This window comes from Brassica napus, chromosome C1 (assembly GCF_020379485.1).
Source record: "Brassica napus cultivar Da-Ae chromosome C1, Da-Ae, whole genome shotgun sequence".
Taxonomy (NCBI): domain Eukaryota; kingdom Viridiplantae; phylum Streptophyta; class Magnoliopsida; order Brassicales; family Brassicaceae; genus Brassica; species Brassica napus.
The window spans coordinates 3,965,275-4,233,492 of NC_063444.1; the positions used below are offsets into that span (position 1 = coordinate 3,965,275).

A 268,218-nucleotide genomic window follows, 5' to 3' on the forward strand; every position below is an offset into this window, starting at 1 on the left:
ATTAGAAATGCATTTCTCTTGGCAGACGGATCTTGTTCTGTTGACAGAGCTTTCTCGATCATTTCAGGCGCATCAACGAAGAGTTGGTCGCCATTTGGAAGCTTATATATCGACATGATGGCCAGAATTGCATTCCTACGAACAAACGGGTGGCGGTGCTCCAGATTTTGCAACACTGATGGAGTCAAAGGCTTAACAATTTCAGTCTCCTTCAACCGGCAAAGAAACCTCAGTGTCACTCCACGAATGTACTCATTCGGATGCTGCAGATTATTACGAAGAATCTGGCATATCAAAATCATTTCAGGCAGGACCTTCCCCCTAGAATCCGTCTTTTCAATCAGCTCCAGGTACAGCAGCAGAAGCTTTTGGATTGTGTGGTCCTCAGAAGGCAGCACGTATCTTATAATAGTTATGAAAAGCTGCGGGATGGTTTCTCCATTCAGCAGAAGCATAACCGCCTTCTTCATGGCATCAACTTTTGCTTCCACATCATTTCCTTTGAGAGCTTCTTTAATCTCTTTGGCAACTGCTGGAGTCCCTTTGCCATAGTATACAAGCAATGTACTGGATTTTTCCATCTTTTTCACTCCTGCAACAAAAAGCGAAAGAGAAACCAAAATGAAGAAAACTTGTGAGCTCAAATAAAAGGAAACCCATGCAAGTGAATGGAGTGAACACAACGAACCCAAAACTAGATTTTCACATCCTTAAAACTAATAAAGGACATAACGCTGTACAGATCACATAGAAACAAACATGATAAGCAAAATGTTAACATTTCTTGCGGTTTCAAGTTTGAGTTACAGAGGAGAAGAACCTTATTCGTTTCTCATAACTGCTCAAGTAAATTTTATACAAGAAGTTTAATAGTATCCACATTACTACTCAGCAATGATATACACCACTCTACTCAGCATCTCTGTATTTCAAAAAATTATTTAAAAAAAAAAACTAGCAGGGATCAACATCTCTGTTCTCCAATCGGTGAATTATGAGCAAACATCACGATTACACAAGACAAATCGAAAGATGCAAAACATATACAAAATATAAATCCTCAGATCCATCAATAAAACATCACTTTACCAGCTACGATCAAAACGTTATGATCAATCATATTTTTAATCGATAACAAAGCTTCGGATCAACTAAAATAAAAAAAAAACAAAATGCCATCTCTCTACGCTTTAGCTCCCCAGATTTCGAAATCTAGTCTCACTCAGCAGCATAAACATGAAAAATCGGGAATCTAACGGACTCGGATCGAGATCAAACAAAGGACGCCCAAGCAATGTAGATTTACACAAAAGAAAAGGTAAAACGAGGATCGATCTCTACAAAATCTGGATCATGTATCGAACGTTTAGGCAGAGAGACGAACCTCAAAGGTACGAGAGATCCAGAGAGAGAGAGGAGGTGATCGACGGAGGTGCAGAGCTAGAGAGATTTCGGATCTCAGAACACTGGCAAACACAAAGTGAGATAAAATGTATGTATTTATTGGTGAGATTCATCAAAACGGAAAGAGCGAGTCAACCTCAACGGCCCATTAATAAAAAGCCCAGTCCGATAGTAGCGCCATAGCGGTCCCTATATTTCTAATTATTTTCAAAATAAGCCCAAACTTATGAAATGAGCGTAATTAGGCTAATATCAAACCGGATTTTACTGGACCCGGTTTACTAAAATCGTTAACTAAACCAGGTTATACCAAGCATACATAGATTTGGGGAAGACGAAGAATAGGGTTTTGCGATCTGCGATCTTCGGGAGGAGAGACGAAAATGGCGTTCAGAGGGAAAGAGATGATGAAGAAGCTGGTGAAGAAGGTCGGAGCGGAGACTCTGACCCCTGAGCTGAAAGAGAAGCTCAAGGCCTGCGTTCCCGATTCCAAAGTCGTGATGGGCAGAGCCAAACGCGGTCTCTACGCCGGCCGCCATATCCAGTACGGTAACCGCGTCAGTGAAGACGGTGGCAACAAGTCAGTCTCTTTCTTGATCTCTTTATTTGTATGTGTATTCGTGTTGAAGGTTGCATTTGCTTTACATCTTGATATGTTGTTGAACTTTGCTTTAGAGCTTGTGATGCTTTTGCTCTACATGATGCATCTGTGGAAGCTAATTGTTGATTTTTTTAGGAATGCTTTCTTGATTTAACCATTTAAGCAATGCAGCAGTGCATTTTCATTGTTTAGCTCTTGATGCGATTGTTTCTTTGTTGAACAATGCATACATGGTTTGGTGAAATTTATTTCCTTTGTTGATAGAAATGTAGGATCCAAGTATCTTTGTGTGATGAAAGTTACAATCTTTATCTGTGTTCGTTGTAAGTAGAATGTGAAGGTGAGTTTATATTCCTCTCTGTGCTTCTGAATGGTTTGGTAACTTTTTTTTGTTAATCTCAAAGTTGTTAACTATATGGTTTGATTTGAACAATGCATACATGGTGTGATAAAATGTATCTTCTTATGTAGATAGAAATGTAGTGTGTGATGAAAGTTTCAGTCTTTATCTGTTTCCTTTGTAAGTAGAAATAGAATATGGATGTGAGTTCGTATAATTCCTCTCGATGATTCTGAATGGTTTGTTAATTGTTTTGTTAATCTCAAAGTGGTTAACTTTGTGGTTTGATTTGAGAACAGGTCGAGAAGGTGTTGGAAACCTAATGTTCAGGAGAAGAGATTGTTCAGTTACATATTCGACCGTCACATTAAAGTCAAAGTCACCACTCACGCTCTCCGCTGCATCGACAAAGCGGGAGGAATAGACGAGTACTTGCTGAAAACGCCCTACCAGAAGATGGACACAGAGATGGGTCTTTTCTGGAAAACCAAAATGGAGCAAAGATACGCTGAGCTAGGTCAGATGGAAGTAGCTTTCTTTACTCCTGAGGATGAAGCCAAGTTCGAGCAAGGGTTCAAGGATTTGAATATAGCTAAGAAAGAGGCTCGTAGGGAAGCTCGTAAGGAAGCTAGAAGAAAGATGTATGGCGGAGAGGAGAAGGGTGAGGAAGAAGCTTCTATTGAAGCTGGAGGGTCAGAGTCGCACCAAGATGATCATGGGTGGTTAGAAGCTAATGCTTAAGAGTGCTAGCTAGCTCTCCTTTTCTTTTTGCTGAGTCTCGTCAACGTTTTGGATTTTGGAAGAGGGAGGTAAGTGATGTTGTAGGTCGTAGGTTCGATTTCTCCACTGCGAATTATAACTCAGGGTTTGAGTTTGACCAGTGTCGAAAAAGACTTGTAATAAACGGTTTACACCTCCTTGGTAGTGGATTTCTATTTCCATAATCATATGGTACATCAACTTTTCTTTCTATTTTCTTATGACATTTGTTACGTTATTAAAATTGAAGTACCATTTTGACTTCACCTTTACTTCTTCTTAGTATTTATCAACTTGTACCACTGATATTAACAAACTTTTTTAAAATAAATGGAAAATTAATTATAATTAATGAAATATCTTTTTAGAAAATGTTAGTGACCTTAAAATTTTAAAAACAATCTCGGTAGATATGCACAGTCAATGGCAACAACTAATTATAGAAAATTATATTAGCTAACGTTAAATCACAATGTATTTTTATTATGTGCATAAATAAATCAATGGTTATATTGTTTAATGATTTGATTCCAACGAATCTACAGTTTTTATTATAAACGCTGATTTTTTTTTTGAAAAATAACTGTAAACCGTGATTTCATAACAACTAGATATTGACCCGCGCTTGCAAAGCGCGGAATGTTTTATGACGAAAGTTTCACTAATAACTTAACAACTATTTTGTTAATTTATAAGAATTTTGTGTATTTAAAATAGTTTTGCATTTAAATCAGTGCTATTAAAATCAATCCGGATCCGCGGTCAAACCGGTTAATGGTGATCCAATAATATGGTCGAGGTTTATAAAACTATATTTAAAACCTTTAAAAATCACTGAAATCAGATATTAACCGATTGAACTGATGGATGACCGATATGTAATCCAATTTCATTTAGATTGTTATGATTTTATAGTTTGTTAACTTTTAATCCATATTTTAAAGTTCACTGTTTTGCAGTTATATGAATTAATAACGTTTTTACAAAAAAATGAAAGATATAAAATAACTAAGAAGTATAAATATGTCTTGATCATATTACTTTTTTTTATATAGCTTAATCAGTTTTATTATATTTGTTTTGTGTAATTTATTTTGTTAATAATTTGGTTCAAATTATAATCGGTTTAAATTTGTTTTTTTACAATTAGTGTTAAAATATTTTTTTCTAGATAATATATATTTTGAACATTTCTCATAATTATTTTTGTTATTATTTTTATTGTACAATTGTAGTTATTTTCAATCTATAGTGTTTGTATATATATATTTTATGTAATGTCCATTATTAAATAATTATTTTACTTAAGTAAATGATATAACCATTGTTTAGGAAACATAAATAAAATAATATATAAATTATATGATTTGTTATTGATTGAAATTTTTTTGTAGTATCTAAACTTGTAAAAATAAGTTCTTTTTATTTTCATTGTTTTTATACATTATTTGAATTTCTAAATTATTCAATATATTTAAACAATTTGAAAGAAAATTGTTAAAGATATATTAAAAATATGAAATCTAGTGTTTTATATTGTTTGGACATAAGATTATTGCGTTGTTTTGAAACATATATAATAGTATAAGAAAATGAATATTAGTGATTTAAAGTATGTTTACTTATAAAGTATAAATGTATATTTAATTTAAAAACTTACACAAGATAAAAATCTTGATTATTAATGCTAACACAATATAGATAATAATATAAATTTTACACAAACTTACACAAATTTACACGGTACTTCTTGCGCCATACCGAAGATCTCTAGTAGTTTTTTTTTTAATATTCTGCATAATTTGTCTTCTCCGGAAATTGAAACTTATATCTCCTGGTGTAGAAGTTTTAATGAACCATTGATAAAATCACTGGACCAAAAGAGCTTCCACGAGGGGCTTCCACAGTTTTCGATTTTCTTGTATGATATTTTTATTATTAGATTTGATTGTTCCGGAATAAAATGGTTAAAGATTTTTTTTTTTTTTAAATAATCAAAGATCTTAAAGATCTTATCTAATGGCATATCTATTTGTCCAAAAAAAAAAAAAAAAAAAAGTCTAATGGCATATCTTTTGTTTTACCATATCAGGAGGATCTTATTTAATTGTTATGAATATTTTATACAAATAGTGAGAAAATCAAATATATGAATCGTTTTATGGTTTATGATTCCATAAAACATCATTGTCAAAAACATACCTGATTATAAAACAAATTGTTCAGATTCATGAAACTATACGTCATCGTCAAAAGTTATACAGTTCCTTCATTTGAGAAACCAAAGTTTTCTTCTCCTCAGAAAATCTGAATGCTTGCTCATTCACATCCATGCGCAAGTCACAACACTTCCGTCTCAAGGAAACAAATCCCTTAACATATTACAACGTCTTTGACCGCAGTTTTGAGACAAATTGAACATGCAACAAAGTCAAAACCATCTCATTCGTCCCAACAATCCCCATCGCCGCCGAGATCATTATCACCAAATATGAATTTGGTAACAATGTTGCCTAAACCTATAGACAAAATCCAAACAAATCTCAAAACACTTTTCGTCCAGCTCGAATCACCACCGAGTCTCACTCCCCAATCCTCACGATTCGATTGAATCTCGTCACAGCCAAAACCCAGAAGAAGAAAGGAAAGTAAAAAAAACCATCTTTAAAGTTTTTCTGTTTGATGTTTTGTATAAAAAGGATTTTGTTACACGCATAGAAAAAAAAAAGTATATATCCATGATTTGAAGGTTAATGTTATAAGGTATGAATTAAAACAAAGTATAATTGTAAGTTGGTTTAATTTAAGTATATTGGTTACCATAAAATTATATATCAAGTGTGTTTTTATATTTAGTACAACATGTTCAATAGGTCCAAAAAAACATATGCCACGGTAAATTTTAAACAGGACTCTGTTTTAATAGATTAGAAGATATATAGATACTCACTATTTTAATTGTCGTTATTAATGAACAAATATATGGGACACTAACATCTAAAATATTTATATCCTCGTATTTATTTATCTATTTATACTATTAAACCAGAATCCATATAAAAATTCTGCCCTTTGTTTTTCAGATTTAATTACATTTCAATATCATTGCCATATCTTTATTATATTTAATATAAAAATTACCAGCATTATTTTTAACCAATCATAAGCAGCGACGGAGGTAGAGAAGGGGAAAGGGGCAACTGTCCCCTATGAAATATTTAAAATTTTGTATTTTCATTGATTATTCAAAACATGTATGGCTTCAGTGATAAAATTTATGCTAATGACCCCTATGAATTTGAATTTAAATCTTACTTTGCCCCCTATAAAATTTTTGTTTGGCTCCACCATTGATCATATGAAGCAACCCTAGCATTGAATTTGAATCTTTACAAACATATATATATATATAACTTTTATAAGGACGGTATTATGATACGATCAAAAAAATTACAAATATATTTCTTATATAAGATTAAAATTTTATTATTTAATTAATTTATGTTAGTTTTACTAAATAATATAAATTTATAAAATTTTACAATTTCTAAAAAAAATATTTTTATAAAATGACTATTTAAAAAAAATGTACACACGGCATTTTTGTCAGCAAAATTAGCTGATGTAGCATCAATATGAGCAAAATTAGATGATATGAATGCTGATGTAGTGACGTGTATGATTTTGCCGAAAAGATAAACATCATGTATGTTATTTGAAAATTTTGAAAGTTCAGATATGTTTTTGCACGTGACATAAGTAAGGTATGGATTGAATATGTTAGGCATGGAATAGCTGTTTTCCCTATATCAGCTTATAGAAACATATATTATACGATCCTCCAATATATGATTACCGAATTTAACTCATTAAATTGCATCCATAATATTACGCACTAGATTTTTTAGATTTTAGATTTTAAAAACTACGATTCTTGCCATTCATTTTTAAATTCATAAAAATTACATATAGGTGGTGTTATTCAGTCATGTATTTTAATAAAGTTTAAATCTAAACAGTAAACACAATCCACTGTTATTCAAATGTTAATTCTAAATTCTATCTTAAAATCTAGTGTTATTCACTGAATGATTTAAATCCAGTTTTTAAAATCTAGTGTTATTCAACTTTCAAGGATTTTAATTTTTTTTGTATTTTAAATTGATTTCAAATCATCTCTTATGGATTCTCATGAACAAATGAATAAATTCAAAATCTGAGGTCTACTGCAAAGATTTTAGAATTCATCAACTTAAAATTTTAAAATTTGATAGATTATAAGACATTAATAATTGATTTGAAATCAGTGATTGAATAACACATCCATAGAGTTATTAATTATTAAACATTTGGAGAAATATAGTAGTAGATTATCTTATTAATGTTGGTAATAAAATTAGTTTAATTATATCAAAAATGAAACCAACAAAATTATAAAACAAATCAACTTTAATAGCATTGTCTTAAGTTTAACAAAATATTAATATCGATCGTTTTCAAGATCACTTCTTAATTATATAAATATTATAAATTAGCATCATAACATATATTATTATCTTTTTATCTTAAAAATGATCATCCTAAATATATATAACAACTACTACACATATACAAAAAGACCTTATATAATTTTCTGAAATATATATGTTACAAAAGATAATATGTTATAAAATTAGATATTTTAAAAAGAGAAAATTTTAAATGTCCAAAATAAGAATCCGGAAAAATAAATTGAAACTGATTCCGGTTAATGACAATATAATAATACTTTTTTGACTAAAATCTTTATGGGCAATTCTCCTAAATAGACTATTTTCAAGTTTTGATCACAAAAATATATCACAAGGAGGAAAATGACCAAAATGTTTTATTTAATAGGTAAAAATACCATAATACCCTAGATATATATATACAAAAATAATTAAAAATAATAATTGTTTTTAATAGTTTTAGATTATATGCAAATTTAAACTTTTTTATAATTTTTTTTTCAAATTTTCTTTTTGTAATTTGAAAATACTTTTTGAAACTATTTTTAAAGTTTTTATTTTCAAATTTTTAATATTTATTTTTTATTTTATAAAATTTTAAATCTCAATCTCAAATTCCCACTTGTTAACTCTAAACCCTAAAGTTTGAATTAGTTACTTCTAGAGGTATAAGTGTATATTTACCTATTTAATGAAATATTTTGGTCATTTTGATTCTTAGAATTTATATTTGTGACAAAAACGTTTTTAGTGTTATGGTAGGGTATTTTCTAATCTTTATTGATTTATACTAGATATGAGCCTGTGCGTTGCAACGGGTTTTGTTGGATGTTTTAATTTAATAGAGAAATAAATAATTTTATTATACTTTTAGGATTATTTTTGCATATGATGTGTGAGACTTATTTTATAATTAATAACTCATTTTTACAAATAAACTACAGTTAATATTTGTATTTTATAATCATAGTGCATATGTGAATTTTTATCAATTTTCTAATAAATGCTAGGGAAAACACTCATACCTATAACTTTAAACCCAACCCAACTCGAATTAAGAATTAGAATATAAAAAAACTGAAAGTTAAATAAGGTCAATCGAGTCAATGACAACATCATACACTTTCTTATTTAATAATTTAATATTTATTAAACTTATGTGATGCTTAATAATTTTCTTAATTCATTATTTCTTAATGATATATTTCCATAACAACATTTTAATTAAAAATGAAATAGAAAAATATTACATAGTAAAAAAAATGTAATAAGATGGCAATTAAACTTGATTTTTTTAACAAAATGCATATAAAAATCACTTCAATCACTTAACAAACCGCGCGTTAGTGGTCCAGTGGTGGTTGAACTATCTCGCTCTCTGCCCCTTCTTCGGGAGGTCAAGGGTTCGAGGGCCACCGCTGGCAGATGTTGCTCTTGAGGGTCTTCGGGCCCAATACGGACACTTCACACGCGCGCGGCCACTGGTCCAATTACATGTGGCTGGCCAGCACCTCTGGATGACCCTCGGCGGGCTCCGGCGGCTCCTACGGGGGTTCACCGGACGGTCTTTGGGCGCTAGTCGGAGTCCTACGGGTCATCCGGACACCAGAGTCATCAAAAAAAAAAAATCACTTCACTCACAATAATAATAATAATCTATTTCTTATGACCAAACATGAAAATATATATCAGACATGTGTATAATTTTCGTATGACCAAACATATATAAATAGAAATCATGAAGACATCCTATTTTTTTATTTTTGTTAATTAAATAGTTTTAACATCATACTTGTCATCGAAATCTTTTTTTTAATTATTATTACATAATTTAACAATTTTTTTGCTTAGATTTTTTTAAAGGGATCCTTTTCATTTACAATCAAATATATTTATATTTATCAAATACTCTTTTACATTTTTTTTTTAGGATTTTATGGAAGGAAAATTACTATCATATAATCTTTTACAATTGTCTTCTGTTTAACATTTTAGAAAAATTAAATTGTTATCAAATAATTATTTCTAGTTACCATTAAATAAGTTTTAAAAATACTATTTATACAATTCGTATCTAGGCTAATTTTAAACAGATTGAGTAATTTTTTAGTATCATGTTCATCATAAAATTCTCTCTTAGAAACATTACGAAATTAATTTTTACAATTTTATTTTGGTTAGAACTGAAAAATTTGATACAAAACTCTTCTGCTTATGATTTTTTTTAAAAATATATCAAATATTTTCTTACAGTTTTTTAGGGATATAGAAAAGAAAATTAATATTAAATATAAAATTTAATTTTTGGGATTTATAAAAATGAAATTACAATCAAATAATTATTTCCAGTTAATTAACTATTTTTAGCAGTTGCTACTTTCAAAATTCGTTTTTTCAATATCACTAATATTGTAAAAAAATTTCCTTGTTAATTAAATAATTTTTAGTATCATGTTTATCATTAAATTTTAAATTTTAAAAGTGAAAATTTTATTAAATAGACTTTTATAATGATATTTTGTAAGGATTCTTTTTTAAAAAAGAAAAAAAATCTTATTTGGTCAAAATTAAAAAAGGAATAATTATTTCACAAATCTATTTTATTTAGGATTTTAGAAAAAAGAAAGTTATTTTCAGATAATGACAGATTTTTATTGACGCATTAACATATAATTTTTTTATTGGCACATGTAACAATCATATCGGGTGAACTATTTGAATTTATTTTGGTGTATAATTTTTTTAACAAAAAATTACCTAAGAAATATGAAATTTAGTTATTTAGAAGAAAAAATATTATTCTTATACAATTTGATTTGATTTAGAATTTTTAAAAAGGAAACTTGCATATTTTATAATTATTTTTGTTTAATATTTTTCATTAAAAAATTTCTTGTATTGGTGGGATATTATAATTCGTTTTTGTTTAAAATTTTTGTACAACTAATTTATTTTAATAAAATATTGTTTTTAAAATTTTTAAAATTTTTGTACAACTAATTTTTAAAATTTTTGTACAACTATTAGTTTACCATAAATAACAAACTTTCCTTTTTTTTACAGGTAATTGTATGTTAAAAAATTATAAACCAAAAAATAGCTACAAATATTTCACAACTATATTTAGCTTTAAGTTTCCACATATTATTTTCACAAAACAAAATATTATTTACGAGAAACGTATTGCATGAATATTTTATTTTAATTTCCAATTATGATGTGTTGTCATAGATGAGTATGTGTGAATATGAAAAATATTAAAAATACGTGTTTGTACGTATAAGACAAAATATAAAATCAGTTAAAAACAATATTTTATTAAAATAAATTAGTTGTACAAAAATTTTAAACAAAAACGAATTATAATATCCCACCAATACAAGAAATTTTTTAATGAAAAATATTAAACAAAAATAATTATAAAATATGCAAGTTTCCTTTTTAAAAATTCTAAATCAAATCAAATTGTATAAGAATAATATTTTTTAACATACAAATTACCTGTAAAAAAAAGGAAAGTTTGTTATTTATGGTAAACTAATAGTAATACTTTTACAATTTTCTTTTGTTTAGGCTTTAAAAAAAAATATTACTTATTTTATAGTTAGTTTTACTTTATGATATTTATTAAATAATTTCTTGTACTTGTAGGATTTTGATAATTCGTTTTTAAAAAAAAATTAGTTAATATTTTTCTTTCGAAATTTTCTTTCTTTAGTATCTTTAAAAATGAAAATTATATTTTTTTTAAACAAAAAATTAATTTACTTTCAAATAATCTTTTATAATTATTTCCTTGTTTAGGATTTAAAAAAAAATTACTATCCCATAATTGTAACAATATATAATTGTAAAAGACTATGTAATAGTAATTGTTCGTTTCCAAAATCTTAAAAATAATTGTAAAAAGATATTTTTGTAATAATATATTATATTTTTAAATCTTAAAAAAAAAGATGTTATATTTTTGACACATGTCACTATCTTAAAAAATTTATTGACACATGTCGCGATCATGTTAATTAGCAACTTTGAAGAACCAAACTTTATATAATAAGATGGTGTTTTAGGCCATATTCAAATGTTTGATGTTCGTGTATATAAGAAAAATAAACGAGGAGACTATGGAGAATTGTCTGTTTTATCGCTTTGGAGACTATTTTTTGTTGGGCTTGGCCTTAACTTAAATTTTTTTTTTTTTTTTGTAAAATAGGCTTTCAAATTAAAATACTAAAAACATACAATATATGGTTGAAACAATCATAAAGATTGAAAAAGTATGATGAGACATGTCTCATATTCAACCAAGCATTAGCTTACATAGGAGAAGACTTATGATTCATAAGCTTAATGAAACAAGAGAGAGATGAAACTACTAAGAGGATGGAGGGTAGTTTCTGCGGCCTCGACGACCCCTTTTACCCTTTCCTCTTACCGTTTTCCACTCCATATCTTGAAACTTTTGGACCGGTTTTATTGGCCTTCGACCTCGTGACATGTTGAGGTTTGCCGTAGCATCACTCATATATCCTCTCTAATCATCTTGCTCATTACAAGCAATTTGAGTAACAGAAGGACTGCCATGTGCAGGAGAGTATAGAGGGACCAAAGAATTGTCCGGTGAAACCAAGTTGGCCTCGAGGACAATAACAGGGGATGGAATTTCTTCCATAATATCAGCTTCAGTTGGAGCAGATTGTGTGTCTGCTAATGGTGATGAAGTCAAAAAATAGTTGGAGCCAGTGGCTAAATGTACCTTTGGCAGGTTAAACTGCATGGATTAATGAACCAGAAAGTAAATAACTATTATCGCGGGTTCAATTTAGTTTGAAATATGCTTTGATACCAATTTGGTTACATTATTACCAAGCAACTCCCCATGACGTATCATAGTCTGTACGTCACGTTACCGTCCATTGGCACATCAATTTGGTTTTTGATTTGCTTTAATTAATTATATTACCTTGGGTTTATAAAAGTATAATATTTCTAAGTATTATAGTTACCTATTCACTTCATGACTTGAACCAACATAAAATCCATACTGTGTCTTACGTTCTGTATAAAAACTATATTTCATTATAAGATTGACTAAAGTTATTTGAAAATCTACAAAAAGAAAGTGTGATTCTCTGTATCCAGTGCATGCTTTTTGTTTTGCGCTACCAAACGCTGCGTAAAATTTATAAGGCTGCAATGACAGAGAAACACATATTTTTGGTCAACAATTTTCTATTTTGGAGTGATTTTGTCCAGTCATATATTTATACATCAATATCAGTTTTCATGAAAAAGGAAAGTATTAAAATAATCAAAAGAAAGTATTAGTGTGCGACACTAAAACTATTATAGTTTCTATTTATTATCTGTGTTTCTGTTTTCCTTTATATTATTCTGATAATTACAAATAAATACGTATACACTAATTATTTAGCTAATCGAGTGTGTTGTGTGTAGTATGTTAGCGTACAAGTCTAAACTTATTTGGTATGAAATTTGAATAATACATTAGCATCCTTCCTTTTAATCTGGTTTTGTTGATAATGTGAGGATACTATATATATTAAATCTGAAAACTATACCAGTGGGAAACATTCTGTTTTTAGAAACAATTAGTAGTCAGAAGTGATAGATCAGATTATGAATATATTTTATTATATTTTTAATATAATCCATAACCTTTTCAAACTTTCTGTAGTCCTTCTAAGTAATATTTTTAACATAAAAGGAAAAAAAGGGAGTTTATTTTTTTTATTTTTAAAATAATATTTTTTTTTTTATTAGGTTTATTTTTAAATATTTAAATAAATTTATTTTTTGTGTTTTTATTTTTTATTTTATTAATTTATGTTTGTTCTAATTTTTGTTTTATTTTTGTTTAAAAAAGAAATTTTATTTATATTAGATTTTTTTCGTATTTTTTTTTTAGTATAATTTATCAATATTTAAAATATTTTTTAATTTTATAATTGTATTTTTTATATTTAGTTTAATTTTATAATTTATTTTTTGTTTAAAAATTAAATAATTGTTTGGTGTAATAAAATAATTTATAGTGTTTTTAATATTTTTATTTGTTTTGTTTTTGTATAGTAATTAAGTATTTTTTTATTAATATTTTATTTTTGGTTAATTTATAAAAAGTTTAATTTTTTTTAAATTATTTGTTAGTTATTTTGTGTTATTTTTTATATGAATATTTTAATTAGAATGAATTTATAAGGTTTTTTTGTTTTAATGTTGTTTTATTGTTGTTTTTTGATTTATTTTAGAGTATTTTTTATTAGATAGGATAAGTGTGATTTAAATGGTTTTATGTTAGATATAGTTTTTTATTTCTGTTTTAAATTTTTTTTTTGTTTTGTTAGGCTTTCAAAAATAAAAAATATTCTAAAGAGAAAAGAGAAAGAGGAGAGATTATTCAACCAAGGGGCTTAATAGAGAGGACTAAAGAGGATGGAGGGACCGAGGACCCCTTTTAAAAGAGATTTGTCTTTTTGAAGGGTGGAGGAAAAGAAGGACAGGGGAGAGAGAGGGAGGAGAAGGGAGAAAGGGGATGGAAAATAGAGCAGGAGGTGGAGGGAGAAGAGGAAAAGAAAAGTTCAACGTAGAGAGAATAGGGGATAGCATAGTGTGTTTTGTAATTTTTTTTTGTTTTGTTGATTTTGTTTTTTTATTTTGTTTTTTTTTTTGTATAATTTTTTTAGAATTATAGATTATATATTCATATGTGTATTTTAATTAATTTTGTGGTTAATATATTATTAAGAGGTCAAGTATTTGTGTTTTTTTTTTTTTTTGATTTTGTCTTTGTTTTTGTGTTTGTTTTTTGATGTTGCATTTTTTAAGCTTTTGATAATTAAGGTGTGATGGATTATGCATTTATAGTGGACAAATTTTCTATTTTTGGTGGGTTTGTCCAGTGGTTTTGTTAGTCATAATTATACATAATAAAAGGAAAGTATAAAAGATAATAAGAAGAATACATAAAATAGAAAGGTAGGAGAGTGGGGGGTAGTAAGTTGCGTAAAGTCTAACTTATTTTTTTAAATTTATTATTTTTAATTTTTAGATTGTTTTTTTTTTTATCTTTTTTTATATATGAAAATATTATATAACACTTTTTTTTTACATTTTTTTTTTTTCTGTCTTTTTTCAAAGTATTTTATATTATTTTTTTATTCCATAAACCTTTTCAAACTTTTCTAGTAGTCCTTCTATTTTGTTATAGTTCTTTTTGCTTCTTCATTTCCTAGGGTATTACAAGAAAAAGGTAAGGGGAGGCAGGAGGGGAGGAGGTCTGTTCAAGAATCTTCGGCGACCACTCGCACAAGAGAGTTTTTGGTCAAATCTTCCACAGCAAGTAAGTGTCAACAAGATTGTGAGGTTTAGTCTCAACATTCGTTTACACTATTTTTTGTTCTAAAGTTTGCGTCTTTTTTATTTTGTGTTGCCTCTCCGTCTCAGATTCTAGGTCCCAGTTCTCTTCTTTGTCAACTTTTGCGCTTTAGTGTACAAAGCTACACTATTGTATTCGCAAATTAATTTCTTTTGTCAAGATTCACAATCACAAATGGGAAGCAGAACCGTCACTACTACTGAATCTAATTTTTTTTTATAAAACATCTGGCAAAATCCATAAGATATTTAGCAAACAAAAACAAAACCCATCCCCATAATATTGATGTAGCTTAAACGGTCAGGTTGGAAGATTTATTTCGCATAACCTCTCTTAGAAACCAACTTGATTCTTTTTTCTATTTCATGTTATTTCTCGTTTGGTTAAAAAGATTTCATTTTTCTGTTTCAGCTGTGAAAACAAAATTTTCAATTAACTTAACATTTTTCCTTGATGCAAAAAAAAAAAAAATCCACTGTCTTCCGCTAGAACAAAGCTTTGAATTTAAATCATTTCAAGAAAACATTTTTATTTTATAAGGGCAACATATTTGCTTTAAGCCACACAAATACATGGAACGGCACTGATGGGAAACAAGGGGGTTTTCTATGGTTTTACGTTTAAAGATACATTGACAATGAAGACATAGTAATAGTTTAATTCCTCTATAAACCCGCTGTTAATAGTTTGCTTTAGTGACCCCCACCCATGTCAATAGAAACCAAAGTGAACCAAGCACAAACCAAACATACCAAATTGGATATGTATTTCAAATAGAACCCGAAAACAATAATAGAATGTAGGTATGTCCTCTAATGAATTCAGTTATCCAATCAAACTAACTGTTCTTTTGGTTACTACCAAAGACTGTTTCTTTGCTCAAGTTGCTTACACATTCTTTAAGGAACGTGTAATATAGATAATTGTAAACATAAGTTACCTCTAGTAGGATACTTTTGTCATGTCTATAATGAATCAAGCTATATATATCTCTGCACCAGCGTCAACCCCAAGATCTTTCTTCATCACACTTTGTTGTTATAATCAAAATTTCTACTTGTGTGATGAAGTTGGTTTTGGTTTCAGCATGATAAATAAAGTATGATTTAGACTTTTGATAATCACTTTGAATGAAATTTTATGCAGCTAGCTAGCTAAGGAGAAGAAGAAGAGGCAATGTCAGAAACTGGAGAAAGTTCAGACCAAGCAGAATGTGCACGTGTAAGTAAAGGAAACTGAATAGTGGCCCTGATGCATCATGCATGCATTGATGATTGTCATTATTTATATCTTTCTAATTCCAAATGATGAAAGAAAGACAACACAAGACAGAGTCATATATAGTTGTGGATCATTTGTTGTTTGTTTAACAAAAAAAAAATGTTGTTTTTGTAGGTACTTCCGGAAGAAGTTGTACGTGTACTTGACGAAATCATCAAACTGGTTCACCCGCAATTTCAGGCAGTAGTGGCTGATGTCTTGCAACTGGTGCCGCAAGATATTTTGGCACTCATAAATGAAGCAAAACGTGACTCCACGGTCAGAATCATCGAGTACATTGACAAAACGAGTGCAGATATCAAACATGTAAGATATGCAACATGGGTTAGACGTCGGGTAAGTAAATATCTTTGACTCACTTGATTTCAAATGGTTTTCCAGTTTATAACTTTCATTTATTTTTGGTTTGATTGGCAGCTGATACCAGACTGTTTGAAAGGTAAGGAATGGCAAGAAATCATGGGAGAGTTGAGACACCAGCGGGATCACGGTGAGTTTAAACACATATATTTATATATTATTATACAATTTTGTCTTAAAGAAAATATTTAATTATTTGTTAATGCATGATGATTGTTTATTCTTTTTTTTTTTTGTGCTGCAGATGTATGTTGGGCTATTGTAGTTAGCGAACTTATAAGGGCAATGAGAATAATCGATGGACGTCAGACAGACAAAACGATCAGATACTCTCCGCAAGATTTGATTGATTTTTCGGATAAAGAGAAACGAAGAACAGAGCAGAAATCAGGTCCTGAATCTGATAAAAGGAATGGAATACGTAGTTGAAAATGGAATCCAAAGGGAAGAAGATAGGCCTTTCAAAGGATGTCCTGAAAATGTTGCTGAGCGTAAACCATCCGAGTTTGCTTATATAGAAAAGATTTGTGAGACTCCGTTCCTTGGAAGATGCGCTTCTCCAACTGGCACACCATCCCATTGGTGCAGCCTTGGCAATGTTTCAACCTGAATACAGAGAAATTGGGGAAAAAGTAAGTGATCTTTCTTTTTTTGTTTTCTTCGTTTGTCGTCCATATATATATATGTATACTGTTGAAGAAGTTTCAGTACTGACTTTAGAATACTTTGGTTTCTTATCAAAACGTTTCGTTGGTTTGCATGCTATTTCTCTAATGGCCGTGTATGAAGATGAGAATGGAGAAAAATATATTCTTGGAAGAGCTAGCCATGGGGATGACTTTGGAGATCATGGCTGAAAGATACTTGATAATATTCTTCTGAATATTCTCTAGTTTGTTATACGATTGTTACGTAACTGATGGGAAGATCCCTAACTTGTAGCTATCCCTTTGTACTTTAAATATTGACGTTAATACAACTCAAAGAAGGAAGGGAAACTCATACTCTTTCAATGGCTACATCAGAATCTCATTGTAAGCTATGCTTCTTTACATACCCACTCCCGGTGAAGCAATTGACGACAAGTTTTCAAAATACTTCTCCAAGCCGGCGCCACTTCTTAGCAGGTTTTCCTACCCAAAACTACTATCTCTGAAGGATGAGGAAGCTAAACGTGTGAAGCATGCAAAACAGATTAGTAAGAAGAAGTTTCATGACTCTTTTTTTTTGTTTTGTTTTAATTTACTTATTTTCACGCTCCAACAAACGCTTAATTGTTTTACAACTGACTGATACAGGGCATGGATGATGATTAAAAAACGACTGATGGAAAGAAACAAACAAGGCGTTGACAACCAGTTTATTTTTTTCTTCTGTTTTGCATATGCAGCAAACCCTCTTTGTCTGAGCGGTTGATACATGGTTTTTATTTTATTTTTGCTTTATCCAGCTTAGCTTGTCTTCTAAGCAGATTCTCCGGAGTATTTTTTAAAAGTTTGCAAACAACATTGTTCCTTCCAACTCGATTTGTTATATATCTATCTGATTAATTCTCCTGAGAATTGGTTATTTAAAGTTTGAAAACGAACTAAATCATCTCTTAAACATTTAACATCCAAAGGGAAAACAAATCATGCTAAGTTAGCTGACTTTGGTCATACACACAATAATAGTTAACTTAAACATGAAAAGATCAAATACATTAAAAAAAAAAAAACACAGGAGAGGAGGAGGACAACATTTCTTTCTAGATCTCAGCATGACACTACTTTCCCAATATGCATGTAACTTCAAGGCACATGTGTCCTTGTATACCATCCCTTGTTTGCCTTATTATAGCTTTGCACTCATGACCCCTGTGGGTTTTGAAAGTCATGTAGAAGATTGCATTACTCGACTTCAGCTTCATACTCGGCTCCACATCTTCCTTTGTACGCACCACTACTTTCTTCACCTTCAACGGCAAATAAGTTTCCTGCAAGACAGACAGACACGGTCAAACAAATTTTTTTTGTTGAAACAAGGCAAGAGTTTAGGAATGAACAGTCACATCTCCTACTCTATGTACCATGTCGGGCCGCTCTGAGGACAAAGCAATTTCAGCGTAAAGATTAAGCCATTCGTTATCCTGCAGTTCTGAGTCCTTCACCTGCAATTTTTGAATGAGACCCATAAACCACTCACTACAGCAGCTCTCACATATAATGAAAACTCGGGCATGGAACTGAAGCTTATTAGGTCCGGTAAGTGCATCATCATCCTGTAGCCAACTGGGCATCACACCTGTGTAGAATTTATCTACAGCATTAGGGTCCCATCGCCATAGGGAACCTCGTGCTTGTCTATTTCCTGTAACGTTTTTTCTAAAAATGATTACTCATATCCAACAGAAGACAGCTATGATCCTAGAGAATATGAAACAAACAAGTAATCCGCAAGTAGGAAGAAAAGAAAAATTTTACTTGTTACAAAAGAAAAAAAAGTTACTTGAGGAGGCTTAATCCTGCATTGTTTAGTGATCAATCTCAAGCGCTCTTTATTCTCGGTGGCAGAATCCCAAACACAGGTTTGGAAAGCAACAAGAGAATGGTTGTTGTCTGGATCCACGGCCTCCAAAGTAATATAGTAATTGACAAATGAAACGGCTTCTGCGTTAACTTTCTCTACAGCCCTGAATTGTAAATTTGTCCCCTACAATCATATTTCGTAGCCAGAATCTTCTTCTTTTACTGGCGGTGCAGAAGACGATTCCACCTTCAGCTCATCCAGACACAGCTTGGCCTCATCCAGCATTACATCGTACATCTTTCCGATCTCCATCTAATTGCAACCAAACTTGTTCAGAGCGGACACACTAGGGCTGTCTCCTTTTCTTTTCTTTTCTTTCCGATCTCCATCTAATTGGAACTGCATTTCCTTCATTTCTCCAAACCATGTTTTGGTTCAGCTCTTCCAATACATATTTGCTATTATATTTGGATGTACCATCAACGTATAATATCTGAATACAACATTTAGATGTGTATTCAAACTTGTTCGTTTTTATAGTTTGTATATGTATCAATGTCCAAATGTTATGTTTTGTTTTTCAAATTTTATAAGCATTTGAATGCTACTATTTAAAAAACTAAATCGACAGAATTTATATTACTAATAATAAATAAATTATTACATACACTGGCAACAAAAAAAAAATAGGAATATGTTATATCTCAGGAGATCCAACTACAAAATTTGATAAATATCAGCGATCAAAATTTACAATTATTAAAATACACAATGAAAGAGAATAAGTCAAAAGGTAGAGGCATTCAATAAGAGAAAGGTTTATGGAGAAGGCAGCTCTAGCTCCTCCTCAGCTAGTGGTAAGAAGATAACAGAACTACCTGATGAAGAGAGACGTCTTGTCTTTAACCCGAGAGGAGGTTCTGTTTCAGATAGTAGACGGGCAAGACATTGCATTTTGAGTGTTGACAGTCAGAGATCAGTAAATAGAGGTAGTAACCGCATGAGATTCTCTAACTGAGGGAGTGGTGGAAATGGTTTATCCTCTATTACAACAACAGATATGTCCCAGACTGAAACATCAAACAACAACCTCAACTCTCCTCTCTCTTTGGAGCTGTTCTCTGGTTTTCCAGAACTTGGTCTCTCTGGTTCCTTATCGGGTCAAGACAGTTTTCACAGTTAAAATTTAGATGGGATCTCTGACGTGAGTATTACTTGTTACTCCACACCTTAATCAAATTTAGATGGGATCTCTGATGGTAACATGTCCTATGAGGTTTGTGTTCCCATCTTCAAACCCGCCTTACGTTCTGATAGGTAGTTATCTTAACTCTTTCTCTTTTGAATGAATGCAGGAACTATTAGCTTTAGAAGAGAGAATTGGTACAGTAAGTACTGCTCTCACTGAAGAAGCAATATCAAAGTGTTTGAAAACAAGCATCTATCAGAAGAAACCTTCAAGTTATGGGTCTATAATTTTTTTTTGGTTCACAGGAAGAGTATACAATAGGTGATGAAGTTGGGAGGCTATACTATTTGAAGTATGTGCCAGAATGGTTGCGGATGAAGAGTTGGTGCCCAATCTGCAAAACCACTGCAGAGACCTCCTCCTCTAAATAACCGTCTTTCTCCTCGTTCCTTGTAGTATTTCTTTCAATCAGAGCCTGTGAACAACAATGGAACCCGCCTAAAAAGGGCTTCACCATTTGCTTTGTGTACATATACAAATTTCACACCGGCTTGGCTTTGACTCTCTCTGGCCTGTATCCTCTTTAACTCTCTTTTATCTAACGACACAACTTCCTGTGTGTGTTACTTCCGCTTCTCGCCTATTGCCTGTTTATTTCCGTAATGTAAAGCAGGTAAGACGCTAAAGATGTCATTTGAAGAACAAAGATCTCATCTTATATCATTTAATCTCGGTCAGTATCTTGAAAAGCAACAACGAACCTGGTTATTTGGATCTCTTGATGAAAATAAGTTTTGTGCAGGGACAACAATGTTCTCACTAACATGATAGCAAATTAACACCAGACATTGAGGACTATTAAAATAACCTTTTTCATTGAAACGGGAAAACAAAAATGTAAAGTAAATGCAGGTAAAAGTGACGTCAATGTCTTTTCAAAGCTATAAAGTTTAAACAATTCTAAAACTATGTTACATACACAGCAATACTCCAGATATTACACGACTATTTTGTACCTTGCTCCCACCTCAAACCCAAAGTTATCTCTTCCAAAACTCTCTCCCTTGATTCCCTTATCAGCCTCACAGATCTTGAAACTCGCTGGGATGGCCACTGATCTTAACAACAACACGTATTTTGCATTCAAATACGGTTCTTTGAGCTCTAGCTGCATTTGGAAATATCTACTAACCTGCCCCGAGTCTGCCGCTGCAGAACATAGACGTGTCTCTCAGCCATCAGCTCCACTACACCAAAACCAGTTTCTTTGGGAACAAGAGCAGCTTTACTCAGACAATTTGCAACATCCAACATCCCCAAACATTTTCATTCACACCCCTTCTCGCTCCTCAAATGAACGCATGGAGATTTTCTCCAGAAGCAGTGGCCAGTCTTCGCCAAGTTGATGTGGATTTAGCTCCATCGCAGCTCTAAAATCAAGCAAAGACACCGGCTGCTGCTGTTCTTGCGTTATCTCAGACGGTTGGTTACTCGGCCACATCCCATTCGCAATCTTCTCTCGGCTCTGCGGTTTGTCTAAACTTTGGTTTCCAGGCTTGGACCGAGCTCCAGACAAATCAACGCATGACTTGACCAGTTTCTTCAAGTACAAGTCCAACATGTTATTTAACATAGTGGAACACTCCGCTGAAACCCCTCCTAGACCCTGTGCTGCTGCAATACTCTCCATCCTTTTTCTCAGCATCTCTGTCTCTGATAATCCACCACTGTCATAGCAAGTTATGAAGTCACCCTTGGTTGACGCTGGAACTGTTCTCCGGGTCCCACTGAATGGAATAATCCCTAGAGGTGCCATTACAGGATTCTTGGAAAGAACCAATCTACCTCGCTCCTCTTGAGCTACATCATCATCTCTGATAACTTGTGCTGTGACCTTACCTTTACTATGATAAGGTAATGGACCGCCTCGTTCACCAGAATCTGGACCTGAACTATGATAAGCAACAGGTCCAACGTCACCGTTCTCTTTATTTCTATTACTGCTTTTGTCTTCTCTCCAAAGTGGCTGATGCAACTGAGTATCAACCTTTCCGTTAGGCCCAAGTGGACTAGGCCTATCACACGTTCCAGACCGAACCTTGTGTAACGCCCCATTTGACAAAACCGGATTATGGTTAGGGATGAGAGATCCGCTTTGTTGAGGTCTATCTTCTTTCCCAAGCACCAAAGATTTGGTTTTTTGAAATGATGGGGATTTAGCAAGAGATGCATTCTTCAAGATGGAGTGAATCAGCTTGTTGTGTAGAGGAAGATTCTCCCTTCCCAAAAGACGGTGACATGACTTATCAAACTCAACCTTGGTAAGCTTCTGACTCAGAAACCTACCCAAGTAATAAAAGTATCTTCTGGATCTTTCAGCCCCAATCTTCTTCACAATATGCAGTTTCAGCTCAGCCAGATCAATCCTGTGATGATCTTCAGCACCTTGCATACTTCTCTCTCTTTGTGCTTCTTTCTTCTTCTTCAAAACTAGAAACCCGATGGAAACAATCAGAGGCTAGTTACCCTTCACACCAATACATCCAACTCATTAACTTATTATAACTTCTCATCCAGAAGCATTTCAAGAACTTAGCTGAAGGCTTTTGCTACAAATCCAACCCTAGAACTGGTAAATCTAGGAGCTGTACAATGCAAATCCAAATCTCATATCCTCCTCCCAAAACCAAAACCCTAGAGAACAGAGATCATCATCATCATCATCATCTACTACCCAGCTCACACTAACAACCTTAAAGTTTCCACCTTTGGCTGATTCAGTATCAGGATAATACTACAAACCCTAGCGCTCAAAAGTTACCAACTTCCAAGACGAAACTGAATCAGAGCAGAGCAATCCAGCATTTCTCTTTCACGCCCAATTCGTAAAGCTAACAACTTTGAGAATTACAGCTGGAGCAAATCGAGATCAGTGGAGTTTGAGGAAGAAGAAGGAAAAAAAGATTCGAGCTTGAGAACAGAGCAACGAATTCGAAATGAAGCGAGGGAATGAGGGAAGCGGGACCCCAAGCTTTGGAAGCAGAGATACAACAACAAGTGTTGTTGGAAGATTGAATTGAGAGAACAAAAAGGAATAACCTTGTTTTTTTTTTTTGCCCAAGATTGACCCAGAAATTCAGACAAGCGACAAAAAAAAGAAGGACCGAACACAAAAAGAAGAAGTAAACTTGTTGTTCCGACCAAACACAAATGATTTCTCGGCGTCGTCGTGGGCTTTGTTCGTATTTGCCCTTTAGAAGCCGAATGCTTTTTTCACTCTTCTTTGTTTTATTAAAAGCATCGATCGCTGCTTATTGGGTTTTTGTTCGTTTTCTTCTTCTTCTTCTTCTTCCTCTTTTTTTTATTCTGTCTGTTTTTTTTTCTTCTCTCACTTTCTCTGCTTATTGTACTTTCTACCTATGTTACATGGAAACGGAAGCGGGTACGTGGAAGCGGAAGCGTAAGGAAGCGCAGAAGCGAGATTTTTTAAAATATTAGGAAGCGGGTACGTGTTGGAAGCGTATATCCATATTTAAATATATATATATGCAAAAAATTTAAAAAATTAGGACTAAAAATTATATGATTTAAATTTGAAATAAAACATTTATTCATTTATAATAATTTTGAAATGATTTTATATTAAAACTGTAAAAATACACATAAATTATGTTTACAAAAAATATTATATTAATTATTTTTAATACTTCATAAATAATTGACACAATATGTTTCAATATGTGCTATATCTTTAATAAAAAATCTCAATGCATAAAGATAATTTATAGTATTATTTTTGATATTTGTATATTTATAACTCAATATTCATTACTATTATTTTTTTTTTATTTTATATATATTAAAACTATGGTTTTATATTTTATTGATATACATTGTATTTTTTTTTAAAAACGGAAGCGTGATTCCAAAATGGAATCATAAGCTTCCAACAGGTTTTTAAAGAGAATATTTTAGAAACGTTTTGGAAGCGAGATTCCGCAAGCTTCCACGAGGTTCCGATTCCGATTCCGGTTCCGAAGCGGGAAGCAGACGTCCAATGAAGCTTCCGTGCAACGTAGCTTTCTACCTTGGCTTAAACTAAGTTGACATAAGAAATAGATAGAACCCATTTATGCATCTTGCAGTCTTCTGATCCGAGAGTAATCTCATCTACTATTGATACTAGGTACTACTACATCGGTGGATCATGTCTGAATTTCTGTTGAAAAGTAGTTACACAAATTACAATTTATAAGACTGAAGATGATTGTGTTACTTACTTGTTAGTGCTTTGAGATTTGTTCCCAACAACAAGTGCTAGCCTTTTTGGTCAACAATTTTTTTTTTTTATATTTGAAACTGAATAAAGAGTAGAGTATTGAATCTTCAAACAGTAAAGCTTTGTCAGCTACAACATAAACATTAAATAAACAGAGACACAGTTCGACATCACTTCCACAAGATCCTCCTAACTCGAATACTACAAAAGAGTACAATAAACAGCCTAAAGAGATAACGAAATGACATTTGATAGACAAACAGAGTAGGACTGGTACCTAAACATACATGTCACATAATCCTAACTCTCCTACTGCACTGTGTTTCTTGTGTACAGCTCTCTTCTTACAGTTCTTTTTATTTTCCCCGTCCTTTGCCTCGAACTCCTCTACATCTTCCCCTACCTCGCCCTCGTCCTCCTCTTCTCGTGGGTTGCGCCAAGACCTTGCTAGTACCAGGGCTGCTACTTGCTGAGTTTGAGTTCGGTAGAGACTGGTCTCCCGGGAGCCACTCTTTCTCATGCGTGCTTGAACTGTTATGCGAGGCGCTAGAATCGCTATCATTGTTTTCCTTGCTATCAATCGCACCATCTAAGCCATTCCCTACGGTGATATCATCACCAGGAGTTTCAACTATAGGCTCGGAAGCCTCAGCTTCCATTGCCACTGGTGAGCTGAAAAAAGAAGGCACTTGTTATCTTATGTCAAACCAATCATACAAAGAAGCCAGTTTTTTTAAAAGAGTAATTTTTTTTTTTTGCACCTAGGTGATGAAGATGGGAGACCGTTGGCTATAGGATGTGTTGCACCTATATCATCATCAGCTTCCTTTGATGTTTCAAACACATCCTTTGGGATACAAAAGCTCCCGGTTGGATCCAAAGTTGCTCCAGGAGCCAAGACAGCTTTATTAATATTAACAAGTTAATAAAGAGAACCAACCACAAACATCATCCAAAACCAAATCCAAGATATTACCATTTGTGGTCTCTCCAATAGTTGAGCTAGGCTGGATAAAGTCATTACTCACATCATTGGAGACATCAACACCGGTTCCTTGTGTGGAGACAACTCCACCTTAGCAGAAAAGGTTAAATACATGAGATGGACTATATGAATCGAAGATGAGAAAGTGTATATAAGAAGGAAAAAAAACGGACGAAGGGATATAACTAACGAGATCTAGTGTTGTGTATAACTCTTGTTTCTTCAACGGCTTGATTAGCTTCCGTAGTCTTCTTCAATCAAGTAAAATACAAGGGAAGAAAGAAAAGATTAAACCTCCAAGTTCGTTCTTGCTATAGAGACACATAGTGTAAAGGGTGCGTGATACCTGATTTGGTAGGACCACGCTTTGCTCAATCTGTATAGCTGAAAAAAAAACAGAAACAAAAAGAGTTACTACATGTAAACCAGAGCAGAAACTACTTTCAGCTTTATCTCATGTTGCCATATACTGAAAAACACTTATTTACACATGAGAATAAAAAGGAAAAAAAAACACCTTGAGCACCTCCATCAACATTCAATGATGCTACACTACGAGGGGATACAGTTTTAAGCATTTCCTCTGTTGCTTTAGCTCTGACTTTGCGAATTTCATCTTGAATATTCCATGTAGGATTCGAACGGGATCTCCTTCTCAGCTGCATTTTGGTATCCAAAATCAGAATGCATATGCATAACTTTGAGAGGAGTCATAAGACATACATAACGGTATGCAACTTCTTCTTTTTTTGAAAACTGGACAAAGAAAAAACTCAAGACTTTCAAACAATGTTTTGACCAGAAGATGAGTATGCACTGCACCTTGGAAGAGGAGAAGTTTCCAGCACTGTAAGGAAACGGCGTCCCTTCCTTAATAAGTTGCATCCCTGCTGGTGATGGTGAGCGAAACTCTGAAGTGTTCGCAGCTGGAGATCCCCATGGCAGACGAGATCTCATATATGACTTGGCCACATCCACAGGCGATCCACCACCATCTTCAGTTGCCTGGAAGTTGAAAATAAAAACTGAGGTGGTTATCATTGTCTAAAGCACATTGGAGAAGAAACTATAAATGGTGGAATTGGTCAAGAAAAACTATCAGAAGATGATTTTTTTTTTTTTGCGAGCACATGATAATACTTAAAACTACTCTAGCTAGAGAGATCTGAACTTACTATAGACTTTGAATTTGATGCTGATTTCTTCTCCTCCAACCATCTTTTTGCTTCCATGACAGCTTTATTAGACATTTCACCCACATCCACCTCTGAGAAAGAAAAAAAGCGAGAAAATGTTATCACATAGACTAATCTCGTCTGCTTGCACAAGATTAGTTACATACCATTATCACTATGCCTCCCCTCATTAGGAGTGGGGACACTGGGATGATCTACAACCCTCGCCTTGATGATATCTATTAATCTATCGCCTTCTTCCCTGGAACAACATACAAATCAACAGCTTAACAAGCTCCTCATGAAAAAATATTACAGATTTATTTTCAACTATATGTCTAGACACTTGTAAATACCTTGCAAATGTTTCTTGCATGAGAAGCTGCTCAATTACACGCTTAGAACCGAGTCTTTGGATGGTTGATTCCTGAAGGTCATATTAACACAAGAACACATCATAATCGCTTCACATAAACTGAAATAAGACTTCCATCAAAAATTACAAAGTTGAAAAAGTCAACTTTGTGTACTTCTACAAAACAATCAAACTGGTGAAAAGGTAGACTCAGCACAAAACCATATCGAAAATTTTCAAACTAGAGAACCTTTGGTAACACCATACACTAGGCCAATATAGCTTGAATCAGTTCTGTGAAGAATGAACTTGGAGATTACAGGCCAAGGGTCTCTAAGTAAATTTAAAACAAGGCATAGCATAATCACACAAAACGAGTAAGGTGGTTAGTACCTCAACCATTGTTTCATCTTCGAGAACATCCTCATCATCACCTTCAATATCAGAAAACAAATGAAACCTACTTCAAAAGAGTATAAGGAAGAAACAAGCAGGATGATGGGTGGAACATAGTTAAACCCGTATATGAAAAAAAAAACATTAGAGCTTGAGAACTAATACAATGATTCACTGCAATTAAGTGACATTAATGAAGGAAATAGAAAAAAAAGGTGGAAGCTTTAAATCAAATTCACATTTCAAAGAAAAAGGGTTGGTTTCAGATTCCGAGTTTCCGACCAAACAAAAAAACCGAAATTTCCAAACTAATCTTGTCTGAATCTAACGAAAGTATTCATTTTTTTTTGCTTAACCGAATGAATTAAGGCAACACATATATATACCTGAAGATGAATCCTCGTCCTCGGAAGAAGATGAGGAAGATTCAGAGAAGACGACGGAAGAAATGAATTTCCCGGCGCCGGAGGCAATCACGGTGACAGGTTTGTAAACGAGCCTGGAGATCCAACTAGGGTTTTGCTGAGGAGGATCTCTGGATCTTGGAGCGGGGCGGTCGTACGGCGTCTTGACGGCGAATCTCCGGCGAGGTCGAACAATCTTGCCTCCGGATTGAGGCTGACGTGGTCCGGCGTCGGAATCCATGGGAGAAGGCAGAAGGGAGAAAGTGAGAGAGTTCGTTGATGTTTTTTCTAGTTATTTGTCGTCTTCTTGTTCTCCTCCCTCTATATTTTTTTTTTATCTGTTTTTTCTCACCCCAGTTTTGTTTCCTAATTAACAGGGCTGCGGTTAGAATTACTAATCTATACTATACTAAAAGGGGGATATAAGCTCCTTTTAGAGTGTCCACGTATGCATAAAAAATCGTCCAATCAGAGAGCCCGAAGTTGCCACGTCATCTCATTTATTTTTTCGTAAAAAATAAAAAAACAATGCAAAGGAAAGGATCGAACCCGGGTTAGTATGATATAAATATAAGGCATATACCACTAAGCCATTGAAACTTTTTGAACACATATACAAGAATCACTAAATATGTAATCACAAACTCTTATGTACATTTACAATAATATGAATTCAACTTTCAAGACTCCGATACTTAGTTTTGTAAAAAAAAAAAATAAGTGACTAAGCTAATATATTCTTTGAAAGTGTTAGAACATTGACAAATATGAAAAATCATAGTTTTTTGTTTTCGTGACAAAGCTAAGAATTTTGTAAAAGTAAGTTTAACATATAAATTTTCGTGACAAATATGAAAAAGCATAGATTTTTGTACAATTTTGACAAAACAACTCAAAACATAGTTATCTAATGTCTTAATAAAATATTCTTTTAGGGTGCAATAATTAAATTGATACTAAAAGGGGGATATAAGCTCCTTTTAGAGTGTCCACGTATGCATAAAAAATCGTCCAATCAGAGAGCCCGAAGTTGCCACGTCATCTCATTTATTTTTTCGTAAAAAATAAAAAAACAATGCAAAGGAAAGGATCGAACCCGGGTTAGTATGATATAAATATAAGGCATATACCACTAAGCCATTGAAACTTTTTGAACACATATACAAGAATCACTAAATATGTAATCACAAACTCTTATGTACATTTACAATAATATGAATTCAACTTTCAAGACTCCGATACTTAGTTTTGTAAAAAAAAAAATAAGTGACTAAGCTAATATATTCTTTGAAAGTGTTAGAACATTGACAAATATGAAAAATCATAGTTTTTTGTTTTCGTGACAAAGCTAAGAATTTTGTAAAAGTAAGTTTAACATATAAATTTTCGTGACAAATATGAAAAAGCATAGATTTTTGTACAATTTTGACAAAACAACTCAAAACATAGTTATCTAATGTCTTAATAAAATATTCTTTTAGGGTGCAATAATTAAATATATCAATTCAATAAATTTAATAATTTATAGACAAAAGAATAACACAACAAATTTTGAAACATTTGTTTAACCTATCGATTTCTTTTCATGAGAATCCAACTAAACAAGTTAAAAAACCATTAGATTTATTTAATTACCATTTTATTCAATTTTGAATAATTTCAAACTGTAATAATGTATCTTTTGAAGTTACAAAAAAATAATGTTCTTCCTTTATTACACTAGCATTATATATAGATTACATATACACAAATAAATATAATATAACAACATAAGCTTACTTTCCCTAATTCATATGAAAACTTTTTAAGTTATCCACCAAAGCAAATTAATTAAATCAATCAAATTGTTAGAATACAACAAATTAATATATAATTTTATTTTAAATTAAATTATTTAAAAAGTGTATTTTCATTAAAAACAAAATAATAAATAAGTAAATTTGATTTGATGGTAATTTTTATGACATATATATATTATGCGAAAGAAATATAAGCTTAATATGGAAAAAATCTTAAATACAAAAAACTCTAAAATTAACAAAAAAAACTAATAAAATAAAACTATGATATCAATTGAAAGCTTCTTAGACAATATTAATAAAATATTTAAGCGATAAGTTATTTCAAGATGTTTAAGAAATGATGGACTTAAATGATACATGAACTATAAATAGTAGTACTTTGTAAAGCTGACTTAGATAACACATCTGCACATCATTTTCAGTTCTTTTTGATGCATAAATTCAATTTCTTCAGATCAGTTATTCCACAAAGAGATCGTATGAGATATTGTTTTGATATTCAGATTTGTTTCTTTACTTTTAAGAAGATTGATAACTGTAGAAATGTCTCATTCGAATATTATATGTCTATAACCGAATCCCCAACATAAGACAACTTTCTTTAAAAATAAATAATTTCATTTTTCTTATATTATATAATAAATATATATTATTTACTGATAATAAAAATATAGTTTTTCATCTATCACAAATATCTATGCAAATATGTGAATCAAGTACAACAATCAAACAACATAATGATTTCCACAAAGAAAATTTAAAAAATATTTTTATGTTAGGTAGTCTTATTTTATATTTTTTAAATAATGTAATATAATATTATACATTATTTTTTTATAATTAAGAAATACATATATATCAGTTAGACAAATTAAGCGATAATTAGACAAATTTGATTTTTTTTCCAGCCAAAAGTTTATTATTAATTAGCATCATTTATTTCAAGATGTTTAAGAAAGGATGGACATAAATGATATATGAACTATGAATAGTATTTTGTAAAGCTGACTTAGATAACACATCTCCACATTCATTTCCAGCCTTTTTTGATGCCTAAATTCAATTTCTTCAGAGCAGTTATTTCACAAAGAGATTGTATGAGATAATGTTTTGATATTCAGATTTGTTTCTTGACTGTTAAGAAAATTGATAACTGTAAAAGTGTCTTATTCGAATATGATATGTCTATAATCGAGTCCCCACCATGAGACAAGTTTGTTTTAAAAGTAAATAATTTTATTATTCTTATATTATATAATATATATATATATATATTATTTACTGATAATAAAAATATAGTTATTCATCCATCACAAATAACTATGTAAACATTTGAATCAAGTACAACAATCAAACAACATAATGATTTCCACAAAGAAAATTTTAAAAATATATTTATGTTATGTAGTCTTATTTTATATTCTTTAAATAATGTAATACAATATTATGCATTATTTTTTTAGAATTGAGAAATACATATAATATCTTATCCGCGCGTAGCGCGGTTAAAAAATCTAGTCATTTTTTAAAATGAATTCATGTTTGTTTTCCACATTAAGGCCAATTATATCTTGATCCGCCCCCGCACGGCTGTTAGATTTAATTTGCGTTCAATGTAAATTTATAAACCATTAATTTTATAAAATGTCCATTTATATTTTTATGTTTTGTAAAATGTATTTAGTGTAGAATATATTATATTATAATATAGACTCGAGCTTGACCCGCACATCCGTGCGGGTTTTATTTTTATCTTTTTATAAATTTTTTAGTGATATTCTTAAAACATATAAGTTATTTAGATATTTTTAGGTTCCTACAAACTTACCCGGATCCAGAAGAATCCAAACTGAACCATTTTCGAAAATTTATAATACCCGAACATAGTTTAACTTTAAATCTAAAAACTCGATATCCATAAATATTGATATGTATCTGAACGAATACATGAATGACCATGTCTAAATGATCTAGTAAACAAATAAAAATAAATTTGTTAACCGGTTTGACTTCTTGTCACTAATGGAGTAATTTCATTTTGACACGTGAAATTACTATGGTTAATACGTAAAATAAATGACATTGAATTATAATGGTAAATAAAATTAATGAAGTAATTTTGAAAAGTAAAAAAAAAAAGAATGTAAAAACGTGATAAGATCTTGTGCTTATTCCATAAATGTTTATCTAAGTTTTTATGCTTGTTCTTTTATTATAGACGTAAATCAAAGATTTTCTGCTTGTTTTAATATTCTGGATTCTAAATTAATGTAGTTCCTTTATTATAGTCGTGGAAATCACATTTAGGAAAACAATATAGTTCGTTTGAGTTATTAATAATTTGTTTCCTTGTTTGTAGTTCGTTTGAGTTATTTTAGAAAAACAATGAATATGTAGAAAAGACAATCATTTTTAATGTGAGATTAATTTAATTCTTAATGGCATTTGGCTGTAAATATTGTGTAACTTTTAGGGTTATTCTATAAGTGTACTTTTGTTTTAATAGATTAGATGTTTGATATTTTTTTATCTGTACGTAATATTATATTTAACTTGATGCAATTTGATGTAATTGTAATATTCATATATTAACCTATTGATTTTTTTTGTTTATTTATTTAAAAATGATTTAATTTTTTGAGAGTAGGTTTTATGAATTATTATTAATTTTTAAAATGAATTCATGTTTGTTTTCCACATTAAGGCCAATTATATCTTGATCCGCCCCCGCACGGCTGTTAGATTTAATTTGCGTTCAATGTAAATTTATAAACCATTAATTTTATAAAATGTCCATTTATATTTTTATGTTTTGTAAAATGTATTTAGTGTAGAATATATTATATTATAATATAGACTCGAGCTTGACCCGCACATCCGTGCGGGTTTTATTTTTATCTTTTTATAAATTTTTTAGTGATATTCTTAAAACATATAAGTTATTTAGATATTTTTAGGTTCCTACAAACTTACCCGGATCCAGAAGAATCCAAACTGAACCATTTTCGAAAATTTATAATACCCGAACATAGTTTAACTTTAAATCTAAAAACTCGATATCCATAAATATTGATATGTATCTGAACGAATACATGAATGACCATGTCTAAATGATCTAGTAAACAAATAAAAATAAATTTGTTAACCGGTTTGACTTCTTGTCACTAATGGAGTAATTTCATTTTGACACGTGAAATTACTATGGTTAATACGTAAAATAAATGACATTGAATTATAATGGTAAATAAAATTAATGAAGTAATTTTGAAAAGTAAAAAAAAAAAGAATGTAAAAACGTGATAAGATCTTGTGCTTATTCCATAAATGTTTATCTAAGTTTTTATGCTTGTTCTTTTATTATAGACGTAAATCAAAGATTTTCTGCTTGTTTTAATATTCTGGATTCTAAATTAATGTAGTTCCTTTATTATAGTCGTGGAAATCACATTTAGGAAAACAATATAGTTCGTTTGAGTTATTAATAATTTGTTTCCTTGTTTGTAGTTCGTTTGAGTTATTTTAGAAAAACAATGAATATGTAGAAAAGACAATCATTTTTAATGTGAGATTAATTTAATTCTTAATGGCATTTGGCTGTAAATATTGTGTAACTTTTAGGGTTATTCTATAAGTGTACTTTTGTTTTAATAGATTAGATGTTTGATATTTTTTTATCTGTACGTAATATTATATTTAACTTGATGCAATTTGATGTAATTGTAATATTCATATATTAACCTATTGATTTTTTTTGTTTATTTATTTAAAAATGATTTAATTTTTTGAGAGTAGGTTTTATGAATTATTATTAATTTTATGATATTTGGGTTTCTTGAAAATTGTATTGTAGCAGATTAATATATACTATATATTACAATTTGTGTTTTTTATTTTCAGAAAAAAGAAATAACAATTCATTGTAATTAATTAATTTAAATTTTTGATTTTAAGTGAATTGACAGATTTGTAATTAAAAAAGAAATACAATTGCTAAATGTGTAAATAAAAAAAAATATTTAATCTACTATATGTGTTTCCAGAATCTGTAAATGAGAAAGAAATACAGTAACTAAATATGTAAATAAAAAAAATATTTAATCTGCTATCAATGTTTCCAAACAACTTACTTTTAATTTACTATCTACGTTTCCAAATAGTATCAAAAGATACTTCAGTTTTAATAATATAGATTGATGACAATATTTTAGGAAAAAAAAAATATTATGGTCAATTATTTGTTTTTCAAATTTTATACTACCAATTAGATTAAATTTTTGGTCAAGATAGATCTTACTCTATTCTTTTAAATTTTTCATGAACGAACGAAATTTTTGAAAAAAAATCTACTCTTCTATTTTTTTTATGAAGAATAAAATGAACAACTTTTTTTCGTTTATTTAATTTCTTAAATGAATTTCTGTTTATTATTTTTTTTGGTATTGGATATTGGATAAACCTGCTGTTCATTTATTCAACGGGCTTTAACAGTTTAAGCCCAATAACAACAAAACCTTAGGCCCACTAGAAACTTAGCAGCTTTTCCCCATAACATCATCAAAACGAAACGAGCAAAACCATTTGGAATCGATTGATCTGTTCATTTCTGTTCTTTCGCTCATCGGAATCGATCGAGCTGGTGAGAGATGCCGGGCTTAACATGTAACGCGTGTAACATGGAGTTCGAGAACGAAGCTGAACGAAAGCTCCATTACAGCTCCGATTGGCACCGTTACAATCTCAAGCGCAAGGTCATATATTTTTGTCGGTTTATTATTTGTTCGTCGGAAAATTCTATTCCGATGGTTTTGCTTAAGATAAAAATGAAAGCTTCTGAGCAAAAAAAATCAAAACTTTATCATTTCTTTTATCGAAATGGTTTCACTTTATCATTGTTCTTGATGTTGAGGTTTTGGATACGTTTAGGTAGCTGGAGTTCCCGGGGTTACGGAAGAGTTGTTTGAGGCGAGACAATCTGCTCTTGCTCTGGAGAAAGGCAAATCAGATGAAGCGCCTATGCTTTACACCTGCGGGGTCTGTGGTAAAGGCTACAGGAGCTCCAAGGCTCATGAGCAGCATCTCAAGTCTCGGAGCCACGTTTTGCGTGTTTCGCAAGGGGAAACAAGCAACGGAGATGAGGATGTAGCGATAGTCACGCCGCTTACTCGCCGTTTCAAGAATAAAGAGAATGAGGAGAGTGATGATGAGTGGGTGGAGGCTGATTCAGATGAGGAAATGGCTGCTGATGCTGAGGAAGAGGCCTCGGAGGCTTTGTCTAAGTTGAATGTGAATGAGTCAGGAGCTGGTGAGGATGATATGGATGAAGATGATGCTTATGAGCTGGATCCAACCTGTTGTTTGATGTGTGACAAGAAACATAAGACTTTAGAGATCTGTATGGTTCACATGCATAAGCACCATGGCTTCTTCGTTCCGGATGTTGAGTATCTAAAAGATCCTGAAGGGCTTCTCACTTACCTCGGTCTTAAGGTTCGGACTCTCATCCGTTTAGCATTCTTGTAAAGCTTTTGGACTTTTTGAAACTCCTATTTACTCTTTATACCATGGATCATCATTCAGGTCAAGAGAGACTACATGTGTCTCTACTGCAGCGAGCTGTGCCATGCATTCAGCAGCTTAGAGGCTGTAAGAAAGCATATGGAAGCAAAGAGTCATTGCAAATTGCATTATGGTGATGGTGATGATGAGGAAGATGCTGAACTAGAAGAGTTCTACGACTACAGCAGCAGGTTTCTACTAGTATCTTTATTATTCTTGTATCCCTCTTTTTGTGCCAAATCTTAATGCATTATCTATCATATTTGAGCAGTTATGTTGATGAAACTGGAGACCAGATAGTTGTAGCTGGTGAAACAGACAACGCTGTAGAACTCGTTGGTGGTTCTGAGCTCGTGATCACCGAGAGATCTGAGAACACAACAACGTCTAGGACTCTGGGGTCACGTGAATTCATGCGTTACTATAGACAGAAGCCGCGCCCAAGTTCTCAAAACAGTAACCAGATTGTTGCCTCTCTGTCTTCAAGGTTTGTCTCTCAAACCGATCGATCATTCAACCTATTAAACTAGAGAATCATCAAGTTAATCTTAACTAAGGTTATTTTCCATAATTGGTTAATGCTCAGGTACAAGAGCCTTGGTCTGAAGACAGTGCCATCGAAAGAGGATAGAGTGAAGATGAAAGCGCTCAAGGAGATGAACAAGAGAGGCGAGACAATGCGTACCAAGATGGCAATGAAGAGTAACGTCATAAGAAACTTGCCCAACAATGTTCCTTATTAGCTCTCTGAGCTTTGTCCTTTTGAATTGTGCGACTGTTCCATGTACTTTGACAAAGTTGTGTTTGTGATAATAAGACTGAGCTTTAAAAACATAACTAATAAAGTTACATCCCCTATATATTATTTGAGAAGCATTATAACTTCTTTTTGTATCCACATGTCATCACTAGAATGATTCTTAGAATCATTAGAGAAATATGTTGGTCCATATAATTATATAATTATATAATAAGATTTTTATTAAACTAACAATAAATTCATCATTAATGTATTTTATTATTTCTTTAAATAAAATTTACGGAATTGCCTAATGTGGCTAAAGTATATATGGCAATTAATGATTTTGAATAATAAAGATTTGATAAAAAATATTGTATCTTCTATCATATTTGTTTAATTTTAAACTATTAAATAAATTAAACAACCACAATAACCATATAAAAAAAATTAAATTTTTATTTATAGGTTATATTTTGAATTTTTACAAACAGCTAATTTTTATTTATAGGTTATATTTTGAATTTTTACAAACAGCTATAAATTACTAAAACTGTTAAAAGTTTCACATTCAAATTTTATGATCCATGGTTTAAAATTTTTGTTATGAAAAAATACAAATGATTACAAAAATTATATAAGTAAAAATTCTAATTTAATTAATTATTGGATTAATATATATAGCGTTTTAAATTAAACTATAAACCATATAAAATACAATATTTTAGATTCAAAATTTACTTTGAACAATTTTTTTGATAAAAGTTTTGAACGATCATTGACAACTTATTTTTTTTTAAATAATAAATTACTAAAACTATTAATCCCACAATGAAAATTTTGTTATCAGTAATTTAAATTTTTTTCTATAAAAAATACAAATGATCAAAAAACTATATGAGTAGAAATCATCATTTAATAGACATTAATATTAAAAATATACTAAAATATATTATCTATTTTAGTATCATTTAAATTTAATAACATATCCTATCAAATATAAAAAAAATATTTTTTGGATTAATAAAATTGATTTATATGTTTGCACCAATTTAATTATATATGTAATAGTTACTGACTTTTAATTATTTAATATATATTTGTTATTTCATAATATGTAAAAATATTTAACACATAAAATAATTTATATATATAATGTTGATTCTGCGCAAGGCGCGGATCTTAACATAGTGTTTAGTAAAATAGTAAATGTTAAACATTGCTGCAGCAACCAAACAATGTACAATATCCAAAAAAGCTTTTTTGGTTTTTTCTTGTTTACGTTTTTGTACAAGGCTGCAACTGCGAGTACATGTCACAAGACAAACAAACCTAAATAAAATTTGTACTGAAATTAAAGAAAACAGAGGTCCAAAACCAAGAACACTGGCTACGAATAGGCTGGTCTGCTTCATTTGCTTCCAACTTCAATTTCCAGCTGACTGATAAAAGAAAAAGAAAACAAGAAGTCAATAGAAAACGTAAGAAACCAGCAAGAAGATAGAATCAAGAGCATAGAGACAGCATTGAATAATACCTAATTTGCATAGAAGCGAGAACGACGCCTTCTTGAATTGTAAACCAGAGAGAACCTATAGCATTAAACAACGTCTATCATGTAGACACAACAACAAAATCCAAATCAAGTGGTGCCTCTAAATGATTCTAACCTTGGATGCATAGCGTTACTTCTGTTAAGTCCATTTGTTGTTACAAACTCATCATCGATCTCATCTACTCTATACACTGGGAACTCAAACGACGCCACCGAGCTGTCATCAGAGTTCGAATTATCATAGCTAGAGCGGCGACTCCCTCTCCTACTCCTACTCTCACCCAGCATCCTCGCCCTCCTCCTGTTCCTCCTCGCATTCCTTATATTATCAAACATTTTATACAGTATACAAGACGTCCACCAGCTACTACTCCCTTCATTGCCAGGACCCTCCTCGAACTCATCTCCAGTGCCACCATCACCATCATCATCTCCATACTCGATCACATAGTCTCCCAACACCACACCTCTCGGAACCTCGGAGTGGATCGTGCTCAGCACGTCGATGATCTCAGACGACTGCTGGAAATTATCCCAGTCTAGCTTCCTCGCGGGATCGATCTTGGAAGGGCGAGAGTCAGGATGCTCTGACTTAGCGTGCTGGCGAAGCTCGGTGTAAGTTCCAATAAATCTACACCCCTCTTCCTCGCAAGAACGGTGCTTCTCGTCGAGGAGAACACGAGCTTCCTCCACAACAACCCACCCGGTGACCTCTCCTCTGCAGAGCGGGCACACTGGTTTGCAGCTCTCTTCCAAAACCTTAGACAGTGTCTCATCGTCGTCATCTTCAGGAGCAGGAGAGGGAGGTGAGTCTGTGGAACAGGCGGTGATGAAACGGTCTAAGCAGTTGGAGTGGAGGTGATCCGTGTTGCAGACGAAGGCACGGCATCCGTTTTGGTAAGAAGAGCATTGGAGGAGGACGCCGTTGTGAGGGGAGTCTAGGCAAATGGGGCAAACTAAATCATCCCAATTGATGATCAGGTGAAAGTCTTGAAGCTGCTTTTCGCAAACGAGTTCCATAAAGTTCCAAACTTGAGATTCAAAACCCTTTCTTCTTCTACGTCATTTCCTTGCTCTGTATAATGTAAACGAGGCTGGTGAAACGACTCTAATGGATAAAGAATGCGAGGACAACTCGGATGGAGATTTCAATAAACAGATCACATAGCAAAGAAAAAATCGAATCCAAACCTTAAAGCGAAAACTAGAAGCGGATCCGAGTAAGCGAATTGGTAAAACAATTAGTTAACGAAACAAATCGAATTTAAGTATTAAGTATATGCACAATAGCAGAGAGAGAAGAAGAAGAAGAAGAAGAAGAAGAAGAAGAAGAAGAAGAAGAAGAAGAAGAAGCGAGATTTGAGGAGTATGATCGAATCGAAAAGTCGAAGAAGAGGAAGGCTGACCTTTTTTGAGATTGGCAGTTTTCAAGGGGAAGAGGACGAGATGGGGTTTCTTGTGGGGATAGTGCTTCTCGCAGTTGGTAGAGGGAACGGAACAAGCCTAGCCGAGCCGAGCCGAGTCTTTTTTTTTTTTTCTTTTTTTTTTACAAATAGTACATTTAAGTACTTTAATCATTATTAAAAGAGGGGTTTGATTGGTCTGAATTGTTTTGTGACTACCTTTTACTTTTTTCACTTTCTTGAAATGGTATTTATTATATTGATTTGTATAGTTTATATTTATTTATTGATGATAATAGTTTAGTCAATGTTCAAACTACATAGGAATGTGAAATGCGGATAATATTTGATTCTTGTTTTATAAAGAGAAAATGTCAATATATATTCTTTTAAAAGTCTTTATATCTTTCTGTGCGGCCTTCTTCTTTTCATGTCAATAATCCTTGACTATATAAAAAAAATGTTTTTAACAATTCCTATCAAAAATATCTAAATGTTATGCTTTAACTGGGCCTCTATACTTGATGCAGGTAGTTTAAAATAAATTGAAAATATAAGATATCAAACATGTATGTTCGAATGACAATGGATAGTTGCATAATTCATGGGCCCTTTAGTATGTGAGGGTAGTCGCAACTCGCCAGATAATGGATCCAGTTTAGATCCGTGCCATAAAGTGCAAAAGATACACTAATAACAATTCTTTCGAGTCCGTCCAGAGATTGTTATGGGAATCAGTCTTGTGCAAACACTACACAGCTTTGATTTGAATGACGTCGATTAATGTTAGTGTATGTTTACATTAGACAACGTCAAAGACTATAAAACAAGGAGCGACAAGTGAAGTTTTGTGTGTGCTTCTTCTTCTATATAATTACATGTATGCTGTATTTAGATTACTATCGTAACATGTATAATGCACCGAAGATTAAACTGTATTAATCTACGTTTTCCTCCCTGATAAACTACCTCTTTCCTCTTCTTAAGATCCCCTACAAAGGTGAGAAGCCGATTCATCATCTGTCGGATAACACCGAGTTGCTCCATGACAGCACGAAATCACGAAAAACATTCGGTAAATCTGCATTCAAAGCCAAAGGATATATTTATTTTTTTCTTCAAAATCATACAAAACTATTAAGTGATAAATCAATGTCCCAAGGTTCCCATGTTTACAGGGGCAATAAGAATGGCAGATGGGGAATATACTACCTTGCACGACTTGCATGGCCAGTGTGGGAATGTCTACTTCTTCTTCAACCAATTTGTATACGTCCACAAGCTGAAAGATCAAAAAAGTAAAGTTAGTGATTTAGCTTTAGAGGCCCGGTAACTCTGGTGATGTTTTAATGTATAAACCTCTTCTACATGAAGTTTTGAGTCCTCTGTGAGTGCAAGAATAAGTTTCCTGCGGATGCCTTCATCAAGGAGGAAAAGACGAGCTCCATCCTTTATGGTATCTGTCAAATCAAGCTTGCTCTCCCTGAAAATATCATCCATAAAAACATGCATTAGTATTTAAGCTTTTCACGGGATTGACCCATTGAGATTTGGGAAGAATGTTTATCCAACACTCGGTTACTTACACACGCTTAACTCGTAGAGCAGGGTTACTACTCATTTGGCCGACGTTTTCCTTTGCAAGTGATATGAGGTTTTCCAGCCTTTTCCATTGGAAATTACCATCTTTGAATAGAACCTGAAACGGTGGTGGCAACAAGATCTCTGATTTCAGGTGACGCGGATAACAATTTGACGTTTCATTTAAGAGAGATGACATCACTTATCATTATACCTGTATCAACCGTTCCCGGAGTGCGGGATTTGGATCCGTTAGGAGGCGCTTTGCTACATATGGATAAGCAACCTAGACAGAAAAAAATAGCAATCTTTTAGAGTGGAAGGGAGATGTCAGTGAACATGTAGCTAGTATCTGCTCACTTCGGGATTTATGTGAGCTAACCCTATACTTGAAGAAAGGAATCAAAATGTAGCTTCACCTCAAGAAATTTAAAATCAGGCTTCAGTGTGAAACATATACCCTCCTGCGTAAGCAGAGAACGAATAACAAGAGAGAACCGCTCCGGGATACGGATGGGAAAGTCGTACACAAGCTTGTTGAATTGGCCTGCAACAACAAAAACGTGACACCTTTGTTTAGGACGTGGAAGGAAAAACAATTTATTCTGTCTGGGAATGCATGAAACAGTACATACCTGTAACACTTCGGAAATTGAAATCTGCAAGTCCTTTCCCGGCAGAATTCTGCCAGATGGCTTCTAAAGCTGGAACAATAGGAGAAACATCGGTACCCTTGGCCAAGAATCCGAGCCTAGTGAAATCATTTGCCATCTCCCCATAGTCCTCATTAACCGCATGGACAACAGCATCAATCAAAATTTGCTTGTTTTGCTGAGAAAGAAAGGATTTAGTTAGACTATGAGTGACAGAGTCTATATACAGATGTGAAAATCACTATGAAAAGGAGGCATATGTTGTTTGTTAAGGTTACTAGATACATTAGAACCATTGAACTCAAATTACCTGACTCAGAACGGCAACGTTACCAAAGTCCACATAAGCAATACGCCCATCCTGCATTGCAAAGATATTTCCAGGATGTGGATCTCCGTGAAATAATCCGAATTCCAACAGCTGTCTTAGAGCAGCACTCACGCCAACGGTCAAGAATCCATTTAAATCAAGTCCCGCATCCTTGATGGCCTGAGTACAGTTAGTAAGAGTCAATACTCAAGAGTGTACTTTATTTATGACTTTTTAAGAGGGTATAAAAGAATTTGTACTGGGATGGCCCCTATTTGAAAGTCATACCTGTGGGTCAGTACACCGAATACCATCAATCCATTCCATTACCAGAACCCGCGGACCACAAAGATTCTTGTATACTCCAGGAATTTTGACAGTGGGGTCATCTTTAAAGTTCTCCAGAAAGTCTTCAATGTTCCTGGCTTCCTGTAGACAAGAACTTAAGGTTAACTAGGATTATAGAAAGACTCGTTATCTCAGATCATTAAGTCAAACAAAGCATAGAGTGTCAAATAAAAAAATTATATGAGATACCAAGGTGTAGTCAAGCTCCTCCAAAAGTTTTTCTCCAAATTCATCAACTATTAGCTCTGCGTTGCAGCCCAGTTTCTGTAGACTAAATCCGTTTAAGAACGAGGCAAGGGTTCGGAAGAGAAAGAGATCCCGGTAGATTATGGGCTCTATCTGTGGTCTCTGCACCTGTATATACATAAAAAACAAATGTTAAAACCAAACTTTAGGACAGTTTCAGTTTATTACAGCCATATTAAATCACACAAGTTTCGAAGAAGAAACTAGAGTAAAATAATTTAATTTCGAACCTTGATAGCAACATCCTCTCCAGTGGCACGAAGAGTAGCTCTATAAACTTGTCCCAAGCTCGCAGCCGCTATTGTCTGTGAAGAAATCTTGCTAAACAGGGACTCAAGAGGTTGGCCTAACTCTTCCTCAATAATCTTGAAAGCAACCTGGAAAGCATTCCACAACTTAGCCTCAATCCCCATCACACAAAGTCACATGATAACATCTTGCTCAACAAATTCCTCCAAAAGTTCTAAAAACTTTACCTCGTTGGGGAATGGAGGAACATCATCTTGAAGAATACAGAGCTCGTTCATGTAATCTTCACGGATGATATCAGGTCTGTTTGCAAGAACCTGTCCAGCTTTGATAAAAGAAGGCCCCAAGTTACACAAAAGGTTCCTAAGCTGCCTAGCACGGAACGGGACGACTTCCTCATCCCTCCCAACCAAAAAATCATACACTAAGGTAGACCAATACAGCCCCAGGTTCCAAACAATCTCCACACCTCGTGAAGCAAGAGAGACGACTGATCCTCTTGATTCCAGCACTTTACTCCTCACCTGAATCACCAAAGCATCATATCAGTAAAAACTCCACAAAAGTCAGTGAAAATTTCACCTAAAAATACAAAACATAACGATTCAATTAGTGAATTCAAACAATGAAATTAACAGTAATAAAACGCGTGAATCGAAACGAATACGTTAGAGGCGATTAATCAATCATTACAGTCTCTGGAGAATACTTTCGGAAAGGGATGCAAACGCCTCGCTCGATGTCCAGCTGCTCCAGCGCCGCGCTCGATTTGCCTACTCTCTCCATCCCCGTCGTCATTATCGCGGCGTCTTTCGGATTCCGGTTCCCAATCGAGGCGTTTCTAGTGGAAGTGGAAACATCCGTCGACGCCGCCGCGGAGGTGACTGAGAGGTTAGAAGTCCGTACAGCTGAGAACGTCCTCCTTTGCCGCGAAGGATCATCTCTCCGGTCGAGAACGGAGAGGTGTTTTCTACGAAGGCTCTGATTGAGGGAGAAATTAGGTTTTGCGAAACTATTACAGTGGATCGACTCCATTGATCAGCAGCGAAGCGATGTGCGGGAGAAGAAGATGAAGAAGAAGGAACAGTGGATACGTAATCGTTGGAGGAAAATGAAAATTAAAATAAATAAATATTACCGAAAATGGTATAATCGACTGCCAACCACAGAATATCATTGTTTGTTTTATTTATATCTTCCCATAAGCTACAAAACTTAATGGAAACAAAACAAGTTGACGGAAAAAAAAAAAAAAAAAAAAAAAAAAAAGCTACAGAACTTTTATCACCTCACGTTTCACCAAAAACTTCATAGAAAATGTATTATCTAGCAAAACGACCCCAAAACTTTTAAACTTTCAATCTCTGTCCATTCCACCGTTTTCTATTTGTGGTGTTTGCTTTGTAAATAAAATGCCTATGTGGACCCTTGTGGACTATGTTGGACCTTACTAGAATACTATATACATGTTTTATGTAACTGTAAAATTATGAATATTTAATCACGCAATAATATTTGATAGGTTTTGGACTTTTTTCACTAAACCCCAGTTTACATAAATATTGTAAGATTCAAAAAATAGGATTTGACATCTCATGCACTGCTGGATAGGCCTGGGATTTTTATCCGAGATCCGGATTCGATCCGAGATTCGATCCGATCCGAGATTCGATCCGAAAATCCGGATATCCGGAGGGACCGAATCCGGATCCGGATAGTAAAATGTTGGATTCGTCAAAGCCGGATCTGGATACCTTAATTTTTTAGTACGGATATCCGGATCCGTAAGTTTTATTAATAACTATTTCAAAAATAGTAATATCCATATATAAAAATTAATTTATTTAATATATTTTTATTTTTATAATAGTATATATAAATTTTATGTAAATTTTGTAATATTATACATAGAAATAATTAAAAACATTATATATTTTTTATTTTAAATTTTTTTTTAAAATTTTTTATATATTAATATTATTTTTTTATTTATTTTAAGGATCCAAATCCGGATCCGGATATTTGCCGGATATTATAATTTTTAGAAGGATATCCGACACCCGGATATCCGAGAACCCCGGATCCGGATAAAGATAGTAAAATTATGGATCCGCCGGATAAGGATCCGGATCCGGATAAGGATCCGGATCCGGATATCTTAAAATTGCCCGGATATCCGATCCGGCAGTAGTTATCGCTTACTTCTTATAAGAAATTAGTAGACATAGTGCTATTGCAACATGATCATAAAATTTAGTTTCATGCAATTAATCATGATCTACATCTGGTTTATATGTCTTTATTTTGTAGTTTGTTAATTGTTTTGCTTCAGTCTTGGATTGTACGTAATATCTATTTTAATAAAGTACAAATAAGAATTCACCCTAGAAATTACCATTTATTTACAAGTTCATGCCACTGAAGTAATTAATAAACTTAACTTCAAGTATTTAATGTATTTTCCTAATTAAATTATTAATTTCCTAAATCTAATGTACAACTAATTCAGTTAAATCCAATATCACTTCTCTTTTTACTCTTAAAAATAACTAGAGTTTGATCCGTACGTCCGCGTGGATATCGGTTATTACGTTTTTATATATTGCTATTTGTTTTTATGATTACTGTTATTATATATAGCCATAGGAACAATTGTATTCAAAATATCCAAACCGAATCAAGTAATACTTTTTTGGTAAAATATTCTCAACCTGTCTTAGATACATTGGTTATTTGAATATTTTGTAGGTTCTATACATCATAACCGAATTGATCCAGACCCGGGTGGATTCGACTCGAAATCCATCCAAAAAATTATAATATCCGAGTGGGCCTACTTTCAAAACCCAAAAAAACTGATACCCGAAAAATAATCCGTACCTGAATGAGTACCCGAATATCCATGCATAACTAATTCTATAGACAAATAAAAAATCTATGTGTTAACTGTTTTGAATTCTTGGTACGAGCAACTTTATTTAAACCTGTTAAATTATTATAGTTTTTTTTAAAACAATAAAAACTAAACTATGATGTATATACCAGCTCAAATAGCCAAGTAAAATATTATGGTTAATATGCAAAATAAATGTTATCGAATTATTATTATAAAGATAACTAATAAAAATTTAAGAATAGTGGAAAAAAGAATGTAATCTATATATATATAAAATTGTTGGTGTCTCTCCTGTGTGTCCACGTGGAAACTCCTTTCCTATAGAGACGACACGTGTCCGTCTTCTATGAAACGCATCACTTCATTTATGTTGTATTTATTTGGGCTTATAACGGTTAGGCTTATTTCTATTGTTATTTTGGGCTGATGAATTTATATGTTTAATGCTGTCCGATGGCCCATGAAAGAAAACCCTAACTCATATGAAGTAGAAAAAAATTTGGGGTCGGACACTCCTCTTCTTTGAGAGGCGAGTTGGCGACGAGAGGCGAGTTGGCGACGCCTGAGCATCTTCCTAATCTCTGAAACAGTTTGAGATGTGACTTTTTCTTCAAGCCACCTCTCCCACTACGTAACATTTAATTTTCTCTACCACTACCTTCTATGAATTTCAGTGATCAATCCTATAAATAGTGACAATAAATTCCCCAAATTTCATTGCCTCACACAATTCCTTCATATTGCTAAAAAAAAGCGTCTTCACCACAAATAATCATCACACAATTGCTTCCTGGACAAGAATAAGCTTAAACAGCTGGAATGGTTACTTCCCACCCCCTACTATCCGATGTGAAAAGGTTGGCCTTCTCATCTTCCCTATTATTTTCCATTTAAAAATTGTGGTCACTGATTATCTTCACCCTAAATATTTGGTTAGCTATATGCAACAACGTACATATTTAGATTCAAGAATTCTCCAGAAGAAATTCGTGTTTGCCGTAGTGTAACCCTATAGGAAAAGTTAGAGATGCAGTACTGTACTGAACACATAATTTTCCGTTCTTTGTAGGATTGATACGTCTAGAAATCTAAATGAGTTTTTCAGAGAACACCATTTACGAAAATGGAACCCATGGACTGAATGTGGGACTTATAGACTGAGTCAATCATATAACGTAACAAAATGTTTTATAGTTATTGGACCTTTTGTTTGAGAGTGAAAATCGATGATGAAAGATGAGATAATGTTGATGTCAAAGAAGTTTAATCTAAGTTGCAGCATCCACATCTCTGTTTTTATTTATTCCTTTTGTTCTGTTATCTCTTATCTGTCTCAAATCTAAATCATATTTAAAAAGATTCTAACTTTACGAGACTGTCTTCTGCTTTTAACTAATGTGTACTCTTTTAGCTCCTCTCTGTATACATTTTGTGAATAAACACGTTTACCATTGCTTTCAGGAAGTGGAAGATGATTCCTTACGCTGCTGGTGTCATTGTCCCTCTAGCTTTAACCCTTTTGGTCCGCAAACGCTAAGAAAGACGAGAAACGAGGACGTCGGTGGAGAGCCAGGTCATACCGTTAGGAACCACCGGTTCAAAGATCCCGTCAGCTCTCACTGGGAAGACATCTCCACTCTCCCAGAGCTCTTCGAGATCTCGTGCAAGAACCACAGCTACAGGTTTTCCCTCGGGACCAGGAGGCTGATCGCTAGAGAGGTCGAGACTAGCAAAGACGGGAAAGTGTTTGAGAAACTTCATTTGGTGATTATGAGTGCAAGACATTCGGGCAGACGCTTGAAGCTGTGTGTAGTTTTGCTTCTGGTTTGGTTCAGATTGGACACAAATCGGAGGAACGTGTCGCCATTTTTGCGGATATGAGAGAAGAGTGGTTCATTCCGTTACAGGGTTGCTTCAGGCGCAACGTCACTGTGGTTACTATCTATTCATCTTTGGGAGAGGAAGCTCTTTGTCACTCGCTCAATGAGGTTAGCTTCTTTGCTTCTCTTCTCTGTTTGGCCATTTAAGTTAATTTAAATGGAATACATTATATTTGACCAAGCTGTGTTATCTTTTTTACATTTCTTTTGCAGATATGTTGATTGTGTTCACGGCAACCCACAAACAAGAAATAGAGAGTTACATCGTTTCTACAGAAGGAGCACTCTCCATTTTTTTATCTCTCTTACAGTACGAAGCGGCTAAGAAAAAACACACCGTTAATAAATAAATCAGGATATTGTGATCATCCTTATATAATCAGTCTCCTCTGTTGTTGTATATTTTCGCAAGAGTTATTATGTTGAAATTTATTACAAGAAGTTTGTGTTCTCTCTCCATGTTATGAGCTTCCTACTGGTTTTAAGGTATATTGTTATCACATTTTAGGTGAAGCCCAAAGTTGAAGCTGAATCATCGGTTAACAGAATCTGTTGTAATGGTAAAGTGGTTAAATTGTACTCCTAAACAAAAGTATAGATCGGAAACAGAACTAGATGGAGAGATATCTTTGAACAAGACATTAAGCTTAATGCTTGGCTCCGAACCAGCGTTCAAGAGAGCTCGAGACAATTAAAAAATAATTGCGGTGTTCAACAACATGCAAGAAAAAAACAGTTTCTATATGTCTTCATCATCTTTATTGTTTAGTTGAATATTTTTTAGTTCCATAAAATAAAAAAATTATTTAAAATATAAAATTAACTACATTGAATTTTTTTAACAATATCATAATTCATTTATAAAAACAAAAAATAAATAAATTAAAAAACTGTTAAAAATAAATAAACAAATAGAAAAAAACAAAGCTATTTACTTAATAAAAAATAAACAAAACCGCGTTTTAAAAGTCATAGATTACATCAAAGGTATTTTCTTTACAGCTATGCAACAACCTTTAAAAAATTGGAATATTTGAACTATAAATTACTTAATATACATGTAAGTGTTAATTTATAATAAAAAGAAAACAAAATAGATTTAGACTTTCAAAATTTGAATCAACTATTCTATATCAAACATGAACTGTAACAAAATGCAATCATATAATGCCCAAACCAAACTTGCACATTATAATCATCAGAATCAAATTCCCACTCTTGAGAGCTCAAATAAGAGCAACTCACAACTAACCAACCAATCATATATAGATTCTTAATTATAAAAAAACATACAACAAAAACGATCATCTACACCTCTGTAATATGTTATACGCTGCAATCTATTAATATTCTTACACACACCCTAACATTATGTAAAACCATAAACGCTATTACATACTGTTTTTACAAAAGCTTACATAAAACACACGCAAACAAAAAATACAATTATATAGTTACATACATCACACATCATGTTTACCAATTTCATTTTACTTACTTTTTACTTACTTCTCTTGCAATTTGATCAAACAATCTTTTTAACCTTTCCCACTCAACAATTTAGCTAAAAGAATTGATTTCTTCGGTCAGCCTGATAAAATAACTTCGGTACTCTATCAAACGAAAATTATATAGCCGTAAAGGTTTCTCTTATGATCCATGGGTTCAACAAGGTTTCTCTATTGTGTTTGACTTTGATCGATTTAATTAATAATGCTCAAGATTTAAATTTAGAGAAGTGTTAAAAGTATTATAACACTATAAAAATTTCAACTCTGAATCAAATCAGCGATTATACTGAATATGCTCACATATCGTTTTTAGTTATATAACTAAAATTTGATGTAGACAACACTGATTGTTTAACATAATCACACTCATAACTAAATGAAAATAAAAGAAAATTTACACATAAATTATATCACTGATAAAAACTAATACATCACATCATACGGGTAGCGCAGACCACCATAGGTAAACAAAATTTTCAACACCCAATTTCTTTCTCTATAACTATAACTTTCAAAATTTCCCATCAAAATCACTTAAATGGTGCAAGTGTTTAAGGCATAAAGTTGTAAGCTAGAAAAAACCGGTGAATATACACACTTTCTTGAAGATTGATTTAAGAAGATAGGCTAAAAAAGATCATATAAACTCCACTCAACAAGTTTTTATATTTAGTTATATCTTTATTAGCCAGTCCGTTTACGTTTCCAAATAGTACTTAAACTATTCGTCTACACAAGAAATATCACACATTGCATTGTTCAATAAATAATATTTCCTCACATACATTATAGAATTCTTAATGGTAACTAAATATCTGACTCTCAAAAGTGTTGCAACAGTTCTAATAATAACTTTCTCATTTTAAATAAATTGCAACATCATCAAGCGACTAATACAAAATCACCACACCATTGTAAACTACTACAAATGGAATTATCTTTTATCATAAGTAATATTTTTGGATCAAAACTCTAAGTGCTAACTTAAAATTAGTTTTTAAACAAGAAGATAAACATTGTTCGGCATAATAAAATAGTTTTTATTATAACTTCCCGCCCGTAGGGCGGGCCGACCCTAGTAAAATATAATAAAATGCAATAAGACACTTTAAAATAGGTAATTTCTATTATGTACTTCTGTACTAAATATTGTCGAAATGTTTAGAAAATACAATAAATGAAGTGGTTAGAATGTGTTAGAAAAGAAAAATAAAAATTGTAAGAAAACATTTAAATTTAAGAAATTATTGTTTTGTACTTTTGATTTATTAAAATAGATATTGTATATTATTTTGTAACCAATGAATTAGGAAATGTTATTGTGTTTATTATTTAATGGTTATGATTTGATTTTCATATATCATCTTGTTTGTTCCCCAATTCAAGGGAAAATCGGTTTATAAACAAATTAGTAATTTTGGAGTTACTGGGAATATATTTACTTGATTTCCGAAGTCTTAGAAGAATATTTTATAAACAAAATAGTTGATTTATTCTTAATATATAATCAAATATATTTTTTGATAAAGCCAATATATAATCAAATGTAAGTAATGATTCATAATGAATTGTATATACCAAAGCCGTAAAATCACCATAAGTTGATTATATTAATAGTTGATTTTTGAGTGAATTCTTTTTTTTTTTTTGACGTCAAGCGGCCATTCTATTACTCAAGCTTGAGGTAGACTGGGTAACCAGACTGGAATAGAACAACCAATAAAATGTAACTTCATATGGAAGGATCTAGCAGTCTTAGCTAAAAAATCAGAAAACTGATTGCGCGCTCGTGGAACATGAATGATGTTGAAATCCGGAAAGCAAATCAGCAGCGTCTCTATCCTTTCCAATTCTGTCGCAAAGCTAGGCCAGACATGAAGATCCTTTATCATTGCTATCAGTTCCTTGCAGTCTGTCCCAAAGCTCTAGCATGTTCTCCATTGCCCATCGCAGAGCTTCTACTTCCGAATGCAAAGCTGATTCACGTCGATTAAAATTTTTTGTCCCCAACAATTGAATGTTTCCTCCACTGTCCCGCCAGACTCATCCACATCCACTATACTGAGCCGAGGCTGTCCAAGATCCATCTAGCAATCAAATTTTTGGGTGAATTCATGGTTGTTAGATTATCTTAGTATATGAATTGAATTATTCATTAAGTTAATATATAACCTTGAATTTTCTTGGTGCAGGTAAAATCAGCTAAAGGGTGAGGATTTATCGGTTCAAAAAAAAGGGTGAAGATTTATCGTATACTAAGTTCGTCTCTTTCTTATTTTTTTGGGCAAAGTTCGTCTTTTTCTATAGATGAATTTGAAGAGAAACGTAGAGGGAGGAAAAGTTATAGTATACATACATTATTCTTGAGATAATCTTTGTTGGTTCTATTTATTTTAGGAAAATATTTAAAACTTGGAAAATACAAACATTATTTAAATATAAGTTTATTTAATTATATATTCAGTAGCGTTGAATTGTAAATATTGTGTAAGTTTAAGGGTAAAATCTAAACTGTACTTCAGTTTTAATATATTAAATTAACCTTAATAAATAAACATAGAATATACATTATAAATATTAATTACCATAAAATTGTGTTAGCAAACAAGACTCCATCAATGAACAATCATTAAATTTGTATTCATGGAAAAATGTTTAATAATTATAAGAAAATATATGTAAAAATGATATGTATGTTTTTGGACTCGCCAAACTATATCACTTAATGAAATTACTAAGATTATGTTAAGATATTTTTCCATTAATAAACAAAATCTTAACAAATAAAACCATGATTTATACGATTACTAATATTATGCAAAGATATTTTTTTTACAAAACTAAACATCGACATCAAAATAACAGTTGATACAAAGATCAAGCTTTACCATTACAGAACTAATAAATAACATCATCAATACAATACACCCATCAATATGTTAGTTAAAGAATTTAACTGAATTTATTATGCGTTGATTTTTTATATTATACGTACCCATTGTCGGTGATACAATAAAAAAGGTTAAATTAAACATAAAATATAGTTATTTAATATTTTGTTTAAATTTTTTATGTTTTAAACTCTTATACTGACAACTATATAATACATTTAAATTTATAAATAGGTATTATGCATTTAGTATAAAAAAAAATATAAGTAAAAATAAATACCCGCACGATGCGGATCAAGCTATAGTTGTATAATTATGGTTTTTCACATCTGCATTTTATTAGGTTTCACCAGTGTCATGATTCACATTTTCCAAACCTATATAATCTTTATCTTGCTTTTAAAACATGTTTCGTTATCTGTATTAAAGAATATGATTTTCATTTATTAGAGCCACTGGAAGTTGTTGCACAAGTATTAGTGAGTTGTATAAGTTGTTGTACAAACATGCTTTTGTCTGGACGAGTGCTTTTTTTTTCTTAGTTGAACTTTAACTCTTGCAAGGTTCGACCAACACGATCTCTATCGTCGGTTGAGACTCGAAAGACCACTCTAAATATGAGCATGCATATGGTCATTGATTATTATACCCCAAGTCCAGTCACATCTTTATTAAATACTTTTTGTCTTTATTTACTACTATAGAAATGTGTTGGCAAATTAACGTATGATGTTTAGTTAGAAAATATGTTTTCAGTATCAGTTTAGGTTAGAACCTGAGATCCCTATATATATAATAGTAATATTCAAGCATTTGAAAGGAAAAAACTTGTATGCTCAGTTCAATTGTTTGGTGTAGCTGTGTAAAGAGATTTGGGGATCAACCCTCAAATACACAAATAGGGATATAGAACAATCCAAATGCTGAAAAAATCTTTTAGCAGAATTGCAGAAAACTACTTATCCAATGACAAAAAAATCAAGCGGTCCAGCATCTTAGGCCATTGATTTTTTTTTTTTTTTTTTTTTTTTTTTTTTTTTTTTTATAAATATGTGAATTATCATTAAAATGAAGCTAATTTGTACGATACAAAGAGTTTAATCGTTCAAGCTAAATGATGCCAAAAAAAGAAAAAAACATCAAAGAGCTTCAAAGTTGAGAACGTGAGAACATCAACATAATTCTTAGGAAAACTTCAGCCAAGCTTGCATGAGTCCCCTAAATTTCTTCATCTCCTTCCTTGCTAGGATGGAGTTCCTTATGGTTCTGTCCAAATCTTTGAATATCCGATGGGGGGTAGAAGACAGACCATTGTGTAGGCGGCTGTTACGCTCTGCCCATAGCTGATAAACAGTCGCTTGCGTAACAAGGCGACGCAGTGTATTGGAGCAGGTTGTATCTGAAGTTCGCAACCACTCACACAGTGCAGTCCAAGTGTGGAAAAGAGTAGGGCGATATCCAAGACGAACGGTAATAAGGCGCCACACCCGTTCACTAAAACTGCATCTAAGAAAAAGATGATCTCTTGTCTCTTCACATGCATTTGCACAGAGGAGACAAGAATTGTCAATACCAGGGTCCCAAGTAGCCAACCTAGCTTGAGTCGGTAACCTGTCTTGCATAGCAACCCACATATGAAACGCATGTCTCGGGATATGACCCGAAAACCAAACAATCTTTTCCCAAAGAACTTGCTGTCCGCAATGCCTAACTGCTTCCCACGTATGACTGGTGGAGAAGTTGGTTGAGCTTTGTTCACTAACACACCATTTGTAGGAGTCAGCAGAAGTTGATTGAGATGGTAACGGTACCGAACAGAGCATGATTTGAAGTTCCTCTGCTTTGGGGGATCTCGCAGGGCGAAGCCGCCACCCCTCGAGTGAGCAACTGTCTCTGATTGTGGCATGGAGAGGAACACCGATGTGTTGAGGTCCATTGTCTCCAAAGAATTTGATCAGTGGTCCAATAGGCAGCCAATAATCAAACCAAAAACTGGCCTTGGTCCCATCTCCTATGTCACATTTTAAGAAACGTTCTGCCAAAGGACGAAGTCGGAGAATAGACTTCCAGATCCATGAAGTTTGTTTCTCCACTTCGAAGCTCCAAATGCTCGCTCCCTTAAGACGATTTCGCTTGGTCCAAGAAGCCCACAAAGACTCTGATTCACAATGGAGGAGCCAAATAAGCTTGAGGGACAGAGTTGTATTCCACGAGGAGAGATCCCTTAGGCCAAGTCCACCCTTAGAACATGGCATACAAACTGATTTCCAAGAGATTTTCGCAGCAGCTTTACTAGTGATGTTTCCATTCCATAAAAATCTTGAGCACATGGACTCAATTGATTTAATACAGCCTTTAGGCAGGATGAAGCTGGAGAACCAAAAATTGAGGGTTCCTGATATGATGGAAGCTAAAAGCTGCCTTCTACCCGCATAAGTGAGGGCGCGCGATGACCAAGAAGAGAACCGTCTTTTTAGTTGGTCTAACAGTGGCCTGTAATCACAGATTTGAAGCTTTCGGTGCATTAACGGTAGGCCCAGGTAACGGACAGGGAGCGAGCCAATAGAGAAGCCAAGACTTGATAGGTCTGAGGATTCTAACTCACTCATACCCGCCACGAAGAGCTCTGTTTTCTGGCGGTTCATCGTCAGGCCTGACCACGCGGAAAAGCCATCTAGAGTTGCTGCAATCCGCTCTAGAGAGCTTTGTTGGCCATCAAAGAACACCATGATGTCGTCTGCGAAAGCCAAGTGTGTCACTGGCGGGTTAGAGGCTGACGGGTGATAACCAATTTGTCCATTGAAATAGTCGTTGTTCAGCAGTTGAGCGAGCACTTCCATGGCCAAAACGAACAGATAAGGCGACAGGGGGTCTCCTTGTCGAAGCCCACGAGCACCCCTGAAATAACCTCCAAGCTCCCCATTCACAGCCACAGAGAAGCGAGTAGTCGTGATGCACTGAGATATCAGGTGAACATAGGAGTCCGGGAAGCGCAGAGCTCGAAGAATAAGCAGGATGAAACTCCAGTTAAGAGAGTCAAAGGCCTTCTTGAGGTCTATTTTGAGGGTTGACCTCTTGGTGATGTTCTTCCAATTGTACCCCTGGATAAGCTCTGTAGCCATAAGGACGTTTTCGACCAATAGTCTTCCCGGTATAAAGGCAGACTGAGTGTTTGAGATCACCAGGGGCAAAACTTGCTTCAGCCTATTAGCAAGAATTTTTGAGATAACTTTGTATGTAGTATTGCAGCAAGATATAGGCCTGAAGTCAGAAACAAGAACAACATTTTGCTTCTTCGGTATAAGCGTCAGAATCGTTGTGTTCCACTGCTGGAGCAGTCTACCCGTCGAGAAGAATTCTTGGACCGCCATAATCATGTCTGAACCCACTGTTTTCCAGTGGGCAGTGAAGAACTCGGCCGGATAACCGTCAGGACCCGGGGACTTGTTGTTTGGCAAAGAGAAGAAGACTTCTTGAATATCCGTATTGAGGATGGGAGCCTGAAGCAAGTCAACCACTGAAAGAGAGCATCTAAATTGCAGCAACTGAGATAACTCATCAAAGGTGGATGTAGAAAGTAGGGAAGGCCCACCCAAAAAATTCTCATAATAATCCAGAACCATGTTCATTATCCCTTCCTTAGTATCGATCACATTGCCATGTACATCCTGAAGAAACAATATTTGGTTCTGAGCGGCCCTTGCCTTAACGTAGCGGTGATAAAATGAGGTGCTAGAGTCTCCTTTTCCAAGCCAATTTACATGAGATCTCTGCTGGAAAAAAGATTCTTCTGCCTTTGCGAGAAGAGATCATTTTTCATATGCTTTTCTTTCATTCAAACCAGCTTGAGGTGAAGGCCTTGAGAGCAGAGCATGCTGGCAGTGAGAGAGCTCCTCAAACGCCTCGGTCACACGTTTTTCTATACCAAAATAGTTATCCTTACTGAAAGTTCTGATGATACTCTTCAATTCTTTTAGTTTCTTGGAGACTCTCAGCATACTAGTACCTTGAAAGGGCAAAGACTTCCAGCACTCAGAGAAAATAACCTTAAACTCGGGATTTGCATTCAACATCGAGAAGAATTTAAAAGGATGTTTCAGCTTGGGTCTGGAAGTATCAAGGAAAACGCAGCATGGACTGTGGTCGGAGATGCCTGGATCACCAAAGACACCAAGGGCATTGGGAAAGGAGGAGAGCCACATATCATTAACCAGGATTCTGTCTAATTTCTTGGCAACAACCGAGGCACCTTGTTTATTTGACCAGGTGAACGTGTTCCCACAAAACGGCAAGTCAGACAGTGCCGATGAGATTGAGCAGTTTAGAAAATCTCTCATACCACGAGATGAAGAGGCTGCAGATGCCGAAGAGTGCTCAGAAGGATCTAAGATTTGGTTGAAATCGCCTAACACTGTCCAAGGAGCTTGAGCAATGGAAGGAGAAGTAGATAGGTAGCATAATTCAGACCATAACTCTCTAAGCACTTTTCTGCAGTTAGATCCATAAACTAGGGTGACAACAAACTCCGCTAAGACAAAAGGGAGTTTCACTTTGCACGTAATGCTTTGGAGGGATTTGTGGATCACCGAAACCGAGACTGATGGGTGCCACAACAACCAGATTTTTCCTAAATCCGAAAATTCGTAATTACAATCGTAATGCCAGCTGGGGAAGACTCTGTTGATGATTGACACAGCCTTGATACTACTGACATGCGTCTCCAACAGGCCACCAAAAATTGGCTTATTCAAACGAAACCATTTCCTAAATCCGCAACGTTTTATTTTGTCGTTGAACCCTCTAACGTTCCAACAAAAAATATCCATAGAGGGAGAAAATTCAGAGGTTTAAAGGGCCTCTGCGCCTAACAATCTTTTTGGTATTCCTCTTTGATCTTCTGGAGATCACACGTATATATTGATCTTCCCCATCGTCTGGGTTGTCATCATCATTTGACACTCCTTCGGATTCTGGATCTGGATCATCCTCTTCAGAGGTTCCATCTGAGGAGGCAACATGAGAGTCAAGGTTTTCAGCATGAAGATCTACAAACAGATGGCTTGCCGATGGTTGATTTCCAGTCCTGACATTCTGCGTGGAGGTCTCTCCTGCGGAAGCCGCTCCTCGAACCATATATATGTAATAAACCGAACATAGGCAGTGTTAGACGAGAAGGATTCGTGCTAGATTATTTGGGAGAAGAAAGGAAGTTTGTTCGACATGGATAAGGAAGTGACAATGTGGGGGAAATGGGCAGTGGGAAAGCTAGGTATCACGTGCGCCCATCATTCTAATATGTGATGAAATATGGAAACGAGCAATCAGTAACTGACAGCTATGTAAATTCGGTAGAAAAGTATGAGAGAACACGTGCGCCCATCATTTTATCCATTGTCTATCCCAAACCTTTGGGGGACCTTCTCTAATTGCACATCTTTTTTACTTTCCCTCTTTAGATTTCGTCTTGCTTGAAATTATCATTGTATTTTTTTTTTTTTTGGACTGAGATTATCATTGTATTTCGTTATGGCTGTATCTATATTATATCATAATATCTATGCATTTAAATTTAATCATGTATCTATTGGTCTTTCACTTTTTTTTAGAAACATATTGTTTTTTTTTTTTGAAAAAAGGGCTTTTAGAAACATATTGTTAATTATGTTTTTATAACAATCACTTTATTTTTATGACAATATGTTATCATGGAATATGATTTAATCCTGTAATTACGTATAAAAATTTTTGATTACAGAACAGTGATTAATGTATACAATTATCGTATATCAAATCTCTTGAGAGATTAAATTTCTCATAAGTATATTTAATTTAATTACTTATATTCCACACATCATATTATTTGAATGCTAATCTTGGACCAAAACAAATTTGTCTCGCATTATATAACAGTCAACTTTGAAATCAACCACTCAAATACATAAAAATCATAAAATGATACAAGTCATTAGAAGGGCTCTAGCTTGAGACCACTATAAATTGACCTAACACAAAACACATACAAAATAAAACAAACCACGAACAAATTTATACATGATATATAGATATATCAGCGAGAATGATTGGAGAGTATCAAGACTCAAACTGACCCAGTTCAGTTTTGATGATCGGCTACTACATGTCTCGGACATGGAAGACGTTAGGGTTCTTGACGACGATATCATACATATGAATAGAGTTAAACTTTGAGAAGTCTCGTGGGAGAGAGATGAGATCGATGGATGTTTTCTTGTGGAACTGGAGGAGATGATCGGCGTTGTCTCCATAGTAGTACCTCTCCCATCCAAGACCCTTCAAAATCCTCTCAAGAGATCCGTACGAAGAGACAACCTCGCTGGTCGGAAGATGGAGAAGGATCTTCCTTCTCATCCTTTGCTGCTGGCTACCACCGGAGGAGGTAGAGTCCGACGAATCTCCGGAGGATTGGTTGTAAGGATTCTCAACCAGCCTCATCACTCCGTTCTTGTTGAACATCCATACACCAGACATTGTGATGATGATTGTTTATAAACTAGGTTTTTAGTTTTTTGTGTGTGTAAATTTGTTTGTATGCCTGCTCTTCACAATGAGCTTGTTGATTTTGATGAGGACAAGGAAACTGTGCAGAGGGTTATATATATGTTAGTAAAGGGGCCCTGTCTAGATGCTGATATATCTTATATTAATATATTTATATGTTAAATTTAAAATTCCAGAATTCTCGAAAGGGACAGAATCTTATATATCAATCTTCCACCATTTTATATATCACATTCGGGCGCAAAAGAATAACCATAGTTCCATAAAATTAAAGCTATTTTTTCTTTTCAAACCAGATGTAGGTAACTTATATTTCCATAAGGGGATGGGAAAAATATCCAAAATCCACCGTCTGATCATAAATTCAATCTGATCCAACTCAAAAAAAATACTCGAGGTCTACTATATATATCCAATATAGATAACTAAATTTAAAGACGATTTGGATCCAATCAGCTTTTGTATAACTTTCAGTGCCGGTCCTGACATGGCAATGACCACGAGCAATTTTTCAAAAACGTGGCCTATTCTATATAGGGGTTTTTGCCAAAACTAATCCACAACTTGATTTTAACTCCAAACTTATACCCAAACTTGAATCAAATGCAAAACTAACCTAAAAGCCTAGTGAAATTACAGCTCAGCCTCTTGTGACCAAACAAAAAAACAGAAGCTATTTTTACGAATATAGCCCTAGTAAATCGTCTGAGTCGTCTGAGATGTTGGAAGTCGTCTGGACGACTGAAGTGTAAGTCGTCTGGTACCGGTTTATTTTAAAAATAATTTATAAATCTTGTAAAAAAATATTTTGATGCGTGAAAAATAAAAATCAAGTAATTATAAACAGTTTTAAGTGATATAAATTAAGATATGATAAAATTGATTTGTTTTGAAGATAGATGAGTGGAAGTAGTGAATCATGAAATACTTTGGTTTAGGAGTTTGACAAAGATATGTTGTAGTATTGTATGTATTGTTAGGGTTAGATTTTGGAAAACTAAAATGTTTTTTTCAAAAATTAGTTTTCACCTATATGTGTTTATTTATGTGTATAGTAAACACTTTTCAAGTTTGATTTGATTTTATGAAGTCTTTAATTAGATAATTAAGTTTAGGGGTTATGTTTAGGGTGTGGACGACTTATATTTCAGTCGTCTGTTGAATAATTTACTCGGACGACGTATATTTTAGTCGTCTGTTGAATAATTTACTCGGACGACTTACATTTCAGTCGTCTGGTGAAGAAATTAAAACAGATGACTTACATGTAAGTCGTCCAAATATTCCCGCCTAAAATTTTTTTAAAAAATTATTTTCCCGCTTAAATAATTTAAACAAGACGACTTACTTGTAAGTCGTCTGGAAAGTCTTCTATTTTAGTTTCCCGCTAAAAATATTTAATTTCCCGCTAAAAATATTAAACTCTTCTGGACGACTTACATGTAAGTCGTCTGTTTTAATTTCTTCACCAGACGACTGAAATGTAAGTCGTCCAGGAAGTCGTCTGAGTAAAAAATATTTAATCTAATTGGATTTTTTGTCTCCCTATATAAAGAAAAATTTACACATTCTCTCTCCTCCTCTCAAATGGCTGCAACAAAAATGTAATGTTCATCATTCTAAAACTCTCCAACCTCTCTCTAATCTCTTTGACTTGAAAACACCAAACTTTATATGAATTTTTCAGTTTTGTCTCATGTATTTCTTACTAATCTATCTCTTTTACAGGTTTTTAATCAAATGGTACTCATCTTCCATTAATTTAAAGGTAAATCTATTAATTTTAGATATGTATTTTTGTGTGTTCTATAAATGTAGATTTATCTAATCTTCCACTCATTTTCTCTATTTTTAACTCATTTGAACGTTTTTGGATATGCAGGTTTTTCAGATCTGGATTTGATATGCAGGTTTTTCAAATCTGGAAGACTTCTTGGACGACTTACCTGTTAGTCGTCTGGAAGTCGTCTGGACTTCTTGGAAGTCTTCTGACAAAGTCGTCTGGACTTCCAGGAAGTCGTCTGGACTTCCAGGAAGTCGTCTGGACTTCAGGGAAGTCGTCTGGACTTCCAGGAAGTCTTCTGACGAAGTCTCCCTTTCATAATAGATCTGAGCGTTTTGGTAAGTTCTTATGTCTGATTTTTCTTCATTTGGGAACTTCTTGTTGTATAAAGTTCTTACTTTTTCCCAAACTAAAACTCTCCAAACCCACTCTAATCTCTTTGACTTGAAAACACCAAACTTTATATGAATTTTCCAGTTTTGTCTCATGTCTTTCTTACTAATCTATCTTTTTTGCAGGTTTTTAATTAGATGGTACTCATCTTCCACTAATTTAAAGGTAGATCTATTATTTTAAGATATGTATTTTTGTGTGTTCTGTAAAGGTAGATTTATCTAATCTTTCACTCATTTTTTCTGTTTTTAAGCCATTTGAACGTTTTTGGATATGCAGGTTTTTCAGATCTGGATTTAATATGCAGGTTTTTCAGATCTGGAAGACTTCTGGGACGACTTATCTGTTAGTCGTCTGGAAGTCGTCTGGAAGTCGTCTGGAAGTCGTCTGGAAGTCGTCGGGACTTCTTGGAAGTCTTCTGACAAAGTCGTCTGGACTTCCTGTAAAGTCGTCTGGACTTCCTGTAAAGTCGTCTGGACTTCCTGTAAAGTCGTCTGGACTTCCTGTAAAGTCGTCTGGACTTCATGTAAAGTCGTCTGGAAGTCGTCTAAACTTCCTAAAAGTCTTCTGACAAAGTCGTCTGAACTTCTTGGAAGTCGTCTGGACTTCTTAAAAGTCGTGTGGTCTTGTCTACTCAAGTGGAATCCAAGCTTGTCTTTGTAGAGGAATGATCTATAATAGTTTTGTTTGTGGTCTGTTTTGTGAATTGCATGTCTACTCTTTTAGTTGTGAATTTTTTGTAAAATCAGTAATAATGTTTTCCAAGATGTATTAAATGTGCTAACAATGTGTTTACATATTTACAAATCAATGAAATAATAGACTTCAGTAGCCTTTTTCTTATCTTTGGATCTCTCATATGCAATAATAAACTCCAATGGCCTTTTTCTCATCTTAATAAACAAGAATGTTGGTAGCTTTATATTGATACAACATTTTAAGAAGTATTTTAACCCTTCTTCCAACTCATAACAATAGTCATCATTACTTTCTATAACAATAATACTTAAGAGATGGAAACAAACAATAGTAACTAGTCAAAGCATATCATATTTTATTATAAGTTTGCGTTGAAAAACTTAGTCAAATTTAGTAAAACTAAGGGAGAGAACATATTTTGTAAATATGAGTTTTACATATCTTGAAGTTACTTATCACTCTTAAAAATACAAGTTATTCAAAAACTAACGTAGAAGACTTAAAAACTAGCGGAGAAGACGCGGACGACTTCAATCTAAGTTGTCCAGACGACTAAACTATACGTCGTCTGGTCAACACAGAGGTTATTTTTGCAATTGACTTTGAAATCTGTTATTTCGGACGACTGAAAAATAAGTCGTCTACTATTGTTTGGCTAAAAAAAAAACTCCAAAAAAGCTAGACGACTTACATTTCAGTCGTCATAGGTTAGTTTTGCATTTGACTGGATAATTTCAGAAGTTTGACTTTTCTGGACGACTTACATTTCAGTCGTCTAGTGAAAATTAAAATAATAATATTTTTTTAAAAGTAAACGACTTACAGTTAAGTCGTCATAGGTTAGTTTTGCAATTGAAAAAAAAAACTTCAAGATTTAATTATATACAGACGACTTATAATTCAGTCGTCCACGAGACGACTGAAATGTAAGTCGTCCAGGATTTACGAGGTTTGACCAGAATCTCAGAAAAAAATCCTGGACGACTTACAAGTAAGTCGTCTCGTGGACGACTTACAAGTAAGTCGTCTCGTGGACGACTGAAGTATAAGTCGTCTGTGTATAATTAAATTTTGAAGTTTTTTTTTTCAATTGCAAAACTAACCTATGACGACTTAACTGTAAGTCGTCTACTTTTAAAAAAATATTATTATTTTAATTTTTGCCAGACGACTGAAATGTAAGTCGTCTGGGGAAGTCAAACTTCTGAAATTATCCAGTCAAATGCAAAACTAACCTATGACGACTGAAATGTAAGTCGTCTAGGTTCTTTGGAAATTTTTTTGAAACCAAACAAAAACAGACGACTTAACTTTCAGTCGTCTCAGGTTACAGATTTCAAAGTCAATTGCAAAAATAACCTCTGCGTTGACCAGACGACTTCCAGGTAAGTTGTCTACAGCCAGACGACTTCCCAAGTAAGTCGTCTGACGAACAGATCTGGAAAAAAACTCGATGTCATACCTTAAATTGGTGAGATAAGTTCCTTACCATACATAAGACTTCTCCAAGCACACAGAATCACAAACGAAAGTAACCCACCCAGAATCGTTAGCTTCTATGACTCTATGAACCATAAAAAATTTAGAATCAAAATCTTGGGTTTTTTTAGCTCATTGTGGAGAGAAAGTGAGAGATATGTTGTGTTTAGTTCACAAGAATGGAAAAAGAAGAAGGGTAAATCGATTTTGGGAGCATTAAGAGCTTCAAATTGGTTGTTCATGGTGGTTGTGGTATTGATGACAATGGCAATCTTGTAATTACTTGAAGATGATGAGGGTGAGAGAGTAAAAATGTCATTTTCGAAAAAAAAAGAAAAAAAAATTGATGGCATTTTCGTAAATTATATGAACTTGTGGGGTGAATAGGGCAAAACCAATTTTCAAAAAAAAAGGAGGTTAGTTTTGTGTTTGACTTTAAGTTATAGGTCAATTCTGCAAAAAGCCCTTCTATATATGTGTGGCTAAAGTAATATATGTATACCAATGATTTGTTTTTGATTTTTTTCAAGTTTTTTTAGTGGGCTGGAAGCTGTTGCTTGCTATGCTTACTGTCAGGGCCGCTGCTGATAACTTTGTATAGTGAAATATTATTTCAAATATTAACGAAATTAAATGGTTTGCTATTTTAATCAATAATTTATATATTATTATTTTGATAGTTTAAGAGTTTTTTGGTTATTTTAGATTAATTCTAAGGATCTACATATGTGGATGTTAGTAGATCCGAACTCGGATAATTATTTTACAGATCTGATAAACTCGGACGTCCTAAAGTTTTAAGTGTTTGATTCGTGCTTAGTTCACACACCCTGATGATGAACTAGGTTTTATTTTGGAATCTTTTTTAAAAAATGTATATATATTCTGTGTGGTTAGTTTTTTTTTAATGTAGAAGAATCTTTGGTAGGATTTCAAAAGAAATTTAGATTCTTGTTGGTATTATATAATTATCTTAAATGGTATGGCAAGACTACTTCTAGTTTGCATGAGCTCATGCGTGACATAGCATCGGTCCAGCTTATTATATACGTAACTAAATGGTTGTGGCACTTAATATATTTATAATTCATAAGAGTATTCAAAAATATGAAAATATAAACTAAATAAATCATTTTCCACAAAAGACTAAGATAACGGAAGATTTGATAATCTGAAATCATTATATTTTATGTCGTGAAAGTTCTGATTTTTATCTCATGTGAGACATATATAAGTATAAAAATTCATCATTATTTTTTTTTTTTAATCTTATATATTAAAACAGAAGTCACAACCTTGATTCATGTGTGATTTTTTTTTTTAAAATGGACCTAATGGACATATTCCTAGAAAGTCATGTTACATTTAATTTATAATCTTATCATTTAAATTTTGGACCTACCAGAAATTTTTATTGGACTATCAATAATTAGATTTAAACAATAGATGATCTATTTGATTTATAGATAATACAAATTAAATATATATATATATATATATATAATTTAATGTTGTAATACTATACCTCCATATGTTAAATATTTAAATATTTATTGATGTTAACTTTTAAAATTATAAAGATTTTTTTAAATAAAAAAAATCATATTATCTAACAATGATTAATCTTTACAACCTTAGACCAACGAATTTTTTTTTTAAACTATATAGTTTATTTTAAAAATTAAACAAAAACTAAATGTTTAATTATATACTCGATAATATAAATCTTTGAAGCGAAAAGTTTAATTTTTTAAAACTTTCTAAATTTGTGAAATGTTATAATATCTTTGAATATGACAATAAAACAATATTTTACTAATCTTTATATATATAGTTATGATTTTAATAATAAAATAATAATCCGAAAATATATATATAGAAGAAGATACAAATACATGTGAAAACTTGAAACAATCTATTCAATGGAAAAATATATCGTAAACTTATTATGTTTTAAAAATTGATAGACACATATATATTATAATATATACTAATTTAGAATTGAAAACAAAATATTTATATAAAAATAAATGAAAATAAAAATCCGCACGGTTGCGCGGATCGAGATCTAGTTCATTATTATTTCATGATGCTGGTTTCGAGATCAATACAAGTCTACATAAAAATTATCATTCTTGTTACGATGGTTCTACATAGTTTTGAAAATGATAAATTAAAGTGTGTGACTATTTTAAAAGAGACATAGACAATTAAGTGCTTCATTTTACAGAAAAACATATGTGGCCTTAATTAATTTTTGTATAAGTGTTTCATACATATAGACCAAAACAAAGTAAGTTTCTTACATAATAAATTAATATTTTTCTTCATCTCCAGTTATTCTTTTATTTTTATTTTTTAAATGACTTTAGAAAACTCTCCTTTTTATGATTTTTAAGTTTTTATTATTCCCTTTTTTTTCTGTTGTAAAGAATAAAGTTCTATGTTTGTTCCGTAAACATATAAGACCACCATTAACCATACCTCTTAAGTGGGTTCTTAAGAGGTGGGCTCCACCATTTTCATAAAAACTGGATCTTCCTCTTCTTCTGCAAAAGGCTATTTTGGTTGGGTGTTTGTACTGCGGACCCCACTAACACGTGACGGTCCGCGATTGGTTCGTTTTTAATTTTTTTTTTAAATCAGACAAAAAAAAACTATGAACCTTTAACGTTAATCATGCTCTAACGTACCAGCAGAAGGCGTGGTGTCATGTGAATCTCTGATGGTCCTTAGAGCATGATTAATAGGAGATTTTTAGAGTGAGATTTTTAGTGAAATATAAGAAACCGTCTCTTAACTTTTAACTAAAAAAACTAAGAACCTATTTTTAAATATCTTATTTAAGAATAATTTTTTTAGTTAAAAATTAAGAGACAATTTCTTATATTCCGCTAAGAACTTCACTCTAAAAACCTCCATTGATCATGCTTTTACTCTGCTTTAGTCTTAGATAATTAAGGTCACGTCTTGCTAAATCCTTCTTTTCTAGAGCTTGGGGATGACATAAGAGTAATTCTTAAACCATCAAATGATTTGTCAGGGTAATTTGTTTTTCCTATATATTATGTATATTTTCTCTCTGGTCTATTATTTCCTCTATCGATCTTTGTATAGTTACTATAGTGGGTAGTAGATACTTTGGTCCTCGCTCACATATACAATGTGGTAATGACTAGGTTCAACATCAATATTATATTCTGTTTTAGATGGGTCTAGTATATAGCAATAAATCATAATAATGCAATGTATATTCTATAGACTATTATTCTTATTTTTTTATAAAATTGTAAAAAGAGGGACAAAAAGTATACACAAAAAGAAAAATGAAAGAGAAAAGAGAGACATGGATGGGGAAATAAGGGAAGTGGGAGCGAAGGCCCTCGTGGGAGATGATGCGAAGTTTTAGTCCTTTTGTTTCTCTTTTCATTTACCGTTTTATAAAGTCCATCCTAAGTTGACAGATCTATGTATGCTTGATCCTGCAACGTTTAATCTATTTTTTTTATTGAAGATGTTGCTGATAATTGGTGTTCAAAACAAAACAAAAATGTTGCTGATAATTTGGAAGATCGTAAGGTTTACTCCCAAACTCCCTTCTCGCCCGAGTTCTGAGAAGACGATACTACAACCGTTCAAACCCTTTGGAAGATCGTAAGGTTTACTCACCCTCCTATGGTTGGCATAGTATTATGGCAGCAAAACCGCTCCTAAAATCGGGCCTACGAAAGACTATCGGAGCGGGTCTCAACACTTGTGTTTGGACTGAGCCTTGGATCCCTGATATTAACGCTTGCCCTCCGAGACCGTCTGATCGTGTTACTTATAGACACCCAAAACTCCTTGTTCATTCCTTTATTAGGCGTGATACAAGGGACTGGGATACTAATCTTTTATTAGAATATTTTCACCCCGAGGATATCCCGCTTATCCTAAAACTGCGACCGAGTAACACGTGGTCCATGGACGGGTATGCATGGAACTACACAAAATCGGGCGTCTACTCAGTTAAATCAGGATATAACCGGCTACAAAAGACCAAAGCGTGTGGCGCTGAGGTTCAGGTTGTACAACCTAGTATCACTGGTTTACAGAGCCATCTGTGGAGCATCCATGCTCCTGGGAAGATGAAGCACTTTATGTGGCAAGCTTTGACAGGATGCATTGCGACGACGGAAAGACTTGCTTATAGACACCTGGGCACTGATAGGAGCTGTCCTAGATGTGGTGATCCTAAGGAAACCATTAACCATCTTCTTTTTGAATGCCCCCCGCCCTTCAGGTGTGGGCTTTATCGGACTACCCGTCCCTTCCGGGTTACTTCCCGAGTACCTCTATTTATCAAAACATGAACTTCCTTTTTTGGAAGAAGAAAAACGTGGTCTATATGGAACCACTTATTGAAACATTCTCATGGATCTTATGGTACATTTGGAAGGCACGCAATGATAAGTTTTTTTAATGGAAAGGAGATATCACCAGTGGATACTCTCCAGCTAGCTTCCATTGAAGCGGAATGCTGGAGAAAAGCCAACCTTCTTGAGGAGAACGAGGAAGAGGAGCCACAGACTGTCCCTTCGTCTAGCTTGACTCTCCCTACGGACCCTCAACGCCCGACCTGTCAAATCGATGCATCATGGACTGAGAATGGCACGATTAGTGGTTTAGGGTGGTTTTACAAGGATCAAATGGGAGTCGAGAGATTTGGCCTCCAAGGATGCCGAAAAAGCCTATCGCCTCTCCATGCTGAGATGGAAGGGCTCATATGGGCGATGACATGTTTGCGAGACCTACCTTGCACCTTGATTCATATAGAGACGGACTGTTCCGACTTGGTAGACATGATTGTAAATCCTACCGACTGGCCAGCGTTTGCCTCCGAGCTAGTCTCCTTTAAACGACTACAGGCCGAATTCTCAGTTTTTAGCATTGACCACATACCCAGATCCAGGAACTTGCGTGCGGATTCTCTTGCGAAAGAGGCGAGAAATAGTGGTGTACTCTTTTTCCATATAGATCAGACCCAGCCGGACAGAGCGTCTCTTCGGAACGACTCATGCCCGACTACCACTTGATCTAAGAAGATGGGCGTCGACAAAAAAAATTTTTTTTTACTTTGCGGTAATCACGCTAGCATCCTGCGACCGATAATAGTTTCTATTTTTATTGTTATGGCATTACTACTAAACAAGTTTATACTATTCTATCAAACTATTCTAGTGCTATATAATATAACCTAATTTAGTTCTAAATGTGAAAGTGTTATGATATATTTTTTATTATAGCATTTAATGAATGTGAAAGTGTTATGATATCAATTTTTCGTATAGCATTTACTAAATGTGAAACTATAGACCGATTAGATATAATTTTGTCGTATAGCATTTAAAAAATGTGAAAGTGTTATGTTTTTTTGTCAAAGATAACCAGCCTTAATATAAAAATTAAGGTGATGTTCTCTTTAAAACAACCAGACTTTCAATCGTTTAATAGGAACCAGAAAAACTAGTCATCATCAGAATATCAGATCACAATTCGAAGCTCTTTGCAAATTACTTTTTCTTGAAAAAGATCATATTAATTCTCATACTTGCAATTCTTATTCTTTTTCACGTGGAAAAGAATAAGCCTTCATATACACTGTACTATTAAACTAACTGTAATACATTAAAATAACTTAACAGAATCATGTTCACAGACGCACATATATACATATAAAGGTTATGTAGCTCTAGTGGTATTCTCATTATGGAAGATATACTCGAGTAGCCAATGAAAGAGCGACTGGTGCCAAGTCACTTATCCAACTTATTATAAAAATTCTGTCAAGAATAGATATCGAAAGTAGTGAATCAAGATATATCATGATCTTTGACCAAAAAAAAAAAAAGATATATCATGATCTAAATTTCTCTTTATTGATAATTATATCAAATATCTACTGGGCGTGTAGCCATTTATGAATTCATATTAGGCTTAAGCATGTTACTTTGAATCGAAAGAGTACACGCTAATTAATTACTAAAATTTATATCCTTTGTAGCACACATTAAAAAAAAAATTATTAACGCCTCAATTATGAGATGTTAATTCGAATAATTGGTAAAAGCCGAAACGTTTTAATATTCGTGTTTATGCATACTTATTATGTGTAAAATACAATGTCTACTTCTTCTTTTTTTGGGTCAAAAAATACAATATCTACTTAATTAGAGCATTCGACAAATAAAAAACGTTTTCTACAATCTTTAAATTACAAACTTACTTCTTACTTTTACTTGAAATCTTTTTTTTTTCGTTTTTAGATTTTTAATGTTTTATTCATGTTTTGTTTATAACTTACAATTTTTACTTGTTATGAATATAGTTTCAAGACGATCATCCTAACTGATTGGCGTGGGCATTTGGGTCTTCGGGTCGGGTTCGGATCGGATCGTTGCGGATCCGGGTCTTTCGGATCTAAGAGTTTAGAATCCAATAGGGTAATTTGAAATTCTCGTTCGGGGTCGGTTCGGGTCTTCCCGGGTCCGGATCGGGTCGGATCTTAGATAGTTGGACCCAATAAGGTAATTAGTGTTTGTCGATTCGAATTCGGTTCGCTTATAGATCAGGTTCGGTTTGGGTCATGTCGGGTCCAACCCAAAAAAAAAACCTAAAACACACAGAAATATCTGAAAATATTTAAATACTCAAAAAATATGAGAAATTTTATCTAAAATCTGATCTCAGGACATGAAAAATATCCGAAATTTTATTTGATTATCTCAATTATATTTTTGAAAATCTAAATTTTTATCCCAAAACTATACCCAAAAACTAAAATTTGAAACTTAAAAAATACCCATAATACCAAAAATAAACTGAAACATCCATATATACCTAATATATATTAGAAGTTTCGGGTATCTTATTCGGTTCTCAGTTCTGGTCGGGTCGGGTCCAGGACCCATGGGTCATTCACAACAAGACGGTAAACAAGATCAGATCGGTTTCGGATCAGGTCGAGATTTTTCGGGTCGGGTCTTCGGTCCGGGTAAAATGCCCAGGCCTACTAACTGAAGTTTGTTTTGTTAACTTCTGATTGTCTTGTTCAACTTATAACACAGTTCTAATGCACAGAATGTTAAATACCATGTCTGATCCCCAGCAAAGAAATTACACGAATCGGTTTGCTTCAAGCAAAGAAATGAATCAAAGTAGCCTTACACATACGACGTTAATCCCACAGAACAAAACAGATCAAACTAAGTCAATCATCCATTGCAAAAAACAACCAGACAGCACTTACAGTGCTCATACCGAAAAAAATAAAGTGAACCTAACAAATCCGAAGTTGCTCTAGAAAGTCTTCTACTGCATAATCCTGATTGGTAGAAACAAAGGACAGATTCGGCACACGAAGAGCCTAATTGCGGTCTGTAGCCGTTGTCTCTCATTTAATCTTCTTAATGATGTCCTCGATGACTTCTTCCATATCAAGAGCCTTCATTGGAGCAAATGGACGTTTCATCTCCTACATAGTAAAGATAAAAACGATGTTATTATTTTTTCCCAAGCTAAGATCGAAAGACAAACATATTATTACTAGTGTATACTCACAATAACTAGTATCATACTAAACATGCCCCTGCTGAATGTAAATATGACGAAAAGCCAATTTATATTGTTTCAGTAGATATAACATCACTGATGTTGATTTTCATTCTCATAAGCATATAAAACAAGCCGTGTTATGAGAATTAGTACACCTAACAAAACCTAACTCAAACGGAAGAAATCAAGTAAGTGTAGATGTGTTATTAATAGAATGGAAGTTTTACCAAAAGACTGATGAATGTTTCGCCACCTTCCACCCGGATCTCAAAGCAACCACGCCTTGGCTGTTCAAAGCACATTAAAAGAAAACTTTTTAGGACAGGAACAAAATTTGTTAGCAACCATAACGTTACAAACATATGCTTCAACATAACCGTGTATGGTGAGCATTCATGACCACACATTCAACAAGTGCAGTTTTAAAAGAAAAATACCTTTTCAGGGTTGAGAGTCACAGTGACGCCGGGAACAGCACCCTCCAAACCTTCCTTCACCTGAATGGCCCGTGTCTTGAAAGCATTGCATTGTTTACTTCAATAACATCACAAAAAACAGAGAAAACGTCTGTGAGAAAATATGACAAGAACTATAAGCAAACCCTATATCTCTCTCCCTCTCATTTTGAAGAAGGACCATATCATCATTACATAAACGACAGAGAATAAGAAACATTATGCAGAAAAACAAGACGAAACCCAATCAATCAGAAATGGAAACCCTAGCTGCTACACAGGAAACTTATATTCTCAACATACAGTTCAAATGGAAACCCTAGCTTAAGCAACAATGTCTCCGTAAAGGCCCAATATTAATGCTCTCAGGATTACCAACTCTCTCTCTCTCTCTCTCTCTCTACGTTCTCTAATGAAATCTAGAAGATGAAAAGCCCTAAACTTCAGGCTCGTACCAGTGCTCTATAACAATCTTGGGCTTCGTCGGGTCTTCAACCTCCGCAGCTTCTTCTTCCTTCTTCGCCTTCTTAGCTCCTCTCCCAGTCTCAGTCGCTGGCTTCTTCCTCTTCGGCGACGCAAGCTTCACCTGCTTGGCGACGGATCCAGCAGCTTTAGCGCCGTTTTGTTGAGTCGCACTTCGAGTTTGGCGATCCATGCTCCGAGTCACTCTCGTCGAAGTCTGCGTCGTCAAAGGTTTCGCCTTTTCTTCTCCATCTGACTTACTCTTCCTCGGCGCCATTTGTACGGGAAAACGGAACACACCAAAACAAAAGAAAACAGGGTTTTGTTGAAGTACACAAACTCTTGAGACAATGAAGTGAAGATGCTCTGTTCTGTTTCTCTTTATTTGTTTTTATTTGATTGATTTCAACGGACGGTTAAGATTTAGTCCCACTTGTTCTCAAAGGGCGAAAAACTTCTGACCGTTCGATTTGACTGAAGGGACCAGAAGCGACGTTTGATTATTGATCTCTATATAGTGCGGTACAGTTGTGTTTCCAAACGCCTTGCCGTTTTGTTTCTAAAGGATATGACTACTTGCCGTTTCTGATTCAAAAGAGAGAGATTCCAGCTTATTTGGTACCAGTTACTTAGTGGATATAACTTTCTGTAGTGATTCAACTTTTTTTTTTTAGTTCTTAGTGGATATAACCATCAACATGTTAGAAACTTAGAAGTATAGTAAGAATATAGAAATGCTAAAACATCTAAGAAAAATTGCTTTATGAATCGCAATTCAAAGTTTTTAATAAGTAAATAAGCTAGCAACTTCTCCACGCTAATGTTTGTTAACCATAAACAAAATTCAAAACACTCGAGCTATTCTTGTTTGTGTCTGTGCCAGGCTCAAGACCCAACTTTGAATCACAGCAATATGAATGGTTTACGAGTATTTATCACAAGGCGGATGCTTCTGGTAAGAGCTTAGACAAAGACAAACATGAGAATATAGACTCTGATGAGCCTTTCAAACCAGCGAGGTGTAGTTAGGGAAGAGATACATCAAACGGTCCAGAGTTTCAGGGTTAAACTTCCGAGCAAATAGATAACATGGGCGTTGCTCTCCTTTCCATAGACACGGCCTTACTGTCGTCACTTTCTGCTTACAGAATGGTTAATGTATCAGTGAAAAGACATTTCCAAGAACCATGGGTAACAACTAACAAGAAGAAGAAGACTCAAGGTACTTTACCTTTAAATCACTTGTTACATGGTAAGCCAGTTGGATGGACTGCACATCAGATCAAAACAGCAAACTTAGGTCGCTGAATAAGGCATTATTAACCGAGCATAGAGATGAAAGCAAGAGGGACCTTGATTTTCCTGAGGAGGTAAGGAGTGATGTCTCTTGCATTGTATAATCTCGGATGCCATTTCCCCTCTGACCAGTCAACATGTGTCACCGACCAGTTTGCTATTCCAATTGGATCAATCATCTGAAAGAAAAGAGATCATCAAGCAAAGATCTTTTTATGATGGGAAGTGCATAACAAATAGAAAGATGCAAAGCAAGGAGTACACTGACATTGAAGAGAGTTGGGAAATAATGTTCGTCCGCATAGCAGTTGCGTCCTTCCATCTTCGGCTGTGAGAAAACGTAAGCAGTTAGGTAAAAGTCGCTGGAAGAAAGAACTATGATCAGGTAGAATATTAGCACATCTTACACAAGATTGTATAGTAAGCTATTATCCCACAGTATGAGAAACCATTGCAAACAAAAGTTTGCTTACCCTACAGTAAAGCTTGAATTTTGTGTAGTAAAGACTGTCAGCCATGACGACTATAGCATGCCTCCTCTTCATTGAAAACCACTGGAAAACATGATTATAGAAGAAAATATCAAGCTTAATTATAATCAACTGGAAAAGGACTGTCACCATCATTATCTTGAATGAAAGATATGATATCTTATTACAGAACAGCATACCTGTGAGCCCTTCCTAAAATCCTTCTTTTCAACCTCAGGCAACATATGTTGAGAATACCGACCATTCCCATGTGGTCCAGGATCTTCGAAACTGGAAAACAAACATAAAAGATGAGAACACATACCACAAGAGGCCTAAGTGATAGCGAGACATAGATATAGTTAAACGTACCAATCAATGAAGCTAAGGTTTGCGTAGATCAAGTGATTATAGATATAGTTAAAGTCAAACAGCGGTACACAACTGCCAGCAAGAAAAAAAAAACAAAGAAGATGGTAAAGCATGATTAGTTAATCACATCATGATGACCTTAAACCTACACAATATTATAAGAAAATGATTTAATTCAATCACCTATCTGAAAGCAACACAAAGTGTTGGTTATCAGGATCAATGAGAGCATGAGCTAACAGCCTTCTTTCAGCATCAACCATCGATATCTGACCCCAAGCAACCTGCACATATATCCTCATATATCGTCACAACTAGTCAAAAACTTTTTGCATGAAACTAACTGAAAGATCCACCTTGTGACTGTGAATATCTCGACCAACAAAGTAGTTGCTAGTATGTGCAGGACTCTTCTTTGACGCGTGCACATAAATAGAAAACTTGTTCTCATGACCCTGAAACAACAAAAAGAATGAACCCACAGAGGGCTCAAAACGAGGTAATGGAAGGGGAGAATCTTACACGGAGGAACATTTCCCAGAGAGGCTCAAAAGGCAAAGCCCCTGGCGTTAAGAACATGAAAGCAATCTTGGGGTTCGCTGTCTTAGATTCAGGTAGATTCATGATCTCATTTGTCACAACCTGAGCTGCAGCTTCGGTATCAGTAAGTTCCCTCGAAGGTACGAACAAGAACTGTTGGTATAACTGACATCCAGGACCGGAAAACATGTAGCAAGTCACAGAGTTCCGGGGAGGATAAATGAGTGCAGTGATGACAACGAGTGTAACGAGAGCAACCAGAGTGATGATCCATCTCGGGCCCTTAAAAGGAGGCCTTTGGCGAGACTCTGACATAACTGCAAATTTTTTCTCTTTAAGCTAACCTTGAGAACTCAGCTTAGTCTTCATTCCCTGATCAAAAGTAACAACCTTTACATCATATTATATACAGATACAAAACTTAACTCCAAAACCCATGACTCAAAATTCAATTATGATTAAACGGGTTATCAAGCAATGTGAAGACAATCATCGAGAGATTAAAAAGATGCAGTCTTTTCAATCGCAAAATGAAAAATTCAGTTTTAGATGCGTACGTAGCAAAGATCATCACTTTCCATCGTTAAAGCTAAAGATAAGAGACTGGCTAAACGGCGATATAATAATAGTATTTGCAGCTCTCTGAAATCGAGGAGTTTTATATAAAACGAAAGGAAATGAGAGAAGACGAGCATCGAAAGATCAAACCTTTAGAAAAAATCGACGGTGGCGCAGAGCCACTGAAGAAGCGGAGGATGTGAACAAAGTGCAGGCAGGAGAGCGATTGAGATAACCCCTGGATGAGAATCTGATGATCGACAAAAGATTCGCTCACTAGAGAGGGCTCACTTACGGAGATAATCTGTCTCTCTCGTACTCTCTCGATAAGCACTAGAAACGGTCACTGTAGCTCCAAATGAGGAACGAACGAACGTCCCTTCTCTTTTCTCGTTTTTCAATTAAAGCGTTTTTTTTTTTAATTAATTACACTCATTATCCATATTAATTACATTTGTTTTATTTGCTAATTAATTCGTATAATTATTAATTTATTACTCCACGAAACCGCCAACAAATCAAATAAATTAGATTTTCTTGTTACCTACGAGATTTTAATTTTATTTTATCCTTAATGAAAGGTGAAACATGACAAAGGTGGTGTATTCGGCTTTTCTGATGCTTTCTCCTCAGTTTGATTCAAACATGTGCCAGCCACTCTTCCATAAAGACTCACCAGTATCAAATCTTCACTTCCTATTATTTTTTTATACAAAAATTAAAAATTAAATAAAGACGTTGAAAGTTACTTTTATCTGATTTCGGCCCATATATATATCTTCGGGCTTTATAGGTTCCGGGCCAGACAAAAGCTAGTTGGTCCAGTTCACACATGTGGTTACTTTGAAGTTTGAAGTTTGAAGCAGTGTTGCCTCCCTCCTCGCACGGGCGCCACATTGATTCTTTCTTTGGCAGTCTCAAAGTAGCCTAAACTTGGAAAGGACAATGAGTTTGGGACTAGTACCAAGAGTTATAACACAGTGCCACGTGTCATAAGCCACTCGGGCGGCATTATTAATTGATACTATAAACGTTTCCACTTCCATCTCTTCCCCTATTTATTAAACCCATTCCAACTCCATTTTCCCATATCAGCTCAAAAAAAACCTTTTGGTTGAGAAACACTGTGGCGACAAAAATACAAGCGTCCTACCATCGGTCAATATTGCAATACCTGGAATCAAAGATGTCGATATAATTCTAGGTGAACTCTCTGCTTCTGCAGTGTCCACCAACCGTAACTACGCGGCTTTTAAGTTGAGCCTCGAGCGTGGAAAGAATGCAGACGTGGCACAAGTAGGCCAAGCAGCCATTTACTTCATCGGAGGTATCTGTTGCTTATTGCCGGAAGTAGCGGATGATGTCTTGGAAGGGCTCCGTCAGAAAGGTGGGAGAGTTCGTGTTGTAAGAGTTCCTGAATCAGATGACGTATCCATCATCCCAAACCAGAACAAGGCGAACGCGTTATTTGGCTGGCTGGTGACCATGCTTTACAAGAACACAAACGAAGACATCTCCAACATGATTACCGATCCTGATATCAAAGCGCCTTTTGACGCAGCTGGTTATGATCCGAGAGGAGAAGGAGAAGATGAGGTTTTGTCACTCTTTAGTCATCCGAAACATGTCCTTTGCTACTGGGGTTATGCTCAGCTTGGTCGTATCAAAGAATCAGTCCTGAAGGGTATTCTCAACCATACAAAGGACAAGGGCTCTTTTGGTGATGTTTGCTCGTATGTGGTCAAAACTCTCTCTTGGAAACATATGACTGGGTTTTGTAATGTCTACAAGACTCTTGTGCTTTCTGATTCCCCTGTTCTTGGGTTTCATGGATTAGCCCATGAAGTTGAGAATCTGCATAGGGCGGTTAAAGCGGTTTCTGGTTCTGAGATGCCTCGGTTTTTTAGGATCTTGGGGGATGGTTCTAAATACCATATGGTTGAAAAATCAATGTTCCCCACGCTCATTGCTGTTTCCGAGCAGATTATGAGGACTGCTGGTGAAGTCAACTTTAGGCCGGCTGGTTCCAGGTTGTCTGAAGTAGACTATCATGTGGCTATGCATAGGAACCAGTTTGCGGATGCGGTTAAGGCGCATGTGATGCAATTCGTGAACGACCGTCGTCAGAGTGATGAAGGTTGAGTTAGTGTGTCTGGTGATCAGAAGTAATAAGGATCTTACAAAGTCCATGGTTTTACTTTTTTTTTCATTTGGTTCAGTCTTTATGAGGAGTCTTTGGTCCGACTGGTGACCTTTTCGGGAACAAGTGGAACAATGGGGAAAAGGAATCAAAAGGAATGAATAGAAACAAATTAAAAGGAATAAATGCAGAGAAAGAATGGAACAAAATATTGCAATGAATGGTAACCACTAAAAGGAATGAGTATTTTTAATTAAAGTAATTTAAAAACTATTGTTTAAAAACATTTTAAATATAAATAAACTTTCTTGTCCATAGGTTTTGGTGTCTCTTCCTTCACACGTATCTTTCACCTGCACAGCAAACATTTGTTTTATTTTTCACAAGAAAACACTATAATGTAATACCTATTACATTTCACGTATCTATAATTATTTGCAAACTTGTATTTATAAAGATACAAACCTATAGTCGACGAGAAGCATGTCTTTTATCAGTCCAGATTTGTTCAGCGATATGATCTCGCACAATCTTCATATAAACTCCTGCCGATGTGTTTTGGTTCACTTGTTCATCACTCTCATCATCTGAATGATTGTTCACATTCGAATGTGAATGAGTAGTGTCCCCCCCCACATCAAATTCTTCGAAGTCAATATCTTTAATTTTGTTCCAACGAATAAAGTTGTGGAGCCCCATTGTTGCAAATATAACCTTTCTTTGCGTTGAGATATCATACCTTGGAAATTCATTTAAAACCCTCCATTTTTGTTTCCAAACACCGAATGTACGTTCAATAACTGAACGTAGTGACGCATGCCATCTGTTAAACATTTCCTTGCTGTTTTTTGGAGGTTCATTATTAAAAAAATCTTGGAGATGATATCGCGTACCTTCTATTCTTTCTTTTCGATATGGAGCTAGATAACCACGCCTATTTGCATAACCAGAATCTACAAGATAATATTTTCCTTCTGGAGGATGAGGAAACATTGGATCCTCTCGCATAGCGGTGTCCAGCACTCTAGAGTCATGTGTTGATCCTGCCATTCCCACGAAGCAATATGTAAATAACATATCATGATCACAAATTCCCAAAACATTAAGGCTTGCTGTTCCCTTCCGGTTCACAAAACGTAATGCATCTCGACCTGGAGTCACCATTACTGGTACATGTGTTCCATCGAGAGCCCCGACAAAACCATTAAAATAAGGCGAATACCGCTTGTCTCCATGTAAGCTATTTGATATTGCTTCAAACTCACGAGTTGTTCTTGGTCGTAGATAGTCAACTGCCAATTGTACCACTGCTCCAAGAACATAGTGAAATTTTCTGCATATAGTCTCTTGCGCATGGCCAAATCTTAAACCAATGTCACGTTGAGTGTCGTTTTGGCCACACAAAATCAAGAAAATTGCAACGCTCTCATCCACTTTGATATTATTTGACTCTTGTAATCCATACTTCGTTTGAAGAACTTCGCATAAACGAATAAAGGCTTCTGAACTCATGCGGATAAGAGTACGACATGAAACTTCGTTATGGTAGATTTGGCCCCGTATCAACTTCCAACCATTTCCCCAATCTTTGTTCATTGGTTGTTTAAAAAAGTTTGTCTTGTAGTACTCTAATATAGGATGCATGTACCTTTGGAGAAACTCTTCTTCTTCCAATAACATTAGCTCCATCAACTCATCTTCATTTAAGTTTTGAATTCCACGTGAACGTAATTCTAGGATACGAAGTTCCTGCAAATATTTACATAGATATTATTATTTAGAGATAAAGAAAATAAACTCAAGTGCTCATAAATAAATAATTATCTTTATAAAAAGAAAACATGCAATAAAGCTTCAAAGCACTAAAAAGAATATCTGTAAACACCAAAACCAAATTCTTAAAGTCAAAACTTATATAATAAAGTATTTCTAGAAAGCTTAGACGAGGCCATCATCATTGCTTTCATTAAGTAAATTGACAAAACTTGTTGGTTCTCTACGTGGCTCTTCCAATGCAGTGGAGTGCACACCAAGAAAACTCATGTAACCACCTCCAGTATTAGCTCCTATTGCAGTACTTCCACCCGTTCTAACACTCTGAAAATGGTTTTGACTTGTCGTCAACAAATCAACCTGATTGCATGGACTCCCATGTCTGTCTATGCCAAGTAAACTCTCCATATATTTGATCTTAATTTCTTCATTCTCCAATTTCACAAAGGCTTCACGTATATCAGCATCATTCTTTAACAATTTATTTGCTGCCCACCAAAATACCCCAAGCTGTTCTATTGGTAACTTTTCTAGAACTGATGTTGCATCACCATATGTTATCTTTTGAATTTTTCTTGATCGTAGTTCTTCTAAAAATTCTTGCCGAGTATCTACGACACGCTGAAATCCACTCTCCACCTGTGTTTCAAAACTAGTTTTTCTTCTTGCAAGACGACGTGACGACATGCTTTGGATTGATCGGTTGCATCCTTGATCACTAGTAAGATCCACTATTGGTTCAGCAGTTTGAGTTTCTTGCAGTTGGTCCACCATTGTTATGCCATCAACATCTAAAGTAGGTTGAACTTGCTGGAGTTGTAGGCCAAGCATATGTGGTGAATAACGTTCATCTTGATCAACATCATGTTCACCAAAAATTTGATCCAACAAATCTTTAAATGGCAAAGGCTTCTTTTGTAAAACATGAACTAGTCTTCCTTTAGTTCCTCCATATTCCTGTGAATAATAAAAATTAGTATAAAACAAATATATCGAAAATAAAGTAATTATATATGATATACAGTAGATAATTACCGCAATTCGATCACTCCACCAAGTTTCCACCATATCTATTTGTCCAGAAGATGGATCAACAGCAACACCGGTGCGTTTTACCAATTGACTGTGAATATTCCAAAGTTTACGCAAGTAACCAATTTTGCTAGTTATCTCTGGATCCCAAGAGATCTTTTCACCTATCAGCTCGAAGTATTTTTTTCAATTCTTTTTCTTGCTGCCACATCTGGCATTCTACTACGGTAGTCATCGGCTTTTAACTCCGCAATGACGAGTTCAAGCATAACTTCACAATTCTTATCCTTCCACAGATACTAAAGTATATATGTATTCTTATAATTAATTCACATGTTTTATAGTAATACAACAATGATTTAATAAGAAAAAAGTGCAAATATAAATACCTGTCCTTCACGAGTTGTTCCGCCATCAGTCGTGGTTCTTGCCTCACCACTGGATTGACGTCCACGACGTTGTGATCCGCTAGTGTTTCTTGAACTTGACATGATATCTAACAGGCACACATAAAATATTCATGTTATTTTCTATCTTAATACTGTGTATTATATACATATAACTTTCTCTTAAAAATTGTAAGAAAAAAGTGTGTACCTCTTGCTGTAAAACTTTAGTTGATTGTATTAGGTTATGTGAATAGAATAATTCTCACATATATAGTGGAAGCAAGACGTGAAAAGAGTCAAGAAAAATGTTAATTTTCTGTATAGTTCAACTCACGTTAATAGAGATTTGCCATTTTTTTTTATTTTTCATTTTGTTCCTTGCCAATATTGATAGGGAATATTTTTCTTCTATTATTCCCTAAATGAAGAGGAATTGTATGTGTTCCTTATATATCAAAAGTTACTTGTGAATGGTGAAAAAAAAAAGGAATGAATAGGAATGCAGTGTTCCCTCTCGTTCCATTCCTTCTTAGCGGTCACCATTCATACCCAAATGTTTTTAGGGCAAGTCTTTTGTTATCCATGTTTTGTGTCGTTTCGGTTTATGGTTTAATGTAGTCTGTTTTCTTGATCAGACCAAATAACAGTATAACATTTAAGAGAACACTAGGTTTTGACCCGCGCTTTGAAAGCGCATATATTTTGGGTTATAAACAAAACTGAATATAAATTTATTGTATATTATTGTGTTATAAAGTTGTATTATATCGAATAAGGAAATTTTTATAAAATTATATAATTTATGAATTAGTTTATTTAAAATTTTATATTTACACTCTTATATAATGTTCTCTTAGACATAAGCATTTTACCCGGCTACAAAAGAACGCTGAGAAACCAACATGAAATACAAGTTTCGGTCCTGGATCGGGACAAAGTACCTATTGGATTTTTTGAACCCGTGGGTCTCTGTTCAAGTCCGGATATCCAAAGTATCTGAAATGTTTTGTGGATATTATGTATATTTGGGTATTTTAGATATGTTTTCAGTATTACATATATTTTTAAGTTCCGGGTATACGTTTTCGGTTATAGTTTCGAGTTTCAGGTAAAATTTCAAAATTTTAAAAATATATTTCTGGTACTCGTATAAAACTTTGGATATTTTTGGTTCATCGAGTAAGATTTGAGTAAAATTTTGAGTTTTTTGAGTATTTGAATATTTTTGGGTATTTGTTTGATTTTTCCGGTTTTTTTTCATATTTTGGATTTTTTGGTTCATTTATAATCAGTAAAAGACAAAGGAAATTTAAAAACATGTTCAGTAAATATTTCGGTGGCACTGGAGTGTAAATAACTTGCAAAACTAAATGATATTTTTATTTTGTACTATTCTTTTAATAGTATTGATGGTCGGTTGGTTAAATGAAATATATCTTATATTGGTTCGGTCTAGACATAAACTTTAAGTTTAGTATATTATATATTTGGTATTGACAAATGCGAATTTGAATTGTATAAAATGTAAATTTTGGTTTATACGTAACCGGTTCAGGTTACTTATAGATTGTCACTTGTGTATATTATTTGTAAATGAATAAGATAAAAATGGTTTGACCAAAAAAATGAAGATCAAAGGATATTCAGATAATTTGTATTCAAGCAAGAAGTGATAAAGTAGAAGTCATGTTATGATGATGGCACTGAAAATTGGAGAATTTCCTTTCCACTTCTTGAAGCAGAGAAAGCACCGGTTTATAATGGCATTTCTATCATTTCCATTATTTTCATCGTATGTACAAACCGTTTGTACTCCTGAAAAATGACCAACTAAACCGGTTTAATTAAATATAGTTCATATGATTTGTCGTACACTCCTAGCCTCGTACATGTTTTAGGTGTTATAATAGAGAAGGTGATAATTTGATTTTGCTTTTCTTATGTAACTGTTACCGTGTTTTTAGGTAAAATTAGATGCAGACAAATCCATTAATAAAAAAAAAAAACAAAGAATAATAAAAGATAAGTTTATTAATTACTCCAATGGCATTCTATTGTAAATATTGTGGAAGTATAAAGATTAGTCTAATTTTGTACTTCTGTTTTAATAGATTAGATGCTAAGCCACTTAACTACTAAATCCTTGACAGTCTGTGTTTCTATTTCCAGTTCCACTCTCTGGTCAGACTTTTATATTAGCTGTCCCAATCCCTCCCAAAATAACGAGTTCGAGGTAAAGACAACGGATGTTTCAGCCAAGATAACAAAGAGTTTAGTTGTTTGACAGAAAAAAAACAATTACACCGGGTGTTAAGTTTTCATAAGAAGAGAACATGTTAAAACTATCATTTGAATAGAAGAAAGAAACAACGTGAAACAAATCCCAATATAAATATCAACGTGAAATGTAAAAATACACTAAAATTACACCAAGCTTTGCTAGATTTTCTCTAGTATTGTCTAATAATATTCTGTGTAAAAAAAGACTGAATGTTTGTCCAAAACAGCACAAAATAATAAAAGAAAGAGGCCAACACATTTGAACAAAGAGCAGAGTCCAACAAGGCAACAAGCAACCAGATCGGTGACCACATCATCTTAGAAGAGTCCGCGACAAAGGCGTTTTAATCTCTTACCTGGCACAGTAAATAACCAAATAGATTTTAGAAACGATAAACATGGACAAAACACATAATCTCATAATGTTATATAGTATCACACAAGGCTCTTTATTACACATATCAGCCGGATAAGGACAAACCATAATCCAAGTTTGGTTCTGTTACTAACAACACTATATACGCTTTGCTCATCTTGACACTAACTAGACTAAACGATTCCTTCTGTGGCTAGAAACTAAAATAATAGTAACTACCTCCAAGAGAGAGAGAAGATGTCCCTCGAATGGCTTACTAGTTCCTAAGCATGACATGGAAAAAAAGCAAATATGTTCATTCTTAGTCAGAAGAACGTGAGTGTACCTCAACTATTTTGAGCACGTGGAACAATGAATTTTCACTTCTCAACGTGACTGTGACCCTTTTTGGTCTTACGACGACCATGGTGATGAGGGTGCTTGACAGGTGTCTTTGTCTTTGTGCTGCAATAAAAAATAACATGAGATATCTCCATGATTCTGAGATCAAGTATTTACATTAACAATCAAGAGTTAAGTAGGAGACTTCACCAGAAGAGGGAAACAAGCACTCTGTATGCAAAGAAGATGGGTAACGCCAGCAATGCAGAAGCCTGCAGTGACAAGATTTTAGATATCAAGTTACTAATAGACGAAACCAATTAAAGCATGGAAATCATAACATGTTCTGTAAGAAAGGAAAGATAAATACCGCAAACCAAACAAATTCACTGGTAGCAAAAGCCTCTGTCAGCTCATGACTCTTTAGTTTCTGTTCAACATGGGCTTGGACCTTCGCAGACAACATGTTAAATTTAGCTTTAAAATCCAAATACTCATTGATATATCCAAGAAGTTGGCAATAATTTTGATTCATATTTGTAAAAATACTCATTATTTCAGACCTGATTATGATAAGTCGTGGCGGATTCAAGGAACTCTGTGTAAACGATGACCACCTTGGTTGTGTAAGGTTTCACGGCAACCTTGATTTTATCAACATGTGGTTTCGTGGCCGTTGCCACTTGCTCAACATATGGCTTGCTAAACTTTTTAGCCTCCTGGAAAGGATAAATACACATTAAGTTAATAGCTGAAATAACGTGTATTTTAATTATCGGTTAAAAGAATAAACTGATAAAATACACACTATACCTGATAATAAGGGTCTACAAGTTCTTGAACCGTGACAATGTGAGGGGAAACAGCACTCTTGGAAGCATGGTAAGCCTCTTTGGCTTTGATGGATAGTGTTCGGACGTGTGGCTGAACATGCGTCGCAACAGTTTCCTTGACCGCTGGAATATATTTCTGCAAGTAGGGGCGTCATAAACACACAGAATATAAGAGCCAATTATAACTCAGTACTGGTGACTCATTGAAGATGGAGGCATTTAACTAATCCCAGAAAATAAATTAAATTGCTAATAAGAAGATGCTTACAGTTTTAATGGTTTCCACATGTGGTTCAGCCCACTTATCAGCTTGAGCTTTTGCTTCGGTGACCTAATAGATAATAAGTAAAACTTCATTAGTCAGATGCTCCAATGCTGATTAGAGGCATTAATCTCAATAAGACTGAAATATAAAACAGCACCTTTAGAATGACTGTCTCCACAACAGGCTTCCCATGGGCCTCCCAGTGTGTCTCGGTATAACTCTATGGTAAATGAAATACGCAAAGTTAACTGGCTATGTTAAAAAACAGTAAAAAAAGATACCTGCATTAACCATACCTGAAAGCTACTCCAGTGACCAGCAAGCCAAGGGGGAAGCCACGAACCATGAGCCTGACCGAACAAATAATTGGCGTTAGATCTCTTAATAGCACGTTCAAGTTTGCCTATATTGTTCTAAAATAATGTATGATACCTAAATAGTTGTAGAGATAACCAAATGCAAAACTATGTCAAACGATTACCTCCAGGAGTGCCTTAGCCTTTGAGGTTGCTTCAAGCTTCGTTCTCAACATTTCTTCCTGAAATGGAAAAAAAGTGAAACGTGAGGAAGAAACCAAAAGCGTAGGGAGAGTCTAACTTAGTAAGAGGGTGTTACTTATACCTCAGCCATCTTTATAGCACGTTCAAGTTTTCCTATTTTGTTTTTCTGCTCTTCATTTGTCTTCTGAAGCTGCAAGACATCATTAACTATAATTATAACATCTTCAGGAGAGTACTATCAGCTCAATCCAAAGTACATATCAATACAGGCACGGTAGAAGGTATAGAGCAGGGACGGTTAAAAAATTATACTCAGACTACATCATGAAACATGTTCTACAGAATTTACATTCAACTCCAGGCTAGATTTAGATCAAATAAAGTATCAAATCATGCAAGAAGTTCATACTGATCTAGTACAGCTGAGAATGGAAACTGCAGAAAGACCATGACGAGGCTACATGCCAACAGCATGAAGATATTTGACCTCAACCTAAACGAAGTCTAGCTAGAGGCTAGAGCTGACTTAAAGAACGTAAATCCACCACTTTCCTTGGCACTACTAGCTAAGCAATTCAGAATAATACAAATGGACATGTGTAAAAGGAAAGTGAAAACAAGGGAAAGTAACATAAACATACTTTTTCTAGGCTTGAGTTTACTTCACTTAGTTTTTTCTCAGCTTCCTTGGTCCGAGCTTCGGTGGAAGCTTTCTCCTTGTTTTTTTGCTCCAGGAAGTTTCTGAGTACCTCTATCTGAATGGCAGAAGCAGCAACAAAAATAAAATCAGATTGCCAGTGTGCATATTCTAACAGATTGATTTCTCAAACTTGAATGTCTCACCTGCTTCTCTAATTCAACAACACGTTCTTGAGCCTTCCCCAACTCTTTTGCAGAATCAGATGATCCCTTTTTGTGGAAAGAAGTGAAAACAGGTGTAAGCCACAACATATCAAAAAATCAAAACAATCTATAAACCATGAGATGCATACTTGTAGTGATGAGACTTCAGTTTGTAAAGAAGCAATCTTGTCTTCCTTCTGTTTGAGAAGCTTCTCCTTCTCTGCTACCAACTCGTCTTTGCCCTTAACTTCACGGGTTTTCTCATCGATTTGGGTTGCTACACAACAATAAGAAAAACACAACACATAAATAAATCTCATTAATCAAAGTCATAAACAATCACACAAAAAATAGCAAGCAATTCAACAATGAGGAGAAAAACTAATACGATGCACATCTGAAACCAATCCAAAAAAGCTACCAATTTTAAAGTCAATGATCAAAACAAGCTGAACAGTATAATTTATCAGCGTCCAGTCATCAAAATCAAAACTTGCAATGATTCTATTGGAGGGAAAAGTCCAAAGAATGCAACTCGTTAACTAACCTAAAGCTCGGATCTTGGCGTTAAGCTGATCCAGCTGGATCTTAGAGGAGCCGTCGGATCCGGCGGCGTCCACAACCTCCGGCTCCTCACCGGCATCGGCGAAGACAGTGGTGGTGAAAACCAAGGCAAGAAGAAGTAACAAAGCCACGAGCTTGGCAGCAGCCATGTCTAGATTCACACCACCGAACCGATCAAACCAAAAAAAAAGGGACGGAGATTCCAACAAAAGACGATGAAGATAGAAACGTTTCCTCTCTTTCTCGTTATGTGTTATTTATATTTATGGAGCTCTGCTTTTTTGACCACGGGACCGTAGAATTTTTCCTTTTCACCGTGTTTAAAGAAAAAACAATAAGAGCGTGCAAAGAGGACAAAAGATCGACGAGAGATGAAGAAAAGGTTCGTCTTTTGACATCGTGTCTTCGTGGGTGTGTCGTGACCGACACGTGGTGATCATCGGATCTACTTCTTTGTTTTTTATATTAATGACGTGGCAACCATCCAAAGGCTGACGATTATTTCTTATTTTTATTTTTATTTTAAACGTGAAAAACATTTTGACCGGTCAATTTTTTTTTTTTGTTCAACTACCTTCCAGTGTTATTTTCAAAAATAAATTTAGTCATCAGAAGAATAATATTCATCTAAAATTACATAAATCATCTTAGCAAAGCAACATATTATTAATCTTGCGAATAGAAGAATTTGATCCAGAACATGGTAGTATGTCTTGGTGAATAATCTACGCAACTGGCAAAACTTGGATCTAGGACTTAGCTCATCTCTTTCGTAGAAAAAGTACAGTTTTGCCATTTACTTTATTGGTTATATAATAAAGAGTGAATTTGCTGAATATACATAGTAGAAAAAAAATGAAGAATATGTTCATGCTACAGTAATACAGGACGGATGAGACAATTTACACACAAATGTGACCGAAATGTCTCTCAAGGCACGTGCGCGTGATGTTGACACTACAAAAATTGTCATACTATACTACATACCATATAATATAGTCACACAAATGATTGAATCAATTACGAAGTTGGGTTTCATCCATTACTAAACTATATTATAGATGGTTACGACATAGTATAGAATACTCCACACAAACACATAAGTTTTTTATTTTTGTGTATGTTGACAATGCTTTACCAATTTGGAGGAAGGGTCAAAGTTAGTGTGAAAGCTTAGAAATGTTAACGTACATAACAACCGTACTAGGAATCAAGTTTAGTTTTGTCCCAAAGGTGCAGCCACGAAACAAAGTTTACATGATAGAGAGAAGCATTATGTCGGGAAAAATAAAAGAAACATCATTGGTTAATACATAAATACTAATGTAAGATGAAAGCAAATGACATAAAATAGTTCATTGCATGAGTAGGTCCGAATTGACGATGGAAAAAACTGCAACCGCACATGTCTATGTTGCGATGCCAGGGGAGGCTTCTGTGAGGGTGTCTCCCCGATTAAGTTGCACTATCGCATTGACTTTCAGGAGAACAACCATCACAACACACACCTGAAAAAGCTCACAAGTAACACATGTAAGTGAAAGAGACATACTATACTACATACCTTATAGTATAGTCATACAAAGAAGTTAACTAGATACAAAGTTGGATTTCATCTATTGCGTGACTATGCCACTGCGCGGTTATGACTTACAAAGAATTGTGCTATCTATTACATGCTAAGCATAGAGACAATACTTCAGTAACATGCAAATATGCACAAATGAATATACCATCACTATATTTCAATAGAAAAAAAACTAGTACACATACTTGGTTCTATACTATATATGTATCTCTTATAGTCTAGTCTTATCAGGTACAACATAGAGTTGTTCTTCCAAACCAGAAACTTCGGTGGCCAAAACCGCGGCAAACACAAAGGCAAATATGCGAACTTTGCTTATTCAGGATCTAAATAGAACACCGTAACATTAATTTCGAATAACCAACAATTGTCTGAACGTACCATTTTCGCGACTCATTGAAGACTGTTCCAACCAGATCTGCAAAAGAAACGTTGTTTTGGATTAATTTCCTAATAATCCATGGCGGCGAAACAGAGTCGATGGAACCTTATGCTATACAATCAAACAGAACATACCTTGATTCTTTGCTTGGAGTAGGAGGAGGCGTGAAGATGATGTAACAATACATGTTGAGTTGTACTAGTCTATGTTTATCAAATGGAATTGTACAACGCAATGTGTGTTGTTAATCTTCTCCAATAGTTCATGCATCCTCTGCTTTTTTAATCCACATATACTGAAAAGTAGTAAAATTGTAAACCCAAAAGATACGAAGAAACGTGATCAGAAACAATTGTTGGATCAGATGATTACACAACATGAAAAATATCACTTCCAAAAATTTCGTAAAACTTTTAAATGATCATGAAATAAAATGATCACATGATTAATATAAATTTTAGAAAAAAAAAAAGTTTCAGAAGAATGAGATTAACAATGGAGATGAGAGTGAGACGAAACCGTGGAAAAAAATATTTTTTGTCGTTATACATATTATACAAAGAATATCATAGCCAAAGAGTTGTTATAGTTATAAACTTAATTTTCGGTGTTGCTATGTACATCCAATCCAATTTCTCTATAATAAACTACCAAATGAACGTGCTTGTTCTTGAGGTTGTACGATTTGGGTTTTAGTAACCAGTTTCTGTGGTTATGATATTATCCAAAGTCTGAATGACAGATACTTAATCTAGGCGTACAATTTACACTAATATAACAAAACATGATGATGATCCATGCTAGCCTGTATTTATGAAATGTGTATTACCATCTATAATCAATGCGCACCATGCTCCGTGGCCATATGTGTTCTAGTGTAGTGGTGTCATTTAATTTCTAGTTGGATCAAGCAACTTGTATTCTAATTAATTTCAAATACTCATTTTTTATTCTTCAACGAAATTATACATTGCCTGAGAGCGAAGAATCTTTGTTTCTCTCTCTAAGCAACACCTCATGTTAATACTTTAATACTTACACTTGATCCAACACGACTCACAATCACAAGTAGATTAGTATATTCATCAAGATTTGCAGAAATACGACAGTATGGGTGGATCTCCACGGATGTGTGTGGTCTCTGATCTATCAAACCAATAATTAACCACTTTCTTAATGGAAAGGTACTTTGCCAACAATCAGTAAACAGTAATTAACAAAAAGCAATAAACAGTTGGATAAACTGACAATGGTAGCTCGGTAGAAGCAATGACATTAACTCGCAAGTTGAGGTCTCATCACTCGTGAGATTCACAATTTATGCTATTTTGCAGCGTTTTTAAAACCGGACCGGCTATCGAACCGAAATTTTTTTTGGGTCATGGATCATTGTGGTTCGACCGTGTCTGAACCAGATTCGATCGGGTTTACTTATATTAAACTAAATTTAATGATATTTTATAAATAATATGCATTTAAAAAAAATAGATCATATCAAATAAAATGTTTAAATAGCCATAATGTGTAGAAATTTTTAAAAACAACAATTAAAATCTAAAATCAATATGAAAAGCACATTTAAACTTTATTCCACATCTTATCACTCTAAATCTTCATCACCTTTTAAAAAATTATATACGCATTAGGTAAAAGTTATATTTTGAAATACAAATTTCAAAAACGTAAATGTTTCAATTATTTAAAGTCTTCAAAACAAGTGATCATGAAATAAAAATTTAAACAAAATGAGAAGTAGACAAAAATAATATCTTGACTTGAATATTAAACTTTGTGAATCTTGTAATTTATGAGTTGTAGAGACGGCAAACGAAAAAGGCGAGACACGATATTTTATTAATCTTTGATAATTCTTATTTTTTTACTTTAAAAAGAAGAAAAATTAATTGTTTCATTAACAAATTTTTGACTTATATACGAACCGGGGTTTGCTGGTTCATTGGGTCGCCGATTCCCGGGTTTTTGACGGTTCAGTAGGGATTTTTAACTGGTTCGATCTTAGTTGGGTTTTAGCATTAACCCAACTCGGATTATTTTCGGTTTATGGTTCAACCTGGTCCGGCCGTCGGTTCGGTCCCGGTTTAAAAACAATGCTATTTTGTATAGTGGTTCGTTCGGGATCAGAGATGCAACAGACACTACAAGAAAACACATGCTTAACGACGAAAATTAACGAGGAAAAACAATCCTCGTAAATTTGCGTCGAATTTACGACGAATTTACGTGAAAAACTAAAGTCATCGTTATTTCCTCGTAACGTAACGACAAAACTGTTTCGTCGTAAAGTGGATGTAATTTTACGAGTATTTTACGAGGAAAAACTATTTCCTCGTAAATACGACGTAAATTTTGCGTGGTATTTACGAGGGAATAGTTTACGTGTATTTAGCGAGGAAATTTTTGAATCCACCAACTTCATAGGTGTTACACGTTTTTTTTGCCCACCTAATTAATTTTCGTCGTAAATTCATAGCAAAATTACAACTACCAGATTCGAATTTTCCTATAAATATGGATGTTTGAACATCATTTTAAACACACCAACAACAAAAAACGTGAAAGAAAAAAAATGGCTGGCTCCGGGACTATTTACGAGTTGCGGAAGTGGATGTATATGCATAGAGATGCTAACGGGAGAGTGACGAAAGAATACCTTGCGGGTCTGGAGACATTTATGCATCAAGCAGATTCAACACCGCTCGCCCAAGAAAGTGGTAAGATGTTCTGTCCTTGTCGGAAATGCAACAATTCGAAACTGGCAAACCGTGAAAATGTTTGGAAGCATTTAATAAATAGAGGTTTCACGGCAAATTACTATATCTGGTTTCAACATGGAGAAGGTTTTAATTATGATCAGAATGAAGCTAGTAGTAGTAATAGCAATTTTCAGGAAAAAGAACCGGTTGATCATCATTTGCATAATGAACATAGTTACCATCAGGAGGAGATGGTAGATTATGATAGGGTTCATGATATGGTAGCTGATGCATTCGTAGCTCATGATGAAGATGAAGAACCTAATATAGATGCAAAAAAGTTTTACGAAATGTTAAACGCGGCGAATCAACCACTTTACAGTGGTTGTAGAGAAGGTCTCTCTAAATTGTCGTTAGCTGCTAGAATGATGAATATTAAAACTGATCACAATCTACCTGAAAGTTGCATGAACGAATGGGCGGACTTGTTTAAAGAGTATTTGCCGGAAGACAATGTGTCTGCTGATTCTTATTATGAGATTCAGAAACTGGTTTATAGTCTTGGGTTGCCTTCGGAGATGATAGATGTTTGCATCGACAACTGCATGATCTATTGGGGAGATGATGAGAAGCTAGAAGAATGTCGATTCTGCAAGAAGCCACGATTCAAGCCGCAAGGACGGGGACGTAATAGGGTACCGTACCAAAGGATGTGGTACCTACCAATTACAGACAGATTGAAAAGATTGTATCAATCAGAGCAGACTGCTGGAAAGATGAGATGGCATGCCGAGCATACTCAGACGGATGGTGAGATGACTCATCCATCAGATGCAAGAGCCTGGAAACATTTCAACAAAGTACATCCAGATTTCGCTAGCAATATCCGGAATGTGTATCTCGGATTATGCACAGATGGATTTAGTCCGTTCGGAATGTCAGGGAGACAATATTCATTGTGGCCAGTCTTTCTTACTCCATACAACCTGCCACCGGAGATGTGCATGCAACGGGAGTTACTATTCTTGACCATATTAATACCTGGTCCGAACCATCCAAAAAGGTCCCTGGATGTTTTCCTACAACCACTGATAAAAGAGTTGAAGGATTTGTGGTCAACAGGGGTGAGGACGTATGACTGTTCAACGAAGACGAATTTTACGATGCGAGCGATGCTTTTGTGGACCATAAGTGATTTCCCTGCCTATGGGATGTTGTCTGGATGGACTACACATGGGAGATTAGCTTGTCCATATTGTAATGGAACGACAGATGCGTTTCAACTGAAGAATGGTAGGAAGACAAGTTGGTTTGATTGTCACCGTCGATTTCTTCCCATTGGCCATCCTTACCGAAGAAACAAGAATTTGTTTAGGCACAAAAGGGTTGTGAGAGACACTCCTCCTCCATATCTAACTGGAGAACAAATTGAAGCGCAAATCGACTACTACGGAGCTAACGAAACAGTTCGTTGGGGTGGTAATTGGCATGTCCCTCGTAATATGCCAGATTCTTACGGTGTTCATCACAACTGGCACAAGAAGAGTATATTTTGGGAGTTGCCATATTGGAAGGATCTTCTTCTGCGCCACAACCTCGATGTGATGCATATAGAGAAGAATTTCTTTGAGAACATCATGAATACAATATTGAATGTCCCAGGGAAGACAAAAGACAACATAAAATCGAGGTTGGACTTGCCGGATATTTGCTCAAGAAGCGAGTTACATATTAAAAGCAATGGACAAGTTCCCGTTCCGATATTCAGATTATCTTCAGAAAAAAAGTCGGTGTTGTTCAACTGGGTGGCATCAGAAGTGAAGTTCCCCGATGGGTATGTTTCGAATCTCTCTAGATGTGTTGAAAAGGGTCAAAAGTTCTCCGGGATGAAGAGTCATGATTGTCATGTATTTATGCAACGACTACTGCCCTTTGCATTTGCGGAGCTACTTCCAACAAACGTACATGAAGCACTTGCAGGTACGTAGTGTATTATATCACAATAATTTACAAAATAATATATGACTAACAATGTGTTTAATTTTTTTTTGAATATAAAAGGCATTGGAGCATTTTTCAGGGATCTGAGCACACGCACTCTTAAAGAAGAAGTTGTGGAACAGCTTCAGGAGAACATTCCCATCTTATTGTGCAACTTGGAGAAGATATTTCCTCCCGGATTTTTTGACGTCATGGAGCATCTAGCTGTCCACCTCCCATATGAGGCATTGCTTCGTGGACCTGTACATTACGGATGGATGTATCAGTATGAGCGAGCCATGAAATATTTGAAGGGAAAAGCAAAGAACCTCGCCAAAGTTGAAGGTTCTATAATTGCTGGAAGTTTGACGGAAGAAGTTTCTCACTTCACATCGTACTACTTTGCGTCAAAAGTACGTACACGGAGAAGAGCTCCAAGAAGATATGATGATGGTGGTGTTGCGCCAACATATGCAGTTGCTGGTGTTCCAGACATCTTTAGCCAGATTGGGCGACTCGGTGGGAAGTCTAAAGAGGTTTGGTGGTCGAGTGAACAAGACGCTCATAGTGCACACACCTATATTCTACTCAATTGCGAAGATCCATTGATGCGTTATTTTGAAAGGTAACATATATTGACACTTCGAAACACATATAAGTATAATTAATTGTATAATTGCGAGAGATTCATTCCTATAAAATGTGATTTTACAGCCTATTTGTTTCTCAAGTCGAAGAAACATTTCCTGGTATATCCACAAGTGACGTAGACAAAAGGAAAGATCAACACTTCATTAAGTGGTTGCGGAATCAGGTATTAACTAAAACTTTTTTTCATACATTATCTGTATTTCATTAACATTCTCTTTATTTTTGCAGGTTGATTATGACGACGACGATGCAGATTATCCTAAGTGGTTACACGAAGTAATTCAATCTCCACTTGTAAAGGTCACCACATCACAGATGTATTTCACACGAGGCTATACTTTTCATACATATGACTATGGTAGACAGCGGGCGACCAGTAACTATGGAATATGTGTGAAAGGGGAAACAGATTTCTACGGGATCTTGACGGAGATTATTGAAGTCGAATTTCCAGGGATACTGAAGCTGAAATGCGTCCTCTTCAAATGTGAATGGTTCGACCCCGTCGTCAACAGAGGTGTTCGGTCTAACAAATTCGGTGTAGTTGATGTCAACGGTGGACGAAGGTACAACAAATTCGAGCCTTTCATCTTAGCTTCACAAGCAGACCAAGTTAGCTTCCTTCCATACCCTCGGATGAGAGATTCAGGTATAAATTGGTTAGCAGTAATCAAAGTTACACCTCGAGGACGAATCATCAGTGGAGAAGAACCACCATTGCAAGAAGAACAGATAAATGAAGTTGAGGAACCTGAACAAGAAATTGATGACATCCTTCTCATTGATCCGCATAATCACGAGTACGAAGATCTTACCGATGATGCCACAGACGAAGCTGTTGAAGACGAGTTTAATGAAAATGATGATGTTTCTAGTGATGACGAGAATGTCGATGTATCCGATTGATGTATTTGTTTTATGAATAAGATGAGAGAGTTTGTTTTATGAATAAGATAATGTGGGTTTGTTTTATGAATAAGGTAATGTGGGAGTTTGTTTTATGAATAAGCAAATGTGGGAATTGTGGTTTGGAATGGAAATAAAGATGGGGTTTGGAATATATGAAGTAGAAAATAAGGAATATGGGGTTTGGGGTTTCGGGTTTCGGGTTTTGGATTCTAGGGATTTAAACATAACAGTCGTTAATTCCACGTAAGCTTAAATCGTCGTAAAGTCCTCGTATTCCAACGAGTAAATAACGACGAAGGACTCGTTAATTCCACGTAGGACTAAATCGTCGTAAATACCACGTAGGATGAATTCGTCGTAAAAACCACGTAGGATGAAATCGTCGTAAATATAACGTAACATAACGAGGAAATAACGACGAAACCTAAAAATAAATATGGAATATGGGATTTGGGGTTTGGGGTTTCAGGTTTTGGGTTTCGGGTTTGGGGTTTGGGTTTCGGGTTTTGGAGTTTCGGGTTTTGGGGTTTCGGGTTTCGGGTTTTGGGTTTTTGGTTTCGGGTTTGGGGTTTCGGGGTTTGGGTTTTCGGGTTTTGGATTTCGAGTTTCGGGTTTTGGGTTTCGGGTTTCGGGTTTGGGGTTCTAGGGATTTAACCATAACACTCGTTAAAAATAACGACGAAACTTAAAATTAAATATGGGGTTTGGAATATATGAAGTAGAAAATTAAAGATGAGAGTTTGGGTTTCGGGTTTCGGGTTTCGGGTTTGGGGATTGGGGTATCGGGTTTCGGGTATGGGGTTTCGGGTTTCGGGTTTGGGTTTCGGGTTTTGGGTTTCGGGTTTCGGATTCTAGGGATTTAAACATAACACTCGTTAATTCCACGTAAGCACAAATCGTCGTAAAGTCCTCGTAGGATGAAATCGTCGTAACTACCACGTAAAATGATTTAAACAAAACACTCGTTAATTCCACGTAAGCACAAATCGTCGTAAAGTCCTCGTAGGATGAAATCGTCGTAACTACCACGTAAAATGATTTACGGATTTATACATAAACCCGTTAATTCCACGTAAGTACAAATTGTCGTAAATATCTCGTAGTGTACAAACTTGAAAAAAAAAGGAAAAGGAGAAAAATACCAGATTAACATGTGGCAAGACTTCCAGCAATTATAATACGTAAGTCTCGACCACATGAATTCTAATATCTTCTCCTTTTCCTATTTTTTTCAAATATTTATAATTTGAATAGGATTTTTTTGAGGATTGTGATTTGAGATAAGGTGTGATTTGGGAGTTTGTGTGTGGTTTGAGAGTGAGAGTTGTGGGTATATTTATAGGAAAGCAAGCCTCGTTAATTCCTCGTAAAGTAAATCGTCGTTAATACCTCGTATAAAAAAACACGGGCCTTTGTGATTACTCGCAATTTCCTCGTAAAAAAAAAGACGGGCCTTTGTAACTGCTCGCTATTTCGTCGTAAACTTACGAGGAATTTGCGGCGATATGTAATCTTATATATACACCCGAGCGCTCACTCTTTCTTTCCTCTCTACTTCCTCTCCATTTCGTAGCAATGGTAAGCCTCTCTGATTCCTCTCTAATTTGGTTAGTTTAGGATAGATTAGGTGGTTAGTATAGGGAATTTAGATAGGTTTGCGGATTTTATGTTATTTAGTGTTGATTAGGTGGATAATGTTGGGAAATATATTGTTGATGTTAATTTTAAAATTTTCATTTTTTTCCCAGGTTCGAAAAGGAAGACTTACTGCCCATTACAGAGAGATCTTCGGTGAGCCGGGTAGTCGTTTAGACCCGGCCTCTTCTTCCGCTCCCAGTTCTTCGGGCCAGGAGACTGTCCCCGAGACTCAGTACACTCAGAGAGTCTCTGGGTCTACTTCTTCTAGTGCACCATCGGCTCCTCATGTGCCTCCTCCGATGCCTCCTCCTGTGCCTCCTCCGATGGCACCTCCGATGGTCGCCGATATTCATCCTGATCTGATGGTGCCTCCGAGTGCTCCTTACTCGCAGTACACTGTAGAGGACATTCTCAGTCTGCCAGGCAGAGAAGGTTTACCAGTCATCGACCCAGACCGACCGGACGGAACGTTGTGGTATGTTGCATTAATTTTTTTTAATTCGTTTAAATTTCTTTTATAACATTAAAAATAATTTATATTTTAAATTTGTATTTTCCAGGTGGGGGGTTGACGGATGTCTTGCATCGGACGTAACCGACACGATCAAGGGTTACTTCTCCATGGCACATCCAAACTGGAGTAAGACGCCTCACTACGTCAGAAAGACGTGGTTCAAAATTTACGCTGTAAGTTTCTATTAATTAATTATATATATTTTAATTTTTTCATGATTTATATATATACTTTCTAAAAAACTAATTGTTAATTTATTTTTTCCAACAGCAAAAATATAATTGGGCCTTGGGGATCACTGAGAGGGTGAGGAAGAAGTTTAACGCGAAAGCGAAAGTTCGCTTGTTGGACACGGTCTCCAACTGGAAGGGTGACTGGATCGTGAAGGGGTATGAGCGTGGCAAACCCGCTGAGCTCACCACGGATGTGTGGGATGGCCTCATCCGTTATTGGCGCCTTCCTGATTCCATTAGAATCGCCCAGGCTTGCTCTAACTCCCGTAACACGGTCGATGAGCACGGGAACGGGCCGATGCTTCACACTACGGGCCAAAAACCCCACGCCGGTGTCCGTTTGGAAATGGTAATTAAATATTTTATTAAATAATTTTTTTAATATATATATTAATTTATTCTAACTTTCTTAAATGTTTTTTAGGCCAAAGAGACGGGACATCTCCCGTCTCTTATGGAACTTTACGAGAGGACCCACAAGAACAAGGCGGGCGTATTTGTAGATGGCAAGTCCGAGCAAATCTACAACGACGTAGTTGCTCGGGTTGAAGACCGCCAGACTCAGCTGACCCAGCAGTCTACCGACGGATTACCCGTCACCTTATCCACACTTGAAGTGGATAAGATTTACGAGGAGGTAAATTTTCAAAAAAATTAATTTTTTATTATTCATTTAATTTAACTTTAAATTTTTACTTACAATATTTATTTTTTGTTTTTAAGGTTGTCCCAAAAAAAAGGGACGGACGTTGGGTATTGGTTCCGTCAACGATGTTCCGAGAGCGACATCGTCTTATGGTCAGCGACGGGATGATGAAGTCACTGAGCTGCGTAGAGAGTCCGCTCAGCTGCGTAACGAGTTGACCGCGACAAAATCTCGTATGGGTGGAGTCGAGGGCTTCTTGGACGTTATTGCGGCCACAAATCCGGAATGGGAGTCCATGTTGAGGAACATGCGACAACAACATCCCATTCAAGGCGAGTCATCCGACGTACATAACGAGGCGGATGTTACGAGGAGGAGTGATGAATTCTACCGGGCGATGAACGACCCTTAGTTTTTTTTTTTGGTTGTTGTATTATATAAATTCAAAACTTATTTATATATAAAATATTTTCATATTGATTTATTTTTATTTTGAATTTTAATTTATTATTAAATTAAATAATTTTAATTATTTTTTAATTATATTTTTAAATTCTGTAAAATAATAAAAACGAGGTAAATTCGTAGCCAATGTACGACCTCTTTACGTGGAAACCTCACGAGGAAATGACGAGAAACATTTAACGAGTATTTTACGAGGAATCATTTACGAGGAAATAACGAGGAAAAGTTTACGACCATTTTACGAGGAAATCATTTCATGGTTGTTACGTGTATTTTGCGAGGAAACTCTTTCAAGGTATTTGCGTGTAGGTTACGAGGAACTATTTTCGAGGTATTTACGAGTTATTATAGCGACGTCCTTACGTGGAATATTGACGTGGTTTTTACGATGAATCGTCCTACTTCGTCTTTACGACGAAATATATTCCTCGCTAAGTTACGACGAATTAGCGAGGAAATATGTGTTACGACAGACGTGTAACGAGCAAACACGTTTCCTCGCTAATTCGTCGTAAAGCCTCTTTTACGACGAATTAGCGAGGAAAACCGCCCTCGTTAAGATTATGTTTTCTTGTAGTGAGATTTTATTCCAATAAACCTCGGATTGGATCCATAGTGACTAAATTTTAACCTTCCTGTATTACCGTAAATCTGGTTTTGACGCATTCGAACCTTGTTCTGAATTCGCTATCTTTTTATCTTAGAAGGTTTCCTATTTCTATCAATACCATTTATGCTGTATTTTTATGCTTGTAGCTTACAAACTTTTCTTGTAACCGGAGATTTTAAGTTTTAACTTTTAATGACATTGGTGTTCCAAAAAATCACTAAGTTTCATACTACGTACGCATAGGAAAACAGGTGTGATAGGCTCGATCGTCACGATTGGTTCTGTCGCATATAACGCACTAACTAAGTGAGATACTAGTGCACGGAATAAATATGTACTTCACATTTTTAGCCCATTTCTTGGTCGACGTATGTCACATGATTTATAAAAGTAAATAACGCACATAGATATCTTCATACGCGTATAAGTTATAAAGCTACCCACATGGAAATGCCAATTATAGCGTCGAATCTCAACAAACCGAAACGTGACACATTACACAAGACACCTACTCCAACTTAATCTTTAAGTTCTCATGTAGGGATGTACATACTCATAATACTCATTCATCAATAAACCCTAATCAATACTATATGATAATTATACTATCACGCATAATATAATTAGAAATTTACTTGAACCAAAAAATCTAAACCGAAACCGAAATAATTTTCGAAATATGCATGCAAGTCCAATGTATATTGCTTATCAACAGGATTCTACACAGATCCAAAACAAGTTTTTCTTTCGATTTTGCTTCTTTCTTTGCCGAAGAAGAAAAAATCAAGGTTATAAAGAAGAGGAACCATCATGACCGAACACAAGAACACAAGCACCGGTCCAAATATCCAAAGCATCAAAGGCAACGCCGCATAGAACAACCGATTCCCCACCGTATTCAAAACAAACCCTCTCTCTAGCAACTCCGCCACGTACTCCTCCGGCGTTATCATCATCATCTCCTCCAACTCCTCGGGAGGAAATGGAGTGTTGATGAGGATATTGACTTGGTTGATGAACCGGATCGAGAGAGAGTGAGAGAAGAAAGAGAAGAGGAAGAAGATGAGGATTGTCACATACTTAAGAGCCACCATGAACTCCCCGTGAGCTCCGTAAATGGCGTCGCTTAGAGGCTTCTTTACCGCATAAGTGCTGCTTATAACCGCAGCTAAACCCGCGCAGAGGAGGATTGATGTTGTAGCCATTAAAGTCGATCCCATTATGCAGTTTCTTAGCGTTTGAACGGCCAATATGTTTTTCTTTTCGTTGTCCTAATGAATCCAAATACATATTTATGAGTTTTTATATATGTGTATATGTATTAAAGAGGTCGAAGATTACCTTGATGATGGAAGCGACCCAAAAACGGCGAGCTCTAGCGTTAGTACCGATGACGGTGGTGAGAGGCCGTGTACGTAACTTGTGCCACAAGTAAACATGGTAAGCTGCATATGCCATTAGCCCTAGCGGCACTAAGATCACATCTAAGTAACATTCTTTCCACTCCATTACTAGTCCAAAAACTTATCAAAGCTTTGTTGAGTGTGTTTTGTAACGCCTCTCTATGTGTGACTTATTGGAAGGTGCTTTGAAGTAGAAAGACCCTATTTATAAGAAAAAAATGAAAAATGACCAAAACAAAATTGAAAAGAAAAAAATGGAGCACGTAAGAAAAAATTGGTGCACGTCGCATGTTTGTCCTTTTGTTCGCCATTGTTATAGTTTCCAGAGCGATCTCCTTTTTTTTTTTGTCAAGATCTCTAGTTGGAGGCCGTCATAATATTTTATAATTCTTCACGCTTTTGATTTCTACCTTTTATATCTCTTTTTCACTCTTCTTTTTAGTCATAGTTTTTGAATAAGGCCTATATGATTTATTTAATTATAAATTAAAACCATAAAAATGATTTATGATATACTTAATTGAGAACATGTCGAAACCCAGTTACTGGTATACAACTACACATAATGGTTTCTCAAAAATAAAATGAGTGAAATCTGACGAGGACCATATCATATGAGATAGATAGGATAAGAAGACATGAGGCCGACCTTTAACCATTTCAAACTTTTTTCATGACTTACTTCTTTGGTCTTTGTGTGTTAATTTTACCTACTCCATTTATATCTTCCAACACGTTGGACCAACTATTACTATCAGAATTCTCATAATCTCTTTATGGAGAGTGGAGGGATATGAATACTGATAACACCTACAAAGACCAAATTTAGAACCACACTGGCTCTTGGTGACATATGATATACATCCATAATCCGGCATTCTATATCATGCATGTATAGTTTAGTCCGACCTAGAATACTGGTTGTATGCTGAATATATTTCAGATACGATGTTTGGATTATTGGAGCACATATATATATGTAGGATATCAAGACATTATAACCCAATTTTTTAAGAATTTAACTATTTTGGGTCGGATGTTTGACTATTTAAAAAAAATAAGACATGCATATATACCAGTAACCAAAACTTACACAATCTTTAAAAATGTCAAAAATATAATTAAGCTTTGGTCCAACGTTCTTGGACGGGAAGTGCGGCTTGGTTCGTATTTTAAGTCCTGTGATTCAGACTTTAAATTTTATAGTGCTTCTTCTTTGGATTCTTAGAGCATGTGCAATGGTGAGACCAACACATGAATCCTTAGCAATTTTTTAATAATTTTTTTTTGATTTGAATAGTTAAGGATTCGAATAAAAACTGATCGTCCAATGGTGTTCCCGAAAATAGAATCTTTAGAAAAATTATTAATTTTTTTTTAATTGAACCTTGTACTTGCTTGGTTAATAGAGAAACAGAGTATATTACAAGTCGATCAATACAAGGTTGGTGACAATACCATTACAGAGAGGAGAATACTGATGAAAAGGAAACAAAGCAAAAGGAAACAATGCGGAAACATTCTCATATTAAGCAAAACAAAAACTTGAGCGTTTCAATTTCAAACAACAAGGCAATATAAACAAAATCCAATACCAACTGTACAAGATTAAGCCGGAGATCTAACCGGAAATTTCCTAAATCTTGAAAACACACAAACAAAAAAAACAAAAATTAACAGAAAACAAAGAGAGGTTCCGGGATTTACAATTAACAAACCCAGGACAAGTACAATCAATTTCTACCGATTCCATTACAAATTTATGGAGAATAGCCATGGGCCAATCAAATTGATAGAGTACGGATAGATACTTTATGAATCTACACTCCAGAGTTTTCGAACAACAGTCGGATCAGATGGTTAATTAATCAAATATTAAGCTAATCGTTAATCGGAAAGTACTGCAAATACCTTCAAAGATGACGAACGAAACGATTGTCTCTTCTGTGTTTGAGGGCGGATGGATGATGAACACTTGCGCCTACCGAAAGAACGGAGAAAGCAGTAAAGCAAGAGACGTGGTGGGAGATGAAGAGGAAGATTATAAAGGAGCCATGGTGGGAGATGATGGAGCGAGGAGAGATCGAGAGAGACACATGTGTTAAGGATTGAGTCCTTCCAATCCTTCTTGAAAGATTGATCCCTAGCTAATTAAACCAAAATAATAATATTATATTGAAATAATGCTAAGGATTAACGGTAAGGACTCATCTAAAATCACCGTTGCAGCTGCCCTTATTAGTTGTTGGTACTAAAGGAAAATGAAAAGGCAGAATCAATCATCGACCAATTTATTAAATTTTTAATAATTTAGAAATTGTTAAATATCGAGCATTATACTAATATCATACATAGAATTTTATATCGTCCCTTAAATTACATACACTTGAGACAAACACAAGCTAGTAACTTAATTTACTAGTATAAAGTTTTTTTGTGAGGCTTAGAGATCGACTAATAGACAGTAATGGTAATGAGTACTGTGACATCCAAATTTCAATGTCAGTGTTATTTAGCTTAGTCATCCGCCATAGATCCGAGATTATGTGTACGCGTTGAAGTTCGTATCCTGTTTCCCACATATGGAAGAAACATATATGCTCTCATGTCTGGAACCCATATTTTAAAGTAATGCTGTCGAGTGAGTAACAATGTAATTAACTGGGAAACTAATTTTTAAAAAGTGATTAGTATCTTTTACATATCATAAGATATATGATAACATATTTGAACAAAAAAATTAAAAATAAAGGATAATATAACAAAAGACAATCTGATATCGTTCTACCATCTTTTATTTAGAAACTTTGGTCAATAGTTAGAAGCTTCGTTCACCTGCGAAGACAAACAACGTCACTCTAAGAAAGATGAAAGAGTGGGAAACTTGGTGATATGTCGTACTGAAGATAAAGAAGGTTTGCTGATAAAAGGTAATTCGGTTATGGTGTTAAGGTCGACTACTTGTTGCTGGATCCATACTTCTTGTGCTATCACAATGACATATTTGATCATTTCTTTTGGAAGCTTGATTTAGTACCATTTGATTTGAGCTATACACTTCAACAATTTTTACTAGAAAAATGTGTCTTGATCTCAAAACACTCTTAGCCCAATATAAACTACAAGATGATTTTGGGCTTGAGAGTTGTGAAATTAGGCGTACATGGGTTTTCAATATTAATGAGATATTATGATTTGCTTGATTTAACACCTTCAAGGCCTTATTGTTTAGAGTGGTTATTGGTATCGGCACATCTGATCCACTATTGACCAGCACTGAATTGATAATTGATAATTGATAAATATGAGTTTTTGGATTTTTAGATTCTTTTCTCTAGATAACGAGGAGGTGATCAACACCCATGGGCGTGACCAGGCCTGGACAAAATAACCGGAACCGAAGAACCGAACCAGAACCGAACCGAAATACCCGAAACCGGAACCGGACTAATACCCTCAAATACCCGAACGGTTCCTATATTTTTATATCCGAAATAACCGAACCGAACCGGAACCGAACCGAGAACCGAACGAGTACCCGAATATATAAAAATATTAATTATATATACATATAACATCACTAAATATATATTTTTAATTTAAAATTCTATTAAAAGTACCTGAAAATAATTGAGGATAACTAAATTATTATAAAGTATCCAAACTACCCGAAAGTATCCAAAACTATCCAGATAGTTTTATCCGAAATATCCAAAGTAATCCGAAATATCCAAATTTTTTATCTAAATCATCATAATTATTTGATATTTTACTCTAAATAACCGATATTTTATCCAAATTATCCGAACTACCCGAACTATCCGAACCCGAACCGGATCCAAATGAGAACCGAACTTTTTCTGGATATTTTTCGGTTCCTACATTTACTATCCGAACCGAACCGAACCCGAAACTATCCGAACCGAACCGAACCGAAAATATGTCAAGTACTAAATGGATCCTCTAGCCCCTATCCGAACTACCCAAAACCCGAAATACCCGAACCGAACCGAACCGATACCCGAAATGCCCAGGCCTAGGCGTGACTATTTCTCATAAACCGGACGCAGCGCTTGGTAATACTATCAAATGGCGTAAACCCGCCCTGGCCACATAAATAAATAATCTAGATGGTAGTTTAAACTCGGAGTGTTTAGCACATTTCCAAGTCCGCCGTACCATCCGACCACATTCACTTGTTTGGACTTTTAGTGTTTGACTTCTTTCTTTTTTGAAGACTTCTAGTTCTCTTTAAATTTATTCAAAAGTGAATAATCTTGATGTGGCAAAAAAATACCTTCTAGATTTTCTATAAAAATCTTAGTCTTTAGCCATTCAATATAGAGTTATTTTCACTCTAGATCACTTTATGACTTTTTATTACCTCAAAAGTCACATATTACTCCTAGGGTAGTTTTTTGTAACTTTTACTTCATTTTTCTTAACTAAACATTACTTCAAAAAGATTTAATTCTTTTTGTTTTAATTTTTTATTAAAACTTAATTAACTTTTTGCTTCTCTTTCCTTCTTTTTCATCCACCGTTCTTTTTCATCCACCGTAAGTTTATTCTCCCACGAAGACCACAGCTGTGGCCACATCTTCTTCTTCTTCACCTCGATTTACAAGCACCACCGCCAAAAAAAGATCAGAAATCGACCGAGAAACGTCTTCGTCTCAATCTCCTTAAAATTCGATGTAGATCTGCCGCCGGCTAAATCTTCAGCTCTGTTTCTAAGCTCCTTCTTCGCGACAAGTCTTCAATCCGTCATCACGGCAACTCTATGTGCCGTCGCGTCTCGTCTTCCTCCTAGTCTTCAAATCGGTGGCTCGTCAAGCTCTGTCATGCCTTCCTCCGTGACCTCTCCTCCTCTCCAACCGTCGGTGAACCAAACCGGAGGTCGATCCGAACTGTCGAACCTCTAACGGATCTATTCCCAAACCTAATTTCATATATTTGCACAATTAGTTCTTTAGCTTTCAACTTTTTACAATTAGGCCATAAAAGTTGCAGATTTGAACAGTTGGTTTTCAATTTGGCTCCACACTTGAAGTTGTGCAATGCAACCCCTAATTTATGAAGATTACTATGTAAATGCAATATAATATGAAAAGCCAAAACAATGAGAAACATTATTATTGTTTAAATATTAGCCATAGGTATGACGATTCATGTATGTTCATATATACATGTACACAAAATTTCGTAGTATCCACATGTACAAAAATACATATGAACACCAATAAAATTGTGTAAGAATTTATATGTACACCTGCTAAATTTGTTAGATATATTTGCAATTTACGATATAAAATAGTCTAGGTGTACACATATTTTTTACTCACAAAGTTTGACATATATACTATTAAATGATATTTACATGTCCACATATGTTTTACTATTCACAAAGAGTAATGTGTACATATAGTGAGAAAGAAAATCTTTTGTAGGCACAGTATTATTCACAAGGAATAATATGTACAACAACATATAATACAAACCTTTTTAGCTTATTTATAACTTTTAAAAAAACTTTGATCATATCTTTATAAGCTTCCTAGCCACTTCTTCGAGATAGTAGGGAAACACATTCTAATTACGTGTACACATGTACAATAGGTTTGATGTACACATTGATAAATAAAACTACATGTACACATGTACAACAATAAATTTAGAAAGCAATTTGATCAGATGGAAAGTTTGAGGTATATTGTAAAATAAGCAGGAAACTAGAAGACCAAAAATGCAAAAAGACAATACTTCTCCATTGATGTTGCTCGAGCGATCTTCTCGTCGGATCTCGTCAACGACCACAGCGAGTCTGCTACGACGGAGCAAAGACACAACGAGGCTTGATTCCGACGACGGCGAAGGCTGAGAGCACGACCAGGAGGTGGAGAGGTCCTAGGCTTGAGACGTAGAGAAGCCAATATTGAGGAGACGCGATGAAAAGCAATGACCACTGGTGGACGAGACCTTACATCGCGGAGATCGAATGGAGCCATAGATCTCTGTCTCTTCAAATGTGTAATCTAAACCCTGAAAAGTGTAAATTGACATACAAATGCTATATATACACTTAATATGCAATCTATATGTTGAATTAAAAACAAGTGTTGAATTAGATAAATAATTAGATAAATATTACTCTTAAAAATATTCTAGATAAACACAATAATTAATACTTATGATATATAGAAATTACTCAGTAAAAATAATTAGATAAGTATTACTCTTAAAAAATAATTAAGTAGACTATATACTATGATGTACATGTGGACATTTTAACTGTGAATATCATAAGCACCTAATGTACATGTGTACAACATGGGTTCATGGACATCAAAACAAGATGATTATACAATTTTATGTCTTTTTTACAAAATAGAAATGTACACGCGCATAAGTATCTACATGTATGTCCGTCATTCTAAAATTAATCTTAACAAAAATGGAAAATGCATTTAAAATGAAGATGATGATGAAATACCGTGTACACATATTTTTACTGTCCATATGTATAACATTTTACACAAAGTCCCATGTACATCGGTTAAAATGTACATTCGATAAGTAATGATATCCAATGATTTGAATGAGTTATAGTTTTTAGAGTTAATTTAGATTATTTTAAGTTTCATTTACGTGTATATTCTGTATTTTTATGGTTTTACCATCTTAATTTAATTTATTTGTAGACAAATTCATTGGCTCCATATTAATAGTTTAAGTGGTAGAAACAAATTGCAAAATGTGCTCTAGTAGTAAGAAATGGCCTTTTAGCCGTCATATCCATGTTCAGATCTCCATGAGAGCATTTTCTGAATTTTTTTTTCATCAATGGCAAAATCGTAAGTACATCATCTTCTACCTCACGATTCGTTTTTTCCTGTAAAAATGCTACCGTTGTCAATCATGGTTTCGGTCTTAAATAACCAAACTTTGTGTGTGTTTCATGTTATTTTAAAATCAAAATTATAGATCTATTTGGTATTAATCGATTTCAGACATTAAACCTCAAAAAATGAGATCTTGATGAATCCGAATTAGGGATCTTCAACGTACGGTGACTAAGAAGAAACCCGGCGGCAGCTGGTTGATACGGCGGAGGTGGCCGGGATATAATAGATACAGACCAGGTGATAATGGTGTTGTGATCGTTGGTGGTTGTGGGTTTGGGTCCGACGGTGATTTGGGTCTGGTGGATTGGAATGGAGGAAACAGAGACAGGGGTTAAGGATATGGGTGAGGTGGTGGTGGTTGTGAATACACGTTTAGGTAGAAGGAATAAGGGAAGAGAAAGAGAAAAATATTATAAATTCAATTTCTTTAGTTAAGTGATTTTTCTAAAGGATGTAACTAAATTAGTTAGAAGAGAAGAGAAAGTTAAAAATAAGTGTCTCAAGAGTGAAATGTGTCTTAGAGTGTAATATAAAAGATGAAATGTGACTCTAAGTGTAAATCTTTCTTCAATATATTGTCCTATCTAGTTCACTGATTTCTGCTATTTAGGAGATCTATCGACTGAATTATCATACGGTTTGTGTAAGTGGTTTAGTTTGTTGTGTTTTAAACTTTCAGTTGATTTTTTTTTTTTTTGTAAAAAGACTTTCAAATTAAACTACCAAAAACATACAATGTATGGTTGAACAACCATAAAGTTTTAGAAAGTAAGATGAGACATGCCACATATTGAACTAAGCATTAGCTTACAAAAGAGAAGACTTATGATTCATAAGCTTAATGAAACAAGAGAAGGATGAAACTATTAGGAAGATGGCAGGTGGTTTCCGCGGCCTCGACGACCTCTTTTACCCCTTCCTCTTACCGTTTTCTATTCCATATCTTGAAATTTTTGGAGTGGTTTTATTGGCCTACCACCTCGAGACATGTTGAGGTTTGCCGTAGCTTCACTCATAGACCCTTCTCCATCATCTTGCACAATATGAGCAATTTGATTGGTAGGAGGGCTGTCATGTGCATGAGAGTGTGGAGGGACCAATGAATTGTCCATTGAAACCAAGTTGGTCTCAAAGATAATAACAGGAGATGGAATTTCTTCCATAATAGTGGTTTTAGTTGGAGCAGATTGTGTGTTTGCTAATGGTGAGGAAGTGAAATGAGAGTTGGAGCCATTGGCTATATGTACCTTAGAGTGAGTGGGGCTGTTTACTGGAGTAGAGAGATGCTTCGGTTCAACATTCACTTGTGACTTCAAATTTTCAGCTTCTGATACCAATTGATCTGATGCAACAGTAGACTGAGCTAGTATCTTTCCCATTTCAGGCTGAGGTTCTTCAGCAGATAAATCCTCATGTGTGGACCTTGTTTCCACGTTCGAATCAACAGCTGGAAGTAGAAATCTTTTTTCCTTGTGTCCTAAGTGTCCACACCTGCCACACACACTTGGAATCCATGTATACTCAACATCCACCAAGTAAATATTACCTTGTTTGTCATCCAAGGCAATTTGCTTTGGAAAAGGTTTGTCAAGTTCTACTTCAACCAACAACTTTGCTTCTCCCAAACAGGTCGGATCAAGTCGAGGTTTATGTGTTTGCATAGGCTCACCAAGTCCTGAAGCTACGTGGCTGAGACCCAATCTTGAGTAACAACAATCCAGAACATTTTTAAGAGTTACCCACACTGGGATTGTTGATACTTCAGGGACCTTGAATGAATTAACTGGTTTCCAAGGTGAAACAAATAACAGGCAGTCATCAACATGCCATACACCTCTTTGAATTACCCATTGTCGAGTTGAATCATGAGGTATGTGGAACATGTAAGAGGTCTCGCTCAGCTTACGACAACCTATTCTACAAGTTCTTCCCCACAACCTATTAACCACAACATGGATTAAACCCCCTGGCGGAAGAGAGCAGCGGTGAAAGTGGCCAATGATATACTCCTTTTTATTTTCTGGTCCTAGGCGAAGCACCTGAGAGGGAATCATTACCTCAGGAGTTCCATCGAGTCGAAAGGTTGGCTTGGCCGCTCGGTAAAGGTTTCTGGTAGCTGGGTCCATCCTGGCTGCCCACGGAAATCTTAATGTTCCATCATCTTTAAGCTCAGGGACCGGAATCTTCTGAACCGGCATACGAGGAAACTCTCTTACAGCACTTGGATGGTCATTTTTCTTCTGGTTTGGCCCAAATCCATCAGCCAGTGTTGGCCAAAAAGAGTCAAGAAGATTGTTAAGATCATGCGGATCGAAACCACTTGGAGTTGCTGGTGTTGGAGGAGTTGCAGGTGGTATAAAAGTAAGAGGTTTGGCCCAGGCTCCGAGCGAAGGAACAAAAGTAGCTATTGGAGACTCAACTGATATTTCTGGAGAAGTAAAGGTTATCGGAGGGAGGCCAGGAGATTGAGGTGAACTCAAGTCTTGAACGCAAGTGTTCCGAACCTCTTCGTTTTCCGGTTGACTAGTTATTATCTCCGGCAGCCACTAGTTCTGGATCAGCAACAGAGTCACTTTCCCCTAATTGTTTTAAGTCTGGGGTTTCGCTTGAAACCACAGGATTCGACTCCAAGACCATGACATCTATTTGATGCCTCATGACTTCATTATCATCGTTCACTGCCGGGGGAGACGACACCTCTGAACCAGCGTTTGATTTTTCTGCAGTAGAGACCGTACATGTCGATATTGCCGGCGGTGGAGACTCGATTGACCAGCGACACTTAGATGGCCAACGAGGATCTGGAGTGACAGTGTGATGAGTAGAATCACTGATTACGTTTTCTAATGGTGGTTTAAGATCCATGGTGGCGAGAGCGTGAATGGGACAAAGCTTAGCAAGATGGAATCTTTGAGAGGAGGCGAGACCGGATCTGGTGCTCGTGATTGGCGATGCGCCGAAGCGGCGTCAATAAAGGGAATACGCCGGCGAGCTTTGTTAGAGGAGAGGGGAGGGGCTATTGTCGGGGAGAGAGAAAATTCTTTTTTAAACTTTTAGTTGATGATTTCAAGTTCTATGTCTTGCTTATAATGTGGTCGTAAGTTACCCCATTATGGGTTTTAGTTGCATGTTTTTGGGTTTTTACTCTAGGAGATTTCATGTTATCCACCAATTTTTGTATCAAACTTTGTATTTCACCTTGTAATGAATATTATCAGATGGAAAAAATATATTGTCCTATCTAGTAGCTAATAACAGAATTGGTAGAATCCAAAAAAAACATATTAAACTAACAATGATTTTTAAAAGTTTTAGCCACTCACATATATTCATTTTGTAAATAGCAAATCAAATCTTGAAGACATTGGCAATCAGATCAAGCAAAAGCAAATGCACGATCGGATTAAAACAGATCGGAAATTGGAATCTGTATCATATAATAAATAAATTTTATATACTATTTTTCTATTAATCATCTAACACAAAATTACAATCATGAAAATCATTATTGCTTCATGGCACGTAGAAAATCAGGGAATAAAGCCAGCTTGTTTAAATTACATTTTCTCAATCATCATAGGGGCTCAATCATACATGTTTGTTTCTTCATTCATGGTGGTTAGTACCACCTTTACAATTTAAACTCAAAATTTCCATTAAATATATATAAAGAACTAACTAATGAAGAATGCACGGAGGAAATGTATAAACCTACTAACCTCAAACAAAACATTGTGAATGAACTCCTATAAAGAAAAAAAAGTAATCAACCATTTGAATTTAGAGCAAGCAAACTAAACTGTTTGTATAGATAATCAAGAGTACATCTACTAATACGTGCTAAATAAATTAACGAGAACTGTGTTATAAAGGCCATGTTGTACGGGCTACTACGTAAATGAATCATTAGAGAGATTGATTGTTTAATAATATAAAAGTAAATGGTGGGTTGGTGGCCCCTGATTGATCTCGTGGATAGCAGTTACGACGGGGATCAAATTGGTAGACAAAACCGGTGGACACGGCTTTCTCTAGTAGTTGACCCATATGCAACATATATAACAAGTTTTAGGCTTGAATTGTCAGAAACTATATGGAGTTGAATTATTCATCAACTATTTATGCTTACTATATGTTTCAACTTGTTTCCACACTTACCATATCTCTTCTAGTTAGTTTGTAAGCTACGCTCGTGGTTTTGAGAACTCCGAAATTTTGGATTATTGGCACAAGTGGAGACTTTTCGTTTGTAAGTTCTTTTTTTTTCTGGTTTAAAATGCTAGAATAATAGTTGGCATCATTTAAAACGAATGTGAGACCTGATGGCAAAAATCATATGCTTTTAAACTTTATAAAATGTTTTATTATGCTTTTTGCGTAATCGATGCTGATAGATTCATTGCTTACCCGCTAGTTCATCACCAGCACATGCAAACCATCGCCAGTCTGAAATTTTGAAGGCTATAATTAAATAATGCATTAAAGATAAGTATCTTATTTTATTAAATCGGCGTCAAATTTTATTATGTATTTCACGTACTATTAAACCGACCTTTTGTTGTTGGTATAATAATAAATTAAATAATTGGAATATTAGTCAGAACATATGATTTAGTCGTTGAAACCAATCATTATTTGCATTTGTATATATTTAAAATGTTATTTATTTGATATTTTGTATATACTTATAAATTTTACTTGAGTCACTAAGAGTTCGAAATGATCAGATAAAAAAAATGATCAGATCTGGATAAATAAAATAAGAAAAGTAAAAAAAGAAGTTTACATGAGGAAGTGGATTGAAACCCGAAACCGCATGAACAGTGACGTGGAAATAGAAGTCTTTTACGGACACGGTCCTCCATGTTCGAATTGGACTTCTGAGGATGCATCTGTAAGAACAATAAATTCTGTAAACTCCTTTTCTGATTGTCGTTAGTGATAAAGCTTGTAATTAGTAAAAAAAGTAAAGTACATCTGAGTATTTATATATTTATGCAAAAGGAAAACAATGAGGAAAAAAAATAATAATGAGGAAGAGGAAGAGATCCAATTGTTAGATTCACATGAACTGATCTGAAGGATTGAACCGTTGTTAAACTGTGAAGTCATCTACTTTGGAAACTGAAGCCCTCCCCATGTTTCATGTTCTTTTTTTTTTTCTCACCACACAACATTGCCACTACCAGTCCATCACAATAATACGTAGTTAATACTTAATACCAACAGTATAGTATAAAGCTCTTGGATATCATGGTTTACATTTATTTTTCAAACCTGAGTTTGAAATCATTCAGGCCTTTTGCATATTAATGGAAAAATACATTTTAATATTTTACCGGGGCATTGTTTGGTAAAAATAAATTTATTTCTTTAGTTGTTTAAAAAAGAATATTATATCATGGCTTTTGATATCTATTTTATATTTATAAATTACAACACTCTGACATAAATCTAATTTTTGAAAAATTACATTTCATGGTGTATCAATTACAAAAGTGTTTACTAATTGTGGATTTGAGAATTCTCATTCTAAAAGCATAAACAAACATGGTTTTAATTACAATTTAAGTGAAGAGAAAGTCAAACTACAAGAGTGATAACCCAACTCGAGGTTTTCCAAGTTGGGTGTATTAAGAAACCTAAAAGCATATGATTAGCCAAATAATTTGAACATTTAATTATTTTCTTAAAAAAATATGTAAAATAATCAAAACAAGATTCCCAAATGTCATCACCACCTCTATATATCTCCCCTAACCTCCAAAACCCACCATGTCTCCATCATTACACAACACATAGATAATCAAACACAAAATAACATAGAAATGTCTTCTTCTGATTCCGCCTCGGAAGCCAAGAAGTCAAACAAAATCAGAGAGATCGTAAAACTTCAACAGATTCTCAAGAAATGGCGTAAAGCAGCTCATGCATCAAAACAAGCCAGCAACAAGATCGACGATGAAGAAAACAACAATAAACTCAACAGAACAGGAAGTGGAAGTGCAAGTAAGGGCATCAAGTTTCTGAAGAGGACACTATCCTTCACTGATGTAACAGCTGTTCCTAAAGGCTACTTAGCTGTCTCGGTGGGTAAGGAGGAGAAGAGATACAAGATACCGACGGACTACCTTAGCCACCAAGCTTTCCACGCGCTGTTGCGTGAAGCAGAAGAAGAGTTTGGGTTTCAACAAGCTGGTGTGTTGAAGATTCCTTGTGAAGTTGCTGTGTTTGAGAGCATTTTGAAGATTATGGAGGACAACAAGGCTGATGTGTACCTTACTACACAGGAGTGTAGGTTCAATGCAACGACTGAGGAAGTGATAAGTTACCGTCATCCTTCGGATATCCCTAGGACTCCATCTCATCAACCTCACAGTCCAATGTGCAGATAACTTTTTTTTTTGTTTTGTTTTGATTTGCTTGTTGATTGCTTTGAACCATTCTTCTTCCTCTTCCCCATGTTCCAACTTTTTCACTTGGGGATTTGAACTTGTGTACTAAAATGCGAGAGAGATTTTTGAATTATGTAATGTATAAACGGATGATTGAAAATTTTTAAAACATGAAATGTTCTCTTTTCTTTTTTTTCATAAAGTGAATCAAGAAAGTAAAGATTAACACTTCTTGTTCATCAGTAGATGCATTCAAAGCAATTTCACAATACAACCTCCTTCTTTCATCATGTTCATGTATCTTCCATTCTATGCAAATTCTAGATCTATGTTATTTTGATATATCGTAAAAGTTAATCCTTCATCTAAGAGGATAACACCGTACAAATGAACGTGAAGGAGAATGTATCACATAGGTAATGTAAGAGGGAGTAAATCATCACAAACATATACATGGTTTAGTTTCCCTTCTCAAATCTGTATTTGTCCTTTAACTAAGTAGAAATCAAACTTACATCAGCACAAGAATTTGTGGTGCAATGGTAAGCATGCTCTAGTGACTAGAGCATATTTGGGCATCATGTTATTCACATGGCAGTTTTAGGTCACATGGTTAGGTTTAGGAGACCTTGATACATAAAGACAAAATGTTTCTAACTATGCATCATCTGTTCATTTTACCGGAAACTACCCCATGTGTATTGATGTTGCAGTTATGCCAATTCATCAGAGGTTTAACATAAACTAATGGAGTAACTAACATCAATTATATTAGTGTGAAAAGAAGATAAAAGAGTACCTACGCCATTGTACTTTTTAATCATCAAGTGGAGACTTGTTAACATTATAGAGTAACAAACGTAGGGTATCCTATGCTCTTACAACCAAAGCTAATGCTATAATAAGTATCTTGATTAGTGAATAGAATAACAGAGTCACAGCATCACATGCAACATTTTCTCTAAATTAAGCACCCTTCATTATTGAAACCACATGCAATTAAGCGATTTATCCCTAACAGAGTACGGCAAAATCCAAAGGAATGATCTTGGTATCCTCCCAAAATCAATCAAGATTCACAAAAAAAGGATGAGTATTTAGGGAATGATATGTTCTCTCTCATGGTCAAAGTCAATGCTTAAAGCAGTGAGATCTGATAAAACGGAAAGGTCACATGACATATGTACCCTGAGACTTAACACCCGTCATACGCAATCACATAATAAACACATGTGTCATGATCTCCTGCACCTGATCTCGAGGATACTAATTGTAATATTGATTATATGAGCAGGTTCCATATACGACACTAGACAGCAGGATCCAGCAAGAAATTTAACATGAACAAAACCATTATCCTAGAATTTTTTTAAAAAGATTGTGGTGATCGCACGTCCATGACTTATATAGTTTACTGCTTTATGAAGATTGGTATCAAAAGTTATGAACTAAAAGACAATAAGAGAAACAAAAGAAAGTCTTGGTTGTTCACTCAAGGCACTAATCATTACAGACAGTAAAGATACTTATTTGAGCAAAAGCCAGCTAAACAGATCACATGAACAAGTACATCGTTGCGCAAAAAAGAACATGTACATCAGTACAACAGAGTCGAGAACTAACGAACTGGTTACAGAGCAGTTATTACTATTTACGTGGCCATTTGCGTTTTTCTTTACAACCCGGCCACAATGGGCCTAGATTGGGTCTTTTATGGACTATTATGGACCACAAATCATTAGTCAACTGAACCCACAAATGACAAAACGATCTAAGATAATACGCACAAGAAGCTGAAAGATGGAAAATTTCTACTAAACCGAGTTTGAGCACAGAGGAATTAAAACCATAAGCAAACATAGTTTAGAATAAGACACTGGTAAATGTAACGAAACATTTAAAATGTTTTTGAACAGAGTAAGAGGATGATTGTTTGTTTGCATCACATGGCCATTGGTTCAGGACCAGCAGCGTTCAGGATGTCTAACAAGGAGTTCTGGGGCTCCAACTCCTCGTGCCAAAGCTGCAACTTATCCCCAGGGTAGAAGTTTCTGGTCACTCCCTCTGAGTTTATCTGTTCAAAAAAACATCAAAACAAGTTTTATTAACTAAGTTATATAAGTTAAGCTTGAGAGAGTTATGGTCAGCGAGAGATCTTACTATGACAGTCCGTACAACACCTCCACTGGCTCCATCACGGGCTATGGCTAGTGAAACCGCCTTCACAACAAGTTGCTGCAAAATACAATAGCAAGGATCAGTTACAGCACAAATGGGGGTTCGTGAGATTTTTGTTTATGCATATATAATCTTTACCTCGGCTTCTTCTTTGGTCATGTTTTCTTTCCACGCCTGATCAAAGAACCCGTAAAGGTAACTCGAGCCAGAGCCTAACACAAACACACACGATTCCACAAGTTATTAGCAGGAAAGCTAAGTCACGTATAAGCAAATAGCAAAGAGAACTTAAACAAATAGATCTATGCCAAAACCCAAAGGCCATAAGACGCAGAAGGATTAAGATTTTACCTCCAATAGCAAACGGTTGCTCAACTACAGTTCCACCGAGAGGAATCCCGTAGATCTTGCCGCCTTCATACTTATCCCAGCCACCAACTATGAGGCCAGTTTGCAGCATGTTCTGCCAAACAAATACATACAATGCTTCAGTCAACTAATCCATATAATAAGAAAAGGAATAACCATACAACAACGCACTGGACGCGCATCTCTGTCAAGCAGCATCGATGGATCTCACTTAATACAGAAAACTGAGATCGTAGGACATACTGCATACATATACTATAGCATACATACTTCTTCACCAGTGGATACAGTAGCATTTTTAACAAAAGTTTTTTTTCATTCCCATTTCCCACAAAAAAATTCATTCTTTAGACTAAAGAACAACCATTACTCATTCATTCTTCGTATATAGCCAACTAGCTAGGACGTGTAACATCAATCTATATTGCCTCAAAGTCATATAGCAATGAAACGTAAGCAAGGTTCAATGTTTCCCAGAATCACACTTCCAAAAAAAGTTATCAGTAATTCTGTAGAGCATGTTTTGTCAACAAGAAGCTACCCTCGTAGAAACAAGACCCACATATTCCCACTAAAGACGCTGCAAGCTTAAAAGCAAACTAGTATACCTTGTTATTATATGCGAGCATCCTGATAAGGTTGGCTGAGACCTTTACAGTGGCAGGCTGTCCGAGCTGGATTCTGCAAACCATAAGCAAAACGATTGATCTCATCTCCAGGTACATATGACAACATTAAAAATCAAGTAATTTAATTACTTCGAATAAAGGGAAGAAGGAAACACTCACGTATGCTGGTGAAGGAAGTAGCGGACATAGTCCGATACAACCTGAGAATCAGCAGCCTGCAAAAGAAACAAGAAACCTAGTAAGCAAAAAACTTTCGATATAAACAAATCAGAAATAGACTTTCCACAGTGCCCCCACTGCGAAGGGAACCGCTTCAAGGATGCACTGACCATTTGGCTTGCATCACGCTGATACAATCTCTACTCAAATTTTATCCCTTTTTGGGTTTATTATCTTAGCTACATGACAGATATTAGCTTTCCTATGATGCAGTTTTTGTTAAAAAGGTTTTTTTTTTTTTAATTTAAATATAATTTAACATTCATTAAAAAAAATAAACATCTGAGCAAGCAAAAGAGTCTTTTCACAAAAAAAAAACGAGACATTACCGAACCAGAACGGCAGACGTAGACATTGTCGGTGAGTTGTGTGATCTTGTCTGAAGCCCGATTAGCCACGTACATCCCTGCGCGAGTAATAATAACAGATCCCAATTTAATCAGCTTTTCTAAAAATACTTTCCCCAAATAGAACAATCGAACGAAAGCTCAGCTTAAAGACAAACTCAATTAACAGAATAAACCCTAGAAGAAGAGTAGAGAAGAGGAGTCTCACCGGTGCTGGTACGTGAGTCAGCTCCGAGAACGACGCCTCCGTTGTAAGTGACGCCGATGATGGTCGTTCCCATTGAATGCGGCGCATCGAGATTGAGATCCATCGTTATAGAATTCGAAACTTCTGTGAGACGAAAAGAATCGCTAAGTTAGAGTTCGCGACTCAAAATCTCAGATTACGGTGAACTGACTTAATCCCCAAGTCGGGTTCTCTTTTTTTTTTTTTTTTTTCGGGTGCAGTTTTCTGGGCCGTGATAGAAACGTTATTTACTCAAAAGTTCAAGCTCTAACTGTCCTCGTGGACCTTTCAATTACAAGCCCAACACTTAAATAAAGTTAAATAAAATACTTATTTTATATATTTTATAAGAAGTAACAAAATAAATGTTCTATCATTTTATTGTAAAAGAAATAAAGGGGTATATTGAACAAATGGTTGTAGAATGTTTTGGTGGATTTTACCATTTTGGGGATTTAAAGTGAATTCAGGAGATAACTTAGTACATTTATTTGGATATTTAAAAATAAGATTTCTTATTTAAATTTTAGAGTGTTTTGGGTAATTTAGTAACACAACTATATTCTTCTAATGTGAAATTCAGGCATAGTTGTCGAGTTATGAATCAATGGATTTTTGCATAAGTTTTAGATCCATAACTTCTAGATTTAATTCAAAAGATCAAAAAAAAACAAAAACAAAAACAAAATTGTCAAGACACATGACCACCATCGGGAAAGTGGAGAGAATATGGTAAGCCCAACCACCGGCTTAACATCTCCATCAATGGTTACAGACTCAGCTTTAATAGCAAAAGCTTCCCTTGGGTTCAGGCAAAGGAATGTCCAATAACTAGCTGAAGGTTAACAAAACAGAATATATGATCTTCAGATGGGATAAGATCTAAGGTTAACAAGAAGGAAAATTTAACTAGTAAGATCTGAAGAAAAGGTAAATTCAAAACGATAGAGAAATGTAATCGAACTTTTGAAGGCGGGCTGATTAGAAATTTGTTATTCTAGGAAATTGAAACTGAATTTCTCCACAATCTCCAATAAAAATATACAAATTACGTTTATATAATATATACATCTTTAGATCTTTACTTCCTCTCAAGATTTATATACTTAAATGATAAAATTCAAATGCAAATGTGAATCATAGAATACTCTCATCAGACATAAAGACACTGGCCACGAGTATTAAGATTTGAATCATCGAAATTGTCTTCTCACATAGTTTTTGCAGCCATCATCAATAGCAATCCGGTTCTACATTTCACATTTTTTACTTGAATAAATCATTCAAACCCATAGAATATCTCCTAAATTATATTGTTAATTTAAATCTACAATTCGACTGATAGTTAGACCACCTACATAAGGATCGAGGGAGAATATGAAAATGAGAACAAATGATAATAGAGAAAATAATAAAATTTGAATCGGATTTAATCATAATTAAATCTGAATATTTTTGCAGTTTTCCTAAATGAACAAATTTTTCCTAAACAATTTTCATCAAATAACATATGTAGAGGTGAGATTTCACTATACCTATTTTAAGTAAAAGGTTGGTGGAAAGTCTTCTGAAATTTCTTTTTAACAAACTTTTGAAAAAATGATTTGTTTTGAATAACCATAGATTTGATTTAGGTTTTGAAAACTGTTGATTTAATAACAGAAGATTTCAAGGGGTTTGGTGTGAAGGGTTAACCATATAGATTATCATTTGTTCATAATATAACAATTGTACAAATACAACACAAGTATTCTTGATTACTGAAATCTTTCTCATGTACTAGATAGTAGCATATTAAATTTATTAAATTACTTTGAAATATATTTTATTGTTCTTGAAAAGGTTGCAAAGCTAGCAATCGTTTACTAACTGAAGACAACAAAGTTCCAAACGCACAACGATGGATCACGTGTCTCTACTCAACCGAATTTTGTTAAAATAGAAACAAAACAATCTGTTTTCACTTGTCTTCAAAGCCAATTAAAAGACGAATGCAATAGCTATATCGTAGTGGCAACAGCTTCAGGTTGATGAGGAAGTATCTGATGAGCCGTGGGGACATTGCTCTTTGCCTTGTTAACCACACGGCTAGCTCTTGGTTCCTTCACGGGTGTCACTTTCTTCATCGAGGACTCCGCTAGAACTTTCCTCACCTCGTTTGCCAGCTCTATAACATAATCCTCCTCATGCCCTGTATCAAACAACAACAAACCTCAACACAACAAAAACAATGTCTATACTGGTTTTGAAGAGTGGTTGTCAATGTTTTGGACTAACCGATATCGTGCATTGCCTTCTCTAGCAGGAAGAGGTAATCTCTGTTGTTACCACATGGTCCATTGGCTGTCGCAATTTGTCTTTATACATACACAAAACAACTAGCTAGTTTGAGGATAAGAATCTGTCATATAAACCGAAGAAGTTGATGTCGAGGCTTAAGTGTTTTACCTTGCCATGTCTTCTAATGGCGCAGGTCCAAGGTAATACTTATTGGAGACCTTGTCTGGAGTAGAAGTGAATCTGAAAATTGTAGAAAAAAGTTGCATCCATATCACAACACAATACAGACTTTAGAAGAAAAGAAAACGACACAGCGCCATTCTCAAGGACCAGGGTCATGGAAACGAAAGGGAAAACAACTAACACTATCACTCCAGTTACAGATGGCTTCAGGGGATCATCTTCCTGTGTAAGTTAATAGAAGAAACTTTTTGAGTCGAATTATTAGGATTAGAATAGGCTTATCCAATAGAATCAGGTATGTTGTGACTCACCTTGTAAAAGTCCACACATGTCTTGAGATCATATTCGCACTCTCTACGTTCCAAGTACTGTGCATAAATGGAATGATCAACACAGAGACAAATGAACATGAAACATCAAGCCAACTAGTTTTAAGATGCAGATATATACCTCCATAGCCAGACGTTCCTTTTCTGGCCCTCCACGGACACAGAATGCAGCACCCCACTGTCAAGAAAGTATTGGATTCTTAGTTAGAAAAAGAGGAATGTAATGAATAACTAAGCAGATCTCATGAACAGACTCCAAGAGTCCTGAATTATATATATATAGATTAGACACTCAAGTCAAGAGTTTCAACTTACGCATATGGCTTCTTCATCTTTCTCGAGTGTGCAAGTTCTTGCAGGGTGTTCTGGTGTACCTCTGTGATCAATGCAAGCTAACAAGCCACATCAAACACAAAAAAAAAAAATCAATTTCAATCAATCAATAGTTGAGAAGAAGTGATAAATCAATCAAATTGTTTTTACTTAAACCAAAAAAAGCGTTACCAAGATCAAAGACACGTTTATATCCCTTGATGAAACCAAGCACTTTCTCATCGTAATGAAATCCTGGGTTCCACACAAGAGAGCCATATCCAAAGACCCACATCACCATCTCTTCTGCAGTTAAATGCTGTAAACACACCAAAAGACAAAACTATAAGATTAAGATACAAAATGATTTGGTGGAGGGTAAATGCCGGAGAAAAAGCTACAACAGTACAACATGTAAAGCAAAGACAAGGCAAGAAACAAAAGAATACATGTGAAAATGTACAAATAAGACAAATCACAAGTAGACCAATGTTCCAATTGTTACTTTTAGCTTTAAAAAGTCAACAGATAAGCTCAGTTTTAGGGTTCTCTTCAGAACAGTTCAGACAAGATTTAAGATCAAATCTTATTTGTTTCAGTTTCTTAAAAAAAAAAATATATATATAAGAACAAAAAAAAACTAGGTAGCTTATGGGTTTCCATGGCAAATGACATGAATCACCATGGCTATGCAGCCTATGCTACCAGATACTAGGGGAAAAGGGCCTAACTTTTTCTATAGAAGCATGGTGCAATAATGATAATATAAAAATACAATAGCACTAAATCAAGTTTTTGTTTCCAAACTAGCACTCAAGGTCAAAAGTCACAAAAATAGTACTTAATGTTTTATCAAAAGTCACAAATTTAGGGTTTAGAGTTAAAGGGTGGGGTTTAGGATTTAGGGTTTAGGGTTTAGAGTTTAGGGTTTAGATTTTAGGGTTTAGAGTTTAGGGTTTAGGGTTTAGGGTTTAGGGTTTAGAGTTTAGGGTTTAGGGTTTAGAGTTGAGAAATGATTTTTTGGGGATAAGATTTCAAATTTTGAAAAATAAAAAAAATTAAAATTTTCGAAGTATAAAACTTAGAAATGTGCTATTTTGTTCATTTTAGTTTTTGAGTGTTATTTTTGTGATATAAACTTAGAAATGCGCTATTTTGGAGATTTGCCCTAATGATAATCAAACAGTAATAACATTTCCTCCTATTATAAGAACATTAAAGCTTCACCAGAATAGAACATTAGAGCTACCTAAACCGAAACGGGGAAGGAGAAAAGAAATAAAAATCAGAACTTTACCGTCGAGCACGATAAACGTAATCCCACCGCGAGACAAGATCTCCACTGGTATTTAGATTAGATTACAACCCGAGAAAAGCTGAGAGAAACTCGTGGGAGGAGAGATTGCAGAGGATAGGTCGAGGGAACGACGTCGTTTATGTTCGTATGGAGCTGGTTATGGTAATGAGACCCACCTCAGCTCCTTTCTCCCTCCTTTCTCTGAATCTCTCTCTCTCTCTGCTTTCGAGGTGTAATAAAATGAGGAGGAGGCGATGTGGAGAAAGGAGAGCATTTATAGAGCCGCGTGTTCATGGTAGGCATGTTGTTTCAAGTTTCGTCTGGTTATTTTGTCTGTCCCGTGGTCCTTTCGTCACGTGACGGGCCGGTGAAGACGCTTGTCTCTGCCCTTTCTTCAAAATCTATTAAAAAAAACAATATTTTCTTTTCTTTTTTGGTAACTGAAAACAATTTTTTCCTAACGAAAAAGATAGATACATTTTAGAAACTTATTACCAAATGATAAAAGTTTGGAGAATTTATCTATCCTGAAATCCTAGCAGAAAAGATCTCATATAACTTTTTAAAAAATATTTATAAAAGTTTTGATCTTTGAGGCAAACGAAGACACAGTTAACAACGCAAAACCCACACAAGAGTCAGTACGCAGACACTCATACATCACCCGACTTCTTCGTTGAAACATATAAACAACAATACTTTTGAGGCTTAACTTAAGCTAATAAGACTATTTCTCTTTAACTATTCCCATATGCCAAATTGATAATTGCTTGTTCATGAATTACGCCATAACAGATTCCCAGAAGACTAAAATCAGATAGGTCTGTCTTAATTTTCTTAAATCATATTTGAAAAAAAAGGAAAGAAGTATATACATGGGTATTAGTATTACTGTGACTTGAAAAAATGGGTTTAGAGCTGTCTGATAAAGATAGATTGGGCCTGTGGACTGATACATCTAATATTTTTTTGGTCTTCGGCCTTACTACAACAGTTCTCTTTACCCACTACAATTAAACGGTAGATCAAATGTAGGGATTATGATGTAACAAAATCTGAATTTGTGCAGATCTTACTAGATTTGGTTGTTTTTACCTTAAACCAAAGTCCAAACTTTAATCCAAACCGAACTAAAATCCAAATAAGATCTGAAAATTTCTAAAATTAGTTAAATATGTTACAGTAATTTAGATATTTCAAAGTATTTAATTTTGTGTAGTTTTTTTTTTGTTATTTTGAATATTTTTAATTAGTCTAGATAGTTTAGTTAATTTTTAAATAATTTATATATTTTGAGTATTTTTGGTTAGTTTGTAAATAGATTTTTGAGTGCTTTTAAGTATTGTTAGAGCAGGTTTATTGGGAGTGCCTAACAACATGCTCCAAAGAAAAGATGATTAAAAATAAATGAAAAAAGCCAAAAAACTTTAGAACCGCTGTCTTATTTGAGCTTTTTAGAGCAGCTAGGAAGCCCTTACGTGGTGGATTGTGATTCGACCGCAAATCAAATGCTCTCTCTCTCCTTCGTCGCGACAAAGCCGAATGGCTTTTGGTTTGCATTCTCGACTTCTCAGTCTTCTCACTTGAATTTCTTCGTATCTGTCGATTTTCGTCGACTATGTCGTCTCGGCGATCGTCGTCTGTCTCGTCGTCTCTCTCGTCTCGAAGCTCGCCGTCTCGGTCGCCGTCTGTCTCGTCTCGATTCTCGTAGTCTCTCTTGCCGTCTGTATTGTCGTCTCTCTCGTGTTGAATCTCGCCGTCTCTCTCACCGTCTGTCTCGTCTCGATTCTCGTCGTCTCTCTCGCCGTCTGTCTCGTGTCGATTCTCGTCGTCTCTCTCGAATCTGGTCTGAAATCTCGTCTCGGTCTCCTTATCGGTAAGAAATCATCCTTTTGATTTGATCTTTATGTTACTTTTGTCTCCAATTTGGTTTATCTCACACACTCTGTTCGTGATCCGCTGTTATGATGAAGCTTGAAGAGAAAGCAAGGATGGAGGGAAGGATATAACTCAGACAAGATGGAAGAAGAAGCAAGATAAGTTCGAACAAGTGTTCATGATGAATTTTAGGAAGAACTGTCTCTATTAGTCTGGAAGCAGAGTCGATTGTGTTTCACATTATCACACCAAGCTGTTCTTGTCTTTATTTTCATATCATTTTGTGTTCGGTTATCTGTGTAAATATTTGATTGATCAAGGTTTTTTTACTTTGCTTATATAATTCTATTTTTGTTGGTTGTGTGAGGAGTGGTGATCATCAAGAAGCGGGAGCCGACAGTTGGGGAGTTTCCTTTCATTCATTACGGATTCAACATGGCCAGAAGATCCATCTTTCACTTCAATCAGCAAGAGGTTAGCAGACTTGTCTTTAATGCTTTGTTAGAGCTTCATTAGGTTTGGAAATTAAATGGTATTGGTTAGAGCTTGATTAGGTTTGAAAATTAAATTGTATCTGTTAGTAGTGTGGATGTGATTTGCCTTTGTTATCGTATTTTTTTTAGTTGTATTTTCTTTAAGTTGTAGGTATGAACATTGATTGCCATTAACACACAAAGTAAGTAACTTCAACAACTAAAATTTTTAAGTTTCCTTTAAAATCTAAACAATACTCCTAAACAACAACAAGTAAAACAAGTAAAACAATCAAATACTTCTCCTTTTCGACTTCCTTACAACGTTCCTATTTCCTTTGAATCCATAAACAATTTTATGGATTCATATACTCAACCTTCTAGCTTTATGGATCTCTTAAACCATCAACAACCAAACACTCAACCTAGTGTAGATATCTCTGCGTCGAATGTCTCTTTGTTCGGTCCTTGGTCTGAAGAAGAAAACGTTGAAGCCCACACTGTGGAGTACCGTAAAAAGAGAAGGAAGTGGACACCAACAGAGGATCAGGTGCTCATCAGTGCTTGGTTGAACACCTCCAAAGACCCTGTAGTTGGGAATGAGCAAAAAACCATTGCGTTTTGGAAATGCATTGCAGCTTATTTTGCTGCAAGTCCCAAGCTATCTGGTTTGCAAACGGGAGAGCCTACTCATTGCAAACAAAGGTGGGGGAAGATCAATGAGGGCGTCTGCAAGTTCGTTGGCTGCTATGTTACGGCAACAAAAGAGAAATCAAGTGGCCAGAACGAGAATGATGTAATGAAACTGGCTCATGAGATTTACTTCAATGACTACAAGGCGAAGTTTACCCTTGAGCACGCATGGTTGGAGCTGCGACACGATCAGAAATGGTGTGGCGCATCTACAACTAAAGATAAGGTGCAGTCAAAAAGGAGGAAGTTAGATGAGCACTCTGCACAATCATCAACTTTTGTGGCTGGAGAGGATGATCAATCCAAGCGCCCTATTGGAGTTAAAGCGGCAAAGGCGAAAGGAAAAAGGGCTGTGATCAATGCAACGAAGTTGGATGAGGAAGAAAAGGAGTTGCAGAGCATCTGGAGTATTAGATAGAAGGACTTTGCTTTGAAAGATACTCTTAACAAGCAAAAATTGCTTGACTCTCTAATTGCAAAGACTGAGCCATTAACTGAACTCGAACTTGCCTTAAAAAACAAACTTATTAAAGATATGTTGAGTCTTTAGTTGCGTCTGTATGATCTGGATTTAACAAGCAAAAATTGTTTGTGTCGAGTCTTTAGTTGTGTTTTAGTTGTCTCTGTGAGCTGTTTGTGTCGAGTTTGTAAGATAATTGTCTTATCTTAATGTAAAATAGCTGTTTAATGTGTCTATCTCTCTGTTTGTAAGATAAATGATGTTTCTTATCATGCTGGTTAATGTATAATATTGTCCATCTCTCCGTTAGTTTTGTTTCTTATCATGCTATCTCTCCGTTAGTTTTGTTTCTTATCATGCTATCTCTCTGTCAGTTTTGTTTCTTATCATGCTGTTTCTCATGTTGGTCGACTCTCCGCTGAAATCCCATACTTTCAACAAAGAAGAGATGCTACTGGAAGGTTCGGTCACTCTCCGTTACAAAAGGCAACGACAGCTATCCGTATGATGGCGTATGGTTGCCCAGCTGATGCCGTCGACGAATACCTCCGACTTGGTGAGACCACCGCGCTTTTATGCTTGGAACATTTTGTTCAAGGAATCATAAATATATTTGGAGATGAGTATCTAAGAAGACCCACGCCAGAAGATCTTCAGCGACTATTCGATATTGGAGAGATACGCGGATTTCCCGGGATGATAGGAAGCATCGATTGTATACATTGGGAATGGAAGAATTGTCCGACCGCATGGAAAGGTCAATATACACGTGGATCAGGAAAGCCAACCATTGTTTTAGAGGTTGTAGCTTCACAAGATCTCTGATATGGCACGCCTTTTTCGGACCACCAGGTACATTAAACGATATCAATATTCTTGATCGATCACCGGTTTTTGATGATATATTACAAGGTCGAGCTCCAAAAGTTAACTACATAGTTAACGGAAACGGGTACCATTTGGCTTACTATCTCACAGATGGTATTTATCCAAAATGGGCTACTTTTGTCCAATCTATTCCACTTCCACAAGGTCCAAAAGCATCCTTATTCGCTACATATCAAGAAGTTGTACGTAAAGATGTCGAGCGTGCTTTTGGGGTCTTGCAAGCTCGATTTGCCATAGTCAAAAATCCAGCTCTTTTGTGGGATAAAATAAAAATTGGCAAGATAATGAGAGCATGTATCATTCTACATAATATGATCGTAGAAGATGAACGAGATGGGTACACTCACTTTGATGTATCAGTTTTCGCACAACCGGAATCAAACCAAAGTTCCCAAGTGGATTTCACGTATTCGACATATATGCCTTCAAATCTCGGCAATATGATGAGCATTCGGAATCGAGTTCGTGATAGAACAATACATCACCAGTTGAAAGCTGATTTGGTTGAGCATATTTGGCAAAAATTTAGAACAAATCAAGATTTCGACTAATCGGCTTTTTCTCGTTTACGATTTGTATTTGTATTTTTCATACGTTTTATGTAATTTTTATTAAAAAAATTATGTATGTTTTTATTTTAAATCATTCTAATTAAAACAAAATTTTTTTAAAAAAAAAATTAACCCCTATGGGGTTCTCCCATTGGAGGAAGCAAAAATTAATTCCAATAACCAAAGTTCTTAACTTATCAAATCACCTTAAAACCAACTAATTTAATCATTAGAGCCCATTAGGGGTTCTAATGGATGGAATTGGTCTTATAACCCTGTCTAAACAAAACCCGATTTCAACCGAACTAAATTTTATCCGAAAATTAGTAAAAACTCGAATGAATTTATGAACATAGTATTGAAAAACCAAAAAATTCAAGTCAACAGAAGCGAATCTAAAGGCACATCGAACGTCTAGGGGCCTAAATTTCACAACTCATATATTTTGACAACATGATGACTTCATGTACTTGGATAAGACTTAACCAAAAATTAGAAATACTTAATCAATTCAAAGTCAGAACTGTGATTAAGCCATCCAAGCATAGAGAAGACTTACTTACTTGGTTCCACGTTCTTGAAGCAAGAAAACTTCACATATCAGCAGAAACGAAAATGATTTGTGCATGACAATTGCTGTTCTTTCGCTATCAGCCGGCCTAACATCCTTCTTCCGGTGAAAAGCTTCACCTCCTCCTCTAATATATCTCCCTTCTTCCTCTCAAACACACATCTTTGTATCTGTTTCAAGAACTTTGCTCGAAGCATCGAAATGATCTGTCATTTCGTATACTCTCTCTTACTATTACTCCTCGCTGCCAGCTTCGCCCTTCCTATCTCCGGCGACGGTGACGCTGATGCTCTTTTGAAGTTCAAGTCATCTCTAGTGAACGCTAGTGTCCTCGAAGCCGAAGGGTGGGACTCTGGTGTTCCTCCTTGCACCGGGGATAGAGGAAGCCACTCGACATGGAAAGGAGTGATGTGCGACAACGGCGTCGTTTACGCTCTCCGCTTAGAGAACATGAGCCTCACGGGGACGCTTGACTTGCAACCGCTCGTTTCAATGCCAAGTCTCGAGAGCGTGAGCTTCATGTATAACAGTTTCGAAGGGCCGATGCCACGTGGAGTCGACGAGATTGTAACGCTAGTGTATCTTTACTTGGCGCATAACAAGCTTTCGGGTGAGATCGATGGTGATTTGTTTGACAGCATGAATGATCTTGTGAAGGTTCATCTCGAAGGTAACATGTTTTCCGGTGAGATTCCGGAGTCGTTGGGGAGACTGCCGAAGCTGACGGAGCTGAATCTTGAAGATAACATGTTTATAACGGTCCGGTTTCTGGCCCAAAAAGTTTCATAAAGGAATGGGCTTCTCTACGGCCCGTTTGGCAAAAACCTAGGGTTCCTTCCTTCCTTCCTATAAAAAGAGCTGCAGCCCCTTCTTTTGTCTGATCACAAATCTGAAGCGAAGCTCTGCAGAGAATTCCCGGAGGCCGAAAACCCTAGCCGTCGACCTCTCTCCCTCCTGCGCCGTCTCTCTCTTCTTCTCTAATTCTTGTTTCAAGATCCAGATCTAGGTTGAGGTGGAGTGTCTTGAACCCATCTTGTTCTCATGTACTGTATACTTCTTTATGTACTGTATTAGACCCTGTTTGAAAGCTAGGATGATAGATCATGATTATTGCTAGGATGTTAGATGAATGGAACACGATGCATAAGAACCCTCATATTGTTAAATGGGACTTAGTAAACTGAAATGGAGTTGTGGTAGCGATGATTGATTGGTAATTTATGCTTGTATGTTTGGATGTGTAGTCCCATGAGTGGTTTGTGATTAAAGCTAGGATGCTAGAGGGAAATGAATGCTAAGCTGATAGATGAGTAATGATTGTTAATGTTATTGAAGTAGAACTTGAGTGCAATGTGTATTGTGTGTGGCACCGATAACGGGTGGCGTCTAGTGAATGAGTCCAAGTACAAGTCTAAATGAAAAGGAAAGCGAATGAGAATGGGAAGGGATAAGTGAAAATGATAAGGATGTGAAAGGATAAGTGAAAGTATGAAAGAATAAGGTTACGGTTAAGCATGGGTGGGGAAAGCATATAGAGTCTAAGGAAAGTATGTGTGGCAGTAGTTCACGCTAGGTATCCATAGGAGATGTGGCGAATCCACAAGAATATGGAAGCACCCATAGGAGATGTGGCGAATCCACATGAATATGGGGTAGAAGCCTAGTGGGAGCTACCCACTGATGATAAGAACGAAGTGCCAACCGCGAGAGGCGGGATATAAAAACGTGCATCAAGGTCGGGTAACGGGAAGTTAAAGGTGTCATAGGATCGAGTCGGTCTGGTATGATGAGTCGGTTAAGTCTAGGGTTTAACGTGTGTGGCAATGAGTGAGTTCATTGTAATGATTGATCACTAGGTTGCTAGAAATGTATGGAATTGAATGTGGACAATTAGTGATGACAGTATGAAATGATAAAAATACATTACCTGATTGTAGTGGCTAGTCAGTCCTAGTTCTCGCATAGAGTAGTATAAAGTGTCATGCGGGCAGGCTAGTCTAGAGCCACTTCACTGAGTAACTTGTTGCTCACTCCTCCATTTCTATTTCCCTGTGCGCAGGACTGTAAGTAGAAGTATATGGATGTGGGTGTGACGGTATTTCAAAGAAGGTTATGCGCCCGTCGGCTCTCGGGACCAGTAACGGGACACGTAAGGTTGTCTAAATGAGTAGACACGTGTCCATAACGCCCTTTCGATAACCCCGGTCGGACGCCGGGGGATCGGGCCGTTACAATGTTCACCGGGAAAATACCTCCGTTTAAACATAAGAGTATCGTTACCGTTAACGTTACTAACAATCAGTTAGAGGGTCGTATTCCGGTTGCTCTCAGCCTCATGAACACCACCTTCTTCCAAGGTAATCATCATCATCATCATCCTCATATTCATATCATGTCTTGTTCCTTTAATTAATTACCATAATATTGTTACTTATTCTAGTTTACACGAATATCAATCAGTAGTCAATCACTTATCAACAATGAATTAGTTCAATGGTTAAACTCTTATATCATTTAGTAAAAAGACTAATAAGTTATATATATATATATATTTGATTTTAGGTGAAAAGCATCTACTCTAAAAATTAATTTAACATGGTTTATATATGATCAACACTAGTTCTAAGGTTTTATGATACAAAAATAATCTTATTTTGAATATTCATTCTCGTTTTCTTTTTGTTTCTTTTAGTTTCAGGTAGGTAGTTTTAATTTTATGTTCGTACACTATTAGAATCTTCATCAGTTTATGACTCCAGACGAATTTCAAATTTTGTCGGCTTCTCGTTCTAAAAGGATTGACCCTTGTTAGTTTTCATGTAAAAATTTAAGTTTAACAAACGACAAAAAAAAAATTAACTCTATCTGATTATTACCAACCATATGGGGGAACTTTGAATTTATTGGTCCATGCACTCTTCTTAAGAGCAGGAATAAGGCTGATTCTTAGAGCATGGGCAGCGGTGAACCATTCATTGGGATTCAAAAAACTAATTTTTTATTATTATTATTCTTTTTCATTTGATTAAAAAAAAAAATTAAATAAAGTGACCAATTGCGGGCCGCCACGTGGCGTGGGGCCCGCTGAACAGTTATGACCCGGGTTCACTCAGGAGAGGCGAGACGAGCCGAAGTCTTCATTTATGCTTATTTTAATATATTTTTTTTCGTAAAACGTGCGACCTCTTCTCCTTAAACTCCTGATGCGCATGCTCTTAGGAGTTTTAAGAGGTGTAGGGCCCACAAAAATCATAAAACCCACCTCTTCTTCCTCTTCTGCAAGAAGCGAGTTCGGTAGAGTTTTTGTACTGTTCGCGGGCTCCACTGACACGTGGCAGCCCGCAATTGATCCATTTTTAATTTTTTTTTAAATTAGACAAAAAAAAAAAAATTAGAACCCACGCTCCCCACCTTGCGGTAATCCTGCTCTAAGTACTGAGAAGCATGTTGAGTTTTTCCATGCGAAATTACAAAATTGTTTTTAAGAAATTGACATATGCGCAATATGAATAGATTTCTTGTAGAAATCATATGTGAACATTTCTATGACTAAATGTGCCACGTAAGATCTGTAACTTTCAAATAATTCGTTTGGGTCTAAAACAGGCAACAAGGGGCTGTGTGGACCGCCTTTGCTTCCCTGCAAAAACACTCCGCCCTTGCTTCCGGTGTTTCTCTTTGCCATCACCATCCTCGCCGTCGTAGTACTCGTTGTCTTCTTGTGCTCCATTTTCATCTTCGGCCGCCGTAAACATAAAGCAAGCGAAGTACACGAACACGGCTACAGCAGCAGCCTCGGCACACTCTCCGTACCATCGGAGCAACAACTCAGCGAGAAGAGCTCGATGGACTCTAAAGTCTACAGGAAACTAGCCAACGAAGTTGTGCAACGGGACTCAGTAGCAAGATCATCAATATTAGAGCTGCCTCGAGAGGAAGTCGACAAGCGAGTAGATCAAAAGAAGCTCCATTTCGTTCGGAATGATCAGGAGAAGTTCACGCTCCAGGAAAGCGGTTTAGGTTTATGAGTAACATTGGGAGGGAAGAGTTTTATGATTATATGAAGAGGATCGGACGGTTATCTCACCCTAATCTCCTTCCGTTGATCGCCTTCCACTACAGAAAAGATGAGAAGTGTTCTTTGAACAATTTGTTGCAATATTTTAAAACCGGACTGTCATAACCTAAAAAATTTTGGATTATGAATCAATATGGTTTCATCTAGAATCAATTAAATTCAGTCAAAAAATAAAAACAAAATTACGAGTGGTTTTTTTTTAGTTTTTAGGTAAGTTTTTTTTATAAACATAATTAAGTTTAGTTAGTAAAGTTTTTTATAAAAATAAATTATTTAATCAAATTTAAATATAAACTAAATGAAAATTAGATATTTTGATGTTTAATAATGATTACGAGTTATGAAAAGTAAAATAATTGAATAAAATAAAAAAATTTATAATGATTTTAAAATAAAATTAATTTTTGATAATGAATTATAAATAAATTCGAATGGTTCACAGTTTAACCTGGTTCATCCTTCGGTTCTGTTGGGTTTTGAAAACACTGATTTGTTGATACTTTATTTTGTTAATTTTTGCAGCAAACCGGACACCCGGCCAGGTGGTTTTGGATTGGCCGATCCGGTTAAAGATTGCAAAAGGAGTCACTAGAGCTTTGGACTATCTCTACAAAATATTCCCTGATCTGAATCTCCCTCCTTGTCTCCGGGTTAGCATCATCACCTGCCTCAGTATGAAGAGAAGATACTTAAGATTGTTACGAGCTCCTCCCCGGTGGACAACTTTATCGTTTGGCTCCCAGACCCTAAAGGAATATATACTACTAAAATGGGTTATGGTGTGGCGAGTTACTCTGATCATAGACTGCCCTTTCTACCACCATCCTTTGACTGGCTGAAGCACATATGGAATCTGAATACATCTCCTAAGATAAAGGATTTTCTATGGAAAGTTATAAACAGAGCAATCCCCGTCAGTTCCAACCTAGTCACTCGAGGAGTTAATCCCTTTGCTTGTAAACGATGTGGAGGAATAGAGGATGACGTCCATGTGTTTGCCTCATGCCCTTTTGCCATGAACGTGTGGGAACTAGCCCCCTAGCTTGGATCCCTGATTCGCACTCTTCTCTTGCAACTATGCTTGTCCATGGTAGCAGAATGATCACCCCCCCCCCCCCCCGTCGGACTCTATGTACCGATATGGCCTTGGGTGTTGTGGAACTTATGGAGTCTCGTAATAAACTGTGTTTTGATGACAGATTTTTCTCAGCTCAAGAAACGATTCACAAGGCCATCGCAGACGCAAAAGAATGGCAAGCAGCGCAAGAACTGGGCGCCAGCTCCCAACCTCAGCACGTGAAGACCAACGCTCCGACCAAAACCTCTCCAGCTGCGGACTCGAGACCATCGTGCTTTGTGGACGCGGCCTGGAACCTTATCACAGAGGTCTGCGGCATTGGCAGTATCTTCAGGGGAGTAAACTCATCTCGCCTTCCCAACATCCACTACTCCCTCCGGTTCATCTCATCAGCTTTGAAGGCAGAAGCCATAACTGTCCGTTCTGCAGTCATGAAGGCTGCCTCGTCGAATATTCGATCCTTGACGGTGTACTCTGATTCTCAAGTTCTGATCTCCATGATCAAGACAAAGGAAACAAGACCAGCGCTCTATGGGATATTATTTGACATCTTTTATTTTAGCTCTCTGTTTGAAACAATCTCTTTCATGTTTATCCCTCGTTTAGAAAACTCAGAGGCTGATTTGGTGGCAAAGTCAGCTCTCGCTGCGGTGGAAAATCTCTCCGTCGATGGAGTGTAACTTATGCTTTTAGATTATGAATGCAATGTTTGTTCGACCAAAAAAAAAATCTCCCTCGCGGCCATCTCAAATCTTCCAACGTTTTGCTCGACCACGACTTCGAGCCGCTACTAACGGACTACGCTCTCGTCCCTGTGGTTAACAAAGATCAGTCTCACTTCATGGTGGCTTACAAGTCACCAGAGTTCACTCTGGAAAACCGGACATCAAGAAAGTCCGATGTGTGGAGCTTGGGAATCTTGATCCTCGAGTTACTCACTGGGAAGTTTCCGGCGAACTATCTCCGGCATGGGAAGGGAACTGACGACGAGCTAGCTGCTTGGGTTGAGTCAGTAGCGAGAACCGAGTGGACACCTGATGTGTTTGATACGGAGATGCAAGCAGGGAGAGAACAGGAAGGGCAGATGCTGAAGCTGCTCAAGATTGGGTTGAGATGCTGTGACTGGGACGTGGAGAGGAGGATGGAGCTTCACGAGGCTGTTGATCGGATAGAAGAAGTTGATCACGGAGACGTTGGTGAAAGTTTTCAAGAGAGTTTTCGATCTTCATACGTGACTGCTGATTATGAGTATCGTTTTTCAAGAACCACGACTGGGGAGTTCTCGCTCGTGTCCCTCTAAATCTCTCATTGATGTTTGTTGATTAAGTTTCTTGTCTCTGTTTGTAGGTAAAGACGTACCACTTTTATTGGCATTCGATTATATGCCCATCCCAAGGCTTTACTTGGCTCCACGTTGATGGAGATCGTTGACTTTAATGTAATCTTCAAAAGATTTACTCCTACAAAAAAATGTCAAATACTGAATAAGACTCATTTAAAATCTTATAAAACGAAACATTGAAACATGTAATCAAGCCATATCCAAACTTAGACTTACTTGGCTCCACGTTCTTGAGGCTTTTCCAAGAGAAAACTCACACATTAGCAAGCGAGAACGATTTGTTGCGGTGACATTTGCTGTCATCTCGCCATCAGCCGTCCTTCCGACAAAAAGCTTTCACCATATAGTTTCCTTCTTTTTTGAAACATTAGATTTTTGTTTTTGTTTCTTCAAGATGATTCTTCATGACAACAAACCTGCGGTGGTATACTCTCTTTTAGTATTATTACTCGCCGTTAGCTTCTTCGTTCCCATCTCCAGCGACGGTGACGCTGATGCTCTTTTGAAGTTCAAGTCATCTCTCGTGAACGCCACCGTCCTCACCGGATGGGGGGACTCCGGTGATCCTCCATGCACCGGGAAAAAAGGGAGCAACTCGAAATGGAAAGGAGTCATGTGTTCTGCCGGCGTCGTTTACGCTCTCCGTCTAGAGAACATGAGCCTTGCGGGGACGCTTGACGTGCAAGCGCTAGGCTCCATGCGCGGTCTCAAGAGCGTTAGCTTCATGCGCAACGGTTTAGAAGGTCCGATACCGCGTGGACTCGTCGGGCTTGGATCTCTTGTGCATCTTTACTTGGCGCATAATCGGTTTTCAGGAGAGATTGACGGTGGTTTTTTTGACGGAATGAAGGATCTGGTGAAGGTTCATCTTGAAGGAAACAGGTTTTCCGGTGAGATTCCTAAGTCGTTGGGGAAGTTGCCGAAGCTGACTGAGCTGAATCTTGAGGATAATTTGTTCACCGGGAAGATACCGCCGTTTAATCAGAAGAATCTTGTAACCGTTAACGTTGCTAACAATCGGTTAGAGGGTCGTATTCCGTTAACTCTCGGCCTCATGAACATCACCTTCTTCTTAGGTAATCATCATCATCATCATAACGTCTTGTTCCTTTTATTGTGTATCATAATATCGTTACTTGTATTCCATGTTTACGACTGTGGTTTTAGTTTACAAATATCGATCAGTAATGCATGTCCATAGTCCTTGAAAACTTGAAAGTCAACATCTGATTATACCATCCATGCAGAAACTTTGAACTTTTTAGTCATGGATTTGGATTCTTTGCAAGTAGTGAGCACCACGTTTATAGTTTGACACAATGTGCGATATAATTAGTTTTCTTCTAAGATTCATATGTGAAAAATAATTTGTATAATAAATCAAATGATATTTCAATAATTTTTTTCATTATTAAAACTAAAATAATAAAAATGTACGAAAAATAGTAAATTAAGTTTAAAACAAAAATTAGATTCTTAAAACATATGACTTTATTTCATTTGGTTTTATATTTAATTTTTAAAAAAATTAACTTCACAATTAAGATATCAGAATATATTATTGTTACATTAAGAGCATGATTATTAGAAGGTTCTTAGAATGGAGTTTTTATCGGAATATAAGAAGTCATCTCTTAACTTTTAACTAAAAAAATTAAGAACCGGCTCTTAAAATTTTTATTTAAAAACCGATTCTTAGTTTTTTTAGTTAAAAATTAAGAGACAGATTCTTATATTTCGTTAAGAGCTCTACCCTAAGAACTCCCAATAATCATGCTAATACTCATATGGTAATCTTTCTACAAATAGTAACTTTTCCATCAACTATATTCTCTCCCCTTTACCTAGGTAACAAGGGGCTGTGTGGACCGCCGTTGCTTCCCTGTAGACACCCTCGTACGCCGTTGGTTGCAGTGTTCCTCCTTGCCCTCACCGTCCTCGCCGTCATAGTCCTCATTACCGTCTTCTGTTCCGTTTGCATCCTCAGCCGTCGTCAACGCAAAACTCCCGACCACGACCGCGGCCACATCCCTAGCCTCGGCCTCGGCACAGTCTACGGACCAAGCGAGCCACAGCAAAACAGCGAGAAGAGCTCGCAGGACTCCAAGGTGTACAGGAAGCTAGCCAGCGAAGCTGTGCAGCGAGACTCAACGGCAACGTCATCAGTGTTATCCGAGAGAGCCCTGCCTCGAGAGGAAGATCAGCGGAAGCTGCATTTCGTTCGGAATGATCAGGAGAAGTTCACGCTCCAGGATATGCTCCGTGCGTCCGCGGAGGTTCTCGGCAGCGGGGGGTTTGGATCGTCGTACAAGGCGGCTCTTACGGGAAGCCGCGCGGTGGTTGTGAAGCGGTTTAGGTTTATGAATAATATCAGGAGAGAGGAGTTTTACGATCATATGAAGAAGATCGGACGGTTATCGCACCCTAATCTACTTCCGTTGATAGCATTCTACTACAGAAAAGATGAGAAGCTTCTCGTCACCAATTACATTCCCAATGGCAGCCTCGCCAATCTCCTTCATGGTTAGTGTTCTTCATTTCCTATGATGTTCTTTTCAACCAATCTGAGAAATTTTATTGGTTTGGTTTGGTCGGGTTGGGTTTTCGCTTTATTAACCAAAATGTTTCTCATTTCAAAATATTATTAACTAAAATGTTATTAACCAGACCCAACCCGACCAAACCAATAATACTTTGAATCGAGATATAACTAATCTTTTTTTTTTGTCAACTAACTAAAATATATATTTTAAATTATTTTGTCATGTATTTTTCAAAATAGATATAAAATTGAGCATTTAAGTAGTATTTAAGGTTTTAAAAGAAAAGTTCAGATAATAAATTAAAATGTTGAATACATGAGATATTTATTTAAGTTTTGAATATTTCTTTTGGATTAAAATTTTTGATTTTTAAAAAAAAGTTATTCGAATTTTCAAAATTTTAGAGATGCTTGAATACATGTAATATTTATTTAAGTTTTGAATAATTATTTGGGATATTAACTCGGATTTTGGATTAGATTTTTGGATTAAATTCTAGATACGGTTTATAGTTTATACCAACTTACAAGATCGAATCAGATTAATGTTTTTGGTTCGGGTTGGTTCAGATCTCGGGATTCAGCAGACCTATAATTATGTTTGGTTGATTTTTGCAGCAAACCGAACACCCGGTCAAGTGGTTTTGGATTGGCCAATCCGGTTAAAGATTGCAAGAGGAGTCACAAGAGGCTTAGCTTATCTCTACAGAACATTCCCTGATCTGAATCTCCCTCACGGCCATCTCAAATCATCCAACGTGTTGCTCGACCACGACTTCGAGCCGCTTCTAACAGACTACGCTCTCGTGCCAGTGGTCAACAAGGAGCAATCTCACCAGTTCATGGTGGCGTACAAGTCACCAGAGTTCACTCAGCAAGACCGAACATCAAGAAAGTCCGACGTCTGGAGCCTAGGAATCTTGATCCTCGAGATACTAACGGGGAAGTTTCCAGCTAACTACCTCCGGCAAGGGAAAGGAGCTGATGACGAGCTAGCTGCTTGGGTCGAGTCAGTAGCGAGAACTGAGTGGAATGCTGACGTGTTTGATAAGGAGATGAGAGCAGGGAAAGAACAGGAAGGTCAGATGCTGAAGCTGCTCAAGATTGGGTTGAGATGCTGTGACTGGGACGTGGAGAGGAGAATGGAGCTTCACGAGGCTGTTGATCGGATAGAAGAAGTTGATCACAGAGAGGCAGGTGGAAGTCAAGAGAGTTTTCGATCTTCGTACGTGACTGCTAGTGATGGTGAAAATCGTTTTTCAAGAGCCATGACTGGAGAGTTCTCCCTCGTGTAATAGCTTCACTGTCTCATTGATGTTTGTTGTGTTTATGTTTGTAGGTAAAGACTGATCACATTTTTATTTGCATTCTATTATTTTCTTATTAGTTATGGTGGATGAGTAAGCTTTTGTTTATTTTTGTGAATACCCGTGCCCCTTTGTTTGTTATCATCTAGACGCAAAAAAAGAATTTGTCTTTTTATGATTTCTTCTTCAACTTGTCTACTGTTGAGATAAGCAAAGAATATTAATTTATGGTTTCATTCACAAGCTTTGTTGTTGCTTTAGCTGCTCTGGGTAACGTTTCCAGCTGGTATATTCTTTGAGAATATTTTGATTTTACTTTTACAAGTTTGTTTGATAGAGACCTTTATATCTTTTTCTATATTTATTTTTCTTGTCTCCATGTGATTTTCCTTTATCCCTTTTTCTTGGAATTTACAAGCTTTGATCAACCGAGAGAAATATCAACAAAGAATTAAACCTCTGGTGAAATCTTGTTAGAATCTACTCTCTAGTTTCCTCGTATCACTATCTGTCTGGTTCAGGTATGTTGAGTTTTTGCTTGCTACCTTTTTCTCTGAACAGGTCGTCTGATACAGTTCCTCGTCTTTAAAACCTGATAATAGATGGTCTGTGTTTCAGTTGTATACTTGTATATCCTTCGAGTCGTGTTCTCGGTTTCTCATGTTTTTAAACTTGTCTTGATATTTATGTATGTTTAATCATCTAAGATGTGACTTTATGGTTTTTAATCAACTGAAACAGTACTCAGGTTTGATTGTTAAGCTATTTAGAAAATCTCAGTCTTCATGTGTTTCTCTCTGGAGTTGGAACAGCCGTTTTGGATAACATATAATAGCATATACTCCTACCATAAGGCTAAGGCACAAGCATCTTCATTCTCATATTGTTTTAGGTTTCTCTATCAAAGTTTCTGAACAGAAGAGAAGCTTAAAGAGCCTAGTGGTGTTGCAGTTTAGATGGCAGTAACAGCAGATTATCAAGTCCAGTTTCCAGAAAATGACGATATCTACTCTATACTAGCAGCTGAAGGGATTGAGTTCCTTTTGTCACATAGTGGAGATGTACCAATCACTCTCTCTCATTTCTTCATACCATCTGTGATTTTTCTAGACTAAGGAACTTACATTAAACTATAAGCTCGCTTCTATCAGGTGCCTCTGGAATATATTCACGGGAAAACGATTTGTCTCTTCTTCTCCGCAAACTGGTGCAGGCCATGCAAGGACTTCACTCCAGAGCTGGTAAAACTCTACGAGAGTCTCCAGAAACGAGGAGAAGAGATCGAGATCATCTTTGTCTCATTTGATCATGATATGACTTTGTTCTATGAACACTTCTGGTCCATGCCATGGCTCGCAGTTCCCTTCAGTTTAAGCCTACGCAACAAATTAACTGATAAGTACAGGGTTACTCGTATCCCGTCACTAGTTCCTCTATATCCAGATGAAATCTCTGTCGCTGACGACGTCATTGGTCTGATTGAAGACTATGGTCCTGAAGCATTTCCTTTCACTAAAAAGAGAAAAGAAGAACTCAAAGCCATCGATGATTCCAAGCGCGTTGGAGGACATTTAGAGAAACTCCTTACACATGAAACTCGGAGTTATGTTGTTTCTAGAAATGGAAGTAAGGTAAGAAAAAACCAGATAGAACCGCAACGCAATTAATAGTAACAAAAATCTCTACATATACATATATATATATATATCTATACGTTTTTGTTACTATTAGAACCGCGCCACAGTTGTTATGCATGATACCATTCGAACCCCGAGTTAATAACTTCATCTCTCTGGTCTTGATCAAATGATCCTTTATGGTTGTGTATGAACAATATGCAGGTACTAGTTTCTGACCTTGTGGGGAAGACCATAGGTTTATACTTTGGTGCACACTGGTGTCCGCCTTTTCGATCATTCACTTCTCAGCTCATAGATGTCTACAATGAGCTTACAACCTCCACAAAAGGCTCCTTCGAAGTCATCTTAGTCTCAACAGACAGAGACTCAAGAGAGTTCAACATCAACATGACCGACATGCCGTGGCTTGCAATCCCTTACGAGGACAGAACAAGACAAGATCTCTGTAGAATCTTCAACATCAAACTCATACCTGCATTAGTCATCATAGGACCTGAGGAGAAAACAGTGTGCACAAACGCGAGAGAGATGGTGTCGCTGTATGGATCGAGGAGTTATCCATTCACGGAGTCAAGGATTGTTGAGTTAGAAGCTTGTTTGAAGAAAGAAGGTGACTCGTTTCCGAGGAAAGTGAAAGATAAGAAACATGTGCATGAGCTAAAGCTGGATATGGCGAAAGGTTATGTGTGTGATTTTTGTAAGAAGCAAGGTAAGTTTTGGGCGTTTTCTTGTGATGCTTGTGATTATGATCTTCATCCTACTTGTGTGGAAGAACAAGAAGCTTCGTTGGTTTAGCACAAGAGGGAGTCATATTGATTTGTCTTAAAAGTTTTGTAATTTAGTAAACATCAAAATCTGTTGTTATGTTGTGAAATTAAGACTCAGTTAATGGACCATAATGGAACTTTCATATCATTAACAAATGTGTTATAGTTTTACAAGAGTATCCAATCTTTTTTTCTTTCTATCACGATTATTACTCTGATTACCAAAAAGAATATTCTTCCATAAAAGCTAATGATCTTTTCTTCATGGAAGCTCACGAACCAATTGTAAATTAGCCCAATGGCTTCACCTTGAGGAATAGAAGATTACATCGCCTCCACGGCTTCTTCATCTCCTTCTTCCTCATCTACTACTGTTGGCTTGACTCTCTTGGGTCTGCCACACAGTCTCACATTTTTGCCAGACAAGAGCTTCATTGCTTTCTCAAAAGTAACCGCACTTGGTTCAACGTTCTGCCAAAGTACAAAGTTATCGTAAATGAAAACTCCTTTAAACAATAATAATCCTATTATACTATGGATGCAGATCCACACCTCATTTCCTTATCAAGTACAAGACCAACAACAAATGCTCCTCTTATTCTAACTATATAATATTTTGCGGACACATCATATAACCGTAGATAACATAGTACCTTGGGAACAGTAGCCATAGTGCGGCGATGTCGAACAGTAAATCCAGATTTACTAAGCTTCAAGAACACAGGCTGCCCATCTTCAGGGTGGTTTCCCTGATGATCAGAAATGAGCAAATCAAGTCATTAACACTCGTAGAATGTTGAAACGCAAAAAATTGTAACCTCAAAATCAGTCTTACCAGTGTCAGAGGATAGCGTAATAATTCGAGAGCACCTTCAAGCGTAATAGAGTTCACATCTTTTATCTGAAAATTAAGGTTGCAAGAGATTTCTCAGTAAGAGAAAGCCAGCATTATAAGATACTAGTGGCGCACATATGCAAACTGAACGTTGACTCAGTAAGAGAAACATAGAGAATGTTTAACTTGATAAAACTCCAAACATACATGTGACGCATTTGCTCGTTGTGGTACGTGTCCTTTTTTATCCTCACCAAGCTGTACATAATGCCCATATGGGCCGCACTTCAAAATAACCTGAACAAGGAAATGGGTTCAGCAAAACTGAAGTTGTCAATAGAAGAGGGTCAGATCAGAGCAGGGGGGACACCTTCTCATTGGTATTGGGATGAACACCTAGAAATTTGGGCTCTTCTACGCAGGTATTCTTTGGAGTCTCATCTTCATCTTCATCCTCTCCATAAAGTGTTTTGGCAACGAACCTGCATATGAACCACATAGCTCAAATTATATAGGTGATAAACAAACGCAAAAACGTAAATTCGTAAAATGTGTTGGCGAGAATACATGAAGAAGCGACTAAAGGTTAACACGGTTAAGAGATTCAAAAGGCAGCAACTTACTTGCACGAAGGGTAGCCATCACAACCGATGAAATACCCAGAACCAAACTTGCTAACTTTGAAAACTAAGGTGCCTTCCGAACAACTGAAATGTGGACAGGAAACCCAATCATACACTCTTTCAAACTATGAACCACTGCACAATCTTGCAAAAGTTTCTGTCGATGCTACACGTGAAAGTGTAAGCATGGGTTGCCGTGTATGAGAAGAGTTTACAAAGCAGATGCTCTATTCTGAAATTGATTAGAATTTCTAACTTATAGATTTTGTGGAAGGGAAAAAGGGATGCAGACCTCGGGCAAGTCCGTGTGGGATCGGGAAGGGAAGAAAACAGAAAGTCCTCGTATCTTTTTTCCAACATCTTCTCCACCTGTACATGTATGATAATGTAAGAATCTAATAATTTTTGTGCGCAGAAAGTAGACTTAGAGAGTTCATTCTTCGAAGAAAGTACCTGTTGGATTTGGACATTTTCGACACGTTTACAATAAGCGCTGAATCGTGTCCAGTAGTCTCTTAGGAGACCTTTCCATTCAGTTACACCACCAGAAACGTTGTCAAGCTGAAATGAAAATCAATCACAATCAAACCATTGAGTATCTCATCTTTGCGATGTTGCAAAATATCTATGGAATATGTAGAAATTGCTATAGTTAATACAGCCTCGAGCAAAGGAACAAACTTAAAATCCACCTCGGTCTCCATATCTGCAGTAAAACTGTAGTCCGTGACCTCGGTGAAGTAGTTGGTAAGAAAAGCTGAAACCTGGAAACATAGTACAGAGGTTAGAAGGATAACGTTGCAATGGTTGGTTTACTATTATCAATTAGTGAGCTTGATTAATGATAAAAAATACCATCCTCCCACGGAATTCCGGATACAGGACTCGGCTCTTTATAGTTAGGTACTTTCTGTCCTGTGAAGAAAAACATAAAGATGTCAAAATGCTACCAGTCTATACCTCACATGAAAGGAGAAGTACTGCTAATGTCAGCTGACTTTAGAGTCTCTTAACCTCCAGCAAGAAACAGAAGCATTAGAAGAAAAAAACACCACTTTCTTAACACAAAGCACATACCTGTAAAACTTTAAATATAGATGCATACGTCGAGGGTCTACCTATCCCGAGCTCCTCGAGCTTTTTAATCTGAATCACATTAAAACATGTTTATAACAAATTATGTATTGGAAAAGCTGGCGACAGTCCAATAAAAGTCTCATGCCTAATACTTCTGTGTAACCACACAGATTCAGCAATCATACAAAGAAGAAAACCCCTTTATCAGTTCATGTTTAGCTACCATCTTACTGAAACAGAGATTACTGCAACGAGAACTGTTTAAGATCAGTTGTTGACTTCAATAATGAAGGCATTTTGTGGAAGGTTCAGTGAAAGCATTATCTATTTGAACGGGAACCAAAATGAAGCTACTGGAGACTAAGATGTGAAGTATCAAATTTTATTACCCCGTCTGGCTTATTTATTTTCCAAAATAATTCAGTTTTGACTTAAACCTAAGAAAACTAAGTTAGATCAAGAAGGCAAAAAAAGAACGGATCTTTTTGTTGGTAATATCTTCCTCTTCGCCTATAGAAAGAGTAATTCACCGTGACCACTATTCCAAGAAGAGCCTACACTGTCGAACTGGATCTTAGACAACTTATGACACCAAAGAAATGAGAATACTATACCAGTGACCCCTCGGAATAGCGTGGTGGGTGCTGAGTATGGTGCTGCTTGAGTTCCACTTCACCAATATGTAGCATATCCCCATCCTGAAAAGACGAGAAAGAAATGACAACCACGGTACAGAGCAGAGATATAAAAAAATCGTGATACAGTATTAGGAATGGTACCTTCAACAAACTGAGAGTTTCAAAAGTTTCATCCCGCTCACGACACTTATCATCGTCTTTGGTTCTGATTGCCTTAGCTTCAGGATCCTACAACACAAAACAACAAAAACTTCTTTAGCGCCAAATAGAAGAATGATCCCTCATTAGCTTATAACAAACAAAACTAAGATTCAACATACAGATGACAACTAGAGAAAAGAAGGAAAACCTTATGAAAATTACTCCAAAGCCAAACCTAAGGGAATCATCGAGAATATGGAAAAGGTTGTACCTCGTAAATTGCCTGATATCCAAGGAACTCGACTTTTGAGCATGATGATCTGAAGATAATGGATTCTGCGGCATTTCCAATATCAAGTTGTATCTGAGAACGAAAAGAGTCAGAAATACATTGGATAAATATATGCATGATTTAAAGGGCCAAATTAGCAGATATATTACCTGCACAACCGAAGCAGGCTCCATCTGACATGCCATAGCTCGTGCCCATATTAAGGTATATAATTTTAGAGAATCCGCATCAAGCAGGCTAGCAATCGTTGCTGGAAATGCATCCAAAAGATGTTGAGAGTTATGACAGTGATTTGTTATCATCATCATTCGTATAATAAAACAATGGTGAGTGATTTACTTACACGGTAATCTACGTATATTGGTAGGTCTAATAGCTTCGTGGGCCTCCTGAGCGTTCTTAACCTTTTTAAAATATTTACGAGGACCGTCTGATGTAAAGTTATTCCCAAACCTGCAGAAGATAGTAAGTTAATGGCCGCTTAAGTTTTCTCGAGTCCAATGGACTACCGTAAAATGACTTCCAGATGCATTTATGTCTTACCTTTCTACCACCAAGGATTGTATATCTTTGATAGCTTCATCACCAATCTGATGGGAACAGAAACAAAATATATAAATCCAGGAAAATATAATGAAGTTGTAACAGATAGCAAGGTGAATCATTCAGTAATGATTTTGAAAAATCAAAACAAAGTATAGAGGTCACCCACATGTAAACCATCTGTCCGCATGTATGTTATAAGACCAGTTGATTGACCGTCAGACAGTTGGACACCCTCATAGAGTTTTTGAGCAAGCTGAAATGTAATTATTATTATCAGAAACATGCACTCAGTCATAAAATCGAATAAAAACGAAAGAATAAAGTTTCAGTTTCTCAACCTTCATGGTATATGCTGATGAGAAATGCAACTTGTTAGCAGCATCCTGCTGGAGGGTTGATGTTATATATGGAGTTGGTGGATTTTTCCTTGTAGTGCTTTTTTTAATGCTCTTCACTAGAAAACTTTCTGATCTTATCCTTTGCTCAATGTCCTGAGCCTTTGCTTCAGAGCTGATAGAAAGCTGATTTAACTTCTTTGAATTTAAACTGGTCAAGTGAGCTGAAACAGCGGATGAACTATCCTTCCCTTGCACTCTGATCCCAACAGTCCAGTACTCCTGAGGCTTAAACCCGTCAATTTCAGTTTCTCTGTCACATATAAGAGCCAAAGCAGCAGACTGGACTCGCCCAGCTGAAGGGCAACCTGGAAGTTTCCTCCAAAGCAGCGGTGAAATATTGAATCCGATTAGATAATCAAGAGCACGCCGCGCGAGATATGCGTGTACCAAGTCCCCGTCGATTTCTCGTGGGGACTGAAGTGCAGTTTTTATTGCTGATTCAGTTATCTCGTGAAAAACAACCCTTGCTACTGTCATACTCTCGTGTAAGGCACCTTGCTGCTGTAACATCTCAATGATGTGCCAGGCGATTGCCTCTCCTTCACGATCTGGATCCGATGCAAGAATCAGATTTTCAGCTCTGGCGAATAAGGTGAACATAATGAGATAGAGAAGCATAATGACACATCCGGAAACTATTCTAAAGATAGTAACTGTGGATTTTTAAAAGTAGCTTTAACAGGCAAGAGACTGTACCCATTTAATGCCATCTTTATGCTCTTAATATGAGTCCAGGCGGAAGATGGAACCTCCCAAACCATGCTAAAATCATCATCCGGCCTCACTGAACCAGACCTTGAGGCCAGGTCCCTGATATGACCATAACTTGGCAAAACCTCATACATGTCACCGAGATAGCCCTGAATAACCTTTGCTTTTGTGATTGACTCAACGACAATAACAGATTTTCCACTTGGCGGAAAAAGCGGTTTAGAAGCATTTTGACCTCGGTGCTCTATGCTGTTTTTCATGGGCTGAGCTTGAGGAACCTGCTTCTGTTTTCCACTTTTGGGCACCTCCACGATGGGAGACTTTGCCACCTCCTTCTGAGAAGTGTACTGTTACGTAAAGTAAGCAACGGCAAAACTACTATCTCGCAAAAAAATTAAAAATACCTTAGCGGATGAAGACTTCCGATTTCCAGAACCAAAATCTTTTGGCTTGGGAGCGCTTTTTGAACTCTCTTCTACAGAGATCGCTTCCAGAACTGGTACAGCTGAAGATGATTTATCATCCACTTTCTTCTTCGGCCGCCGTTTTGGTTTAACATTAGAGGCTTGCTTACCATTGCTAGCCGGTGAAGCTTCAGTTGATAGTTCTGAAGAAGCTAAGACCTTCTCCTGTTTTGGTGCATTGCTTGCTTCTGTTGGAGCAGAACTTTTGGGATATTTTGCCACCTCCTTCTGAGAACCATAACTGTTAAGTAAAATACGCAACGGTGAAACTACTACGTCCCAAAATTTTAAAATACCTTAGCAGAGGAAGACCTCCAATTTCCAGACCCAGAATGTTTAGTCTTGGGAACGGTTTTCAAACTCCCCTCTACAGAAACCTCTTCCAAAGCCGATACAGTTGAAGAAGATTTATCTTTATCTTCAACTTTCTTTTTCTTTGGGCGCCGTTTTGGTTTGACAGCAGAGGCTTGCTTACCACTGCTAACAGGTGCAGCGGCTAAATCCACTTTGATTCCACTGCTAACATCTCCAATAACCGGTTCAGTAGCAGTCACCACCTCAGCTTCTGAGGAAGCCAAAACCTCATTCTTCTTCTTATTCTTATTATTCCAGTTCTTACTAAACTTCTTGACAACCTTATCCTTATTCCCAGTATTAGGGACTTGAGAAAAATACCTCCCAGGAAAGAGTCTGAAACTGTTTCCAAAAGAACTTAAACTTGAGCCGCTAAAATGAGCTGTATAGCTAACGGAACCGATCGAAGGAAGTGCGCAAGCTAATTTAAAACAGCTTGCGTTCTCTCTTTTGAAATGAAGCTGGCATACGTTTCTATAGACACTAACTACTGAAGAGGACGATGAAGCTGGGAGACTCTGAATCGCCCTGCACTGCAACTGCAACAAGCAATCAATAGAGTCTCCATTGAGTTCTTAGTGATGAATTTAGTCAAAAGTCTAAACATTTAGACATAAAAGATCACAAATTTGAATCGAGAAACGGAAAAAAATTGATAAAGAACACAAACCTTAGCCATGAGAGGACGAAGAGACAGAGGTGAAGTCGAGGAAGAAGACTTAGCAGCCGCAAGCGAGAGCGTTCTCTGCATTGAGAACAGTCTGATTGATTCAGAAGGTTTCAAATCGTCCCACGAGTGTGATTTTGATGCTTCTCATATAAACCAACCAGGCGAAGAAGAATGATCTCTTTTGCTAATGGCGGAGTAAGAAGGAGAGACTAATAAGGGTTTACTTTACCTCTCTGGGGTTTATCTGTTTATAATCCAGGTCGGGTCGGATCAAGGTCAGGATTAGTTATAATTCGGGTCGGGTCGGATCGGTTATTATACCAATCTATTTAACCCGGTACAGATGGGCTTATTGGCCCAATAAGGTCTCTCTCTCTCTTCTGTCATTCGTTTGTTTTGTTTCGCCTGCTTCATTCTTCTTCTTCGTCTTCAGCAAAGTTTAGCTTCTTCTGCTCCATCTTCCCCCAAGCGATAGAAGAACTAGGTATTGTTTCTCGCTCTCTCCAATTCGAGTTTTGTTTTCTTGTTCGTGATCTCAGCTTTCGTTACTCGATGTAGCTTTGTTGTTAGATTATTCGATTCACTCTTAGATACTGATTCGCTAGTGTAGAAGAAGCTGTTTTTTGTTGATTCATATGATAAATAAATTTCGATGCTTTTTTTTGTTTTTTCGATGCATTATAGATGGATCGAAGACAGCACGATTACGCTGCACCTTCTGGGCTGCCTTATGCTCAGCAGCAAGTTCCAAACTTTCAACAACAACAGCAATTTGGATTCCATCCTCAGCATCAACAGTATCCACCACCAATGAACGCTTCTGGCTTCATGCCACCTCATCCTCCTATGCACCAGCAGTTCCCTTACCAGCAGCAGCTTCACCACCCTCCTCCTCACCCACAGATGTTTAATCAACAGCACCCTCCACATCATCACCTTCCTCCCCCATTCCCTGGACCGTATGACTCAGCTCCTCCTCCTCCACCTCCAGCTGACCCTGAGCTGCAGAAGCGTATCGACAAGCTCGTTGAGTATTCCGTTAAGAACGGTCCTGAGTTTGAGGCTATGATGCGTGATAGACAGAAGGATAACCCTGATTACGCGTTTCTCTTTGGCGGTGAAGGCCATGGTTATTACCGTTATAAGCAGTTTGTCTCTATGCATCATCCCCCTGGAGGACCTTTTGATCCTCAGTTTCCATCACCTTCCATGCCTATGATGCATCACCCGCCGCCGAATCCCATGATGAGTCCTGGTGCTTTGGGTGTTCAGCCGATTCGCCAACCTCCTTTCCCACTGTTCCATGACCACCAGCAGCATCATCTTCCGCAGCCTCATCCGTTTGCGCCGCCACCGCCGCATGCTCGTCCTGATTTTGATCAGTCAGTTCATGCTTTCAGGGGTCTTTCTGGTCCACTCCCTGCTGATGTTGCTGTGGAGCTGAATAGTGTGTTGGCCAACCTTAATGGCACTAAGGATTCTATCAAAAGTGCTAAGATTTGGTTTATGCAAAGATCTCCCTTTGCTCCAGCTTTGGCAGAGGCGCTTAGAGACAGGGTCTTTGCTACGGATGATTCTGAGAAGCAGATGCACATAGTTTATCTCGCTAATGACATTCTCTTTGACAGGTATCTGGACTAAATCACTGATTACTGTTTATATTATTCAAGGGGTTTACTGTATAGTCTATGCTTTCAAATTCTGGTTCATTTGATATATGTGTGTTGCAACATTATGATTCCAGTTTGCAACGGAGGACAAACTTGCACGAGTTTGACAACGAAGCGCTTGCATTCAGACCTGTTTTGGGTTCCATGCTGGGAAAGATTTACCACTGTCCACATAACAAGGAGGCAAACCAGTCACGTCTGGAGAACCTGTTGCAGTTCTGGGCTTCTAAGGAGGTTTTTGATCAAGATACCATCTCCTCCCTTGATAAAGAGATGAGAAGTGGACCACCTCCAAATACCTTTTCTCGTTCACCCATTATAGCAGCAAACTCATTGCAGCATCCAGGTACTCCTGCTCTTCCCTGGTAGAAAACATAAACATAACTCACCCTCTGTAAGTTGAATTCGGTTATATATTCGACCAGACACCAACAAGTTGTTTTTTTCTATATATATCCACTTGCAGGAATGATGCAACAGCCACAAAGCAGCCATGTTCCTAGCACAATGAACTTAGAGCATCTGGCTAGTAATCCAGTCGCAGGCCAACAGTTTATCCCAAATGCGATTACTCCTGGTGCCTTTCCCGGTTCCATACCCTCAGTCCCACCTCCAACACAACCACCTGCTGGTGAGAAGCAGGCTCCTTATCCTCTTTTTCCTCCTGGTCTGATCCCTGGGATGGTCAGAAAGATGCAAGTCGGAAGTGGTGTGCCTTACTCCCCACTGAGCCCTCTTGATATCCCGACCGTCATACCACCGTCTGTTACACCTCAATCTCAAGTACTCGAGAGAGTATCAAAGTTCTTCAAAGAGATAGGTGAGGTGAACCCGAGTGAAGGTCCCATGGGATCTGAATCGCAAGACGACTATGACGATTACGAGCGGGATAGTCCAGTGCGCAAAGGAGGTGCATGCATTCCTCCACCTGCTAATCTACAGGTTGACCCTGAGACAGGAACGTATGCGGATGGAAGCACGGATAAAAAGAGCACGTCCGGGAGATTGGGACTTGGAGCAACAGCTGATCCAAACGAACCAACTCAGTATGATGATGTTTATACATCTTACAGGAAACACAGAAGTACGAATTATCACACAACCATGAGTGCAAGATCTACAGCCAGATGAGATTCAGTTCAACTTCTCATCTTCTTATGGCTACTCTCTACTTCAGTCTGTTTAGAGTTACGAAAATAAACCTTCTCATCTTCTTGTTACTGTGACAAAAATATGATCTTCTCAGCTTTGGAAAAGACTTATCAACACATCCATTTATTCAGTTAATTTTTTACACTAAACCAAACTTGGACAACACATTTCATCTTTTCATCAGGACATCAGATACTTTGAATTTTTGTTACTGGTAAAACAAAACCTAGATAAATACAGAAAAGTTAAGAAAACATCATATTATTATCCTTTTTCCTCATATACAGCATTCTTATGTAATGACTTATGTAATATTACCCAGCTTTGAAAATATACTAGTGCTCTTGAACATCTGCTATGGTAATTAATGCAAAGCCTTGATAAAAAAGAAAAGGGGTTTAGATTACTCGGTAATGTGACAGAAACACAAGCATCACAGAACTAAACCAAGATTCACTTGCACAAAAGGGCAAGAATGATAGTAAAAGACAATATCATCCACTAAACTCTCAATAGTATTCATATGAGAAAAATCTGCAGAGTCTGGCAAATTGTCCACGCTTTAGCTTTGAGATGGAAAGATATTAAGGAGCGAGCCTTAGAGGGTCACGAGGGAAGAGAGATGTTTTGCGGATGTTGTTGAGGCCACAGAAGAGCATAACCACTCGCTCCAGCCCCACACCGAATCCACCGTGAGGTGGTGCACCGTACCTGTAAACATTATTATTTGTAGCCACCGTCAACTCTGATAACCAATGCCAGAAACCAAACTGGCTCAGTTTGTGGTTTATTTATTACCTGAATGAATCGATGTATGTTTTTATTGTATCGACATCAATCCCAAATCGTACTGCCTGTTCCTTCAAGAGTTCTGGGTCATGGACACGTTGAGCTCCTGATATGATCTCCTCACCTAGGACAGAAACCACAAACATAAGTATTAGAATGTGTGGTATCTTAGTTGGTGAGAACTAAGAAGACTACTTAATCGGCGAGGAAACACATAAGATAGAAACAGAAAACTCAAAGATGCACCTCTTATGAAGACATCGAATGAGTTGCTGTAGTTAGAATCGTCCGCACAGGGCATAGTGTAGAATGGCCTAACCGCCGAAGGATAGCGATGCAGGATGTAGAACTCCGTATTGTACTTCTCCAGAACGAGCTGGCCAAGCTTTCTCTCAACTTCTGTATTTAGATCTCCAAGAGGATCAGCCTCGACACCAGCTTCCTGTAATCACATTAAAATTCAAGATAACCAATTGTTACTAACATTCCATTTAAATAACTCATCAAGTCAAATGCAAAAAGACAAGTCTTACCTTCAGCATTTGAATCCCTTCTGCAAAGGGTATAGTCAATGTTTTTGGAAGAAACTGCAAGTTTAGTGCAAGTCATCAGAATACAATAATATACAAAAAGAAAAACTCAGCTTCCAGATATTACTTGCTTCTATTGTATGGTTACCTTCAACGGCTGAAAAGGGTATTGCTTTCTAATAGCTTCAAGTTCCTTTGAGCACCTCTCCTCTAATTTAGTGAATATGAACGGAAACAACTCGCCCACAATATCCATTACCTGCACAGACACCAAGTATTAAGCACCAGTGGCAGAACATATATACTTGAGAGGAAATCATATTACAAACAGCACAAACTTACCTCAGAATAGTGCTTGTGAATCGCCATCTCCACATCAAGACCAATAAATTCACACAGATGTCTATGAGTGAACGAATCTTCTGCTCTGTAAACAGCACCAACCTCAAAGACACGTTCCAAGTCACCACATATTGCCATCTGCTTATGAAGCTGAGGAGACTGAGCTAGACAAGCAGGCTGCCCTTTGTACTCCAGCCTAAATACAGCAGCACCACCTTCACTACTACCAGCAATCAATTTCGGTGTGTGGATTTCAAGAAAACCCTTCGATAGTAAGAATTCTCTGAATGCCTGCAAAAATTATCACGCATGTTCAACAAAAGCAACATAGAAGAAAGCAAATAAATCATGGAAAGACCAGGATTATTATTAGCACAGTTCTGATAACATATGTTCAATGAAAACTCTATCCTAGTCTTGATGCATACACTAATAATACAAATGATAAAACCCTAATCCTCTTGCATATCAAACAAATCCTTATAGAAGATGGCTTACAATTTGGACATGGCACTGAATGCGGAAGATAGCTTGATTAGCCGGTGTCCTGAGGTCGATCACTCTATTGTTCAAACGCGTATCCTGATTGGCACCAGGTTTACCAGCCTGCAACATTCAATAGCTCTTATAAACACCATATAAGCAATCAGAAGATCACAAACTATCAGAATTCACACAATATTTCTATCACCATCTGTTCCAACTAATCTCCAAAACATCATTATGTTACCTGAATGTCTGCTTCACTCCGAGCAGCGTCCTCAACATTAAGTGGTAACTTCTGCAAGGCACTGTTGACGCAGTACACTTTCCTCACTTGTATCTCAACCTACAAATAACATTTAAAGTCAACATCTTTTGATGTCACCATGAACTAATCAAATGAACTGGTACAAACAAGGAAGCAAGAAGATTAAATTAAACAACCTGCTGCGTGGTTCCCGTCAGAGGTTCCTTGGGGAGAACGACAACACCAATGACATCAACAAAGGATTCGCCACTCAGCTGCTTAAGGAACTTAACCATGTTGACACTCACATTCCTCTCCTTGGACTCAGTAACCACGCACTGAACCGTGAATCCACTCTGCCTCAAGATCACAAACCCCAACTTGCTAGAAACCGGACGATTCGTGTGCACACGGCCTCTGATCAGAACCTCTGATCCAGCGATCTCCTCCACCAGCTCGCTCACGTTAGTCCACTCCTTTCCCTCAACAGCCTCTCTCCACTTCCCGGCTTTGGGATCCGCGGTGGACTGCAACTCGGTGAGGGTGACGTCGCCGTAGTTCCTGGAAGACGATTCATCCTCGAGGGAAAGAGAAGCGGTCTTGCGAGCGGCTTCTTCTTGCTCCTGGCGGCGGCGCATCTTCTCGAGCTTCGCGGCTTCCTTCTTGGCGGCTTTCTTGCTGATCTTCTCTCCGGATTCGTCCGGTGTCTCGGTGGATGGCGGTTGAATCTCCGGCTCCGATGACATGATGGTGATAGCTCAAATCGATAGGTTTTTCACGAGGTGGAATGAGAAATGTGGAAAACCCTACGCGATACGAGTTGTTAGTTTAATTTGATGTTGGGTTGGGCCTGGCTAAATTAGGCCCATTTGGGTTTTTGATATAAAAGCCCGAGAAAAGGTTTTTGATATAAAAGCCCGAGAAAAGGGAAAGTAAATATTACAGAAGGAGACAAAGCGTGAAGGAGAGAAAAGACTGTTGCTCGTAACTTACGCGCCGCCTCATACGACGACGAATCATCCCCTGCGAAATGACAAGGTGATGGGACACGTGTCCAGATGCTAAAGCGCGTGTGAAGCAGCTTCTCTAAGAGAGTCTGTGGGTCGGGGAAGCTGTCTCAATAAATAAAGAAACGAATTTGACAGCAAAGAACGACGGAGACTAAAGTAAATGGGAAGCAACGACGACTGACTCATCTCTCCTCCTCCTCCTGGGTTCTTTAGCTCTGAGATTGATCGGAACTAAGCTTTTCGGATTCCGGTTTGATTTCTCACCGACGACTGAAGTCAAGAGATTCGTGTTTCTTCCAGCTCAAATCAACTGGTTTTGAGGTCTATGAAGCTCTAGGTAAAACCATCACTTCTTCGTCCAGCTTATCGCATCGTGGAATCATCGGATCTGTGTTTGAGTTTCTGGAAAATGAAACTTCTTTGTGGACCTCATTTGTTCTTTGAAATGAAATTTGGGTTTTTCAACTGTAAAGATACGTTCTTTTGCCTAGTCAGAGTACGAAGCTGAGAGAGCCTAGGATCTGGTTTCAGCTTGATTCACGAAAAGTTTCATTCTTTTAGTAGTAACATGTATGTTTCTATTTTATTAGGGCGGGGATGGTGTAGAGCAACCTTAGTATCGATACAGGTTTAGGACAACAATGAAGTTTCATTTCTTCTAGGCTTCTTGCTCTGCTTTCACAACGTTATGTTATTTACCTGAACAAACAGAAATTTTTATTCTTTTCTTTTGTTTCCTTTACTATGGTTTTCGTTTGTCTGTTTGTTATATAGGTGTATGTTGGAGTGATTGGAAGACAATAACACGTGTACCACGTCATTAGAAACGATGCTTGAGGGACCAAGATTCGATGTGCTCGCCGCTGGCAATCACAACAACGACCACAACTACTACCCATTCACCCAAGACTTTTACCAAAAGCTCGGTGAAGAAGAAGGTACAAACATGTCCACAGACAGTATGCAAACAAGTAACGCCGGAAGCTCCGTCTCCATGTCTGTGGATAACAGCAGCGTCGGTTCAAGCGATGCTCTCATCGGCCACCCCGGTTTAAAGCCTTTGCGCCATCCCTACTCTCTCTCCGTTGGACAAAGCGTGTTCCGCCCCGGAAGAGTTACACACGCGCTCAACGACGATGCCTTAGCACAAGCGTTGATGGATAGTAGCTACCCGACTCAAGGACTCGCAAACTACGAAGAGTGGACGATAGATCTGAGGAAGCTTCACATGGGACCCGCTTTCGCTCAAGGAGCGTTTGGTAAGCTGTACAGAGGGACTTACAACGGGGAAGACGTAGCCATCAAGATACTAGAGAGGCCAGAGAATAGTCCGGAGAAGGCACAAGCTCTCGAACAGCAGTTTCAGCAGGAGGTTTCTATGCTCTCGTATTTGAAACACCCCAACATCGTTAGGTTTATCGGCGCGTGCATTAAACCGATGGTGTGGTGCATCGTGACTGAATATGCAAAAGGAGGTTCGGTGAGACAGTTTTTGACCAAGAGGCAAAACAGAGCCGTGCCGTTGAAGTTGGCTGTTAAGCAGGCGTTGGATGTTGCTAGAGGCATGGCTTACGTCCATGAGAGGAACTTCATACACAGGGATCTGAAGTCAGATAACCTCCTCATATCAGCTGATCGGTCCATCAAGATTGCTGACTTTGGCGTTGCGAGAATCGAAGTTCAAACCGAAGGGATGACTCCAGAGACAGGAACTTACAGATGGATGGCCCCGTAAGTTGAATATTATTGTCCTTTATAACCTTAAGTCTCTGCAAGATGACTAAAGTCTTGTTTGTGGATTGATGCAGAGAGATGATTCAGCATAGACCATACACTCAGAAAGTAGACGTCTACAGTTTTGGAATCGTGCTGTGGGAGTTGATAACGGGCCTGTTACCGTTCCAGAACATGACTGCGGTTCAAGCTGCATTTGCGGTGGTGAACAGAGGAGTGCGTCCAACGGTTCCAGCGGATTGTCTCCCTGTGCTTGGAGAGATCATGACACGTTGCTGGGATGCGGACCCTGAAGTCCGTCCTTGTTTTGCAGAGGTTGTCAATCTTCTTGAGGGGGCTGAAACCGAGGTAATGACGACTGTGCGGAAAGCCCGTTTCAGGTGTTGCATGACGCAACCAATGACAATCGACTGATCTGTTGTGTGAAAGTAAGAGAGAGAGGGCATAAAAAGAAGAAAACAGAGGAAGCAAGAAATGGCTTTAGATATATATGTAAGTTTGTGTGTGTATTGATATTTAATATCCTGTTTGTATCTCTTTTCCAAATGATAGGAGAAGTAACCCAACCATTTTAGACCACTGATACTTTTGTATGAAGTAAGGAAAAAAGGATGTACTGCGACGACTGTCTGAAGTGTTTGGTTTAATTTTCCTTGAATTCATTGTCTTCTACTGTGTACAGAAGAGCATTTGATGTGTGATGAATCTGATGATGATGCATGCCTTATTCTATCTCATTCTCTCTTCTAAATTCGTGTATCAGTAGCATCCACTAAGTATGACATGAACAATCATGATTATGAGAATATGTTTCTCTTCTTACAAATAAACTCAATACAAGTTACTTAGCATCCTCTATCTCACCATCATCACATGATCAGAATCATCATGTGTTGGTCTCCGTCTGCCAATCTCGTACAACCTGGCTAAGGAAAACATTTCTTCTTGATCTAATGTAAGAATACAAAGTTCCCTAGGTGTGGTTTTCATAATCTTATGTGAGAAAGTGAATTCATGGTCAAGTTTCACACAAATTATTTTCAACTGGGGTTTATGCCAACTCTGAGTTCTCTAAAGCCCATCGCATATCACTATACTCAGCGGTTGATGTTTGTAAGATGACCTGCAAGTACAGTGTTCCGGAGCGGCGGAGCCTATTAGACAGGTAAATTGCTGCAATTTGATACGCAAAAAAAGAAGTTATCCATTAGATTATTGTGGAAAGTATACCCATCTACTATTTTTAGGCAGATATAAAATCAAAAGCATCAACTTCGTCTTTTAGAAGATTCGGGACCACTCATAATGGGCAACTTTTGATGTTTCCTTCATTTTTTATAAGTCTTGTATTACATCGCAAACCCTGTACAGCAGATACCATGTCCTTTTTCTACTACTTTTCTTTCTTTTGTCTACCAGACTGAACATTATTCACTGAACGAAACGAAGCCTTCTTCAGTCAGGGGTAAAAACATTATTAACCTGTGAACACTTCACCACACTAAAGTGAATTCTGCAATGTCTTTACCCAAGATTTTTCAATGGCTTATGGCTGGCATAGGAGCTCCTCACCAAGTTTTCATTTATTAACTTCTCATCATTTATTTGTCTCACTAACTATAACCAAGATAATTATGAAGGCATAGTTGTTTTTTGTTGTATTATAATTGTAATCAGACATATGAAGTATGTAGGTAGATATTTGCTCAGAAAAAAAAAAGAAGTATGTAGAAACAAAGTATAAACAGAAAGGGTGGGAAAGTGGTATGGGGTCTGTGTGCTTTTGGTTGTTTGGGACTTCGAGGGATAACTATGATTGGTTATTTGGTTTTGTACTTTTGGTTCAGCGTCTGTAAGTCGTCTCTCATTCAGTAATAAAGAAGAATTATTTATCAACCAACCTTAACAGATTGTTCGATGATGGACTGATTCATAGCCCTGAAGCAAACCTTCTCCATTATGAGCTTTAATTAGTACACACAGGAGAAGCAAAGTAGAGATGGTGAGCACCAAATCAGCTCTCAAGGAATAAGAGATCAAACAGGTAAGCAATACATAAATCTCAATTATTATTATTTAGTTTATCAATAAACACCAAACTTATCCAAAGAAAAGAAAAGGAAATAATCAAAACCATCAAATTTTCTTTCTTCAGAGTATTCACAGACCAATATACAAACACACTGACAAGAGTAGCAACACCGCCACTGATCTTGTCATCCTGGCACTCGCTTCACCACCTGAAGAATCCGACTTAATCATTATCTTAAACTTACAACTCCCAACAGAAGGATCATTCGTCGTAATCACAGACAAACCCGGGAACTTACACGCACTATCCAGCTGATCACTCACCTGATAATAACTATTAAACGCATACGAAACATTCTGCGCTAGATTCAAGTTCCCACAAGACGAACCATACCCAAGACTAGTGCAATCAGCATGATCACAAGCGTAACTCACGCTCGGTCCAAGCTGAGGATCTTGTAGATTAGCCGAAGGCGCGAGAACACACCATTTCTTCGCCATATGACGCACACCTTTAGCCGGAACCAGACCGTTACCGTTACCAAGACTCAGCTGATACTTAGGCTGCCCGTCGATATAAAAAATCCCCCAGTGTCTCTCAAAGTTCCCCGGCTGAATGCTCTTAGCATCTTCGTCGATAAGGCTAAACAAGTAAGCGTCCATAGGACCAGGTCTCATAGGCGTCCCTCTCCCCGCCTTCTGACGGTTCATGAACCCTTGGTTATACCGCCTCGCGTACTGCATGTTCGCGTTCTTGTCACCATCAGTGGGCCACCCGACTTCCCCGACGATGATGGACATGTTACCAAACCCGTTCTTCTGTAAAGACCAGACTAATGTATCGTAGTTCGCGTCGAGAACGTTGTCGTAGATTCTCCCGTTATCATTAACAGGAGAGCCTGTTCCGTCGAAGAAGGCGAACTCCACGGGGAAGTGAGGGTCGTTGTAGAGGCTGATGAAAGGGTAGATGTTGATAGTGAAGGGAGCTTGGTTGTCGCTTAGGAACTTGACTATGCTGATCATGAGGTCGCGTATCTCGGCTCTGAAGTCTCCGTCTGAAGGTAGATTAGACGCGCTTTCGTACACGTCAGCGTTGAGAGGGACTGTGACTTTCACCTGGGAGGCTAAACCGGCTTTGATGAGAGCTGATTGTATGTTCTGAAGTGCAGGGAGTGTTATCCCCTCGAATGTTCCGTTGAATGCCTTTAAGAAAGGCTCATTCCCAACTGCCACGTACCTACGTTTTACCACACATCAAGACAACAGCTTATTACTTCCATCTTTAGGCCTAGCCGAATGAAACATTGGTAAGAGTGAAACACTTGCAAGGTGCCCAAATATTTGAAAAAAATTACATAAATATAGCTGAAAACAGAATTTTAGACACCCGAATTTATACAAAAACAAAATTTAATTAAATTTTTGTTACTTCAATCTTTAGGCAAAGCCGAATGAATGAAACATTGGATGTCCAACTATTTGAAGAAAATTAGATAAATATAGCTCAAAAACAAAATTTTAGACACCCAAATTTATATAAAAACATAATTTTAATAAATTGCATATGGTCCCCTAAATATAGTCCTTTACATTTGCATAGGAACAAGATTATCTTCAAAGTCTTAATCTTTACTCATCAACTACAATCAAACTCTAAAGACTGAAGCTTTAGGACTAACCTGATATCGACGCCGTTGGAGGAGACGTGTGCAGAGACGTTCTGAGAGACCCATCTCTCTGCGACCGCGACGCTTCCGGCAATAGGAGCGAGCAAGTCGTTAGGGATTCCGACCATGACCTGAATCCCCGACCGACTCAAGGCTCTGAGAATCTGTGAGTCGGCTTCGAAAAGTTTCACCTTTTGGATTCCGTTTTCACGGAGAAGCCTGACTACTGTAGCGGGAGGCAGCGGATGACTCGCCTGCGAGCCCCAGTTCACGCCGATCCCTTCAACTTCGATGAACAAGTTACCGTACAGTAAAATGATTAGGAAAGAGACAGCGACAACACTTTTAGACAACATCGGGGAATAAAAAGACAAAAAGTAGACACTCGAGAACAGCAAAAAATCTGAACTTTTTTGGATTGAGATGAGCTCTCAGATGTATGAATCAGTGAAGTTGGAAGCTTGAGTTTGAAGAGAAGAACAGAGCTGGTTTTTAGCTGTTTCAATCACCTGAGATATATTATTGTTTTCTTTCTTTTTAATACTACTATAGGGTGGGATTTGGACAAGAAGGAGCAAGAAGTTTCAAGAAATTAAAAATGAAACTCGGTGAAGTACACGATACTTGAGAATGTTTTTGTTTTCTCTCTCTCTCTCTCTCTCTCTCTCTCTCTCTCTCTCTCTCTCTCTCTCTCTTTTTGTTGTTGCGCAAATCGAACAAAAGCTAGGAGAATGCCTTTTTTATTGGAGTCTGTCCCAATGTCTGAAAGGTGTGTTGGATTGGTACACTAATCTTAAATTAGCAGTTTATTATGTTAAATTTTAAAATAAGAAAAAAAAAAGAAACTTGAAGAGAAACGTTTTAATGTTTTTGTTTCCACTAAGGTGTTGGTTTGCTTAAAGTATATCAATTAATTTTAATAACTTGAACTGATCTTATTTTTATATAGTACCAAATTTGATAGACTGGAAAGTATATTATATAAGACCATCTCTAACTCATCTCTGTAATAGAGATCTCTAAAATAAAAACAAAAATAGAGATGGTGTTTTTGCTCTAATGTGTTCCTCTATAATAGAGGAATGCTATATTTGCCTCTATAAATAGAGGAATGCTATTTTTTTTCTATATTTAGGAGAAAAAATAACATTATTTTATTTATAGAGGTAAATATAGCATTACTTTATTATAGAGGAACATATTGGAGCAAAAACACCATTTATATTTTCCTCTATGTTAGAGATCTCTATTATAGAGATGGATTGGAGATGCTCTAATACAGTTAAATTTGATGCTTTATACTAAATTTTAATAGTATTATTTTTAAAGAGTATTGGTTGTATTTTTGTCTGTGTTAGATTTAGCTACTGCTAAATAAGATTGTGTTTGATGTGAGGCAAGGGCATGTGGATGAGGTCAAGCAGAGGTGTAAGGCGAAAGAAGAAAAAAGAATCTTTAAAAGATTGAGGAGCAGTGTTACGTGATGCTCCCTGGAACTAAAGTTGAATGATAGTATCTGAAAAAAAAAATATTTTCTTTGTGGAACAGAGAAATGAAAGAGGTCGGCAGGTACGGTTGGTGAAGGAACATTTATTCTTCTCATTCAAGCGGCTCTCGTTTTTTCCTCCTTATATTATTATTGAGCCCATTTCTCGGCCCATTCAATATTTTTAGAGTGAAGTTGCAAACCTTACTTTTGCTTTCTGAGAAATAAGACATTGCAAAACATATGTATATAAAGAAAGAATCTCATGTGGGAGGTGTAAATGAAACCTAAAGTACTCTATATAAGAATTTCACTAACTTTAGATTGATTTTGAAAACTCATAAAAAACTAATATGATGGTATTAGGTTCAACAACACATGGTAACTCAATCCTAACTAGAATTAAGTTGATTCGAAGTTGCAAACCAGCACCCCGATATTTATATTTAATATTATTTAGGAAGTTCATATCTAAATTGACATGAGAGCTAAAACAATATAAAGGACATGCATATAAGACCATGAAATATGATGATCTAATTTTTTCATTTTTCTTCTTTTTCTTTAAATGCAATTTCAAGGAGAAAATGTATAAGGTTTATTTTAGTGGTTCAGGTGTTGTGAAATATTGCAACATTGAACAACAAATCTAAAACTACTTAGACATCCATTTTGTTTTTTAAGAGAACCATTATAACAAGTCAAGAAGGCAATAAATACTTTTCGACGTTTTATAAATGGAAGAACTATGCAATGTATTTAGATTATTCAGTGGTGGACATATATGTTCACCGACGTTCTTCATTCTCAACCACAATATCAGTCATCAAAAGTAATACTTTCAAGGGACAACTCTTACACGTGTGAGCTAGAAAACCCTACTCAGTTCCATAGCTTAATCAATAAGCGAAAACAACACAATACTTGTAAAGAAGACAAATATTATTTATAAGTTCGCATTATTTTGTTTGGATAGTCTGATGTGGAACAAGTGAATGAATGATATAAAGCATCACATCAAACGTCGGTCGATTGGTGAGAGAGAAACTGGTGTGAAACTGAAAAGCCGGTTCGACTTTTGGATAGCGAGATTCAAACTGCGCCACACGGTATGATTAAGAAAGCTCCGAAATATATATATGCTTTATAGTATCTATCTTTTAATTTGATTGGTTTAACCAAGCCAAAAACAATTTAAGTCAAACCAAAATCATTTTAATCCACTCAATCGTAGGTTATACAAACTACTTTTGCAATCTTGCGAGAGAGAGCAAAAGAGCTGTCATCTTTTCCGGGGGACAACAAAAGCCCATTTTTAAAAATAATCGTACTCGTAATCAAGAGTGAAAATATAAAGTGACCGGTTGGTTTGGTTTGTTTTGATTGTGCAGGATTAAAGCATCACTAAAAAGTAAAAACGAAATAATGATTCAGATGAAAAAGGCAAGTGATAAGGGACAAGTAAAAAGGTCGATCGGGTAGTGTAGAGAGAGAGAGATAGCATCCACTGGTAGTCAACCGTGTGGTGGCCAATTCTGGTCGGTGAATTGTTACTTTTTTTGTGTGTAATTAAGGATCGGATAAGGCATCCAACGATCCTGGTTCCCTACTCTTGGGAGGTGTTATTGGTTTATATATTTTGATTGATTTAAAAATCCATACAATATTTATAAATCTAAGTAAAATATACAAATTTTCAAATTCTCTCGGATTAGTATTTACAAATCCGGAGGTTTTCCCTCGGATTTGGTCCTTTGTATTTTTAACAAAGAAATCCATGCAAATCCATTCAAATACATTATGAAATCAAATCTATTAGTAAATCCGTTTGATTGAATAACAATTTATTTGAATTAGAATTTATGAATCATTAAACGAATAACACATGATTTCAATACGTATTTTAAAATCATATAACCAATAACACTAGATTTAGTTTGGATTTTCAAATCCATCAAAATACCCTAACCAATAACCCCCACTTGATATATATAGTGATGTTAAATATATTTTCTTGTATGTAAAACACAAGTTGCTCTTTTTGAATGTCAGAAATACAAACGTCGACGATCCATTATAAGAAAGAGATACATAGTTATATCTCAAAAACAACAATGGTGTTACTTGTGTCTAAATGTAAATATAATAACAATAGCTCTGTTCTTTTGATTAACGCAGCTTCTCGCGTCAGCGACTCCAAATTTTACGGTGGCTGCCTCGTGTGAAACGACGTAGACAATGGTGATGACATAAAAAGTGTCGCCGTAATAGTAAAAAATATTCGCCGCGTGAGTCGTAACTGACGCTACAATTTTTAGCGATCAATTATCATTCCAAAACTAATGCTGCGTCTCTTTTAATTAATTTTGACAAAGTGGTTTTTCAGCAATCTTGCTTTTAAAGTAACGGAAATACAGAACGAAAAAGAGACGCAGACGCTAACGCAACGTGTATCAAAAGAACATGACTAATGAATGAAATAGAGATGATCCTGTTAGATAAGAAATTAAAGAAAACAACAGGAGTAAGATTTTTTTCTTTCTTTTGATAGCAGATTTCAGCTCCCGTATCGTCCCGAGATCTTCCCTCAAGACGTTAGTTATCCCGGAGGTCGATCGTTGATGTTCCCGCGAATTTTTGCTCAAGCGCGTTAACAACTTCCTCTTGATTAACCCATTGGGTCTCTAATTGGGCCTAAATTTGACGATCTGACTTGTTGAATATATATATATATATGAAAATGGGCTTCTTTGCATTTTTGGACTGATTAGAATGAAATAGATGTAGATAACTATCGAATCTTTTCGCTATAATCTGCCTTAATAATAAATAAAGAAATAAAAAGGTCAACAAGAATCATTCTGACACTCGTGAACGCGGAGACTTTTGAGGGATTCATCCGAATTCTCAGTGCAACTTGACAAGTTATCATCATCATCATCACCTCTCAAATTGAAATCACAATCAAACCAAACCACACCCTCCAGTCTCCAGATTCGTCGTATCGGTAAGTGTCTCCCATTATTCTCCCTGTGTGGGGGAAAATTGAATTTTATATCTTTGTGATCCGATACATAGGAGAGAAGAAAAAGATGGCGGTTACTATGAAACACATGTCGTTGATCGTGTCTTTGTTTGGCGTCTTGTCGTTTATTCTTGGAGTCATCGCTGAGAACAAGAAGGTATATAATATCTCAAAGTCTTCTCCCTTTCATTATTATCTGCTAGTCTTTTCTCAGAAAAAAAAAATTGAATGTTGCTGAATATCGCAAGTTATATTTGTTCGTATCACATTAATCTCACTCCGTAATTGTATTGAGTCATATGTATCAAACAGTGATCACGAGCAAGTACACTTGTTACAGCTTCATAATTATATATCTAACCATTGAGAAACTATTTTTATTTCCTGTTTGTTTAGAATGCTTCTCGTTGTTGTTTGTGCTATCTATTGCTCCTCTTGCTTAATAGAAGATGTCAGATTTGATTTTACTAACATAGCATTAAAACAGTGATAATATTTCACAGCTCCCTTACAATATACCTAATGATAGAGAAGCCAATTGTTTCATCTTAGATTCTGCTGAAACCATACCGAAATCTACATTTTTCTTTCTACACAATTGTTTGACTGTCACTGATCTCTTTAGGCTTTCTCTTTTGTAGTTGTTCTCTGATTATGAGATTTTTTTTTTTTTTGCTTAGCCTGCGTCTGGGACTCCAATACACGGAAAGGGAGTAGTTATCTGCAAATACCCATCTGATCCAACTGTTGCCTTGGGTTACCTTTCTGCTGCCTTTCTCCTTGCCTGCACCGTTGCAGGATACAAATCCCTGTTCATCTCTTACAAGGGAAGGTCTGTTCCCAACTCTGTCCTGTTCAAAAGCACCAGCTTCTCTGTCTTCTTTAACATTGCCTTGTAAGCATTTTTTCTCCTTTTTTAAATCTCGATCTTAGTTTAAGCAGTACATATTTGGACCCCAGTCATTGGTGTGTGGTTGTATTAACAGAGCTGTTTGTTGCCTATTGTTTTGTCTTGTAGGATAACATCTGGACTGGCTTTGTCTCTGTTGCTATGGCCAACCATTACAGAGCAACTTCACTTGACCCGTAATGTACACCGGAACTTAGAGACCAGCTGCCCCACGGCTAAGACCGGTCTCCTTGGTGGAGGCGCCTTTGTGTCATTGGACTCGTGTCTTTTCTGGTTGGTCGCTCTAATACTCGCTGATAACGCCCGTGAAGACCATTTTGATGAAGCTGATAACAGAAATGGCGATGGGAACTCTTCCTCCAGGGATGTGAATCTCAAGATTGATGCTTGAGTGAATAATCTGCATCTGCTTACTGGTATTGGAGTTGTATGTTTTTATTCTACTGCTTGTTTGATTAGGAAAATTACAAATAGTTTCTTCTACATATATTTGATTTTAAAGATGCTATAAATTGTCTCTGAGCAGCTTACTGCACAATGATTCTCAAAGTTGTATATGTCAGATTCTTGATTTAGTAAATCTTTTGATTTGGTTTGATCTCTTATAATCAGTGTTTTTAAAACCGGACCGACTCGATGGTTGGACCGGGTTCGACCATGAACCGGTTATATAGCCGGGTTGGTCTAATAATTGGTTCGACCATGAACCGGCCACATAGCCGGATTATATTTCAAAGTTATTAAAGCAATAAAAACTACTAAAACTATCGTAAATCTATGAACCATCCATATAAACAATAAACTAATTTATATTTATAATATTTTATGTTCAAAATTGATTTATATTTTAACTATGCATCATGTTTACTAATATTACTTTTATATTTACATACTAAAAAAATATTAAACCATATTATTGAACCAGGTTTGATCCGGTCGAACCATATTAAACCGTGACCCAAAATATTTCCGGTTCAGCTTCCGGTCCGGTTTTAAAAACACTGATTATAATCTTATTGTTAAAAATCATAAATCTAATGCTTGGATCAAAACCCCTTGAGAAATTCATCTACGCCGTGTATTATGTATGCCATCTCGATAACCAATCAAAGGTTTAAATAAAGCCCAATAGAAAGCCCGATAAAAGCCTAGTAAATTTAAACCCTTCAAAAAAATCCCTTTTACCGTGATCGTTGGAAAGAGAGGGAAGAGATGCCGCTCGGAGAGAGAGGAGGATGGGAGATAAGCGAGTCCAGATACTGCGGCGTTGAGACTGACTTCTCCGACGATGTTCCTTCTCTTCTCTCCTTACACATCTCCACCGGCGGCTTTGACTATGTCCTTGCTCCTCTGGTTCGTTTCCTATCGCTTCTCACTCCCTTTTCTGATATTTACTTCCTATCTCTAAAAGAGTTTCCTTTCGCTCTTTGTGTAATGTTATTTACTCAGATACAGACCGAGCTTAGTTGAAGGAAACGGTTCGGAAACTCAGGTTCTTCCAGTCTCTGGCTCTGACTTGGTCTTGTCGCCTTCTCAGTGGAGGTGCAAGCAGGCAGAACCAAACTCAGTTCTAACAGTTCTCTTATTCCTTTTACAGCTTGGCTACAGGGATTTTTTGCAGGCACCCCTGCAGGTTAGTCTGTGTTCATAAGTAATATTGATTTCTATCTGTTCATCAGAATATGTTTTCATGAAAATGCTTTATTCTTACTGTAAAGAGTTCCTACTGTTATTTAAATACAGCCTCTGATGGATAACCTTGAAGCCCAAACCTATGAGACCTTTGAGAGAGACTCTATTAAATACATCCAAGTATGTTGCCTATGCTAGTTTTATTTCTTTCACATCTTAAATTTTAACACCTCTGTTTTCTGGAGTACCCTTCTATTTCTGCTTCGGTTTGCGGAAGAAGGATAATGATGGATGATTTTTATATACAACTCAATATCATTAACACTATTTTGCGTGATTGGACTTTTTGTCGTGCCTAACTTTTTCCATCTTCGTGTTGCTAGTATCAAAGGGCAGTTGCTAAAGCCTTGGTGGACAGGGTCCCTGATGAAAAAGCGTCCGAGTTAACTACTGTATGTCACCTGCCAATGTTTTTATTTCATAGGTTACAAGTGGCATTTTCATTTATAAGTTTTTGTTTTTTTGGTAACCTTATAAATTACTTCAATAGTACTAAAGTTTTAGTTTGTAGTTGTGGGAGCAGGAAGAGGACCCCTTGTGAGGGCATCGTTGCAGGTAAAGTTCCGATGCAGTGATCACAACTGAGACTTCAAAATTCATTTTTGTTGGGATCAATTGTGTTAATTTGGTTTCTTATCCCAGGCAGCTGAAGAAACTGGCCGCAAGATGAAAGTTTATGCTGTCGAAAAGAACCCTAATGCAGTTGTAACGCTCCATGTGAGTTGTCAGCAACTGAGTCAATTAAAACATTGTTAAGTTTTATGTTGTTTCTTTCCGGCATGCAGAGCAGTTTTATTAACTCATAGAGCATTGATATCCTATCTGACAGAATTTGGTTAAGATGGAAGGGTCATGCGACATGCGTTTTTGGAGTGCTCCTGAGAAAGCTGATATATTGGTTAGTATGAACAGATTTTGGTAGATATTACTCATGCCGGCATTATACAGTTCTTCTAACTCTCGTTTGCATATGTTATTCAGGTTAGCGAACTGCTGGGTTCTTTTGGAGACAATGAACTCTCTCCTGAGTGTCTTGATGGAGCCCAAAGGTTTCTGAAACCAGATGGAATTTCAATACCATCCTCGTATGTATACTCCTTCGCTAATGTCTAATTCCCACAAGAAAACTATGTTCTAACAGCTGCTAGTTCAGCTTGAAGCTTGAAGAACATTGCATCTGTTTTTCTGTTTCAGTGATCATTGATACTTTTGTAGGTATACAAGTTTCATACAACCTGTAACAGCTTCAAAGCTTTACAATGACGTATGTCCTTCTGACTTCTGCTGTGTGCTCTTTATCTCAAGTACTTTCAGTTCAGCTTAGTTTTTATTTTTACTGATTGGCAGGTTAAGGCTCATAAAGATCTTGCGCACTTTGAAACTGCTTATGTCGTCAAACTGCACAGTGTAGCTAAACTTGCTCCTTCCCAATCTGTGAGTCTCTCTCTCCCTTCAGGTTTGCTTAATAGGTTATAGCGCTCTCTTTGAATACATTTATGCAAGTTTTGTCGATCTCTTGATCTAAGGGAGGTTTGTTATGGTATCAATTAGGTTTTCATATTTACTCATCCAAACTTCTCAGCAAAAGCCAACAACCAACGCTACAAAAAGCTTCATTTCAACCTACCAAGCGACGCTGGCTCAGCCTTGGTGCATGGTACAAGCTTTTCTAGTTTTTGTCATTTAAAATGGGAATTATTATCTCCATTTTTCCTAACCTGAAACTAATCTGCTGTGATCACAAATAACAAAAACAGGGATTCGCTGGCTATTTTGATTCCGTCCTGTATAAAGACGTCCATCTTGGTACCGAGCCTACAACAGCAACACCAAACATGTTCAGCTGGTCATGGCTTAGTGTTTAAATATGCCATTTAACAGATGGACAGCTCTCTCCTATGTCAGAAAAAGAAAACTGATGTAATATAATGTTCCTTTTGATAGGTTCCCAATCTTTTTCCCATTGAAGAAGCCTGTGGAGGTCCACCCTGATTCTCCATTAGAAGTACACTTTTGGAGGTGTTGTGGTTCCTCAAAGGTAAAACTAAATGTCATAACCATAATGATTGTAGTATTGTACACTGTTGAGTGTTGACTCTCTTAGTCTTTGAGAACTATTATTGATTCTCTGATGTTCGGGTTCAGGTTTGGTATGAATGGTCGGTGTCATCTCCTACTCCATCTCCGATGCACAACACCAATGGCCGTTCGTACTGGGTCGGCCTTTAGGATCAGAGGATACTGAGAAGAGTCTTGGACTGATGATGAAGTGATGTAATTTCACTGCGTTGTATTTGAGTGTCAAACAAAAGACAAAAGTTACAAGTGAATCAAATCTCTATTGACCTTATTTCTACGAAGTGATTCGTCCTACAACAAGAACCTTATCGCTTCTTTTCCACGATCATCGACTTCCACGAGAGGGAATGGAGTGTACCCCAGGTAAAAAGCATGCAAAGTTACGCATGAATCCTTTTATTTATTTTTTGGCTTTTTGTTTTTGCCAATAATAAAAATGTGCATTCACTTGCACATGCAGTTTATTTGTTGCACAAGTCACATGTAAAAAGTCATGTTCATACAATGAACTAGCAAAATACAAAAAAAAACATTGAGCGGATGGTTTAAAATTTAGGGTTAATTTGCGTACTAGCTATAAATCGAGACATATGATTCACTAGCGCAGGAAAGAGAGTTAGCCTTGGCTTTGACATTTCCTCGCTCAATCTCATAAGAGAAGAAATCTCTATGTAATTCTGCGGATTGCATTAGCAGATTTTCTGGCTTTGGGTAAATTAACTAAGTAACTTTGATTTTTACGTTATTTAGAGTGTCAGACATTTCATACACAAACTATTCGGTTTTGCCCCTTACCTTAACAGGTAACCAGTTACAAGTGATAGTATGTGACGTCCTGGGTCGTGATGAGAACCGCATATCGAAACACAAAAAAAATTAACAAGAAAAGAGGGGAAATGTTTTTTCAGTTTACAGTGAACCCAGTAAATAATTGTCGTCAGGTTAAAGTCATTGTAGTGTCCATATATGTGAACATATAACATATGTTACAAAATTTATGTTAGTGTGGTTCCATTCGATATACCCACATCGTATAGAATTCATACTGTATGATAGCATAAGAACTGTTTAATAAGATGGAAACTAATGGTAACATTATTGAACTTCTATGCTGACATCGAAGTATGTATTGCTTACCCAGCTTGAACCCGAAACCAACGTAAACTAAACTGAAAAAGCAATATTCCAGTCCATCTGTATAGTATAAAAATAAATAAAACCATTTTATACAGAATAGCAGACATATTCTATTTCATATTACAAAAATTGTTTAGGACACCAACCTCATCTCAACCCCTAAGAAACAAACCAAAATTTCACACCACCCCCAACCCAAAAATACTAAACCCTAAACCCTTATCACAACATCCTAAGCCCTGATAACTAAACTTTAAACCCAATTATAACCTGTACACTAAGCCCTGATAACTACACATTAAACCCAATTATAACCTGTACACTACACATTAAACCCAATTATAACCTGTACACTTAAATGTAAACACTAAACCCAAATAGAATGCAACAAAATAAATAGTATACAACATAATTGGGAATACTAAACCCTAACCTCTGATTTGTAAACCATACACACATTTTAAAACCGTACACCTAAATATGCAACTCTGGAAATAGTACATAAATTTATATACCGTTAAAATATACAATATAGATCCGTAATTGTAATAATATACTTTCAAGTGTAAACAATACAATATATATCAGTAATTGTTAAGGGTGACATTTACAAATAAACTTATGAAGACGTACAAGTACACATACCACATATTTTAGTTACTTTATAATTTTTTCATATTTCATCTGTGTAGTATAAAAAAACGAAGACATCCATTCTATTTGGAATAGCCGACATATTCTATTTCATATTACAAAAGTTATTTAGGACACAACACCATCCCACCTCTAAGAAGGTCCAAGTCATCCATGACAAATCTGGGAAAGAGAAGGAAAATGTAAAATTGCAGATCAGTGATGTATGATTAAAAAAAAAGAATATGCGATGAACAAAGTAATAGTGAAACAGAGCCGAAGATAATAAGTTCTATGGAACACAACATTGTCCGTCCAAAATAGTATGGAATTGAATGAAATGGAATGGAAATTCAACTCAAATGAAATGGAATGGAAATGCAACATATGGTAATATGGAACTTCATTCCCACATACTACACGGAATGGTACAGTTACACAACTATAAGATAAGATATTCCATTTCACACATAGTTATTACGTTATTCCATGTAACATAGCATAATAGCACAAATATAGTTCTACCCTCATTTGTTCCTTTCGATTACAAACAAAAATTTACCCCAAAATTTGCAGTAAACATATGATTCCAACAAAACAGGGAAGTAAAACCCTCAATTAATTCGGGGAACTATGGTTACCAGATCCAACATGCAACTGAACCGATGAGTTGGATTTAACAAGTTAGAAGCAGATAGAACTACGATATCCCAAATAAGGGAAACAAGCAGAGCAAGCATAGAACGGAAGACACAAAACCGAAAACTTACAGTGTTGACACCGCTCTCAGTCAATTCACCTCTGTAAAAGAGAAGATGCTCATGTGCTCCTTGTCGCCGCTTGGACTGTAACAACGCTTGTTCGCAATCGATTTCTGAGTCGGTTCGGCTGTTCCCTTTTTACTGGACTTCAAAAGCAGAGAAGTCCAACGGTGGCAACGGTATAGATGAAAGCGATGGGTTCGAAGAGAGTGAGCAAACCGGCGATGGAGTCCTTTCAGTTTCCCAAGAGTTACCACATGAAAGTAAAAGAAAAGATGGTGTGATTCTAATTTAGCCACGAATAATTATGACAGTTGATAATTATGAATTTTTTTTTCTGCAGGTTTCGCCGGTTGGCGTGAAGGGCAAAATTGAATTAATACATAAAAGACAATGGGTGTATTGAAAAACTAGGGCTTTTGGCTATCTAGTGAATTATGGTTTATTTTGACGTTATACAGACTAATTTCCCTAAAATTTAAAATTTAAAGTTGATATACAAAATTTAGAAACTGCAGCTCATAGTATCTGTACTATTAAAGCAGAACCTCTCACAAGATTCTGCTCTTAGTTGTAACCGTTGAGGAGGTGTTGGTGACCACTAGAGTTGCGGCTGAGAAATAAGCATAGAAGCGGAGAGGGAACAAGATGGAGAAATAGAATGAGAAGAGAAGAGATGAACTGAGGAACTCGACTCTGCAGACGTCATGTACTTATGTAATACATTTTAAATACAGTAAATCTTATGGAACTTGCAAAAACACTTAACACCGTTATCATAAAAATTCAAGTTTGAAGAGAAAGTAAACTAAAACTAGGAACTGTAGCTGATAATCTGTAAAGGTAAAGAGAACTAAAGACTTAAAGACCACTTAATTATTTTTATCAAGAACCTGAATATATAAAAAACAAATGTCAACATATACAAGTACATTGTCTCAAACACAAACATAAATACAAGAACATGTAGTTTCAAACACACACATTAATACAAAACCAAATCATTTAAATCCTGAACGGAAACTCACTTGCAAATTTATTACCAAACGTTGTAAAATCTGATAGACTCACCATGTGGGACGAGGAAACAATGATTCAGCATCTGAAGAAGAAGGCGAAGCCACAATACTGAAGGCTGGAGCAGTCAGACCAACGCTCAAAGAATCGCCTCTGTTTATCATAATCCTAACCTCTTCTTCCTCGTCTTCTTCAGCTTCATCAATCATAACCTGCACATGTGAATCCTCTAGAGATGCGGAAATTCTCTCTAGCTCGGTAAAAACTTCTCTCATATTTGGACGTTTATTTCCTTTCGAGCTCAAGCACTTCACAGCTAGATTTGCCACTGCCATTACTTGTTCCGGTTTGCAATCATCTTTTATTCGAGCATCCGTGATATCAGAAAACCTCTTCTCTTTAACGGCGTGTCTGAAATGCTCTGCCAAGCTTATTGTTTCTCGAGTGTTTTGTATTGTTACAACAGGCTTATCTCCAGTAATAAGTTCCGCTAGGACGACTCCAAAGCTGTAAACATCACTCTTATCTGTAAACTGGCTAGACTGGTAATACTCTGGATCCACATAACCGACGGTTCCTGAAACAACTGTTGTCCAATGAGTTTGATCTATGGTTATTGACCTAGATGTTCCGAAATCAGCCACCTTGGCTCGGTGCTTCTCGTCTAGTAATATGTTGGTCGACTTGATATCTCTGTGATAGATTGGAGAGCTTGCAGAAGAATGAAGATAAGAGAGAGCTCCTGCAACGTCCACAGCAATGCGTAGACGTATTCCCCATATCATAGTGTAATCATTAGACTCTAATTCATGGATATGCTGGAAAAGGTTTCCGTTGATGATAAACTCGTAAACCAAAATAGGAACTTCTGTCTCAAGACAACATCCCAAGAGTTTCACTATGTGTCTGTGGTTGATCTGTGAGAGAATCACCACCTCGTTGATGAAATCTTGGAGTTGGTCTTCATCCATGACTTTGGATTTCTTGACTGCCACGGTTCTACCATCTACCAGCATACCTTTGTACACAGTGCCTTGGCCTCCCTGTCCAAGAACTCTGCTTTGGCTGAAGTTTTCAGTGGCTTTCTCCAACTCTCTAGAGCTGAAGATTTTTGTCTTTTCGACATTGCCTTGGCTTGTATTTAGTTCTTGTTGCAAGAGTAGTCCCCCATTACGTTTAAAGAACTTCTTCTTCCTCTTTTCCTTCCTTCTCTTTATTAGAAACTTTCTCAACCACCATACTCCACTAACTAGGGTTAAAGCACCAAAACCTGAACTCACCCCTACAAACCGCACAAGAATTTGGTAGGTTTTATCATCATCGATTGCTTATACTTTCAAATTAATTTAGCAGAAGAAGAAGACACTCAGTGATATTACCAATGAGTATTGCTTTTTTCTTATCACCCGCACAGTGATGGCCTCCTTGAGTATTCACACAAGTGTTCATTCCTCCACATGAGATATGTTCGGTTTTGCATTCATTAACGTCTGCATTTTTAAAGATCATGAAAACTTGAAGGAACACACACACACAAAAAAGAAGAGAAAAAGGAAGGAGCATTTACTGACCTTGGCATCCGTGAGGGTCATATGCGTTCCCTGTGTAACCTCTTTTGCAGGAACAATGTGCATAGCTAATCTTAGCATTGGTGCTTTTAACGCAGATACACTTCCTTTGGGATCCAACCGCAACAGTAGTATTTTCGTAGATGTCTCTGTCGTCACAGGACAAGGAGCTCACGAAAGAGTGATTCTTCGTCTGGATTACCCACCCTAGACTAAGCGTAGCATATCCCTTATCAAATAACTCTTGTGGGTTTGTCGCATTTGAGGAAGTGTACGATTCAACTGTCAAGAAGGCGACTCTACATTTTTCTTCTCTTGTTGTTGTTGAATTGTTGCTCTCGATCCTGATACCAATAGCTTGCTGATGGTCTCTTAGTCCAACCTTGCAACATCCGTTACCATTGCATTCCTTTACATCATCTTTGTATATTGCACATTCCCCGTATAAATAGCTCTTACTTGTCAAGCACTGCGTGTTTTTGAGAAAAGGAACACTATTGCTAGACTGGTATTTGCTTGTATTGCTAGTCAGCTCGCATCCCACTATGTTTGGCTCTACATGAGTCAACGACACTTTGGCATTGCTACCAACAGCTACGAGGCTGTTTTCGGAGGCAATGAAAAAAGGGGTACCAGTGAGATTCATAAATGATTCTGGGCGCTCTTTTCCACCGCAGCCGGAGGATGTTATCGGTATTTTAACACGAACTAACCCAAACGATAGAGCATAAAGTTCGGCTAGTTGATCTTCTGCTACATATTGTTCTACAACGGACGGCCGAAAAGAGATATCCACAACTTCTCTGTTGTCCTTTATAGAGAGGAAAGGAGCAAGCTTTCCTGAAGTAGTGGAACTAAGACATTTGATCTCGTAAGACTTCTCCAGGTAGCAACCCTTTCCGATTCCAAAAGGGTATGGTATCTTGACACCTCCGCACTGACTTTGACAAGAGCTTGAAGCAGCAACATCTTCACAATAAAGGATCAGCAAAAGCAGCACCTTCAAGAGCATCAATAAGATAGAGCATTTTGTATTCCCGTAGCTCATGTTTCTTTACTCTAAAGAAAATTTTGATCTACCGGAGTTTGTTCCTTGTTAAAGTCGAGGAACAATGTTTGTAGAGAGACTGAGGATAAAGTTCCCGCCCCTAATGGTCTTGGTCTTTAGTCATTTTTGGAATTTTTTTCGTTTTCTCTCTTCTGATTTTTCTTCCTCTTGAGATGACTGAAAGCTTTTCTTTTGGTTTAAATATGGCTTAAAGGTTAGAACTTTTGCTAAGAAATTTGGTCGTTTAACTACGGAATATAGTTAAAACTTTCTTGTGCGTGTAAATTATTGCAAAAGTCACACTCATATCGTTAACTAAAAAATTAATGTAAAATCTTAATCTGTTAACATTTTATCATTTTCTACAATTTCGCTAAATCATTATCAAACTGTGCATTTACCACGCGAGGTTGATCTTAGAGCATGATTAACCTTAGAGCACCATTAACCCTTAAAACCCCATTTGGGTTCTTATTTTTTTTTTTTTTTTTTTTAAAAAAAATTAAAAACAAACCAATCGCGGGGCGCCATGTGTCAGTGGAGCCCGCGAACAGTACAAAAACCCACCAAACTTGCCTCTTGGAGAAGAGAAGGAAGAGGTGGTTTTAGAGAAAATTGTAGGACCCACCTCTTAAGAACCCACTTAAGAGGTGGAGTTAATCATGCTCTTCGCACCCCAAATGAGGTGTTTAATTTTTTTTAGTAATTAATGATGGTTAAGAGCTTGTAATTAAGAAATACCTATTTTTAAAGTTTCAATGGAAGGTTCTTAATTTAGGACTCTTAAAAAATTAAATATTTATTTAATTCAAATTTTTTAAAGATAAAATTTATTTATTAAATAGAAAATATTTTAAACATAGAATAAAAAAAAACATTACAACCAAGATTAGTGAAATAAACGAGAATATTTTGAAAAAAGCATTCGATTTCAGTTGTTGTCTTGATAATGTCCGAATTTACGCCATAGATGTTCAACCAAATCACCTTTCAGTTGTTGATGCATTTGCCTATCACGAATTCTAGTTCGAACACTCATCATTTTGGCGATATTTGTTGGGATATCTGTAGAATACGTGAGATCCACTTGTGAACCTCCGGTGTCTTCTCCTTGTTGGAACTCTGAAACATCATATTGAGTGTATCCATCTCGTTCGTCTTCTACTATCATGTTATGGAGTATGATACATGCTCTCATAATCTTCCCAATTTTCATTTTATCCCAAAAAGTGCTGTATTTTTAACGATGGCAAAGCGAGCTTGCAAGACTCCAAAAGCACGCTCGACATCTTTTCGGACAGCTTCTTGATGTTGCGCAAATAAAACCGCTTTCAGCCCTTGTGGTAGTGGAATAGATTGGATAAAAGTTGCCCATTTCGGGTATATGCCGTCGGTGAGATAGTAAGCCAAATGATACTCTCTTCCATTGACAGAGAAAGTGACTTACGGAGCTTGACCTTTTATTATATCATCAAAAACAGGAGAGCGATCAAGAACATTAATATCATTTAAGGTACCTGGAGGTCCAAAAAATGCATGTTATATCCATAGATCATACGAAGCAACCGCCTCTAAAACGATTGTGGGTTTTCCCGAGCCACGTGAATATTGACCTTTCCAAGCGGTGGGACAATTCTTCCACTCCCAATGCATGCAGTCGATGCTTCATATCATCCCGGGAAATCCACGATGTTCACCAATATCAAGTAGACGTTGAAGATCAGCCGGTGTTGCTCTTCTTAGGTACTCCTCGCCGAATAAATTTATTATTCTTTCCACGAAATGTTCCAAACATGACCGTGTAGTTGTTGCATCGAGTCGGAGATATTCGTCAATAGTATCAGCCGCACCACCATATGCCAAGAGACGAATGGCTGCTGTGCACTTTTGAAGTGGAGAGAGACTGAGCCTTCCGAGACAATCTTTCTTTTGGCGGAAAAAAATCAACTTCATTGGAGAGTTGATGAACAATACGCAAGAACAATGGCTTGTTCATTCTAAATCGTATTCGGAAGAGATTATCAGGATAAGTTAGAGTTTCACTGAAATAATCGTTCCATAAACGTACATCGCCTTCTTCTCGATTTCTTTCGATATAAACTCGTTTTTTCCTTTCTTCTTGAGCACCAGAAGCAATGGTAAAATTCTCGAAAGCTTGATCAAATTTTTGATCCAAATATTGATCCAAATATTGATCAAAATATTGATCAAAACTTTCATCATCTACTCTCTCAAAATTGTTATGAGAAGAAGATGCCATATATGTGGAAAAAAAGGAGATGGTGTGGAAAAAAAGGAGATGGTGTTGGTGTTTGGGACTAGACAAAGGAGATGGTGTTTGTGTTTGGGACTAGACAAAGGAGATGGTGTTGTTGTTTGTGCCATTTGTTAGAGATGAGACGAGAGAAGAGAGTAATGAGAGAAGATGCGATTGTTTGTGCTATCTTGAGTTGGTAATGAGAGAATATGAGATTGTGAATACAAGTTCTGAGCAATACAACATATATATAGAAAACCTATATTATCTCCAGACAAAACCAATACAATCTCGTGACCAAAACCTATACAAACTGTCCCACAAGCCGTGACACAAACAGACAAGACTCCAACAAGACGCTTCACACAATCCGTGACACAAACAGACAAGACGCTACAGACTGCGGTCCGTGACACAAGTGACATGCCATAGCTCGTCCGTGACACAAGTGACACCAAAACTTATTTCAACCTGCAAATAAAGACAAGTGACATGCATTACTACGAAACCGGTAACACATATAACATAATAAAACATATATAAAACATAAACTCGAACCTGATTATCACCAGTTGAAGAAGTCTGCAAAGACACCGTGAAGGGATCAGTAAGTAGAACAAGAAAACAGAGAGTTGAGACAACAAATTGAAACAGAGACAACACATTTATATCATCCATAAGTAGAACACGAAACAAAGAGTTCAGACAACAATTTCAAACAGAGACTTGACCTACTTAAACTAACTTGAGACTACTTTGACACAACTTAAACTAACTTAAACGAACTTGAGCAGCCAATCTTAAGACATCAATTCGGAAATCAGCTTTTTCTTCAACGCTTCTTCATAGTCAGCAAGCGGTTCTTGCTTTGCAATAAGACTTTCCAGTAGCATCATCCTCGACATCCTCTCTTTCATGTCAAAATCCTCCTTCTTGATGCTCCACATGGTATCAAACTCAGCCGCCGCCTTCAACTCTGCCTTGGTATTTTGCTTAGTAAGACCCTTTGAAGCCTTCACGCCCGGGGGGCGAGCCGTTGCTTGATCATTGTTGGTTTCAGTGGCTTGTGAGGTCGATGATTGTGCGGCATCGTCACACTTCCTCCTCTTAGAGCTTCTCTCGCTTTTAGAAGTTGAAAGCTCGCACCATTTTTGGTCATTGCAGAGCTCTTTCCACGCGTGCTCGAGCGTGAATTTCTTCTGGTAGCTGTTGAAGAAGATTTCATGAGCAAGCTTCAACACATCATTTTCATTTTGACCGCTGCTCTTCTCTCTGGTTGCCGCTTCATACGCGCCACAAAATTTTCCCACCTGATCATTAATCTTGTGCCAACGGTTCTTGCAGTGGGCATGCTCCCTCACTTCACTACCGGCGACCTTCTGACTTGCAGCAAAGTACGCGGCGATTCGCTTCCAGAAGGCACCAGACTTCTGCTCATTCCCCACAACGGGGTCTTTGCTCGTGTTTAACCACGAGCTGATGAGCAGAATGTCATCAGGCGGTGTCCATGCTCTGCGTTCTTTACGTTCTGCGGGAAAGTCTTCAGGCACATGCGAATCTTCACTTCGTTGAGTGCCAGATAGAGGCACTTGTGATGAAGATACTTCGCCAGTATCTTGTCCAAAACCGAAGACTACCTCCTGCTGGCTATTTAGAAGGTCAACAAATTTTACATTGTTGTTATTATATGGATAGGAATCCATAAGAGAAAGAGAAGAAGGAAGAGAAAGTGAGCACGAAGAGAAGAAGGAAGAGAAAGCGAGCAGGAAGAGAAGAAGGAAGAGAAGAGAAGATGGAGATGATAACCAATGTTTACAAATGATAAGATAGAGAAGAATGAGATTTCTTTAATAGAGGAGAAGAGACGAACTACCAACCATACGGACTTGACAGATATCTATAACACATTGAAGACAAACAAAGCATCGATTTCTATCTTAACTTAACTACCACAACCTACCAAATCAACTTCTATTTAATACCTAATCTAACACTAACTAAAGCATTTATTATCTCGGTTCAAGCATAATCAGAAGCAATTAATCAAACGCGCAGAAGAGAGTTCAATGTTACCTTTATTGCCTTGAAGCCTCTTCTTGGTTTGAAGCCTCCTTCAATCTCTTCTTGGTTTGAAGCCTCCTTCAATCTCATATCAAAAGACAAACACAATTAATATATTACAACACAGGAGATGGAAATCAAAAGCAAACACAGAATTTATTTATTAAATTAAACTAAACCATTATTAAATCTCATGAATCTAGAACACAACAGAAACAAAGAGATGATACGAACTGAACCATTCAATCTAGAACACAACAGAAACCATTATTCAATCTCATTATTCAAACTAAACCGTTCTTCCAACTCATGAATCTAGATCATTGAACCAATCCAGTAAACGAGAAGCTAATCAACCAATACGACCTGAAACACGTAGAGATGATGATCGAACCTTCAGTTTGAAGAGAAGATCGATTATCTCTGAAGCCTCTCTTCAATGGCCTCTCATCTGCAATTGAAGAACACACACATAAGTTACATATCTTCAGAGAATACCAACAAGAGCATAATCTAACACATGCATAAACCTTTTGATTGGATCTGACCAAATAGCTTGATTCAAACAAAACCCATAAAATCTCAGAGCTTTACCTTTCGATTCTAATGAGCAGCAACCGTCGATTTGCTTTGTCCTCGACGAGATCCACCGCCGATTTGCTTCGTCGGCGAGGAGAGAAACCCACGATTTTCTTCGCTTCGTCGAGGAAAGGAACCGCCGCTTCGATTCTACTCAGCGACAACCGATGATTTTCGTCGACGTCGAAGAGAGACATGGCCTTTTTGCTTCATCGTCACGGAGAACACACAAGATTCTCTCCTTTCTCTCCGCTTCGTCGACGAGAAAACGAAAGGTTTCGTGAAAGTCGAAGAGAGATGTTTTCTTTCTCCCCTCGTTTCTCCTCCAACGTGATAAACTGGTGACGCGTGTTCAACAAGAGGCGTCGCTTCTGATGCTTAATCAAGCGGCGTTGCTAATGTTAATTTTCTTTTTTCATTTTTTTAACCCTTAATTGCATTAAGAGCCCTTAAGACACGTTAATCATGGTCTTAATAGTTTCATGGAAGTTTGGTTCCCTATGTCAGTGGGGGACATAGAATAAAGTTCCATGCAATAATGGTCCTCGTCTCTTTTTTTTTCTTTTGAAACTTAGGTCTCCGTCTCTTATAATAGATCCGTCTCTTTGGATCAGAATCAGATCACTTTTGGCGTAAACTTATAATATTGTAAACAAATAAGTATACAAGTTTCTTTCGTGCAAAAGTCACGTTCATATCATAAACTAACGAAATACAAAACACTGAACTCCGCCAATATTAACAATGATCCAAATTAACAAAAGACAGAGATAGTTTGTAAAGTAAAGACAATTAAAAAGATTCAAAAAACCACAAAACTTGGGGATGAAAATGTAGCTTCCAGTTCAAAAAAAAAAAACATGGTGATGAATTGAAGCTTGCAGAGTGAAAAAAGTTAACTAAAACTAGGAAACTGCAGCTGATAATCTCTAAAGTGAAGAGAATGAAAATATATAAACACCAAATACGTATAACAATTAATTATTATAAAGAAACCGAATACTTAAAAATCAAATGTCAACATAAATTACAAATACATTATCTCAAACACAAACATAAATATAAAAACATGTTTAGTTTCAAACACACTCAAATACAAAAATACAAAAATACAAAAACATGCATATGAGCTTATGACGGGTGGGACGGAGAATACAGTTCCCTCTAATGGTCTTCGTCTTTTATTCACATATCTCACTCCATCAGATTACACAGTAGAGTTGCTTAGCGATAATTATGGCGAGACAACTTGCATTCTTGCACATGCAGTTTGTTTCTTACAAATGTCACGTTCACATTAGAGCATAATCAATTCTGAAGAGAATATACAAAAAAACTAAGAAACTGTAGCTTCTTAATAATGATATCTCTTTTATATTAAAATAGGAGCATTCCTATAAATTAACTTTTCACTCATGCGTTATTAACCAAAATGTCATTTTCTACGTGTCATCACAAGAGCTCTTCTCACATCCTTTAACTAAAAGTCCTTTTTTTGCTAGAATAATTACATGTATTGCCATTGTTATAAACCTAACTTAGGGGGGTTATTGGGAGTTAAATTTTGAAGGAATTTTAAAATTTAGAGATTTCATTGTTATTGGTTTATGAATTCTTAAAATCTTATTAGAATCATTTGTTATTGGTTTGTGGACTTTTAAATTCTATGGAAATCCTATGTTATTCAAAAAGTTTAGTTTTTATTGACTTTGTAATTCTATTACACTCTTTTGTTATTGGGACATAATTTCTCTTTAGTTTTACTCATAACACTCAACTTTACAAATATCACGTATAGTCATAGGATTCTCAAAATCTATGTAACAAAAACACAAAAACACAAACACAACAAGATTTTTTTATATTTTTATTGTCAAGTCAAAGATAATTGTAAAAAGAAAACTAAAGATAAAAGAAATTATTAAAAATAACAATTTAAAAAAAAAAAATCTTTCATGAAATATAACTATTTGATATTAAAATAAATCATGAGAAAATTCATAGGTTGATCTTAAAAAGTTTAAAACAAAATCAAACAAGACAAATCAAAATGTCAAAATATTAAAAAACAAAAATTATTATTTAATTTTCAAATGGTTCTATTTTATGAAAGAATTGTTTTAAAAAAATAATAATAGAAAGATAAGTTTGGAAAGAAAAGTATATATGAAAATCTATAATAATCAATGACAATTTATACAATACTTTGGGTAAGAATTCATCAAATCTACTTAACTTTTAAAAATCTATTAACTCTTAGAATTTTCAAACTCCACACAAATTTTATTTCCAATAGGCCCCCCTTATTAGAAATTTGTAATCATTAGTTGCTTCAACGATAATTTATCATGGTTATGTTTGTATATTAAACTTAGATAAAACATTTTTACAATGTCCATATAAGCCGCCTTGATATAAACTTGTATAGTTATATATTTTTATAAATATATACAAAATAATTATATTATATAGTTTATATAGTCGTACCATATAGCAAAAAAATAATTATATAATAGTTATATAAATATATATGCAAAACATTAATATTATATAGTTGATATGATCGTATTGTCTATAAAAATAATTATATTATGTATATAAATATATACAAAATAATTATATTATATAATTGATATGGTCGTACTGTAAATCATAAGAGTTTTTTATATTAATTTAAATTAAAGGTTGGACCAATCATATATGTATATGGTATATTAGATCTTCGCGTATATAACCTTGGAAAACTATTGGTCATTTGGTAATATTTCATACCCAATTTTCATAAATACATTTTGCCTAAATTATAGTGATTAATTTATGAGCAATAATGAGACGTAAATTAGCATTGCCATATATGGATTTTTAATTTGAACATCCTTTAATTTTGTATATTCGTTAAGGAATATATATGACACATTGAATACTAATTATTAATTAAGAATGAGGCATGATACCACTGTATCTTTATCATAACTAAATTATGTACATTAGAACATCTATAAATTAATTTACAAAAGTTTTATTATTTAGATTTTTTTATTTTATGATATATTTATTCTAAGATAAGAAAAATATTTGATTTTAGTGTATAGACATTAATTGTTGGTTTTTGAAAATTGACATTTATATTAATTTTATTATATTATTTGGTGTATATAATATATATTATATAGAACTTAAATGTGGTTTTAAATATAATATTAATAAATTTCATCAAAAATATATTAAGTGTTAAGAAAATATAAAGATAATTTCATTGTTAATATAAAACAAACAATATAATAATAGGTTATTACTTATATAAAATATGTATACATATAAATCATTAATTTATAATTTTAATGGAACCATATATTTACATAGAATTTGATTTTCTAAAAAATATTATCTTATTATTTTATCGATTTGTGTCAAATTTTGAACCTGCCTAAATTGGGATCGAGAAATTTTTTTAATTTATAAAGATTATTAATTTATCGAGTATTCATTTATAGAGGTTCTACTGTACATGTATTATAATTTTTTTAATTTTTTTATACTGTATTGTAAAATTAAATTATATCACACATATTTATTATTATATAACATAAATATTTTCATACATTATCTCATCATGCACAAGTCATTATCAAATCTTTACATTTTTTATCAGATTATACTATATTCTTTTTAATGTTGACAAAAAAATACTATATTCTTTTTAAAAGAGTTGTGGTCGATTCATTATATACGTTTTAAACGAGTTGCATCGATTGAATCATTGTGTCCTTAACTTTATTAAATTGTTAAATTATTTTTCTTTCCATTACTGAATTTGCGTGATCCGTGTCTGTATGTAAAATAAGTTGAAGAACAAAATCTTTTTATTTACGGCAAATTACGTGATCAATATGATTATGGTCTGTTAAGGTAATTTGGGCGATAATCTTAGAGAGCAAGTTTTGGTTAATGAATTCGTGAATGTTTTATATAATTAATCACATACGATTTCATCATTTGAAATCTAATCATTCCTCATCGTATATATAAATAGGTTGTTTTGAGCACATCTACTCATCACATTCTTCTTCCCAAACCTTCATTACAGATTCGATCTCTTAAGCAAAACACTTATGGTGGGTCTCAACTCATTACATAACATGTAATCTTGTGACTATGACTTTTACATTTCTAATACCTATAGATTAAAAGTTATAATCTCTTTTAATCCATTCACTCCGCGCAGGGCGCGGGTATCACCTAGTCGAATATGAAAAAGAGTGCACACATTAACAAACACGGAATCGGAGACAACATGTGAAGATAAAAGCAATTAAAAAAAATCAGTTTCGACATAAAAATCGTTTATTTACCCACAAAAACCAGAATGAAAACTGTCAGCACCTATCTCTAACCGGGAAGTACATTATATAGGTCATCTCATTTTCATTTGCTGAGCTAAACCCTTTCTATTTCCACCATAGTAAGAGCAGTATACCTCTTCAAAATGTAACACCTTGCCAATTTTTATATTGCACCAAAGTTTTAGCAAAAAAGAATCTGTCAGCACCTTCAGATATTAGCAACGTATGGCATATACCTGAACAAGTACTCGCAAATACACATACAAACAATCTCAATCTATTCTCTCTCTGGAGCACAAACAAGAAGGCCTTCTTCTCTTTAGCTGTTAAAAGCATCAGTACTTGCTTGATCAGAGTAATAATAATACAAGTAAGAAAGAACCGGCAGCAAAACATGGGAATACAAGGCAGCAGAAACCTAACCGAAAGTCTAAGCTCAGTTCTTTAGGCTAACCTTCCTGCTCGAAGCTTTTCCAAGGCTTTTTTATCTCAACTGCACTTTTACAGAGATAAACATTAAGAAACACTGAAACTACGAGAAACACGAAACATCTTACACGAAAGAAAAACACAAGACTCCCACATCTTTGAGAAGCTGACGATTGATGAATAAGCAAGAGCGGAGGGGGCAGGCAAGAGAAACATTGGTAACTCAGAGAGGCCTAAATTAATAGCACAATTCGAGAAGAGAGAGCAACTTTGATTTTTGCAGGTCATCATGTTTCTCTACTCAAAGAAAATTTGAACTTTTTCTTGCTAAAGCAGACAGTGGAGACAGAGAATAGAGTTTCCTTGACTAATGGTCTTCATCTTTAAATTTTTTAATTGTTTTCTCAACGATCAGATCACTAATTTGGCATTAAGCTTCATTTATCTTGTTTTAAAATTTGGTAGTGGAAATTTTATTATCTTGTATTCTTGCACATGCAGTTTATAGTATTAATATCAAAATTCATGAGTAAATATATTAACAAAATACAGAGACGGTCTGTAAAGGTAAAAGCAATTGAAAAAGTTTAAACCCAAAAGCGTATCCCTTATATATTAATTGAGGAACATTTGAAAAGATGTAACCTCAATTTTGTATTAATTAAAAGAGACCCCAATGCATAGGTGGCACTCAATTAGGTAGTCAATTACATTCAATTGAAAAATAAGTAGGTCCACATTCGATTTTTATATGTTGTTAGATACATAAGTTGGTCAAACTATATGATATAATGATATGATATGATATTTTCTTTCCTTAAATAAAACCTACGGAATTACCATAAATGACTAATATATATATGACAATTAATGAGTTTAATAATAAAGATTTGATAACAATGTATATCTCCTCCATCATTTTTTGTTTAATTTTATATTATTAAAATAAATTAAACAATCAAATTAGCTATAAAAATAAAATTTAGATTTTTTCGTATATGTTATATTTTGAATTTTTAAAAACGACAATAAATGACTAAAACTATTAAAATTATTATGTTAAAAATTAATGATCAATTGGTTTAACATTTTTATTATAAGAAGATACACATGATTTTAAAACCATATGAGTAAAAAATATCATTTAATAATAAAATAAATAAATAAATATATATATATATATATATTAAACACTATATACCATAAGATTACATAAATATTTTAATATTAAAACTTTCAATGAATTTTCAAGAACAATTATAAATTATAAATTTATTAAAGATTTCAGATTGAAAATTTTGTTATCGATGATTTAAATATTTTGTTATAAAACGATATGAACGATCATAGAACTGTATGATTATAAATTCTTATTTAATAAATAACTATACAAAATATACTATTCCTAGAAAAATAGTTTGGTTCATCTTAACTTATATTACACTTTTTATTAAACTAACTATCGAATTAATAAATAACGTACTAAAAAATATTTTGCACTTTCCTTAAATAAAAGCTACGAAATTACCTAATATGATTAACGTATATGTGAAAATTAATTATAATGAATAATAAATATTTGATAACAATTTTTGTATCTTAGTTCTTTTTTTAATTTTATATTATTAAAATATATTTAAAAATCACATTAAATATATAATAAAAACATTTATAATTTTTCTTATATGTTATATTATGAATTTTTCAAAACGTCTATAAATTATTAGAAATTTGAATATCCCCACTCTGAAAATTTTGTGATCAATAGATTATTTTTTTGTCATAATAAGTTACAAATGATCATAAAATTGTATTAATATGAACTTTTATTTAATATTATAAGAAGATACACATTATTTTAAAACCATATGAGTAAAAAATATCATTTAATAATAAAACATATATATTTATATATATATATATATAGATTATACTATATACCATAAGATTACATAAATATTTTAATATTAAAACTTTCAATGAATTTTCAAAAACATTTATAAATTATAAACTTATTAAAGATTTCACATTGAAATTTTTGTTATCGATTATTTAAATATTCAGTTATAAAATGATATGAATGATCATAGAACTGTATGATTATAAATTCTCATTTAATAAATGACTATATAAAATATACTATTCTTAGAAAAATAGGTTGGTCCATCTTGACTTACATTATATTTTTTATTAAACTAACTATCTAATTGATAAATAATCTACCAAAATTTTTTTTGCACTTTCCTTAATTAGAAGCTACGAAATTACCTAATATGATTAACGTATATATGAAAATTAATTATTATGAATAATAAATATTTGATAACAATTTTTGTGTCTTAGTTCTTTTTTTTAATTTTATATTATTGAAAGATATTAAAAAATCACATTAAATATATAATAAAAACATTTATATTTTTTCTTATATGTTATATTTGAATTTTTCAAAATGTCTATATATTATTAGAAATTTGAATATTCCCACTCTGAAAATTTTGTGATCAATAGATTATTTTTTTGTTATAATAAGTTACAAATGATCATAAAATATAACGCATATGAATTTTTATTTAATAAATATTCAAACTAAATAATATATATATATAAACACTAATGATTTAAAGCAACAAGATTGGCTGATCAATTTAGTCGTCCAGTTGAAATCTTTCAAAAGTATGTGAAAGACTAAAGTCAAAGTAAATATTGATTTAGAATATTAGTTATATTTTACTAACCTAATACCGAAAAAAACCGAACCGAACCGAAACTAACCCGATATCCGGGTTGAACACCCGTAATCCAAATGAAGCCAAACTATTGTTTCATTCTCCAAAATATAATAAAAATAATAACTTAATCCCGCGCAAGGCGCGGGTCTTATCCTAGTAGTATTAATCACACGAGTTATTCTTGGGTTCACCACCTGGTTCACCGACCAATAGAAAATTGTCATTTTAAATCTAGTATCTTTTAATTAAGGAAACCAAATAACTTGCAAATTATATTATTTTTTCAAAATAAAATTTAAAAATAAATAAAAATAATATATAAAAAACGAATTCAAAAAAAAAAATATTGTCAACAAAACACTAAACCCTAAACTCTAATACTAAACCCTAAACTCAAATCTTAAACCCTAAATCCTTGGGTAAACCCTAAATCCTTGGATAAACCCCTAAACCCTTGGAAAAACACTAAACATGTTGTCAACAAAACACTAAACCCTAAACTCTAATCCTAAACCCTAAACCCTTGGGAAAACCTTAAACCCTTGGGTAAACCCTAAACCCTTGGGTAAACCCTAAACCCTTGGGTAAACCCTAAACCCTTAGGTAAATCCTAAACCCTTGGAAAAACACTAAACATTTGGATAAATTCTAAATTATAAATCTTAAACACTAAACTCTAAATCTTAAAAATAAATATTTTTTTTAAATAATCTTTTTTTAGAACTATTGTTATTTTTATTTATTTTATTTTTTATTTTTTATTTTAAAAGCATAATATAATTTGGCAAGTTATTTTGTTTCCTTAATTAAAAGATACTAGATCTAAAATGATAACTTTCTATTGGTTGGTGAACCCAATAAAAAGTCTAATCACACCATTGGAATCGTAGTATTTATCCCACCAAAACCCTTTTTGTCTTGTATAAAAACAGACCATACTAAAAAAAGACAGAACTTAGGTTCACCTTCTTTTTTTTTTTTTTTTTGTTCACAGGTTCACCTCCTAAACCCCTTAGGGTGAACTATTAAATTTATCTCACCCTTTATGACCAATCAAAGTGACACATAAATTATTAATTAAAAAATATTAAATTAAATAAAAAATAGCTACAGAAAATAAAAACGCTAATTTTAACGACACTAACGCTTTCAGCTAAACCCTAAACTCTAAATCTTAATTTCTAAACCTTATACCCTAAATTCTAAACTCAAATCCAAACCCCTAGACCCAAACCATATACCCTAAACCCTAATCCTAAACCCTAAACCCAAATTATATACCATAAACCCAAAAACTAGACTATAAACCTAAACTCTATACTCTAAACCCAAGTCGTAGACCCTAAACCCAAACCGTAAATTTTAAACCCAAATTATATACCCTAAACCCAAAACCTTAAGCATAAGTCCAAACGGTAAATCTTAAACCCAAACCGTAAATCCTAAACCCAAAATCTATACCTTAAACCCAAATCTTAGACCGAAAACCCAAACGGTAAACCCTAAACCCAAGCCCCAAACTTAGATGCAATAGGGTTTGGGTTAAGGTTTACAGTTTGAGTTTAGGGTCTAAGACTTGGGTTTAGGGTATAGGATTTTTGTTTATAGTCTATTTTTTGGGTTTAAGGTATATAATTTGGGTTTAGGATCTAGAATTAGGGTTTAGGGTATAGGGTTTGGGTTTAGGGGTTTGAATTTGGGTTTAGAATTTAGGGTATAGGGTTTAGAATTTAAGATTTAGGGTTTAGGGTTCCGCTGGAATCATTAACGTCGTTAAAATTGGCGTTTTTATTTTTTGTAGCTATTTTTTATTTAGTTTAATGTTTTTTAATTAATAATTTATGTGTCACTTTGATTGGTCCTAAAAAGTGGGGTGAATTTAAAGGTTAATTTCTGTCCAACTGTATTTTATGGCAAGAAAATTACCTGAACGAATACTCGCATCTTCTTAGCTTATTGGGCTTCAAATCTAGTTTAAAAAAAAAATTAGTATTATCCACTCTAACTTTTTTGCATTGAGAGTTGACATTAGAGCACCCGCAACTGTGGATTTTGGTCAATCCTTACACCAAATCCGTAGGATTAGTGTAATTAAATAATAATATTTATGTTAAATGGGGGAAGGACTAGGCCGTCGCGATGGTTTACACAGATCGAATCCTTAGGTACGTGTCTTCTTCTGAGTGGGGGAGAGTCGGCTATGCGTTTGGGTAGGGTCGGAAAAAAAAATCATTTTCCACCGAAAGCGGAAAAAAAAGGTGGGGAGAGAAAGGCGATTTACAGGCGATCTCTCTTGATCTCTCTCCCTCGGCTCCAGTTAGGTAAATCGAAGCTTTAACTCCTAGATTTCTTGATTAAGATCACTCTCCATCTTCTCTGTTCTCTATTAAGGGTTTGGTTGTCTGGTTTCGACAGATTATAGGAAAATTGAGAAATTAGGGTTTCAAAAAAATTTGGGGATAAATCGTTATTTATCGTTTTTGGTTTGTATCGGTCTTGGATCTCCTCTTTGTGTCTTACAGATTGGGGTTTCAATCGATTTGCCGTTTCTTAACTGTTTTCAATTGATATTGTTATCTTATTTGTGTTCGAATTCACTCTGTTGATATTGTTTTGGTTCCTTCTCGTTGGTTTGCTTCCTTCTCGTTGGTTTTGTTGGTTGATAGATGATGATTAATTTGCTTTAACTCTGTTCTTAGTCGTTGTTTGCTGAATATATTGGTCTTTAACTATATGTTTACAATTTTTTTCCCAGGTGAACGATAATGGGACAATACAGTTACAGCCAGCCATCTTCATCATCAAACTCTGAAGACTTAACCTCCCTCATTGAAGCCGAAGCTGAGATGTACGTGGCTGAAGCTGAGATTAGTCAGTGGAATGCAGAAGCCATTCACTACGAACCATCACCAGAAGGTGATGATGGAATCCCGAGGACATGCTACTGTGGGTCAGAGCCTGTTCACGGATATTCCCAAACTCCTAAAGATCCATACCGACGGTACATTACGTGCCCCAATGCTGATTATGGAGACTGCCACGTCTGGAAATGGTGGGACGTGGCGGTCGAGGAGGAGATGAGGGACATTCAGACGGAGCTTAGTGAGCTTAAGGGTGAAGCCAATGAGCGTGAGCAGAAGCTGCTCATCCTTGAGAAGAGAATAGGCGAGTTTACAAAGAATAAATCAGGAGCTAAGCTAATGGTCTTTACCATAGTTTTAGTAGGGTTGGTGTTTCTTAATGTGCTAGGTTAGTTCCTTTAATTGTTTCATCTCTTTTAGTTTTCAAATTTGATAGTTTGAGAATGTTGATTGTTTCTTCTTCTTTTTCAGGAAAAGTTGGAAAGGATTCAAAGGAGTGGGGCGTACCATCTTTGTTTCTTTAACGAGGTAATTATTGAAAACAATTAGTGGTGTTTTAGATTCGAAACCGGAAGGAAAAAAAAAATGTATAGCTTTCTACCTTATGAGCTGGTTTGATTTGATGTGCTTTTATTGGTATAGAATAGTTAAGATACTTAAGTTGCTAGTAGCTACCATTGTACTCTACTTAGTCGAATAGTTAATGAAACTCAATTGCTTTCCACCTTCCCAACTGCTGTGATCTGATTGCTTTTAATTAGTTCTAAGTGATAGAAGGCTTATTAATAAGCCCTATGTGTCGCTAGTAGAGTGTCACAGAGAAACAATTGAAGCCATGGCTAATAACTCACAAAGTTTTACTAGATTTCTCCTTAGTCAAAATACAGTTGACCTTGATTCACCAGAACCTTTTTGGTACGGTAGTCAAGGTCATGATGAGTCTGGTAGCGAGGTTCCTGTTACGTCTCCTGTGCTGTCTGGTAGCGACGTTCGTGCTAAGTCTGCTGTGAATTATAATCCCTCATCAGTTTCTGAGAGGAGGAAATGGTCTCCCACAGTGGATAAAATCCTTATTGGTGCTTGGCTTAACACCAGTAAGGACCCTGTGGTGAGCAACGAGCAGAAAGCCGGTGCTTTCTGGTACCGTATAGTAGAGTACTACAACGCAAGTCCTCTCCTGTCTGGGACAATACGGAGAGAACTAATGTCTTGCAAGCAAAGGTGGTCTAGGATAAACGGCGACGTAGCCAAGTTTGTTGGCTGCTATGATGCGGCTCTGAGGGAGCAGAGAAGTGGGCAAAACGATGATGATGTGATGAAACGGCGTTAGACATTTTCTTCAAAACGGTCGGCTACAAGTTCACCATGGATCACTGCTGGAGGGAGCTGAGGCACGACCAGAAATGGTGCTCCTCTTATCCGGCAAAGGACGTTGGAAAGGAGAAGCGCAAACAAGTTGTGGAGGTGGATACAGAAGAAGAGCAATTTGTCGATCCAGAGGTTAAACCACCCGGGGTAAAGGCTGCGAAAGCTGGTAAGAAGAAGAAGAGTGGCAGGGAGGAGGAGTTGTCGCAGCTACAGGGGGTTTTAGAAATTAAACAAAAACTGTATAAACAAAAGCTTCTTGATCGTTTACTCGCAAAAACAGAACCTCTCTCTGAAATTGAAACCAGTCTTAAGCTCAAACTAATGTCAGAAATGTTATGATCTATTATTAATCTTGCTTTTAAGGTATTGTAACTTGATCACTCTGTTTTTTGATTGTTTGATTTTTTTTTAAATGCTTACTAACTTTTGTCACTCTGTTTTGACAGGTTTACGCATGTGGGAAGGAGTCACGGGTGCATTTGGTCTGTAGCTGATGTGGGAAGGAGTCACAGGTGCATTTGGTCTGTAGCTGATGTGGGAAGGAGTCACGGGTGCATTTGGTATGTAGTTGTTGTGGAAAGGAGTCACGGGTGTTGTAGGAGTCACGGATGACTCTGTTTCCTTTAGTATAAGTAGTAGTGTAGCAGTTTCCTTTAGTGTACTGACGGGTGAACATGTTTTCCTCGGAGAGTTTGTAATCTACTCTCATTGTTTTCCTCGGAGCCGTTGTAATCAAGTTGTTCTTACATTGCACTGCAGTTTTGGTAATCTACTCTCCTTGTTTTCAAACTTTAGTTAACTTTGACGTCATTGCTTTTTAAACTCACGTCACCCATTTCTTCCCCGAGTCGATTATTTGGTCATTTAAAACGTTTTAAAGTTCTTCAGGACGCAAAAGCCTTTTCCAATTGCATCGTTCCACTAAATCCTGAAATGGAAGTGTTGACATCCATCATCGTCTTAAAACGTTTAAAAATAAAATAATATTCCCAAAGAGTTCTAGTAAAAAAGTAGTCTAAAATGTTGATAGTGAACCCGAAAATGTGTAACTTAAAATAAGGTAAAACGCACTAGTCTCCAACAATTGTAATATCTTACTCGTTTTTGTTTCAATCTTATTTGGTAATCTACTCTCCATGTGTAACATGCATTAGTAACGTCTGATAATGTCTATACAATCTTATTTGTTTAACTTATAGATAATTTAATTATTTTCTAGATATGTCATCATCTTCATCCGATGAAGTCGATGAAAGATTGGACGAAATTTGCGATGAATACGTGGAAGAAATATACAACGACATAGTGGAGGCCCAAACCATACCACAAAGGACACGTCAGTATGTTGAACGACACCGCGAAGGAGGACAAGACCAATTATGGAATGACTACTTCAGCGAAGATTCGACATTCTCGACTCAATTATTCAGACGTCTTTTCCGCATGAATAAGGAATTATTCTTGCGTCTTGTTCATGGCCTAGAAGCATGCTTTCCATTCTTTCAGCAAAGAGATGCAACCGGGAGGTGGAGTCTTACTGCACTACAAAAATGTACCGCAACTATTCGTCTGTTTGCTTATGGTACTGCAGCTGACACCGTTGACGAATATCTCCGACTTGGTGAGAGCACTGCACTTTCGTGTTTACATAATTTTACTGACGGAATAATACAGTTATTCGGTGATGAGTATCTACGACAACCCACACCGGAGGATCTTCAACGACTACTCGATATTGGAGAGAAACGAGGGTTTCCTGGGATGGTCGGGAGCATTGACTGTATGCATTGGGAGTGGAAAAATTGTCCAACCGCTTGGAAAGGACAATACGCATGTGGATCAGGAAAACCGACAATTGTATTAGAGGCTGAAGCTTCCCAAGATCTTTGGATATGGCACGCCCTTTTTGGTCCTCCAGGTACCTTAAACGATATTAATGTCCTCGATCGGTCTCATGTTTTTGATGACATTTTACAAGGTCGAGCTCCGAGGGTAAAGTACGTGGTCAACGGACACACGTATAAGTTGGTGTACTACCTCACAGACGGTATATATCCAAAATGGTCAACATTTATCCAATCTATCACACTCCCTCAAACTCCTCAACAAGAGTTATTTGCTAAAATTCAAGAAGCAACCCGAAAAGATGTGGAACGGGCTTTTGGAGTATTGCAATCTCGATTTGCAATTGTGAGAAATCCGGTAAAAACATTGAACAAAAAAAAGATAGGGAAGATTATGAGAGCATGTATCATATTCCACAATATGATAGTCGAAGATGAACGGGATGGATACTCTCGTATTGATATATCTGAATTTGAAGAAGGAGACGCCTCCAGATGTTCAGAGGTGGAAACCGAGAGGCCAACAAATCTGAATAATATCTTTCCCACTCGGAATGATCTTCGTGATAGGCAAACACATGAAAGATTAAAAAATGATTTAATTCAAAATATTTTGAATAAATTTGGTGATGAAAATTAACAATTATTCTATATTTATGTAAAATTTTTGTTTTTATGTTTAATTAATGTATTTTATGTTTATTTATATTTCACTGAAAAAAACATTTATTTTTCCTAAGAATTCCAACTTCGGAATCACCATTGTACACACATTTTTAACAAGAATCCTTAACTATTCAAAAAAAAATATTACTAAACTAATCTTATGGACTCCACGATAGGTGTCACCATTGTGGATGCTCTTAATGTTCTTAGAAACTTCTTCCTCCTGTGGTTAACTTGTTATAATAATGTTTGTGATTTGGACAACTATTCCTTAAAATGAAGCATGAAATGAATCAGAAAATTTACTTTACCTAAAAAACAAAATGACCGAAAGAAATTGCTTTCCTCCAAAATAGAATAGAATACACACCCAGTGGGACTCGAACCCACAATCGCTTGATTAGTGTAACGAAACCACCCTTAATAGTGCTTAGCACTAGCCCAAGACCGTAATACCCGAGAACCCGAAAGAACCAAAAGAATTTCTAAGTATGAAGAATAATATGGAAGAACTCTCAAAAGATTTAGAGAACTTTGAGTAGAACACTCTTTCTTTAAGGAAAACTTTCTTATTATTACACTTGTTCAACTTCTTGTGTTGTTACAAATGAGAGGATGAGAAGGTATTTATAGCTTCCATATTACACAATATCTCATATATTTTAATCCTAAATCTAGATAATTCTAACATAATATCTATATTATTTTATTCTAATTATCTAGATATTTGTATAATAATATCTAGATTTTTATTTTGAGGAGGTGGGAGATTTTTATAGAATTTGGGTTAAGTTTTGGGCTAAACATGATTAGTAAAATTTTAGCCCAATCATATGACCCAAATCAAGTTTAACTTCAATACTCCCCCTTAAACTTGATTTTGTCCACCATTCCGAGCTTCGAGCGAAGTATCTCGAACTGACCTTTTGGTAATGACTTGGTGAAGATATCAGCAATGTTGTCCTCGCTTTGAACCTCTAAAGCTTCAATTGTTCCATCAAGCACCTTCTCTCTTATGAAATGATGTTCCAATTCAATATGCTTCGTTCTTCCATGGAACACTGGATTATTAGCCAGCTTGATGGCACTTTGATTATCTCCATAGATGGTAACCGATTTATTTATTGGCTCGAACAAGTCTTCAAGGAGTCTTCGAAGCCATATACATTCTTGGGCTGCGAGTGTTGAAGCTTTATACTCTGCTTCGGTAGTGGACAAAGACACCGTTGCTTGTTTCTTGCTGCACCATGAAATGCTTGTATCTCCACACAAGAACACAAAACCTGAAGTTGATTTTCGATCATCTAAATCTCCACCAAAGTCAGCATCTGTGAAACCATGAAGAGAAACCTTGGCATTATACTTGTAAATCTGTCCCATGCCAAGTGTTGTCTTCACATACTTTAATATTTTCTTTGCTGCTTCTAGATGTGGCTTCCTTGGTTCCTGCATGAACCGGCTTACAAGTCCAACCGCAAAAGCAATATCTGGTCTTGTAATGGTTAAGTATAGAAGACTTCCAACAAGAGAGCGATAAGGTCTAGGATTGGCTAACAAGGATCCTTCATCACGTTTGAGCCTTATGTTAGTATCCAGTAGAGTAGAACGTACCTTTCCTTGGTGTACTCCAAACCTGTCAACAATCCTTTTTGCATAACCTTGTTGGCCGATGAATATTCCATCCTTTACCCTCTCGACCTCTAGACCAAGAAAGTGATTCAGCTCGCCTAACTTCTTCATCTCAAACCTCACCGACATATCCTCTTGTAGACGAGCAATTTCAGCATCGTCATTTCCAGTAATGATCATATCATCCACGTAGAGGAGAACTACTACATGAACTCTTCCACTTCTCTTGAAGAATAGGCTTGGATCAGAACTTGATGCCATATACCCGCAAAACTGAAGAAATTGAGCAAGCTTTACATACCAAGCTCGTGGAGCTTGTTTTAACCCGTACAAGGCTTTCTTTAGCTTGCACACATGATTAGGATACTCTTGTGATTCAAAACCAGGTGGTTGCTCCATAAATATTTCTTTATCAAGCTCACCATAGAGAAAAGCATTCTTCACATCTAACTGCCATAATTTCCATCCAAAGCTTGCAGCTAAAGATAAGAGTGAGCGTACCGTAGTCATCTTTGCTATTGGACTGAAGGTTTCATCATAATCTTCTCCGTACTTCTGAGAGAACCCTTGAGCAACCAACCTTGCTTTGTATCTATCAATGCTCCCATCTGCCTTTCTCTTTAGTCGATATACCCATTTACAAGAAACGGGTTGAGCATCCTTTGGTTTCGGAACCAAATCCCATGTTTCATTTTCATGAGAGCATCAATCTCTTCCTTCATTGCGATCATCCATTCTTCAACTCCTTTTGCTTCTTCATAAGATGATGGCTCATCTTCATCTAGAGGAGCTGCAAAGTAACAAGAGTAAGTGGTGACGAACCTTTCATCTCTGAACCGAGCGGGTTTGACAATGTTCCTTTTTAGTCGTTGATTGGCGACATAACCATGATCATGCTCCTCTTCTTCATATTGGTCATCGCTCCCCCTTTCACCTTGAGTCTCCTTTTCAAAGCTTTCATTATCACTTGAAACTTGAATAATTTGTTCATTAGTCTTAGAGGAACCTGAACCATCTTGCTCATCTAAGACTTGATGTGGTCCATAGTAGGATGAAACTTCGTCAAAGACAACATCACGAGACACTGTGTATTTATGTGTCTCTGGATCCATACACCTCCAGCCCTTCCGTCGTTCATCGTAACCGACAAAGATGCACTTCTTTGCCTTTGCTTCCAACTTTGTTCTTTGGGAGTCGTACACATGGACGTAGCAGACTGATCCAAATATCCTGAGATGCTTCACCGTCGGCTTCTTCCCGTGAATCATCTCGTAAGGCGACTTCATATTGTTTGGACTGAGTGGCATCCGGTTGATGACATAGGCTGCGCATCTCATGCCTTCTGCCCATAAGGCCTTTGGCAAATTCTTGTCATGTAGCCAGCTTCTGCACGTCTCAGTTAGATGTCTAATTTTTTTTTCTGCTACTCCATTTTGTTGAGGTGTATACGGACATGTATATTCTCTCTTAATACCATTCTTTTGGCAAAAAGAGAGAAACTCCTTTGACATGAATTCTCCTCCATTATCCGTCCTTAGAGTCTTCAGCTTTCGACCAAACTCTCCTTCCACGGTAACCTTGAATTCTTGAAATCTTTGAAAAACTTCTGATTTTTCCTTCACAAAATATACCCAAGTGTACCGTGAGAAATCATCTACGAATAGCAACATGTAGCGAAACCCGGAATAGGAGGATGTTCTTGTTGGACCCATCAAATCACTATGGACCTTCTCCAATGGACCGCTGCACCTTGAGGTTGAATGATCAAATGGAAGTCTATGTGACTTTCCATATTGACAACCTTCACAAATTCTTCCTCCATCTTGAATCTTCAATTTTGGAAGCCCATGAACCAAATCTTTATTCACCATGACCTTAAGCTTGGTCATATTTATATAGCCAAGTCTAGCATGCCAGATGGAAGCATTGTCATTCGTACTCATCTTCTCCACATAGGCGTGTGAGGCCGATAAAACATATAAATCTTTGACGCGTGCTCCAATGTGAACAACATCCGCCTTTAATTCTTTAATATTCCTTAAGAACTTAACGTCTCTTGGGCCAAATAGAACATAGTTACCTGAGTCGACCGCATTCACCACCGAAAGAAGATTCTTCTTTACTCCAGGGACATGGTACACATTCTTGAGGGTGATCGGTTCTTCATCATCTCCTTTAATGACAACAGTCCCTTCCTTCTCAACTCGATGGATTGAATTATCAGCGGTAATAATGGCTTCTTTCCCGTCATGACGTTGAAGACTAGAAAATAACTTCTCATCTCCGGTAATATGATGGATACAACCCGAGTCTACAATCCAATCATTTCTCAAGTTTTTAGTTGTGGGTGTACCTGGATGTGTAGCCTCCACCGTGAAACATTTCCCCCATTCTTCATCTTCCGTATGACTTTTTGACTCCACCATATTTGTTTCCTTCAACTTGACTCGACAATCCCTTTTGAAATGCCCAAGCTTTCCACACCGATAGCACTTGAACTTTTTCTTATCCATAGAAGATCCTTCACTTCCATCATTGTGTCTTGAACCTCCATCTTTGTTTTTCGCCTTGAAGCTTTGTTGTCTCCGAGCTACAAAGGCGCTTCCCGAGTCATCATTGCTTTTGACTCCTGACATTTGCATGGCTAATGACTCTTGCGAAGCTAGCAAATTTTTAAACTCTTCCAAGGAAGGTTGTGTAGCCCATCCTTGAACCGAAGTCACACACGGTGTATATTCAGGCCGTAGACCTCGAATGATAGACCGCTTCAACCGTGCTTCAGAAATTGACTCCTCCGGATTTAGAGTATTAATCTCAGAGCATAGGTTCTTTACCTTGATAAAAAACTCCGAGATTGAAGACTCCCCCTGCTTCGCATTCGCAAGCTCATTCTCTAATAATTGTAGTTTAGCCTCATTCTTCTTGTTGAACAATTGATTTAAAGCTTGCCAAATGGAACTAGCGGAAGTACACCTTGAGACATGCTCAAATATGCTTGAAGATATGGACCTCTTCAAAGCAAACTCCGCCTTGGCATTCTTCCGTGTCCACTCCTTTGTCGCTTCCGGGGTTGCAGCATTTCCCCTTGGTGGTGTTGTGTTGTTACCACCGACGACATCCCATAAGTCCTCACTCACCAGGTATGACTCCATGCATGACTTCCATAACCGGTAGTTATATTGGTTTAGGATTTCCATTCCCAATCCAACAACACGACCCGTTGATTCCATACTTAGAATAGACCCGAGCTCTCTTTAAAAACCGATCTTGATGAGCACAAGATTAGCTTGGCTCTGATACCATGTAACGAAACCACCCTTAATAGTGCTTAGCACTAGCCCAAGACCGTAATACCCGAGAACCCGAAAGAACCAAAAGAATTTCTAAGTATGAAGAATAATATGGAAGAACTCTCAAAAGATTTAGAGAACTTTGAGTATAACACTCTTTCTTTAAGGAAAACTTTCTTATTATTACACTTGTTCAACTTCTTGTGTTGTTACAAATGAGAGGATGAGAATGTATTTATAGCTTTCATATTACAAAATATCTCATATATTTTAATCCTAAATCTAGATAATTCTAACATAGTATCTATATTATTTTATTCTAATTATCTAGATACTAGGATAAGACCCGCGCCTTGCGCGGGATTAAGTTATTATTTTTATTATATTTTGGAGAATGAAACAATAGTTTGACTTCATTTGGATTACGGGTGTTCAACCCGGATATCGGGTTAGTTTCGGTTCGGTTCGGTTTTTTTCGGTATTTGGTTAGTAAAATATAACTACTATTCTAAATCAATATTTACTTTGACTTTAGTCTTTCACATACTTTTGAAAGATTTCAACTGGACGACTAAATTGATCAGCCAATCTTGTTACTTTAAATCATTAGTGTTTATATATATATATATTATTTAGTTTGAATATTTATTAAATAAAAATTCATATGCGTTATATTTTATGATCATTTGTAACTTATTATAACAAAAAAATAATCTATTGATCACAAAATTTTCAGAGTGGGAATATTCAAATTTCTAATAATATATAGACATTTTGAAAAATTCAAATATAACATATAAGAAAAAATATAAATGTTTTCATTATATATTTAATGTGATTTTTTAATATCTTTCAATAATATAAAATTAAAAAAAAAGAACTAAGACACAAAAATTGTTATCAAATATTTATTATTCATAATAATTAATTTTCATATATACGTTAATCATATTAGGTAATTTCGTAGCTTCTAATTAAGGAAAGTGCAAAAAAAATTTTGGTAGATTATTTATCAATTAGATAGTTAGTTTAATAAAAAATATAATGTAAGTCAAGATGGACCAACCTATTTTTCTAAGAATAATATATTTTATATAGTCATTTATTAAATGAAAATTTATAATCATACAGTTCTATGATCATTTATATCATTTTATAACTGAATATTTAAATAATCGATAACAAAAATTTCAATGTGAAATCTTTAATAAGTTTATAATTTATAAATGTTTTTGAAAATTCATTGAAAGTTTTAATATTAAAATATTTATGTAATCTTATGGTATATAGTATAATCTATATATATATATAAATATATATGTTTTATTAGTAAATGATATTTTTTACTCATATGGTTTTAAAATAATGTGTATCTTCTTATAATATTAAATAAAAGTTCATATTAATACAATTTTATGATCATTTGTAACTTATTATGACAAAAAAAATAATCTATTGATCACAAAATTTTCAGAGTGGGGATATTCAAATTTCTAATAATTTATAGACGTTTTGAAAAATTCATAATATAACATATAAGAAAATTATAAATGTTTTTATTATATATTTAATGTGATTTTTAAATATATTTTAATAATATAAAATTAAAAAAAGAACTAAGATACAAAAATTGTTATCAAATATTTATTATTCATTATAATTAATTTTCACATATACGTTAATCATATTAGGTAATTTCGTAGCTTTTATTTAAGGAAAGTGCAAAATATTTTTTGGTACGTTATTTATCAATTCGATAGTTAGTTTAATAAAAAGTGTAATATAAGTTAAGATGAACCAACCTATTTTTCTAGGAATAGTATATTTTGTATAGTTATTTATTAAATAAGAATTTATAATCATACAGTTCTATGATCGTTCATATCGTTTTATAACAAAATATTTAAATCATCGATAACAAAATTTTCAATCTGAAATCTTTAATAAATTTATAATTTATAAATGTTCTTGAAAATTCATTGAAAGTTTTAATATTAAAATATTTATGTAATCTTATGGTATATAGTGTTTAATATATATATATATATATATTTATTTATTTTATTATTAAATGATATTTTTTACTCATATGGTTTTAAAATCATGTGTATCTTCTTATAATAAAAATGTTAAACCATTGATCATTAATTTTTAACATAATAATTTTAATAGTTTTAGTCATTTATTGTCGTTTTTAAAAATTCAAAATATAACATATACGGAAAAATCTAAATTTTATTTTTATAGCTAATTTGATTGTTTAATTTATTTTAATAATATAAAATTAAACAAAAAATGATGGAGGAGATATACATTGTTATCAAATCTTTATTATTAAATTCATTAATTGTCATATATATATTAGTCATTTATGGTAATTCCGTAGGTTTTATTTAAGGAAAAAAAATATCATATTATATCATTATATCATATAGTTTGACCAACTTATGTATCTAACAACATATAAAAATCGAATGTGGACCTACTTATTTTTCAATTGAATGTAATTGACTACCTAATTGAGTGCCACCTATGCATTGGGGCCTCTTTTAATTAATACAAAATTGAGGTTACATCTTTTCAAATGTTCCTCAATTAATATATAAGGGATTTGTATAATAATATCTAGATTTTTATTTTGAGGAGGCGAGAGATTTTTCTAGAATTTGGGTTAAGTTTTGGGTTAAACATGATTAGTAAAATTTTAGCCCAATCATATGACCCAAATCAAGTTTAACTTCAATATTAGAAGTCAAGCGCCTTATCCATTAGGCCATGGGTGCTTGTTGTTTCCCTTACTGATCTCTAAATATCTAGACAATGATTTTACGATGGTAAAGTTCGTTACAATATCAAGATATTTCTCTTCCCGCCAAAACTTGGAGATCAACAGAAATAACAGCAAGCACCCATGGTGTTACGAATATTATATTGTATGTTCTATGCGATTTCTTAGCCTTCATACAATAGCAAGATCTTTTTCTTACCGCCTAAACTTGGAGCTCGACAATAAGCTGGAGCTATTGGTGTCGGAACAACTCCACGATGAAGCATTGAGACTGTACAAGCAAAATATCCATCCTTCAGGCACTAAGGGCTTCACAGCGATCATTTCCTTCTATGCAAGAATATTGAGTTCTCTGCTATCTGCTTGCGAGCTTTATGACACCCTTGATAGTTGCGCAAAACTTTATTGCAAACGAGCTAATCAAATCTGAACCTGACAGTTATTTACTATTCTTTACTATTCATATATATCTTTTTACTTTTAATTGTCAGACATATATACTTTTTACTATTCTATACTTTTAGAACATGATTATTGGGAGGTTCTTAGAGTGGGGTTCTTAGCGGAATATAAGAACCCGTCTCTTAACTTTTAAATAAAAAAACTAAGAACCGTCTCTTAAAACTCTTATTTAAGAACCGGTTCTTAGTTTTTTTAGTTAAAAGTTAAGAACCAGGTTCTTATATTCCGTTAAGAACCTGACCCTAAGAATCCTCCAATAATCATGCTATTACGTACTGTTTCCGAGTTGTTAATTGAATCATTATTTTATATTAATAGTTAATACCATGAGTTGCAGATTCTTATTAATTTTTGTATATTATCTTTGAATTCAAATTTTAAATTTTGAAGTATTTTTTGTACTTTGCAAGTTCATTATATGAACGTGACTTTTGCAACAAAGAAACTGCATGTGGCAAGTGCATGAACATTTTTTATTATTTGCAAAAGGAAAAACAAAAAGTAATGATCACCACTTTAATGTTGTAAGCTTTTTACACCATATTAAAACCAAAAGTAAGGCTTCCCGACGTATTATTGATCTTAAGCAAGAAAAACAATGAGATGTAGCAATAAAATATTCAAAGATGAAGAAGACCATTAGTGGGAGGAAGTTTATCCTCTGTGGCTCTGTCTCCACTCACCAAGGCTAAAGAAGTAGAGAAAACATGATGAGCTACAAACATACAAACTACTATCTCTTCTTGATTCTCTTCAAGCTGACAATCCTTTATACCGCAGATTTCGCTGCTTCAGATTGCCTGCATGATTGTGGAGGTATCGCGATCCCTTTCCCTTTTGGAATCGGAAAAGATTGCTATCTTGACGAACATTACAAAATTGAATGCAAAGAGACCCCTACTTCAAGAAAGCTCGTCCCTGTCCTTTCATCATTTGATCTCGATGTTGTGAGTATCACTCTTCCTATTCCAAAAACAGATTATAGGTATGGTTTTTTGGAGACTTCTAGACGGTACGGTTCAGTTCGTGTCAAAATTCCGACAATATCAACAGGATGTCCCAACGATGGAAACAAGACCGGAGAAGAACTAATAATGAACTTGACCGGTAGCCCTTTTTTCATTGACGACCAAAACAGCCTCGTCGCGGTTGGTTGCACCAGCAGAGTGTCGTTGACACAAATAAAACCCAACACGGTGGTGTGCGAGTTGAACTGCAACACGAGAAGAGACTCTCATATGATCAACAACATCCCTTTTCTCAAGAAAACAGAGTGCTATTTCGACCTTTTTCCGCCTACTGACAGTGACGAGATTTGTACCGAAGAAGATGCAAAGGAAATAGAATGTGATGGTAACGGATGTTGTCGGGTTGGACTAAGCGAGCCTCAACAAGTTGTTGGTATCGATATAACGAGTAATGATGAGAACTCGGCAAGTTGTAGAGTTGCTTTCTTGACAGATGAAGTCTACAATTTGTCTAATAGCACTAAACCACAAGAACTATTTCATAAGAGAGATGCTACAGTTACTCTAGGATGGGTAATCCAGACGAATAAGACTTCGTTCCTCAAGTCCTTGAACTGCCAGTTCGGAAAAGATAATGGCAGTTCAACCACTTACTCTGAGCCAAAGTGTACGTGCGGAAAAATAACCATATCTGGGATAATTTATGCAAATTGTGAGTGTAACAAAGGTTACAACGGTAACCCATATGATAAAGACGGATGTAAAGGTCAGTAATACACTCTTCCTTTTGCTGTCATTTTTGGTGTTGTGTGGAAGCATTGATTTGAGTTATACAAATCATATCTTATTGTTATAATTATATGATATTTATAGTCATTATTTGATCTTTCTCAAATCCAGACATTGACGAATGTAAAACTATACCCGAAATATGTGGAAAAGGAGGCATTTGTGAGAATACTATTGGGAGCTTTCAATGCGGTGGTGATAAAACAAAAGCAATAGTGATAGGTGAGTTTTTCTAGAACTTGAGTCACAAAACTTAAAGCTTTTATTAGCAAATTGATGTCTCAACCTTATATACTATTTGTGTGTGGTTTGTTTGTACTTTGTAGGGGTGGGCGCAGGTTTTGGTGCCTTAGCCTTAGTTGGTGGAGTTTGGTGGTTTATAAAGTTTCTAATAAAGAGAAGGATGGAAAAGAGGAAGAAGAAGTTCTTCAAACGAAATGGCGGCTTACTATTGCAACAAAAATTGAACACAAGAGAAGGCAATGTTGAAACGACAAGAATCTTTAGCTCCAGAGAGCTAGAGAAAGCCACTGAAAACTTCAGCGAGAACAGAGTTCTTGGACGTGGAGGTCAAGGCACTGTGTACAAAGGTATGCTCCTAGATGGTAGGACCGTTGCTGTCAAGAAATCCAAAGTTATCGATGAAGATAAACTACAAGAGTTCATCAACGAGGTGGTGATTCTCTCCCAAATCAACCATAGACATGTAGTCAAACTCTTGGGATGTTGTCTTGAGACAGAAGTTCCTATGCTGGTTTACGAGTTCATCATAAACGGAAACCTTTTCAAGCATATTCATGAAGAGTCTGATGATTACGCTATGGTATGGGGAATGCGTCTACGCGTTGCTGTGGATGTTGCAGGAGCTCTTTCTTATCTTCATTCTTTTGCAACTTCTCCCATTTATCACCGAGATATCAAGTCAGCAAACATACTATTAGACGAGAAGTATCGAGCCAAGGTGGCTGATTTTGGAACATCAAGGTCAATAACAATAGATCAAACTCATTGGACAACGGTTGTATCAGGTACGTGATAGGTTTAAGAAGGTGTATGTGCGTAAGAGAGGAGGGAAAGAAGTGATGGAGTCTGATGAGGAAGAGAGTTGAAGATATGTGGAAGGAGTTTGAAATAAAAGGAGTGCAGAAACTTCTAGTTGGAGTGGAGGCTTTGCAGTTACGCAGGGAGTTGTTATAAATAGAGATGGTATTGCTTTTGTAGAGATTATGCTTTGTATGTTGTAACTCACAGACGTTATGAGTCTTGAGCTAACAGTCGTTATGAGACTGACGTGAATGGTGATCTCGTTATGAGAGTGAACCAGGATCGTACTACAAAGTTGTAACTCTTTACATTGGAATACGAAGTAGAAGTTCTTAGTCTTTATCTCTGAATACATCTAGAGTCTATCATTGGTGTGGTGAAACTGATCGGAGGTTACGTGACGGCGATGGTGGAAACAAGAAACGGAGCTGATCGCGAGAAGGCGACGGGTAGCGATACGGCGAAATCGGCGGATATCCAGCTGATTCATGAGGAGTTGGACCTCGCGAAGCACAACTACGATACGTTAGCTTGCAATGATCGTGCAACGACGGCGAAGCTCGATTCGCTGGAGAAGAAGATCGATGAGAGCTCAACCGATTCGACGACGCGTTTCGTTACTCTCGAAAGGCAGATAGCTCATATCTCCGATGTTCTTACGCGATTGGAGGATGCGGCGGTGTTTACTCAACGGCCAGGGAAAGAGATCGCCTCTGCGTCTCAACAACCACTTCCTCAGGTACCGATACCGATTCTCGATCCGGAACTATCTCCCACTCAGTTAGGTTATCGGGGAATTCATCATAGTTTGGCGAATCGTGATAAAATGCTGCGTAAGATTGAGATGCCTGTGTTTTCGGGTGCGTTGCCGTTCGATTGGATTTCTCGTGTTGAGAGGTTTTTCAGGTTTGGTAACTACAATGAAGAAGATAAGCTGCGTTTGATATCTCTGAGTTTGGAAGGTCCCGTTCTGCAGTGGTTTAATGGTGAAGTTATCAGTGATCCGTTTGCCAGTTGGGAACAATTTACTCAGAGGATGCTTGATCGTTTTGGTGGTCCTATTGACAACGATCCAGCAGCTAAACTCTTCCGGTTACAACAAGATGGTGAGATTGAGGACTACGTCAATGAATTCAAAGCTTTGAGAAATCAAGTTACTGGTATCGACGAGAAGAATTTAATCAAGGTGTTCTTCAATGGCTTAAAACCAGAGATGAAGGAGGTTATCCGAATGAAAGAACCAGTTACTTTAACAGAGCATAAACTGGCAGTGTTGAAGATGAACAGTACAACGTTCTGTAAAGTGATTGGCTCAGCGCAGGGGACTGACTCGTCTAAATACCTTTCAAGACACTCATCCTCAGCTCGTTCATTTAACTATCCAGCGAAACAGAATGGTGACATTCCTAAGTCGGATACAACGGTGAACAAGGAAAATGTTAATGCGCAAAAGACGTCAGTGCGTTCAAGGTTACTACATTCCGATGTGGAACTTGATACGCCCTAAAATAGGGAAGGATCACTCGACCGGACTAAAGGGATATGAACTCGCCAAAAGGGAGAACTGATGGATTGAACGGTGACACAATGGGTTGCGGATGGCCCAATGATACTACCAGACTTCAGTTGGTGCTTGATATGACTCACAAGTCCACCAAAAGAAGGATTTCTAAACGTTGCCTGATATGACGCACAGGTCCAACGAATTAGAGGCTGTTTACTCGGAGATAACCTCACCAAGAAACAAAGAAGTGTTCTACAAAGAACAAAGAGATAAACTCAAATAAAAGGGGAAAAAGCTTCCTTATTTCGTGGCTCTTAGGCCCTATATATAGGATTACAAGTTGTAGAAATCCAAAGAAGAATGTGCTAAAAACAAGACATGGAAACTAGAAATGAAGACTTTGACTAAAGACCGAAATTAATGATTTTTGTTGAATTCTTTTTCCCATGCACGACCAAGACTTCCTTGCTGACTCCCTCTTGGCATTCTTGATGAGAATGGGCTTGAAATGGACTGAGGAAAGGTCTGGTCGAATTTGGTGTAAAACCGACCCAAATTGAATTTGTTATGAATTTTTCTTTGGGCTGAAAAATGCTCATTTCGCCCAGCAACTAAACCAGCTCCATCTTCAGTGTCACTTAGCTCATTCAGCTCCAAGCTAGTATCACTTAGCTCACTCAGCTCATCTAGCTCATCTACTATCACTTCAGCTGGTTTCAGCTCAAGCATACTCTCTTTAGCTGGTTCCAGCTCGTCCTCAGTCTCATCAGCTGGTTTTAGATCAGTATCCTCACCATTAATCCATCCTGGTTTGTCTTTTGTTGAAGAATCATCTGGCTCAGCCATGGTCGCATCATCCTGGCCCGGGTCTATGATCCGAGGCGCATCATTCCCTCCCTCTTGAAAAGGATTTGACCTCAAATCCATTTTACCTGTATCAAAAGGAAATGAATCAGACAAAAAGAATTTAAAAATCATGTAAAATTTAGTGAAGGAAAATTTTGGAAAGAAACTTCCTTGGAGTTTTGAAGTTGGTTTCCTCGAGTACATGCATCTCCAAGTCTTAAACTGATAAGCACGATCTCTGCTTCTGTTCCTGACACCTCTTGGAGACTGATCATGTTTATCCTGGACACTCAAAACAAACATTAAAATACCAGGATCATATGTACAAGACAAGTACTTGTTCGGATCATAAACCAAAGTTTCTTTCCCTAGAACATGTAGCACACGTTTCAGATCATCATGAAGCCTATCAAAGTAAGTCTTGTACACCAGAATGGTGTCAGGGCACGTGATAGCACAGTTCCTAAAGAACAAATTCAAATCATGCGCAAGTTTCTCAGATTTAGAACACAAAAGATTAAGTTCAAATTGAGAATTTCTTATCCAAGGCTCAGCATGTTTATCAAAGAAGGTGTTGTAAATCAGAATGTTTTCGAGGCATGAACTACCATAGAACATTTCTAAAACGTGCCTAACTTGATCAGATTCAGAACACAAAAGTTTTAGTTCAAGATCAGATTCAGAATAAGAATGGACAGGTTTCAAAACAGAATCACCACAAAAATTGTTTCAGCTTTATGTGAATTCTGTTCCAGCAATGTGCTAACCATAAAATCTTCCAAAGCATATGAGGATGCAAACAAAATTCCAGTGATCAGTTCATGTCCATAAGATCTCAGACTAAAGCTATTTTCTTTGAAGACAAATGAATCAAACGATTTTCTAGAGCAGAAAACTAGTTGTTGCAAATCAAGCTCAGATGACTTTTCAAGATGATCAAGACCAGAAAGTTTTATGTCATTGGAACTGACTTTATCAAACAGATCAGGCAGAAAATTAATCAAATCAAGTTTCTCACAGTGCTCTTGAATGTATGTGGTCAAAGGCGTAGGAGTTGTGCCGGGATCAAAGCAAAGTTGGTTCTCCATGATGATGGATGTTATGCTTGGTGCTTCCGCTTCAAAGGTTGGACCAGGTTCGCCTTCCTCATCAAATATGGGACCTAGATCATCGTCATGGGTCTCCTGGTGCCAAGAAGCAGTCCTTGATGTGAGTAGTCGAATGGTTCTTCCTTAAAATCCTGTGAAAATAGAACAAGACTACTCGGATGCTCCGGTTCAAAACAGGTTAGTCCATTAGTCTCTTCATCATCAAACATAAAATCAGATTTTGGAGATGGAAGATCACATTCATCCTCACAAATGATCAAACTTTCAATCATCTCTTCATCATACTCATCAAAAATTGGTAAAGAATCTGAAAAATCTTTTTGATCTTCAAGGTTGTTTTCAGATTTACCTTTGGGTTTTTCATTGATGAATAAGGAAGGCTTAGCTACAGATGCACGTGTGGTTGTGCTCTTCTTTTGGATCTTGCTGACGTCCTTGAGGGCTTTTACCACACCCTCCACAAGGTTGTCACAAAACTCCCAGACTTCAAACTGACTGAAAAGCCTTCTTTGATCAGCTTCAAACATCTTAACCTGAAAGTTCTCAACACAAAAGGTTAACAGATAAAAATAATCCTCACACTCTCAAGTGTTTGATCTCACCCACACAAGTGTTTCTCTCAGATTTTATGGTCACTCAAGAGTCTCCTCTCAAAGTTCTAAGAGAACAAATCAAATAACCCAATGGATTTCTCCAAGCAAGCAAGAGATGAACACAAGATAGAAAGATAAAGAGAATTGTTTTGAAATCCGTATTAACCACTCCAAGGCTGGATTTCTCCTCAGCCAGCAGGATTTCTCTTCCACCACCTAGCCAAATAAATCAAACTTTTTTTTTTCTTTTCTCTTTTTTTTGATAGATCTTTTTTTTTTTTTTTTTTTTTTTTTTTTTTTTTTTTTTTTTTTTTTATAGAAGAATGGCGATAGGTAAGGTAGTGGCCCGGATTTGAGATAGAAAGATGAAGAAGAAGTGTTTAGAAATGAAAGATGAGAAAGATGGATAGATAGTACCGGTTGAGTGGCTCTGATACCACTTGATACGCCCTAAAATAGGGAAGGATCACTCGACCGGACTAAAGGGATATGAACTCGCCAAAAGGGAGAACTGATGGATTGAACGGTGACACAATGGGTTGCGGATGGCCCAATGATACTACCAGACTTCAGTTGGTGCTTGATATGACTCACAAGTCCACCAAAAGAAGGATTTCTAAACGTTGCCTGATATGACGCACAGGTCCAACGAATTAGAGGCTGTTTACTCGGAGATAACCTCACCAAGAAACAAAGAAGTGTTCTACAAAGAACAAAGAGATAAACTCAAATAAAAGGGGAAAAAGCTTCCTTATTTCGTGGCTCTTAGGCCCTATATATAGGATTACAAGTTGTAGAAATCCAAAGAAGAATGTGCTAAAAACAAGACATGGAAACTAGAAATGAAGACTTTGACTAAAGACCGAAATTAATGATTTTTGTTGAATTCTTTTTCCCATGCACGACCAAGACTTCCTTGCTGACTCCCTCTTGGCATTCTTGATGAGAATGGGCTTGAAATGGACTGAGGAAAGGTCTGGTCGAATTTGGTGTAAAACCGACCCAAATTGAATTTGTTATGAATTTTTCTTTGGGCTGAAAAATGCTCATTTCGCCCAGCAACTAAACCAGCTCCATCTTCAGTGTCACTTAGCTCATTCAGCTCCAAGCTAGTATCACTTAGCTCACTCAGCTCATCTAGCTCATCTACTATCACTTCAGCTGGTTTCAGCTCAAGCATACTCTCTTTAGCTGGTTCCAGCTCGTCCTCAGTCTCATCAGCTGGTTTTAGATCAGTATCCTCACCATTAATCCATCCTGGTTTGTCTTTTGTTGAAGAATCATCTGGCTCAGCCATGGTCGCATCATCCTGGCCCGGGTCTATGATCCGAGGCGCATCAGAACTTGACCGTATGAGAAGAGACAAGATATGTTTCCGCTGCAAAGCACCATGGTCTCCGGCTCATAAGGACGTCTGCCCTAATAAACAGTTGAGAGTTCTCACGGTGATCAACGGTTTGGAACTTGAGGTTATTGATTCGCAGGGAGAGGAGGAGTTCTTTGCTGCTCAACAACAACAAGTGTTACATACCTTATCACTAAACTCTTACTTGGGCATTGATTCCCCAAAGACAACTAAGATGAGGGGGTATATTCAAGACAAGGAGGTGATAGTCATGCTCGATAGTGGAGCATCTCACAACTTCATAACACCCGAAGTTGTGAACAAGCTACGACTGAAAGTTTGTGTTGACAGTAGCTTGGACGTGTTGTTGGGAAATGGTGTGACTGTGAACGCTTTGGGAATTTGCCAAGCAGTCACATTTCAACTAAACAAGACCAACTTCACAAGTGACTTCATCTCTTTAGAACTGGGAAACGTGGATGTGATACTCGGCATACAATGGCTTGAAACGTTAGGCATGTGCGAAGTGGACTGGAGGGAGCAGGTTCTTTCGTTTGTCTACAATGGGAATAAGGTGACTTTGCGAGGTGAGAAAGATCTCCATTGCACCAAGTTCTCATTCAAGTCGTTGTTGCCAGTCTCTACTTGTAGTAAGACAGGAAGGGAAGTGCGTCTTACTACATCTAGTGCTACATCTTCGAAACCAGATCCATCACCAAAATTCCCACTGCTACTCCAAGAATATTCAGATGTATTTGCGGTTCCTACTACCTTACCTCCCTTTCGAGGAAAGGAACACGCAATCATCTTGAAACAGGGAGTGTCTGCAGTATCTGTTCGACCCTATCGTTATCCTCACGCAAGTATGGTGGCAATGGAACAGATGGTGACTGAAATGCTATCCACCGGAATTATACGTCCTAGTACTAGTCCTTTCTCAAGTCCAGTCTTGCTGGTAAAGAAAAAGGACGGGTCATTGCGTTTCTGTGTGGACTATAGAGCATTGAACCGAGCTACGGTATTGGATAAATATCCAATTCCAGTCATTGACCAGCTCTTAGATCAACTTCATGGCGCTTCAGTGTTCTCAAAATTGGATCTTCGTTCGGGTTATCATCAGATAAGAATGGTAGAAGAAGACATTCAAAAGACAGCTTTCCGAACAGTGGAGGGTCATTACGAGTTCTTAGTCATGCCCTTCGGCTTGACTAATGCGCCAGCCACGTTTCAAGCATTGATGAATCAGGTGTTCAAACCTTTTCTTCGCCGATTTGTACTGGTGTTCTTCGATGATATTTTGATCTACAGTGCGAATGAGGAAGAGCACGAGGACCAATTGAGATTGGTCTTGCAGGTGTTGCGTGAACAGAAGCTATATGCAAACTTGAAGAAATGTACCTTTGGTGTGCAATCTGTGGAATATCTTGGGCACATAATTTCTTCAGAGGGGGTCGCGACTGATGCAGTAAAAACAGAGGCAATGACAGCGTGGCCAATTCCAAAAACAGTAAAACAGTTACGTGGATTCTTGGGTTTAACAGGCTATTACAGACGGTTCGTCTTGGCTTATGGCAGTATAGCTCGACCACTCACTTGGTTACTGAAGAAAGATCAGTTTGAATGGTCTACAGAGGCTCAACAGGCGTTTGATAACTTGAAGAAGGCCATGGTTACGGCTCCAGTTTTAGCTTTACCAGACTTCAGTCAAGTGTTTGTTGTGGAATCTGACGCTTCTGGGTTTGGACTTGGAGCGGTTTTGATGCAGAACAAGAGACCTATAGCGTTCTTCAGTCATGCTTTAACTCCACGAGAACAAATGAAGCCAGCATATGAAAGGGAATTGATGGCTATAGTCATGGCTATCCGCAAATGGAAGCATTATCTACTGGGCCGCAAGTTTCATGTACATACGGATCAACGCAGTTTGAAATTCTTACTGGAGCAGAGAGAAGTTAATTTGGAGTATCAAAAGTGGTTGACTAAAATTTTGGGTTTCGACTTTGACATTTTTTACAAGCCAGGTCCTGAGAACAAAGCAGCGGATGGATTATCTCGTTCAATATCGTTTTCTTCTCTTTGTTTGGCGCTGACTGTTCCTACAGTGCTGCAATGGGAGGACTTGTTTCATGAGATTAACGAGGATAAGGCCATACAATCCATTCTTGCGAAGCTACAAACCGGGGAGTTGATTTCTAAGAAGTACCGTGTGATGGATGGGAAGTTATGGTCTAAGCAACGTCTGGTGGTTCCAAAATCGTCACGGTTCATACAACTGATTCTTCAAGAAGCTCATGATAGTAAGGTTGGGGGTCATTCTGGCGTGTTGAAAACGGTGAAGAGAGTTCAGTGTTCGTTTTTCTGGAAGGGTATGTACAAGCAGATTCGACAATATGTGGCTTCTTGCGCAGTTTGTCAGACACATAAACATTCCACACTCTCGCCGGCCGGACTGCTTCAACCGTTACCAATTCCGGAGAAGGTTTGGGAGGATATTAACATGGACTTCATCGAGGGTTTACCAACTTCGAATGGTTATAATGTGATCTTGGTGGTGATCGACAAGTTGAGCAAGTTTGCTCATTTTCTGAGTTTCAAGCATCCGTTTACTGCTTTGGATGTGGCTAAGAAATTTGTGGATGAGGTGGTTAAGCTGCATGGGTTTCCTAAAAGTATTGTGTCGGACAGGGATCGCATTTTCTTGAGTTCTTTTTGGACGGAGGTATTTCGTTTGTCTGGAACTACACTGAAGTATAGCACAGCGTTTCATCCTCAAACCGATGGTCAGTCCGAAGTTCTGAATCGTTGTTTGGAAACGTATCTGCGCTGTTTCTCATCGTCACACCCTCGTTCGTGGCACACTTACTTGGCTTGGGCTCAGCTGTGGTATAATACAACATACCATAAGTCTCTTCAGACGACTCCTTTCAAGGTTTTGTTTGGCAGGGATCCACCACCATTGTTGCGATTTGAATCTGGCTCCACAACAAATTTTCAGTTGGATAGAGCATTGCAAGAAAGGGATGATGCCTTGGATGCTTTGAAAGAGAATTTGTTACGCGCGCAGGATATCATGAAGTCACAGGCCGATAAATCGCGACGCGAAGTGGAGTTTGTGGTGGGTGACATGGTTTATCTCAAGCTGCAGCCATATCGTCAGAAGTCTGTGGTCAAACGTTTCAATCAGAAACTAGCGGCTAAGTTTTTTGGCCCGTATAAGGTCATTGAACGCGTGGGCAAGGTAGCGTACAAGTTGGAGCTACCTCCTGAGGCTAGAATTCATACGGTCTTTCATGTCTCTCAATTAAAGCTTGCTGTGGGTCAACAAATTCAGAGTGAGGCTCTACCTCCGGGCTGTCTTACTGTTAACGATACAGTGGAGGAACCAGAGGATGTGTTAGACAAACGCTACAACCCGAAAGGAGATTTGGAACTATTGGTGCAGTGGAAAGGCAAGTCTTCCTTGGAGAACTCGTGGGTGTTGTATCAGGAGTTTCAGGAGTGTTTTCCTTCTTACCAGCTTGAGGGCAAGCTGGATTTCGTTGGGGGAAGTATTGATAGGTTTAAGAAGGTGTATGTGCGTAAGAGAGGAGGGAAAGAAGTGATGAAGTCTGATGAGGAAGAGAGTTGAAGATATGTGGAAGGAGTTTGAAATAAAAGGAGTGCAGAAACTTCTAGTTGGAGTGGAGGCTTTGCAGTTACGCAGGGAGTTGTTATAAATAGAGATGGTATTGCTTTTGTAGAGATTATGCTTTGTATGTTGTAACTCACAGACGTTATGAGTCTTGAGCTAACAGTCGTTATGAGACTGACGTGAATGGTGATCTCGTTATGAGAGTGAACCAGAATCGTACTACAAAGTTGTAACTCTTTACATTGGAATACGAAGTAGAAGTTCTTAGTCTTTATCTCTGAATACATCTAGAGTCTATCAGTACGGTTGGGTATGTGGATCCAGAGTATTACCGGTCCAGCCAGTATACAGATAAGAGTGATGTTTATAGCTTTGGAGTCATCCTAGCCGAACTTATTACTGGAGATAAACCTGTTGTAATGTTACAAAACACTCAAGAAATAATAAGCTTGGCAGAGCATTTCAAGGTTGCAATGAAAGAGAGGAGACTTTCTGATATTATGGATGCTCGAATAAAAGATGATTGCAAACCAGAACAAGTAATGGCAGTTGCACATCTGGCGCTGAAGTGTTTGAGCTCGAAAGGTAAGAAGCGTCCAAATATGAGAGAAGTTTTTGCGGAGTTGGAGAGGATATGTAGTTCCCCAGAGGATTCACTGGTGGTGCAGATTCAGAATGATGAAGAAGATGGAGAGGAGGAGGAAGAAGAAGAAGTTCGAAATATGATAAACAAGGGAGATTCGTTGAGCGTTGGCGTGACTGCTCCAGCCTTTAGTATTGAAGCTTCATCTTCTTCTTTAGATGCTGAACCATTGTTTCCTCGTTTGACATGGTGACTCAAACAGACTGTACTAATGGTGAATAGATTTTATAATCTTGTGAATGTATGAGTAGTAAAAGTGGTAAGACTGTAAGTTGTGATTTTCGCTTTGGATTTCAAGACATTGTCTTTGTATTTATGTGTGTTTGAGATTATATATTTGTAATTTATGGTTGACATGTAGTTGTTTTATATGTAACTTAACTGTGATGGCATACATACAACAGAAGATCAAGCTTAGACGCCAACTCCTAATCATTTCATTCATGCTAAACATCTTAAAAGACGCACAGAAAAAAAAGGAGTACAGACAGGCAAAAAAAAGGGAAAAATAAACTGCATGCTAAACATAACAAGTTCAAAGACAAGTATGCATGTATATACTCGCAAAATATGTAGCTGGAGGGACAGAAGTAACTATTGGTTAAACCATATTACAGCTAAAAGTGACTGCAAGCATCAGACTAGATCGTCTATCCAGTCAATGTCCATCATGAGGAAATTGTCCAGATGCAAGTCTTCTACTGAGAATATTGATTCTACACTTGCATCCACTGGGAGATAATGTTCATCGGCCATCTCCATAATCTCAGTAGAAACAGATGCATCCGGGGATGCAGAAACCTGATCTGTCTCCGGGATTGGTGTGGCAGGGGAAGGCACAGACACAACTGATGAAGCATGGTTTGTTGCTATTGTCTGTATGTCAAGCTTGGACAGAGGCCGGACAGAGCCTTCAGGAAGCTCAGGCTTTTTACTAGAGGGAAAGTTGAAAACTCCCTTCTCACCCCTAATGCAGAACAACGCTGCATCATAAGCTCGAGCTGCCTTCTCTGGATCATCATATGAACCTAGCCATATTCGTCTTGCAGTCCTTGGAACTCTGATTTCAGACACCCACTTGCCCCACGACCTCTTTCTGACACCCCTGTAGCATTTAAACCTTCCATCTTCATGAGCTTCTTCTAGTAAAGGAGATTTAGGAGTAGAGGGTGGCATCATGTCCCTAACAGAAGCAGATTTTTAAAGAATAGTGTGTAAACAGCTTTATGCACAAGTATGAAAGGCTAAAAGAACATTTGTGTTGAGCTATGGAGCAGGTGGAGATGGAGTGAAGAGGCACGCCATGTTTGTCAACAGCACGTGGCATAGAAGAAGCTGCTGTTGTGCCAGGATAGCAGAGACCTCAAGGTATCGACTGACAAGATATCTGTCAAGCATACGTTTTTTTAAAGAGAGACACCGCAAAAAAGAAAGTAGGAGGGGAAGAACCTACTGGTTTGTTAATTGTTACAAGTCAGATGTCCGTTTCTTTCCTGAAGTTGAGACACGAGTAAGAACCACCACAATTTCTGGAGATATTATGAGATCAGTCCAAAGGCTAGATAAGAGTTTCAGTTTTATTCCATGTGTCAGCCAGATAATCTGTAAAAGCATTAATGTAGACTGACATCTTTTGATGGAAACTTTTGATCCAAGTCCAGTGAGCGTTAAAAAGATACCTTAAGTGGAAGATAGTCCTGGAAACTGAGCTACACTTCTTGTATTCATGTGATCTGAGGAACCAAGCCTAACAACATTGAAACGGAAAGAACTATTCAAACTGTTAAAGAGGAAAGAGCCAAGAAAGAAAAGGTAAGATAGCCTGCAAATTTTCTAAGGTTAGAAACATTAACTAGAATCTTATAATCTTTATTGTGTTATTATGTACTTCTTACTCAAGGCACTAAAGTTTAATGTTGTACTTCAGTTGATCGTCATACATAACACACTGATCTCCATCAGCAAACTGCAAGCTGCAAAAAGACAGGTATGCATAAAAGAAATGTCAACTAGTAATGAAAATATCTCTGCTGAGCAAGTGACCCTTCACCAAAATCTCTGGCTTCTGGATATTATGGTTATCCTTTTAATTCACCAAACTTGGTTTGTAATTAGTTTTTTTTTTTAACTATCTTTTCTAAACCACTGCCATCTTCCATGTATGATATATCTGAGTTTCTATCAGTCATTTTATTGACTAGGATTTCATGAGTCCTGCATCCAAACACTTCTTTCAAGCCATCTCACAAATCATAACAATGCAAAAGAGAAGTAGAGAGAGACCAATCTCATACAAAAATCAGACAATGTCACAAACTACCAATAAATCTTTTTCTGTGGATAAGATCTTTATGTTAAAGTTACAACAATGTTACAGAGATTGCAAGACTTTTGTTACTCCAATCGTCTGAAAGGCTCGGCTTTCAAAATATCAAGATCTGAAACTGTTTGCTTTTCGATATGAAGCTGGAAAACTTCAGAGAATTCCTTAAGTAAAGACTCATGAGCTATATCTATCAACCTCAAATCACCATGTTCTCCATCTTCAAGCAAACACTTTATGCTCCCAACTTGTCTGTCTCTAATCCCACACGGAACTATAGAGTTGAATGGTGTTAAATCAGTAGTAACATTAAGCGCAAGACCATGATACGTTATCCATTTCGACACACGAATACCAATAGCCGCCACTTTTTGGTTGCCTACATAAACATTAGCAAACAAAACAAGATCAAAATACACTACAAAAAAAAATCTAAAAGACAATGTTATGTGTTTGAGACATACCAACCCAAACTCCAGTTAAACCATCAAGACGTGAAGCTTTGATAGAGAAAGCAGAGGAAAGAACTCTAATAACAACCTCTTCAAGCGTCCTGAGGTACCAATGAAGATCCATCTCGTGATTCCGGAGATTGATTATAGGATACATAACTAGCTACATTGTTCAGACAATCACATTCATTAGCTTGAAGAACTCATAAGACAACAAAGAAACTTGACATTAGTTACCTGACCAGGGCCATGGTAAGTGACTTCACCACCACGTTCAGTTCGATACACATCGAAAGGAGCATCCTTTACGTCGAAATTGAGATAATCCTCTGAACTGCCAGTTCCCATTGTGTAAACAGGAGAGTGTTGTAGTAAAATCACAGTGTCAGGACAGTCTTGGTTTCCATCAATCAATGCCTTTTTCTCCTCGACGATGCGTTTCTGCCATGTCCAAGCTTTCTTGTACGGAACCATCTTGTCGTGGAGATCAAAACACTGGCACCTGACCAAAAAAAAAGGTTTTTATAAATTGGTGGTGATTGCACTGAAGGTGTTCGTTAAAATGCCTCAAAGAAAAAAGTATCGAGACTTTTACTTTCTTGGGTTGCTGAAGAAGACCTTCACGGATCTGAATACTTTGTTTCTGTTGGCGTTCGTACGAGGGTGGTGATGATGGAGACCAGGAAGTAGCGTTTCTACTAGATGCAGCGACTCCATAACACTGATGTTAGTTGAAACTTGCTTTTGTCTGAAATTCAGTTTCTAGCCAATAAGAAAAGAGTAATAACAATTTTGACTTAAAAATATTTTTTTTTATTTAAATATTTGAAACGAGAGAGCAATATCTTGTGGATAAGAGATATATTACGTGTTAAGAAGACGATAACAAAACAAAGAGAGTGGCTTTATCTATCGTTTTGTCCTGCCATCTGCTTCTCTCTTCCGGTAACTTTCTCGGAAAACCTCTGTTTCTTATCTGTTTCGGAGGTTCTTCAGTGAGTTCTGTGTCTTAAGGATTGCAAAGTTGTTGACTTTTCACAAAGAACTATGATGGGTTTCGTCGAAGATTCCGTTTTGCTAACTTAGATTACAGTCCAAACAATGTTGAGTTTGATTCATGTCCTTGATGAGCTCGTCTTTGGTCTTATGCCACTGCTTATCATTCACTAGCCAACACTCAGTTCTTGCTTCATCTCCAACCTCCCTTGGTTATAATCGCTTTCAGTCGATTTCGTTGCGGGGTAAGAGAAGGAAGAAGCTTTGGAGATTCGTTCCCAGTGCGGAGAAGGAGGATAGTCACACGGGTAATAGCAAGAGGAGAAGAAGCTGGTGGCAGAGGTTCTTCTTTGACGATGATGGGAACTGGCTTGGTTTGAGGGACGACGACATCGTTGACGAGACGGCTGAGCTTGAGAAGGATGATGAGATGTCTGATGAAGAGAAATTCGAGACGTGGAAGAGACGTGCAGAGGCCATCGTGGAGCTACGGGAAGGTCAGGAGGAGATTGGTGATAATAATGTTGGGGATGTGAGCAAGAAGTGGGAGGATTGGATTGTGGATTCAGACGACAGTTTAGTTGAGTCTTGGAGCCGAGGAGACGAGGGAAGTGAAGACAGATCAGAGCTTGATGAGTTGACTGTTCCGGAGAGAGGGTTGGTTAAAATGGTGAGGGATATGGTTTTAGGAGTAGAGGAGGAAGATATTCTTTACGAAGACCGTGTGTTTCGCTATGCATCTTCAAAATCGGTGAGTTATGTTCTTACATCTTGCAATGATAACTTATGCTTCTTGTTACTTGTGTTGTCAATGCTCATTGTAACTCTTTGCAGGCAAAGTTTTTGGCGGTGTTGATCCTCATACCATGGGCATTAGACTTTCTAGCTCATGATTATGTACTCATGCCTTTCTTAGACAGGTGATTTCTTCATTTGCTACTGTTATGTTTTCCATTTGCATTGTGGTAGTCCCCAGTTTGATTGTTTAGCATGTGCCTTCTTTACTTACAGATATGTAAAGACTGTACCACTTGCTGCCCAGACGCTTGATGTGAGACGTAGTCAAAAGCTAGAGATGGTAAAGGAACTGAACAGAGAAAAAGCTAGGTACCGTCTTGAAGTGGAGATTGGCAAAACTCCTCCTCTTTCTGATGGTGATTTATGGTGGGAGTTGCGTGGTAAAGCGTAAGAGACACAACAACTTACGCCACATTTTTTAGCTTTCTTTTGATGTTTGAGTGTTGAAAACTCATCTTGATATGTATGTCAGATAGTTCATTTAGTATCCTTTGGTTTATTTCAACAGCTTGGAGCTGCGAGAGGAGTGGAGATTAGAGAACCGGAAAGCATTTGCCAACATATGGTCTGATATGGTGTTTGGGATCTCACTCTTCGTTCTTTTGTACGCCAATCAGGGTCGAGTAAGTTTCTGTTATATCACCAATCTACAATGACATAATAGCTGTTAAGCCCATTGTGTTAACATGTGATAAACCCTCTTCAGGTAGCCTTGTTGAAGTTTACAGGATACAAAATCATAAACAACATTTCAGACACAGGAAAAGCATTTCTCATCATCCTTATCACCGACATATTCTTGGGGTAAATGTCCTAATGTTTGCGTTAATGAAGATCATAACAAATGTTAAAGATGTTATAGTTATAGGAACCTGATATTGATGACCAGTTATGCAGGGAAGGTATATAACTTAATGCTTCTTTTTTGTAGGTACCATTCTGAATCTGGATGGGAGACATTGTTAGAGATAATAATGGAGCATTATGGTCTTGAAGTTGAGCAATCTACTATAACCATTTTCATCTGCCTCGTCCCCGTTGTTATTGACGCTTGTGTTAAGCTCTGGGTATCTTCTCTTCTACTTTTGTGTCCTCTTTTTTGGCATTATGTGTATCTCCTTTTATTTCTTCTTTTTTGCTCATGATCTCTTTCTCTTGTGCAGCTGTTTAAGTTCCTTCCAAGACTGTCTCCGAGAGTTTCCAACATTTTCCAGGAGATGAAACGTCATTAAGTAGTAGTATCCACCATTAAAACCCTCCTCTTAAGTACTCTGTTGCTATGACACAAACCATTCTTCAGCTTCATTTAATTTCAGATACACACATAAGATAAACATAGGCTATTTTTGTCATCTTGATTCTTTTTCTGCTGAATTGTCGGTGAAAAAATTGAGAGAACATGGTCTGTGGGCTCTCGCAACAGTACGTTGTCATGTACACAATAAACATTAAACATTAAACAAACCTACAAAAGAATCCCTTTGGGCTTTGGCTTTATGCATACTTGTGAAGTTGTAATCTTATCTTCACATGCGAAGTTCTCATATTTTATGATTATCTTTTTGGTAGGACATATATATATATATCCAATTAATAAAGATACAAATTTCAAAAGTTGTGAAAGAATTATAAGTCTTGTCACCTTTTGACTTGCCTTTGGCTTTTTTGGATGGTTGATTTGATGATTAGGATTTAAGTTTTTAAGAGCTCAAACTTCCACACAAAACTCTCATGCCTTTGTTGACCCAAAACACTTTTTTCTTTCTCTTTTGGTCCAAGCACAATGTTTCAAAAGATGACCATGCAAATGTGCAAGGTTTTGATTGACAAAAAAAAAACTAAAGCAGTATCCAAAGTATATTATTTAAAATCATTAGATGGTTTTATCATGTGGTTGAAGCCTTGAAGGTCATACACAGCTCACAAGTGACACAACGTCTCTATATCAAAATCTATTAGAAGTCTATAAACATGATGTATGATGTATCTAACTAGAGATCTCATCAAAAATATAGTTTTTAAACGAAGCCATGTACGTATTAGATACAGTATGTTTCATAGATCTTACTACATGATATTCAAAACTAATGATCAAATGCACTACCTATCAGTCTATCACTAACTAGCATTTTACTTTTTTTTACTAGGTTAGCAACATATATAGCATATTTACATTGCTTCACTAGACCTCTTAATCGGACGAGTGAGATTCCTTTGCAGTAAAAAAGTTATCTATGAGGAATGCAAGAGAGAGTTAACTGATATACCTCGAACTGTCCCCATTCAATATGGCGGGGTTCAAGGGCCATTGCCCAATTATAAGTTAAAACCTCATCATTTTGTGTAATTTATTTGTATCATTAGTTTACACCATTTGCTATAGTAATTTGTTGGTCAAAATCTGAAGCTGGCAAACTCCAAAGCACACAGAATATTGTCAGAAATTGAATTGTCCAAACTGGAAATGTCTCCTTTCTTATTTTGTTTTTATTGCACTTAAAACAAAACAAAAATACTGGGACAAGAAATTGTAAACTGAAAACGTGACAAAATGAAAAGAGAAAAACAGTAGTGATTAAAGAGAGATCTAGGAAGAGAAGAAACAAAAAAAATATAGAGGAATGTCTGAGTCTCTGACAGCAATTCCATTAAAGACCTTTAACTTGCAGCCTTTGACCAAATCCTAGCCCTTCAATCTTATGTGTAACTCTACTTTCAAGATACAAGGCGCAAATAAAATAAACATGTGTAACATTTGTTAAAAACTCAAGTCAGAAAACAAAAATATGATCATTAAAAAGGCTAAATCTAATTTCCACGCACAAGTAATCAAATGAAATAAACATGTCGAGTTTTTGTTGATATATAGTTCAATGTATTTGACTAAAAAATTCAATGCGAAAGAGGCCTAACTAAAAGGACCAGATATATCAACATTAAATTTGATTTTAATCAAATGAACAGATTATTCAAACAAAACATAAGGTATTTTAAACATTTTCGTTTACAATACTTACTAATCACAGATGAACATAAGCTAACTTCTTAGTTAATCAGAAACAAGATTTATAGCCTACGACCAAAATTGGTAATGACAAACACACAAAAGAAGATGCAACTTGTACTTAAATATTGATTCACAATAGGCTATATATGAGCATATGTTAGAAAATGCTTACGTCAAAACTATTTCTCCTTTGAATATATAATAGCCTAATTAGTTAAATCCTAAGGTTAAATGCATAGTTAATAATTAACACAACTTTAACAGAAAACGAAGAGGTGTCTATAAGAAGTTAGGTTTCATATGCAACTCATCATCTTCTTCTTCTTCTTCTTCTTCTTTCACCCGCCAAGATCGGTTCCTATCCTTCTCTCCTCCACCACCTAACCTTCTCTCCATTTTCTTCCCTCCATTTTACCTCTCTCTCTCTCTCTAGAAGTTTTAACACAAACAAACCCACTAAAAACAACAAAACCATAACAACAACCAAAAAAACAAAATTTTATTTTATTTTTAGACATAGAGAGAAGGAGGCTTTGGGTTTGTGCTTTTTCTCCTTCTCTTCATTGAAAGCTTCTCCTTGTGGGATTTTGATTAAATGGGTAATGTGACATCAAATGTGGCGGCTAAGTTCGCCTTCTTCCCGCCAGATCCGGCAACATACGGAGTTACGAAGGACGACGAGACAGGGAAGCTGGTCTTCTCCGGAGTCTCTCCCGACATGAACATGGAAGTCCATCAGCTCACCACCAAGTCCGGTAATAAAGTTGTTGCCACGTTCTGGAGACACCCTTTTGCGAGATTCACGCTTCTCTATTCTCATGGCAACGCAGCTGATCTTGGCCAAATGGTTGAGCTCTTCATCGAGCTCCGTGCTCATCTCCGCGTCAACATCATGAGGTAAAATAATACACATCACAAATCTTATAACCTTTTTTGTTGTTAGATACTTACATTTTAATTTTTTGAAACAGTTATGACTATTCAGGCTATGGAGCTTCAACAGGAAAGGTAAAAAAAAAAAGAATAGAGAAATCAGTTAAATTTCAAAAGCTTTATGTAATTTTTATATTTTTATTTGTTTTTCTTTTCTGATTTAAATTTTGTTTTTTGTTTTTTGGTGGTATAGCCGTCTGAGTTCAACACATATTATGACATTGAGGCAGTGTACAATTGTTTGAGAAGCGATTATGGGATCAAGCAAGAGGAGCTGATTCTGTACGGACAGTCCGTAGGAAGTGGGCCAACGCTGCACATGGCTTCAAGGTTGAAGAGGCTGAGAGGAGTTGTTCTTCACAGCGCCATTCTCTCTGGCATTAGAGTCTTGTATCCTGTCAAAATGACACTCTGGTTTGATATCTTCAAGGTAAAGTATAAACACATTAAAGGATGTTCTTGTTAAAATCTATATGTAATATACTCTGGTCAGATCTCATGGTCTTATTTGTATTGCAGAACATAGACAAGATTCGCCATGTCAACTCCAAAGTTCTTGTCATACATGTATGTACTCTTTAATCAACTGTAGAATCTGTTTTCATTTCATTCTTTTGATGATTGATTAGGTGATTGATTTACAGGGAACAAAGGATGATATAGTGGATTTGTCTCACGGGAAGCGATTGTGGGAGCTGGCCAAGGAGAAGTATGATCCGTTATGGGTGAAAGGAGGAGGGCATTGCAACCTGGAGACGTACCCTGAGTACATTAAACACCTGCGAAAGTTCATAAATGCAATGGAGAAACTATCTCTAACCAATCCACCACCTAAACAGTTAACCAATGAGCCTAGTGTCACCGAGACTAAGCACAGCCGGTGCTTGAGATTTCGGAAAAGGTAGGATGTGTTAGCAGAATCAGAAGACAATTGGTAGATTCCTTTATGTGCATTGCCATGTGCTTTGAACTCACAACACTCAAGGAAAGCTTGACGAGAGTCATTTCCTTAGTGAGATCAAAACCAAATGCTAAACACAGGGTCACATACAGTGGTGGAACAAAGATATAATCTAGGGAGGTGTTTACTGTAAAATGTAGCCATGTTCTTGGGTTTATTTGCTTGATGTTCAGTCTCATGTAACAGAAAAAATGTAATGTAGCACCAACTTTGAGGTTTTGTAAAACATCATTACTTGTAGGAGAAGCTAATAGAGAACAAGATGTGTGTAATCATATAGACCAGTCCAATGTTCAATGCCAGGATGGAACAAGTAAACAAACATAACACAAACAAGCAAACAAATAAAACATTACAATGCAAAGTCCCATTACTCTTTATGTCACAACTCTAGATTGGTCTTTTTCACAAAGAGCTCCCATAATATTTACAGCTCTCCTTAGTCAATCTCCACAATTTGAGGCCTCCTCTGTGCAGCTTTCTTGCGTATGAAGATACCCCATCTCAAAGCAGCTTTAAGCTTAAGCCAACCCACCACAGCTTTCCCTGAGCCTCTCCCTCGTTCTCTCCTATAACCCTTATCTACCTGAGCTTCATACCGATCGTCAAAACCGTAACACGACTCAGCAATATGAGTAAACCCGCCTGCTATCCCAAATGTCCTGAGCAGTTTCTGCATATCATCGGTCTCAAGCATCTCTGAACTCCTCACCCTAATTTCCTCTGTGAAAACATCTTCACGGTCTTCATTGCATGAGCCTGAAACTGAGGAACCTTCCATCGATGTGTAGTCTCCTAACTGATCACATGGTTGCTGCACAAACGGATACTGTATCTGTTGCTGAGGAACCAATGAGTAGCTATTTACATTCTGATGATGATTCTGTGCCCTTTTTGCCTCTGGTAAGAAATTCAACAGCTTACCATCATACTCAACCGCTTTGTGCCAGTTCTCATAAGCAGCCTTCACCATAATGTCTGCAGAAATCTGTTAAAGAGTTGCAAAAGTATCTCAGAGAGATATCTAATGGGAATAAGAAGCTAAGTTTACAGAGAGATGTATTTACCTTTTGGTCATGGTCAAGAGATTCAAGAGACAAGAAGTGACCATTAGCAATCAAGCCTTGGAACTCATATATATGATTGAAGACAACTCCTGTATTATTATGTGTCTGCTCTGTGTAATAAACGTAAAGCTTCCCACCCAATACACAAGTCTTTGCATGCTCCACTGTGTTGTCCCACATTCTATTTGACATTCCACTCCCAAGTAACTGCAAACACACACACCAAGATTATAAAAACAAGACACAATAGCTTCTTGTATAGAGATGTTTATGGAATGCACATACGCTTCTTAGCTTCTGTGGTTCCTTCACAAGTATCCGAAGGAAGTCTTCAACAGTGATGACGTTAGATTTCACTAGCTTCTTGTGTAGTGATCCACCTTTCGCTATTCTATCCAATCTCCAGACTTCATCATTTAAAACCGGTGGATAATGTTTCTTGTACACTGCAAAAAAAGAACCAAGATTCAGATAAAAAAAACAATACAAGAAGAGTTATTCTTGGGTTCACCCCCTGGAGTGAACCTTTAGGTTCACCAACCAATAGAAAATTGTCATTTTAAATCTAGTATCTTTTAATTAAGGAAACCAAATAACTTGCAAATTATATTATCTTTTCAAAATAAAATTTAAAAATAAATAAAAATAATATATAAAAAACGAATTCAAAAAAAAAAAATGTTGACAACAAAACACTAAACCCTAAGCTCTAATACTAAACCCTAAACTCAAATCCTAAACCCTAAATCTTTGGGTAAACCCTAAATCCTTGGGTAAACCCCTAAACCCTTGGAAAAACACTAAACATGTTGTCAACAAAACACTAAACCCTAAACTCTAATCCTAAACCCTAAACCCTTGGGAAAACCTTAAACCCTTGGGTAAACCCTAAACCCTTGGGTAAACCCTAAACGCTTGGGTAAACCCTAAACCCTTAGGTAAACCCTAAACCCTTGGAAAAACACTAAACATTTGGATAAATTCTAAATTATAAATCTTAAACACTAAACTCTAAATCTTAAAAATAAATATTTTTTAAAAATAATATTTTTTTAGAACTATTGTTATTTTTATTTATTTAATTTTTAATTTTTTATTTTAAAAGCATAATATAATTTGGCAAGTTATTTTGTTTCCTTAATTAAAAGATACTAGATCTAAAATGACAACTTTCTATTGGTTGGTGAACCTAAAGGTTCACCCTAGGGGGTGAACCCAAGAAAAAGTCATACAAGAAACTCTCTTAAAGTATTTAAGGAAACTCACGTTCTCCTCTATGATCTTTAACAGCAAAAGGCTCTGTCTTAGCTTCACGTATGTGATGAAACCCTGATGAAGCCTTAACACCCAGTCTAAACTTCCTGCTCCTAATCCAGCTCGAATTGTCGGTGAAACTAAGTTCTCCTAGAGTTCCTACACCTTCCTTGAGTACCACATGAGTGTGACCAGTCAATATTGGACTTTTTCCTTGGCGCTCTTTCACAACCAAGCTCTCAAAACGTTCTCTCGTCCAATCTTCATCGTTGAAGTCTCCATCTAACACGACAACGTTCAGCTTTGCCGTTGAATCTTCTCCCGTTTGAACAACGTTTCCTGTGCTTGCATCTGTAAGGACCACGTGAATGGCTGAGCCCTGCTCTCCTTCGACTTTCCCTCCTGTGAATAAATGAGGAGGCATTCGTGTTCTGAAGCGAATTTGCAAGTTTCTTCCATTGAGGCCTTGAATCTTCTTTGGTTCTTGAGATCTGAAAACTCAAATAGCTGTAAAGATCATGGAACCAGTCCAAGGAAGGAGATACGAGATAGTAACATAACTAGAGAAACTACCTTGGAGTTGTTTTGGAGCTCTCCAACTTAGATATGGCACGTTCCACCTCTTCACTAACCTGTTCATTAGCCCACCATAATCAAGCTTTGGTCTAACGAGAAAACTAAACTTTGAAATAGAATATTAACTCACAATTCTACGGAATAATGGTTCCAGAGAGGAGCATAGCCTCTGCAGACTATCTACCTTGACAGCTTCCACAATTACACTGTAAACACAGTTCTTGTTTTAATAAAATCTCTGACCAATTTTGATAACAATGCAAGATGCTTAATGAACATCTCTCAGAAAGGTTATTATCCAATCCAAAAGAAGTTTATAATAACAGCCAAAACAATCTAGTTCAAGATGCATGAAACACATGTAAAGTATGGCTTACTTTGCCAAAGCTGGAAGCTTCTTCTGTCTCTTTGGTTCTGAGCCTTCTGACAAGTTATCTGTATACTCTTGATTGTGTCCTCTCTTCCTCATCGAACTTTCCATTTAAGGTAAGATAAGTTATCAATCTCTGTGCCTAGGGAGATACGAATTTAATGCAATTCCTTACGTTGGAGAAAAGAGCACAAGTCCTACACCAAGGAAGCTTCAGAGAAACTCACAGAATAATAGAGCACAGAGATTACTTGAATCTAGAACCAAAGTCGTATAAAGATGTCTTTTCTTTTCTTTATGGATCGTTTATTATACAACCCACATGGAGTGTACGAACCTAGATCTGTTTCTTTTAAATGGTAGATCTAAAGCTTTTATGGATCATGTCCCTTTGAATATTTAGAATAATGCAAAACAGAGTATACTTTAATGGCCGACGCTAAAGGAACAGAAACAAAGACAGCTGTTTTTGTGAATGGAAGGAATCTTGAAAAACACGAAACCGCGTGATCATCAACTATGTCAACCTCAGTGCGTTTGACATCTCCACTTTTGTCTCTCTTCACAAACTTTCAACGTGTCTTGACACGTTTGAAAGAGTCTTTAAGGAACTAATGTCTCCAGTTTCAACGTTTCTTTATCCTCTTGACCTTAACTTAAAGCACAACACAGACAGGCATCAAATCTAGCTCTCTCTGTTCACAAACTTAGAACGTTTCTTGACCTGTGAAAGAGTCTTTAACTAACTAATGTCTCCAGTTTCAATGTTTCTTTATCCTAACTAATGAGAGAAGTGAAACTTAGTGGTAGAGAAATGGACAATTATATATTTTGAAGAGAAAGTCAATACAAGGCCACAAGCCATTCTTTAGCTACATTCAGATTCCAAAGGCAAAAACAAAAAAAAAAAAACTACATATATGGAGAAACGTGGAACATAAAGGACTTTTCCTTGAAAAAATCGGTTTCTCAGACAAAAACACTTCAGGGTTTGACATGAGAAGGGGGCAATCAGTTTTTTACTCACCTTCCCACCCTGATTGACGAGCTCTCTTCTCCCACAAAGCAGTGATCTTCCTCTCCTTGATCAGCAAAGCTTCAGCTCTCTCCCTAGCTGACTCACAGATCTCAGTGGCGGCGTTGCATTTCTCAGCTTCCTTTTGGTACTGAGACGCAACTCTCTTAGCTTCTAAGAGTGTAACGTTCATGTGACGGCTATGCTCATCTGCAACTGCTTCTTGCAGCTTCAGCTCTTCGGTCAGAAGGTCCACAAACTGCTTCTCCATTTCCTGCTTGAGCTCCGGATCATCGCCTCCACAATCTGTTCACAACACAAGTTAGAGAATGAACGTACTAATTCACAGGAGAATACAAGAGCTATAACTCTATATAAATTATTTGAAAACGTCATTCAGCAAGATAACTATCAGAGTAATACTGACAAAGTGACTAGCCTGTTTCTGCAATGAAGCTTCTTCAATTGAGATGATTAATGGTTACTAAATTATCAAAACTTCAGTTCTCCAAATAACTCGTAAAAGCCTAAACTCAGAAAACATAAAGGTACAGACTTTGGAATAACACTATCAACCCACCATGTTTACAACTTGACAGAACATAACAGTAAAGGAAACAACACACGTAAAGCAGCTAGACAAAATGAAGATCTAACCTGTAACGGTGAGATTTGCAAGCCCTGCAAAAAAAAAGAAAAACAAACTTGTTAATCTATTATACACAAGCTGAGATTCGTTCTTACAGCTTAGACAACATAACATCAAAATCTAAAAGAGGGAGCTTGATTGAAAGATCCAATCTTTAAACTCAGATCCAATCAAAAACGAAATCATACCAGGAGCGATCTCGAGGAGGGATACAGGAGGTGGGCAATCACAGACGCAAGGAGGACAAACAGAGCTTTTACGAGTGGATCCAACGAAACCTTTGTTGAATCTCCAGTAAAGAGCAGGTCCGCACACTACTAAAGCAGATACCACCGCGAAGATCACCAGGCATCTCATGCAGTCTCCAGACCGACGAGCCATTAGCAGGAAAAAAAAAGAAAGCTCAATCGAAATGAATCAGAGTGGTGCAGCAACAATGGCGATTTAGTGTGGAGAGGAGATTTAGAAACAGAGCTGATGAGTGTGAATGGGCCCAACCAACTAGAGAGGGAAATAGTTAAAACGACAGCGTTTCAGTGGGTCCGGTCCAGATGTCGGTGGTGCGTTTCTCACGGTAATATTGTATAAACCGCTCTCTGAACGAATTTACGGTTTGACCTTTTGAATTCTTTAACCTTTCTGAAAAAAAGGTGCTATACTTTTATTTACTAATTTATTATTTTACCCTTTGAATTCTATATTCTTCTCAAAAGGGACTATACTTTCGTTAGACTCAGGAATCACCCTTTATTGTTGTAGCTTATGTTGTTTAATCAAAATCCAAATTCAAGGTAACGACGGTTATTATTGGATAAATAGTTTTTACTCATTACAGACACTCAGAGAGACACATGACACTCAGAGAGACACATGACAATCAGACAATGAACTCTCTTTTTTTTTTTTGTAGTCAGACAATAAACTTATCACTTAGCTTGTTCTTCTTGTTCCAGATCATTGTAATACTCACTGATCCATTTCTCTATAATAGCAACTTCTTGCCTCCTCTGTTGTTTCAGCCACTCAGGGTCGTCTTTTGTAGCAGCTCTGAGATCCGTATGGTGAGCTCCTGCTTTAAAGAAACACTTTTTTAAGTCTCCTGTTTCTAACAGACGTGTGTAATTCACTCTTATACTTCAAGAACGTTAACCTTTTCTGGTCACAAGCGCAATGATACTGCTCGATATGTTCTTCAGGACACTGACAAAAGCCATTAACATCAACTCTTTGTTCTAAAGAAAATAAAGAATGACCAAGAATATGGATGAGGAACTCTCACCCTCCTCCGCTCCATGGATCCTGCAGTCCATTGGAGAATATAATGTTGCTACCAAATCTCTTCAACACCATCTCTATTCTCTGCCAAAAAGACTCTTAGCTTGAAGTATGTTATCTGGAAAAGAAAATAGGAAGAGACGATACTAACCTGCCCGCCAAACTCAGCGGTGATCCAGTGTGGTCTAGGCTTGACACCGTATTCCCTCAGACAATATTCTTGGTTTGCTTTCTCATCATCACTTTCAAATGGTCGAAACATGGTATGGTTCGAGCAGCTCATTGGCATCACCATCTCTGTGCATGCCTTTTTTTTTTTTCGCATTGATCCATTAGCTTCTTTTCTCTTGTGAATAAAAGAAGAAACAGAGAAAATATAGACTCTAATGAATACCTGCCACCCCCAACCGTTGAGTCCATGAGAATCAGTATGGTTTTCCATATCGAAGCAACTCTCTGAACCTGAATAGCTGTAGTATAGACTCGCAGCGGCAAACGCACGCTCTAGATTGCTAGCGTCTAGAGGTAACTCGTCCATGATCTTGCACATCTGTTCCACTGGATAAGCAGGCAGTGGAGCCATGAAATTTGCAGGTGTTGGATAATTAACCATTGCTGTTTCAATAAAAGCTGTCTCTAGCCAACCAGAGACTGAGTCAACAGAGTGTAGGGTCCTGTGATTCATCAAAAACGTTCTCTTAGATTGCTTGGAACTAAACAATGAATCAACATTGAAGGAAAACAGATTTTTTTTATTTACTTGCAAGTTCTGAACATTTTGCTGAGTTCTTGTAAACCATCTTTAATGGTAGAGAATACTTCCATTTCTCCCCAGCTTCTCTTGATGACTTCAAAACAGTTAGCACTCACGTTCTGCTCGTAATGAGAAAGTTCATAGTTAAGTATGCTTACAGACTAACAACCATGTTTGATATATATACACATACCTTGAAGTCCTGAGAAACGGTGTCGTAGAAGCTTGAAGATGGAACAATATTATCGAAGTTCAGAATCGGAGCAGAGGATGCTAATGCGCCAATTGCTATATGTGGATACTTCAGCCTGAACCACGCCGCAAGCACTGTCTCAGAGTACAACAGAAGATAGTTTATAAGAGCAAAATGTAGCAATAAGAAACTAATATTGACTTTTTTTTAATCTTACTTCCACCATAAGATCCACCGAAGACTATGACAGGAGATGCTTCAGAGGTTAGATTATGCTTCAAGCTTCTTATCAAGATAGCGTAATCAGCCAACGCTTGCTGTGAGTTCAAGAATCCCAATGTATTGGCCAGCTTGTGTGGCTTTGACTCTCCATAGAACCTATGCTGCAAAGATTTAGGAAAAGACATAAGCATTAGTGTTTTTTTTCAAACAAGACATGCGTAATGGGATTTTGGTAAAGCTTTTACTTCGATGAAGACTAGAATAGCCTGGAACTTTGGAGCAATGTCCAGCATGAAACCGGTGTTGGAAGCAAACCACTCTATATCACCTTCATTGCCTGTGTAGACGAAGATGGGGCCACCTTTGCGCCAGAAATGACTGTTTATGAGGTACTTTTGGTGGAAGACTTGGTAACTCTCTGGTTGGAAACTGAAGTGGTCAAGATTCTGAGGGAAGTAACGAGTCTCAAAGTGAGAGGGCAACTCTGTGTTTGACTTGGAGGTCTTCCTGTTTTGTCTCCAAGATAAAAGATGGTGAGAACGTCTTGGAATATACATTGCATCTGCAACAAAAGAGAATAACAGGAACGCAAGACATAAACAAGTAGACATTCTCTCCATATCTCTCCCTCTCTCTCTCTCTCTCTCTCTCTGAAGAACTGAGAAAGTACAACTCGAACCAACAGACTATAATAAATAAGAGGATGTGTGTTTGGTCTTGTGTCTGCGTCAGCTTTTGGAGCTTGTGGAGGTCAAAAGTGATATAAAACAAGGGAAGCTTTTGTCTGTATATCAATAACTTTTCATATGCTCTCATTCTCAACAATGCTGCTGACAAACAAAAAAGACTAACAAACACTAACACAAGTAGAACTGGCTCCCATCATAACAAACACCTTACTATACAATAATCTGCCAATCTATTTGTTCTTTATAAGATCCAGTTATACACAGAGTTGTGAAAACAATTTGCTACATGTGACTGCCAAGAACATTAGCATCCAGAAAAATAATCCTTTAACTGAGAAAGTGTCACTGAGGCTATGATACTAGGAAGAACAACACATCCCACATTTCAGAACTGTAACACACTTGGCAATAGGACCACAAGATTTTCCAGTATATATTTTTAAGCAATACATGGCTGTAAGCTAGTTCATTACCAAACAAGAAACCAAACTAGAAACCATCTTTTTCTTTGATTAGTACGGAAAATAAAGTAGTAACGGCAAAGTTCTCTCACCCACCAATAATAATTTTAAAGCAGAGAACATAATCGGTAATAAATACAACAAGGCAATCTAAACTGGCAAGTTTAATAAACAGAGTTCCACTCATATCAGTTAGTTGAGCTGTCACAAAAAGTTACAATTGCATCTGATACCACAAACTTTTCTCAAAGCTAAGTTCTTTCATCTCTTGTTTCATTCATTCTCTCAGTTGAAAACAAAAGGGTTTAGGCCCACAATTAACGTTTTAAGCAACCAATAATGCTGTGCGAGCTTTAACAGTTGTTAATTACTATCTATAAAAAGATGATGAAGTTCATTCTTTCCTGTCTACGGTTATAATCCGAAATCCTTAGTTGGCAACACTGATCTAAACCACATGCATACGCACATTTTCTATGGTAGATGTAGAAAGAACACACTATTAGGCAAAACAACACATATGCAAGCTTTGTCCATTTTCTTTGTGTTGTGTAAGTTGTAACCAAAGATGAGATGACAAAAATCATTTGACTAGTTCAATAATACAAAGATGATGAATCAAAGCTTTAACAGTAGCTAATAAAAATTTACTTTTTTTATATGAAATAAAAAAAAACTTTGCATGTCACAGAGGAGGACTCAGATTCGCCTTTTCTCAGACAGATTAAAGGATAAAAACTCTTCCGCCATGGCTGCTATTAAAGCCCCGCCATGTAAGAGAGTGTTTACCACAACCAACGTCTGGTCCATTTGACTTCTTAAGAATCATCATAGTTTCCCAAGAAGAAGAAGAAGAAGAAGAAGAAGAAGAGAGTGAAACCTTATATATATATATAAAGAAAAGGAATCCATGTGAAAGCGAGGAAGACAGAGTTGGTAGTTGTGATGGCCATGGAGAAGATTATTTTAAATGATTCATCACCACTTTTTCAAGTGACTCATCAAAGAAAGATTTGAAATCATCGGCGTCCGCTTCCACCGGAAGATAACGACGGCGAGGCCATAGATGGCCGCCATGTCGAGACCCTCCGGGAGCAGAACCTCATACTTAAACTAATGAGTGTAAAAATCCAAAGGCCACTCCTTCAGAAAATTTATATTACCCATTTTTCTAGCTTGCAATTTCCAGTTTCACCCTCCGGCGATTAACCTGAGGCTCCGAGCTGTAAAAGGGTATTTTGGTCATTTAAAAGGAAGAATAAAGAATGCTGGTGCTTTACAGAGTTTACAACAATGGAGAGGGGTAACACACACACACACACACACAAAAAATATGAAAATAATCTTAGATGGACTCTTTGCCCTTTTGCTTAACTATTCTTGTGTCTATGACTTGTCCTGATAAGTTGATAGTATATGTAACCTGTTTTATGATATACAAAGAAGACATTATTTCACTTTTTGTCAAGAGGACATGTCATAACTAGAGAAAGAAGTACACTTACAAACTCTGAGAAGCTAACTCTGTGAAGAAGAAACCCATCTTCCATTTCCCTGACAATTATGCATTTGATATTAGAGATATTGAGATTGAGCTGTCCCCATGTTTATGATTAATAATGTTGTTAGTTGTTACCTCTTACTATCATTCGTTAAACCTCGGTTCTCTGATGCATTAGGAACCATAATGCAAGTGAAGCTATCTTCGTTGGCTCCGTTGCTACAGCCCTTTTCGCTTATATACATGTTCTTGAATCATCAAAGTTTTTTTCTCTCAGATGTTTTCCATTTCACTGGACTAGATACGGCGATAAAAAAAATTTCTGGAATGTGATGGAGTTTTCAGTGTCTTACCACTCCATATTTGATGGTGATTTGCTGAAATGTCCTTGCAACTCCCTTGGCTTCCTCTGGACCATTACTTAGTGTATATGCGAATAAGGGGTCTGATCCAACCACAATGCGCCTGCATCAAGAACGACTATAGAATGTTGCTTCCATCCATAAAGAAAATTAGGTAAGCAACTAATAAAGAGAGGAGCTTTGTTGCGGTATTGCCACAAGTTCTTGAGAGATCAAGAGAGTCTATGAGCTGAGTAGCAGACTTACCAGTCACCATCTGCTGCTTTTAGAACCTTTGTAAGTTCTTTCAATTGGCTGATCATCGAGCCATTCAATGATCCACTCATCATTTGCTTGAATTGCAGTAAGATGGTGGAATTATTATCAGAGAAAAGAAAAAATGTGCATTTCCTTCAAATTCACAGATACAAACTGATTATACCTTTTGTAACGAGCCAGTGTCTACAAAAACAACATCCAAGGATCCACCAAAAGGCATCTCGATGTGCTCTCTGAAACTCCCGGATCCTTTCTTCGTAGTATACCTAAATTTGCATAACATTGACCAGTCTTACAGTTGAACTTGAAATAAGTCAGCTAAAAGGGTTCGTTCCACATGATCAAATTACCATGGAAGTTTCAGTGTAGATGAGACTCGAGTATCCTGCCAAAACACCAACACACTCATTACTCATAAACTGTCTGAAACAAAAGAGATCATAACCTTTTTGTTCATATCCACTAGAGTTCAAGTAAGCAAATAAGAAGATTAAGCTTGAGAGCTGACATTTAGCAGGAGTAGATCTTCTTCTCCATCCTCACTTGTGCTCACCACAAATTTAGCCTTGTAAGTTTCCGCAACTCTCTCCATCTTCATCCATCAAAACAACAGCACAACATCAGTACAATAATCTCTTATCTACCAAGGAAACATATAATATCCTTAAAATCAACAACCTAACTTGTAAAGGCCTAACTAGAAATACTAAGAAGAAGCAAAAAAAAAATCAACATTTTTCTTCTTTCTGGTGGAACCAAGAGTGTGATCTAATTAATATAAAAGACTCGATTTTTCAATCTGAGGAGGCTAGGATTTCTATAAAGAACCAAACTTTCATCATTGAAAGAAGATGGGAAGAAACACACACCAATCGGAGAAGACGAGTTTGGCGTTGAAGAGGCCTGAAACCACAGGAGACGGAGATGAAATGGAGATCTAGAGCTCCGGCATTGTCATCGTCGTTGCTGGATAACAAAGATTGGTGACCAAAATGCAGAGACACATAGACGATGAGACAGAGAGATAACTGGATAAAGACTGTGCAACCCCATGAAGATTTCTTCATCCCTTACACAAACAATAGTTTTCTTATCTGAAAAAAAAAATTGGCGAGATTCAAAAGAAAATGAACAGTTTAAGGTTCTTGTCTTGTTATGTGGTTGTAAGAAAATGGGCAGGATGATGAACATGTCATGTCATGTCGCTGACTCAATCGGCCTACAATTATTTCTTATTGGGACACAAATTAAATAAAAGATGAGATCGCATCGTACACGAAAGATTCGTGGTTGAACATGAGTGGTAGTAATAGTAATCGTCCCCTTTGAATTGTCACACGATAAGTTTGCAGTTGCTTTCGCTTTTAAAACTCTCCTTTGTTCAAAACATTTTGCAAACTATTCATTCTTCGACCACATGACTTCAAAACATAACTCGCAATTGCATACTAAGCAGTAGGCCCGGGGCGTTCGGGGCCGTTGGTTTCGGTTGTTTTATCTTCACAAGTCTCATTCGAATTTTACTAAATATCGGATCGGATCCGGTTCGGTTCCTTCCGGATTTGATTTGGATCGGATTGTAACCAATATTTAAAATCGTCAAAAAATATTTTTTAAAACCCGAAAAACTGATAAAAAAATCAAAATATATAAATTATTCACACATCTAATTAAAATTTAGTTAATTTACCTAAACTAACTGAAAAATATTTGAAATAACAAATAAAACAAACTACAAAGATGTTTAGAACAATATAAAATATATAAATTACCTTAGTATATATACAAACATTAATATATTTAACTAATTTCGAATATCGTGGGACCTAGTTCGGATTTCGGTCCGGTTCGGGTTATACCTAAACACCAAAGTACTAAATTCATAAGTCATGTTCTGATATTATTGTTTAATGACTTGGATCCAGTTTTGGTTTTTCCGGTTTGGGTCTAACTAGCTATTTTCGGCTAGGAATCTTAAAAAAGTATTCTATTACGGAGGCCCAATAAGGCTGCAAAATTTTGGTTAAGCCCAATAAAACTCGGCCCTAGCGTCTATATGTATTTCGCGAGACGCTCTAAATTTTTATTTAGATTCTCATTCATAAAGAACTATAGAATATTTTTGGTATATACTAATAATCTATATTATAATAGATCAGTTTTTGCTCACTCCTCAGCGCGCCACGTCATCGTTTTGTGGGCCCCACTTTTAAAAAGTGTAAAAAAGTGTCAAGCCTATGGCTCGAACCCGGGTTATTGAGATATAAACACCAACATTTATACCACTAAGCTAACTGATACCTTTGTACATTGATGGCCGAACCTAATATATATTTATGAAGGTCGGAATCCCTTGCTTCTTCGGCTTCCTTTGAGGGTCGGACCTACAAGTGTGTTATGAGTTTCATTTTTAAATGAGATTCATCACGTTATATGAAAAAAAACTTAAGTTTGCAACAATTATGGTTTTCCTATATTGTAAACTGTTGTAGTTTAATATGGGTTCTTTTCATCATTGTCTCAAACAAGTCTGAGTTACAGAGTTGCGCCGTGTGTATGTTCGTAATCTATTTTTTCACCGGTGAACTCTTCATGTCCCCATCTTAAATCGCTTGATCATAAATGTTCCTGATTTGTAGCCCCTTTGTAAACCATATATATATGATTCTCATCTTTGATGAACTCAATATGCATCTCCACAAAACTCATTGATTCCTTATAGCTTTAACAATCTTCTAGAAAATGTTTCTCTCTACCTCTCCAGTTCGTCAAACCGGCGTCCCGGCGTCCGTCACTCAACCTTCGAGTCTCTCCGTCTTGGTCTTAGTAGTCAGAGCATAGCCTCTGGCTTCCTCCGCTTCTGGGATTCCCTGAACTTCAAGAAAGACAGGGAGTTTGTGGGAATCACGGTTCTTTTCCTCGATGAAAAGGTAAGTTAATCTTCGATCTATCACACTTATTTAACATAATTGTTTTAATTTATTTCCTGATTCTTTGTTGGATAATACTATTTGCAGATTCCGTGATTCATGGGTTTACTCCCGTCGGACATGCTAATCATTACATGCCATCTTTGAAAGCAGATTCCATTGTGAAAGTCGATCGTTTTGAGGTTGCTAGGTGCTCCAAGTGATCGCGAACACAAACCTAGAAATTGGTAAACATAGCATATTTGGCAGCTCCAAGCAAGATTACAATCAGACAAATTCAAGTGGAATGACATACCAACAACTGAAACTGGTAATTAGTCAACAACTTATCCCATATTTTCCTTATCTGAAAAAATCTACTGTGTTTCTTATCTATTTTTTCATCTACGCAAATTTAGCCTCTGTCATGGATAGCTCTCTCCCAAGAATTGCATTGTCTATGGTTTCTGGGAAGAAAAAGATCTTGCTCCTGAAAAAAGACTGTGACAACCCTGTTGTAAGATTTTAGTTTATGCAGAACAAAAAACCTTGATTTATTTTCTATTTAGTATAGTGATAGTTGTTGACAATCATTAGTTATTTGTCAATATGTTTTTTATGCGGCATTTCAGAACTCTCCATTCCAAGCGGAACAGCAGATGGAAGCTTATTTTTCTGGAAGCTCATCGACTTCAAGACAGAATAAGAAGATAGATGTTGGTGGGAGCTTAATCACGGGAATACTTTAGAGAAGTGAGACGGCCTAGCCAGACTTCATCTTTTGTACAGCGTGAGCAAAGAGTGGAACCCACAAAACACGAGAGAAGAAAAAACAAAACACGAAATTAACATATTCAGATCTTCTCTCTTGCATGTCTAACATCTGGCGCCGACAAAACTCAACACCCACGGCAGACGAAGCTGATGCAAGTAAACCTCTCATCAATCATGCTTAAAATCAATCTACGCTTTTCAATCTCACAAACTAAGAAACAATTTTACCTACATGAATCGGGAAATTAGTGCCCATATTCCCGACATAGAGAAAAAAAAGAGTTGAAGTCCTAACAGTTTTTTCAGTATTAGACTAAACCACAGATTCAAGGTCCAGTTATTTTGAAATCCAAACATTTTAAATCCAAATTTATTATTTTTTTCATGCACTGTTTGATTTATATACAAACAACTACCTAAGTAAACACTAACAAGTTCCATCACCCTCAACTTTGAACATATAAGATATAAAAATATCAACATATGACTTCGTCGTTCATTCTTATATCAAACTCATCAACCTATGTAATATCCAAAGTCCCATCAATCACATTATAGACAAAAAACAATAAAATCCCGTAAACAAAACTATACAATACACTTATAATGTAGCCGACTCCGCGCTTACGCGGAGACTATGCACCTAGTACTAATAATTAAGCAGAAAACATAAATGATTATTGTGTGTATGAGATGGTAGATCTATCTATGTATGCATGTTGTGTAGTACATTAATGCTTACCAACATTGCAATTAATAAATGGGAAGTGTATTTAATCAAAGCCCATCTCTACCTCTTGTGAGTTTGTGCAAAACTCAGAATGTCCCATGTGCTTAATCATGCATGCTTGTAATTATATATACCATGCAACTAAATATTAATGTAATCTAGTTCGATGTATTCCTCTTTGCAAATTTTATACGAAATGACAGAAATAAAGATTTTTTTTTTTTGATAATTAATGCCATTAGTTAACAAATGACAAAAGAAAATATCAAATCATCTATGGAGAGGAGGGAGTTTACAACCTTAAGAAATATTATTTTACATGGACTATAACAGTGATCAACATGTTAGATTATAACTTATATTTCAAGACAACAGATGGCACACTTATATGACAATAGAATGTTGGACTTAGAGCATGTCCGATGTAAACCTCTATATTTTTTTCTAAAATAAAGATCTCTATTATAGAGTTGAAAATGTTCCAATGTATGTCTGTATAATAGAGTTCCTCTATTTTAAAGGAAAATATAGAGGAAAGTTACTTTTTGCCTCTATATTTATAGGTAGAAATATCATATCTCTATATTTTCTCCTATAAATAAAAGAACTCTATTATAGAGACATACATTGAAGCATTTTTACATCTATAATAGAATTTCTCTATTTTAGGGGAAAATATAGAGATAGAAATAGGAGTGGGTTAAAGATGGTCTTATAGAAAAGAAAAGAAAATGGTTATGTATATTATTTCTTTTGTTTTGAAAAAATGGTTATGCATATTATTATTATGGCAGAACACGAATATAACAGGATTCAGTGCCGTGCCAACCTTCTCAGGGGCTCGAGGCAAATACGATGACTTAGCATTAGATTTTCACTATAAAAATTATTTATAATCAAAATATTAATTATATTGTAATATAATATAAAATACTAAATAAAAATAAAATAAAATAACATTAAAAATGATTATAGTATTTAAATGATTTCACTTTCCGTTTTTTTATAAAGCATTTTCTTTTTCTTTTTTAAGATATGTTCTATATCTTAAAAATTATAAGGAAAAAAATAAAAGGCATTCTAATTTATATATGTCAAAATAGGATAAAGTATGCTAACCATCAACATTCACACCACTAAATTTAGCAAATAAATTATTTTAAATAGAAATACAATTTTTTTGGTAGAAACAAATTTGAGAAAACAAAATTAACTAAAAAACTTGAACTTGAACAAATAAAAGGTTGTTTTTTTTATACTATAATTTTAACAAAAAAATATATATTTTTGTAATTTTTTGGTTTTGAGTTCAAGTAAAAAACATAAGTTTAAACAATTTTCAAGGATTTCTTAGAGATTTGGGCCCTAATTTTTGTAAATTACGTGGGGGCCTAAGGCTAATGCTTTTTTGCTAACACTATAGGCACGCCTCTGATAGGATTTATATACTCGACCAAAGGATATGGTGGTACTCGTGATGATTATGATATATACTCCGTTTCATTATCGTTTAAGAGGATCTCAAATTTCTCAAACTTAACGAGGTCGGTGGAGAACAACAGGTTCATCGGATGAACTAACGTATTGATTTAATTTTCAAAAAAAAAAAACTAACGTGATTTAAAACAAAAAGGATAATATAAAGCCATCTACTATAAGAAGTGTGATCTTTTTTGTTGATTCTTATTCTTAAACACAAGTATCGTCTATGGGGATAGCATGTTTGTGATCTTGGCGACAATTGGTAAACAGTAGAATCTCGAGATGAACCAGAGAGCTACATGATTATATGACTTTACGCATTTATGTTACATGTCTGAATTTAATATGTCTGAATATAGTTGTCATTCCCAAAAGTGTTGTTCTGCTTTACTATCTTGAAGATGATAGAAAAAAAATGTTAACGTATGTTTTTACGCTTATAACCCTATAAACTTCAAATATTAACATCCTTATCCCCTCCTTAAACACACCATAAAAGCCGTAAACCACCTCTACATGTTCAACAAACCCTCACTCAAATCGGAACATTGTTTAAGAAGAAGAAGCAGAAAGACATGAACTCATCTCTTCTAACTCCTTCCTCTTCTTCTTCTTCTCCTCACCACCTCCAATCTCCTGCGACGTTTGACCACGATGACTTCCTCCAAAACTTCTTCTCCTCGGCTCCTTGGCCTTCCTCCGCACTCGACGACGACGCTCCTCCCCCTACCTCTGACTCCTCCCTCGCTGGCTTTCACCATCACGACGTTGATTCAAGAAACCAGATCACGATGATTCCTTTGTCTCACCACAATCCAAACGACGCCGTTGATGTTAACGCTCTCTACAGTGGCTTCTCCGCTGGATCTCTTCCTTTCCACTTCCCTCAGGGATCCGGAGGAGGAGTTATAAAACAAAGCCACACACAAACGCAGTCTCAGGCGACGGCGTCAACCACCACCGGTGGCACGGCGGCGACGCCTCAGACTAAGCCTAAAGTCCGAGCTAGAAGAGGTCAAGCCACTGATCCTCACAGTATCGCAGAACGGGTTTGTTTTTTTTTTCTATTTTTTCCTCATTATTCGTGTCAGTTACCAAGAAAAATGTATGTAGCAAACTGTGCAGTAATATATTTTTGGGGTGATTATATGAAATATTTTGAAATTATGGAACAGTTACGAAGAGAGAGAATAGCAGAAAGGATGAAATCTCTTCAAGAACTTGTCCCTAATGGCAACAAGGTAAGTTTACATACATGATTTTAATTATCCTTTATGTCCATGTTTAGTAAAGTTTAATTAATAAGGGATTCCAATCCAGTTTGTATATACATTTCTTTAGTACATCATAACTTGGACCACAAATGAATCAGATTGGTGATGTGTTTTAGTCTTGGAGTTCATAACTTGGACCACAAATGCTAGTACATATATACACAGAGCTTTGGACTTTTTATACAATCAAATGATTAAACACTGATTAACTATTTTAATATTGGATTAAAATAACAAGTAGTAATAAACAGGTGTAGGATCTCTAGCTAACAAGTTTTTTTATCTATTGTTTAAAAATAATAATTAACAGACAGACAAAGCATCAATGCTCGATGAGATTATCGATTATGTCAAATTCTTACAGCTCCAAGTCAAGGTGATTCTCTATCTCTCTTTGATAATTTTAAAAATAAATGAAATGTTTTTTTTGTTCATATAATAATGGAAGCTTCGTTACCTCTGAGTTTGATATTACAATAGGGTGATTATAACTTGTAATCTTCTCATATTATCGTATATGTATTGTTAAGATGTAGAACAGTGAACTTAGTAAACTTCTTTTAAAAAATGTATATATGTAGGTACTAAGCATGAGTAGATTGGGAGGTGCTGCTTCTGTTTCTTCTCAAATCTCTGAGGTAATTCAACTATTTTTTTATTTCCTTTTAGTTCTAATCATAGACTAGTGTTGATTAGAGAAAAAAAAGAATCACAGACTAGATATAATTAGGTTTTCATTTAAGTCAAATACTAGTATATTTTTTCGTATGGTGAGTTATCATTCTAATCGCATTTTATTATTCGCACGTTCGTATCATTTTCGTACATGATGATGAAGATGACGAAATCACTGGAAACATTAGAATGAGATTTAATCATTTATGTTACAGCTACTAGACATATAATTTTTTATATTATGATGGAGGCTCTTGTTTTGGTTAAAGAAGAATACAAGTTTAAAGTAGTTTTGGTTTCGACTTTCTAACACAAATAAAAGTTTTCCAAAAAGAGTAAAAAACAAAACAACAAACTAAAAAAATGCAAAGCACGCGTGCTGATTTTTCACCTAAACCTCCGATCTTGACATCATAGCTTTAGGGTTTTGCTTTTCATGCTTTTTACTATTGCCAAAAAAAATTTATTCATTTTATCAACCTTTTAAGGATGCTGGTGGGTCCAACGAAAACACCTCCGGGGAGAATCAGATGACGGCGAAAATGACGGAGCACCAAGTGGCGAAGCTAATGGAAGAGGACATGGGATCAGCCATGCAGTACCTACAAGGCAAAGGTTTATGCCTCATGCCCATATCCTTAGCCACCACCATCTCAAACGCCACTTGTCCTTCCCGTAATCCTCTGATCTCAGCCGTTAAAGAAGCTGGCGTTCCTTTGTCTCCTAACACAGCTACTACATCAATCTTGAATGGTAACGGTGCCCCGTTGGTAACCGTTAAAGACTCTTCCTCAGTTTCTAAGCCGTGATAACGGCGGTTTAAATCTTATTAACTTTCCTTTTTTCGGGAGTTAGGCTGAGTGGGAAACAGAGACAATGAGAAGTGGGATAGGTGGTTTTGGTCTAAGTCTAGAAAGAATAAGGGGTTGTGTTTTGGAATTCAACACCGTATTTGCGTTCACTTTGTTTGTCTTTTACCTACTACAAACCACTATCAATGGCACACTCATGTTTTCTCTTTGTTATTTTGTATTAAGCTAATATCTGCAATGGTTTTTGGTTTATAAAGTTATTTACCATTCTAATCCAGTCGATATGATGGATGAAATATACTCTAATCAAATCGAGACGAATCATGCGGATACACTGTATAGTTCTATATTGCATTGGTATGTCTCACAAAAAAATGATTCCATCTAGCAAAATGTCAATGATAATAATAACTTAGGCCAAAATAGCTCGAAGATCGGACCACAAGTTTAAAAAATAACTCTTTAAAAACTAGTATTCATTTATAGAGTAACCTAAGACTCGCTTACTTATTATATTCTGTAAAACAAATTAGTCTGATAACAAAATCTTATCTCTTTATATTATGATGCATTAGCATTGACTTCTTGTTTAAAAAAAAATGGAGCTAAAAGCATAAGGGAAAAGGAATATCACGGCGAAGTTTGGAAGTATTGGGCTTAAAGAAAAGGAGTGTGGGACACAGTTTGATCTAACGAGTGGGTGGCTAGTGGCTACTAACTCCACACTACACACATTCATTTCTTTGTGATTTTCTAACAACGATCTAGCTATTACAGTTTGATTGTAAGAAGAGTTTCAAAATTAAACTACTCCGGTCTTAAAGAAGTTCATTATCTATTTTGTAACTTACCTTCAATTGGTACAAATATTATAAGCAACGCAATCAAAACATATATCCTAAAAATTGGTCGACCACTCCGCATACAGATTAACCATCTAGTTTGGTTGTTATTTGTTCAGTTCAACAACTAATCTCTCAATTTAAAGATCGGTAAAAGAAATCCACAAATCCATAATTTTCTATAAGAGTAATTTCCGGGAAAAGGGCAAAAAAACCATTAACAACAGCAAATGACCAGAATAAACTCACACCTGTTGCTGTGAATATGAGCAGGATTGAACCTTCTGCTGTTTCTGGAAAATTGGACCGCTGATGAAGCATTCTTATTGATAGAATTCAGGGTATCATCTTTACACCATAAACTAAGAAAGACAACACATCTTCACTACAAGAAACAGCGGCATACTGAGGGAAAAAATCGTCGATATGTCGTCGGAATAACGATATTCCGACGACATACCGACGAAAAAAGTCCTCGGAAATAACTCCTCGGAAATTCATCTTTCCTCGGAAATCCCTCAGAATTTTCCGACGGAATTCTGAGGAAACCCTATTTCCTCGGAATTTCCGAAGACCACAAGTTCGTCGGAAATTCCTCGGAATATTCCGAGGAAGATGTCGTCGGAATATTCCGAGGGATAAACTTCCTCGGAATATTTCCAAAATTTTTTAAAAAAAATTATAAATTTATTTTTTTTAAATTGAAATTCGAAAATATAAAATTAAAATTAAAATAGAAAACATATTTAAAATACAAAAAATAATAAAATAGTTTTTATAAATAAAAAAATGTTTTATAAATACAAAATTAGTTTTAATAAATATGAAATCATCTTTTTATAAATACAAAATTAGTTTTTATAAATACAAAAAATAATAAAATAGTGTTTATAAATCAAAAAATGTTTTATAAATACAAAATTAGTTTTATAAATATTTTTATAGATATGAAATCATCTTTTTATAAATACAAAATAGTTTTTATAAATACAAAAAATAATAAAATAGTGTTTATAAATCAAAAAAAATATTTTATAAATACAAAATTAATTTCAAAATATGAAATCATCTTTTATAAACCTAAAAAACTAATTTATATACAAAGAACAGTTTGTATATTTAAAAATAGTTTTTATAAATAAAAAAATAAAAAAATAGTGTTTATAAATCAAAAAAATGTTTTATAAATACAAAATTAGTTTTAATAAATATAAATATTTTTATAAATATGAAATCATCTTTTATAAATCCAAAAATCGAATTTATATACAAAAAACGTTTTGTAAAATCGAATTTATATAGAAAAAGCGTTTTGTAAATAAAAAAATAATGAACAATTTATAAAAAAAAGTTCTAAATCAATTCAACACAACCAAATCACAATTCTAAACCTATTACACAACAAATCACAATCTTACCCAATCACCCTAACAAAAATCTATCAAAAACCTTCTAAAATCATCAAATCTACTTAAAAACCTAACAAATAGGACCTAAGAGAGTGGGATAGAGTCCTTACATGATTTGTAAGAGAATGGAAATGATTCGGCGGAGAGATCGTCGCGAGAGAAGGTGGAGAACGCCGGAAGGAGAGAGAGATCGCCGGAGAGGAAGAAGAGAGAAATGGGGAAGAAGATGCGTTTCGAGTTTATAAATCCTTGGGTCCGACGGATATTTTCCGTCGGAATTCCCTCAATATTTTTAATTTCAATTTTCGCGAAATATTTAGCGGCTTGTTTGCCTGGTTAAATGAAATATTCCGAGGAAATTCCGACGGCCACTTAAATATCCGTCGGAATTTCCTCGGAATATTTTCATTAATTCGAGGAAAAAGAATATCCTATGCATGTATTTCTATTAATTTATATTGTTCCTCGGAATTTCTTCAGAATATTCCGAGGAAATACCGAGGAACTAGTGTTTGGGGTTTCAAAACATCAATTTTTTTTGACGTATTTCATTTCTTATACAATTGTAATGCATACCATTGAGGATTCTTTGTATAGATGAGCATAAACCATGAAATAACAAATTTCAAAACGAATTGTAAGTATTCCCTTTACCGTTCATTAAAGTGTATAAGTGTATCTCTTATGTTGTGGGAATTTCGTTCATACAATCGGAAAAGTGTTTATTATAGGGTAAGGAACAAATTTTTGACTTCATAATGAACGTAAGACACTTAATAAGGGTTATATAGGTGTTATTCAAACCGCAAAACATTGTTTTCGGTTTAAAAACCCTATTTCCTCGGAATATTCCGAGGGAATTCCGAAGAAACCCTTTTCTTCCTCGGAATTCCGTCGAAATATTCCGAGGAAATTCCGATGAATTAGTGTTTGGGGTTTCAAAACGTCAATTTTTTTTAAACGGATCGATCGATGAATATATGTCCAAAAACGCCTTAGTGATCGATCGATGAGATTATCCCATTCGATCGATCGAGGATATCAAGTGTTCCTCGGAATTTCCTCGGAATATTCCGAGGAAATTCTGAGGAACTAGTGTTTGGGGTTTCAAAATCTCGAATGTTTTTTTATAAACGGATCGATCGATGGATTTATGTCAAAAAACGCATCGATCGATCACTAAGATGGACCAAAGCGTAACAATGTGATCGATCGATGAGATTATCCCATCGATCGATCGAGGATATCAAGTGTTCCTCGGAATTTCTTCGGAATATTCCGAGGAAATTCCGAGGAACTAGTGTTTAGGGTTTCAAAATCTCGAATGTTTTTTTATAAACGGATCGATCGATGGATTTATGTCCAAAAACGCATCGATCGATCACTAAGATGGACCAAAGCGTAACAATGTGATCGATCGATGGGTATATGTCCAAAAACGCATCGATCGATCACTAGTTCGTCGGAATTTCCTCGGAATTTTGTAAAATCCCTATAATATTTCCTCGGAATTCATCGGTTTTTTCCGAGGAACACATTTTTCCTCGGAATTTCCTCGGAATATTCTGACGGATTGATATTTCCTCGGAATTCCGTCGGTATATTCCGAGGAAATTCTTCGGGAAATTCCGAGGATTTCATTTTCCGTCGGAATGTCCGTCAGAATACCTTTGTTTTCTTGTAGTGCTTGTTCTAAGTAAAAGACGACGAATCTAGCATCATTAGTATGCAAGCAAAATGTAGCTCACACAAGAATATATTTAAGATAATAATTTAGCTACCCTTTTGAATTTGTTGTCTAAGGAATGAATTAGAGCAAACAAATGAAATGGTTTAGCTTTATGGACCTAGGGCAAAAAACAAAATACCACGAAGAAATTATGATAAGACGAATAATCTACTTTTCCTCAATCCTGTATGAGTCCAGTCAGATGGTAAATCCATCAAATAAAACAAGGTAGCAATGCATAAAACTAATTGCTAAAATCTATTATGGGCTATTTAAGTCCTGCGCGCAGCTCACCATATAAGATCATTTAATTGAGTTCATTAGTCAGTTGTTAGCAGAGTTCAATTCCATTCTCTAGCATCTTATCCGTATTCTTTCCAATTTGTTAATATGCTCCTGAAACAAAACAGGAGACAACAATTTAAAGAGCATGACACACACTTTTCGATTGACACATTCGACATGAACCAAGTTCTTAACAAAAAAATGCAAAGAAGAAATCTACTAATACCTCAGAATTGTTCTCTATATTTATATCATATCCAAATATGCAACAAACAATAATCAGAATCCATAGCTTTAGGTGCTGATGCAGCAAAAGGAGAACAACGTAGCCTAACACATCAGATGGTGCATCACACATCATACCAGCGACATGGTTGATTAATTCCGCCTCTGCATTTCAATCCCTCACTATGAAAACATGATACTCTCAAATAAAACAAGATATAATTAGAATCATTCAGATGGTTTATGAACAGAATCATCTCTCTATCCCATTGACAGAATCTGACGTTTAAGGATTATTTGAACTCATTGATTGAATTACTTCAGGAACATATCTGAAATATAAGCCAATGAAGATCAGCAAAAACAACACAGTCAACACGGTAGCCTAAGCCAACACAAGTACATGAAATTTCTAACGTCTGCCTTATATATAGATCATATTATATATGCATGACTATCCAGGCTCAGAAAAAGAAGCTAGAGATAACACTTGATGTACAGGGAAAAGCTATGCTTCTCCCTCGTTATCAGTTTTCAACTTTATTTGCTGATCTCAAGGAGAAGCACTTAAGACACTAGAATAGGCTATTAAGTAGATTTACAATTAGATTTCATCACACACAACACAAGGTATTTTGATAAGAATTGTGAATATGATTACAGTAAACCCGGCTACATATTCATGGAAACAAAACACACCACTGCTTCTTAAAACCCATTACTATAGTGCATTTTGTAACTAGACGAAATAATTGCAAAACTATGTATACAAATACAAAAACCTTTTCCGATACAGAACAATCTTGCACAACAAAGCTAAAGATCAAACCAGCGGGCATGAACATTTGATGAGAAATAGTCAATCAAGCAACATAAGATCAATCATTTCGGAAGATAAAAACATAGCCGTAACATTGTCATCTCCACAATTATCTAAAATTCAACTATCGATTTCAAGGTGAAGCACATTAGACACCAGTACCGGTACACCAATTTAACAATTTGTTTCATCAAACCCGACCAAACAGACTCTTTTTTTACTTTAGTGGTTGACACAAAATTAGCAAAATGCCCTCAAAAGCATCTCCAATGTAAAACTCCATTTTTTCTTTCAAAATGGAGTAAAAGTGAAAATGGAGTAAAATTGCTCCAATCCTACTCCATTTCCCACTCCATTATGAAGTGAAGAACAAACAAAAAATAAACTACTCCATTTATGGAGTAAATTTCATTATGGAGTAAATTTCATTATGGAGTGAGATATGGAGTTGGGTTGGAGCATTCTTTACTCCATATCCACTTTTACTCTATTTTAGAGGAAAAAACGGAGTTGGGATGGAGATGCCCTAAAGCCAATATTTTGGAGAAGAAGAAAAACACCATCTCATTCCTTTGCTTAGTAATAATCAAAGCAATCTACACAAAATGCAAAACTAGGCATCCAATATCTAAGCGCTTGATAACTTGATTTTGATAAAAATACCATTAAAAGACAAAATAAGCTACGGCAACACAACAAAAGATGAAATCAAGAAGAATAAACATAAGATGAAATGTAGTAACGTTCAGAAACTTTCATAAGATTAACAATTTAAGTCAAAAATAACAGTTTGATCCTCCTTTAGCAGCAGAAGATAAATAATTTTCAGTATAGAATAACATATAACTTCCCTTTGTACCACATAAGATAGCGATTTCAATAGAAAACAACATTTTGGCTTGGTAAGAAACTGAAAACCAAGCAAAGAAATCGAATTCCTAGCAAATTTAGAAGCAAAAATTTCAAGAACAAAGGATATATAATAGAAAAGCTTTAGGTATAGGGTTCAACCTTTTTGTTTTGGATCACAACTTGCACTTGCAGAGTAGTCAATTTAAGCGAATCTCCTTCACCTACTGCTGGATCACATACCAAGATGGACTTCAATACACTAATTAATAAAAGCATTAATCCGTACAAACCTAACACCAAAAAGGAAATTATAGAGGAAATACTTTTTAAGAACAAACAGCTACATTCAGTGCTTCATTACCAACTTACTCATTAGAAAATTTCCCATTCCTATTGAAACGGCACAAAACTAGTGTGTACACATGAAATAGAACTGAAAAGAGATCACTAAAATTCCATCATTTGTGGCTTTTGGTGAAACCTGAAAGCCACATCTGGCTTCTAAAAACTGAAAAGAAATAAAATATAAGGAGAAAACAGTTGCATCATTAGAGAATTTCAACATGCAGAAACTTTAACAAACCAAAAAGGAAACAAACACAGACTGCAACACAAAAATTAAAGAAAAAGAGACAATCAATAAATAGTTAATTAATCCTTGAGAAGAATGTGTACCGGTGGAGGGTTCAGGATCATCAAAACTCGCGCATTTCCTAGATCCACTAAAAGAAAACAAACATATATACTAGTAATATCTAGCACATTTAAAAGTTTTATCTCTATGATAAACCCAAAAATATAAAAATCTGAGCTTTTCTCCACCAAATTGCTTGAGAACAAACATTCTTAAGCGTATGCAAGCACCCATTTCAACATCAATACAAAAAGAAATAGGAAAAACATGCAATATCTACACATAACGAAATGATAAATTGATGATGAAAGGGCATCGGTCTTATCCACATCACTAGCCAAGTGAACAACAAAAGAGATGATAAGAAGGTAAGTGGTATGTAGATGATAGGAGGTTCAACAAATTTCAGAGAGAGAAGAAAGAGAGAGAGAAAGCGAGAAGTCAGGCAACTGACAGAAAGAGCCGTGAGCACGCACACGCAAAGTTATGGAGACATAACAGTGCCTGCATGTGCTCACTCTCTTCTGTCAGTTTTTCTCTGTTGCATTTCTACAATCACCTCCTTCTCTGTCTTTTTACAGCTTAATTCAATAAACCCACTTGGATTTTCTGTGCAAGTGGACTCAAACCCTCTTAATTCGCCCTCCCCATTCTCACAGATCTCTATAAACCCTAATGGTTTACACGAAAGAGCTCTGAATTCAATCGTCTTTTGATTATCAGAGATCTTGCTGTTTGATGAGTATTGATGTTTGCCTGTAATGGCTACACAGTCGGTATATAAAGAGAGTAAAGACGAAAGGAGAGATAGAGAGAGAGAGAGAGAAAGGGTTCCAAGACAGCGGAGATTGTGGTTTTTCTTTTACTTTTTTTTTTTTTTCGGGTACAATCTTTGGTAAGAGTTTTAGAGGGTTTCAGACACCTGTTCTAAAGTTATTGGATAATAGAGCCACCTGGTGGGTCAAATCTCTAAACAGATTGGGGTCTTCATTTAAACCGGCTTTTCCAAAGGTGGCGCGTTAGGAACACAGCCGGCGAAAAAGTCATATGTGTGACACTATTTTGTCCAATGAATTCTTCTGTCAGACCTAACTTTACCTGTTTCTATTAATTTGATGAATTCAGCCTTTCATTCTATAAGTATATTGAAGAGACCTAATTTGTTATTAAAAGTTGTTTCGGTGAATATTTGGTTAAGAGTTTACATTCATTTTATTCGTATTGGGCCTATTGGCCATTATGAGAAAGCGTTAACACTTTCTAAAACTGAAACTGTTCAAGCTAATGTTTTGCACATTATGTTAAACTATTTTTTTGTCAAAATTTATGTTAAACTATTTAATTGTTCGATTCATCAGAACGCTATTCAACCTAAAAATCGTTTAGCTTCCTTATTACAACAACCATTAAGTCAAAAAGCAATTTCAATCATGTGTGGACTGTCGAGAACCTTTCAAGAAGTAGAGTTTCCGGGGAACTAAGCCCTGCGTATGAGGTATGACAGAACAGTAGAAAAATTCAAGATAAATCTTAGTAAACTATTTTTAAGTTTTGGAAATGCAATCCAAAGCCTTTTTTATACAAAAGCTTAGACAAATTGTTCATCGATCTGAGAAAATCTGAATTATTATTACAAATGAACAATTCCATTCCTGTATAAATATTTCAAAATTAAATCTGCATATTCATTTCACATAGTAAAAGAAGAAAAATATGTGCTCTCAAACTGAGAAAAACAACTCTATGGATAGAGTTTCACACGATTCTCATTCAATTTACAAAGCTTTTTTACCCGAACCTTAGGCTTTAAATATCAGACAACCGACAAATCCAACTATTTGCTTGATTGGTAATTACTAATTATATACAGTTAAAAGATGAATTTGCTTGAAAAATTATAATTTGGCTACCATTTTTTAAAATACTTTTAATCAAAAATATCACAGCATTTTAAATTTAAGATTTAATGATTATTGTTTAGGATTTAGTACTTAAAAGGTATAATTATGTTTATAAACTTCTCTAAGTAATTATTAAATATTTATAAATGATTTAAGAGGATTATTTTTTCTATCGTAAATTTAGTTAATGGTTAAGTAATTATTAAATTTACCATTTAAAAGAAATTAGTTAGTGGTTATAAATCACAACCATCGTAAGATCGATTAAAACGTCAAAGAGAGACTTCAAGTAGAAAATTTTAATTTTATCATAATTTTGATATTATTTTAACTTTTTTAATGATAGCTATTTTCTGAAGGGTTTATTTATCAAATAGCCAGAAAAAAATAAATTTTAAGAGAAAGAGAATAAAGAGAGATAGAAATAGAAAGTATGAAAGATGGAGAGTTTTAGTTAATTAGTGAATTTGTAATTTTTTGTGTATATATGACCTAATTTTTTTCGTAAATGACTTTTCGAATATACATTATCTTTAGTCACGTATGAGTATTGAAAAATATTTCTTTAATTTGGCTAAAATAAAATTAAGTTCTATGATATACAAAAGAAATGGAGGATACTATTTCATGGGAAAATACGAATTGAGGATATAGAAAAAAAATCTAGTAAAATATAAAAACCGCCCGCATAATTCAGCTTAGCCAATAGTTTGATGAGAAGCTAGACAAATTATCTGTAAATATTTTTGATTGAGTTTACCATTGACTTCGATAGGTTTATCAACTAGCGACCATCTTTGTTTTAATTATTGACAGAAAACACCAAAAAGTTACAGAATGACATAATGTGAATTACACAAAGCTCAGACACATGTATTTTAAAAGTTTTGTTCTTTCTTAATTGGGTCAGGTTTCAAATTTCCTTTTAGATGCTATTCATGATGAGTCGCTCTTATCGTCTATTAATATATTCATTATCGTGGTCAATAATTACGTCAGATAAACTGATGCTAGTGAAAAAACACTTCCACTAACTCAGAATTAAAAAAATAATATTTTAAACTGAAATTATTAATGGCATTGGTACATTGTACCTAGCTACTGAATTGGCTTGAGAGATGACTGACGATAAATAGTAAGATATCTCAGTCTTATCAGATCCTCTTGTCTTGCTCCTATTCAACTTTTAGATCCCTATTTCGGTATTTTCCTTCTATATTATTGATATGTTTTGGACAACCAATCTGATTAGTAAATGATAGAATTGTGAGCGAGTATAAAAATACATATTTGCAATTACATCTATCAATATTCAATACAATCATTATGCAAGATTAATAAGCAATAAATTACAGTATTTTACGACTATTCAACACTGTTTTTCCTTCATGTTTCGATAAAAATTTAACGAATAGCAGGACCGTCGTAAGAATTAAGAAAATGTATATATAGAGTAAAATTTAATCATAAGTGCAAATGTCTAGTGAATGTATCTTCCCTTTCCAACTAGTCATTTTTTCTTTTCATTTCTAAATTTCTTATAGAATTTCTTTTCATATTTAGGAAGATTAGGCCACTAGATAAATATATTTATTATATTAAAATTATTATAATGTTGTAACGTGTTTTATTAACTGTATGTGTTGCCTAGGAACTTGGTTCAACATTTGTTAACAATCAGTATACTGCCCATGCATGTGTTATTAGGATGTATTACTCCCTATTTTATTTTAAAATAGTGCAACACTAAAATGGAATAAAATTTTATTCTAATGTATCACTCCATTTTTACTCCTAAATAATATATTTTATTAATAATTGTTAATAATATTTTATATTTATAATAATTTATTAATTAACCCAACTATTTTATGTTTACAAAAATTTCTTAAAATATAATTTATTTAAATTAAACATTTATTATTAAAAAGTACAAGAATCATAAAAATAAAATAAAAGCAGTATATAAATTGGTTTAATAATGGCATTAGAAATTTTTTTTCTCACAAATGATCAATTAACGCATTTCGTAATGAAACATAAGCTTCTTTATCTTTGATATTCTTAAATGGAACAAGAAAATTTTGAAACGGACATTTTCATCTTCTGCAATTTCAATATCTGGAGGTGGAATTTCTCTTCCAAGTTCAGTTGGTGCGTCGAATTCGCGCTCTACCTCAATTATCATGTTATGTAAAATTATACATGTAGTCATGATGTTATATAACACATTTTTTTTCCAAAACCGAACAAGTCTTTTCACAATAGTGAAACGCAACTATAGATCCTTTTATGTTATTTTTATTTTATACTATTATTATTTTTAATTATATTATATATTTTTATGTAAAATTATTAAATAATGAAATGTCTCATTTATTTACTTTATTGTGTCATTTTAAAATATTATTTAAGTAAAAGATAAAAACATTAAAAATTTAAAAGACATTTCACAAATAAAAAAGTTACACCAAAACAGAGTAATGGGTAAAGATTACTCCATAAATAGAATAATCTTAGCCATTATTCTATTTGGGATTGAAAATGGAATAGGAGAAAATTTTACTCCCAAATGATGTTTAGAATAGAAAATGAAGTAGAACCGGAGATGTTCTTGTAACTATCACTTGTTTTTAGTCAAACATTTTTAACAATCAGTATATTGTCCTCCGTATAATACTAATGACACCACACAAAACACTTTTCAACATCGCAGGGACTATAACAGCGTTTCCTCTGTTCGGAATGTAGAGTACTTAAAATTAAAACATTGGAAATCAAAAACTACACCATCAAATCAGGTGACAAATTTTGTACTAACCACTGCTTAAAATATAGATTTCGATAACCAAGCTTAATTAATCATTTTGTCAAATATTAATCATTTTGTCGACTTGAAACAATAATCCTATAGTAAGCCGAGTACATAGTACAATACTGCAGACTTGTGGTTAACTTTGCAAATTTTATAAATATCTGATTTGATCAATAGCCATATATTAAGGGAGAACTGCAAATCAAAAACATTATAGTTCTTTCATACTCTTTCATACTCTAAATTAAATAAAATAACGTTAGAAATAAAGACCATTTAAAAAAAATGTTTTAAAATAACAAGTGTTAAGTAAGAAATGGCTTTTTATTTTTTAAACATTTTAATAAGATAATTTAAGTTAGCACAAATTAACATTGATTAAAAGAATTAGATGTTTAGATTTCTAACTCTAGATAAATATTTTAGAGTATTTGCACTCTCAACACAAACATTATATTGTATTTAGCTATATACACATTTAGATTCTTCCTCCACATATTTCTAAGTTACAATAACGTTTCTGTCCTTATTACCTACATTATGTACTTAGCTGAATACACTAAAGTATTTTGGTTGAGAATCTCAATACTCTATTACTTACTCTTCTTTGTTTGTCATCTCTCTCCTCTCGTCTCCTAATTTTTTTTTAATCTTCATTTTCCTGCAAATCTGAAATCTCCAGTATCTCCACCATCGATTCATCATCATCATCATCATCTCACATTCCTCTGTGCCACTTCCTATCTCCGTTTCTTTTTTCATCTGATCCAATCACTTTTTTATTCTTTCAAGATTTTTCTTTAAGTTCAAACTCCAAATCATCATCCACACGGGAGGACATGCCTCCTCTCCCGTCTGAATTTTGCATTCAATTTTATTTTCAGTTTTTTACAATTTATGTCTTAATTAACCGATTCTTGGTAGGTGGATTCCGGCGCATATATAACTCCACCTCTCCTCTTTTATGTTCGCTTGTCCAGTGAACATAAATGTTCAGCGTTGATTTTTCTTATTTCGAAACCCAAACTCCTTGTTCGAGCACTTATATAATGGAAACTGGTCTTTGAGCAGAGCAATTATAAAGTGGTTACATAATTTAATAAAGGTCATATATTACATTAATGGGTACAAGAAAGTTTGACAAACCAAAATAATGTAGCACCTCGCTAAACTCACCTGTAACTGTTTTATGAAAACAGATTACATCCTTGAAATTGTTCATATATGGTTACAAGAAATTTTAGCCACAAAACCTCCCCAAAACAGGCTAAACTTTTATGTAACCGACAAATTTGAAAAATGGTTACATAATTCATTGAAGGTTATATATTACATTAACGGTTACAAAAGTTTTTGACAAACCAAAATAATCTGATACCTCGCTAAACTTTTAGGTAACTGTTTTCAGAAAACATTTTACATTCTTGAAAGTGTTCATATACGGTTACAAGAAAGTTTGGCCATAAACCTACCTACACAAGTGATATCTTGCATATTTTCATTGTCTTATCCATTCACCCATGTGCATTTTGATCATATAGACTAGGATTTAGCCACATTTAGGTTGTATTTTGCATACATGAGTCTTTATCAGGTGTTGGAGTGCCACATGGAGTTCTTGGAGGCATTTGGGTGCATTTGGAGCTCAAAAGAAGTGTTTAAAGCGATCAACGGACGAGCAGCGCACCAGAGCGACCTCACCGGAGCGACGCTGTGAAGTCGCTGTGACACACATCCCGGAGCGACCTGGCCAGAGCGACATGGAGAGGTCGCTCGCGTTTCTATCGTGAGACACCCCTCTCAGAGCGACTTGCCAGAGCGACGCTCCGAGGTCGCTCGCGTTACGAAGCCTGAAGCGACCTCTCAGAGCGACCCACTGAGGTCGCTCCCAAAGGCTGGAGCGACTTGCCAGAGCGATGCTCTAAGGTCGCTCGCGACTTCTTTGGATTCAGTTTTCATTGCTTTGATCTTGTGTTCTTGTTGATTTCTTGTCTATTTCTCTACATGATTAATCTGAAATCCAATATGAGTTTAAGAGGAATCATGGAGATTAGTGAGTAATCACTTTTTGAATTCATGGGTTAGGGAGATTAAGGGTGATTAGGTTAGTTCTAGGATGTTTTAGTGTATATCATTCTTGTTCCTTGCTAGTAGAGTATTCATAATGCATCTTCTGAGTTGGTCACTCAAAAGTTGATCAATAGGCATTTCCCACCCAAAAGGTGTTTGATGAAATGCCTGAGACAACTCTCATAGGCTTTTAGTATACTTTGCCAAAGACATTTGTTGTTAAAGGTGCTAAGATAGCTAATAGACTTGTTAGTAATGATTGCTTTCACATTATTCAACCAAAGACATTTGATGTTTGAGATATGTTAGCAAATGAGCATTCATCTAGACATAGAGCTTGCTTAGAATTGTGTCTAGGTTTAAGGTCGATAGTTTGATTGATCATTTGTCATCCTTAGTTCGATACTTGATCACCCAAGGGCTAATCCCTATGCCCATGAGTTCTCTTTTCCCTTAGTCAAGAAAGTATCATTCTGTAATTGCTTTCTTGTATTAGTAGTAGTCTAAAACTCATCTAAATCATTGGTTGCACTTAGATTAAGTGAGTACTTGCATTCTCGGTGCTTTGATATCCCTCAGAACTGGTTCGACAATCATTTATACTACAACATTTGTCTTAGGAGCCTTGAAAACTTCTAACATCAAATTGGCGCCGTTGCCAAATTCTGAGTAGATTTGAACATTGAGATTTAGTCACTTACTTGAGACTAAGTCATTTTTATTTTTTTTCTTACTGATTCTTCTTCTTCACATACCTTTAACTTTCAGGTGTATGAACTTGAGGAGCAGGGGTCTATCAAACCTAGTTCCAATAGTAGCAGATATCAGAGCTTTAGAGAGAGAGTGTGTTAGAGCTAGAAGAGAAGAAGAACAACAAGCCCACTTGCAGCGATTGGATATTGATATGGCAGATCCACCGCAAGGGGCAGATCCACCGCAAGGGGCAGAACACCAACCGCGGGCAGCTCGACCCGTTGGTACTTATGACCGGCCCAACATTCACTGTCGTAGACTGGGAATCCGAGCACCGGCTGTGGCAGCCAACAACTTTGAGGTCAAGTCAGGACTCCTCAACGTGATCGAGAACAACAAATATCATGGCTTGGCTTTAGAGGACCCATTCGATCACTTGGACAGGTTCGACAGCTACTGTGGGTTGTCAAAAACCAATGGTGTGTCAGAGGATGCCTTAAAGCTGAAGTTATTCCCTTTTTCTTTGGGGGATAAGGCGCGTCGGTGGGAGAAGTCTCTACCCAGCGACTCTATCACCACTTGGGATGACTGCAAGAAAGCATTCTTGGAGAAGTTTTTCTCTACTTCAAGAACTGTTAAGCTGAGAAATGAGATTTCCAGCTTTCAACAAAAGAACTTGAAAGGCTTCAATGAAGCCTGGGAGAGATTCAAGGGCTACCAAGCTCAATGCCCACACCATGGTTTCTCTAAAGAGAGCTTGCTGAGCATTCTACCGTGGTGCTCTTCCTAAGTACATGGCCAGACTGGATACAGCTAGCAATGTGTTCTTCTTGGGGAGAACTGAGGAAGATGCAGAGGAGCTAGTTGACAACATGGTCAAGAGTGATGCAGTCTACAGTGGAGACCACGACAGAGGCAGTCGAACAGATGATAAGCAGACGAGGAAAGAGTTGAAAGCTCTACAGGATAAGATAGACATCCTCATTGCTGATTAAGCCACCCAAGAGCAGCTGCACTTTGTTGGTAACCCAAGCCAAGAGACACCACATGTTGTCCATGAGGTTGAGGGTTTGGAAGGTCAGGAAGAGTTGTGTTTCATCAACAACAATGGTAGCTGGTACAAAAAAGAGCCTAACTTTCAGTACAACAACTACCAACAGAAATCCTACCCCAACAACCAACAGAGTGGTTATCCACCTAAAAACAACCAGCAAGGCAGCTATCAGCCTCAGCAAAACCCCTCGTCTGGTTCCTCTGCTCCTCAAGAGAGCAGCATTAATACCTTACTGAAACAAATCTTGGAGTCTCAGACTAGAAGTGAGAAGCATGTTGGTTATGAGTTAAATAACCTTCACTCCAAGATTGATGGGAGCTACAATGAGCTCAACAACAAATTCTCACATCTTGCTTCTACAGTCAAGAATTTAGAGAATCAGTTTGCTTCCATGAACACTCACCAGAATCGCCAGCAAGGATCTTTACTTGGAAAATCTGACCAAAATCCCAAGGTGGCCAAAGCTATCACCCTTAGGAGTGGTAAGCAGTTACCTCCTACAACCCTCACCAGGGATGCTGAGAAACTAGGTGAGGAGGTCACTACAAGAAAACACAAATTTAACGACGGCCAAAATCGTCGTTATTTCCTCGGAAAGGAAGGCTTACGAGGAAATGGCGATGAAAGGCGTTTCGTCGTTATATGATTGTCGTAAGAGAAGATTCGTCGCCATTTCCTCGTTAATTAGCGAGGTTATATTTTCCTCGTAAAGAAGAATTAAGTTTTCGTCGTAAAGACCACGTGGGGTTTCCACGTAACGCGGTCGTTGTGCTTCCTCGTAAGAAACTCGTAAATGATTCGTCGTAAAAGACACGCAAAAACCTCTAAATAAATTCGTCGTAATAAAAACGTAAGAAACACGAAAATAATTCGTCGTAAAAGAATCGTAACTAAATCCACGTAAAATCCTCGATAATTGTTCCTCGATATTTCGTCGTTAATTTTCCTCGTTAATACATCGGGAATTAGCGACGAAATTACTTTGTTTTCTATTTACTGAATTTATAAATAAAAATTATATTTATTTAATTTATTAATAAAATTTTGATTGAAATTAAATCGAATAGGAAAAATTTTTTTGGCCGAATTAAAATGAAATTATATAATATATAAATAAGTTTTGAATTTTAAAATACAATAACAAAAAAAAAAACTAATGCTGCATTGCCGCGTCGTAGAATTCCTCGCTCCTTCTCGAGAGATCTTCCTCGTTGACTTGCACGGATGTCTCGCCTGGAATGGGGTTTTGTTGTCTCATGGTCCTGAACATGGCCTCCCATTCCGGATTTGTGGCCGCTATGACGTCCAAGAAGTTCTCGAGACCAGTCATACGAGCTGTGAACGACGATTTTGTCGAGGCCAACTCGTTTTGTGTCGACGACAGCTGATGTTGTGTCGTCTCCAACACGTCGCGCAGCTGAGAGACTTCATCATCCCGTCTCTGGCCATAAGAGGAAGTCGCTCTCGGAACATCGTTGACGGAACCAATCCCCAACACACGTCCCTTTTTTTAGGAGCGACCTTAAAAAACAATAAAATATATATTAAAATTTAAATTTTAAAGTAAAATGGAATTAATAAAAAATTTATATAAAATTTACCTCCTCGTAAATTCTATCCACTTCTATTGTGGATAAGACGACGGGTAATCCGTCGGCGGACTCCTGCGCCAGCTGGGTCTCACGCTCGTCAATACGAGCTGCCACATCATTGTAGATCTTCTCAGACCTCTCATCTACAAATGCGCCCGCCTTGTTTTTGTGGGTCCGATCGAAAAGTTCCATAAGAGTCGGTAAACGTCCCAACTCCTTGGCCTAAAAATAGTTAAGAAAGTTTTTATTATATATATATATATATATATATTAAAAATCAAATAGTTAAATATTTAAATTACGTACCATTTCCAAACGGACGCGGGCGTGTGGTTTTTGGCCCGTACTATGTTGCATCGCCCTGTGGCCATGCTCATCTACCGAGTTACGGGAGGCGGAGCAAGACTGGGCGACTCTCATGGCATCAGGATCCCTCCAGTAACGGATGAGGCCATCCCACACGTCCGTGGTGATGGTTGAGGGTTTACCCCGCTCATAGCCCTTCACGATCCAGTCACCCTTCCAGTTGGAGACCGTGTCCAACAAACGTTTCTTCCCCTTGTCGATAAACTCTTTCCGCACCTTCTCAGTGACCCCCATGGACCAATTAAATTTTTGCTGCAAAAAAAAAACATTAATAATTAGTTTAGAAAAATAAAATTTAAAAAAATATAAATCAGGAATAAATTGTAAAAACTTACAGCGTAAATCTTGAACCACGTCCTTCTGATGTAGATCGGAGTGGATTTCCAGTTGGGATGTGCCATGGAGAAGTAACCTTTAATCGTCTCGGTTACTTCTGTTGCAAGGCAGTTATCAACCCCAAACCTGGAAAAAAAAAACAAATTCAAAGTTTTAAATATTTATTAAAGTCACAAATGAATTTTAAAAAATAAATGTAACATACATACCAAAGAGTTCCTTCAGGTCGGTCGGGGTCTATGATCGGTAAGCCTTCTCTGCCTGGCAAACCGAGAATGTCCTCAACAGTGTACTGAGAGTAAGGACAACTCGCTGGCACCATCAAATCAGCATGAACCTGATGGACGGACATCTGAGGAGGCACATGAGGAGCTGGCATCGGAGGAGGAGCTACCGGAGGAGGCACATGAGGAACTGATGGCGATGCCGTAGAAGAAGGCGAGACTCTCTGAGAAGATTGAGTCTCGGGGACGGTCTCCTGCTGACCCGAAAAACCAGGAGCTGAAGAAGAACCGGGAAGTGAAGACGGGTCTAACCGACTACCCGGTGGACCGAACATCTGCGAGTAGTGAGCACTACGCTGGTGCCTACGAATAGTCTGCAAAATTTAAATTTCTAAATTAAAGTCAAGAGTAAATAAAAAATTATGAACAGTATTAACTACGTAATTAATAAAATGAGGAAACCTAAATTTTGTAAACTAATTTCGTAAACTAAATTCCCTAAACTAACCACCTAATCTAAATTCCCTAAACTACTTAGAGAGGAAAGAGAGTTACCATGTTGAGAGGAAATGGAGAGGCTCTAGAGAGGAATTAGAGAGGAAATGAAGAGGGCTGCGGTTTCGCCTATATATAGGATTAGTGTTCGTCGACAATTCGTCGCAAAATAACGAGGAAAGACAGAGGCCCGTCTTTCGTTTTGTCGCAAGGCCCAAGCAAATTAACGAGGATATACAGAGGCCCGTGTTTTATTTAACGTCGTTCTTGCGACGATTTTTGTTTTATCATCGATTTTACGTGGGCCCGTCTTTTGTTTCGTCGCAAGGCCCAAGCAAATTAACGAGGATATACAGAGGCCCGTGTTTTATTTAACGTCGTTCTTGCGACGATTTTTGTTTTTATCATCGATTTTACGTGCAAATAGCGAGGCTTTTTTGCTAACCCCTAAAATTTTAAACCCCAAACCTCAAACCCTATCTTTCTTATCTCCAAACCTCAAACCCTATCTTCCTTATATTTCTTATCTTATACTTCATATATTTCTAACCCTTTAACTTCAATATATATATTTTTTTGAATTTGAAAGGTTTAATACGTTGGAAAACAATTTTACAAATTTTGAATTTGACATATCACACAACAAATCAAACACACTCTACAAATCATATATGAAAGGTTTAAAAACATAAAAAAAAGAGAAGAAGATATTTGAATACAAATGATGTAGATTTATGTGGGCTACACTTACGTATCTCGTCATATGTGTTTCCAATATCTTTCTTCTCTTTTTTTTTTAAGTTTATATAAAATTGAAAATTAATTTTTTTTTAGTTTATATGAAGTAGGATGGGGAGTTTTAGGGTTTGCACATTTGGGGTTTAGGGATTTGGGTTTCATTTTAGTTTAGGGTTTATATTTACCGACGAATTAACGACGAAAAGTAAAATAAAAAAGCTAACCTCGCTCATTCCACGTAAGTTAACGAGGCTCTTACGACGTTTTAGTCTTACGTGGAATAAGCGAGGTCCGCTTTTTTAATTATAAATCGTCTCTTATTCCACGTAAGTTAACGAGGCTCTTACGACGTTTACTGTTACCGTGGAATATGCGAGGTAATGTATTATAAATCGTCGTAAAATTCCCGTGAGATAACGTGGAAAGTACGACGACTGTCTCTAAACCCCTAAAACGAAACCCCAAATCCCAAACCACATCTTCTTTATCTTCTACTTCATATATCAAACACTTCTATCCTTTAACCTCAAGCAATTCATTCTAATCCAAACCGAAAATTATAAAAACACAATTCCTTTACTTATAATTAATGTCGATATCTTATTTATAAATAAACTCCCATTATCTTTAATTATATATAATAAATCAAACTCATACAAATATGAAATACATTAATCGGATTCATCGACATTCTCGTCATCACTTGAAACATCATCATTTACATGAAACTCGTCTTCAACAGCTTCCTCCGTGGGATCTTCGGTAAGATCTTCATACTCGTGATTATGCGGATCAATGAGAAGGATGTCATCAATTTCTTGTTCAGGTTCATGAACTTCATTTATTTGTTCTTCTTGCAATGGTGGTTCTTCTCCTACGATGATTCGTCCTCGAGGTGTAACTTTGATCACGGCTAACCAATTTATACCCGACTCTCTCATCCGTGGGTATGGAAGGAAGCTAACTTGGTCTGCTTGTGAAGCTAAGATGAAGGGCTCGAATTTGTTGTACCTCCGGCCACCGTTGACATCTACTACACCGAATTTGTTCAACCGAACACCTCTATTGACGACGGGGTCGAACCATTCACACTTGAAGAGGACGCATTTTAGCTTCAATATCCCTGGGAATTCGACTTCAATAATCTCCGTCAAGATTCCGTAGAAATCTGTTTCTCCTTTCACACAAATTCCATAGTTACTGGTTGCCCGCTGTTTACCATACTCATATGTGTGAAAAGTATAGCCTCGTGTGAAATACATCTGTGATGTGGTGACCTTTACAAGTGGAGATTGAATTACTTCGTGTAACCACTTAGGATAATCTGCATCGTCGTCATAATCAACCTATTTAAAAATAAAAAGAACGTTGAAATACAAATCATTCATGTATGAAAATTTTAAAAGTATTTGATTAATACCTGATTCTTCAACCACTTAACAAAGTGTTGATCTTTTCTTTTGTCTACGTCACTTGTGGATATACCAGGAAATGTTTCTTCGACTTGTGAAACAAACATGCTGTAAATTCACATTTTACATGAATTAATCTCTCTCAATTATATAATGTATACTCAATTTAAGTTACCTTTCAAAATAACGCATCAATGGATCCTCGCAATTGAGTAGAATATAGGTGTGTGCACTATGAGCGTCTTCTTCACTCGACCACCAAACCTGTTTTGATTTCCCACCAAGTCGTCCAATCTGGCTAAAGATTTCTGGAACACCAACAACTGCATATGTGGGCGCAACGCCACCATCATCATATCTTCTTGGAGCTCTTCTTCGTGTACGTACTTTTGACGCAAAGTAGTACGATGTGAAGTGAGAAACTTCTTCTGTCAAACTTCCAGCAATTATAGAACCTTCAACTTTGGCGAGGTTCTTTGCTTTTCCCTTCAAATATTTCATGGCTCGCTCGTACTGATACATCCATCCGTAATGTACCGGTCCACGAAGCAATGCCTCATATGGGAGGTGGATAGCTAGATGCTCCATCACGTCAAAAAAGCCTGGAGGAAATATCTTCTCCAAGTTGCACAATAAGATAGGAATGTTCTCCTGAAGCTGTTCTACGACTTCTTCTTTAAGAGTGCGTGTGCTCAAATCCCTGAAAAATGCTCCAATGCCTATTCCAAAAACAATTAAACACATTGTTAGTCAAATACTATTATTGTAAACTAAACCAATTTAATATTATTGTCCTATTGTAAACTACCTGCAAGTGCTTCATGTACGTTTGTTGGAAGTAGCTCCGCAAATGCAAATGGCAGAAGTCGTTGCATAAAGACATGACAATCATGACTCTTCATCCCGGAGAACTTTTGACCCTTTTCAACACATCTTGAAAGATTTGAAACATACCCATCAGGGAACTTCACTTCTGATGCCACCCAATTGAACAAAACCGACTTTTTTTCTGAAGACAATCTAAAAATTGGAACGGGAACTTGGCCATTGCTTTTTATATGTAACTCACTTCTTGAGCAAATATCCGGCAAGTCCAACCTCGATTTTATGTTGTCTTTTGTCTTCCCTGGGACATTCAATATTGTATTCATGATGTTCTCAAAGAAATTCTTCTCTATATGCATCACATCAAGGTTGTGGCGCAGAAGGAGATCCTTCCAATATGGTAACTCCCAAAATATACTCTTCTTGTGCCAGTTGTGATGAACACCGTAAGAATCAGGCATATTACGAGGGACATGCCAATTACCACCCCAGCGAACTGTTTCGTTAGCTCCGTAGTAGTCGATTTGCGCTTCAATTTGTTCTCCAGTTAGATATGGAGGAGGAGTGTCTCTCACAACCTTTTTGTGCCTAAACAAATTCTTGTTTCTTCGGTACGGATGGCCAACTGGAAGAAATCGACGGTGACAATCGAACCAACTTGTCTTTCTACCATTCTTCAGTTGAAATGCATCTGTCGTTCCATTACAATATGGACAAGCTAATCTCCCATGTGTAGTCCATCCAGACAACATCCCATAGGCAGGAAAGTCACTTATGGTCCACAAAAGCATAGCTCGCATCGTAAAATTCTTCTTCGTTGAGCAGTCATACGTCCTCACCCCTGTTGACCACAAATCCTTCAACTCTTTTATCAGTGGTTGTAGGAAAACATCAAGTGACCTTTTTGGATGCTTCGGACCGGGTATTAATATGGTCAAGAATAAAAACTCCCGTTGCATGCACATCTCCGGTGGCAGGTTGTATGGCGTAAGAAAGACAGGCCACAATGAATATTGTCTCCCTGACATTCCAAATGGACTAAATCCATCTGTGCATAATCCGAGGTACACATTCCGGCTATTGCTAGCGAAATTCGGATGTACTTTGTTAAAATGTTTCCAGGCTCTTGCATCTGATGGATGAGTCATCTCACCATCCGTCTGAGTATGCTCGGCATGCCACCTCATCTTTCCAGCAGTCTGCTCCGATTGGTACAATCTTTTCAATCTATCTGTAATTGGTAGGTACCACATCCTTTGGTACGGTACCCTATTACGTCCCCTTCCTTGCGGCTTGAATCGTGGTTTCTTGCAGAATCGACATTCTTCCAACTTCTCATCATCTCCCCAGTAGATCATGCAGTTGTCGATGCAAACATCTATCATCTCCGAAGGCAACCCAAGACTATAAACCAGTTTCTGAATCTCATAATAAGAATCAGCAGACTCATTGTCTTCCGGCAAATACTCTTTAAATAAATCTGCCCATTCGTTCATGCAACTTTCAGGTAGATTGTGATCAGTTTTAATATTCATCATTCTAGCAGCCAATGACAATTTAGAGAGACCTTCTCTACAACCACTGTAAAGTGGTTGATTTGCCGCATCTAACATTTCATAAAACTTTTTTGAATCTATGTTAGGTTCTTCATCTTCATCATCATGAGCTACGAATGCATCAGTTACCATATCATGAACCCTATCATAATCTACCATCGGCTGATCCTCCTGATGGTAACTATGTGCATTATGCAATTGATGATCAACCGGTTCTTCTTGAAAGTTGTTATTACTACTACTAGCTTCATTCTGATCATAACTATAACCTTCTCCATGTTGAAACCAGATATAATAATTTGGCGTGAAACCTCTATTTACTAAATGCTTCCAAACATTTTCACGATTTGCCAACTTTGAATTGTTACATTTCCTACAAGGACAGAATATTTTACCGCTTTCTTGGGCGAGCGGTGTAGAATCTGCTTGATGCATAAAACGCTCCAACCCAGCAAGATATTCTTTCGTCACTCTCCCGTTAGCATCTCTATGCATATACATCCACCTCCGCAACTCGAAAATATTTCCCAAGCCCGACATTTTTTTCACTTTTTTTTTCTTGTTGGTGTGCTTAAAATTATGTTCAAACCTCCATATATATAGAAAATTTTCGAATCTGGTAGTTGAATTTTGCTAGGAATTTACGATGAAAAATTAGGTTGGTGGCAAAAAAAATGTGTTAAGTTGGTGGATTTCTCGTTCTTTCCTCGTAAGTTATTTCCTCGTAAAAATCATGCTAAAATTACGACGAATTTGCGACGAAACACATTTTTCTCGGAAAAACCACGTTAACTTACGACGATTTTACGAGGAAAAGCTTTACTCGGTATTTTACAAGGCCATTACGACGAAACTTTAGTTCCTCGCAATTTCATCGTTAAGTCATCGTAATTTCACGAGGAATAGTTTTCCTCGTTAAATTTCCTCGCTAAAACTGTGTTTTCTTGTAGTGGGTGGCCATCAACTTAGATGATGAAGTGGTGATTGTTGATGAGAAAATCAATGATGAAATCTTGGAGAAGATTGTGGAAGCTAAGGGTAAAGGAAAGGTTGGGGAAGAAAAGAAAACAGTGAAATATGGTGAAGTTGTTGCTCCAGCAAGTGAGAATTCTTTTGTTCCTCCTCCCTATGAACCCAAACTTCCATTCCCTGGTAGATTCAAGAGGCAGCTGCTAGAGAAGTACAAAGCTCTGTTTGAGAAGCAAATGAGTGAGGCTCAGGTTGCAATGCCCATCATCGATGCTTTCATGTTGATTCCTCAATACAACATGTTCCTGAAAGATGTTGTAGCTGCAAAGAAGAAGGAGATGGAAGGCATGATGATTCTTACCCATGAGTGCAGTGCCATCATCCAGAGGCTTGATGTTCCAGAGAAGTTAGAGGATCCATGATGCTTCACACTACCTTGTGCTCTTAGACCTATGGTATTTGAGAAATGTATCTGCAATTTGGGAGCTAGTGTCAGCTTGATGCCTTTGTCTGTTGCAAGGAAGCTTGGATTCACTCAGTACAAGAAGTGTAGACTCTCTCTGGTGTTAGCTGATCGTTCAGTGAAGTACCCTGTGGGCATCTTAGAGGACCTCCCTGTGAAGATTGGAAGGTATGAGATACCTACAGATTTTGTGGTGCTTGAGATGGGTGAGGAGGCTCAAGACCCATTGATTCTTGGAAGGTCATTCTTAGCTACAACACGAGCAATTGTTAATGTGAAAGAGGGCACGATTGATCTCCATTTGGGTAAAGGGCATGTTCTCCACTTTGACATCAAGGGGAAAATGAAGAAACCAACTGTGTTCGGGCAAGCCTTCCACATTGAAGAGATGAGTACTCCTGCTGATGAGCACCTTGAAGAGTCACCACCTGAGGACGACGAGGAGGGAGAATCTCCCTCTACTCATTCCCCATAGAAGGTAACCCATTACTTTCCCTTGTATATACCATTTCGTTTTTGCATATTAGTTTTCTCTTTTTTTGGGTATCTCTCTCTCCTTGACAACACAGAGACTGTGTCATTTAAGTTTGGGGGAGGTAACAAGTATTAGATCATGTTTGCTTTGATGTTGTTTCATTGAGTCATGCATTGCAAACCTATTTTCATATAAAAAAAATCATTTAGTTTGCATCATTTGCATTTCTAGGAGAGTCTAGAGCATATAGGTTGCATTCACTTGCATTGGGAGCAATAATTTTAAATGCCTTGTAAAGAACACTACTTTGCACCTGAGTAGCTTATGCACCTCTCAAAAAGACTTGTATGCTTCGAGCCTGGAAAACTCTTTCTGAAACTTGTTGATTGCTGAAACTCAATCTTTGAAGCCAACTACAACCTTGTTTGAACTGAACGAACTTAATGCTTCTTGCTTATGATCTCTTGTGTACTGAGTCATGGATATACACACTTGAGTTGTCACATCCTTTATATCAATCTTTTTGACAAACTCGAGTGGTACACCATTCCCAAAATCCTTCCTTCCTTTTGAGCTTTCATTATTTGATGAGTGAGGCCTTTTTCGGAAAGCCTTACATGTGCATAATGTTGAGAGTATCGGGAACGACAATGCTTGGTCTTCATTCTTGCTAGATTAGACACTCTATTGTCTAGCTATAGGTGGGGATGAGTGTTGTGACTATGGTTTGGAAGCATGAAAAGTTCGAAGGAAAAGAATAGACTCTTTGTGTTTAAATGGATAATCTTATTGGAATTAATAGATTAACGTCTAGCTCGAGTTTATGAAAAGTCTTGGCCCCCGAAAAAAAAAATATATATATATAAAAAAGGGCTACCAAAGTTGTTTAGAGCTAAGATTTGTTTAGAAGTTGAAAAAATCCTTTATAGATTTCAAAGAAAAAGAGTTTTATGTGCAAAGTATTCTTGGGATCTTTTGGTGAGAGATGGGAGTTGGGTTTGACATTGGGAAGTGATTGTGTAACTTGTATGTTTGGGAAAATGGTAGAACAATGGAGATTGAGTATTGTATGCATGAGTTGGTCTCTTTCTTAGATATATTATGTGCAATGTCAAGGCTACTTGATTTGAGAGTAAACCACTTTAAAAGAACATGGATTTTGAACCTCTTGACCCACTTGAATAAAAGTCTTCCCTTACTCAACCAAATGATTTGGACCAATTGACCATTTGCAAGAATTCACTTAATGTTTTATGCTTAATGAATGTGAGAGTTGGTTGATTTGAATGTGTGGATGCTTGATGATGAGTATAAGGGCAAAAGGAGTTGAGATAGGCATAGAGAAGCTAGAGTGTGCTCAGGTTGGATTAGATGTTGAGTTGAGTGCTAGTTGTGTTTCTTTTGGCTATGAGCTCCCCACCTTAAAACCTCTCTCCCTATGAGTTCTAGAAAGTTCACTTGTGGACAAGTAAAAGAACAAGTTTGGGGGAGTTGATATCTTGCATATTTCCATTGTCTTATCCATTCACCCATGTGCATTTTGATCATATAGACTAGGATTTAGCCACGTTTAGGTTGTATTTTGCAAACATGAGTCTTTATCAGGTGTTGGAGTGTCACATGGAGTTCTTGGAGGCATTTGGGTGCGTTTGGAGCTCAAAGTGTTTAAAGCGATCAACGGACGAGCAGCGCACCAGAGCGACCTCACCGGAGCGACGCCGTGAAGTCGCTGTGACACACATCCCGGAGCGACCTGGCCAGAGCGACATGGAGAGGTCGCTCGCGTTTCTATCGTGAGACACCCCTCTCAGAGCGACTTGCCAGAGCGACGCTCCGAGGTCGCTCGCGTTTACGAAGCCCGGAGCGACCTCTCAGAGCGACTCACTGAGGTCGCTCCCAAAGGCTGGAGCGACTTGCCAGAGCGACGCTCTGAGGTCGCTCGCGACTACGAAGCCCGGAG

At 36.2% G+C, this 268,218-nt stretch overlaps 43 protein-coding genes, 1 long non-coding RNA gene, 1 other non-coding gene and 2 pseudogenes across 60 annotated transcripts in view; 20 read left to right on the forward strand and 27 right to left on the reverse strand.

Moving 5' to 3' along the window:
- LOC106375416 (coatomer subunit beta-1) overlaps positions 1 to 1,466 on the reverse strand; it is a 7,478-nt gene extending 6,012 nt beyond the window's left edge. Inside the window, exon 1 of the mRNA XM_048745272.1 lies at positions 1,385 to 1,466. The gene's annotated coding sequence lies outside the window, so the exon portion shown is untranslated. The remainder of the gene's footprint in view (positions 1 to 1,384) is intronic.
- Positions 1,467 to 1,726: 260 nt separating this feature from the next.
- Positions 1,727 to 3,370, forward strand: LOC106375417. Its single transcript, XM_013815314.3, has 2 exons — positions 1,727 to 1,984; positions 2,645 to 3,370. The coding sequence occupies exons 1-2, from the start codon at positions 1,788 to 1,790 to the stop codon at positions 3,084 to 3,086; spliced, it is 639 nt and encodes a 212-aa protein (XP_013670768.2). The 5' UTR covers positions 1,727 to 1,787; the 3' UTR covers positions 3,087 to 3,370.
- A 13,273-nt stretch (positions 3,371 to 16,643) lies between these two features.
- Positions 16,644 to 18,247, forward strand: LOC125580585 (annotated as a pseudogene).
- Positions 18,248 to 18,316: 69 nt separating this feature from the next.
- Positions 18,317 to 19,537, reverse strand: LOC106374236 (UPF0725 protein At2g20620-like). The gene is given in 3 exon segments (XM_022696095.2): positions 18,317 to 18,609; positions 18,703 to 18,991; positions 19,117 to 19,537. Coding segments are annotated over 3 exon segments (837 nt in total). The 5' UTR covers positions 19,455 to 19,537; the 3' UTR covers positions 18,317 to 18,399.
- Positions 19,538 to 19,880: 343 nt separating this feature from the next.
- On the reverse strand, positions 19,881 to 23,716 carry LOC106375418. 2 transcript variants are annotated; one of them, XM_013815316.3, is made up of 3 exons: positions 21,524 to 23,716; positions 21,348 to 21,444; positions 19,881 to 20,978 (listed from the first exon to the last, which is right to left on the reverse strand). In XM_013815316.3, exon 1 carries the CDS (start codon positions 22,781 to 22,783, stop codon positions 21,662 to 21,664), a length of 1,122 nt encoding a protein of 373 aa, XP_013670770.1. In that variant the 5' UTR covers positions 22,784 to 23,716; the 3' UTR covers positions 19,881 to 20,978; positions 21,348 to 21,444; positions 21,524 to 21,661. The 2 variants fall into 2 exon arrangements, with proteins under 2 accessions (XP_013670770.1, XP_013670769.1); XM_013815315.3 differs by lacking the exon at positions 19,881 to 20,978 and having other exon boundaries at positions 21,180 to 21,449.
- Positions 23,717 to 24,691: 975 nt separating this feature from the next.
- Positions 24,692 to 28,253, reverse strand: LOC106375420 (protein KAKU4). 2 transcript variants are annotated; one of them, XM_013815318.3, is made up of 12 exons: positions 27,908 to 28,253; positions 27,519 to 27,559; positions 27,127 to 27,197; positions 26,938 to 27,032; positions 26,771 to 26,862; positions 26,418 to 26,600; positions 26,113 to 26,254; positions 25,942 to 25,979; positions 25,786 to 25,846; positions 25,587 to 25,685; positions 25,372 to 25,513; positions 24,692 to 25,282 (listed from the first exon to the last, which is right to left on the reverse strand). In XM_013815318.3, exons 1-12 carry the CDS (start codon positions 28,164 to 28,166, stop codon positions 24,967 to 24,969), a joined length of 1,539 nt encoding a protein of 512 aa, XP_013670772.2. In that variant the 5' UTR covers positions 28,167 to 28,253; the 3' UTR covers positions 24,692 to 24,966. The 2 variants fall into 2 exon arrangements, with proteins under 2 accessions (XP_013670772.2, XP_013670773.2); XM_013815319.3 differs by having other exon boundaries at positions 25,786 to 25,843; positions 27,908 to 28,252.
- Positions 28,254 to 34,234: 5,981 nt separating this feature from the next.
- On the forward strand, positions 34,235 to 36,143 carry LOC106375422 (cytoplasmic 60S subunit biogenesis factor REI1 homolog 1-like). The gene is made up of 5 exons (XM_013815322.3): positions 34,235 to 34,475; positions 34,651 to 35,214; positions 35,305 to 35,474; positions 35,555 to 35,770; positions 35,870 to 36,143. Exons 1-5 carry the CDS (start codon positions 34,371 to 34,373, stop codon positions 36,024 to 36,026), a joined length of 1,212 nt encoding a protein of 403 aa, XP_013670776.2. The 5' UTR covers positions 34,235 to 34,370; the 3' UTR covers positions 36,027 to 36,143.
- A 1,125-nt stretch (positions 36,144 to 37,268) lies between these two features.
- Positions 37,269 to 39,119, reverse strand: LOC106375423. 2 transcript variants are annotated; one of them, XM_048745273.1, is made up of 4 exons: positions 38,984 to 39,119; positions 37,693 to 38,652; positions 37,560 to 37,614; positions 37,269 to 37,464 (listed from the first exon to the last, which is right to left on the reverse strand). In XM_048745273.1, exons 2-3 carry the CDS (start codon positions 38,595 to 38,597, stop codon positions 37,560 to 37,562), a joined length of 960 nt encoding a protein of 319 aa, XP_048601230.1. In that variant the 5' UTR covers positions 38,598 to 38,652; positions 38,984 to 39,119; the 3' UTR covers positions 37,269 to 37,464. The 2 variants fall into 2 exon arrangements, with proteins under 2 accessions (XP_048601230.1, XP_013670777.1); XM_013815323.3 differs by having other exon boundaries at positions 38,769 to 39,006.
- A 621-nt stretch (positions 39,120 to 39,740) lies between these two features.
- On the reverse strand, positions 39,741 to 43,503 carry LOC106375425 (protein ACTIVITY OF BC1 COMPLEX KINASE 1, chloroplastic). The gene is made up of 13 exons (XM_013815328.3): positions 43,061 to 43,503; positions 42,595 to 42,891; positions 42,349 to 42,495; positions 42,062 to 42,226; positions 41,813 to 41,953; positions 41,525 to 41,704; positions 41,197 to 41,392; positions 40,981 to 41,108; positions 40,776 to 40,847; positions 40,567 to 40,679; positions 40,340 to 40,463; positions 40,193 to 40,262; positions 39,741 to 40,061 (listed from the first exon to the last, which is right to left on the reverse strand). Exons 1-13 carry the CDS (start codon positions 43,400 to 43,402, stop codon positions 39,997 to 39,999), a joined length of 2,040 nt encoding a protein of 679 aa, XP_013670782.1. The 5' UTR covers positions 43,403 to 43,503; the 3' UTR covers positions 39,741 to 39,996.
- A 2,228-nt stretch (positions 43,504 to 45,731) lies between these two features.
- LOC106381068 lies at positions 45,732 to 47,594 on the forward strand. Its single transcript, XR_001276466.3, has 3 exons — positions 45,732 to 46,120; positions 46,725 to 47,251; positions 47,357 to 47,594. It is a non-coding gene; the product is annotated as an uncharacterized LOC106381068 (long non-coding RNA).
- A 7,760-nt stretch (positions 47,595 to 55,354) lies between these two features.
- On the reverse strand, positions 55,355 to 56,371 carry LOC106372839. The gene has a single exon (XM_013813108.2). It carries the CDS (start codon positions 56,369 to 56,371, stop codon positions 55,355 to 55,357), a length of 1,017 nt encoding a protein of 338 aa, XP_013668562.1.
- A 1,047-nt stretch (positions 56,372 to 57,418) lies between these two features.
- On the reverse strand, positions 57,419 to 58,163 carry LOC106374237 (flowering-promoting factor 1-like protein 1). Its single transcript, XM_013814311.3, has one exon. The coding sequence runs from the start codon at positions 58,050 to 58,052 to the stop codon at positions 57,678 to 57,680; it is 375 nt and encodes a 124-aa protein (XP_013669765.1). The 5' UTR covers positions 58,053 to 58,163; the 3' UTR covers positions 57,419 to 57,677.
- An 11,428-nt stretch (positions 58,164 to 69,591) lies between these two features.
- On the reverse strand, positions 69,592 to 71,316 carry LOC106375427 (selenoprotein H). The gene is made up of 4 exons (XM_013815329.3): positions 70,940 to 71,316; positions 70,467 to 70,563; positions 70,257 to 70,316; positions 69,592 to 69,949 (listed from the first exon to the last, which is right to left on the reverse strand). The coding sequence occupies exons 1-4, from the start codon at positions 71,221 to 71,223 to the stop codon at positions 69,869 to 69,871; spliced, it is 522 nt and encodes a 173-aa protein (XP_013670783.1). The 5' UTR covers positions 71,224 to 71,316; the 3' UTR covers positions 69,592 to 69,868.
- Positions 71,317 to 71,693: 377 nt separating this feature from the next.
- LOC106375428 (glycosyltransferase BC10) lies at positions 71,694 to 74,561 on the reverse strand. Of its 2 annotated transcripts, none has more exons than XM_013815331.3 (11): positions 74,333 to 74,561; positions 73,607 to 73,996; positions 73,441 to 73,494; positions 73,268 to 73,368; positions 73,085 to 73,156; positions 72,913 to 73,003; positions 72,716 to 72,796; positions 72,511 to 72,570; positions 72,299 to 72,421; positions 72,178 to 72,216; positions 71,694 to 72,084 (listed from the first exon to the last, which is right to left on the reverse strand). In XM_013815331.3, exons 2-11 carry the CDS (start codon positions 73,937 to 73,939, stop codon positions 71,953 to 71,955), a joined length of 1,086 nt encoding a protein of 361 aa, XP_013670785.2. In that variant the 5' UTR covers positions 73,940 to 73,996; positions 74,333 to 74,561; the 3' UTR covers positions 71,694 to 71,952. The 2 variants fall into 2 exon arrangements, with proteins under 2 accessions (XP_013670785.2, XP_013670784.2); XM_013815330.3 differs by having other exon boundaries at positions 73,441 to 73,539; positions 74,333 to 74,557.
- Positions 74,562 to 76,787: 2,226 nt separating this feature from the next.
- LOC125580586 (protein ALP1-like) lies at positions 76,788 to 78,011 on the reverse strand. The gene has a single exon (XM_048745275.1). It carries the CDS (start codon positions 78,009 to 78,011, stop codon positions 76,788 to 76,790), a length of 1,224 nt encoding a protein of 407 aa, XP_048601232.1.
- Positions 78,012 to 81,888: 3,877 nt separating this feature from the next.
- On the reverse strand, positions 81,889 to 85,863 carry LOC106375431. Its single transcript, XM_013815335.3, has 15 exons — positions 85,482 to 85,863; positions 85,084 to 85,211; positions 84,935 to 85,000; positions 84,733 to 84,846; positions 84,213 to 84,281; positions 84,073 to 84,129; positions 83,888 to 83,941; positions 83,749 to 83,811; positions 83,595 to 83,657; positions 83,307 to 83,462; positions 83,057 to 83,212; positions 82,864 to 82,944; positions 82,704 to 82,765; positions 82,498 to 82,616; positions 81,889 to 82,152 (listed from the first exon to the last, which is right to left on the reverse strand). The coding sequence occupies exons 1-14, from the start codon at positions 85,645 to 85,647 to the stop codon at positions 82,532 to 82,534; spliced, it is 1,320 nt and encodes a 439-aa protein (XP_013670789.1). The 5' UTR covers positions 85,648 to 85,863; the 3' UTR covers positions 81,889 to 82,152; positions 82,498 to 82,531.
- A 12,375-nt stretch (positions 85,864 to 98,238) lies between these two features.
- BNAC01G07190D lies at positions 98,239 to 99,481 on the reverse strand. The gene is made up of 2 exons (XM_013814312.3): positions 99,170 to 99,481; positions 98,239 to 99,099 (listed from the first exon to the last, which is right to left on the reverse strand). The coding sequence occupies exons 1-2, from the start codon at positions 99,335 to 99,337 to the stop codon at positions 98,548 to 98,550; spliced, it is 720 nt and encodes a 239-aa protein (XP_013669766.1). The 5' UTR covers positions 99,338 to 99,481; the 3' UTR covers positions 98,239 to 98,547.
- Positions 99,482 to 111,899: 12,418 nt separating this feature from the next.
- Positions 111,900 to 114,142, forward strand: LOC106374240 (auxin-responsive protein SAUR72). The gene has a single exon (XM_048745276.1). The coding sequence runs from the start codon at positions 111,965 to 111,967 to the stop codon at positions 112,529 to 112,531; it is 567 nt and encodes a 188-aa protein (XP_048601233.1). The 5' UTR covers positions 111,900 to 111,964; the 3' UTR covers positions 112,532 to 114,142.
- A 183-nt stretch (positions 114,143 to 114,325) lies between these two features.
- On the reverse strand, positions 114,326 to 116,729 carry LOC106375432 (proteasome subunit beta type-6). Its single transcript, XM_013815336.3, has 8 exons — positions 116,482 to 116,729; positions 116,256 to 116,332; positions 115,867 to 115,922; positions 115,687 to 115,759; positions 115,061 to 115,172; positions 114,848 to 114,921; positions 114,692 to 114,766; positions 114,326 to 114,605 (listed from the first exon to the last, which is right to left on the reverse strand). The coding sequence occupies exons 1-8, from the start codon at positions 116,582 to 116,584 to the stop codon at positions 114,474 to 114,476; spliced, it is 702 nt and encodes a 233-aa protein (XP_013670790.1). The 5' UTR covers positions 116,585 to 116,729; the 3' UTR covers positions 114,326 to 114,473.
- A 1,569-nt stretch (positions 116,730 to 118,298) lies between these two features.
- LOC106375433 (gamma-glutamylcyclotransferase 2-2) lies at positions 118,299 to 121,213 on the reverse strand. The gene is made up of 9 exons (XM_013815337.3): positions 120,901 to 121,213; positions 119,796 to 119,922; positions 119,607 to 119,683; positions 119,413 to 119,469; positions 119,274 to 119,330; positions 119,144 to 119,184; positions 118,948 to 119,019; positions 118,777 to 118,856; positions 118,299 to 118,690 (listed from the first exon to the last, which is right to left on the reverse strand). Exons 2-9 carry the CDS (start codon positions 119,902 to 119,904, stop codon positions 118,500 to 118,502), a joined length of 684 nt encoding a protein of 227 aa, XP_013670791.1. The 5' UTR covers positions 119,905 to 119,922; positions 120,901 to 121,213; the 3' UTR covers positions 118,299 to 118,499.
- Positions 121,214 to 123,639: 2,426 nt separating this feature from the next.
- LOC106372840 (glutathione S-transferase T3-like) lies at positions 123,640 to 124,362 on the forward strand. The gene has a single exon (XM_013813109.1). It carries the CDS (start codon positions 123,640 to 123,642, stop codon positions 124,360 to 124,362), a length of 723 nt encoding a protein of 240 aa, XP_013668563.1.
- A 1,826-nt stretch (positions 124,363 to 126,188) lies between these two features.
- Positions 126,189 to 132,924, forward strand: LOC106372841 (annotated as a pseudogene).
- Positions 132,925 to 133,073: 149 nt separating this feature from the next.
- Positions 133,074 to 136,951, forward strand: LOC106372842 (probable LRR receptor-like serine/threonine-protein kinase At4g31250). Its single transcript, XM_013813111.3, has 3 exons — positions 133,074 to 133,988; positions 134,761 to 135,435; positions 136,073 to 136,951. The coding sequence occupies exons 1-3, from the start codon at positions 133,307 to 133,309 to the stop codon at positions 136,747 to 136,749; spliced, it is 2,034 nt and encodes a 677-aa protein (XP_013668565.2). The 5' UTR covers positions 133,074 to 133,306; the 3' UTR covers positions 136,750 to 136,951.
- A 63-nt stretch (positions 136,952 to 137,014) lies between these two features.
- On the forward strand, positions 137,015 to 139,347 carry LOC106354717 (probable nucleoredoxin 3). 2 transcript variants are annotated; one of them, XM_048745285.1, is made up of 4 exons: positions 137,015 to 137,282; positions 137,654 to 137,822; positions 137,913 to 138,392; positions 138,603 to 139,347. In XM_048745285.1, the coding sequence occupies exons 2-4, from the start codon at positions 137,718 to 137,720 to the stop codon at positions 139,194 to 139,196; spliced, it is 1,179 nt and encodes a 392-aa protein (XP_048601242.1). In that variant the 5' UTR covers positions 137,015 to 137,282; positions 137,654 to 137,717; the 3' UTR covers positions 139,197 to 139,347. The 2 variants fall into 2 exon arrangements, with proteins under 2 accessions (XP_048601242.1, XP_048601243.1); XM_048745286.1 differs by having other exon boundaries at positions 137,155 to 137,282; positions 137,713 to 137,822.
- Positions 139,291 to 146,136, reverse strand: LOC125580587 (DNA topoisomerase 1-like). Of its 7 annotated transcripts, none has more exons than XM_048745283.1 (23): positions 145,918 to 146,136; positions 145,190 to 145,786; positions 144,834 to 145,121; positions 144,415 to 144,761; positions 143,659 to 144,298; positions 143,487 to 143,573; positions 143,318 to 143,364; positions 143,118 to 143,227; positions 142,924 to 143,024; positions 142,754 to 142,846; positions 142,483 to 142,569; positions 142,318 to 142,401; positions 141,704 to 141,772; positions 141,482 to 141,541; positions 141,319 to 141,390; positions 141,080 to 141,187; positions 140,919 to 140,995; positions 140,627 to 140,710; positions 140,374 to 140,485; positions 140,211 to 140,300; positions 140,004 to 140,069; positions 139,822 to 139,917; positions 139,291 to 139,639 (listed from the first exon to the last, which is right to left on the reverse strand). In XM_048745283.1, the coding sequence occupies exons 1-23, from the start codon at positions 145,996 to 145,998 to the stop codon at positions 139,493 to 139,495; spliced, it is 3,543 nt and encodes a 1,180-aa protein (XP_048601240.1). In that variant the 5' UTR covers positions 145,999 to 146,136; the 3' UTR covers positions 139,291 to 139,492. The 7 variants fall into 7 exon arrangements, with proteins under 7 accessions (XP_048601240.1, XP_048601239.1, XP_048601236.1 ...); XM_048745282.1 differs by having other exon boundaries at positions 144,415 to 144,764; XM_048745279.1 differs by having other exon boundaries at positions 144,415 to 144,776.
- A 140-nt stretch (positions 146,137 to 146,276) lies between these two features.
- Positions 146,277 to 148,869, forward strand: LOC106354715 (calcium homeostasis endoplasmic reticulum protein-like). The gene is made up of 4 exons (XM_013794725.3): positions 146,277 to 146,401; positions 146,602 to 147,545; positions 147,662 to 147,933; positions 148,054 to 148,869. Exons 2-4 carry the CDS (start codon positions 146,602 to 146,604, stop codon positions 148,716 to 148,718), a joined length of 1,881 nt encoding a protein of 626 aa, XP_013650179.2. The 5' UTR covers positions 146,277 to 146,401; the 3' UTR covers positions 148,719 to 148,869.
- Positions 148,870 to 149,120: 251 nt separating this feature from the next.
- LOC106354716 (aspartate--tRNA ligase 2, cytoplasmic-like) lies at positions 149,121 to 151,933 on the reverse strand. The gene is made up of 9 exons (XM_013794726.3): positions 151,328 to 151,933; positions 151,131 to 151,229; positions 150,899 to 151,006; positions 150,401 to 150,691; positions 150,207 to 150,317; positions 150,062 to 150,115; positions 149,775 to 149,970; positions 149,538 to 149,652; positions 149,121 to 149,450 (listed from the first exon to the last, which is right to left on the reverse strand). The coding sequence occupies exons 1-9, from the start codon at positions 151,874 to 151,876 to the stop codon at positions 149,324 to 149,326; spliced, it is 1,650 nt and encodes a 549-aa protein (XP_013650180.2). The 5' UTR covers positions 151,877 to 151,933; the 3' UTR covers positions 149,121 to 149,323.
- Positions 151,934 to 152,076: 143 nt separating this feature from the next.
- Positions 152,077 to 154,532, forward strand: LOC125580588 (serine/threonine-protein kinase STY13-like). The gene is made up of 3 exons (XM_048745284.1): positions 152,077 to 152,477; positions 152,915 to 153,871; positions 153,949 to 154,532. Exons 2-3 carry the CDS (start codon positions 152,970 to 152,972, stop codon positions 154,286 to 154,288), a joined length of 1,242 nt encoding a protein of 413 aa, XP_048601241.1. The 5' UTR covers positions 152,077 to 152,477; positions 152,915 to 152,969; the 3' UTR covers positions 154,289 to 154,532.
- A 1,394-nt stretch (positions 154,533 to 155,926) lies between these two features.
- LOC106375440 (glucan endo-1,3-beta-glucosidase 5) lies at positions 155,927 to 158,281 on the reverse strand. The gene is made up of 2 exons (XM_013815351.3): positions 157,585 to 158,281; positions 155,927 to 157,142 (listed from the first exon to the last, which is right to left on the reverse strand). Exons 1-2 carry the CDS (start codon positions 157,926 to 157,928, stop codon positions 156,035 to 156,037), a joined length of 1,452 nt encoding a protein of 483 aa, XP_013670805.2. The 5' UTR covers positions 157,929 to 158,281; the 3' UTR covers positions 155,927 to 156,034.
- A 3,548-nt stretch (positions 158,282 to 161,829) lies between these two features.
- Positions 161,830 to 163,591, forward strand: LOC125580589. 2 transcript variants are annotated; one of them, XM_048745287.1, is made up of 4 exons: positions 161,830 to 162,065; positions 162,137 to 162,240; positions 162,764 to 162,978; positions 163,102 to 163,591. In XM_048745287.1, the coding sequence occupies exons 2-4, from the start codon at positions 162,151 to 162,153 to the stop codon at positions 163,382 to 163,384; spliced, it is 588 nt and encodes a 195-aa protein (XP_048601244.1). In that variant the 5' UTR covers positions 161,830 to 162,065; positions 162,137 to 162,150; the 3' UTR covers positions 163,385 to 163,591. The 2 variants fall into 2 exon arrangements, with proteins under 2 accessions (XP_048601244.1, XP_048601245.1); XM_048745288.1 differs by having other exon boundaries at positions 161,889 to 162,240.
- A 614-nt stretch (positions 163,592 to 164,205) lies between these two features.
- LOC106372843 (protein arginine N-methyltransferase 1.5-like) lies at positions 164,206 to 167,035 on the forward strand. The gene is made up of 12 exons (XM_022696501.1): positions 164,206 to 164,429; positions 165,061 to 165,077; positions 165,197 to 165,240; positions 165,328 to 165,402; positions 165,515 to 165,583; positions 165,667 to 165,770; positions 165,901 to 165,949; positions 166,033 to 166,119; positions 166,237 to 166,339; positions 166,441 to 166,531; positions 166,630 to 166,723; positions 166,831 to 167,035. Exons 1-12 carry the CDS (start codon positions 164,206 to 164,208, stop codon positions 166,912 to 166,914), a joined length of 1,041 nt encoding a protein of 346 aa, XP_022552222.1. The 3' UTR covers positions 166,915 to 167,035.
- Positions 167,036 to 167,097: 62 nt separating this feature from the next.
- Positions 167,098 to 176,291, reverse strand: LOC106374241 (wall-associated receptor kinase-like 17). The gene is made up of 3 exons (XM_013814314.3): positions 171,884 to 176,291; positions 171,692 to 171,802; positions 167,098 to 171,594 (listed from the first exon to the last, which is right to left on the reverse strand). Exons 1-3 carry the CDS (start codon positions 172,926 to 172,928, stop codon positions 170,363 to 170,365), a joined length of 2,388 nt encoding a protein of 795 aa, XP_013669768.2. The 5' UTR covers positions 172,929 to 176,291; the 3' UTR covers positions 167,098 to 170,362.
- On the reverse strand, positions 175,986 to 178,022 carry LOC106372844 (glutathione S-transferase T3-like). Its single transcript, XM_013813113.2, has 2 exons — positions 177,841 to 178,022; positions 175,986 to 176,832 (listed from the first exon to the last, which is right to left on the reverse strand). The coding sequence occupies exons 1-2, from the start codon at positions 178,020 to 178,022 to the stop codon at positions 175,986 to 175,988; spliced, it is 1,029 nt and encodes a 342-aa protein (XP_013668567.2).
- Positions 178,023 to 189,022: 11,000 nt separating this feature from the next.
- Positions 189,023 to 189,517, forward strand: LOC106372845 (glutathione S-transferase T3-like). The gene has a single exon (XM_013813114.1). The coding sequence runs from the start codon at positions 189,023 to 189,025 to the stop codon at positions 189,515 to 189,517; it is 495 nt and encodes a 164-aa protein (XP_013668568.1).
- A 187-nt stretch (positions 189,518 to 189,704) lies between these two features.
- On the forward strand, positions 189,705 to 192,204 carry LOC125580590 (putative nuclease HARBI1). Its single transcript, XM_048745289.1, has 2 exons — positions 189,705 to 190,319; positions 190,775 to 192,204. Exon 2 carries the CDS (start codon positions 190,777 to 190,779, stop codon positions 192,037 to 192,039), a length of 1,263 nt encoding a protein of 420 aa, XP_048601246.1. The 5' UTR covers positions 189,705 to 190,319; positions 190,775 to 190,776; the 3' UTR covers positions 192,040 to 192,204.
- A 7,301-nt stretch (positions 192,205 to 199,505) lies between these two features.
- Positions 199,506 to 203,373, forward strand: LOC106372953 (wall-associated receptor kinase-like 18). The gene is made up of 3 exons (XM_022704191.2): positions 199,506 to 201,968; positions 202,103 to 202,213; positions 202,318 to 203,373. Exons 1-3 carry the CDS (start codon positions 200,942 to 200,944, stop codon positions 203,025 to 203,027), a joined length of 1,848 nt encoding a protein of 615 aa, XP_022559912.2. The 5' UTR covers positions 199,506 to 200,941; the 3' UTR covers positions 203,028 to 203,373.
- Positions 203,374 to 212,064: 8,691 nt separating this feature from the next.
- LOC106372954 (wall-associated receptor kinase-like 18) lies at positions 212,065 to 212,899 on the forward strand. The gene is made up of 3 exons (XM_013813204.1): positions 212,065 to 212,141; positions 212,227 to 212,279; positions 212,355 to 212,899. Exons 1-3 carry the CDS (start codon positions 212,065 to 212,067, stop codon positions 212,897 to 212,899), a joined length of 675 nt encoding a protein of 224 aa, XP_013668658.1.
- A 306-nt stretch (positions 212,900 to 213,205) lies between these two features.
- LOC106374329 (ethylene-responsive transcription factor ERF015-like) lies at positions 213,206 to 214,720 on the reverse strand. The gene has a single exon (XM_013814384.3). It carries the CDS (start codon positions 213,883 to 213,885, stop codon positions 213,343 to 213,345), a length of 543 nt encoding a protein of 180 aa, XP_013669838.1. The 5' UTR covers positions 213,886 to 214,720; the 3' UTR covers positions 213,206 to 213,342.
- Positions 214,721 to 214,921: 201 nt separating this feature from the next.
- LOC106375637 (octanoyltransferase LIP2p, chloroplastic) lies at positions 214,922 to 216,357 on the reverse strand. Its single transcript, XM_013815599.3, has 4 exons — positions 216,077 to 216,357; positions 215,719 to 215,983; positions 215,494 to 215,644; positions 214,922 to 215,408 (listed from the first exon to the last, which is right to left on the reverse strand). Exons 1-4 carry the CDS (start codon positions 216,196 to 216,198, stop codon positions 215,101 to 215,103), a joined length of 846 nt encoding a protein of 281 aa, XP_013671053.2. The 5' UTR covers positions 216,199 to 216,357; the 3' UTR covers positions 214,922 to 215,100.
- A 152-nt stretch (positions 216,358 to 216,509) lies between these two features.
- Positions 216,510 to 218,772, forward strand: LOC106434446 (chloroplast envelope membrane protein-like). Its single transcript, XM_013875318.3, has 7 exons — positions 216,510 to 217,228; positions 217,312 to 217,397; positions 217,489 to 217,662; positions 217,784 to 217,898; positions 217,982 to 218,079; positions 218,207 to 218,342; positions 218,439 to 218,772. Exons 1-7 carry the CDS (start codon positions 216,599 to 216,601, stop codon positions 218,505 to 218,507), a joined length of 1,308 nt encoding a protein of 435 aa, XP_013730772.2. The 5' UTR covers positions 216,510 to 216,598; the 3' UTR covers positions 218,508 to 218,772.
- A 1,717-nt stretch (positions 218,773 to 220,489) lies between these two features.
- On the forward strand, positions 220,490 to 222,453 carry LOC106375640 (alpha/beta hydrolase domain-containing protein 17C-like). The gene is made up of 5 exons (XM_013815604.3): positions 220,490 to 221,179; positions 221,254 to 221,290; positions 221,409 to 221,645; positions 221,735 to 221,782; positions 221,860 to 222,453. The coding sequence occupies exons 1-5, from the start codon at positions 220,878 to 220,880 to the stop codon at positions 222,118 to 222,120; spliced, it is 885 nt and encodes a 294-aa protein (XP_013671058.2). The 5' UTR covers positions 220,490 to 220,877; the 3' UTR covers positions 222,121 to 222,453.
- LOC106375638 (calmodulin-binding protein 60 F-like) lies at positions 222,428 to 226,016 on the reverse strand. Of its 3 annotated transcripts, XM_013815602.3 has the most exons (8): positions 225,619 to 226,016; positions 225,451 to 225,546; positions 225,204 to 225,279; positions 225,071 to 225,129; positions 224,510 to 224,988; positions 223,529 to 223,689; positions 223,244 to 223,450; positions 222,428 to 223,164 (listed from the first exon to the last, which is right to left on the reverse strand). In XM_013815602.3, exons 2-8 carry the CDS (start codon positions 225,540 to 225,542, stop codon positions 222,616 to 222,618), a joined length of 1,623 nt encoding a protein of 540 aa, XP_013671056.2. In that variant the 5' UTR covers positions 225,543 to 225,546; positions 225,619 to 226,016; the 3' UTR covers positions 222,428 to 222,615. The 3 variants fall into 3 exon arrangements, with proteins under 3 accessions (XP_013671056.2, XP_013671054.2, XP_013671057.2); XM_013815600.3 differs by having other exon boundaries at positions 225,451 to 226,016; XM_013815603.3 differs by lacking the exons at positions 225,451 to 225,546; positions 225,619 to 226,016 and having other exon boundaries at positions 224,510 to 225,004.
- A 234-nt stretch (positions 226,017 to 226,250) lies between these two features.
- On the reverse strand, positions 226,251 to 227,598 carry LOC106434417. Its single transcript, XM_013875288.3, has 3 exons — positions 227,296 to 227,598; positions 227,116 to 227,139; positions 226,251 to 226,764 (listed from the first exon to the last, which is right to left on the reverse strand). Exons 1-3 carry the CDS (start codon positions 227,486 to 227,488, stop codon positions 226,463 to 226,465), a joined length of 519 nt encoding a protein of 172 aa, XP_013730742.2. The 5' UTR covers positions 227,489 to 227,598; the 3' UTR covers positions 226,251 to 226,462.
- Positions 227,599 to 227,892: 294 nt separating this feature from the next.
- Positions 227,893 to 231,824, reverse strand: LOC106375641 (lysosomal Pro-X carboxypeptidase-like). 2 transcript variants are annotated; one of them, XM_013815606.3, is made up of 9 exons: positions 229,797 to 231,824; positions 229,547 to 229,712; positions 229,330 to 229,463; positions 229,143 to 229,255; positions 228,777 to 229,056; positions 228,534 to 228,689; positions 228,387 to 228,466; positions 228,258 to 228,307; positions 227,893 to 228,176 (listed from the first exon to the last, which is right to left on the reverse strand). In XM_013815606.3, the coding sequence occupies exons 1-9, from the start codon at positions 230,169 to 230,171 to the stop codon at positions 228,034 to 228,036; spliced, it is 1,497 nt and encodes a 498-aa protein (XP_013671060.2). In that variant the 5' UTR covers positions 230,172 to 231,824; the 3' UTR covers positions 227,893 to 228,033. The 2 variants fall into 2 exon arrangements, 1 of the variants encoding a protein (XP_013671060.2); XR_007318331.1 differs by having other exon boundaries at positions 228,147 to 228,176; positions 228,387 to 228,459; positions 229,797 to 231,705.
- A 101-nt stretch (positions 231,825 to 231,925) lies between these two features.
- LOC106434416 lies at positions 231,926 to 234,233 on the reverse strand. The gene is made up of 9 exons (XM_013875287.3): positions 233,692 to 234,233; positions 233,331 to 233,414; positions 233,173 to 233,207; positions 232,986 to 233,088; positions 232,811 to 232,896; positions 232,556 to 232,667; positions 232,338 to 232,450; positions 232,207 to 232,255; positions 231,926 to 232,124 (listed from the first exon to the last, which is right to left on the reverse strand). Exons 1-9 carry the CDS (start codon positions 233,887 to 233,889, stop codon positions 232,047 to 232,049), a joined length of 858 nt encoding a protein of 285 aa, XP_013730741.2. The 5' UTR covers positions 233,890 to 234,233; the 3' UTR covers positions 231,926 to 232,046.
- Positions 234,234 to 239,209: 4,976 nt separating this feature from the next.
- LOC106434422 (transcription factor LRL2-like) lies at positions 239,210 to 241,751 on the forward strand. Its single transcript, XM_048745291.1, has 5 exons — positions 239,210 to 239,766; positions 239,893 to 239,958; positions 240,302 to 240,367; positions 240,573 to 240,629; positions 241,155 to 241,751. Exons 1-5 carry the CDS (start codon positions 239,293 to 239,295, stop codon positions 241,473 to 241,475), a joined length of 984 nt encoding a protein of 327 aa, XP_048601248.1. The 5' UTR covers positions 239,210 to 239,292; the 3' UTR covers positions 241,476 to 241,751.
- Positions 241,752 to 256,390: 14,639 nt separating this feature from the next.
- LOC125581044 lies at positions 256,391 to 256,497 on the reverse strand. The gene has a single exon (XR_007318755.1). It is a non-coding gene; the product is annotated as a small nucleolar RNA R71 (small nucleolar RNA).
- Positions 256,498 to 268,218: the final 11,721 nt, after the last annotated feature.

Coding starts and splice junctions, on each gene's coding strand:
- LOC106375417 (XM_013815314.3), top strand. CDS start 1,788: ATGGCGTTCAGAGGGAAAGAGATGATGAAGAAGCTGGTGAAGAAGGTC. Junction 1,985..2,644: donor AGTGAAGACGGTGGCAACAA/GTCAGTCTCTTT, acceptor ATTTGAGAACAG/GTCGAGAAGGTGTTGGAAAC.
- LOC106375418 (XM_013815316.3), bottom strand. CDS start 22,783: ATGCAAGGTGCTGAAGATCATCACAGGATTGATCTGGCTGAGCTGAAA.
- LOC106375420 (XM_013815318.3), bottom strand. CDS start 28,166: ATGGATTCCGACGCCGGACCACGTCAGCCTCAATCCGGAGGCAAGATT. Junction 27,560..27,907: donor GGACGAGGATTCATCTTCAG/GTATATATATGT, acceptor CTGATATTGAAG/GTGATGATGAGGATGTTCTC. Junction 25,686..25,785: donor TATACACAACACTAGATCTC/GTTAGTTATATC, acceptor TTTTCTGCTAAG/GTGGAGTTGTCTCCACACAA.
- LOC106375422 (XM_013815322.3), top strand. CDS start 34,371: ATGCCGGGCTTAACATGTAACGCGTGTAACATGGAGTTCGAGAACGAA. Junction 35,215..35,304: donor TCACTTACCTCGGTCTTAAG/GTTCGGACTCTC, acceptor ATCATCATTCAG/GTCAAGAGAGACTACATGTG. Junction 35,771..35,869: donor GTTGCCTCTCTGTCTTCAAG/GTTTGTCTCTCA, acceptor GTTAATGCTCAG/GTACAAGAGCCTTGGTCTGA.
- LOC106375423 (XM_048745273.1), bottom strand. CDS start 38,597: ATGGAACTCGTTTGCGAAAAGCAGCTTCAAGACTTTCACCTGATCATC. Junction 37,615..37,692: donor AGTAACGCTATGCATCCAAG/GTTAGAATCATT, acceptor TTAATGCTATAG/GTTCTCTCTGGTTTACAATT.
- LOC106375425 (XM_013815328.3), bottom strand. CDS start 43,402: ATGGAGTCGATCCACTGTAATAGTTTCGCAAAACCTAATTTCTCCCTC. Junction 42,227..42,348: donor GAGAGGATGTTGCTATCAAG/GTTCGAAATTAA, acceptor ATGTATATACAG/GTGCAGAGACCACAGATAGA. Junction 41,954..42,061: donor AGGAGCTTGACTACACCTTG/GTATCTCATATA, acceptor TCTTGTCTACAG/GAAGCCAGGAACATTGAAGA.
- LOC106372839 (XM_013813108.2), bottom strand. CDS start 56,371: ATGGATATTTTTTGTTGGAACGTTAGAGGGTTCAACGACAAAATAAAA.
- LOC106374237 (XM_013814311.3), bottom strand. CDS start 58,052: ATGTCTGGTGTATGGATGTTCAACAAGAACGGAGTGATGAGGCTGGTT.
- LOC106375427 (XM_013815329.3), bottom strand. CDS start 71,223: ATGGCGCCGAGGAAGAGTAAGTCAGATGGAGAAGAAAAGGCGAAACCT. Junction 70,564..70,939: donor AAGATTGTTATAGAGCACTG/GTACGAGCCTGA, acceptor ATGTTATTGAAG/TAAACAATGCAATGCTTTCA. Junction 69,950..70,256: donor AAACATTCATCAGTCTTTTG/GTAAAACTTCCA, acceptor TTTACTATGTAG/GAGATGAAACGTCCATTTGC.
- LOC106375428 (XM_013815330.3), bottom strand. CDS start 73,939: ATGTCAGAGTCTCGCCAAAGGCCTCCTTTTAAGGGCCCGAGATGGATC. Junction 72,571..72,715: donor AATTCAAGCTTTACTGTAGG/GTAAGCAAACTT, acceptor GTTTTCTCACAG/CCGAAGATGGAAGGACGCAA. Junction 72,422..72,510: donor ATTTCCCAACTCTCTTCAAT/GTCAGTGTACTC, acceptor CTTTTCTTTCAG/ATGATTGATCCAATTGGAAT.
- LOC125580586 (XM_048745275.1), bottom strand. CDS start 78,011: ATGGAGCTAATGTTATTGGAAGAAGAAGAGTTTCTCCAAAGGTACATG.
- LOC106375431 (XM_013815335.3), bottom strand. CDS start 85,647: ATGGCTGCTGCCAAGCTCGTGGCTTTGTTACTTCTTCTTGCCTTGGTT. Junction 84,847..84,934: donor TTGTTGAATTAGAGAAGCAG/GTGAGACATTCA, acceptor TCTGCCATTCAG/ATAGAGGTACTCAGAAACTT. Junction 84,282..84,732: donor TAAACTCAAGCCTAGAAAAA/GTATGTTTATGT, acceptor GATGTCTTGCAG/CTTCAGAAGACAAATGAAGA.
- BNAC01G07190D (XM_013814312.3), bottom strand. CDS start 99,337: ATGGAGTGGAAAGAATGTTACTTAGATGTGATCTTAGTGCCGCTAGGG. Junction 99,100..99,169: donor GGGTCGCTTCCATCATCAAG/GTAATCTTCGAC, acceptor TGGATTCATTAG/GACAACGAAAAGAAAAACAT.
- LOC106374240 (XM_048745276.1), top strand. CDS start 111,965: ATGTCTTCTTCTGATTCCGCCTCGGAAGCCAAGAAGTCAAACAAAATC.
- LOC106375432 (XM_013815336.3), bottom strand. CDS start 116,584: ATGGATCTCAATCTCGATGCGCCGCATTCAATGGGAACGACCATCATC. Junction 114,922..115,060: donor GCAACCGTTTGCTATTGGAG/GTAAAATCTTAA, acceptor TGTTTGTGTTAG/GCTCTGGCTCGAGTTACCTT. Junction 114,767..114,847: donor TGACCAAAGAAGAAGCCGAG/GTAAAGATTATA, acceptor TGTATTTTGCAG/CAACTTGTTGTGAAGGCGGT.
- LOC106375433 (XM_013815337.3), bottom strand. CDS start 119,904: ATGGTGATGTGGGTCTTTGGATATGGCTCTCTTGTGTGGAACCCAGGA. Junction 119,185..119,273: donor CATGTGTGGACTTTTACAAG/GTGAGTCACAAC, acceptor TAACTTACACAG/GAAGATGATCCCCTGAAGCC. Junction 118,691..118,776: donor GAAGGCAATGCACGATATCG/GTTAGTCCAAAA, acceptor TGTTTGATACAG/GGCATGAGGAGGATTATGTT.
- LOC106372840 (XM_013813109.1), top strand. CDS start 123,640: ATGGATCTCTTAAACCATCAACAACCAAACACTCAACCTAGTGTAGAT.
- LOC106372842 (XM_013813111.3), top strand. CDS start 133,307: ATGATTCTTCATGACAACAAACCTGCGGTGGTATACTCTCTTTTAGTA. Junction 133,989..134,760: donor GAACATCACCTTCTTCTTAG/GTAATCATCATC, acceptor CCCTTTACCTAG/GTAACAAGGGGCTGTGTGGA. Junction 135,436..136,072: donor CCTCGCCAATCTCCTTCATG/GTTAGTGTTCTT, acceptor TGATTTTTGCAG/CAAACCGAACACCCGGTCAA.
- LOC106354717 (XM_048745285.1), top strand. CDS start 137,718: ATGGCAGTAACAGCAGATTATCAAGTCCAGTTTCCAGAAAATGACGAT. Junction 137,823..137,912: donor TTTTGTCACATAGTGGAGAT/GTACCAATCACT, acceptor CGCTTCTATCAG/GTGCCTCTGGAATATATTCA. Junction 138,393..138,602: donor TTTCTAGAAATGGAAGTAAG/GTAAGAAAAAAC, acceptor AACAATATGCAG/GTACTAGTTTCTGACCTTGT.
- LOC125580587 (XM_048745277.1), bottom strand. CDS start 145,998: ATGCAGAGAACGCTCTCGCTTGCGGCTGCTAAGTCTTCTTCCTCGACT. Junction 142,402..142,482: donor AAACTCTCAGTTTGTTGAAG/GTACCATTCCTA, acceptor TCGTCTTTTCAG/GATGGGGATATGCTACATAT. Junction 141,188..141,318: donor CTGCAGATATGGAGACCGAG/GTGGATTTTAAG, acceptor TTTTCATTTCAG/CTTGACAACGTTTCTGGTGG.
- LOC106354715 (XM_013794725.3), top strand. CDS start 146,602: ATGGATCGAAGACAGCACGATTACGCTGCACCTTCTGGGCTGCCTTAT. Junction 147,546..147,661: donor AATGACATTCTCTTTGACAG/GTATCTGGACTA, acceptor TTATGATTCCAG/TTTGCAACGGAGGACAAACT. Junction 147,934..148,053: donor AAACTCATTGCAGCATCCAG/GTACTCCTGCTC, acceptor ATCCACTTGCAG/GAATGATGCAACAGCCACAA.
- LOC106354716 (XM_013794726.3), bottom strand. CDS start 151,876: ATGTCATCGGAGCCGGAGATTCAACCGCCATCCACCGAGACACCGGAC. Junction 150,692..150,898: donor TTCAGTGCCATGTCCAAATT/GTAAGCCATCTT, acceptor TAATTTTTGCAG/GCATTCAGAGAATTCTTACT. Junction 149,451..149,537: donor ACATACATCGATTCATTCAG/GTAATAAATAAA, acceptor TAATGTTTACAG/GTACGGTGCACCACCTCACG.
- LOC125580588 (XM_048745284.1), top strand. CDS start 152,970: ATGCTTGAGGGACCAAGATTCGATGTGCTCGCCGCTGGCAATCACAAC. Junction 153,872..153,948: donor ACTTACAGATGGATGGCCCC/GTAAGTTGAATA, acceptor GGATTGATGCAG/AGAGATGATTCAGCATAGAC.
- LOC106375440 (XM_013815351.3), bottom strand. CDS start 157,928: ATGTTGTCTAAAAGTGTTGTCGCTGTCTCTTTCCTAATCATTTTACTG. Junction 157,143..157,584: donor TCCAACGGCGTCGATATCAG/GTTAGTCCTAAA, acceptor GGTAAAACGTAG/GTACGTGGCAGTTGGGAATG.
- LOC125580589 (XM_048745287.1), top strand. CDS start 162,151: ATGGCGGTTACTATGAAACACATGTCGTTGATCGTGTCTTTGTTTGGC. Junction 162,241..162,763: donor TCATCGCTGAGAACAAGAAG/GTATATAATATC, acceptor TTTTTTGCTTAG/CCTGCGTCTGGGACTCCAAT. Junction 162,979..163,101: donor GTCTTCTTTAACATTGCCTT/GTAAGCATTTTT, acceptor TTTGTCTTGTAG/GATAACATCTGGACTGGCTT.
- LOC106372843 (XM_022696501.1), top strand. CDS start 164,206: ATGCCGCTCGGAGAGAGAGGAGGATGGGAGATAAGCGAGTCCAGATAC. Junction 165,241..165,327: donor TTGTGAGGGCATCGTTGCAG/GTAAAGTTCCGA, acceptor TTCTTATCCCAG/GCAGCTGAAGAAACTGGCCG. Junction 166,340..166,440: donor CGCTGGCTCAGCCTTGGTGC/ATGGTACAAGCT, acceptor AATAACAAAAAC/AGGGATTCGCTGGCTATTTT.
- LOC106374241 (XM_013814314.3), bottom strand. CDS start 172,928: ATGAGCTACGGGAATACAAAATGCTCTATCTTATTGATGCTCTTGAAG. Junction 171,803..171,883: donor TGACCCTCACGGATGCCAAG/GTCAGTAAATGC, acceptor TTAAAAATGCAG/ACGTTAATGAATGCAAAACC. Junction 171,595..171,691: donor GAAAAAAGCAATACTCATTG/GTAATATCACTG, acceptor TGCGGTTTGTAG/GGGTGAGTTCAGGTTTTGGT.
- LOC106372844 (XM_013813113.2), bottom strand. CDS start 178,022: ATGTCTCTCTTCGACGTCGACGAAAATCATCGGTTGTCGCTGAGTAGA. Junction 176,833..177,840: donor CTGCTCATTAGAATCGAAAG/GTAAAGCTCTGA, acceptor CCTTCTAAATAG/CCAGCAGGAGGTAGTCTTCG.
- LOC106372845 (XM_013813114.1), top strand. CDS start 189,023: ATGGCTAATAACTCACAAAGTTTTACTAGATTTCTCCTTAGTCAAAAT.
- LOC125580590 (XM_048745289.1), top strand. CDS start 190,777: ATGTCATCATCTTCATCCGATGAAGTCGATGAAAGATTGGACGAAATT.
- LOC106372953 (XM_022704191.2), top strand. CDS start 200,942: ATGATGAGCTACAAACATACAAACTACTATCTCTTCTTGATTCTCTTC. Junction 201,969..202,102: donor TGATAAAGACGGATGTAAAG/GTCAGTAATACA, acceptor TCTCAAATCCAG/ACATTGACGAATGTAAAACT. Junction 202,214..202,317: donor AACAAAAGCAATAGTGATAG/GTGAGTTTTTCT, acceptor TGTACTTTGTAG/GGGTGGGCGCAGGTTTTGGT.
- LOC106372954 (XM_013813204.1), top strand. CDS start 212,065: ATGTGGAAGGAGTTTGAAATAAAAGGAGTGCAGAAACTTCTAGTTGGA. Junction 212,142..212,226: donor TTGCAGTTACGCAGGGAGTT/GTTATAAATAGA, acceptor TTGAGCTAACAG/TCGTTATGAGACTGACGTGA. Junction 212,280..212,354: donor TATGAGAGTGAACCAGAATC/GTACTACAAAGT, acceptor GAATACATCTAG/AGTCTATCAGTACGGTTGGG.
- LOC106374329 (XM_013814384.3), bottom strand. CDS start 213,885: ATGATGCCACCCTCTACTCCTAAATCTCCTTTACTAGAAGAAGCTCAT.
- LOC106375637 (XM_013815599.3), bottom strand. CDS start 216,198: ATGGAGTCGCTGCATCTAGTAGAAACGCTACTTCCTGGTCTCCATCAT. Junction 215,984..216,076: donor TTCTTCAGCAACCCAAGAAA/GTAAAAGTCTCG, acceptor TTTTTTGGTCAG/GTGCCAGTGTTTTGATCTCC. Junction 215,409..215,493: donor TTTAACTGGAGTTTGGGTTG/GTATGTCTCAAA, acceptor ATGTTTATGTAG/GCAACCAAAAAGTGGCGGCT.
- LOC106434446 (XM_013875318.3), top strand. CDS start 216,599: ATGTCCTTGATGAGCTCGTCTTTGGTCTTATGCCACTGCTTATCATTC. Junction 217,229..217,311: donor GCTATGCATCTTCAAAATCG/GTGAGTTATGTT, acceptor AACTCTTTGCAG/GCAAAGTTTTTGGCGGTGTT. Junction 217,398..217,488: donor CTCATGCCTTTCTTAGACAG/GTGATTTCTTCA, acceptor CTTTACTTACAG/ATATGTAAAGACTGTACCAC.
- LOC106375640 (XM_013815604.3), top strand. CDS start 220,878: ATGGGTAATGTGACATCAAATGTGGCGGCTAAGTTCGCCTTCTTCCCG. Junction 221,180..221,253: donor CTCCGCGTCAACATCATGAG/GTAAAATAATAC, acceptor TTTTTGAAACAG/TTATGACTATTCAGGCTATG. Junction 221,783..221,859: donor CCAAAGTTCTTGTCATACAT/GTATGTACTCTT, acceptor ATTGATTTACAG/GGAACAAAGGATGATATAGT.
- LOC106375638 (XM_013815600.3), bottom strand. CDS start 225,554: ATGGAAAGTTCGATGAGGAAGAGAGGACACAATCAAGAGTATACAGAT. Junction 225,130..225,203: donor AACCATTATTCCGTAGAATT/GTGAGTTAATAT, acceptor GCTAATGAACAG/GTTAGTGAAGAGGTGGAACG. Junction 223,690..224,509: donor TAAAGATCATAGAGGAGAAC/GTGAGTTTCCTT, acceptor CTTTTTTTGCAG/TGTACAAGAAACATTATCCA.
- LOC106434417 (XM_013875288.3), bottom strand. CDS start 227,488: ATGGCTCGTCGGTCTGGAGACTGCATGAGATGCCTGGTGATCTTCGCG. Junction 227,140..227,295: donor CCTCCTCGAGATCGCTCCTG/GTATGATTTCGT, acceptor TTTTTTTTGCAG/GGCTTGCAAATCTCACCGTT. Junction 226,765..227,115: donor TGCAAATCTCACCGTTACAG/GTTAGATCTTCA, acceptor TGTTGTGAACAG/ATTGTGGAGGCGATGATCCG.
- LOC106375641 (XM_013815606.3), bottom strand. CDS start 230,171: ATGGAGAGAATGTCTACTTGTTTATGTCTTGCGTTCCTGTTATTCTCT. Junction 229,464..229,546: donor CGGTGGATCTTATGGTGGAA/GTAAGATTAAAA, acceptor ACTCTGAGACAG/TGCTTGCGGCGTGGTTCAGG. Junction 228,308..228,386: donor GATCCATGGAGCGGAGGAGG/GTGAGAGTTCCT, acceptor GGCTTTTGTCAG/TGTCCTGAAGAACATATCGA.
- LOC106434416 (XM_013875287.3), bottom strand. CDS start 233,889: ATGAAGAAATCTTCATGGGGTTGCACAGTCTTTATCCAGTTATCTCTC. Junction 233,208..233,330: donor AAGATCTACTCCTGCTAAAT/GTCAGCTCTCAA, acceptor GTGTTTTGGCAG/GATACTCGAGTCTCATCTAC. Junction 233,089..233,172: donor TCTACACTGAAACTTCCATG/GTAATTTGATCA, acceptor ATGCAAATTTAG/GTATACTACGAAGAAAGGAT.
- LOC106434422 (XM_048745291.1), top strand. CDS start 239,293: ATGAACTCATCTCTTCTAACTCCTTCCTCTTCTTCTTCTTCTCCTCAC. Junction 239,767..239,892: donor CTCACAGTATCGCAGAACGG/GTTTGTTTTTTT, acceptor ATTATGGAACAG/TTACGAAGAGAGAGAATAGC. Junction 239,959..240,301: donor TTGTCCCTAATGGCAACAAG/GTAAGTTTACAT, acceptor AATAATTAACAG/ACAGACAAAGCATCAATGCT.